At 45.4% G+C, this 238333-nt stretch overlaps 6 protein-coding genes and 1 long non-coding RNA gene across 43 annotated transcripts; 4 read left to right on the top strand and 3 right to left on the bottom strand.

Moving 5' to 3' along the window:
- The first annotated feature begins 20202 nt into the window (after positions 1-20202).
- On the top strand, positions 20203-110104 carry MAN1C1 (mannosidase alpha class 1C member 1). Of its 3 annotated transcripts, XM_024107655.3 has the most exons (12): positions 20203-20878; positions 47816-47912; positions 78264-78379; positions 81648-81728; positions 85143-85237; positions 94682-94805; positions 97819-97912; positions 101889-102004; positions 102133-102352; positions 107371-107543; positions 108721-108836; positions 109296-110104. In XM_024107655.3, the coding sequence occupies exons 1-12, from the start codon at positions 20342-20344 to the stop codon at positions 109417-109419; spliced, it is 1893 nt and encodes a 630-aa protein (XP_023963423.3). In that variant the 5' UTR covers positions 20203-20341; the 3' UTR covers positions 109420-110104. The 3 variants fall into 3 exon arrangements, with proteins under 3 accessions (XP_023963423.3, XP_065433221.1, XP_042700630.2); XM_065577149.1 differs by lacking the exon at positions 81648-81728; XM_042844696.2 differs by lacking the exon at positions 108721-108836.
- A 15045-nt stretch (positions 110105-125149) lies between these two features.
- SELENON (selenoprotein N) lies at positions 125150-149747 on the top strand. Of its 3 annotated transcripts, XM_065577151.1 has the most exons (13): positions 126023-126151; positions 132729-132886; positions 134048-134165; positions 134918-135048; positions 135703-135915; positions 137618-137742; positions 138846-138983; positions 141549-141630; positions 142763-142951; positions 144416-144521; positions 145755-145867; positions 147133-147234; positions 149281-149747. In XM_065577151.1, exons 2-13 carry the CDS (start codon positions 132848-132850, stop codon positions 149449-149451), a joined length of 1527 nt encoding a protein of 508 aa, XP_065433223.1. In that variant the 5' UTR covers positions 126023-126151; positions 132729-132847; the 3' UTR covers positions 149452-149747. The 3 variants fall into 3 exon arrangements, with proteins under 3 accessions (XP_065433224.1, XP_065433222.1, XP_065433223.1); XM_065577152.1 differs by lacking the exons at positions 126023-126151; positions 132729-132886 and adding an exon at positions 125150-125325; XM_065577150.1 differs by lacking the exon at positions 132729-132886 and having other exon boundaries at positions 125899-126151.
- Positions 149748-163914: 14167 nt separating this feature from the next.
- On the top strand, positions 163915-181468 carry MTFR1L (mitochondrial fission regulator 1 like). 20 transcript variants are annotated; one of them, XR_010594653.1, is made up of 9 exons: positions 164072-164161; positions 167205-167403; positions 167506-167641; positions 168494-168598; positions 169368-169477; positions 170365-170576; positions 174710-175019; positions 179453-179649; positions 181024-181468. XR_010594653.1 is itself a non-coding variant. In XM_065577101.1 (8 exons), exons 3-8 carry the CDS (start codon positions 167552-167554, stop codon positions 181127-181129), a joined length of 933 nt encoding a protein of 310 aa, XP_065433173.1. In that variant the 5' UTR covers positions 164075-164161; positions 167205-167403; positions 167506-167551; the 3' UTR covers positions 181130-181468. The 20 variants fall into 20 exon arrangements, 14 of the variants coding, with proteins under 14 accessions (XP_065433169.1, XP_065433173.1, XP_065433177.1 ...); XR_010594652.1 differs by having other exon boundaries at positions 164094-164239; XR_010594654.1 differs by lacking the exon at positions 164072-164161 and adding an exon at positions 164213-164306.
- Positions 181469-184435: 2967 nt separating this feature from the next.
- On the bottom strand, positions 184436-193456 carry AUNIP (aurora kinase A and ninein interacting protein). Of its 9 annotated transcripts, XM_065577091.1 has the most exons (6): positions 193301-193456; positions 190469-190572; positions 188265-188403; positions 187707-187824; positions 187641-187676; positions 184436-185683 (listed from the first exon to the last, which is right to left on the bottom strand). In XM_065577091.1, the coding sequence occupies exons 3-6, from the start codon at positions 188355-188357 to the stop codon at positions 184641-184643; spliced, it is 1290 nt and encodes a 429-aa protein (XP_065433163.1). In that variant the 5' UTR covers positions 188358-188403; positions 190469-190572; positions 193301-193456; the 3' UTR covers positions 184436-184640. The 9 variants fall into 9 exon arrangements, with proteins under 9 accessions (XP_065433163.1, XP_065433157.1, XP_065433162.1 ...); XM_065577085.1 differs by having other exon boundaries at positions 187641-187824; XM_065577090.1 differs by having other exon boundaries at positions 184436-185686; positions 187674-187824.
- Positions 193457-198690: 5234 nt separating this feature from the next.
- PAQR7 (progestin and adipoQ receptor family member 7) lies at positions 198691-207177 on the bottom strand. Of its 2 annotated transcripts, XM_008170988.4 has the most exons (3): positions 206981-207113; positions 205327-205441; positions 198691-202662 (listed from the first exon to the last, which is right to left on the bottom strand). In XM_008170988.4, the coding sequence occupies exon 3, from the start codon at positions 202617-202619 to the stop codon at positions 201561-201563; it is 1059 nt and encodes a 352-aa protein (XP_008169210.1). In that variant the 5' UTR covers positions 202620-202662; positions 205327-205441; positions 206981-207113; the 3' UTR covers positions 198691-201560. The 2 variants fall into 2 exon arrangements, with proteins under 2 accessions (XP_008169210.1, XP_005302107.1); XM_005302050.5 differs by lacking the exon at positions 205327-205441 and having other exon boundaries at positions 206981-207177.
- A 6618-nt stretch (positions 207178-213795) lies between these two features.
- Positions 213796-219795, bottom strand: STMN1 (stathmin 1). Of its 5 annotated transcripts, none has more exons than XM_065577145.1 (6): positions 219681-219789; positions 218112-218268; positions 217250-217319; positions 216298-216470; positions 215036-215227; positions 213796-214591 (listed from the first exon to the last, which is right to left on the bottom strand). In XM_065577145.1, exons 3-6 carry the CDS (start codon positions 217260-217262, stop codon positions 214523-214525), a joined length of 447 nt encoding a protein of 148 aa, XP_065433217.1. In that variant the 5' UTR covers positions 217263-217319; positions 218112-218268; positions 219681-219789; the 3' UTR covers positions 213796-214522. The 5 variants fall into 5 exon arrangements, with proteins under 5 accessions (XP_065433217.1, XP_065433218.1, XP_005302106.1 ...); XM_065577146.1 differs by lacking the exon at positions 219681-219789 and adding an exon at positions 219036-219125; XM_005302049.5 differs by lacking the exon at positions 218112-218268 and having other exon boundaries at positions 219681-219795.
- An 8599-nt stretch (positions 219796-228394) lies between these two features.
- LOC135977272 (uncharacterized) lies at positions 228395-229392 on the top strand. Its single transcript, XR_010594680.1, has 3 exons — positions 228395-228613; positions 228692-228913; positions 229271-229392. It is a non-coding gene; the product is annotated as an uncharacterized LOC135977272 (long non-coding RNA).
- The last annotated feature ends 8941 nt before the right edge of the window (positions 229393-238333 follow it).

The raw sequence follows: 238333 nt of genomic DNA, 5'->3' as shown, positions 1-238333 counted from the left end.
AAAAATCAGGACGGGGGAGGGGGGTAATAGGAACCGATATAAGAAAAAGACCCAAAAATCAGGACAGTCCCTATAAACTCGGGACATCTGGTCGCCCTACTTTGCCCCTAGCTCACCGTGCGATGTTGGACAAGTCACTTCCCTGCTCTGTGCCCCCATTTGTAAAATAGGGATGAGACTGACGTCCTTTGTAAAGTGTTTTTAAATATCCGTAAGAGCTAGGCATCATTTAATTATGAATACTAGTAGTAGTACTACCGGGACAGAGCTGGGAAACTCCATGCCATCTTTAATAGGTTTTGCATCTGAGCCAAGAGGCAACTTCGATGGTGCAGTGTCCTCTAGCAATGCAGTGAGCCAGCAGCTCACTGCTAACTCTGGGGAAGAATGACGTGTATTGAAGCGCTTGCTGCTTCAAGGTCTCCCACCTAAATATTGACCTCAGTTTCTGTAGCTTAGCTTGCATAGGATCACGGTACAAACTACTAGTCAAGTTTTTAAGTGCCCTGGCTGAATAACGCCACGCAAGTCGATATGATGGTGATTATAAGAGAACTAGGGTAATCTGGTTGAGATGGTGGGATAAAAAGGAACCACTGTGGGCTCAAAGAAATCAACCCAGTTACATGTGTTTCCAGCTCTCCTTAGACATCTTGCACAAGGAAGTGCAGTGTTGCTGGGCTCAAAATCAGGTGGTTTTAATCCTGTACCTGACACGGAAGCAGCAATGATTGAGTCAGCTGTAAACAAGTTAGGAGTATTACTTACTCACAGCAAAAGCCAGAGTAAGAAACATATGTTTTCCATCTGGCTAGCCAACGGCCTGGGGAAACTCTAGATGCCTATTGCATGACGCTGGTGACTGCAGCAATCCTGTGAGCTTCCTTAATGCAGACCCAGAGCATCATAAAATTGCCTAAATCCTACCTCTGTCTGTGTTTTGCCATCAGTGCTGCACGGTTATACGAGACATCTGGGAAAGGGTTAATCTGTAGAATCATCGGTCTCCACAACCAGCTGTGATCGGCAACAAGCACTTGCTCTGACTATGTAATCGTAATTTGTTACTCTCCTTAGAGCGGGCCAGGGTGGAGTCCTGGACCTCTTCTTCCACTAAAATGTTTCCTTCTACAGCTTGCTCCTGCAGTTTTAATTAAGTGCAGTTGAGTCAATCTCTTGCAAGTGATTTTTATGAACTCACTTTCAGACTCTGATTCCAAGTACCATTATTGCATCACGGCATTTGGGGAGCTGACAGATGCGGTGAGAGTCCTGGGCGCATCTTGATTTCGAGCAACATGAACAAAGTCAAAGTCACGCCTACCGTGTGGCTTCTAATAAATGCTGCTTCACAATTGGAATCTGAATATTGAGCTAGTATAATGCCACTTGCCTTATGCTTTACCTGTATGTCTAGAACACTCTTGGGAGTTGTTAAAATAATAATGCAACTGTAACGGTAGTTTATGGCTGTGAAATGAGAATAGATTTTTAAGGCCAGAAGGGAACCTAAGTGCACAGCACAGAGAACCTCCCCAACAATTTGTGCATCGAGCCCATAGCTTCTGTTTGAGCTACAGAAGATCTTTTAGAAAAATGCCCAGGCTTGGCTTACAATCTTCTCTTGAAGGAGAATCCACCACATCCTGAATCCAAATGCTCTGTGCCTGTGGCAAAATGTGCCTAGTCTCACAAGGTTTGAGGTTCAAAGCTGGGCACAGGTCCAGTTCCATGAGCAGGAAGTAGGATGGATTCTCCACACACTAGAATTATAGGAGATTTTCTCTTTACCCATAAGCCTACATTCTGCATGCAACCAGCCATTTGCACCAGTGTGCTTCTTTCTACCGCTGTCTCTACTCCCAGCAATGCCTGTCTGAACACTGGAGTTCTTCTTTGGTCTCTCAAAACTTCTGATTCCAGAACTGGAGTCACTTTATGGGCTGAAAAGGCAGAAGTCTTAGGTAGGGGGAGGAGATTTATAAAGCGCATGGTTGGCATTCCTTACCTACCTTTACAGGGCATTCAAGGCGGACCAAAATTTGCCTTTGGCAAGTACATGCTGGGACTTGCAGCTTTCTAAAGGGCTCTTCCAATCTACGTTTTGAGAGGCTACCGGATGCTGCTACTTAGGCCACGTCTACGCGACAAAGTTAAGTCAACTTCATGTAAGTCGACATCGAGCTCCAGTTTTTAAGCAAGTCGAACTTGCATGTCCACACTATGCTCATTGTGTCGTGTGGTGCATCCTCACTAGCCAGGGCTTGCATCGATGCACGGAGCACTGCACTCTGGGTAGCTATCCCACAGTGCACGTAGCCGAGTGGAATTTTGGATTGGGCTTGCAATGCCTGATGGGACCAAAACATTGGCACTGGTGGTTATAGGAACATGGTGTTAGCCTCCCATAATGCACTTACCTTCCTCCTGTCCTCCCTCTCTGAAATCAACAGCAAACAAACCAAGCCTTTTTCACACCTCTTTTCATAAGCATCCATGTGGATGCCATAGCACGATAAGCATGGACTCCGCTCAGCTGTACACTGTTGTTGTGAGCATTACAAACACCTCGCGCCTTATCCTGCAGTATTTACACCACCGATACAGGAGCCGCTACACCGAACAATGTGATGCCACGCAAGCAGCCCTGCTGGAAGACGTAGAGCGAAGCAGTTCGCAGTTGCTGGTGACAATCATGCATCATCTTGACACGGTTGAGCATCGTTTCTGGGCCCGGGAAACGAGCACTGACTGGTGGGACTGCCTCGTTATGCAGCTATGGGATGACAAGCGGTGGCTGAAGAACTTTCAAATGTGTATGGCTACTTTCTAGGAACTGTGTGAAGAGCTTTCCCCAGCCCTGAAGTGCAGCAATACTAAAATGAGAGCTGCTCTGACAGTGGAGAAGTGAGTGGCGATAGCTCTGTGGAAGCTTGCATCGCCAGACTGCTACCGGTCAGTGGGGCATCAATTTGGAGTGGGTAAATCTACCGTGGGATCTGTTGTGATCCAAGTTTGCAGGGCCATCAACAGACTTCTGCTAAGAAGGGTAGTGACTCTGGGCAATGTGCAGGACATCGTGGATGGTTTTGCCATGATGGGGTTCCCTAACTGCAGAGGGGCAATAGACGGAACGCATATCCCTATCTTGGCACCAGATCACCTTGCCAAAGAGTACATAAACCGAAAGGGGTACTTCTCAATGGTGTTGCAAGTACTGGTGGGTCACAGGGGCCGTTTCACCGACATCAACATGGGATGGTCGGGAAAGGTGCATGACGCGCACATCTTTAGGAACTCTGGTTTGTTCAGAAAGCTGCAAGAAGGGACTTTCTTTCCAGACTGCAAAATAACCATTGGTGATGTTGAAATACCAATTGTGATCCTGGTAGACCCAGCCTACCCCTTGCACCCATGGCTCAAGAAGCCCGTACATGGGCAGTCTGGACAGCAGTAAGGAGCAGTTCAACCATAGGCCGAGCAAGTGCAGAATGGTGATGGAATATGCCTTTGGACATTTAAAGGTTGCTGGCATTGTTTGCTTACTAGGTTAGACCTCAGTGAAAGCAATATCCCCATTGTTATTGCTGCCTGCTGTGTGCTCCATAATATCTGTGAAACAAAGGGGGAAAAGTTTCCTCCGGGGTGGGGGATTGAGGCAGATTGCCTGGCAGACAATTTTGAGCAGCCAGACACCAGGGCAATAAGAAGAGCACATCGAGGAGCTCTGCATCTCCATGAGGCTTTGAAAACCAGTTTCAGCAATGAGGCAGAGTAATGTGACGTTTATCTGTGTTGTTCCTCACCAAACTGTCCCCTCCAGTGCATTTTCTCCCCGTAAACTCCACCCCCACCAACCACTGTGTGTTGAATGAATAAAGAGCCTTTTCTCCTCAGTCCGTTAAGTTTTATTGTGCACACAAACACACAGAGGCAGCAAAGAAAAGTAACAGGGGGTAGGCGGATTAGTCTGTATCTACAAAAACAACAAGGAGTCTGGTGGCACCTTAAAGACTAACAGATTTATTTGCATCTGAAGAAGTGAGGTTTTTACCCACGAAAGCTTATGCCCAAATAAATCTGTTAGTCTTTAAGGTGCCACCAGACTCCTTGTTGTTTTTCAAAGAAAAGTAAGATAAGCTGGGGCAAAAGGGCTGATAAGAGTGGGGCCGGGTAGAAACAAGGAAAGCTTGCTTGCAGATGCACTGCAATAACAATCAAAGGTGTGGGAATGGGCGCCTTCTGGTCTTTGTACCCTCCCCAGATGTTGAGTGCAAGGGATACCAAACTCCCCCTCCCCACGCCTCATAGGACGTTTTGGGGAGGAGGATGTAGAACTGGGCGATGATGGCAGCAGGTTCAGCATTGTCTGCTGAGGGACTCTAGCATACAGCTCCTTTCTTGAACCTCAACCAGATGCCTCCACATGTCTGATTGCTCCTTCATAATCCGCAGCATCTCTTCCAGCGTGGCTCGCTCTTGTTCCCTGCGTGCTCTCCTGTCCTCCCTGTCCATATCCAGGTTCTCGGACAGTGTATTCTTCCATGCCCCAACACAGCCAGCCTTGGCCAGGGCAGAGCACTGGAAGGAAACTGCAGGAGAAGGAGACCTGGCCTAGGAGCAGAGCATGGGCGGGGCCACGCTAGGCTGTTTGAGGAGGCACAGCCTCCCCCTGCCTATGATACCTGCTGCCCAAGTGCTAAGGTTTGATTGGAAATGTGTACTCAACAGAGGTGCTTTCCCCAGCATCTCACTCCGCCACCAACTGGTCCTGTGAAGGCTCTAGGGTTGGAAACAGTTCTTGGCTGTCGGGAAGAATGGATCCTCCGCTTGCCTGCCTCACATTCTCCTTCTCCTCCTCTTCCTCATCAACAATGTCCTCCTTGTTGCTCGAGGTCGCCTGGGGCTCCTGGGAGGTACCCACAGAGCGTTTTGGGACAGTGATGGGGTCGCCACCGAGAATCGCATGCGGCGCCTCATAAAAGCGGCATGTCTGTGGGGCAGAACCAGAATGACTATTCGCCTCCCTTGTCTTCTGATACGCTTGCCAAAGCGCCTTTATTTTCACGTGGCACCGCTGTGTGTCCCTGCTGTAGCCCTTCTCTCCCGTCATGCTCTACACAATCCTGGCATAAATGTCAGCGTTTCTTCTGCTGGATCGGAGCTCTGCCTGCAGAGACTTTTCTCTCCACACAGCAGTAAGATCCACCACCTCCTGTGTACTCCACGCTGGAGCGTGTTTGTGGCCTTGAGTCTCCATGATCAGCTATGCTGGCGAGCACTCCAAGCTGATCAAACAGGAAGTGAACATTCAAAAGTCCCCAGGGCTTTAACAGGGGAGCGGCTGTTTCCTGTGGACCTGGCTGACATGCATTGGAGTTGTAAGTGCTCTCCAGAGCGGTCACAGTGGAGCACTGTGGGAATCCTCTTGGCGACCATTCAAATTACACAATGCAGTGTCTACATTATCCCCATGTTGACCCGTGGATGTCGAATCAAGCGCTACACCTCTCGTGGAGGTGGACTACAGAAGTCGACTTTACAGGCCACTTAGGTCGGCGGAAGGGACTTGGTAGTGTAGACACACACATTATTAGATCATCTTAACATGGCTTATGTCGACCTAAGTTTGTAGTGTATACTAGGCCTTAGAGTCTGCAGGTGCAGATGCTACTTACCACTGGTGTAGGTTGTTGAAAGGGCAGCAGTGGACCCTGGGGGGAGGGATAGCTCAGTGGTTTGAGCATTGGTCTGCTAAACCCAGGGTTGTGAGTTCAATCCTTGAGGGGGCCATTTAGGGATCTGGGGCAAAATCAGTACTTGGTCCTGCTAGTGAAGGCAGGGGGCTGGACTCGATGACCTTTCAAGGTCCCTTCCAGTTCTAGGAGATGGGATATCTCCATATATTATTATTTTATTATAAACTGTGAGCTCCTTTACCACCTGTGCTGAATATCGATGGTGTGCAGTCTACCTACACTCAGTCACTGTATTCCACAACCCTGGAGGGTTATCATGGATGCTGGAGCTCATGTCGAAGTGATAGCTGGAAAAACCATTTGACAAACTGACGCAGACACAAAGCAACAACCTTCCAAGATCGAAGTAGGTGAGGTTGCTTTTCCTCTACTAACAGGCAATAAAATGATCAACTACACCCTGCTCTCAGTGCTAACTAACCCCTATGAAGAAGCCTAAAGTGCAAGGATTCAAGGATTAACACATGAGCATCATTAACACATGCTGGGTTAAATTCACACCTGATGTAACATTAAATCAATGGAGTTACACCAGAGGTGAATCTGGCCCAATATAACCAGTGTTTCCTTTCTATTAAAGCATCCCAAGTGAACATCAGCTGTTTTATGTATCTCTGAATCCAAGGAGGCATAAATCCAAGGAGGGATATTAATGACACCAAGCATCTGAGGAACTGATTACAACCAGCTTTATCAGGAATCTATCAATCTATAACAGGACACTATGCAGCCAGGTATGCACAGTGTGTTTTGTGTCCTGGCTGGAACTCCCTTGATTTTTAAAGAAACCCAGGGAGGATAATACATTGCAGCTTTTTCTCTTTTTTTTTTTTTCTTAGCTAGACTGAATCGAACTCTCATTGTGCATGGGGCCTACTCAGTTTTGATTATAATTCTATGTTTGTAATCTGCTTCAGTTCAGGTTTTCTGTTTTACAGCCTGGCAATCTAGCCGGAGCCTCTTTTTAATCAGCGTGCAGCATGCATGAATGATGCAACCCAGTAGATGACTATTTTTAAAAAATGTGTTTTAATACACATCAGTTTTAAGCATAGACATATTAGCGTGTCTTCTCAATCGCCCGGCCACTAGTTCTGGCTGTAATATATATAGAATATAAAATCCCCATCCTTATACAGTTTTATTTGGGTTCTAACAAGGGAATTGAGTATCAGGGGGGTAGCCGTGTTAGTCTGGATCTGTAAAAAGCAACAGAGGGTCCTGTGGCACCTTTAAGACTAACAGATGTATTGGAGCATAAGCTTTCGTGGGTGAATGCCCACTTCGTCAGACGCATGGGAATTGTTTGGACTAAGCAGGGATCTTTGGAAGTTCCCCCCCACTCCCCCGCTGCATCATTCTGTTTATAAACTTTGGGTGGGGATGGGAAAGGGAAATGTCCTATGAAATGTAATTGGTTACATCTGTCAAGCTATGCACGCTTTTTTATGTCCTGCGTGTGATGTTGCAGCTGGAGATTCCTGCTAGGGAAAAGGGTTTTACTGTTTTCTAGCGCCTTTCTTTTGAGGATCTTTTAAGCACTATGTATTAGCCCCATTTCACAGAGCAGTTAAATGATGGACTCAAGGTATGTATCGAGTCAGTGGCAGCTTCGGGGATAGAACCCTAAACACCTGACTCCAGTCGCCAGCTCTAACCATTCGTACACACCATGTATCGGAATTGGGGCGTATCCCATTAAAAATAGCATGTAAACCCTGTAGTGACACTCTGTCTTTGCTGAGAACTTTTCCAGAGCCGGCGTGTGTGTAAGTAGCGAGACTCTGTGTATTATGTCTAGTTAATAAGCACAGTTATTTAACCCCGCAGTGTAAAAAGCAAACAACACAACGCTGCATATGGATGTGTAACAACAGTGGATTAAGAGTAACTGGAGCCCGGAGTGATGCATCAATGCTCTGCCCAGCCCCCACTCCAATACGCTCTTCCTCCAGCCCAGAACTCCTCCTCAGCCAGTCCTGCCAAAGGCTCTTCTTCCTTCCTCAATGGACTCCTTGAGCTTCTGCCTACTAGTACCTTGTGAATAGGGTCCTGCAGCACATTCTGTTCTCAGGTTTCAGAGTAGCAGCCGTGTTCATCTGTATCCGCAAAAAGAACAGGAGTACTTGTGGCACCTTAGAGACTAACAAATTTATTTGAGCATAAGCTTTCGTGGGCTACAGCCCACTTCATCGGCTGCATGTTCTGTTCTCAGTTACTCTGGATTTGCACCAGTGTAACTGAGAGCAGCTTTTGGCCTTTTGTTTTCTTGTGGTGAATGGATTTAGAACAAGGTCCAGTTTGGCCCCTGGGGATTGTGGGGGTATAAGATAAGTGTGTGTGGTAGTCGTTTATTATACATCTTTCTGTTGCTTTTTCTGCTATATCCCTTTTCTCTTACGTTTCCTTGGTGAAGAAAGTACACTTATTTGCACAGTCACTGAATGCCAGATCAGTGCGGTGTGACAGACCCAGACCAGTGGGGTACAGGAGTCTGGTAGAGGGCAAATATACTGATCACTGGATGAGTAGTTTTCTGTTCCCTGAGTGACCAGAGCAGGGGCTGCACTAGAGTAATCAGGAACCTGCTAGAACCAGTTAAGGCAGGCAGGCTAATTAGGACACCTGGAGCCAATTAAGAAGAAACTGCTAGAATCAATTAAAGCAGGCTAATCAGGGCACCTGGGCTTTAAAAAGGAGCTCACTTCAGTTTGTGGTGTGAGTAGTTGGGAGCAAGAGGTGCAAGGAGCTGAGTGGGTGTGGAAGTGCTGCTGGAGGATTGAGGAGCACAAGCGTTATCAGACACCAGGAGGAAGGTCTTGTGGTGAGAATAAGGAAGGTGTTTGGAGGTGGCCATGGGGAAGTAGCCCAGGGAGTTGTAGCTGTCATGCAGCTGTTACAGGAGGCTCTATAGACAGCTGCAGTCCACAGGGTCCTGGGCTGGAACCTGGAGGAGAGGGCGGGCCTGGGTTCCCCCCAAACCTCCCAATTGACCTGGACTGTGGGTACTTCCAGGGGGGAAGGTCTCTGGGCTGTTCCCCAACCCACATGGTGAATCTCTGAGGCAAGAAAATCTGCCAATAAGCGCAGGACCCACCAAGATAGAGGAGGAACTTTTTCACAGCGGATTATGCTACTCTCCCACTTAAACCTATTTAAATGCGTGTAAATATTTGTGTTGCCACTGAATGTGGCCCAGGGACATCCATGAGTGTTTGCACCCACGCACTCCAGTCTGCATTTGTCTCTAGATATAATCCTCAGAATCACTTTGCCCACCATTGGAGTGCAGCCACCTCTGGGGTGAAACACGGCCGCTGTTCAACACTAGGCAGCAATGCTGCCACTATTCATGACAGGAAGTGAAAAATCCCATACCCACCTGAAACTATAGAAGGAATTGAGTACAGATAGCAGAATATAATTAGCTGAGATGGAGTTTGGCCAGCACATTGGGACTGACACTTCTACAAAGACTAAAAAGAGTTGACTACAAAATAAAAACAACCCCTATATTTTGAATATGCAGAATTATTTTTTTACTTGTATAAAATAGGATTTTGATAGATATGGTGAAGATTGTGAAGATATGGAAATAAAAAGATTCTTTTCTTTTATTGCTTTGGCTTCCCCCTGATAATTTTAAATCTTAAGTAATATCTCTTCTTGATGCTAATGATCTGATATAGGAACTCGCACTCTGGAAATGTGAGTTCCACCGTGTATCTATTTTACTGTATTGCTTAATGTCTGTATAGGGAAAAGAGTAATTCCCTCATTTGGCAAAGCACTGCATAGCAAAGAGCTTCGACAACTTTTACTCTCCTCTGTAGGGAAAATAAATATATTTAGCTGGTGAAACATCTGCCCTGCTCCCCTTATCTGTTTTTTTCCCCCTCAGGCTCTTCTGGCCTCAGTGAAACAACTTTAAATTCTGCTTACACTGGAAATCTCTGGTTCGAGTGCTCTTCCTACTTCACTCGACAGCATCCATGCAAAACATCTGAAGCATTTACTCTAATCGATACTCTGGCAGTTTGAGATCGCTAAAAGAAAGAGGCTGCTATCATCTGAGCTGTGAAATACTCTGGAAGTGTATATTAATCTTAATATAATTGCCCGAAGGGCACCGGCTGACCTGCATTGCCCTGCAGCAGAAGTTACTGTAAAGTTGACAAATGATTTTAACAGAGCTTTAGTGGTCACCTGAGGACAGTCAGTATATAGCACTGTACCCTGCTATTTTAACTGCAATGTAGGGTTTAAATGACTTTTAAGAAGTGCTGCTTTTTCCCTAAGATGTACTCTGGAATGGAAATATTAAGTCATCCCTTTTGATTGCCCCAAGGTACCGTGATTTCTTTTGGCATATATCATAGCAGTCAAGTTCAAAGCCATTAAGATTTAAGGGAAATGAGCTTTGCAGTTGAAGGGGGAAAAAATCTTTTTCTCTGAAAGATGGAGCTCGTTGCATTGCAAAGGTGCAAGTACAGGGAGGCCGATGATCTCTCATGTACAGTATGTAGCGCCTTTCATCCCAGGTTAGTGCAACCCTCAACGCCCCCATGGAGCTGGTTCAATGTTCCTTTGCTCCACTCAGGTGGCACAAAGGGACCTTAGAAGGGGCTGAAGTTGGCTTCATTGGACTTGCTCCTGAGTTATGGCACTGTGAGATTAAAATCAAGTACATAGACAGTAAAACCAACTTCTTAGGGACAAGGGAGGGTGACCAGATAGCAAGTGTGAAAAATCAGGACATTTTGGGGGGGGGGGGGGAGGGGAAGGAGGGAAGAAGAGAAATAGTTGCCTATATAAGACAAAGCCCCTAATAGTGGGACGGTCTGGATAATATTGGGATGGCTAGTCACCCTAGGACAGGGAGACTAATCCTGGCCCCCCTAAATGGCATTTTAACAGTAACACTAGTAAGACACAGATTTGACCCAAGGTTTTCAGATTTTACCGTGTCCTGCTGAAAAACCAAGACTGCCTGTGCTACAGAGTATGTAGGAATATAAGAATGGGCATACTGGGTCAGACCGATTGTCCATCTAGCCCAGTATCCTGTCTTCTGACAGTGGCTGGTGCCAGATGCTTCAGAGGGAATGAACAGAACATGGCAATTATGGAATGATCCATCCCGTTGTTCAGTCCCAGCTTCTAGCAGTCAGAGGTTTAGGGACACCCAGAGCATGGGGTTGCATCCCTGACTACCTTGGCTAATAGATATTGATAGACCTATTCTCCATGAACAAATTCTTTTTTGAACTCAGTTAGACTTTTGGCCTTCACAACATCCCCTGGCAACGAGTTCCTCAGGGTGACTGTGTGTTGGGTGAAGAAGTACTTCCTTATGTTTGTTTTAATCCTGCTGTCTATTAATTTCATTGGGTGATCCTTGGCTCTTATGTTATGTTATATGAAGGGGTAAATAACACTTCCTTCTGCACTTTCTCCTTACCATTCAAGATTGTATAGACCTCTCAAACTCTTTCATGTCCATACAGAGACCTGCCAATCCCTCTGACTTCAGTTGGAGTTGTGGGTGCTCAGCACTTCCAAAAAATCAGACCCAGGGTGTATGAAATGGGACCGCCCCAAAATTGCAGCATCCAGATTCACTGCTCGCTTCTAAAAACGTTGGCCTTAGTGACGAAGAATCTTGCAGTCTACTGTATTTCTTGGAGAGAAAGAAATAATGCCGTTTCAATTAATTCCTCCATGCAATTTCCCCTGCTACGTACCAGGTTTTGCACAACTTCTGCATTGTTGTTTTATATTTCCTCAGGCACGGGACAACTTGGAGCTGTTGACACACAGTCTTTCATCATATTTAAGCAAGGCTCCTCTTGTTACGAAAGCTCTTTGTCTGATTTCGCCAAAACCAGAATTTTGCAGGAGAGGAACAGATTTTTATCTCAGCTGTTGAATGCCTTTTTTTTTTTTTTTTTTTTTTGGCTTGTGAAATTGGTAAGCCCGCTCAGGGGTGCTAGAACAATTAGTATAGTGGGGGGTGCTGAGAGCCGTTGAACCAAACTGTAAACCCTGTATATGATGGAAACCACTTCAAGCTGGGGGAGGGGGGTTGTTTTGTTTCCTTTTATATCATGCAAATGTCTATCTGTTCTGCTAGCGGAAAATGTCAATTAAAATTTTTAGTGAGACTTGTACTGCATATCCCTGGACTTGAGTCTAAATTCAGACTATGGATTTCTTCTGTGTACCAAAGGTAGAGTGCAGGCATGTTAGCTCATGATGGTGCTGTGACGCTCTCCTCAGGGCAGCCCAGAAACTTAAGCCACTGTTACCGCTCTGCCTTAGCAAGATTGAGCTTTACTGGAGATTAGACTGAGTGGCAGCTTCCTGCTACAGCCATCTGTCCACTTTACCAGCAAACTCCTCGAGACTTTGCCAATCTAAGCCTTGCCTTGCAGGTAACAATCAGTGAACCCCCGTTCCCAAGTTCCCCAGAGATGTCTCTCTGTAGTGTCCAGTCCCTCTCACTGTGACACTCACTGAAATTATTAAATTTGCTGCCTCCAAAGAGACAGCATGCACACCAGTGTGTTGGGTTATCCGGGGACTCACGCTATACTTCAATATAAGAGCTCTAAGGTGGTTTATAGTAACGCTAAGAATACGTTTATTAATAAAGAACAGAGATGTAAGTGATACTAAGCATGAGAAAATGAGAAAGGCCTTGTTACAAACAAAACAAAACATGCTTTCTAGTGATTAAAACTTAATTTTAGCAAGTTACGAACTTTGCCTCAGCAGTTTTCTCACTTACATCAGGTTCCCAGCATCTCTAGCCCTCCAGGTTAAAGGATCACAAAATCAGAAGATGCCAAACCCTTTGTTCCATAGGTGATGGATAACTAGAATGTCTTTTTGCTCCCCTTACATTTCCCCAAAATCCATTGTCTGCCTCAGGAGTCAGGAAGACTTCCTGCGGGTGCAGATTCTGTCCCCCGATGTGCTCAGTGGTTAACATGATTGCTTTATTTACCTTATATGTAAATGTACTTTGATTGCCTTCCACCTGTAATCAAGTCGGTTAGCCAGGTAAATCCACAATCCTTTTCTAGGGCAGACTTGAATTTTACACTGCCTCCAAAACACATTTTAAGAACATATTCCCAGCACATATACCTAATTCTTTATACACAACCCGTATATCCATCACGCAATGATATTCCTGACCAGTGCGCTACCAGTTTATATATACCTCACACGATACCTTTTGGATATATATTATGAGAATAGAGCCTTGGGGTTAGTGAGTGTGTCAGGCCTAATATGAGTTACAGTACAGGGCATCCTCTGCAGTGGGCATTAAGGGGCTCTTAGGGTCACAGATACTCCTTAAGTCACAGGTTCTGGTCTCACATATACTGCTTTCTGTTCTGTGAGTTGTCTGTCTTTCAGACCCACTGGGCAAGATCCTCAGTAACGAAGATGCACTGATTTACATCAACTGAGGATCTAGCCCATTGGTTTTCCCCTCTCTGCACATACAGCAAAGCATGTATTTCCTAGTCTACATGGCTTTTATTTCAGGTTAAGAAGAACCACAAAGAAACAATGAATATAAGGTACCTATGGGAGGAGAGAGAACACAGTGACTCATTCTGTAATATTCTTTAGCTAAAATACAACCTCAGGCTGCTCTTCATGACTGGCAAAATGCTGTAGGAACGTAAAGTTGCCATACAGAGAACACCAAGTTATAACAGTTATATAACTACAGACGAACGTCCAGCAGATTTGTTGTAAGGGCCAGTTCTTTAGTTGGGAAGCTGCCTCAGGGCTCTAAATGCCAACTGTATTTCAATAACTTTGTTGGCATGACTATGTATCTCCCATTGCCAAAGTTAATGCATCAAATATCCATCCAGGTGCCTTCTACTCTCTCAGTGACTATAAGCTTTCAGGGCTTGTGTTTCTAGTGAAACAGAGTGATCTTTCTCCTTCCCAGGGTGTCTGGATCTCAGTATTGTGGAAATCGTTGGCTATGGTTCGCCTATACCCCAGTCTGTCTACATGTGTTGATTTCTTTATCCAATTCCCAGCCAGATCAAGTTATGGACTCCATTTGAGATAACTGGGATGGACTGGAAGGTCTATATCCCTCACCTAGGCTGCTATACAAATATAGCCCTTCTACATTGTGTGGGAAGAAACTGACACGTTAGAGCTTTATGAAGAAGACAGTTAAGTGGGTATGGTCCCCTCTGCAGTGGTTGGGCTACAGGGGAAAGGGAACATGAACTGGGAAGAGGATAGAAACTGGGGAGCAATATGAGCCCTTAATTCCCAGCAGGCACTCAGCATCTCAGAAGATCAGGCCCCAAAAGCTGAACCACAACAAAGTAGGCAAAACGCCGACACAAAGAGAGAGAAATTTTTTAACGTTGCACTGAAAAATGGCACCTCTTTCTGTCAGCCATGGTGAGTGTCCTTTTAGAGGTAAAGGATTCTTTTTTAAAGTGGCATTTCTGCCTGTTCTTTGTTGTCGTTACCTCTACATTGCAATTAATATCTGCACACTAGGTGTTTGGTTTACAGGGAGTTTTAACAAGGAGCCCTTCCTCGTTGTTTTTGCTGATACAGACTAACACGGCTGCCACCCTGAAACCAGAGAGTATTAAGTATATGCTTAAATCTAGTATCCCTTCCTTCCAGATGAAACAGGATTGTTTTGACAATACCAACAACAACACAACTAAAATTGTCTGACAGCTCTACAACTCCTCTATTCCATCTGCCTTCTATAGCCTCTTCTTGCTGTTGTGTCTAGAAATCATAGGTTTTTAGGTGTTCTAAGACAGAGAGAGGGCTTATTGTCTACAAACCAGAATGACAGTCCAAGCACAAGAGACGTAGTCTAACTACTCCTGCAGCTAAGACGGAAGTGATTTCTAGAGTGAGAGAAAAATTCAGTCTTCTTTAAAAGATAGGCTGGAGGCTCTACAAATAAACTTAATTATCTTGCCAAACTATTTTGCCGTGAGTACTATCCATCACACTCTAGTTTTCCTTCTATAACTGTAGATATTAAATTCTATTTTTCTTATGGCCATAAAAGAGTAATTTTCTTTAAATTATTACTTCCAGTCCTGCTAAAAATAAGAATTATAATCCAACTGGACCCCATCTTTACAATAATTACACTTCTGCCTTATAACTCCTTCAATGCCCATTTCTCAAGTTTAGTCTGACTATGCCTTGATTGAATTATGGCTGTGTACAGAGGCTGGGTTCTCTGTGTTGCTACATGTGCTAAATTGTTTTAGAAATGTAATTAAGCACTTACCTTGAAGGCAGTGCTCTGTCTTGAAAAACAAAAGAAAAAGCAGCATATCTTAATTTAACCTAATTTAAAAAAAGAAGAACTTTTCAACTTCTCTGGTGTTATTGTTGTATAAAATGGAGAACTAAGCATGTCACATCTGTTTTGTGTTGCAGATGAGTGTTTTATTGCCCTTTCTGATGTTCCCAAACCATCCAGCAAGGGTGTCCAACCTTTTCAGCTGAAGGGGCAGACATAAAAAGGCCAACGGGCCACAATTGCTACATTGGGACACTTTCTGCTGTTTCATTCCCTTTGCAGCTTTCAGGCTGCAACAAAAGGATGGGAAACCATCCACAAGGCCCTTGCTGGGAATGATCTTGGGGGAGACAACAGTGGGTTTAGAACTGGCATAGCTGGACACCTCCCAACCCAGGGGGATGTTTAGTGCATGGAGGAGGAGGTGTGGCTGGAGTACACCGGGCTCTGGCTATCCTCCTGCTGGTGTATGGCCCACAGGGGACTGTTGCCAACTAGCAGAAGTTAGAGCAGTGCCCAGCTGGGTTGGAGCACAAAATGAAGGAGCTGTAAATAGTTGCTGGTTCTCAACTTCTTCTTTTTCCCTCTCCTGGGCTACCCTCCATGGGCAGAGCCTGTTGAACTCCATGGGCAGAGCCTGCTCTCTCTGGGGCTCCCACAACCTGGTGGAAAAGCAAGCAATCGAGCTGCCCGAACTACTTTCTCTCCCCTGCCATGCAGCCAGAAGCCAGCTGCAGCAGGGAAGGGAGAGCAGCTGCTCAGAATGCTCTTGGCTCACACCAGAGCTGCCCCTGAGGCTTCAGGGGAAACAGTGGGAGGCAGTTGGGGAAATGGTGCCCCTATCTCTTCTGTGTAGTGACAGGACTGAATCACATGTTCCTGGGGGTACAGCTCAGCGAACACATTTTTAATTAATAATAAAATGCAAATTTTCTTCTTAACCTGGTCACCACTGAGGGCCATAGAGTGGAGACCACTGGTCTAAAACATGGCTTCTGTTTTTGAACTAGGTGAAATGCTGGTTAGGAGCAGGATTGCAGCCACCAGGTAGGTATTGTGAGGGATAAAGCAGAATGGCCAAGTTTCTTGAGCATGTGATTGGTAGCTAGATTCTCCTGAGCCCTAATCTCAGGGATGCCCTACTTAACCTCTCTGTCTCATTACCCTTTTTGACCCAACTGGTTAGCCAAAATTCAGGGTCTTGCAGGTTGTTTCTGTTAGGGGGAAGAAATTGATCAGAGTCAGGTATTTCTTCGATGCAGTCTTGTTTATTTACCAGGAATGTATACAGGTAAACAGGATTTTGAACACAGTAGGAGTCAAGTTTCTTTATCCACAGTTCCAAGCCCCTTCCAGCCAGCACTTAGCCCAAAAGCTCTTTCGCTCTTAGTTTTTTTTTCTCAGAGCCACACTACCAGTCCTTCTTTGGCTGCGTTTGGTGCTTCATTGATGTCTTCTCTGTCCCCTCCCAAGGTGTTTCTCTATTTCTTGCTCACTCACATAGAGCTCCAAAATAAACAATACCCAGTGCCCCAAATAGATCGGTTGCTGCCCAGCTGTGCATGGCCTGTGTTTTGGATAGTGACGTTTATTGTTTCAGGGATATAATCTATGAAGGAGCTTGATTATTTCTTAGGTTTGTCCCGAATGAAAAGTGATGGTTACACCAACCAGCTTTTACAAGGTTTAACCCAATCCCCAGCATAACCGTAATATTTACCTATCTCAGCAAGGTGTAGAGAGAATGCATTAATATTTGCATGGTCCTTTGATGACAAAAAGGGCTTAATAATTAAAAAAAAAAAACCACCAAGCATTTGGAAGGGATATGAGCCCCTGTGCTTTAAGGTATAAGCCAACACCATCTGATGGAGATTAGGAAGAAACTTTCCAGAATTTTCCATGACAGAGTTTCTTGCATATTTTTGTGAAGTAGCTAGTACTGTCTATTGTCATAGACAAGACGTTGGATTAGATAGACCTTTGCTGTGATCCAGTTCGGGAATTCCCTTGTTCCAAAGTATATTGCAGGATATAGAAATATATAAGAGCTCAGATTTGTGTATTTTTTTGCTATCGTTGAAAGATGAAGATGAGGAGTCCAAAGCTGGAAAGCTCCCTTTCCATTCCATCTCTGCGGGCAGTTTTGGATCACGATTAAAAGCATTGCATGTTGCGTCATTCCTAGGCTCCATTGAGGCAGCTCAGCTCATAATGAAGTATGGTGTTAGGGAACCAGCTGTTGTCATGGGAGGGTCCAAATGAATGATCCATGCATGGACCTTCACATCTTTCCATCACCACTTAGATTGGGACAGAGTGACATGGGAGCCACTTAGAACAGAGCAATGCAGAGACTTCTTATTCCCGTAGAAGCTGCTCAGACCAGAATGTTGCATGGTAGGAGCTGCCATCCCCTGGGGGCACTCTGAGTAGGATGAAGCATTGAATGCTTGGAAGGTCCATCCCCTAAGGCATTCAGAGCCAAATGAAGTGATGCCTGCTGGGAGCTCAAGGTAAGATAAAGACCAGGCAAAGAGGAAGTGTTACAGTTTGAAACATGCCTTTCCCTTAAGGCACAGTCAGGACAGCCTGGAGCAGTGCATGTGGGCAAGGGCCAGCCCCATGACATAGGGTGGAATGTTGCATGATGGGAGATGCTACCCCCATTTGGTGCTTGGGAGCGGGATGGATAGAACACTGCATGCTGGGAGCTACTGTGCTTGTGGAGGGGTGGAGTATTACATGCTGGAAGATACCTAGGATGGGGTGGAGTGTTGAATGCTGGGAGGTGCTGTACCTTGGGGTGCAATGGGTAGGATGGAGCATTGCATGCTGGGAGCTGTGTATCCCATTGGCATGAGTCAGGTGTTGCATGGTTTGAGGGACTCAAGGGGAATGGTGTGTTGCATGCTGGGTATTGCCATGCCCTGAGGTGGTGGGGGCAGGCTAGAACATTGCATGGGCGCTGGGGCAAAGGTACACCCTGGCTTGAGCCCTCACCCCTTTAAGTTCCCTCAGCTCACTCCATTTAAAGTAGCTCAGGCTTCTCCACCAATCACAATGGAGCTGAGGCACTTTAACAGCCAATGGAATGCTTGCTGGGGCAACAGCCTCTCCCCCAGCTCGAGCCGGTAAACAAGTGGGCGGTGCTACCCGCCTGCCTGATGCATAGAGTAGCCAATAGACAGGGCAGACTCCACCAAAAAACCAATGACAAGTGAGTCATTGCCGTGAGTATAGCAGTGGGCTGCGATTGGCTTATGACACCTCCTCCCACTCCTATAGTGACGGTTGGGCTGCCGCGGCGACCGTTGAGGCAAGGGGGCGTGGCCCGAGGGAGGCGGGTGTGCGGGGCGTGGTCTGTTTAGGGGGGCGGGGCCGAATGGAGAGCTGTCGCAGTGAGAGCGGAGCCGTGGTGGAGGCAACAGCAGCTGCAGTCGGTGTGTGTGTGTTGGGGGATCGGATGCAGCCTGGCAGCGGGCGGGGGGGGGGGTGTTGGAGGAAGGGGATGGGGGGGTCGATGCATGAGGCTAATAAAATGCAATTGCATTGAACCTCTGGTTGTTTGATGGACAGAGAAGCGGGGGTGAAGAGGGCTGCCACCCCTGGAGAATTTAGCTGCCAGCAACCCTTTCTCCTCTTAATGCAACGGGCACTGAAGTGCATTGGGAGCAGCAAAGGGTATAAACACCCTGAGCTGCTATAGGCGGGTGACCAGACAGCAACTGTGAAAAATCGGGACAGGGGTGGGGGGGTAATAGGAGCCCCTATAAAAAAAAGCCCCACAGGATGGGACTGTCCCTATACAATCGGGACCTCTGGTCACCCTAGCCCAGGTCATAGTGAGAGCTGAGAGGAGACGGCGATTTCTGAGACGTTTGAGGACCTCCGTGTCCGGGATCGTGGAGTCCATGGGGTCGGGAGCGCTGAACTGAATTGCACCAAGCGAATTGTAGGTGCGGCGTTGCATTTCATCGCTGTAGAGACAGATCCCGGGCTGCTCTGGTCACAGTCGCGTGGCTTGCACCGATCTGAAAGTTGTGCATCTCTCTCCTCTCTAGGGCAGACCAGAAAAAACGACTGGAAGGGGCGGGGGGGAAAACCCCGACTGAGGATGAAATGTACCAGCGAGTGGAAATTAACTAGGAGGGTTGTTGAAGGAGCAAGAGCTCTAGTTTGGCGAGGAAACTTATTGTGAGGAAAAGACTGGGGTGGGCTGGACTGTCTGCAGCCTGGAGCCCATCGCCAGAGCATAGCGAGTAAAAAGGCGATTCCTGCTTAGGAGGGGAGGAAGGGAGCAGCCCCTCCTTGTTTGCTTGCTCGTGGGGACTATTCTTCCTGTGTTTTGTCTCAGTTGCTCCTCAGGGTGCGGAGCCTTCACCCCCCTCCTTGACGGGGGCTTTCCAGCTACCAGAAGAGCCCGAGAGGATGTGAAAGGTCGAGGATCCGGGGCGGTGGTGCAGAGCCAGGGAGCTGCTCACAAAAGGGAGACTTGAGGGGAAAGGAGCTACATGGGAGCCGGGAGACGTGAGGCGGCTGCCAGGGGGGCTGCAGACGCGCTCTGGGACAAAGGCAAGGAGCGTCCTGCGTGCAACAGCATTTCCTCGTGTTGAACGAGCCGCGGGTCCCCTCCTGTGGAAATGCTGCAGCGTGAATCCCGCTTCTTCTGCCGAGCAGGGATCGCACCTCTCCGGACTCCTGTCTAGTCCCGGAGCCAGCCTGCAACCAGCCCCCGGACTGGGATAGGCACAGAGCGCGGCTGGGGAGCTCACCCCGTCCCCCCGCACTCCGGAGGGATGGATTTGCCGGCACCTTCATGCCAGAACCGGGGACTCTGACTCGCTGCCCAGCGCCCTGCAGACGCCTGTGCGCGGGGAAGGGAAGGGGACGGCCGCGGCCGAGCATCCCAGCCTGCCAACTCCGCAACTCCGCTCCCCTCCAGGCACCGTTGCCAGCCCCTGGAGCCTGGGACACAGCCCAAGCGGCGGGCGTGCGGAGCTCCTGTTGCCCCTGAGCAGCTCCCCTCTCCCCTGAGCGATCCACGTGTCCGCCCCTCTCGCTGCCGGCCCGGGAGAGTGGGGAGCCCCCGGGCAGCGCAGGGGCAAGTGCCCGGCCCTCTACACTGACTCTGCTGGACCCGGGGCTCCTCTCCTGTCTTTGCCGGGCACCCCCGGTGCCTGCAGCGCCTCCCGGCTCCACAGCAGCCTCCCGCCCGAGCGGGTGCCCGGGGCGCCCCCCGGCCGTGCCCATGCTGCTGCTGCGGAAGCTGCCGGGCATGCCGGGCTGGCCGGCGGCGCTGGGGCTGCGGCTGCCGCAGAAGTTCCTCTTTCTGCTCTTCCTCTCGGGCCTGCTCACCCTCTGCTTCGGGGCCCTCTTCCTGCTGCCCGACTCCTCCCGCTTCAAGCGCCTCTTCCTGCCCCGCCGCGCCGCCGCCGGGGACTCCGACCTGCCCCGCAGCCCCCCGGCCGCCGCCGCCGCCGAGCCCCGCCATGCCAGCCCCGCCGCCCCCCGCCGCCTCCGGGACAAGCTCCGCGCCGCGGCCCGGCTGGGCGCCCCCCCGGCCCACACCTCCGCCGGGGGCAGCAAGCAGCAGGTGCAGCCCGGGGAAGGGGGCGCCGAGGCGGGGACGGAGTCGGCGCCTGCCGCCCCCGCCGCTCCCCGCCAGACCCGAGCCCCGTTCCGCTTCGACTACGAGAAATTCCACAGCAGCCTTCGCCACCCGGTGCTGGGGAGACGCGGCGGCGAGGAGCTGGAGACCCGCGCCCGCAGGCTGAAGATCAAAGAGGTAAAGGCTCCGCGGCTGCTCCTCATCTCTTCATGCTTGTTCGGCTCCCTTCCCCTCCTGCCATTCTCCATCACTAGTCAATCACTCCCTCAGCTCTCCTTCATCCCTCCCGTGAGCCCCCATGTCTCCTACCCTGGTACACTGCGTTTCCCTAGGTAGTCCTCTTCCACCCCCGTGTCCCCTCATTGACCCCTTCCATGTCTCTCCTCGATTATTCCACCAGCCCTTTACAAGCGTCCCTGTCTCTTCTCAGTTATTGTTTGTGTTATCCGGCACTCTAGTCCCTAGCCTCTCTGCATGCTCCCTTTATCACCCAGGGCTCCTGGCTTTTCCACCCCTATCCTTGCCACCTCTGTATTTCTCTCTCAATCGCTAAGATTAGTGCAGACTCATGATGCCCCTTTCAATGGGGTGTCTTTTTACCGTGTCCCCAAAGGCATGCGTTACCTATAATGTGACACAAGGCACATGTCTCTGCATTTCTACACACTCAACAGAGGAAATGTGTTCGGGTAGCCGAATAGGTGTGACTAGGAGCTATGAGATGAAATAATACAAAGGCAAATTTCAGGTTGGCTATTTGGAAAAACTTCCTAACCGTGGGGTGTATTATAACATTGTGGAATAGTCTCCCGCCCGGGAAATAGTGGAAACCTGGTCACTTAAGATATTTAAAGCGTGGAGTGGATAAAGCGTTAGAAAATAATTATCAGACTTGCACTAGCCTACGGGATGGACTGTATGTGACCTACTAGGTCTTTCTATCCCGCCGATTTCTAGGTCCTCTGCATCTGTAAATCACTCTGGCATCTAGCTTAGGGAAGCAGGGATTCAGGACTTTTTACCTGGAAACAAAGGACCAAATTCTGGCCTTGAGTTAGCGCCATACAGTCTTGGTGATATCAGCGGGGTTACACGGGTGTAACTGAGGGTAGAATTTGGCTTAATGCCTACAGTTTGTGCATAAAGCCTGGCTGCCTTGCAAACACTGCAGTGTTATCTGTGACCTAGTTAACCAAGGGCTATAGAATCAATGTAATATTAGATTGTATGTATCCTGTCTTTTGCCGTGACTGATAAACTTGGAGCAAATCTTAGTAGATCAAAAATGCCAATAAATAAAACACACAGATTTAATGATGCAGAGTATTAATTTCCTGGTTTTGTTCCTTAGTAAAGCTGTAGGCATTTAGCATGTATTTAAACAGCCCCAAGTTGAACAGAGAGGGAAATGAAAGGATAATGGGATAATATCAAGGTTGACAAGCCCTTGATGCAATCTACGTTTTAAAAATATTCTTTTTTTTTTAAGCTCTCCTTTTGGTTCTGAGAGTGCTGTTCTCAAAACAAAGGCTGCAGTACTGGTAAAATTCCAACTTCTCTGCCAGGCAGCCAGACACAACACACCCAGGGGTGCTAGGTTTCTTTATGATCCCAGGCATGATTGAACCATCCTTTCACTCTGCCTGTCTGCTGCACTGTTGTTAGCCAGCAGGGTATCAAAATATACCAGCATCTTGCTCTCTCATACACTTTGAGGTAAGGATTCTTGTATATTTTGATACCTTGTGGGCTCCCAGTGCCAAAGTACACTAGGACAACATGAGGCACACATGCAAAGCTAACATCAGTTGTTTTTAAAATAATTAAATGTGGCACTAGACCATTTATCTGTGTTTAATTTTTAATACAGGATTAATATTTAGCAGCCTGAACATATTCAGGCCTGAGAGCTTAGAATGTATTCACAATTAGTGCGCGATGGCAAAGTTAGGTTTCCCCTCTGTCCAAAAATGGAGCTAGAAGACAAAAGTGACTATACAAAACAGGAAGGGGATATTGCACTGACTTGTTAAGAAAAGTGTTTTTTTTATTTTCAATAGAAGAGACACAAGGAAGGAAATGAAGAGGGGAAAAGATAAAAAAATTATGTATAAAAAGGAGAGTGGAAAGGGTAATAAGTGGTAAAGAGGAAACCAGCAAAGTCATGACACAGCATTTAGATTGTCAAAATGCATTTCATTTGTACATTTTGTGGAAATGTGAGGTATGGGTGATTGGTGATAGCGGTGGCATTCTGCAGGGATGAACGATCAAATTACTGCACATTCAGATGTATATGTTAGCTACAGGGCCCTGGATTTGACTGACATCATCTCTGGTCCTTGATGATGTCCCAGTCCCCTCTCTTTCTTCCAGAATTTCAAGCTACGCAATTTGCTAAAATCTGCTCCAGATTGTTCTAGTTGTTCGTCTTTTTTTCCTAGGTTCTTCTTACAGTGCACTAGGTGCATTCTCCAGAACACAGAGAGGATGGGTATTAACAGGGCTTGAAAAAAAATTTTGGACACGTGAGCTGGAGGCCACGTGGCAGATGAGACAGAGAATTGGGACATCATCAAGGACCAGAGATGATGTCTCAGTCAAATCCAGGACCTTCCCTTTCCTAGCACTGAAGGAAGGGGTGAAAGGCCTACTAGGTTCTGTTCCTGGAACTCTGCTCAGGGACTCCATCTTCTGTGTCAGCTTTTTGTATCATGATCTGCTACATTGAAATCTGCACATCTTTCAGGCCACTTTGGCTGCTGGCAGTTAGAGTTGTCTCCTTCCTCTCCCCAGCTCAGAGCCTCTTGAGAGTTGGGTGTGTCCCCAGCTTCTTGGCTGTTGCGAGGGTGATTGTGCGTGTGTGTGTTCTACTCTTGTCTTTCCAGCTCTTCCCACTGTAAATTTATTGCTGTCCACAGGGTAAAACTGCCCAGATTGGTGTCATTTTAACTGTGCTGCTGTTTGGGAAAATTCTGAGCAGCAGCAGGGGCACTGAAGCTGTTTGCAGATTCAGGAGTCACACTAGCAGTGAATCTAGTTCACTGTCTTGCAGTATTTGAATCAGGTGCACAGCGTATCTTATTTGCCAGTGTTTTGACTCTCAAATTGGAATACAAGGTAGACTGCTGTTGGTGTTACTAATTAGAAGTAATTGCAGTATTACAATGAACTTAGTTGGCTAGCATATTTTCCCAATTAACGCCAAGCTGTAAACCTTAGCATAGTGGGCGCATTACAAAGGTTCTGATTTCTTTTTTTAATCCCAAAGTCAGTGAGCATCTCTTTCTTCAAAAAGAAAGCACCTGTATTGCACAGGCTTTTTACTGCAAAAGGTCAGTGTCATCTGGAGAATTGCCTAGGATGTACTGCTGTGTGTTACTTTTGACAGTTGAGTACAACAGGAGTTCTGACCTTTGGAGAAAATTGCGATAAAACCAAATCATAGCATTCCCAGTGCTACAGGTTAAGAAATCTAAAGGGCCTGGAATAATTCATCTCCTAAACTGAGCTCTGAAAAACATGAGTTGTATAACTGATCAATCATGCATGGTTTCAGGGAATAGTTAATTTTTAACATGTGCCAAATACTGATTAATGTTCAAAGTCAAAATGTGGTTATAGTCAGAAAGTGACTGTAAAAACAACACTGTGGGATTCCATATTTATTCTCTCTCTCTCTCAACAATTTTCAGATCAAGTTGCCTCAATTACAAGTCAGAATGATTCTCCCTCTCCCCTAACTCCCCAGCTGCCATCACTGAAAATTCAGCCTGGGATCTGAAAAAATCAAGCTGTGTGGTTTCTGCCTCTTGCATCATAAATGTTTTGCAATTTGAGTTTAGCTGACAGTTTTGCTGATGATGCATGAGGCAAAATAGAATACAGTTTGCTCTCCTGTTGCTGCATTGGCTCTGCAGGTCTAAATTGAGGGGGAGCTTGGTGGGACCGGAGAACAATGGAAAAGATAAAACTGAAGTGTCTTCAACTCAACCAAAGCAGCAATGTGCTAGTGCTTGAGAATAGGTACCGATAACTGACTACAAACTGGCCATAAACAAAAGTGAAACTGACTAGCCTGCTTTCTCTCTCAAAGCTGTGAAAAATCCAAACAGTAAACAAGCAGCATAAATAAAGGAGACTTACAGCTTCTTTAGGTTTAATAAACAAAGGCATTAATAATAACTTAAGTAAGGAAATGTGTCTTGACCTAATATAAGAGAATATGTTCTTAACCTGACAATGTCCTTGTACCTGAGTTTTCAAGGCGTGCAGAGGGAATGTGTCAGAGCTAGGGTCACAACCCAGGAGTTCCTTGCTCTTAATCCTGTACCTCTCTGAAATATATTCAGTTTGTTTTTATATTGTCGCTCTTTTCATCATAGTTACTCCTTCTCCCCCCCACCCCCACATTTACCTCACCTGGCCTTCAGTTTGTGCTTTTTAACACAGTTCTAAATATGTATTTAATTTGACAGTTTTCTGCTATCCAGGTTCTTATTTTCAAGAGGCCATCCATATGGTTTCCCGCTGTTCCTCCAAACGAAGTCTTGCTATCACTGAAAATATTATTTTTTTTAATCTTTGTGACTAACGACGAGGCTGTCACCAAGTCACACCACTACAATACTATATTTTCAGTTGTCGTAGTAATCATTTTCAGATATAACATATGGCTGAACAGCAGACAACTACCAAGGTAGATCCGTTTTTAAACAGCTATCTTGGCAGTTTACTTCTAGCAGCTAATTTACAAGAATTAGAAACATTAGATTAGGTGCTCAACTTCCATGGAAAGTCAGTGGTGTTGAGTGCCTAATTCCCTTGGATGCTTTTGAAAATCCTACCCAGTAATCCATTTGTGGATAAAATACAACGGGTACATTACAGGTAGCTGCTAAGTAAGTGCCCTGTATCATCCTTCTGAAGAAGTACCTCAACCCTGACCCCTGGTGGGAGAGGAGAGTTCAGTTCACATGCTCACTCAGTCCTTGGTGACTCTGCAGACATGACCAGTGAGGCCGGTAATAGTAATGATGGTATTTGATGTATACTGAGCCACTAAGAACTGGACTGAGACCACCAACTTTAGTAACATAGAGCTCCTCACAGTTGTTGGTTTTAGCTTACAACTGGCTTGACAGTGAAATGCTCCATATCCCATGATCAGTTCTGGAGACAATTCCTCTGCCAATCCTGAATGTCTCAGCCCTCTCTCTCTCCATATTCTTCTGTGTGGTGCAATTACTTCTTCCTAATTCTGAGGGCAGCCCTAAAAGTAAATGCCACATACTGTCAGTTCTAGTGCTTTCATAGTGCCAATAGCAACTCCAGATGGAAATGTATTTTTCTGAACCCATCTGTCTAGCTAGAACTCAGATAATTTAGTCCTTTGTGGAGGTCAAACATTAGTCAAGTACCTTGTAAGAGAGGTACACTGGAAATTGATTAAAGAGAAAACTGCTATAGTAAAACTCTTTATAGTGAAATAGACTGAAGATTCCAAACTGTTTCAGTATATTGTGATCAAATCATAATTCCAGCTGTAGAGGAAAAATAGCTTTGCTATGAGAGGGTCCTGCTGTATTTTGGAATTCTAGCTGGGTCAAGGCCTGCTGAAATTTTCCTTTATATTGTGTTCTCTTTTCTCATGCCTTATTTACTGAACCTTTGAAAAGGCACCATACTAAAAATTTCCCAAATGATGCGTACAATATATTTTGTGCTTCACTAGTCTCTGGTGGATTCGTGCAAACAAAATTTAGACCTAACCTGTGTATGATGAGACTGTGAATTCCTCATTCAGCGCAAATGGTATATGGTTAAACATATATTTACACCATTGGTGTGTATGGTAAATCGACTAACAATATTTGTCCTATTGATGTGATATATGAATACAGAAAATATTTTTACCTCTGTAACCCATGCTACAGTACAGTATACTTCAAGATCCTAATGGTATAGGAGTACCCACTACTGTTGCTACAGTTAAGGTTATTTCAGCATTTCAGGGGATTATAGTGGTCAGTAAATGTCTGCTCTTGGCTACAAAATCAAACACCGAGAGCTCTTTTTACAAAACAACTAAATTTGATGTAAAGCTGATTTGTAAACTGCTGCTTAAAGACAGTGCCCTGTTTGTACACAATCAAAATTGCTAGAGCGTGGACCTCTCCAGACAGATAATGACTGAACACAAGATCTGGACGTGGTTAAACAGGTTTCCAGGAGGCATACAAGTCTGTTATGCACAAGGCCCTACATATTGCTGAATTAGTTCAGTAAACGCATGGAAACTCATTGGGTTGCCTCAAATACAAAGACCAGAAGGATGGAGCAGTATAGTTAGATAATGGCTTCACCTCATCTGTAACACTTTACCATATATTTAATCACTTAAATCTTCTCAATAATTGCATGTCACAAATATTTGCTAAAACATGGGATCTTATCCAACTTGACTCATTCCCTGTGCAAAATATTTATAGGTTCTTGATTAATCTTGTAATCAACAATTAAATCTGCTCCCTTACTGGGAGGATTATTTCCGTTTGTTCTTTCATTTTGCTTCTTTGCAAGAGTTCACAGGAAACACTTTTCTTACTCTTTACATTTTAAATATGTATCTAATCCTTAAAATTAGCTTGTTCTTAAGTTAAAGGAATGAAGGATGGGAAGAAAATACGTTTTATAATCTTAGACGGGTCTGCGCTTTTGCTTCTAAACCTAACGTTTACTTGCAGTTGTCTAAACAATGTTAACTATTCACTATTTTACTGCAGGGAGAGGGGAAATTTTGTATTTTGAATTTTATCGTATTTTTAAACTTAAAAAGCAATGACTATATAGACCCAACAAGTACCTTAGAATTGTAGAAGACTTTTTTGTGTGTGGAGTTGACATGCACCCATAATTGTTGCCTTAGCTTATATAGTTTATAGTTATAGTTTATTGTATGATACAACACACCATGACAACTCCTTTGGAGCCCTTCCAAAATATTGTATCATTGATCTGTATATAATGGGTATATTGTGCATGATGGACCTAACACAAACTCAGAGAAGGAGGCACAGTGGGAACAGAGGAGAATTGGATAATATTAATTATTAGACCTTCACATATTTATTAGAGACACACATCATGTCCTATTAAGGACAACAGAACACTGGGCTCTGGGTTCCATTTGTAGCTACAGATTCACTTTGTGGGCTTAGGCAAGTAATAACATTATTGGATTAAATATGGCCCCAAATTTAGATTTTTTTGTAAAAATAAGCTTTTAATAAACTTTTACATAACCTGTTATGATATATATTTCTATTTGTAAATGTCTAATGTAAACACTACCAAAACATTTCCCTTGCAGTTTTTAACCCAAACAATGCAAATATTGTTCTAATATAACAGAGACAAAAGGTGAAATTTACTAAAAATAGGAATGAAATGGACTACTTCATTGTCCACCCTGAAAGACATGGCAAAAGTAAACAGCAGAAGTGGTGAAAAGTAGTTAAAAATAATATTTGTAATATTTTTACAATAATAATAATTTATAATAATTATAAATAATATTTTAATATACTAATATTTCAGTGTTAACCTGAACAACCTGTGGCATTAGCTGCATAAAGAATCAAATCTTTAAAAATATAATATTTTACTCTTAACTTCTCTAGCTTAGTGTGTCCGTCTATGAAATGGGTATTACTGTACTTACCTAATTTAGCTAGTGTGAGGCATAACTAATGCTTTCAAAGCACTTTGAGTTCCTTGGGGAGCTTTATAAGTGCAAATTATTTTTAGAGACTGTTCTAAACCAAAAACTACTTTACTGCTTTCCCTCTGCATACATTTATCTTGAAAGCTGAAACAAGGAGTCCCTTGCATGTAACCAAGCTGTGTACTTGAGTCAGTGGAGAGGACTAAAGGGGATTAAAAAGAAAAGCAAACAGAAGTCCCACTAAAAATAATTCTTAGTTGCTTATTTGAGTTAATTGTTTTTTGTGTGTGAGATTGAGTGGGAGCCAGGAATTCATTAGTTCTAATCCTGCCTCTGACATTTCTACTCTCTGGTCTTGGATGCGTCACTTAACCTTTCTGTTCTTCAGATCGTTATATGGTAGAATGGGGATAATCATAAGAGCATTGTGAAGAATAATTTATGCAGAAGGCGTGGAAAATGCTACAGCAGCACAACTGATCGGGCTTTACATTTTCAAAGTGCTGTACAAACACTAACTTGCTATAACAAAACGTTATCTTCGGTATTCTGTAGGAAATGTCAGGTTTTTAAGTACCTTATCTTGCTTCAGTTGAAGTCAATGAAAAACTCCCATTGACTCCATTGGGGGCAGGTGAGGTCCTAAATGCTTGTCAGTACTGAGAATTGAAACCATGTTAGTATCTTTCTAGAGAGCAGTGTTTTAAAACCGCGTTCTTGCTATAATTGTGTTAACATGATTTCCTTGGCCAGTGAAGAAAGTGCATAGCTGTGTACTTTAGAAAGTAACAAAAAGACTATTAAAAAGAAGAACAGGAGGACTTGTGGCACCTTAGAGACTAACAAATTTATTAGAGCATAAGCTTTCGTGGACTATAGCCCACTTCTTCGGATGCATATAGAATGGAACATATATTGAGGAGATATATATACACACATACAGAGAGCATAAACAGGTGGGAGTTGTCTTACCACCTCTGAGAGGCCAATTAATTAAGAGAAAAAAACTTTTGAAGTGATAATCAAGCTAGCCCAGCACAGACAGACAGTTAGATAACAAGTGTGAGAATACTTACAAGGGGAGATAGATTTCAATGTTTGTAATGGCCCAACCATTCCCAGTCCTTATTTAAACCGGAGTTGATTGTGTCTAGTTTGCATATCAATTCTAGCTCAGCAGTTTCTCGTTGGAGTCTGTTTTTGAAGTTTTTCTGTTGTAATATAGCCACCCGCAGGTCTGTCACTGAATGACCAGACAGGTTAAAGTGTTCTCCCACTGGTTTTTGAGTATTTTGATTCCTGATGTCAGATTTGTGTCCATTAATTCTTTTGCGTAGAGACTGTCCGGTTTGGCCAATGTACATGGCAGAGGGGCATTGCTGGCACATGATGGCATATATCACATTGGTAGATGTGCAGGTGAACGAGCCCCTGATGGTATGGCTGATGTGATTAGGTCCTATGATGATGTCACTGGAATAGATATGTGGACAGAGTTGACATCGGGGTTTGTTACAAGGATAGGTTCCTGGGTTAGTGGTTTTGTTCAGTGATGTGTGGTTGCTGGTGAGTATTTGCTTTAGGTTGGGGGGTTGTCTGTAAGCGAGGACAGGTCTGTCTCCCAAGATCTGTGAGAGTAAAGGATCATCTTTCAGGATAGGTTGTAGATCTCTGATGATGCGCTGGAGAGGTTTTAGTTGGGGGCTGAAGGTGACAGCTAGTGGTGTTCTGTTATTTTCTTTGTTGGGCCTGTCTTGTAGGAGGTGACTTCTGGGTACTCGTCTGGCTCTGTCAATCTGTTTTTTCACTTCAGCAGGTGGGTATTGTAGTTTTAAGAATGCTTGATAGAGATCTTGTAGGTGCTTGTCTCTATCCGAGGGATTGGAGCAAATGCGGTTATATCTTAGAGCTTGGCTGTAGACAATGGATCGTGTGGTGTGTCCTGGATGGAAGCTGGAGGCATGTAGGTAAGTGTAGCGGTCAGTAGGTTTCCGGTATAGGGTGGTATTTATGTGACCATCGCTTATTAGCACAGTAGTGTCCAGGAAATGGACCGCTTGTGTGGATTGATCTAGGCTGAGGTTGATGGTGGGATGGAAATTATTGAAATCATGGTGAAATTCCTCAAGGGCTTCTTTTCCATGGGTCCAGATGATGAAGATGTCATCAATGTAGCGCAAGTAGAGTAGGGGCGTTAGGGGACGAGAGCTAAGGAAGCGTTGTTCTAAGTCAGCCATAAAAATGTTGGCATATTGTGGGGCCATGCGGGTACCACACTTCAAAAGTTTTTTTCTCTTAATTAATTGGCCTCTCAGAGGTGGTAAGACAACTCCCACCTGTTTATGCTCTCTGTATGTGTGTATATATATCTCCTCAATATATGTTCCATTCTATATGCATCCGAAGAAGTGGGCTATAGTCCACGAAAGCTTATGCTCTAATAAATTTGTTAGTCTCTAAGGTGCCACAAGTCCTCCTGTTCTTCTTTTTGCGGATACAGACTAACACGGCTGCTACTCTAAAAAGACTATTATAATGCTGTAGTGCCCGCTCATACCATTTCTACCCACATGTATAAGTCAGCCCAGCTAGCTGATAAAAAGCCTCCAAAAGAAGTACTGGAGTGTTTTCAATTCTCCAGTTCCTCATCAGACGGCTCTCATCTCAAATTTTAGTGCTGGCAGTCCTGAGTTGAGGAACAAAACCTGATTCTTCTGGAGTTCTGAAAATAGAAATTTACTCTTCACAGCTATTTTAAGTATCAGAGGGGTAGCCGTGTTAGTCTGAAGCTGTAAAAAGCAACAGAGTGTCCTGTGGCACCTTTAAGACTAACAGAAGTATTGGGAGCATAAGCTTTCGTGGGTAAGAACCTCACTTCTTCAGATGCAAGTAATGGAAATTTCCAGAGGCAGGTATAAATCAGTATGGAGATAACGAGGTTAGTTCAATCAGGGAGGGTGAGGTGCTCTGTTAGCAGTTGAGGTGTGAACACCAAGGGAGGAGAAACTGCTTCTGTAGTTGGATAGCCATTCACAGTCTTTGTTTAATCCGAATCTGATGGTGTCAAATTTGCAAATGAACTGGAGCTCAGCAGTTTCTCTTTGGAGTCTGGTCCTGAAGTTTTTTTGCTGTAAGATGGCTATCTTTACATCTGCTATTGTGTGGCCAGGGAGGTTGAAGTGTCATCCTACAGATTTTTGTATATTGCCATTCCTGATATCTGACTTATGTCCATTTATCCTCTTGCGTAGTGACTGTCCAGTTTGGCCAATGTACATAGCCAATGTACATAGAGAGGTTTAAGCTGAGGACTGTAGGTGATGGCCAGTGGAGTTCTGTTGGTTTCTTTTTTGGGCCTGTCTTGTAGCAGGAGGTTTCAGGGTACACGTCTGGCTCTGTTGATTTGTTTCTTTATTTCCTTGTGTGGGTATCGTAGTTTTGAGAATGCTTGGTGAAAATATTGTAGGTGTTGGTCTCTGTCTGAGGGGTTGGAGCAGATGCGGTTGTACCTCAGCGCTTGGCTGTAGACGATGGATCGTGTGGTGTGTCCGGGGTGGAAGCTGGAGGCATGAAGATAGGCATAGCGGTCGGTGGGTTTTCGGTATAGGGTGGTGTTAATGTGGCCATCACTTAACGTCAGCCATGAAAATGTTGGCATAATGTGGGGCCATGCGGGTGCCCATAGCGGTGCCACTGGTCTGGAGGTATATATTGTCACCAAATTTGAAAACTTGTTGCTGAGCTCTGTGACTTTATCCTCACGCACAATTATTTCAAATTTGGTGACAGAGACCAACATCTACAAGATTTTCACCACGCATTCTCAAAACTACAAGACAGGCCCAAAAAAGAAATCAACAGAACTCCACTGGCCATCACCTACAGTCCTCAGTTTAAACCTCTCTATGTACATTGGCTATGTACATTGGCCAAACTGGACAGTCACTACGCAAGAGGATAAATGGATACAAGTCAGATATCAGGAATGGCAATATACAAAAACCTGTAGGATGACACTTCAACCTCCCTGGCCACACAATAGCAGATGTAAAGGTAGCCATCTTACAGCAAAAAAACTTCAGGACCAGACTCCAAAGAGAAACTGCTGAGCTCCAGTTCATTTGCAAATTTGACACCATCAGATTCGGATTAAACAAAGACTGTGAATGGCTATCCAACTACAGAAGCAGTTTCTCCTCCCTTGGTTTCACACCTCAACTGCTAGCAGAGCACCTCACCCTCCCTGATTGAACTAACCTCGTTATCTCCATACTGATTTATACCTGCCTCTGGAAATTTCCATTACTTGCATCTGAAGAAGTGAGGTTCTTACCCACGAAAGCTTATGCTCCCAATATTTCTGGTAGTCTTAAAGGTGCCACAGGACCCTCTGTTGCTTTTTACAGCTATTTTAAGATGCGCTAGCTATACCCAGGCAAATCCCCAGCTAACTTTTCTGATGCTGCTTTACCATCTCAAAAGCCTTCCTCCAGCAATGAAACCAGGAACCCATCAGATCTCTGTGCTGAGTCTTAGTGGAATGACATGTAACCAGCATGTTGGTCCTCTGATATATATATTCTTCCATTCTCTATGGTGGATTGGTTCAAACTATATCTTTTTGAAAGGGTTATTGATTTCCGATAAATCCTCCATAAGATGCAGGGAAAAGTCCTAGAGACTTCGCTTCTTCCCATTCTTTACTCTCTGGTTTTCCAAAATTTAAGGACAGGAAAAATGTAAGCTGAATATTAGGGGGGAAATTCCTAAAAGTTAGATTTGAAATAGATTTCCACCACTTCTTTTGGGAATCTGTTGCGTGGGTTGTTTAAAACAAGAACACAAAGAGCATTGGAAAATGTATTGTAGGAGACAATTCTACTGGCAGGGACATGGATTCACTGACTTAAGAGGTCTCTTCTGTCTCTGATTTCTATGAATCCTTATGTTTGTTTGCCTTAGTTTATTATCCATGTAATCTAACGTGCTTTTCATAGCCGTCTTCTTTCAGAAGTTCATTAATCATTGTAGTGTGATGACCGTCTAATGCAGTGTTGGAATTCTGCCAGGGCCAACCCTTGGTACCTCTCATGATGGGAGGTCAGACTGAATGAAATCAAGTCCCCTTAGTTCTGGCAGCTGAATTCTAACACTGTTCTAACATCCACTCCACGTGCCTTATTTTTTATTAAAGATCCAGTATTTGAAAGCCGATTTCTCTGATTTATTGTTGACCGAGAGACTCCTGGAGGAGTTTATCAGCTTCTGGCTAATAAATTTGTTACTGTGCTCCAAGTATTTCTTAACACTTTCTTTGAGTGACAACTCAAACACTGGACTCTGGGACAGCTGCAGGATAACTTTCTTGTATCCTTTGTGGGATCATTTTCTTGTATCAGTTACTGACTAGTACCTGTGATAAACTGTCAGATTACTCCTTGCTGACTGGTTAATGCTTGAGAATTGCTCCTTCCCCCTCTTCAGAAGTTCAAATCACAAGTAACTCTTGAAAGGGAGGGGATAGCGATGCTCCAGTCAATGCCTCCAAGCGAAAACTATACAAACAGATGGGCTAGCAGGTGAACCAGCAAGAAATTATTAAACTAAAGCTCATCCTCAGATCACTCATATTAAATATTTAGGATCTGGCTGAAGCACACGGGATACACCGGACTGTTTCAGGCCCATACTGGATGAGAAGTCATAGGCTGTTCTGGGTTCTTGTCGCCCCACACTCCAGCATTTGGGCTGGAGGCCAGGTGACTTCACCTCAGATGTTCCCTCCCTCCTCCTCCTTATACAGAGCAGGAGCAGAGGGGAGGCAACTTGTTGCCTGTATTTTCCCTTCTTTCCTTCCCCTCAACTATCTCACCTGCTTGCACCTCTGTGTGTTTTGAGGCCATTGTTGGTCCCATCGAAGACCCAGAAGCAATGAACTCTTTCCCACTGATGGGGAAAGGGAAAATTAAGATGCCCAGTTCTAAAACAAAAGGGATGATCAACATAGATCATCAAGCAGTTGGCTAATATAATAAGTCCTGCGTTTACAGGCTAAGACCATGTTCTTAGTACCAGAAGCAGTCAGTGTAAAGGAAGATTCTCGGTCTCCTGCTTCCATGGGTTTCATGTAGGGACCATGCCTAGCTTTGCAGAATGTTAACCCTCTGAGTGACCTGTAGGCCAGTTAAAAGTTTGTTGAGCGGGCTTTTCAGGACAGTCTCAGGTACTTCAGGGGCCCTGGGCTGTTCCATCCAGTATCGTCCTAACTGTAGTTCATGAAGGAACTCCTTCCCTGTAACTTATAGCTCTAGTTCTAATCTGTGTACCTCCAGCTCTCACTGTTGTAAACCCTGTGATAAACTAGGACTCTCCTGTGGTTATTCCAGGCGGTGGGCTTAATTTCCTGAACCAAGCAGCCCAGCCAGCAATTTTTTGTTTCATTCATAGCAGTGCCCTAAGCAATACTGCAGTGAGAGAACCATAGCTCTCTGGTTGCATGTTACATTACTGTGATCTGGTTAAGTTAAAGCTAGAGAGGCCTGTCAGGACTCATCTGGTCTGAGGCCAGACAGACATTACTTACTTGCCTCAGGATGGCTCAATGACAGACTTGTGCATGGAGGCTCCAAGGGCCGTGCTCTGTCTCTTCTTCTTCACCACTTGTATTCAGTACCTTGGGAGTGTTCCTGCTGTGATTCTGCGGCTGAGGCAGAAGACCACAGTCTCCTGCTCCCTCTGTGTTGTTTCTTTAGGCTGTTTCTTTCGTGTCTTATACACAGATGTTAAGTAGTTAGGCCCGATACATTTTCGGAGACATAATTTCCCCTACCCATTTTTTGTTTTTAAAGGAAGAAAAAATTCCTCAGCATTTGCCTTTTCTTGTAGCCTGCTGCTTTGTCCTTCGGAACATCTCCTGGGCTTCTTCCTCTCCAAAAGTGAGACTCCTCAGAGATGTCTTTAGGGAAGGGGAAATTTCTTACCTTGTAATAATGCATTTCTGAAAAAAAATCATCCCGCAAGATACTCATCCACCTACCTTTGCTAGATTTTTAATGTGGTTTGATTAGGAGGTGAACTATTCTGGGCTTACCCCCTAAGTGATTGTCTGTTGCTCATTTGGGGTGTTGGTCACGTTAGAGAAAGAACATTTGGTATTTTTTGTGTGTAGTTAGAGACTTAAGAAGTGCAAAGCAAGAAGTCTTCTTAAGTCAAGGTCTTTAAGGAAGCCTATAGGTACATCACAGGGCCAAATATCTTAAAGCTATGGGAATTTCCTGAATGACTTATGCTTCAGGCACAAGACCCAGGAGTGATACTCTTGCAGGATGCTTTCAGAAAAGCACAATTACAAGGCAAGTAATTTCCCCTTTTTATTTTATTCAAAGCATGCGGGAATACCAGTGACTAGTAGCTAAGAGCTAGCACCAAGCTAAACAATTCATAGTTAAAAGCATTTGACAAATCTAAATAATAAAGCAATCTCTGAAGTTTAGCACTCTGCCTCTTGAGTCTGTCTCACATCCCCGGCATGTGCAGCCCCCTTCTGCACCCTGTCGCAATAGCTGTAAAAAGGGTTATTTTATGGAGCCACAGTATTTTGCAAATATCTTCTAATTTGCAACTATGCCAGCAAAATTAGTTTTTAAAAAGTGAAAGTCCTCTATAAAATTTGGGCTGTACAGTTAATGATTTGAACCGTTCTGCAGATATAGGGGGAAATAATTTCTGTGCATTTCAAAGTGCTTTATAAAGTCCAGCTGATGTAGGGATTCTTGAAACCACCGCGATGGTGAAGTAGAGCACTGTTGGGAGTAGCTCTTTCCAATATCGGATGTGCTGGGTTTTTGTTGACTTTGCAGCGTGTCTGCGTGTGTACACGCACAACAGCCTCTTCAAGCATTTTCACCATATGTTATAGAGATGTATTTACAACCTTACGGCCAATTTAGCAAAATGTAATTTTTTGGGGGGCAGGGGATAATATTCTAAACACTTCCTAAATGCATATGAGTGACCCCAAATCCGTGAGAATCCAGCATGTTTGGTTCAAATTCTGTGCTAAAGTAAGTATGTTGTGTGTGGTGGTGCGAAGGCAGCATTCGGCAAGCAACAAAAACCAAAATCAACATTCTTTTATAATGTCTTCATAACGTAGTGGTTGCTGAAAGGGGTACTTATCCAACCTTTCAGTAACTATAACCGAGGAGCTAATTATCATCCAGGTGGTTTTTAATTTTTTTCTTATGAAGGAATAGGCAGAGAAATTTCTCTTGTCTTCTTCCAGTCATTCATATTCTGCATGTTGTTTGGCAAGAAATATTCAGCTTCATCTGCATCACAGAAGCTATAGTTAGGTCTGAACTTAGCAGCTGACCCTAATTTTTGCAGCGTGCAGAATTACCATTTGAGCACCAGTCTGCGAAAGAAATCAGCCCTCCAGTTTAATAGGATCACTTCTTCCAGGTCTGTGCAAATTGGGAACATGTAAAGCCTCTTGTGAAAGTTCTCTAAACCTTATGACAGCAAGTACAAGTACTTGAACAGTTGCAAGAGGTAATAAGCAAAGGACCATTGCTTTTATTCCCGCTGCTTTTGTGCTGAAACAGTGTTGGTCATGCATTGGAATCTGGTATGTTTGATCACTTAGAGAAGCTTGAAACAAATAAGGTTTCCTTCTTCCTTTTGCTGTCCTGGAGAGCCCTAGATCACAAAGACTTTTACTTCTAATAGAATCCTCCGTAAGCTTCAGTTGGAGTAAGTGAGGGGACCCTTAATGTAGCTCTCCCCCTCCTCAAGGATTAAAGCAGTCTACAGTTTGCCCTAGACTCAGCTTCATTCTCAAAAATCCATTGTCAACCTTTTGCAACCTGCTGTTTCATTAAGAAACTTTAACTGCAAAATCAACCACTGTTGCTGAGATGTTTCCTAATATAGAAGCAGCAGGACCCAGTGGGACTTAATGCCCCAGCTAAAGATTTTTTGTTTCTTTTGATACAGTTAAACCCAGTTGTGTTTGGAATTTAATTAGGGGTTAGTTTAATTGTGTTTTGAGATGCGTTCTCTTCCTTTTCAGCTTTCCTCACAGGGGACGGTGAGACAGGAGGACTCCTGGGTTCTGTTTCTGGCTTTGTTACTGACTCGGTACATGACATTGGGCAACTGAACATTGGGCAACTGAACGGTGTATGCTTCTGTTTCCCTGTTTGTAAAATGGGAAGGATACTTGCCTTTCTCTCAGGAATGTGGTAGGGCTTAGTTTAAATATCTGCAAAGTCCTTTTAAGATACAGGCTGAGTATTATTACCCCTCTGCTCCTAGTCTTCTCCTTTGTACATGGAGATATTTGCCTGTCTCAGTAGAAGTAGGGGAGTGGTGGGGAAGCTCAGTTTAATGATTTGTAAAGTGCTTTGAGGTCCTCAGCTGAAAGGTGCTGTAAAGTTAAGGTTTCATAGCAAATCGGAGCTACCTGGGGCTTCACAGCTGTCACTAGATCATGTATATCAGCCAGTCAGAATATGACAGCAGCAGGAGGGATAGAATTTGGATCTTTCTGCAGCAGAAGTGCAAACCCCTACCATCTAAATGCAAGGAGAACCTCAATTAGCAGTTAGAGCTGTATAGAACATAGGATACAGTTGATCATTTGATATAGTCCAGGGTAAACATTCACTCAGCTAGTTCATGATGGTGGAATTGTTGTTGAATTGGTTTATCTTAAGTGTGAACCCAAACTCAAGAACTTGGTATCAGCCCTTGTCATGATGCATGTTCACCACTGGAGCGTCCCTTGGCATCAGGGATCTGAGTCTGTTGCGGGTCACCTGCCTTTCTGCACAACTCAGCCTTCCAGTTGAGAAGCATCTAAATCCAATCTGTCAGGCAACAGAAACTCACACTAATGTCTAAAAGTCTCTCAGCCAGTCTGCCTTTCTTCTGGGCTCCATCTTCAGTTTTCCTCTTTGCCGCTCTGTAACCTTCTCCGCAGATCCAGCCTCAAGCTCTGGCCCCTCAGACGGCATCTGTCTAGGGTGCATGTTTTCCTGCAGCTTCTGGCTCAGGCCACTTCATAGAAGTGCCTCTGGTTCCTCTGTTCAGAGTGAATGCTCTCCCCTTTTATAAGGGCCAGATGTCCATTAAGTTATCACCTGATGCCTCCCAGTCCTGCCCCTCTGGCTGAGAAGCAACTAATTAGGTACATCTGTTGTACCTGTGTTGTAATTAACTGGCTATTAACCCCTTTCCGGCCCATGATCTCACCCCCTCACTGCCCTGCTTTTGCTTCTGCAAAGTTAACTCTCTAATGAATTCATCTGGTGCTTCCAATTGTAGATTTTTCCAAGTGTAGAGTCCAGCTGCAATTTTTGCCTTGTTTGTGTTTCCTATTCAGTAGAGATGAAAATGGTGGAAAAAATCTCTAATATAAGTAGGTTGACGATGCACCCTAAAGACTCTGCAACAAAAGTCCTAGGCAGAAAGCTCTTCACTGACATTATTGTATTTACTTTATAGATAATAAAGGTACATGTAGCAAATGATTTACAGTATCTACTTAATGTCTGCCAATAAATTAAAGTATCTGCTGGTGTATTTGCACGTCAGCGGCAGATTTGGCAAAGGTTCAAGTTTCAGCTTTAAAACCCATTTCAAAGCACTCAAGGGCATGGGAATGGCTCAAGATTCTGGACATGGCTATGTGATTTTGTGCTCAGTGACTGAGGAAGAATCAGCTGGATCATTGCAGAAGTGTCTGTAAAAGACTTGAGGCTTTCCCAAACATTGGGTGTCTTTCTGAAAGATACGTTGCAGATTCAATCACCAGTTACTGGGCTTCATGTAGGAATTTGCAGGGTGAAATTCCATGGCTTATGTTATGCAGGAGGTTGGATAGATAATTGCAGTGGTGCCTTCTTTCCTTAACATGTGAACAAACGCTATAATCCCAGGTGTTAACTTGTGGTAGATAAGCTATTTGACTAGGGGTGTATCACTCTCTTGGTATGATAGCATAATAATCCATACATTACCAATCGAGGACCCCATTATGCTAAACGCCTGTCTCTGCATTGAGTCCCAGTGGGGTCCAGCTGCATCTGAATTAAGTTTTTGAGTTGTAATCCTGACTCTGCCACTGACTTCTCGAGTAATGTTGGACAAGTCACTTTCCCTCTCTGCCTGCTTTTTCCTCACCTGTAAAAGCTTTGAGATAATGATTTTTACTTTGTTGAATATTGAGAATTAATTCCTTTCGTGTTACTTACATTTGAACATGCAGAATGCTATTCAAATTCATTTAGTAGTAGTAGTTCATGTTTATTTGTTATACGTCAACACCCCTGTGAAATAATGATTAGCTCTATGTTTCAGATAGGTAAACTGAGGCACAGAGGAGCTAGCGTAGGGAATGTATTTGTCAATGGCAACAAGATTTCCCATCAGGAGTTCAAACTTCCATTCCCAGTTCTAATCTCTGGTACTCACCTCCTCAGTGCCAATAAAGATGAATGCAGTTTTTGTTAAAGTTAGTTAAATAAGAAAAGATCCAACTAATGACTAGAGAAATGACACACATTATGATTGTCAGGTCAGGCCTATTAAATGAAAATATCCATTCTCTTCGTGTTTTATTCAAGATTAGAAGCTAACATGACTGCTTTAAAACAGACAGGTTAGCCAGGGTGTCTCTAAATTGCTCAAGTTCCTGTTGGGATCTATTGGATTTACAGTAATCTTTAATTATAAAATGTAATTACTTTAGAATGGATTATCAGTGTTGCTGTCCATTTCTGCATGTTGCCTAGTAACTTCTTCATGTGCTGTAGCAGTGTCTGTTCTGCTAGTTACAGGCTTTTATAATCATGAAATAAAGGCCTGTGGTTATTAGTGCCTGGTTATATGAAGCCTGTTAGCCAAATGCCAAAACATTTAGCAATAAAAATATTATGTAGAATGACTTCTAAGGACGCTTTCAAAATAAGTAGGTCTGAAAGTGACCCAGCATGACAGTGGCTCTGTGGTAAAGCTTTTCAATTTGAGTCCATCATTAGATTCTCCACTGGGGTTTGTCTTTATATATAACTGTCTTAAAAGTATAACTGAGGGCCTGATACTAATCTGGCACCAGTTTACACTGGTACAGCTCCCTTGACTTTGGTGAAATTACTCCTGATTTACACCAGTGTAAACAAGTGAGATTAGGCTAAGGTCTCACACCTATCTTTTACTGCGAGACACTGACAGCAAGTTATACCTTTTAGTACATAGTTTTGTCAGGAAAATTATTTTTGGCAGAGTGGGAAAAATATACCGCAATGTACTGCAGGTAAGAAATCTGAAATAGGAACGGGAGCTAATTTCAGTGTCCTAAAAGGTTGGCGGCAGAAAAAGTCAGGTTTTGTCTGATATGATCTACCAGGCTAGAGGCAGAAAAGGCCAGGTCCTATCTGATACTGCCACTGATCTTCACCAAAAAGACAAAGAGGAAAAAACCTACCAGTTTTGAGTAGCAAAACAGTGGGAAACTTATGTTAATAATAATTTAAAAAAACAAGCAACAACAAAAAGAATTGCGGTTGGAAAACTCCAACTTGGAATTTTGTAGGTAGTGTGATTGTTTAAATATTTTACAGGGCGCTGATGGATAAGGATTTTTTTAAAAGCAAAAGAGCCATGAAAGTGGTTATCTTGTAAAGATAATTGCTTTGTATAATGTTCATGGGAAGCTCTTGAAATGGACTGATTGGTTGGCATATTTAAATTTCATCTCTTAGGCATTTACTAATTATCCTAGCCTAGATGGATAAAACTAATCAAATAGCTGTTTGGAAATGCTCTGCATTTTAAAATCATACAGGGCTGACATGAGGAGGCAAATGTGAGTTTGATTTCTCGCTGATCCTCTCTGCTTTTACAAGCAGATTTAACCCAGGGTTTTTAATTAGTTAAATACTGCATATATTACATCACATCTGAAGTATTGTGCATGCCCATTGCCATGGTAGAATATTTCTTTGGTAAAACATTTCTTTGGTGAAGTTTTTTCTTGGACCCTGTTTCTTCATCATATACCCTGAGGGTTCTCCTTCTGCATGTTATAGCAAACTGCCTAGCTCACACAACTGGACGATTGCTTTTATTGTATAAAGTTCCGGTTATTAGCCTTCTTCTTTCCCCGCCATGATACCATTTGAAACCCAAAGCCTGACTTTTCACATATGTTGACTGCCCTCAACTGCATTTGAAGTCAGTGAATCTACACTCTCAACAGTTCTGAAAATCAAGCTTCCTAATACTTAGGGATAGGACTTGCAAATTACACTTATCCAATGTGTTCTGTGGTACACAGTCCTGGATTGGAGCCATAAAAGCACTGCTAGCGCAAGGAAGCAATGAAAGCTTGACATGGTAGGATTTTTAATAGAACTTTATTGATAATTTGATGTGGGGAAGTGCTGGGGGAGGGGACTTGCAAGGGCTACAGCCACCCCAAAATTTGCCTTAGGCTCCCTACCACCCCACCCCCATAGCCGCCTCGTAGCAGAAGTAAGCCTGGGCAGAGGGTTGGGGTGCCCAAGAACAGCCCCCGGCCCATGTCCCCACCCACTGGGGCGTGCCACCCAGGGCAGGTGGAGGATCCGGGGCTCCCCACAGCAGCCTGGACTGACTCATTCCAGCCCGGGCTCCTGGGCCCCACCCCCAGCAGTTGCATGCTGCTCCCCAAGGGCTCTGCCAGCCCCAGAGCTGGGTCCTCCCACCTGGGCAGCTCTTACCAGCTGCGAGCAGCCAGAGCCCCACACTGCCTGGCTCCAGCTTCCGGCCTCTGACGTGGCAATGGGGCGTGGCCACAGAGGGGTGGGGCCTTGTGGCAAGGGGGGGCACAGCCCCCTCCAATTTTCTGTCTGGTCAATCTTGTCCTCCCTCTCCCCACTAGCTGACACTACCCCTGAATTTGATTCACTAAATAAACATGCACAAAGTGCTGTGTTGGTCATATAAGCAAATTCTTATTGAGTCAAGACTTGCCAAACAAATGGAAACAAATTAAAGGAAGGGAGCGAATCAGAGGAAATATAGTAACAATGTAGGTGCAGCCATGTATCTTCTTTGTTCAGCTTCAGCAGAATTAGAAGCATGTGACGTGTCAGTATAAATATTAAACACTTGTAATATATCTTGCTGCAGTATTTAAAAGACCACTGACCAGAAAAATTTGGCCCACCATTTTAAAAATAGCTGTTATAAAACCTACATCTAATAAAAATGTCTCCTCACATTGAAGAAAAAATGCAACGAAAACAGGTCTGACAGTCCTTCCCCTGCGATGTTTGAAACCCAAATACTGCAGTGTTAGGAACCTGCAAGTGAAACTAAGACTCTGATCCCACAAGCTGTTCTGTCCAAATCGACCTTTCCACCCACTGAAGTCAGTGGGGTTCTGCATGGGTACGGGGCTCTGCCGAGGCGGAACAATTTACAGGATTGAGGCAATAATTGATTTCCATTATCTACGCTGAGAGGTGCGCAAAAAGTATTCAGAGCAAAATTGTGGGAAGTAAATTATGTCAACAGGGAAAATTTTAAAAATCCAAAGTCTTAGTAAAACGGGTAAAGAAGTATTTGTCTATGACCTATTTAAATTGACAATGCCATTTAAATGTGTAGCTGGATTTCTTTGAGGGAAATAAGGTGGATTATACAGGTCAGACAGAGAGCAATCTGACAAGTTTAATTGTGGGTACGTCTATACTTACTTCCTGGTCCGGATGTAAGCGATCGATCTTTTGGGATCGATTTATCGCGTCTTGTCTAGACGCGATAAATCGATCCCGGATCGATCCTGGAAGTGCTTGCCGTCGACGCCGGTACTCCAGCTCGGCGAGAAGAGTACGCGGCATCGACGGGGGAGCCTGCCTGCCGCGTCTGTACCCGCGGTAAGTTTGGACTAAGGTACTTCGAATTCAGCTACGTTATTAACATAGCTGAATTTGTGTACCTTAGTCCGAAGTGGGGGGTTAGTGTGGACCAGGCCTGTGACTTGGAATCTGTGCTGTAAATCAGTTGAAAGACTGGGTGGTTTGTACTTCAGAGTCAGATTGATAATTGTCAGGTGGCATGCAGCACACCAGAAAATATAAAATCTAAAACGATGAACCAGTTTGCATAAAACTCTTTATATTTGTAGACGTTGTTTTAAAGCTCGATATATCATGATCTTCCATGGCTAGAATGGTATAAAACATTCACTTTTAACCTTGGCATTTCATCAGAAATCAAACTTTAAAACTGTAGAATCATAGGACTGGAAGGGACCTTGAGAGGGACTAAGTATTATCTAGACCAGTGGTTTTCAAAGCCGGTCCACTGCTTGTTCAGGGAAAGCCCCTGGCGGGCCGGGCCGGTTTGTTTACCTGCCACGTCCAGAGGTTCGGCCGATTGCGGCTCCCACTGGCCACGGTTTGCCGCTCCAGGCCAGTGGGGGCTGAGGGAAGCGGCGGCCAGCACATCCCTCGACCCACGCCGCTTCCCGGAGCTAGGGCCGGCTCCAGGCTTTTGGCCGCCCCAAGCAGCCAAAAAAAAAAAAAGCCACGATCGCCATCTGCGGCGGCAATTCGGTGGGAGGTCCTTCGCTCCGAGCGGGACTGTCTGCCGAATTGCCGCTGAATATCTGGACGTGCCGCCCCTCTCCAGAGGGGCCACCCCAAGCACCTGCTTGCCAGGCTGGTGCCTGGAGCCGGCTCTGCCCTGAGCCCCAATTGGCCTGGAGCGGCGAACTGCGGCCAGTGGGAGCTGTGATTGGCCGAACCTGCAGACGCAGCAGGTAAACAAACAGGCCCGGCCCGCCAGGGGCTTTCCCTGAACAAGCGGCAGACCGGCTTTGAGAACCACTGATCTAGACCATGACTGATAGGTGTTTGCCACATGGGTCTGATTTCCATCTTGCATTTTTTCTTTCCTATTTCAACTCCAGCTAGACTTTAGTGGCCACTAACTGCTTAAAAACATTTAGAGCTACATACCAGTCCTCTATACCATATGAAAACGTGGAATCCCCACCTTCTGAGGCGCAATTAATCTCTTAACTCTAGGAGTTCATGAGATGTGCTGCTAAACTTGGCCTGGAATGGCTGCTGCAAAATGGCTGAGTTGGTAGAACTGTAAACTTTTGTCGCAGTTACTTTTCCAATCACTGCTTCTGGACCAGTGATCAGAGGGAGGAAATCCTGATTCTGGAGTCTGAGATAGAGCCACATCGTGGCTCTTATCACAGAAATATACCAGAGTTTAAAAACTGCAAGTGAAATTTTTCTCACACAAAGGAGATGGCAGCAGCCTTTCAATATCTCTAGGCAGCATGCCGAATCTAGTCCATCCTCTGTCTGATTATCAGCCCAGAACATAACAGCAAAAGAAAGTTTCAGGCATTGCAGCCAGCAGGAAATCATTTTATACTGAGGCTCTTCAGAACTGCATGACAAATTTAACTTCATTTGCCTGGTCAACCATTTTGAAGGAGAAAAGAGAACCAATCTAGCCTAATGAGTGGGGGAGCTGTCTCCATAAACAGCATTTTGGGGTGGCATGTTAAAGTGAGCAAACCTTGGAGATTATTCCTGAAGTCCTCTGGCTTTACTTGTATGAAACGTCCAGTGGTGGAAGGGGGAGGGTGGAGGTCTCCTATTAAAATTCTGCCACCAAATTGAAGGAGAGATAATTGGGGCAATTTCCTTTTCTCTGCTGGCAGAATTCACCCTCTCTGGCTACTGTTAATCAGTCTGCACCAGGGAGGACAGATCCTGGGGCTCCAACATATTTTGAAAAACAAATGTTTTGCCTCTTGGATTGGATCAGAGAGACCAAGTAGCAGGTATTTAAAATATCAAGGGCAGGATACCCACTGTGCCCCCTCTCTGATTTTCATCCTAATCTTAGTTATGCACGTTGCAGAATATTCGTTATAACAATCAATATGTAGTTGGCTTAATTTTCAGCAACAAAGCATAAACGTTCCAGCAAAGTGGAACTTGCGTGTGTTTGCCAAGAGGGTGTTCCCTTCCTCTTTGGTTATGATTTAAAAGGGGAAACAAAAGGTCCTCAATCTCTCACCTCCCTTATCTGCAAGCTCCTGCCCCTCTGATGTGTGGGTTTTATCACTAGCAACAGGAAAACTGTTTTTGTGGGTGCCCGGCCCCTGGTAAAGGTTCTGGAAAAACATCCCTCTCTCCAATGGAGTACAGGATCATATCCTTATTAGAAAAGGATAAAGGTGCTTTGCTTAGTATCAGCTGGGAAATCATAGAATATCAGGGTTGGAAGGGACCTCAGGAGATCATCTAGTCCAACCTCCTGCTCAAAGCAGGACCAATCACCAGACAGAGTTTTGACCCAGATCCCTAAATGGCCCCCTCAAGGATTGAACGCAGGCCAATGCTCAAACCACTGAGCTATCCCCCCCCCCAGATTTCCCCAATGCCCCAGCTTTCCCCAAAAGTGTTACTACAAAAATAGTAAAATAATGAAACCCCCCTATTAAAATAATACTGTCACTGGAAAACAGCATCGACTTAGAAAAAATGAAAACCCTGAGTCATATGATTGATGCATACTCAAGGGCCTTTTACAGGAGGTTGTTGCTCTGTTGGTCGTTAAGTCTTAGCTTCCTAGAATCAATGAGCTCTAGTGACTAATTCATCCCACGCAGAATTTATAAAGCCAAAATGGCTTCACTTATTCATCCAAAATTCCTCCTTCTGGCATCTGAATGTTATCAGTCAGCTCTGCGAATGTTTATCCTCATTCGTATGACCAGCCCTGTGAAACTTTACTTTGGAAGCTGGATGTTTAAAAAAGAAAAAAACAGTGGTGATGTGGCTTTTTGTGCGTGTGTGCTAATTAAGGCAGATGCTCGCTACGTTGGGTTTGAGAAATGTACAGCTGGAGAGGGATGGACAGCAAGGGAGTCAAAACAGCTGGAAGAATATTAGACTAATGGAGCCTGTATACTTGGGCAATAAATAGTCCAAGAATCCCTAATCTGGACAGATAGGCATTGGCCACTGTTACATAGGCGTGACTGTATTAATTGCTCCTTCTCTACAGTTCACCTACAGTCTTTAAATCCCTCACTCTAACAAGAACAATCTTATTTTAGTTGGGCAGAGATAGAGATTACTGGTGAGCCTCCAAAGCCACCTTCAGATCCACCATATGACTTCATTCCAGGGCTGGAGTCAAAGAAAAGCATAGGTTTTAGACCAATCTGACTGGAACTGTGTGGATTTATAAAAGGAGGCATTGTTTAAGTGGCTGCTTAGAACCTGATAAAAGTCCTGGTCTTTCCTGTCTGAAGAGAGGATATGTGTCAGTTTATTTTCCCTGCCAGCTAGAGCAAAAAGGGCAAGTGGAAAGAAGAAACGATGTCTGCATGTACGTGTTGGAATCATACCAAATCCAGTGCCCTAGAATCCTCCCAGGAAGGCAAATTCAATGGCCTCTAGGAGGTTCTTCCCAACACAGACCGCTCTGTGTCAGAGAATTGTTTGACTTGGAAGGGATCTCTCAGACATCCGTCTTCCTGGGCTCCCACAAAACCATCTTGAGAAGATGCTATTGAGTCTTGTTTGGAAGATTTCAAAATGACATGGATTCCATCCTCTTCCTCAAAAGCATGGAGATCTGCTATTCATAAAAATGAAGGTTCAGCTTGAACATTAGGGAAAGTTTAAGTCTGAGTAACGTTTATTTTAAGATAAGATCAGCTTCTTCTCTTGCTCACTTCAGTATTCTTATGTGCATGATACACCCTAATCCTGCTTCCTTTTCAGTGTTGTATATATTTATATATCTGCATTTGGTGAATGGTCAGGTGGGATTTTAACACTATTGTACCTGATGAATGGTTCACTATCAATATCATAAGGAAATGTTAAAACTCAAAATGTATAATATCTTTTGGAGAATTAATTTTGGACCCATCAAGCTTAGCATTTATATTTTACCCATTTGTAATTAGCATTATGAAATCTTAGAAGTTCTTGGCTGAAACGGGATAATTAAAATAATTTGATGTTCATACAAAACTTTGACAACAAAGTATTGGATATTAAGTTAGAATCAGGCACCTACTATGTTATCACAATCCCAAATTGTACCCCACAACCGATGGGTCCATCCTGTCAAACTTGAAATACAATAGGATAATAAAAGTATGGTACCAAAAGTGAATTTCAAGCAGGATTCTTATGTATTCAGAGCAGCGTAGACTTTCATAATTAGTGGGTCACTGGAAGATGCAGGACTCCTCACTGATCGGGATCAAGCCCTGCATTAAAGCTGAAATTTAGTTCACTTTAATAGTCTTGCTAATTACCCCTCTCCCACCTATTTTTTTGTAGATGATGAAGTTTGCTTGGGATAACTACAAACGATATGCATTTGGAAAAAATGAACTTCGACCGCTAACTAAGAATGGACACATTGGTAACATGTTCGGTAAGTTGCCACCGTGTAAATGCAAAGTAGTAATAATGCGGCAAACTCCCATTTCTTCTCCTTTCCCCTTGTTGCAGGGAAGAAGCCTGCGTAACCTCAACCTCCTTCCCCTTTCCATTTTAACAAAATGGGTATCTGGGATTTTCAAAGGAGCCTCTGGGAGATAGGTGCCCAACTCTCATTGGTATTCTATTGAAGTTGGGCCAGAGGCGGATTATGGTTTTGTTGGGCCCTGGGCCAGAGCAAGTGGGGGCCCCTCCCCATCCCTTCCGCCTGTGGTCCCTGCTGCCCCCTCTTCCTCCCCCGCCCACCCGATGCTCCTGCCAGAGGGAGCGAGGTTGGGGCGTGGGGGCTTGCCCCGTTCTGCCAGCCCGGTGCTCCTGCCGGGGAACAGGGTCATGGCGTGGGGGCTTCCCCCGCCCGCCCAGTGCTCCTACCAGGGAGGAATGGGGTCAGGGTGCGGGGGCTTACCCCACTCCAGCCGCCCAGTGCTCCTGACAGGGAGCAGGGTTGGGTTGCGGGGGGCTTCCCCTGCTCCCCAGGAGCGCCGAGCAGGGCATGGGGGTGCCCATTTTTCCAGGACCCCCTATTGGCCAGGGTCCCTGGGCATGGGCCCCATTGTCCCAGTGGCTAATCCACCACTGAGCTGGGCATCTAACTCCCTTCAGCTCCTTGGAAAATCCCAGCTTTGATCACTTTTACTATATCCAGCACAAAGTGTGTCTTGGAGAGATGCAGAGCAATTACAAAACCTACCAATTTCTGCACTAAAACATGAAGTTAATTTTCAGCCTGAAAACGTTACTGTTTGTCTCAACTTGTAAACGTCAGGTTCTGACCAAATTCTGTTTTCTCTCTTACTGCTCCACTGTTGAGTGGGGACGTAGACTTCGTGAAATATTGAATAAGGGAATCAATATTAAAGACTCTTTACACTGTGTGTTTACTGGCTTGTATAATTTTTCTCTTTAGCAGATTAGATTTTTGAGGGGTGGGGGGAGTGGTAACTTGCATAATTTCAGTGCTAAAATATAGAGATAGAGCTATGTGGGGATCCCAGTACTGCACAAGCAGATAGTAGGAATGGAAAGGATGGTCTTGTCGCTTCGTTGCAGGACTAGAAGTCAGGAGATCTATTTGCCCTGCTGCCATGAAGTCCTTATGTCATCTTAGGCAAGGCACTTTGCTTTTCTGTGCCTGCTTCTTTGTGTAAAACAGAGATAATACTTATGTCAGGAGAGTACGGGAAGGGTTACTTCATTAATATTAGTGAAGTTCTTTAAGTTTCTTGGGTGGAAGCCAGAGATGAACTGTCAGAGCAGCTTGGGGAAGCTTGCATTGTGCCTTATTGGTCCAGTCATTGCTATCCCAATCCCATTTTTCAGAAGCACTGATTTCACCCCGCCGCTCCCCCTTCCTCCCGTTTCTCCAGCAATACCAAGAACATCCTGCCACAGCTCGGTTTTTAGTTTAGAAATTTGCATTAGCTGCATCACTTAGTTTGGCATTTTGTAACTTTTCCATTCTGATGAACTTGTCGGAATTCCTTAAGGAATGCAGCTGTAAACAGACAAAAGATATTGAAAGGTTTTGAATGTGTTTATCATGCTAAAACAATTGGTGGTGCTTATGCTTGCTTGTAACGTGTCTGTGAGGGCACTCAAGGAAAACACTCTCTGGAGCAGAAGGGTTTGCAGACAATCATTGAAGAGATGCTACATGGTGCCTTTCATACTGTTAATATGCTTTTTTTTTTTTTTCCCTTTCTAACTGCTGCTTAGTAAAGAAATAAAGCACTAAACAGTCCCTTGCCAGAGCATTGCATCTCTGTCGTATTAAAATGCATTTAGAAATTAGGGGAATACTGATTTTTCTCATACAATGCCTTTTTATTCCAAACCACAGATGTACCGTAGGCAATCCTGGTATTCTCCTGACCGGAGGTGTCAAAATTCAGCTGAGATTTTTGCTGCAGCTGCTTGCTTCTGTGTGGGAGGAAGGACACCTTTTTGGGGCTATTTTAGAATATGTTTGTGTGACTGAAAAATATTCAAGTTCTTTAAGGGTGATAGATTTTTCCCTGTTCTGTACGTGATGCTCACTTACAGCTGAACCGTCAGATAACAGCAGCTTCACCCCGAGAAAAGCGGGGGAACTGTTTTTCATCAAGTATGTTCTTGCAAGTCAAAATAGAAATACAAACTGAACAGTCACCTTCTGATGATTCTGTTTCTGTTATGATAGAACAGTGATGTGTTTGCACCTGCCTGACCATCCACACAGCCAGTAATGAGCAGAGCAGAACTCTTCCTCTGCTGTCTCCAAACCTGTTACTTTCTTTCCTTCCCCCGTAAACCAGCTCTGCTTAGGAGGGGCCAGGTCAGGACTGTGAAAGGTTCTCTGCCTATTTTGTCTTCCATACATGGGGATCAGGGAGAGAGAGACTCCTTCCTGACCTCTAGAATTACACCAGTGGCCAGGTCTGGTGGTGGGGTTTATCTTCTCTGAAGCATGCCTGTCATAGACATGGAGACAGGGTCCCAATCTTATTTAACCAATGGTCTGATCAGACATGGCTAATTATTCTTACACTTTTACATGGGTAGATAATGCACCAAATCCTTCTCTTATAATCAGCTTGTATCAGGGCTTTCCAATTTTCTATGTACAGCTCATTTGTACAAATAATACCCCCGGGGTGAAAGTAACTTACAGGACTTACCAGTACTGCTGGAGTCCTGAGGGGGGGCGTGGCCTCAACTGGAAGAGGCGTGGCCTCAACTGGAAGAGGCGGGGCCTCTCAAGATTTAAAGGCCCTGGGGCACCGACTGTGGCTGGGAGCTCCAGGGCCTTTAAATCAACCCAGGGCTCCCAGCTGCAGAGGTGGCTGGGAGCCCCCGGGACTCAGGGGCAAATTAAAGGGCCGAGGCTCCGGCCGCCGCAGAGCTCCGGGTCCTTTAAATCCCCACCGCAGCTCCGGCTGCTGAAGAGCCCCAAGCCCTGAACTCTTTAAATCCCGGCCCCAGCCCGGCTACCGGAGCTGTGGGCGGGATTTAAATCCCTGCCGCGGAAGCCGGTGTGGTCCGGCACGGCATACTGGCTCTTGCCGGTATGCCGTACCGGACCGTACCGGCTTACTTTCACCTCTGTAATACTCCCATTGCAATAACTTATTATCTTTTTAGAGACCACTAGCCAGGGGCTATTGGTAACGACTCTTTTTTGCTCTCCCAACCTTCCATGCTCACATGGGGTGCGAGGGGTGAACTCATTTTAGAACATACTGCCATTTGACATACACTTGGTGGTATCACTGCCAGTGAATGCCATCAGAATTGCTGAATCACACAGCTGAGGGCATGGAGAATGTTCTGTGGTGAAGGAATAAATCCCACGTCATGCTAAATTTCCTGCACTCTAATTTTTTTCTACAACTTCGGGTTTTTCATTATTCTCTGTAGTGTTTTCATTATTCTTAAAGACCCTGACTTAAGTGGGAACTGCGGGTTACTAGCACCTCTCAGGATCAGACCCCCAAAGCATATTTGTTTAGAAAAAATATCTGTGTAAGTATGGGCAAGAGGATTTAGCTAAGGCTACAAATTGATAGGGACAGGGATGTATTCTGTTCCCAACTGTGGCTTAGACCTGTGTGATCTAGTTATTTAACCCCTCTTCTCAATTTCCCAGTGTTCCTCTCTTTGGTGTTATGAGCCCGAACTAATCACTGTTTGTAAAGCATGGTGAGATCCTTGGAGTAAAAGGGCTGGAGAAGGGCAAAGTTACTATCTAGCAAGGCATTTCTGATGCACCTGTCACTGTAATAACTAGCATTAAATAACAGAATTATTATTCTGTCTGCTCCTGTGTCTGTCATATCTGCTTATTTTTTTGGACAAAATGTTCTTAAATCCTGTTAGTCTTGCAGAGTTTATATAACTATGGAAAACAAGCTGGATTCCATTTCTGCTCATGCGTCAACTTGAAGTGTCAGTTAAATTTTAATTGCAGAATCTTTATTACAGTGGTACATTAGGAAGTTTGATTTTTAGATATTTCATGGTGTATGCAGTGCTGGCAGCTAGAAAAATCCATTTTTTGATTTGTAACCTGAGCCAATTTGCCCTGAAATCACTGACAGGAAATAAATGTGGAACCTCACAATCCTGTTAAACAGCCACTTTTCAGAATCTAACAGCATTTTAATATACTAGTTTTGGTGCAAAAATAGCCATCTCTAACTAGATCTTTTTTCTCTAACTGGATATTGCATTTAGCACCTAAAATTGTCTTGTCAAGGCTTCTGCTGCTTTCAGCCTCTCCTGAATTTGTACATCTTTGTGAATCTTTGCAAGTTTCTCTGATCTGAATATATGTGACAACTGTCACATTGAGGACACGGTCAGGTCAGCAGTACTAGGAGGCAAGGATCTGACAGCAGCTAGGTCTAAATGATGTAAAACTTTCAGAGTTCAGCCCTGAGGATTGCAGACAGCCCTGGGATTGCTCCATGTTTGGCGACAGAATACAACAGCATACCAGATACTGTATCACCAATTCTTGGAAAATGAGCGGCTGCGTAGGCTCAGCTCATTTATTTGGCTGGGAGGTTTGAGAGCTTCCTGAACTGTATTGACGGTTTGTTTTGCAGATGGGACGTTATCAGCCTCAGCTGCTCGGAAATGGTGCTGTTTCGAATCCCTGGCTTGAGCGGGGTTGGGGGAGGGGAGAGGGTGATTTAAAAAAAATACATTTTATTTAATTTAGTGCTTTAGAATGGTGCCCAACTGAAGGTTCTGGAGACTGAAGTCCTCTAGATTTTGACATAATTACAGCATGGTCAGTGCCAGGACAAGCTTTCTAACCCTGCCTTCTAGCATGTCTCAGCCCTAACCTGGATAGATTGATCACCTAGAGAGGTGACAGGGCTGCTCAGTATCCAGCCACCGTTTGATCCTTGGTCCCTCTGAGACTGCCATCTAAAGGATCAGTGAATGCCAATTTTATGGAGGGCGGGGGGTAATATGGACCCTTCTCCACTGGCCTGAGACCACCAAACTCATTCCACCTGGACTCCTGAATAGTCGTGGAACGTAGCAACTTTTGGTCACCACCAACTTGAACTGCTGAATTCACACAGGTTACTTAGATATAAAAGGCTCCGTATTCCACTGTCTGTCACTTGATCTATCTTGCCTCCCCGCTTGAACCACACATTTTTCTAATAGTTGCATATATTGTTGTTTTGCAGTGTTGGTCCCAGGATATTAGAGAGACAAGGTGGGTGAGCGAATATCTTTTATTGGACCAACTTCTGTTGGCGAAAGAGACAAGCTTTTGAGTTTACACCGAGCATATTTTGTTGTCAGTGATGTTTGCAAGAAGACAGGAAGGGCGCAATCAGCCAATCAGAAGCAATAGGGATTCAGGTATATGTATTTGATGCAGGAAAGGTAATTGGATGAAAATATTAACTAGAGACATTCTAGCGACAAGAAGAGAAATGCATGCTCTCTCTGTGCAGTTGTTTTTGGCTCGAGTAGGTGCCTCTTTCCCTGTGATCACAAATGTGCAAAACCCTGGAGTGTCATTTTATGTGATTAAAAAAATAATAGTTCTCTGAGTTTGCATCCAGAATTATTTCCTCTGACTATCACATTATGCAGTTTGCTTCGTGTGCTTTTTAAGGAGAGAAACATTTCCCCCCCCCCCCCTCTGCAGTGCTAATGAAGATGTTTCCGCTCTTCCTGGAACACTGTTAGCCTCTTTTTTTTTTTTAAGTAGCATATTACCCAGTTGAATGTGTGTTTTTTAAGGAAGGACATTTTGTATGTACACTATTTTTGCTGCCACTGAAATCCGTAGCAACAACCCTATTTCCTGTCAGTATGAAGCAGTGATTCAGGATATCCATCCAAACAACAGAGTCGGTGGGTATTTGTTAATGATTCATATTGGAACTGACATTTATCCCTGTGTCTCCCCTCCTCCCCTTGCAACCTGCCAGAGATTGCTCCTTCCAGATAAACAAGGCACATCTTTAACCTTCCAGCAGCCGCATACCTGCATCTCTCTTCTCCAGATTGTGGCGAGGGTGGTGGTGCCCTCAAACACACACGTGCCTTTTAAAAGCCCTGAACGTGCTCATTAGCTGATCAGCATCCCACCTCCCCACAATGGACTAAAATCCTTGCTTTTGTGGCGCTTCTGTGCCGCGATGGTCCAGGGAGTAAAAGATCATGACATCTGTTGAAATCAGGCCTTCTTTGCTGTTCTACGGTGCATTGTAACTAAAATACTCCCCCACCTTTGAAACCAGTTCGTATTGTGGGCATTGTGATGGGACCTTGTCTTTCTTTGGTAGTCAAAGGCCTTGAGACTCTCAATGCTCTGAAGGCTTCCCAGCACAATATGTGCCATGGCTCATTATATTGCTTAATTATCAAAGCAGTAAAGATCCGCGTGAGGACAGTGCATAAATCAACTTGAATTGTTAATTTGTTTGTTAGGGGACTTTTTATGCATATAAAGGCCATAAAATACTTCAAAGCAAAAATATGCTGCTATAAACATAAACCAGTATCCAAAGCCACCCACCCCGGCAAGACTTACATATTGTCCCAGTATGGTGCTAATGTCACATACAATCTTAGGGCCTGATCCGAAGCCTGGTAAGTCAAAGCTCCAGTTGACTCCAGTGGGCTTTGTGTCAGACCCAGTGCGATTCTGTATTACAGGGAGTTGTGCAAACATTAGATTTGAACCATGTGTCCTTCTCTCCCCTGAATCTAGCTTTGAGTTTCAGGTTCAGACAACCCCCCAAACCCAGATTCCTAAGATTTTGGGCCACAATGGAAAGTTCAGATGCAAATTCCAAAGGGTTGTGCATGCTTGGCTCTAGAGCCGAGGTCGGCAACCTTTCAGAAGTGGTGTGCTGAGTCTTCATTTATTCACTCTGATTTAAGGTTTCGCGTGCCAGTAATATGTTTAAACGTTTTTAGAAGGTATCTTTTGATACGTCTATAATATATAACTAAACTATTGTTGTATGTAAAGTAAATAAGGTTTTTAAAATGTTTAAGAAGCTTCATTTAAAATTAGATTAAAATGCAGAGCCCCCCGGACCGGTGGCCAGGACCCGGACAGTGTGAGTGCCATTGAAAATCAGCTCGTGTGCCGCCTTTGGCATGTGTGCCGTAGGTTGCCTACCCCTGCTCTAGAGTGTTAGTTCAGCCCTTTGGATACAGAGGACAGCTGAGAAGTGTTGACTGCAGGATTTTGATAGTAGAAAACCAGGCAACAAAAACATCAGCATAAAACCATTAATCATCCCGTGTTTCCTCAAGAGCTTTATGAACTATCCGATGACCCTGGGCTGAGTTTTCAATTTAATGAAGCCAAAACCCAGGAAAGTATCTTGAAATTTGCTGAAAACATTCTGCACAGAAAAAAACCCTCAGAAAAACAGCTAGTAAGAACATAAGAACGGCCATACTGGGTCAGACCAATGGTCCGTCCAGCCCAGTCTCCTGTCTTCCAACAGTGGCTGATGCCAGATGCTTCAGATGGAATGAACAGAACAGGGCACTTTATCGAGTGATCATCCCCTATCGACCAGTCCTAGCTTCTGGCAGTTGGAGGTTTAGGGACACCCAAAGCATGGGGTTACATTCTTAACCGTCTTGGCTAATAGCCATTAACGGACCTATCGTCCATGAACTTATCTAATTTTTTTTAGCCCAGTTATACTTTTGACTTTCACAACATCCCCTGGCAACAAGTTTCACAGGCTGTTTGTACACTGTGTGAAGAAATACTTCCTTTTATTTGTTTTAAACCTGCTGCCTATTAATTTCACTGGGTGACCCCCTAATTCTTGTGTTATGTGGAGAGGTAGATAACATTTCCTTATTCACTTTCTACACACCATTCATGGTTTTATAGACCTTGATCATATCCCCCCTTAGTTGTCTCTTTTTTTAAGATGAACAATCCCAGTCTTTTAATCTCTCCTCATATGGAAACTGTTCCATCACCCTAATCATTTTTGTTCCCTTCTCTGAACCTTTTCCAATTCTAATACATCTTTTTGAGACGGGACAACCAGAACTGCACATAGTCTTTAAGATCTGAGCATACCATGGTTTTACATAGTGACATCAAATTTTCTGTCTTAATATAAACTTGCAGATAAAAGCCTATAAAGGAAGAAATTCCTGTTCAAAGATTGTGACTAGAGAATAGTATACGTTCTTCTGCTTCTAGAAAAGAGACTGGATACTAGTATGCAAGAAAGGAGCAGTGTTATAGCAGCCCTGAACTCTTGTAAACAAGCATGTTAACCAATGCTGGGCTGTAATTATCTGTTTTCCTTTGTCTCAGCCCTAAAAGGCTTATTTAAAATGCAGTGAACCTGTTTTTAAAAAATATTTAAAGAAAAATTATCCTTTTATGGATGTTGTTTGTGCCTCGTTCTGGACTCTAATTATGCAGAGATAATTGTCCAGTCTTCACCGATCTCAAGCCTGTGATTAAAAGGTGGGCAGCTGATAATGGGGATGGTTGGACTACGGACTGATTCTTTTCAGTATTATGGAGATGATGGTAGCAATTCTGGCAGCATTGAGATTTGCAACATCAACGCCAGTCATATATACAGCACACCAAAGGCTGACTTAATTTTAATGCAGGATTTACAGAACTGAATGGCAAATGTAGAACAGTCACTGACAGCATAGATCACCCATCCATAGATTACCAGATCTCTTTCTTAAATGTTCAGGCAAATTTATCTTCCAGGCACTATGTGCAATCAGATGCCGTACATACCTAACTTACACAGACACAAACACACACAAACACATACAGTGTAGCTTAGGCAAGTCATAACAACCCTATATTAATCATAAAACACCACAGGCCTATAATTAGTGAACATCAGAGTTTAGGCTGTACGATAATTGCTCAACTTGGGGGCTGTGGGTGGTTGGTAGGGAGACAGTTGAGGTTGAAAAGAAGAATTGACGAGTGGATCAGGGTGTCTGGATCGGATGGAGTGGATCGGGGTGTCTGCTTTTTACACATTGTATTGGTGGGCTAGGCACTTTGGCTGCCCTAATTCAGTGAATTAATATATTTTGTATGGGGGGAAAAGAGTATATATTGCATTATTCTACACCTGTAATTTGGGCTAGCCCTGGAGTGTCCACACAGACCATGCACGGCTGGCTGTGCCAGGAATATGAGTGATCCCAGTGGGGGAAGGTACATAGGCAGGTGATGATTCCAAATGCAGTAAAACCCGTGGCACCTGTCCTGACCCTGAAACTCTCCTCTGTGGTTTAGTCCTGGGGAGGAGCTATGAAGTGTGAGCTCTTTGGATATTAGAGGAGCCATAACAAGTGTATAACTGTTATACTCTGCTTATGTGCGCTTATAACTGCTGCTTTTCTCACTTCTGCGCACAAGAACCAGAATGTGGCCTCTGAGTGTGCGCATTTCCTCAGCATGGACTGTATTTTCCATTATCTCTTGTACATTTCATTATATAAACCCTAATCTGCAGTTGAATCTGCATGGATGGGCCTTTACAGACTCTCAATGAAGTCACCAGGACTCACATAGATCATTATTTATTATTTTATTTAATATTGTTGTGAGCAAGACACGAGAAGTCATTCTTCCGCTCTACTCTGCTCTGGTTAGGCCTCAGCTGGAGTATTGTGTCCAGTTCTGGGCACCGCATTTTAAAAAAGATGTGGAGAAATTGGAAAGGGTCCAAAGAAGAGCAACAAGAATGATTAAAGGTCTTGAGAACATGACCTATGAAGGAAGGCTGAAAGAACTGGGTTTGTTTAGTTTGGAGAAGAGAAGACTGAGAGGGGACATGATAGCAGTTTTCAGGTATCTAAAAGGGTGTCATAAGGAGGAGGGAGAGAACTTGTTCACCTTAGCCTCTAAGGATAGAACCAGAAACAATGGGTTTAAACTGCAGCAAGGGAGGTCTAGGTTGGACATTAGGAAAAAGTTCCTAACTGTCAGGGTGGTTAAACACTGGAACAAATTGCCTAGGGAGGTTGTGGAATCTCCATCTCTGGAGATATTTAAGAGTAGGTTAGATAAATGTCTATCAGGGATGGTCTAGACAGTATTTGGTCCTGCCATGCGGACAGGGGACTGGACTCGATGACCTCTCGAGGTCCCTTCCAGTCCTATAATCTATGAATCTATGAATTTCTGTTACTGTAGTGGCTGGGAGCCCCTGTCACAGAGTAGGACCATATGGTGCTAGGCTCTGTACAAACACAGAACAAAAAAAGACAGTCCCAAGGAGCTTACACGGAAGGAATGGTCCGTCCTGCGCAGATCTGACTGGATGAATGGAGCTGTAGCTTGTGTGACGTCTGAGTTCCTGAAGATGAATTATGTCCCTAATGGTATTTTTAGAAATATGGACATTGTGTGATGCTCTCTTCTGCCTCCTCCCCAACCAGACCACCCTCTCCCCCGAGAAAAGATGAAGAACACCAGAAACTCGGCAGAGAATTGGAACAAATTTAAAATGTGTGTGTGTCTGTGTGTGTGTGTGTGTGTGTGTGTGTGAAATATTTTGTGGCCTCTGGCATTACAGCTTTTATTTTTTAATTCTCCATTTGACTTTCCCTTGTCTACTCAGAAAGGAGAGATAGATATAAATTATGTAGCAGGAAGCCCATCTCTTCTCTTTATTTTTAATTCACTGCTATCCGTCTTTTTCAAAAATGAACTTCTAAGAGACTAGGTAGGGTCAGAACTGATCTTGCTATGTTAGCTTTTAATTTTAGGGCTTAACTCCTTTATCGTGTTTTTTGTGGTGCTACCTAAGTGCCTTAAACTTTTAATTATTTTTCTCATAGAATATTCATCTAGATTAGTGCGAGACTTCGCCTGTTTTTCATTCACCCCCCAGGTGATCCCATGTAGAACCGCTTCTTTTACAGCATTGTGTTCTGTGTAATTTCTCTAGGTATCCTCCTTCATTCCCTGTATTCTCTCATCTTTCTGAAACATGCCTTCTTTTGGCATGAAAGAGCTGAAAATCGCTTGTCCTGTTTAATACCTATTTAGCATCATCCCATAGGACATCAACTTTCATATCTGATTTGTCAATGATTTCAAAGCTAGCTTCACGTGGCAGGCACTTTAATTCTAAGACCCTCACGACTTTTAAAAAATATTCTCTTTTGAGATTAAACTTCTCTGGCGTGTTCTCTCCACAAAAGATAAAAAGGAAAAAAAAATTTTTTTTGCGGAAGTTTGAAGAAAATCCCTTCAGCCTTTTCTTGAGTTGTCAGCGTGGTTTTTTTGTTCTTAATAAAATTGTTTAGACATTTTGTGGTGCTTTGTTCTCAAAAGTCCTAATGCACCATGCTGCATGTGATTCCCAAATGGAAAAGCGGATTGTGCTGGACTTAAGTTAAAAATTGATTGAGGAAAATCAAGATGCTGTAGATGAAAATGATGTCATAAGGGCATGATTCATTGTCTATGCCAGTTGCAATGTACAGTGCATATGGGTGCTGAGATTTACAAACATGCAGTTAAGAGCACCTAAGTATATTTTCATTTTTTGCCACAATGCTTTTATTTGAACTTATGATCACATGCAGCTGTATTTTCTTCTGGGAAACATATTATGTGATTACAACATTCTGGTTGAAACTTTGTGCTCAAAATCACTAAATTCCAAGCGATGGCGCTCACAGAAGCCATAACTCAGCCATATTGCACATATGAATCCCTAAAAGCCATGAACTTGGTGCTTTCTGCATGTGATAGCAAATAATCAGGTATTTAGGAACTAAGAATTGAGTTTTCCCTTTGGCTGAGGATAGAAGAGCTTCCATTGATTTCACTGAAGCTCTATCCATGTATCTGAGGACAAAATTTAGCCTGTAGGCATTAAAATTAGCATCTTATAATAGCATAAAGTGTTTCTTATGCCAGGCGGGCTGAGTTCTGGTTGCTGTGGGAATCAGTATTTTGAATTTCCTGATACCTCTGCACAACCAAAATTCTAATTCTAACGTACTGCTTGTTAATGTAGCTTTTTGGTTTTGCAGTTAGTATGTCAGAGCAGTCAGAAAGCCGTTTAAATAGAAGTTCTTTCTCTCCCCCCGCTCTAGTTCATCTCTAAGAGTCTGAACCTGTGAAATGCTTGTTGGCATGCCATGATTCCCATTGGCTTCACTGAGTTATGAGGGTATTTGGAACCTTGCAGGGAGGGGCCCAAAGAACCATTTCTAATACTGCCAGTTTTAGCCAGAAAGAAGAGGCTCCTCTTTAAAGTGTCTAGCATCTCCAGGCACTGCACCTCCCATTCAGCTGTACACGGAACAACGGAATTATTTGTATTTGAGGGGAGAGGGAAGCTTTATCCCTGCACCAGATCGTCTCTGTTCATTTATAAACCCATCACAAGGATTGAGTTCTCAGGCCCCCTGGGTTACAGAGCATCACATAGGAGATAGGTACTTTTCCTCTCCCAAACTAAAATGCTCTTTCCGCTCTAAGAAGCGCCTCCAAATGAATCTTCTGCATCATTCACTGAGGGAGACATATTGTCTAGAGTTACAAGTGGCTTCTCTCCTTTCCTGTCATAACACATCTGCCACCGCCTTTTGGAAAATGTATTTGGAAGTTGGAAGGGCACCTTCTTTTTGATTATTTTAGCAAAGTCTCTCTCTCTTGAATTATAAGATGAATTAGCAGCCTCTGCTCATTAACTGCTAGCTATGTCTCTTGAAGTCCATGGATAATTGTTTTAGATGGCATGTGTGTGTTCACTTTAATAGGCCTGCTGAGGCCCCTCTCATTTAACTGATGCAGTCCCTCAGGGTGGCATGTGAAGAAAAAATAAAAAGATATATGCCTATTACCTTTAACCAGTCTAAAAGTAATTTCAAACAGACAGAAGAGAAATGAGAAGCTTTTCACTCCAATTGCATGTCCGTTGTCCCCCATCCCTTAGCCTGTTTGAAGCAGTGTACCCAGCCTTACTCCTCGCTGGTTATCAAATAACCTAACTTCGCAAGAAATAATCATGTCAATTTCACTGACATCCAAGTGCTGTTGCCGAAATGAAACAAAAAACCTCTCTCCCAAAGGAGTATTTGTATCAATAATGCTTTCAATTTCTCACTGAGCTCTCCATAGCAGATGTGCAGTCTTGCTGCAGTAGGCCCTTAAGGTCCAATACAGCCAGTTTCTCCCTTCAGCAGCTCTTGAATAGAAAGTAGTTCAATTTGAACTCCAAGAAGATTTGCTAATCCTTTACACAATACACAATGCCTGTCAGCAGAAGATCTCCACACACCTGAAGATGAGTTTTACAGACGAAGAAACTGAGGGACAGAGGATTAAACTTTGGGATCAGACACCACTAGCACTGTGGAGCCAGGCCTGGTAATAAAGGTACTATTACTATGCTGTGCATTTAAGTTTCATATCGAGTGCCTCCCCTTTTCAGTGCACAATAAGAATCTTGTCAAATAGCTTTGGTCACCCTGACTTCCCATTGTAGTTTACCTTGCCATCGTCAACTTTCTAAATTAACTGAATATCTTTCTTTCTGTTCCTCCCTGGCACCCAACTGCCCTTGTTCAGAGAGAGACAGCAGAAAATTCTTTTGAACAACAGACTTAATTCTTTGGGGGAGATTGAGAGTTGAAAACCATGAATGGTTTATAATACAAAAAAACGATTTCCTCCCCAGCTGGAGGAATCCACGTACAGTATTGAATTTGACCTTAGCAACCAAATAGCTAAATCTCATGGGGCTCTTCTGTAGTTGGTGCCAGGTTTACCTGGTAACTGTGCAGCACATATGCTGACACACATTGTACAGTACAGGTGGCATTGTGATTCATTAACACTTCCTGTGAATTCAGAGGATCGACTCATGTTAACAAAGAAAAACAGATTGAGATGTCTTGTAGGCAGATGTTTGGGCAGATCTTATTAATGTGGTCTTTAAAATTCTTCTTATTCCAATGGGAAGTGGAATATCCTCATTTGGCAAACAGATCTCTCAAAGTTCTGTCGACATTCTGTAGCTCTGTACAATAAGACATCTCATTCCCAAGCCACGTACAATAGGATTATCTACCCTCATGTTTTCTATGCTTGTTTGCAGGAAATGATCAGCGCTTTTATTTTTCCTCACTTTGGGCAAGGATAACGTAATTATTTCAGAAGTGTGTATCCTTATCTCTTAGTTCTCACCTTGATATAGGTGTGCACTGTTTGGGGCCGTCACTTTTGCAATGTCTTGAGTGCATCCTCTGACTGGAGTGAAGCGGGTGGATTTCTGAAGAATCTGTTAGAATCAAGTAGTTGCAAGAAAATTAATATCTGCTTCTGTCACTGCAAATGTTCATCTAGCTGACTGTATTTTTAGCATATGTGTAGGATATTAAATATTTTGGGGTTGTATGTTTTGACTTATGCACAAAATATAGAGCAAGGAGGATCAATATGGAGGAGACAGAAACATTCTGAATATGAGGTGTCTTGTAACTCCAGCAGTGGTGTGTATTTGGATTGGTTTATTTGGAAAGCAAAAACAAATGAAGTTACTCAAAAGCAAATAGATTTTTAATTTGCAGGAGAATGTGCTGATAAGAATGGAATGGATCTTTTCAAGTTCTTAGACTAATCGTTGTCTCCTTTATCTCTTTGTAATGGTACTTTATTGCTCTGATGTAGTTTGTTTAAGGCAGTGGTTCTCAAACTTTTGTACTAGTGACCCCTTTCACGTACCAAGTCTCTGAGTGCAACCCCTCCTTATAAATAAAAAACACTTTTTAATATATTTAACACCATTATAAATGCTGGAGGCAAAGCAGGGTTTGGGGTGGAGGCTGACAGCTCGCGACCCCCCATGGGGTCCCGACCCCCAGTTTGAGAACCCCTTGTTTAAGGTAATGTAAACTGAACAAAGTTACAGTCTTATATCTTTTAAATTCACAGACAAAATCACAATAGAAAATAAACTGAGTTAAGGCATTAACTGTGATCTATTGTCATTGGGATTGCAGAATTTATGTGGTATATAATATTGTCTTGATGATGTGGTAGGAACAATTTATAGACTGCTGAAATAGTAGGATGTAAAGGGACAATTTTATAAGGCCTTAATTCAGCATTTCAGTTTCTAAAGTCCTGTAAACCTTTTTGATACATTTCCTTCGCTGTTCTGTTTAATTTACACTAGCTGAACTAGCATTGTGCCTCTATTCCAGAAAGCTGGTGATGGGAGAGAAATACATTAGCAACTGATTTGATCCTTCTGATTATTTGATCACAAACTTATTTTCTCTTGCCCCACCTCTTTCAATTTTGGAATCTGCTCTAGAATCAGATTATATCACTCAAAAGTGGTTTATCGAAAAAAGTTTCCGTATTAGAGGGTAATTAGCAGAGAGGAAAAGTTAAACTTGAAACAATGGGACCTTTGGACTGTAAAGTAAAGTTAAAACTGAAGGCTACAGAGTGTTTTATTTTAGCTAATATATGTCAGCATGGGGCGGGAGGGGAATGAGTAACTAATTTGCCAAACTTGAGGAGTTTGAGAAGGGCAGAGTGAAGATTAGCCGGTTCAGATGACTGAGGAGTAAAGATAGGGAACTTGCTACTGCAGTTGACCAGATTTTGGTAGCAAGCTAATACAAGAAGAGTTGTTTAGTGAGGGTCATGGCTGGTATTGTTCTGTGACTCCCATGTACTGTTGAGCCTTATTTGTTGTGTTTTTGTAGCTGAAACTGAGTTTTAGTACCGTAATTATAATTATCAGAGAGCTACAAGCTCTTCCAAGGCCTCTTTGACCTGAGTTGACAGAGTCCCCATGGCTCCTAGCAATACCTTCATCAGTGATTTAGAGAATAGCATAGAGAGTACACTTATAAAGTTTGCGGATGATACCAAGCTGGGAGGGGTTGCAGATGCTTAGGAGGATCGGATTAAAATTCAAAATGATCTGGACAATCTGGAGAAATGGTCTGAAGTAAATAGGATGAAATTCATTAGGAAGGAACAATCAGTTGTACACATACAAACAGGGAAATGACTGCCTAGGAAGGAGTACTGCAGAAAGGGATCTGGGGGTCATAGTGAATCACAAGCTAAATACGAGTGAACAGTGTCACACTGTTGCAAAAAACAAACAAAAAACATACATCATTCTGGGATGTATTAGCAGAAGTGTTGTAAGCAAGACACAAGAAGTAATTCTTCTGCTGTACTCTGCTCTGATGAGGCCCCAACTGAAATGTTGTGTCCAGTTCTGGGTGCCACATTTCAGGAAAGATGTGGACAAATTGGAGAAATTCCAGAGAAGAGCAACAAAAACGATTAAAGATCTAGAAAACATGACCCCCGTGAGGGAAGATTGGAGAAGAGAAGACTGAGAGGGGACATAACAGTTTTCAAGAACATAAAAGGTTGTTACAAGGAGGAGGGAGAAAAATTATTCTCCTTAACCTGTGAAGATAGGACAAGAAAGAATGGGCTTAAATTGCAGCAAGGGAGGTTTAGGTTGGACATTAGGAAAAACTTCCTAACTCTCAGGGTGATTAAGCACTGGTATAAATTGCCTAGGGAAGTCGTGGAATCTCCATCATTGGAGATTTATAAGAGCAGGTTAGACAAACACCTGTCAGGGATGGTCTAGATTAGAATAATACTTAGTCCTGCCACGAGAGCAGGGGACTGGACTAAGGTCCCATCCAGTCCTACGATTCTATGATTCTGTGATTGTGCAGTGAGCTTTTGCAGAATTGCTCAAGGCCTAACAATCTTCACAGTTGGATTTGTTGCCAAAATAATCTTGAACGGAGTAAAACCATCTGTGGAGACCCTCCTCTTCTGAGTTCTGTAATGTGCTGCTACCACCTGTAGGCCATCTCATGACATGATCTCAGGCAGCTACCAAAGCATTTTCCTGAGTCACTGGGCAAAAAGGTCAGAAGTTCAGTGTGGTCTCAGAGCAATATTAATAAGCAAAACCAATGTAATGGCTTCTTTTCTAGATTTTATTCTATCAAGGCATTGATTTTAATCAAAACCAACTCAATCTTTTGAAGCCTCCAGAAGCTACAATTACCAGAAGAAAGGACGTTGGTGTATCAGTCCTTGGTTTCTGCCCTTTGTGGTGCTGAGGCACCCGAAGAGGTAAAGCTAAATAATGTATCATGAGTGAATTCTTCTGTGACTGAGCAGTTAACAAGCTCATCATGTTCCATGGAAACAGCATCCTAATTTTTATTCCAAACAAGGTTTCGGTACTAATTTTTGTTTTGACAAATATGATTTGACATAAGAATAGTGGGAGTCAGGGCCTTTCATTTTTGATCTAGGTTTACATTGCTATGATCTGAATTCCTCTCCCTCTCTCTTGTTCCTTTCAGTTGTAAGCTTGGTTATTAAAGTTAGCAAGAAGCCATTTGAAAACTCCTTGCTCTGTAGCATTTAAACAGCCCTGCTATATGCAAGACTAAGTATGATAGCTTTTTAATGACTTGTGCTGTTCGCTTTGAGCATTGGCACAATGGATTACTGTGGGGGGGGGGTTGTTATTTTAAAGAGCCTTGCTGAAAACAAAAGATTCAGTTTCTATTCAGTGAGAAACTTCACAAGAGAATGTTGACTAGGCAACTGAGTCAGGACTTCTGGGTTTTATTCCCAGCTCTGCTGCTCATTCTGTGTATGAGATTGGTACAAGTCTCTCAAACTCTCTGCTTCCTCTCTTTTAGAAAGGAAGCAGTACTTACCTGTCTCCAAGGGGTGCTGTGAATCTTAATTAACGGCTTTACCCATCATAAGAAGCTGCAGATTCAAGTCATCAGTATGCCGATGATTTCAGTGTTATGCATCTCTCTTAGCAGATGCAGCAAGGTGCTATAAAAACCTGCTAGATGTGGTAGCTAGATGTCACAATGCCTGCAAGAGATAAACAGATGGATGAAGCACACGTGGCTGCAGCTAAACTCAGACAAGACAGAGGTAGAGCTAATTGATAAAGGGAAGCACTTCCAAGAGCTGGCTAAGATGCCATCCCGTGCCTGGCACTGAGGGCAAGCGTGCCCCCTTCTCCACATTACAGAGGCAGTACATAGTCTCAGCACTGCCCCTTCCACACAGATAGCAATGCTAGGAGAACCAGTCCATGCCCACTCCTGTCTGATGAAGATCTGACAACTGTGATACCATGTCATCACTTTCTCTATGTTGAAGGAGATGATGCGACTACGAAGTACAAGGGTGAGGCTGTTGAGAACTGGAGGCAGGGCATGTTTGGAGGAAGGTCCTAGACGGTGAAACATCTGACCAGAAGAAATCAGGCTGAGCCCAAGTCTATTAGTGCCGAGGGCAAAATGCAAGATTAATTGTAGGAAGCTCATGGCAAAATCATGCAAGGCTGAAGAGAGCTAGTGGAGGGGAAGAAGAGTCTCATTTTGCATATACAAGTGCATGAGCACAGTCTTCATGTCCTAAGGAACGGCAGCCTGCTAAGCAGAGTACGGTGTTCCTTTTGGAATGTCCTTGTGCTCTTTAACTGTCTGCAGTGGCCCCAATTTAGCAGGGTGTTAAGGCACCTTCATTAGGCACTAGATCAAATTGATACTCTCAGTGCCTCGCCAACATCCTTGAGGCAAATGATTCTGTAATCCATATTCTGAAAACTTCCATGGAGCAGGAGTGGTGACCCAGAGCAGATCTGACCATGTATTTGCAACTACAGCAGACCTCTATTTAAATGCTCTGTTTTTCTGTACCCAGACACAAGCTCTCATTGAGTAGCATAAGACAGAGAACACCTTGCCGAAACTAAGTGAAGCAGCCTTTGGAGTTGCACCATGGTGGCAATTCTTGGGGTCGTAAACCTGTTCATCATGGTGATCTAATTCCTGGCATCAGCATCAAGAGCGGGAGCCAGCTGGAGTCTTTGGAAATGGCAGCTTCTCCTTCTTTGGCTAATAAGCGGTTCCTTTTCAGCTACACGTTTGCTGAAAGCCTCACTTGTAGATCTCCCCTAATGAATCTTGAGGGACAGATTCATAGTTGAGTCTCTCAAGTCTGGTCTTTGTTGTCATTTGCTATAAGGAGCTAGTGGAGGACAGATCAGTTGGTTAACACCTGTGAGGACTGCATATGAAAAAGAGGCAGGTTTCCAGGAAAGATAAATGGTTCAGATTGTGTGGAGGATATGAGGTATTTCCCTCTGTAAAGGGTCCCTGAAAGCAGAACTGATAAAATGAGGGGTCCTTTCTTGGTGGGCTGTTACTTTGCATGCCCACTTAATTCAAACCTTCTGTGACAAAGGGGAAAGCGAAATTCAAGCAGTGTTGTGAACATATGATCTACTCTCTGGGCTCTCGAGTAGCCAACGTCTTGTGCTCTTTCTTTTCCCAGTAAGGCGCTCACCGTGTTAGAACAGCCAGCAAGGCCCAGGGAATTGACTTGCTGTAGAGCACAAGCCAACCTCTTCCTACTGTTTGTTTCGAGTGCAACAAAGGGGTTGGAAATTCTGCGTCTGGCTGCACTGAAAGGCACTGCTTAGGAAAAACCAAAGGTTGTTTGCCTGAGTTATGGGCTTTGCCTTTTAACAGTTGGATCTGATAAGACAGCTCCAGAGCAGGAGATGGCAGCCCTTTGGGTGCAACAAATACATAATACATTTTCTGGAAGCCTCGTGGGGCCAGGGGAATGTGTTCACAATATACTTAACGATCTCACGAGCACAAAAGGTTCTCTGTGTTTGTCCCCTTTTTCCCTTCATGTTCTCTCTCCTTCCCTTCTTTCCTAGATTTGTCCCCTCCTTCCACTCCTGCTCACTTCCCAGCCACATACCTGCAAGTAAAGCAGCAAAGGGAAATCCACCCGTTACTGTAAATTACATCTTGCTGATCTGTCTGCATGTGGAGCATTGGAAGTAAGAAGCAGAGGTGCTTTGCATGGGCACCTCTGACACTTGTGCCGAAGGTTGCTGAGCTTGCTCCAGAAGATAAAACCACACTGTTCTGAAGGCTTGAGGCTGTCTTCGTGTTGTGTCTGCCTCGCTACGTGTCAGCTCCCAGAGAGATGGCAGAAGTGCTAAGCCAAAGGTATTGGCAAAATGTCTGGGAAAAGGGAGATGCTTTGGGGGGAAGATTTTCTTCTTTTCTTTGATACATTTTTAAAACTAGGACAGTTTCACTTTGCCCACGGGGCTCTTTATAACCAGGGCAATCAACCAATTCGTGGGAACACCGTGAGAATGGATGTTCTAGCACAATAGGCTCTTGTGATAGCACCTTGTAATTCCTAGCGAGGTCGTGATTATAAACCTAAGCAGGTGCAGAGCAGTTTGAGTTTGCAACGGTTGAATATCAGCCCTGAACTTTGTGGTTAGCAAAGCTGCTGTGACAGAGAAGTAAACCCCTAGTACTCGACATTATATTCAAACTAGAGGCTGCATGGTGTATGCGCCTGGAGCTGATGGTCTTGGCCTGCCCGTGTTTGTTAAAGTGATGGGTTTTTTGGTTTTGTTTGCTTGCTCATGATAGGTAGCAGAAAGGAGCCTCACAATGAAGTATAGGGTGTGATTGTTGCTATAGTTATCTTAGTTCAAAGTGCTTTTCAAGCCTTCATTAGTTCTAACACTGCTGGCAGGTGGCTGGCATACATGGGGAAGCTGTGACCTTGGGCAAGACACTTAACCTCAGCAGGCCAGTTTAATTGCTGGTGTTGCTGGTGTTACACTAGGGATGAAGTTGATAACATGCGTGTCTGAGTCTGGCAGCGCCAGGATTAGCCTGGTTCCCAGGCCCAAGCTCATTCCAGCTGCCTGTTTTTATACTGTACATTGCAAATAAAGCTGCACTGTTCACGTCTCTTCTTAGCATTTATTTGCTGGGACCCCGAAGAAGAGCATGTTAGCAGCCCATGTACCAACAGTTGAGGCGTGTCTGTACCAGGCAATCCCAGCTGCTGTTTCTGTTCTCTTTATATTTCACTTGGGTGAATGGAGCCTGTTCTTTTCTTTTCTGCTTTGATTATTATCGTTCATCTGTTGCGTATTGGCCTAAGTCCATGGGCTCAACTTGAATATAATCAATGCAAATCTCTGTCTTAGCATAAAAGTAAACCTTAGGCTTCACTGTTAAGCAATGGCAGTAAGAGAAAAAATATTGATTGTGTTCAGATACTGTTGCCTGTACCCCAGGGCACCCTGGTCAGTGGTTACTTAGGCCTGGTCTGCAGTACAAAATGAGGTTGATTTATAAAAAATCCACACCCCAAGCAGTGTAGTTAAGCCAACTTAAATCCCCATATACACAGTGCTAGGTAAAGAAGAAGTCTTCCATCAGCCTAGCTACCACCTCTCGGGGAGGTGGATTACCTATGCCAATGGGAAGATCCTTCCCGTCAGGGTAGGTAGTGTCTACCCTGAGGTGCTGCCCTGGTGCCGCTGGGGCATTTTAAGTGTAGACAATCCCTTAGAAGTTTAATGCTGTAGTTACATGACAGACATTTAAACTTGTTAGTGTCTTTGAATGTGCTGTTTGATATACGTCTTCCACAGCATTCCTCATATGGCCCAAAGGTTACGTGCTAAACCTCCTAACGAGCCCTTGGCAGCGTATTCAAACCATCACCACTGCTGGCACTGACACCTTTCTCGACAGCCTCAAGAGAGGCCACCAGTTAAAAACAGTGAAACTGAGGGTGAAGAAGACCCATTAACGCGTCCAGTTCATACCCCTGCTGGGGCAGGACTGTTCCTTATGGTATTGCTTACCAGTGCCTCGTCTCGTGTAATTTTAAATGTTTTTAAAGCAGGGGCTTCCAGCAAGTCCCATGAAGACTCTTCCATGATTGACTAGCCATGGAGATTCCACCCTCCTCTTGTCCCTGGATTTGGTTCCCTCCAGGCTAGTTCTGAGGCATGTTAGCTTTGGACGTTGCGGTGACTTTTGTACTATTACTGCCTGTTTCCAGAGCTGTCCATTCAGCACCTGTCACGATGGTTGCATTAACTTAATATTTGTTGGTGATTTTTGCAACTGAATTAGTGAGCTTCGATGAATGATTTGCTCTCTGGGTGGGTAAAAATAGAAACAGAGCTGCCTTGTTGCCTTCCTGGATGTCTCCCTTCTTCTCTCTTAAAAGATTAAACACACTTGAGGCTTAGAACGAGGTGGTACAAGCTCTCCCTGGAAGTGATGAGCTGGAGAGTTGAAGCTTTGTATTACGCCTGTACAGTACTGCTTCTGGATTGCTGTTTGTCTTCTCTCAGATGAAAGCTTCAAATAGAGGCTCTTGTAGTCATGAAAACGGCCATGGCCTCTTCGGTGAGAAAAGCATCAACTCAATTATTATAGCTGAATTCGCTTGCATTTTACCTACCTAAAAATTCTGCCCATCATTTTAGTTGGAAGTGTTGTACTTTTTCACGCCAGTCCTGCACCTAAACTGTGTTGCATGCTATTAGCAGTATTAAGTAGTTGTCACATTTCACCCCCCAGGGGGCTGCATTTCTGGGGGGGGGAGAGATGTCAAATAGTTATAATTAAATTTTCCTTCAATATTAAATTAAATATTAATTGTTGATGAATAAGTGGCCATTACCTTCACAAGCAATAGTAGTGCACAGTGACTGGACACTAATGACGGCTGTGGGGGAAAGAGACTGCTGCAGGTAGCAGAAGGAATCTGCCTCAGGCCAACAAAAATGTTGGACATTTAGCCCATTGGCTACCGACTAGTTCAGTCTATAGTCCACACCTATCTCTGGAGACAGCCAAATTCCTCTTGCTGGAGAGAGAAGCCAGCTGGCCCCAAACATCTTCCCTTTCACTGTCCTGCTTGGAGCTGGATCTAGCCATTCTCAAGAGGATTTCTGGGTCAGAGGGTAGAGAGAGAGTCCACTAACATCTTTTCCCCTCCTCCCTCTAACAGGAGAGGGAGTGCCTCAGTGTCTCCTCCCCTTCCCCAAAGAAGTGGTGGCTTGTGTCTGGTGATTGGGAGGGTCTCAGAGCGGTGGTGGTGCTGGGGAATCCCAAAGGATTAGTCACCATCTGACTCCCAAGGGCAGTAACATTAAAACATCTCCCCAGGGTAAGAATAGGCCCTTTCTTTCATATTGCTCTCAGCCTTCAGCTTTGGGGCAGGATACCCCAATCTCCGGAGCTGCCTTTTGTCTGAATGTAATCTTCCTGTGATTACCCTGGAGCCAGCCGGTGTTTGAGTAATCAGATACTTTATCTCTCTAGAGTGGGTAGTGAGCTGAGAAGTATTCTCACTGATTAAAGATGACCTTCCACGAATGAGCAAAGCAGAGCCCTGGCTGGGGTCTGATAAGTTGCCCCGGAGGTGCAGGAGAGAAATCAATGGGAGTTGCAAAGGTTTTACAGCAGAGTTGAATCTGGCCTGTCCAATTTCAGCAGGAGTTGTGCCTAGGGTTTTGATTCTATAGCTCTGGAAAGGTGAAATATTTTTTGGAAATGTCTCGCAGAGTCAGCCAAGATATCACCTTCGGAAGTGTGTCTGTGTGTATTATAACAAACTGGCTAGCATCTGTGTAACACTGTCTTCTGTAGATTGGACGGAATCACAACCACTGGACTGTGTATCATAAGCCCTATACAACTGACTGCTAATGAACGTGCTCCTATAGGGCAGTGGTTCTCAATTCTATTTGATCGTACCCCCTTCTTTGTGTCTGTAGTAATTTACGCATTACAGATACGGATGCTTCACTTGAATCAGTTTCAGCTTGTTTTTCATTTGAGTTGGGGTTGGTTTTTTCTGTTGCACGAATGAGCCGATGAGCCAGTGTAATAAGAGCAAAAGCAAAACTACGATTGCGATCGATGCTTAAATGTGCACGCCGTAGCAAACGGATTAACGTACAGATGGCAACGACTTTGTATCACGCTAGGCAATCTGTCAAAATTCACAGCACCATGTAGAGTCAAATGCACAGCGCCATAGGTGCCGACTCTGGGTGCTCCGGGGCTGGAGCACCCATGGAAAAAAAAAGGTGCTGAGCACCCACTATATCGGCAGCCCCCCCCCCCCATATGGTCCTCCCTCTCTCCCCAGCACCTCCCGCCCACCGTGAATCAGCTGTTCAGCAGCATGCAGGAGGCACTGAGAGGGAGGGGGAGGAGCGAGGGTAGGGCACGCTCGGAATGGAGTGGGGCGGGGATGGGAAGAGGTAGGAAGGGGGCTTCAGGGAAGGGGTGGAGTGAGGGCAGGGCCAGGGGCGGAGAGAGGGTCAAGGCCACGCCCCCCCCCCCGGCAACTTAGAAAGACGGAGCCTCTACACAGCGCCATTTGAGGACCTGATGTGTCTGGAGGAATCAGCTTTGCTAGTTACTCATTGCTGTGGGTAAAATGTGCACAGTAAGTCCCCCTCCCCCCCAGCTTCTCACGCCCTCCCAGAATACATTCTGTGCCCCCAAGAGCGTCTGCCCCCCATTCTGAAAACCTCTTGTAGGGAAAGGTGATAGTGGCCTGTGTGTTTGGAACTAGAAGATGTTGGTCTCTCTCAGAAGTTCTGAATGGCCCTGTGTCATGGCCCACGGATCTCAAACCTGGTTCCCCCCGCCATGCTCCAAACCTCCACCTGACAGCCTGCTGGCAATAGCTTACCTGAGACTCACAAAGCCCAACCCCAGTGTCAGACTCTGCCACTGAGGTCCGAATGGTGGAGTCCCAGAGCAGCTGATTGTCCCACTGGCCCTATGCCAGCAGCAGGAACAGAAAGCTGCCCCAAACTACTGCACTCCACCCTGCACTGGATTGTGTGCCTTGTGCCTCCTACTATCACTACCCACTCCTGCTTCCCGGGCTTGATTTCCTGGCATTCCGACCCGACTTGACTCCTGGCATCCGAGTTGGGATTCCCAATCTCCATTTGTCTCCTGCTTCTGACCTCCCAGGATCCCAACCCAGCTGATTCTTGACCCCTGTCTTGTGACTGCAGACTCTGGCTCCGACTACTGGGTCTGGGCTGCCCATGAGCTGGCCACGAGACCCTGGTGTACAGCCGAGATGCAACTGTGAAGTCCCGGACAGCCATAGAATTGTTACAAATTTTGTTTTTGCTCTGAGAGGATTTCCATTTACATGGTGCCTCTCATTTATTATTACAGTAGAGTTTGTTGGGTTTAGGGAAAAAGTCACATACAGATGCTGCAGATCACTTTGGACGTGGCACAGAAGACAGGAAACATCTAAAAGACCCTTGTACAAAACACACAGCCTGCAGTTCCTCCAATATCCCTGTGTTCAAGGAATATTTAAATCAATAGTTTAATACGAGGCAAGGGACAAATGATCAGTGAAGCACGCCCTCTTTTATAAAATACAGGGGCAGAAAGCCAAACAACTCCGAATCATACTGGAACGAAGAGCAGAGCATATTTCTAAACCCTCAGAGGGTTTCATGTAGTTGAAGGCAAACATAAAAGGCTCTGTAAATGCAAACACTATTTTATTTTTCATTTCAATTAATCATCCCAGAAAACGGTGACTTTGTCTCTTTGTCCCTGTTTAGTTTCAGCAAATCCAACTTTTTATTATTGTCTCTTTGCAGATTATGAAAGGGTTGGTGGATTATATCATCATATTGAATCGAGCCTATTAGTGTGTTACTCTCAGAAGATCACAGTAATGGGTTGTGCCTCAGGCAAAGCTTCACTGTTTTTCTTCTTAACGTGTTTTGCCTGTGTCCATGTCGCTCAGCGCTGGTACGTTTCTCCCTGCTAATAGGAAAGCGCATAAAAATCGCATAATCATTAATATTGCAGAATCATTAGGATTGATAAAAACAGCTCTGACTGAGCCGATGTTGTTTTTCATGGTCACTGCATTTTGTAAACAAGCTACATAACCGTTAGCTTTTTTTTTTTAGACCAATCTTGTAGATCTGGTGGCTGTTTGACTCCATCTACAGCTCTTCCATAGATAGTGCCAGTTAGATGATCATTTTCCAAGTCTGTCAGAGCGAATGCATTTCCAGTGATTGGTTCCAGTGCGTCTCCCCCCAGTTTTTGTTGCAGACGGCACTCGGAAGCCGGCAATCTGTAGATGTGCAATCAAGTCTGGGCTTGGGTTTGATAAAGTCAGTCATGTGCTGACTGGTTGAAAAGTGTCAAAACTACAATCTCGTAACATCACCAAAGTAAGTCAGGGTGCCTTTCTTAAAGGGAAACAAGAATGTTTAAAATAGAAATCGGTCCAAACTAAACATCTAGATCCAATCACCTGCCTTTTGGGAAACACGGTATATTGTCTGCCCAGGGGATTATTTTTTAAATAAAGGAAGACTGAGATCTCCAGGTTTGTTGCTAACTATTCCCCATATTCACTTTTTCCCCTGCTCGCCAACTTACAGACATACCCCACGTCCTGTGAAGGTTTCTGGGTGTAATCCAACCGACGTTTCTTGTACTAAGTAGTACTATAATTAGAACCACCACTAGAGGGCACTCAAAATGTTCTGTCCCAATATGAATGCTTTATAGGACAGTTCTGACCTGGACCTGGCGTTTGTGGCTGAGACCCATTTTTAGTTTAATATAATTGATTTAAAATGTGAGAGGAAGTAGTTGAGCCAAAGCAGCAGCATCCCTCATGAAAGCTCCTGGATACAAGTCGAGTATTTGAGGCTTTGTGGTTGGGAGGGAAAGGGGAATGGTGGTACATAAGAACGGCCATACTGGGTCAGACCAAAGTTCCATCTAGGCCAGTATCCTGTCTTCCAACAGTGGCCAATACCAGGTGCTTCAGAGCACCTGGTATTGGCCACTGTCGGAAGATCATTTCAGAACAGGTCATTAAGTGATCCATCCCCTGTCGCCCATTCCCAGCTTCTGGGAAACAGATGCTAGGGACACCATCCCTGCCCATCCTGGCTAATAGCCTCCATGAATTTATCTAGTTCTTTTTTTGAACCCTGGAATAGTCTTGTCCTTCACAGCATCCTCTGACAAAGAGTTCCATAGGTTGACTGTGCGTTGTGTGAAGAAATGTTTCCTTTTGTTTGTTTTAAACCTACTGTCTATTAATTTCATTTGGTGACCCCTAGTTCTTGTGTTATGAGAAGCAGTAAATAATACTTCCTTATCTACTTTCTCCACCCCAGTCATGATTTTATAGACCTCTATCATATCCCCCCTTAATTGTCTCTCTTTTCCAAGCTGAAAAGTCCCAATCTTATTAATCTCTCCCCATACGGAAGCCATTCCATACCCCTCATCATTTTTGTTGCCCCTTTCTGAACCTTTTCCAATTCCAATATATCTTTCTTGAGATGGGGTGACCACATCTGCACGCAGTAATCAAGAGAGTTGTCACCAGCAGCATCACCCTCTGCAGAAATTAACGCTGAATCTGGCCCACCCACCCCTGCTGTCCGGTTCTCTTAGGAGAGTAGGTGTCAGGATTGAGGACAGAGTTGGGAGCAATGGAGCAATGCTTGAGTGCCTCTAATCTTAATGTAAGGGCAAAGCAATAACTTCACACAGAAGTCCTACTCCAGTGGGTGTTCAGGAAAATGCAGGAAATGATGGAGAAGCTTTAATTTGCCTTTTGGGGGGCTGGGTAATGGGTAGCTTCCAAGTGAAGAGCTATGTATATTGGGTTACGAAGGAAAATGATGGCCTACAATCTCAAAGTCCAGGCACATAGGGCAGTGACCTGTGTTCTCTTTTACTTCCCCTGCTGCATTGCGTTCCGATGACTAGAAGGACTTTTAGGGACTCTTAGCCACCAGAAATGAAACTGTGTCACTGAGATCCTTTGAGAACATGTCTCTGCTGCTGTTCACAGTACTAAACTATTTAAATCACACAGATATCAGCTTACATGAGCTACAATTCCATGTATTACCATTCCACATCTCAGCACAGGATACAATGTCACTGTCTTTTGTTGAAAGTCTTCCTGTGTAGTCCTGATTACTTTATACGGAAAGTCTGACATGGATTTTTACGTGGTTGACATGGCAGATCCAAGTACTTGTGAGGGACTGTGCTTAGTCTACGTATGCTTAATTGCCCTCTGCTGGAGAAAAATGGGCACACTCATGGATAACCATTCTGTTAGTTAAGTGAGTGGAGCTGTCCCTTGAGCTCACCAGGTCTCTGTTAAGCGTCCAAGGGCTTCATTTTTAATCATGCTGCTGCCACCTAATGCCATATACCATATATTTGTAGTGGGAAACCACGAGTCATCGCATGCCACAAATGTAGGCTCAGTGTTCCACAGAGCAAACAATATATTAATATTATGTTATCTTGAGTGTCATCTTTCACAAATTAAAGTATTGTTCTTGGCCGTCACCAAGCAGTTCTCCATGGTACTCAACCCCACCTGCACCAGGGGTTCTGGTGGCCCAGCTCCAAAGTTCTGGACCTTGGTCTTCTGTCATGAGATGTTCAATCTCACAGTGGGGGTAGCGTCTTGGAGACGGTGGTGAGCGGGGCTGAAATTTTGTGACGTCTCCACAAGCAAGGCAGTGTCATTGGCATAGTCTTGGTTGGTAAACACTTCTTGACCAATCTTGATTTCGATGAGAGGAATGGCAAGTCCCAACATTCCATCAGTAGCTCGACAGAATAGTGTTGGGGGGAGAATGCATCCCTGCTCCACACCAGAGGTTATGTAGAAATGTGGCAAAAGTCACGAACCAAGGCACAATTGCGCACCAGTATCAGTGTGAAGATCATATACTAGATTTAGCAGAACATTTGGAACACCAACTCCTTTCAGTGAGAGCCAAAGTGCTGACCGTTCGACTGAGCCAAAAGCCACTTTGAGGTTGATTACATGTGCCACATGAAGCAGACTGGTTAAATCCTCTGTGCACTTCAGCCAACACAGGGGCTGGCTTCCAACAACCCCCGCTAGGCCCCCGCCCCACCTCTTCCCGCCCCCACTCCAGCCTAGGCCCTGCCACCACTTCACCTCTTCCCCCAAGCCCACGCCCGTCTCTTCCTGCTCCGCCTCAGACCCACCTCTTCTAGCCCAGTTCTGCCCCCTCCCCGGAGTGTGCCCCATCCCCTCTCCTCCTCCCTCCCTCCCAGTGCCTCCTGCATGCCGCGGAACAGCTGATCTGCGGTGGGAAAGAGGCACTGGGGGGAAAGGGAGGGGAGCTTGGCTGCCGATGGGTGCTAAGCACATGCTATGTCAGCCAGAATCCAAAGGGTAAGTCCAGCGTCCATTGTTGACCGTCCTGCCGTGAAACCTGACTGCTGCGGACGACAATGTCTGTGAAGGAGCAGCTGAATCCTACCAAGCAGAACATGAACAAAGACCTTTCAGGGACCAAAAACAATTAGATTGGCCTGTAGTTGCCACACATAGTGCAAGATCCTCTGCCATTGTACAGGGACACTATGATGCCACCTGGCCTCCCTTCAGTCATTCATTTTATTGCGTTGCATGCTCTTCAGCCGTGTTGCCAGGATGGACAAAAACACCCCCGCACACTGTGCTCTCAAACTCACAAGAAGGGGTGCATGCCCTGGCCCTACCTGGTGGATTTGCAGGATTGATCCAGATCTAGGAACATCACCACATGATGTCTGTTGCAATGTCATCAACCGTGGTCACTCTGGCTAGCACAATGGTCCCTAGTAGACTATGCATGTTTGATGATGAACTCACTGGGGAGCTGGGCAACCCTGTTTTGGAACCAGATTAGACAGAGACTGCAGTTTGGGTATGTAGCCAAGTCAGGGCACGGCTTTGCATCTGATGGGTTGAAATGTCACAAGCTGTTCTGATTTCAGGCACGTTCCAGAACTGGAAAATAAGGCCAAGATTTGCAGACGTGACTAGTGATTTTGGATGCCCAACTGGGGGCCCATTTTTCAGAAAGTGCTGAGCATCCGCCTTCTGAAAATCAGGCCCCTTTTAAAGATCCCAAACTCACTAGTTCTGTTTGAAAATCTTTGGGCCAAGCTCCTTTCACAGCCTCTGTCCATTTAATTCAGGTCCAGATGCCAAGCGGAACATTCCCAAAGTTCAGCAGAGTTCCCACCTGAAGTTCTGGTCTGGGCTGTGTCTAGTATACAGCCATGTACTGTTGCAGTTCTTTACTTAATCTCAACAATTGCTCTCATCCTATCCTAACATGCTATTGTTTTACCCCATTTTTAAAGATGGAAACGGAGGGAGCGTCTTAAAAGGTTGACGCCTTCCCCAATGTGCACAGTCGCCTTTTGTGTTAAAGGGTGAAATGAAAATGAACCTGAGCAGATATCCAAAAATGAAAGGTGTATAAGATTTAAACAAGTTGTTCTTTGTTTGCCAATACAGGGGGCCTTCGAGGGGCTACCATAGTGGATGCCTTAGATACTCTGTACATCATGGAGCTTGGGGAGGAATTCCAAGAAGCGAAAAGCTGGGTGGAGAAGAGCTTTGACTTGAATGTGGTGAGTCAGTAATGGAAAACGTCAGTCTGTGCTGCAAAAATGCCTGGTACATCCCTTGGTGTGTCCTAGTAACAGCATTTGGATCCAGGGGTATTCTGCTAGGACAGTCTTTGAAGGGGAAAAATATAGTTTGCAAGGGCCAATGAGTCAGATTCATAAATTGCAAGGCCAGAAGGGAACATTGTGATCTAACTAACCCTCTGCATAGCACAGAGCACAGAATTCCACCCAGTGAGTCCTGCATCCATCCTTCATTCCTGAGGGCTTCAGTAGAATTAGCCTGAACAGGGTGTCATGCCCTTTCTGTTAGAAAATTACCATTTTTAGAAACTCCAAGGAAGTTTGATCAGTGTAAACAGGAACCCTCCAGCATATGTCCCCCAGATTGAACTCCCCCATGATATCCGTTTTTCTTTCTGTATATTATAGACTGATCACCCTGCTCTTATGGAGGGAATTTTTGACACCCCTCCTTACAAATTATTGATCAGTACATCTGTGTGTTATGCAAAGGCAGCACAGGACCCCAAAGCTAACGAGAAGGGGGGGAAGGGACAATTGTGCCAGGGCCCTAAGTTCCGGGGCACCCCCAAATGTCTGTAACATCTGTGTAAATAGAGGGAAAGGGGTGGGGCCCCAAATTTCTCTCGACGGGCCTGACTCCAACCACAGTGCTGGGACACTAGAGAAGTATGAAAAATGAAGAGCTCCGGCTACAGAATGGCCAGCACTCCTTCCTGTATGTTCCTTGAAGGGCTCCCATCTACATACAGAGTCGTTCTTCACTTGCGAGATGGGACCACAGCCTGACGTGGTGGTCTATGGAGGCCATTAAACTCAAAATGCCATTAAAATTTTAATTTCCTTCTGTCTGCCCTAGTTAGTACATGGGGAAAAATGGTTCTCCCCATGTGAAAAATGAATGCAGCTGCCTTTTTAGAAAAGTATCATTTGGGAATGGATGGCCGTCGCGGATTCATAATAGGAAGATCACATCTGATAAATTAGGTTGAATGCTTTTAAGTATGTTACTGAATCGATAAACAAGGGACAAAATCAATGGGGAGATAATTTATCTGGATTTGACAAAAGCTTTTACTCCTGGCCCACACAATAGATTGATCGGCAAAGACTAAAATGAATGTTATAGATTGATCACTGATGTCAGACGTGCAGTGCAGAGAGAGAAGGGTTGAAATTAATTAAAAATTGGCTTTGAGAGAAGAAGCTGACCTAGTCAGGCAGGGGTGGGACGGTGGCCTTGACTGGAGAGGGGAATCCAGTGCGAGGCTGAAGAGAGAAATGATTAGGAAGGAGAGGGTGTCATTTCAAAAGCAGCCACATTTGCTGCTGAGATAATTTGCCAGCATGGGGAGTAAAAACAGTTTCAGAGCTACAGAGCAAACAGAGGAAGGTCTATTATCATCTGTCAGCAACATGTCACTCCAGGGCTGTTCGTTCCACTGGCTGCCCATTAAACACAGTAACACTGGAGGGACTGGTCTTGCCTTTTAAAGCGGGCTGGATCCAAACTCTCTGACAGGCGGCCCCTCCCTCTGCAACCAAGGTCCCCCCAGGAGAGCTGCTGTCTTCAGGGATGGTGGAACTCTCAGCAACTAGATTGAGGGGAGGGGTGGGGCCTGACTCAGGCAACGGGGAAAAAGAGACAGTTCAGGTCTGTGGCAGAGCAGCCGTTTGGATTTACTGACTAATGGCAAGTGTGGTGTAGATACCTAGACAGACCATTGACTATGTGGGAAGTGCAAGTTAGCTTAGAGAAGTGTGAGACAGTGAGGCTGAGGGACAAAACTTATCACCCGACTCTAAAGGGAATGCAGCACGGATGACTGTGTTAACCAGCATCTGTCTGTGTGTACAGCAGTGCTCCATGATCCTGATTAATTTATAGCTTAAGAACTAGTGCCCAGCAAACAAATCATTAGTTGCTAATTGCTGCTATGTTAGGTCCACTGATTTTATTTCCCAACCTGGATCTTTTGCTTTCTCTCCTCCTTCCAGTCCAGCCTTTTCCAGGTTCTCCCTCTCTCTCCCCCTTTATAATAATGTCACTTCCTACGTGATCTTGAGCTGCTTCCTCTGGCTTTTGCCTCCCTCTCTGGATGGCAAATTGTGTCTCAGATCCTTCCAGCCTTCCCTGGGAGAAGACATCTGTTTGCATGTGTAATCCAGTAGGATTGTTGGAAGGGACAGGTGAATGCAGTGGGTAAAGAATTCCTCCCTCTCTATCCCATTCGCTGAAATTGCTGCACTCTTGCGAGAGCCTCCTGTTGGTAGTTTTATGTGTTTATTTGAGGGGAAAGAATAATTTGCCTGGCAGGTTCACAGTCCAGGAGCACAGTTTAAAAAGCACAGTTTGAAAGCAATTGCTTTGACATTTGCTGATCGGGAGTTGGAATAAAATAGATCTTAACTAGTTCCAGGTGAGTGGCTTCCTGAGAGGTTCAGTGAACCACATCACTGCCTGTTCACCATCTCCCAGCAGGGCACGTGGGCACTGGTTTGTTTGTCTCCCACTCAGTGTGGCAGCAGCTGTGCCACCCTGGGCTGTGGTCCTGTCAGGTTTTACAAACTAAGTAGGGTTAAGCATGGTAAGTCCTTGAATGGGAGACCTCCAGAGAACATCTGGACACTCCAGGAAGTTGTTGTGGTGATGCACAAGGTGGCACTCTCCCCACTGAGTCAGTGCTGAAGAAATGCTCCCGTATGGAGCAAGAAAGCTCAGGACAGGAGGGTGCCATCTTTTGGCTATGAAAAACAGTCCTGACTTCTTGTGGTCTCTCAAAATCCCTCTGCCCTTCTTTTAAGAATAGAGATGTTAACTCCAGCGTCCTGATGAGCTTTCGACTTAGGTATCTGTTTTCTGCCTACCTACATTGCCTTTGCACTTTCAACTGGAGAAAGTATAATTTCTCACGTTTTCTTTCGTAACCTGTTGTGTAGTGTTTCACTGCTATTGAACAGCTGCTGCGTTCTACCCAGAAACCATTTCAGTGGTGGCAAAGTGATCCCTGTAGCTCACTTACCTACCTCCTAGAGGGTTGTGAAGCTTCATGTATAAAGCTCTTTGAGATCCTAGATGAAAGATGCTATAAAAGGCAAAGTGTTATTAAACTGTGAATAAGGATTGCAGAGTTTTGTGAATGTCCCGAGAATTATTCCAAGGCACTCTCACTGGCCCTATATCTGCATGGGTGCTATAAGGTTTCACTTGTACCTTCCAGTGACTATCTGATGATGATCTTTTCAGAATGGAGAAGCTTCCTTGTTCGAAGTGAACATTCGTTATGTCGGAGGGCTGTTGACGACGTACTATCTAACCGGTGAAGAGGTTTGTTTCTACACATCCTGTGTATCCCTCGCGGTCTCAAATAATGAATGTGCAGGTGTATTTCTGAATAGGCTGGCTCCCAGCGGCGCTCCACTGAACATCAAATAATCCCCCTGTAAGAAGAGGCTAAACCTGTTTTTTATGAATATTGAACTCCCACTAACAGTCTTTTAATTAAGTCTCACACAATTACCTTATGCTTGCCATGCCTGGCTCATCTATAAAGATCTTTTCTCCAACGGACAATTTTAGCAAGATCGTTTTTCAGCTTGGTACATTGGTCCCCACTGAAATGCATTTGCAGTGATCTTTGCCTGTCCCTCAGTTCTTGTTACTTTGTAGCCTAAATATAGGCAGTAGCGCAAGCTTTGGGGTCACTCCAAGTAGCCCTGCACGCTAAATGTTAGCTTATTAGTGGCAGCTATTTGTGAAAACCCCAAATTGTTGTTATATTTTTTGTGTAGCAAAAATGTGCACTGATAAAGCAGGGGGCCCGGTTGTGGCTAATGTCATCCATGTGCAAGGAGCCTTTCTTTAGTGTGCAAGTATCACGCACTGGTGAGTGTGTGTTACAAGCCCCCCTCTGTGCCAGTCTGCAGTGGATACGAGTCTGTTACAACCCCCAGCTCCGGAGGTTCCCGATTCAATCCCCATGTGTGAACCCATACGTGGGGATTCATCCGGGATTTGAGCCACCCGCTTCCTTTGAGAAGAGGAAGTGTCTGATGTGACAACCACCCCCATGGCCAGCACACTGGGGATCGAGCCAGAGATCTGCCTGAGTTGCAACAGCTTGAGCTGAAGAGCTGTGGCTTTGTAGGTGGGGGTGGTAACAACTCATATCCTATGTGGATCAGCACAGAGGGGGATTTGTAACACACGCTCACCACAGGGTTACACAAGGACTGATCCAAGCAAGTACGTCTGGTAGAACTGCCCCAACCCCTGGTTTCCCCACTCAGCCAGCAGAGGGGGGTGGAGCAGCATTCCAATAAGCACTAGGCCCGCAACAAAATCTGGCTAAATCAGAAGGTTCCCACTGAAAACACTGCTCCCTCCTTCTCCCCCCTGCCCCTTCCAAATGCAGGCCATAGCTGAACACATAATCTGTCTCATAATATAGCTGTGCTGGAATTTTAAAACCAGATGTGAGGCGATCAAGAGATTACTCCTCTACCCTGAATATCTCCGACAAACAGAAGGCCTGATCCCACTGATCTCAATGGGAGTTCTGCTGGCATACGGCTGCAGGATTGGGCCTTAAGCAACGAGTAAATAACCTTTTCAAGAAACTCCCATATTGCTACAGGCTGGCTTCTGCTGGAGGGAGCTGCCCATGATAGAAGAAAATGACTAGTCTTTGCATTGTGATGCCATCGATTTGTGGAGGCCTGGGAGAAGCTCCATAATTAAGGCTGTATTTTGGATGAGATACAGGAATTTGTTCCTCCTGGGATTTCCCAGCTGGGAAAGCTCTCAAAGATCCAGTGCCCCATGCTGCAGCCCTTCATGCTCACAGCTTCCATTGACTTCAACTTGACAGAGAAGGAAGCGAGCCCCCAAAACCATGAAGCCTGGGCAGCAAGCTAGAGAGTGAACTTAGCAAACAGGTCAGTGTCTGTCCTGTATCGGTTCAGTGCCTCCCCCCTCGATAATCTAGTCACTTTCTCATGGCTTTCCCTTCTGAACCAGATCCCTCTACCTTCCTCTGCTGTGACAAAGGCCTCAGAGCCGATGGACAAGCTCGGGTTTCCTCAGTGCTGCATTTCTCAGAGCGATCATTTCCTGCTTTCTTAAAACTGTTATGACAGCTTGGACTGAAATGGGGAGGTTAGAGGTAAAAGGCTTGTGCTTGATCTCTTGTCACTTACAGGCTTCTCTTGCTCAAGACTAATCTCTTGAGCGCAGATTATTGCTTGTATCAGTTTGTCCCAAAATAAGTGTGTCTGGTGGCTTTGTGCGGCAAGCCCCCATAAACTATTATTTGATTAGAATAATATAACTCAGAAATTAGGAATTGAAAGGGTGATAATTTAGCCATGACAGGCCACGGATCCTCTCTGGAAATTTAGTGGTGCGTAAAGGAGTGTCTGTGTGTGTATGTATGTGTGTATAAAATATGTGTACTTGAAATTAGAAGTCGTGTGAGCTATCAACAACCTGCTTTGTAATCCATGGCATGCTTCATCCTTAGAAATCTCCTTTAATTTTGATGTCTTCATTTCTGTTTCCCCCACTGCCCCATAACAAGTTCTTAAAAGGGGACCCTTTCTCCCCAAAGGCATGCTTTGCAAGATCAACTCAAATCAGCCCAGGAAGGCATGTTCTTGTAACAATACTCTGAGCAAAGCTACCAGCCAGCTGCCCATCATTGGTGTTAGAGCAGCCAGCAGCATTAGAAGTGAAGACCTTTGTCCCAAGAAACTGGTCTTTGCTCAGTAGGTTAAAGGAGCAGTTCCAGGAGCTTAGGGAATGGAGATCTGTGCCACGTGGGCAGATCTCACGTTTTAGCACAGAAAGATACAGATGCATAATCCAGTTTATCTACTATTCCCCCAGCTAATGCAGAACTTGACTTCAGGTTCCAAGGGAAAGTACTTAGAAGGTTTCAGAGATTCAGCAATGGGTGGCTGTACATATACAGACACGAAGATCTCCAGGCAATGGGAAGCATACAGCTTTGAGAGTGGTTAGAACTGCAGAACTAGGACAATGAAACCCCAAGCCCAAGCCGAGCTCACTTAATGAGCCTGGGATGATCTCTGGTTTCATGAGGAAGCCATGGAAAACATGCTGGGTTTGTCCCGTAATAGGGCAAAACTTGGCAGTTTTGGCTATTTAACTTTGAATTTCTGGGTTCAAAGTAAAACTCACAAGGAGTGTGTCCACCAGAACCAAGGGAAAAGGGTTCACGCAAACCCCAGTGCCCTGAAACTGCCAAATGTCCTAATGCCAGTTCTATTCCAACTGGGAACTTTCAAACTCATTAACCCAGGACTCTGCGTCAGAAGTTAACGGAACTGATCCTTGAACTTGGTTAGAAAGGGAGATCTCCTCTACTGTAACATGAGCCAACGCCGCAAAGCTCACATCCAGATCCAAAGTTTGAGGCCTGTTGGGATCCAGGATTTTAGACTGGTCTGTTGTGGATCTCCAGGGGCCATCCATAAATTCTGGTTCAGATCAAAACTTCCTCATGGGGTTTGGTTCAGGCCCATCCCAATAGGTAGGTGTAGGGCTACCCCACTATCTGGAAATGAAAGCCCTTTAATGTCCCATAATTCTTACCCGCTTTATAACTGTGTGTGTCTGGGTGTGTATGGAAAAGTGAAGTGTAAGAAAACCAACGTGACTGATACTAGCAAGCAATATATTGTACATTTTAACTCTCTTTTCCTTTTTTTTGTCTAACAGGTATTCAAGAACAAAGCTCTAGAACTTGGAGAGAAACTTCTACCAGCCTTTAACACCCCGACTGGTATCCCCCGGGGCGTCATAAATCTGGGCAGGCAAGACAACACCTCATTACTTTCCCATCATTAGCAGTGGGTCTTATTTATGTGCTGAATACTTGTAAAGGAGTAACAACTGTTCCTAAGGGGCATTTTGCCTCTAAGAACATAAGAGCTGCTGTACTGGGTCAGACCATGGTCCATTTTGCCCAGGATCCTGTCTCCAACAGTGTGGCCAGAGCTTCAGGAGAACTGTACAGAACAGGGCAATTATGGAGTGATCCATCCTTTTCTTCCACATCCAACCTCTAGTAATTAGAGATTTAGGGTTGCCCTGAGCATGGGGTTGTGCCCCTGACCATCTTGGCTAATGCCGTTGATGGACCCGTTCTCCATGAACTTACTCATTTTTATTTAACCCAGTTATTCTTTTAGCATCTTTCTGTAGCATCTCCCCTCCTGACTCTTGGAGGATATTCGTTTTGGCAACTCAAACTTCAGGAGGCATCTTGGCAGTAATCAAGGGTGACTCACATTAAATCCAGCTGTGTTTTATTAATTTTTAAGCAGTCCACATTTTCTTCCTTCACTTCCTGGCAGAGCTGCCCCATGGGAATAGGATGTTCCCACTCACATTTGCCTTTGAATTTTATTGGTGGGCTTGCATTTAGAACTCCGCTTGCTCTGCACATTTTTGCAGTGTGCCAGGCTAGATGCATGATGGTACTTTTTTGGATCTGTACAAGCTCCAGGCATGGGAGCTGAGAAATAGACTGTGGCAAATGACAGTTTTGTATCCAAATGTGTATGAATGGCCGTAGTCCATGTAGTTTTCTGCCTGCCTAGACTCCACAACATGCATGTCATTCACTTAGGCGACATCTACACTTAAACTGCTTCAGTGGCACAGCTGCAGTGCTTCAGTGTAGAAACTCACCACAAAGACAGGAGGGGCTCTCCCGTGGCTGTAGCTAATCCACCTCCCCAAGGGACAGTAGCTAGGCTGATAGAAGAATTCTTCCATTGAACTAGCACTGTCTACGCTGGAGGAGATTGGCATAGCCCATGTCTTGGGGGTGGAAGGGAAGGGATTTTTCACACCCCTGAGAGACACAGCTGTGCCGATGCAAGTTTTCAGTGTAGACCCGACCTTAGTGCTACAACACTGCCTGTGAGGTATGTGACATAAAGCGGGGAGCTGAGGCAGGTAGGTTAAATAACTTGCCCACGGTCACTTAGTGGAAGAGACAAGAGTAAACCCAAGAGTATTGATTCCCCGTCTCCAGTTCTAAGTACTACACAGCACTTCCTGCCCAACAGGACTCGTTGGTTCATTTTGATGCCAACTAGCTGAAGTCCCTGGGATTTTAAAAACTGCACACAGGCTGAAGCACAGAGAATAGGAAACATGAGTTAACAAAAAAACGTTCATCCTCCACTCCACAACACTCAGAGCAGCAGCCCGGGAAGTTTTACCCCACATCTGCCATTGGTTCCTTTCCCTGTAAAGTGCAAGATTTCATTGAACATGTAACACGGAGTGATCCATTGCTCAAATGTCACTGTCACCCTCTGCTTAACTCTACACACAATGAAAAACTTTGAACGTCTCCACCACCTTAATTGTATCCTTCCAGGAATGACATTCTGCATCGTAGCTTGATGATAAAGTCTCATGTGGTGCCTCTTTCTCAATACAAGCACAAGCACAGGCTAACCTTTTGCAGAAATGCCATACCTCTCGCTACCCTTTGTAAAGACAATCAAGATGACAGAGTGTATCTGCCCAGATATCCTGAAATATCTTGCCGATGACCTTGGCTAATACTGAAGAAAATCAAAATAGCCGTAGGCTTCCTAAAACCAAGAATCTGCATTACTGGCTAGAGCTCTGAGAAGAGCATTGAAACTGGTTAGGGGGCCAGCACTAACGATGTAGGAGCAAAGATGAAAAAAGCTAAATGTATGTAGCGTGGCTACGGTGGGAACGTAACGAACAGCCTGCACTTGAAAGGTGAAACCTCCCCAGAATGAGAGGAGTTGTTCAGTGGGATACAGTACATGGAGCTGTAAGTAGGAGCAGTGGGATGACCTTGAAAGAAGGGCTATTTAGTCTGAATATCGGGACAAACTTCCTACCAGTCAGATGCCAAAACCAACAGAAGGTTTTTCCTAACTAAAGCCCAGTCTCTCAACCCTTTCATTTCTACTTTTGCAACCAGGATCTGATAACTCACAGAAACCCAACAGGGTCCAGGCCCGATGAAGTTTCACAAACTCTTTTTTGGAATGTTCTTTACTGAAGTTTTGAGCACAACAAATATAAGACCTGGCATAAGGCCATGTCAATGTAAAGGTTCTAATGAAGTGAAGAGAGAGATCATGCTGCTTCTGTTCCGATGGGCGCTACTGCCTTTTCTCCTCCACTCACTTCAGTGCCACCTCCTGCCCTTGCACTCTTGAATTCTGCAGTGGGTCTGCCCATTCCTTGTGCCATCAAGAATGCTCTGTCCAAGGTCCTAGAACATGCTGTTCATTCCAGCGGTCTACACGTCCTCTTCTGCACCATCTTTGATCTAATGCAGTCTGCCTCCACACTCTGTTCCAGAAAAATTATTGTCCAGAGTTACTAATGGCCTTCTTCTCTCTAAGGTCAAGGAGAGGTTCTTGATAGCTCTGCTTTTGACACAGTTGATCACCCTTTCTTTAGCTTTTTCTCCTTTCTTTGCCTTCATAACTCTGCTCTCCTTATTCTCCTCCCACCTTGCTGGATGCTCCTTCAGCATCTCCTTTGGGTGCTGATCACTCTTCCCTTGTCTGTTGAGATCCCTCAGGTTCTGTGCTCATTATCCCTCCCCCCCCCCCTTCTAGCGTCATTTCTCTCTTAGAGATCTCATCCATTTCCACGGGTTTCTCTACATAGACCATTCCCATAACTTGCTCTCTAGTGCCAACCTCTCCCTTTCTGTCTCTAATGTCTCCCCCTGGATGTTCCTCCATAATGTCAAGCTCACTCTTTCTGATACTGAACTTCCAGATCCCTCTCCTACGCTCCTCCTTCTCTATTATTAACAACTTCCACCATCTTTCCCATGTCCCAGGTTTGTCACCTCAGTGCAGTCTTCAGTTCTTCTCTTTCCTTTCCCCCCCCATTATCAGACCCTTCCTAAATCCTGCAACTCCTACCTCTTCAATAGCACCAAAATCCATCCTTTCATCACTATTCCCACCATTGAAACCCAGGCCCATGCCTTGATCGTCTCGATTATTGGAATATTCTCCTTTCTGGCCCTCCATCCTTCCCTTCTCCCCCCTCAAGTGAGTCCCCACACTCCCTCCAATCCCCTTTCCTTATTGATCCCTTGGTCTCTTTTTTTGCAATCCAGACTTCCTGCTTTGTCTTCTGCTGCCTTCTGGGCTTTTCCTGTTTCCTGCCTGCCAGACGCCAATCCCCCCTTCACCTCTGTGCTCAAACCCACTGCTTCCAAAACCCCATCCTTCCCTCTAAGCAATAATCTCTCTAAGTGATTAGCCTGTATCTTGACTTGTGTGTTTGTTTCTTTCCTACTTTGGCATTTTGGGGGCAAGGGCTGTGTCTTAGTCTCTGTTTGCAAAGCTCTGTGGAAATGCCCAGCTCGATACTAAAAGACTTTTGATCATTATTAAATACCAGTATGTGTTTTTTGGAATAAGGTTACTATTAGAGCTGCATGTCTTCCCTTACCTTAAAGGCTAGTCGTCAAGTATCAGGGGGTAGCCGTGTTAGTCTGTATCTACAAAAACAACAAAGAGTCTGGTGGCACCTTAAAGACTAACAGATTTATTTGGGCATAAGCTTTCGTGAGTAAAAACCTCACTTCTTCGGATGCATAGAGTGAAAGCTACAGATGCAGGCATTATATACAGACACATGGAGAGCAGGGAGTTACTTCACAAGTGGCGAACCAGTGTTGACAAGGCCAATTCAATCAGGGTGGATGTAGTCCACTCCCAATAATAGATGAGGAGGTGTCAATTCCAGGAGAGGAAAAGCTGCTTCTGTAGTGAGCCAGCCACTCCCAATCCCTATTCAAGCCCAGATTAATGGTGTTGAATTTGCAAATGAATTTTAGTTCTGCTGTTTCTCTTTGAAGTCTGTTTCTGAAGTTTTTTTGTTCAATGACAGTGACTTTTAAATCTGTGATAGAATGACCAGGGAGATTGAAGTGTTCACTTACTGGCTTGTGTATGTTACCATTCCTGATGTCCGATTTGTGTCCATTTATTCTTTTGCGGAGGGACTGTCCGGTTTGGCCAATGTACATGGCAGAGGGGCATTGCTGGCACATGATGGCATATATGACATTAGTGGATGTGCAGGTGAATGAGCCCCTGATGGTGTGGCTGATGTGGTTGGGTCCTCTGATGCTGTTGCCAGAGTAGATATGGGGACAGAGTAGGCAACGAGGTTTGCTACAGGGATAGGTTCCTGGGTTGGTGTTTCTGTGGTGTGGTGTGTAGTTGCTGGTGAGTATTTGCTTCAGGTTGGGGGGTTGTCTGTAAGCAAGGACTGGCCTGCCTCCCAAGGTCTGTGAGAGTGAGGGATCATTTTCCAGGATAGGTTACAACCTATCCCTCACTCTCACAGACCTTGGGAGGCAGGCCAGTCCTTGCTTACAGACAACCCCCCAACCTGAAGCAAATACTCACCAGCAACTACACACCACACCACAGAAACACCAACCCAGGAACCTATCCCTGTAGCAAACCTCGTTGCCTACTCTGTCCCCATATCTACTCTGGCAACAGCATCAGAGGACCCAACCACATCAGCCACACCATCAGGGGCTCATTCACCTGCACATCCACTAATGTCATATATGCCATCATGTGCCAGCAATGCCCCTCTGCCATGTACATTGGCCAAACCGGACAGTCCCTCCGCAAAAGAATAAATGGACACAAATCGGACATCAGGAATGGTAACATACACAAGCCAGTAAGTGAACACTTCAATCTCCCTGGTCATTCTATCACAGATTTAAAAGTCACTGTCATTGAACAAAAAAACTTCAGAAACAGACTTCAAAGAGAAACAGCAGAACTAAAATTCATTTGCAAATTCAACACCATTAATCTGGGCTTGAATAGGGATTGGGAGTGGCTGGCTCACTACAGAAGCAGCTTTTTCTCTCCTGGAATTGACACCTCCTCATCTATTATTGGGAGTGGACTACATCCACCCTGATTGAATTGGCCTTGTCAACACTGGTTCGCCACTTGTGAAGTAACTCCCTGCTCTCCATGTGTCTGTATATAATGCCTGCATCTGTAGCTTTCACTCTATGCATCCGAAGAAGTGAGGTTTTTACTCACGAAAGCTTATGCCCAAATAAATCTGTTAGTCTTTAAGGTGCCACCAGACTCTTTGTTGTTCTTAAAGGCTAGTGTCATCATCAAGTCTTTGGAAGGAATGTTTCTCGGCTGTTAGGAGAGAAGCTAACGAGGAAGACCAAGTCCATTTGAGCTCTAGTGCTAGAACATGCTTTCTGCAGAGTGCCACTTCCTGCTTGTCTTCAATCCAGAGGGCTGGCGAAGGTGGAGTCTGTTTCTATATGATGGTGCTTCTTCGTTGATCAACAAACCTCTCCCTAGGTCCTACTTCGAATCCTTGGTGGACCAACCCTTAGCAGCCTTTCAGCCAACGGTCTACACAAAGCATTTGGGATGGAGATTTTCAGGGCTATTTGTTTCAACTCCTGTCAGCTAGGAGTACTTCTGTCATAACCAGCACAGTCTTTAGCCTTGTCCAGTTGATTCAGAACATATCTAGTTTGAAGCAGCTGTCCCATAGCTCAGTGTTTTGAGCATTGGCCTGCTAAACCCGGGGTTGTGAGTTCAATCCTTGAGGGGGCCACTTGGGGATCTGGGGCAAAATCAGTACTTGGTCCTGCTAGTGAAGGCAGGGGGCTGGACTCGATGACCTTTCAAGGTCCCTTCCAGTTCTAGGAGATGGGATATCTCCATTAATTATTATTATTAGGTTAACTGCACCTGTGTTCCTCTTACTGGTCCACCAAAGACACCCACTCTCAACCTTTCTCAGCTGTCACCTGTCTTAGGTGGAGACATGCATCTCACTCCCTCCGGACCAGGGTATTTCTAGGCTGCACGACCCCCTGCCTACACTGTTATTTCCCCACTAAACCTGACAGCCAAAATGGCCAGCGGCCAAACTTTGCGTTCTCCTCCAAGCCTATGAACAGTGTAATTGCCCACAGTTGTAAGGTACCACGCAGCTTTTCCTAGGCAAGCACGTTTATTCTTAAGGTAAAAAGCATTCCAGAGAAAACATATTAAAACAATAAAAGAATCTAAAAACATGCTAATAAGCTGACCAGAGATCATTTCCATCCCCAACAAGGACTCTGGTTGGAGTCAGTCGTTCAGCCACACACAGAGGTTTTCTTGTGGTGACGAGTTCATAACACCTTTTGCTCAGAACAAGAACCCCCATGAACAAGTTGGCCTGTCTTTTATATAGCGAGGGTCTTTGCTCTTGAGATTCCGGGAGCAGCTGGTCAGCAGACAATGGACCTTTCCCCAGGGCATAGCTTCAAAAGGCTGGGGCTTTGCAGAACTGGAGATGGGGGGGCTACATTTGTGTTCACCTCCCTCAAGAGATTTCCTAACAAACCCATTTAACCAAATGTTCATTCTTGTAGTGCACATTGTTTAAAAGAGTCCTTTGAAGCTCACAGCACATCCCAGGTTTTCACTAGCTATCTCCCCCCTGGAGACATTACCCACAATCCCAAAATAATACATAAATATCTGCATTTTGAATACAATGAGGAACTTAAACTTCATTCGGTAAGGTTTGTGCAGAAAGTTGCCCTATCTGTCACAGCGGCTTATTAGGTGATTTCTGTTTGTGAGATCGTATTTTCCTATTTTTTCAATGCAGCAGTTAAAGAAAATATGATGATTAAGGTCCTAGTGGACAGATAAAGGAATACCCATGAGATCATTTAGTAGTGCATCCATCCAACACCAGGATATAGTCTTGTATGGTAGATATAGCCGATATTAAACTAATCCTGCATTTAACCTCACTCAAAATGAGCTGGCATTTACTGTACCCTTCCTCCAAATATGGACAGTGGGATTCCTGCTGCTGAAATACAATCACTTTTGGAACAGCTGTTCTAACTGCACACAGCAAAGTTTGCAGCCAGTTTTGGACAGAAAGAGAAGAATACTCTATCAGTTTAAATTACAGGAGGAATAGGCTGTCTGCTGAAAGGTTTGCTGCTTTTCTCTGGAGGCATAAGGAATAGTTCAGCTCCTAAAAATGTTTTCTGCATTTCTCAGACAAGAGTAACATTTTTCTGGCGAAAGGTCATTAGTTTTAGCCTTTGATCGAGAGCAGAAATCCTTATCTTCTGATATAGAAGCCTTCAGGCGCCATCTAGTGTTTTCCCTCAGTTTCAGCGATGGTTCTGGGTACCCTAAAAAAGGAAGGCTCGTGATCGGAAATACGTAATATTGTCAATATCTACCAAGAATCGTGGTAACTGAGAGCTCAAGCCTGCATCATTGCTGGAAAGAGAACCGCTGAGCTTCCCTGGCCCACCAGCTGCAGAGGCTATTTTGGGATCAGTCCCTCAAGCTATAGGTCACTTTTCCTGTCTGTGTAGATTTGTGAGAGACAGAATCGCTGCAGAGAGCTGTAATTTATAGCAGTGGGTTGGGGCAGGGAAAGGGTCAAGTAAAGAGTGAGTGAGAACGTTAGTGATCAGAAAGCTCCCCCTTTGGCGATCCATTTCCACCCAGTGCGAGGCCTTATCACCACAGGACCCCCACATGTATGCACTGCTGTTTACCATTAGAACGCACTCCCCATTTACTCACACCGTGCTGATGCAGTAACGGAGATGGGGATTTTTTCCTTTCTGCCCGGAGTTGGCAGAACTGGAGATTAGCATAAAGAATAGTGGCTTGTGGGAGGAGGGAGAGGGGAAGGGTCTGGTGAGAGTAGATCCAAACAACCAACCAAACAAGTGTGTAACAGTCAGCTTTATACAGTGTCTGCTAGCTTTCCGTGGGTGTATCTGGCCCTCCGTTCTTTGCAGTAAGATGAGGCCCAGGAAGTCATGGTATCTCAGAGTAGAACATTGGGCTGCATGGATATTAGAACCCAGGATGTTTTTTGTACGTGTCACGTCTGTCCCAGTGCCTGTGGGCGTTTCCTCTTCCCATGCGTTGTGCAGCGCTGTGTGCTGATTTGGTTGCTGCCCCACCCACCCATGCACTCACCCAATGGGCTAACAGCATTTTGGGCTGTATGAGTAGGGGCATTGCCAGCAGATCGAGGGACGCGATCATTCTCCTCTATTCGACGTTGGTGAGGCCTCATCTGGAGTACTGTGTCCAGTTTTGGGCCCCACACTACAAGAAGGATGTGGAAAAATTGGAAAGAATCCAGCGGAGGGTAACAAAAATGATTAGGGGGCTGGAGCACATGACTTAGGAGGAGAGGCTGAGGAAACTGGGATTGTTTAGTCTGCAGAAGAGAAGAATGAGGGGGGATTTGAAAGCGGCTTTCAGCTACCTGAAAGGGGTTTCCAAAGAGGATGGATCTAGACTGTTCTCAGTGGTACCAGATGACAGAACAAGAAACAATGGTCTCTAGTTGCAGTGGGGAAGGTTTAGGTTGGATATTAGGACAAACTTTTTCACTAGGAGGGTGGTGAAGCACTGGAATGGGTTACCTAGGGAGGTGGTGGAATCTTCTTCCTTAGAGGTTTTTAAGGTCAGGCTTGACAAAGCCCTGGCTGGGATGATTTAGTTGGGGATTGGTCCTTCTTTGAGCAGGGGGTTGGACTAGATACCTCCTGAGGTCCCTTCCAACCCTGAGATTCTATGATTCTATGGTGTTAAATGTAGAGGCATACAAAGCATGTGAGGATGCTTTTGGGGCAAGGTGCTGTATAACTGCAGATTAGAGGTAGTGCTGCACCTCAAAACTAGGCTTTCAAGCCTTCTGAACTTCCAGGAATCTGGGGTTTTGGATTAGCCCATTGTAGGAATGAGCCATCTGGGAAACCTCCGTTCTCCCTCTGTGCCTTCCCGCCAATGCAGCACTTGTGTGAGTTTGCATCAAGGGGCTGGTTCAAGCCCATCTCTGTATAGGAGATTGTGGTTATTTGAGATTGCCTTGTCCAGTGGACCTGCTCAGCCGGCTTATTTGCTTTGGGCCAAACCACCCCTATAAAGCTAAGAACTCTTTGGTGTCACTAATTGTTCGACCCACAAGGTCCCTGTAAACCTGCGAATGTCCTTGAGCCATATTGGTTAAAAGCAAAATTCTCCACACCATTGGCATCTAGTAGGGGTTTCACACTGCAGAGCGAATGCAGGATCTGCCCAGGGGATACGGAGGGAGAGCTTTGCCCTGGGCTTGTAGAGAAACCTGCTGTGTTTGCTTGGTCATGAAGGCTCCCTATTTTGTCCTCACAGTGGCATGAGCTGGAGTTGGGGCTGGGCCTCTGCAGGAAGCAGTATCTTGGCAGAATTTGGCACCCTGCATTTAGAATTCCTGCACCTCACGGAGCTCTCCGGAAACCCAGTGTTTACAGAAAAGGCAAGTACTTAACTACTCATTCTTTACTGAAATGATTCTTATGTACCCGTCACCCTGGCATCTGGGCTTATGCCATAAAGTAGCATGTTACATGCAGCCACCCAGAGCAGCCAGTACAGCCAGCCATTCTTGCTCTACCACCCCAGCTCACCAGAAGAGAAACCTTTCTGGTGACGATCCAGAGACAGACACGTGACCATAAATATGTGCCTTGCGGGCTGGGGAGGTCACTAACGGGATCTGGCAGCCAGGGACTCTCCCCTGCAAATGCCTGGCCTCCAGCCTGTCAGCACAAGCACTTCAGCTGATCCCAGCCTCCAGTGGCAGAATTCCAGATGCCGTGCTGACTGTCCCACTGTAGGGTCCTTATTTCTTTACATCAAGTCAGTGTATCATGTGAGAGAATTTACTGAATAACTCGTGTACGCACCACGCCGATGAGTCTAATGACTCCTTCTGTGATGGAGTCTGGAGCACTGATTATATTTTTTAAGGACTGAGTTTCATATCTATGCACCAGTCTTGTGCATTGACCACACTCTTACCTGTCTGAGGTTCTGGTGCTCCACTTGGGGTTGGAAGACTCCTAAGATTTTTTTTTCTATTTACATTTTTTTTTTGGCCCTTCCACATTCCTGCTTCCTGCAGTGGTGATGACTGGCAGATGCCTTCATTTCTGTGTGCCTCGGTCTTAGTAAGTTGAGGCAAAAAGCTAGTCCTAAATACAGAGGCACAGGCTATATTAACCTGTCTGGTGCATCCCACAACAATAATGGTTAATAACTCTGGTATGTTAATATTAACGCACTGCAGCCGTGGAGAATTGCTACTCTAAACTGACTTTAAATGCAATGCTCCAGCCCTCAGGATTTTCGCAAAGGTCTCTTATGTGGGAAAGGTCTGACAGCTGACACATCGGATTCCTTTTGTAACTTCTAAATTTAAAATCTATGAATATTACATGTTACCTTGAGGTTGTTTTTTCAAGTGATCTTATAGTGCATGTGAGAGCAACTTAATATACTGTAGGATACTAGCTATCATTAGCTTTCCCCACATGTTCCCCGAGGAACTCACTCTGAGGGAGACAAATCACTCCAATTAGAATCAGAACCTCCCCTGTGAGTCTGATGAAAATGGATCACACCCAGAGTACCAGCGTGTGGTGAAAATACTTAGATTGTTCTCCCTGTATTTCCAGGTAAATAGCTTGAGTACAGATTGTTCACAGGATGTTTTGCAGTGCTAGCCTGCCACCCTGCTTGCTCAGTGATTTTTGGGGTCAGGGAGAGAGACGCCGAATGGAAAGGGGATGCGGGAGCGTGGTAGAGAAAAGCTAACAGAGACCATGAAAAAATAATGAGAGATACAATGTCAAATAGGAGAGAGAAGCAGAAAATGAAGGAAAAGTGGAAACTGAATGGGAAAGATAAGGAAAAAATGGAAATGTGGAACGAAGAAGGGAGGCTAATAATACAAGAGGAAAATGATAACGATAAATTGCAGAAAGGAGAGAAAAAAGAGAGGGAGTGAAAGAAGAGAGAGATACAAGAAAGGAAAGTGGGTGGGGTGGGAAGGAGAGCTGAGTGAGGGACTGAAGGGCAGATGTGTGCCAAAAACACAAGGGGTGGGTAAAGGGGGGAGCGGGCAGTGTTTAGATCTAGGATTAATCCCAAATTCCTTGTTGTTAAATTGTGCTGTATTGGGATAGTCTGTCCCCCCCATCTCCCTGGAAGTCAATCACGTTCCCCTTTTCTGGCTGCAAACCCGGCAAACGAATTAGGGTGAGAACCTTTTCTGTAGTGGCTTCTCCCACCCTGAACATGCTCATTATATTCCACTGCAAATGTATGGGGTTAAAGAGAACACCATGCGAGAGAGGAAGCACAGGAGGAGATGGGCTCAGCCAGCCATCCGGAGGGAAATGACTTCAGAGGAGCAAATCAACTCATTAGCATGCAGCTTGGGACCCGGTGTGATTTTTAATGGGAATAATGTCCATCTGTGTCTTTGTTCAAACAGGTCATTAATGTGCCATGCTACTAAACTTCAGTAAACGTCGGGCAGCATGATCACTTCCTTGGAAACACTGACTTAAATCTGCGTGGCCAGCCTTTGGCATATAAATTGTCTAATCGTCTAAAAGGTTTAGAGTATATAACCTGCTGTGTAGGTTACAATGGAATATATATACTGCAGACAATTTATTTTCATCCGTTACGTAAAAGTCCTGTAGTGTTTAGTAGGGTTGAAACCAACAGAGGCTCTGTAGGAATTAAGTGGGGCTGTTCTAGGAATTAAAGGCTCTGATTCAGCAAGGTATTTAAGCACATGCCTACATTTAAGCATGGGAGCAGTCCCATTGAATTCAAAGTTAAGCAAGTGCTTATGTACCTTGTGGAATTGGGACCTAGGTGAGACTCTAGAAATTATTCTAAAAAGCTATAGAATTTAATAACAAATATTATCCCCTGGGCCTCAGAATTCCTATAGAAAGGTCACTCTCTTGAGGACCCTTCCCTAAGGGATATGATAGCTTTCATTTCCCAATCCTGAAACAATAGCAGCATTTACAATAAATGACACTGTCCTTGGACCATTGCTTGTCCAACTGGATGTTAAAACCAATAGGGAAAAAATGGTTCTCATTAAACTCTGAGGATAGACAAGAAGCAATGGGCTTAAATTGCAGCAAGAGAGGTTTAGGTTGGAGATTAGGAAATACTTCCTTACTGTCAGGGTGGTTAAGCACTGGGATAAATTGCCTAGGGAGGTTGTGGAATCTCCATCATTGGAAGTTTTTAAGAGCAGGTTAGACCAACACCGGTTAGGAATGGTCTAGTTATTACTTAGTCCTGCCTTGGGTGCAGGGAACAGGACTAGATGACGTCTCGAGGTCCCTTCCAGTCCTATGATTCTAATTGCAAAGTTTCACTAGTTTCACTTATAGTGCAGAAATGTTGGATTTCTTAGTGGAAAAATAGAAAGTGTCTTGTCCGTTTCCTCTTTGTAGGTGATGAACATCCGCAAAGTCCTGAACAGAATTGAGAAACCGCAGGGCCTGTATCCTAACTTTCTCAGCCCGGTCACTGGGAACTGGGTACAGCGTAAGTATCGCTCTCTCATTCCGAGCTGTGCTCAGGAAATGCTACTGATGCATTTCAGAATTTACGCTGTTCTTTAGAAGGTGATTTGTAACTGCAAGAACAGCGAGCCAAGGAAATTTCTCATCTGCCTGATAAAAGCCCTCACTAATGCTGGGCAAGGAACTCATTAGCCATGGTGATTAGATAAAGGTAACCTTATTGAGAAGATGCAGTATAATCATCTTTCACAGGAATCTTATTCCCAGCTGAGTATCTTCCCTCCAGAGTGAGGGTTAGGACCCATAGTACTACACATGGTAGGATTATGCTACATGATTCATTAAAAATTGGCATGTCTCTTTAAGGCCCCCATCCTCTCTTCAGTGATCCCATTGTCCTCCCTGGGAGTTACACATGAAAGCTACAGGATGAGACCAAAGAGATTTGGTTAGTTACTATATTTAATGCAGCAAGTAAGAAATCACCTGGAGAAGCAGTAAGAGAGTGGAGTTTGAGATCCTCCCCAGAAAACAACATGGGGAATATAAGGACTGAAGGAAGCCTGCTCTGCTATCCCTCTAGCCAATCTCATACATGCACTAACGCATCCATGACTGTGGTACTTGCTGTTGGATTTTCCTATTGATGCAATGAGTGGGATGCGTGTGTGTGTCTGTCTGTCTCTTGCATCACTATTAGGAATGCAACACTGGTCCGGGGGAAAATACAGGTGTGCAAGAGGGAGGAACATGCGGGATCATGAGCACAGTAGAACAGTGTCTTTATTCTGATCCTGCCTCTTCCTAAGCCACTTCACCCTTCCAATATCCAGAGAAAAGGCCGGGCTACGTCTGTTCTGTTGTTCAAAGGCAAAATCTTGCTCTCCAGTTTGTACGTCAATCTTGACGCCTATGTTCCACTTCTCCCCATTTGTGCAGAGCCCTTCCTCTGCCCTTCCCACCCCGTTGCATTACTGGTCTGACAGCAGAATTTCACTCAAGGCATTGCTATTTACAATAAACCAGGAAGTAAAGTAGAGGCTGCTTTTAAATTGGGCTCCTCCATGGATTCAAAATGGTCCCAATTAAGCAAAGTTCATTGAAACAGTTTTTGCCTCATGTCTCTGCAACTCTGTTCGGTCCCCTGGACCACGTGTGACCTTTCTAAGCACTATATTAGTAGCGCTAATTGTAATTGACAGGGCAGTTGCACAGCTGCCATTGTATGAGACAGCTGAGAGAGCACTAGCAGTGATCAATCCCTGACCTTTAATTGCCCTAGCAACACCTCTTAACAGTAATTGACAAGGCTTGTGTTGAAAATAGTCCCAGCAAAACATCTTGAACAATTACAATTGTCCCAGTAAACCAGAACTTCAGTGAGAAAAAGGTCAGTTCCCCGGTTCGTCCCATTAATTGACTTTCTGAATCATCCCCATCCGCTTGTAAGTGGCTTCACCTGTCCCTTCACATTTGTGTTCGCAGAGTTATTGCAACGTTTCCACTTCAAAAATTAAGCTTACCTCCTAGTGCTACATCCTTGTGATGATATTTTCTTTAGGTCATTACCGTTTGCATCAGCATGGTACAAACCAGACAAAAGTGCTAGTCCTGCCTGCTTTGCAGCACAGAGGGGGGGAAATAATGTGACTCACATTTGTCAGTGTTTCATTCTGATAACTGGTTGCTAATGCATCACTTCCCAAAGAGCTGCGTCCATATTCTTCTAAGTGTAAGTGACTAGATTTAAGTGTGTAGAATACCTTCCATGTGTTCAGTGTTAATCCATTTTGGCCACCAATTCGGTTCCATTTAAATCCACTCATTTAATCCATTTTAGACATCCTGCTCCCATCTTTTGTGATGTTTGTGGGGATCCCCAGAGGTTTGCTGGGGCACCACGCTGGTTAATAACTGCCCCTGTTTAGATGGTTTGGAGTGAGCTGGAGGCATAGTTGGCGCCACAGGACTAGAGAAAAATTCCCCCGTTGGCTAAGCCAGGAGCTGGCTTGATGGCACCTCAAACTGCTTCTGGCAGTAGCACGTAAGCTGGCCTCGTGATCCGAATCTGATATCCAGGGAGCCGAGAGACTGCTCAGCCTAGGAACTCGCTGATGGACCTAAGAGTCAGTTGGTGGCAGATGCCAAGGTAGAGAGAGACTGTAGCTGTTGCCTGCCACAGGGACTATCATAGGTGCCAGTCTTTCATTTTCTTTCTCTTGGTTAAAGCTGTTTGCAATAAGCCCTTTTTCTTAGAATTGTCATGTTTTCCCTAAAACCAGAGCAAATGATCAGACCACCCCAATGAGAAGGAATGCTGGCGCTCTGCTAGCTGCAGTAGTTAGCTTTTGAAAATTAAAGCACAGCCTCCCTGCTGAAATTAATGGCTTGTTTACACACGGAGCCTGGGAGGCAAATTCTGGCCTTGCTTTTAACATGTGGAAAACAATTTTGCCCCAGTGCTCTTCTTTTGGTGATTGTTCTGACACGCCTAGGCTTATACACCTTCCATTTAAAGACAATCTGAAGCCTGTATTTGTAAAATATTCTATCCTCTTTCCCGAATCTGGGTTTCGAATCTCATTGTTTTGCCATAGATTATTCTGCGGTTCATTGGCCACATACTTTATCAGAGATGTTGCTCTTCAGGTCAGTCAAATGCGTGGCTGTTGATCTCTCTTCTAGATAGGATTTAGTAGTATTCAAAATAAACCTCAGGACTTGATATGCACACACAGAAAAGTGGAAAAACAGAATAGCTGATCCGAAAAACGTACTGTATCTACTTAATGTTTAAAATGAAATCATGCAGACATGGAGGTGGGTAACCCTGGCTAATAGGTCTAGTCCGTTCCGTATTTAAATGGCTAGGAGAAGTATTTTTTCTTGCTCATTTGAAGGGTGAATTTGGCTGCTCCAAAGAAGTAGGGTTGGGTTTTCCCCCTATTGCATTTTAAAGATGTAAATCTGTCCTGCTGTTTCCCATGCTGATTCCCCCAGGCAGAAACCTGCAGCTGCGCTGTCAGACCTGCTTCCCATAGTGATGGCTTAGCATTCGCCTCTTCAGTAAGGTCATACCACTGTGTAGTCTGAGCCGGCAGCCTTGGAAATCTGATTTCCCCACAAGTAAATATTCAGTGCACATCTCCCCACCTGGCTTTATTTTTATATACCAGAAACCTAGGACTTCCGCATGCAGGCTGTATCACACTCCAGAAACCGCTAGTCCCCTTTAGCAGCCAGGGTGCCCTCTGCTGGCAGTTCTGTCCAATCATCCTTTTTGTGCTGCAATGCCGATATCCAATTCGTATTCTCCCCTTCTTCCGTTTGTTACACTCCCTCTCCAGGAGGGGACGAGTGAGAGGTAGGGCCACATCCTCAAAGGTAGTTAGGTGTCTAACTCCCATTATTTTCAATGAGCGTTAGGCACCTAAATATTTTGAGAATCTGGCCCGTGATGTCCAGTGGACATGCATAGTTGCAGATTCATCCATGTATGTGTCTGCTCTCAGTTTGTTAGCCCAGGATATGGTTTTTATCTCATAAACAGGAAGCGTCTTCAATTTATCATGTAAATAACCCTGGCAAGTAAAAGCTTTGAGTAGTTTTATTAAGGGTACGTGGTAAAAGACCATTTTAACTGGCCCGTGGTAGAAGACCAAATGTTTTCCTTATGGTTACACTTTCCTTCGTAATTTTCTAAACAATTTAATGCTAGCTTCCAAAAGAAAACCGAAAAGGGGGCAGAAATGAGTTAAGCTATTTAATAAGGGCGGAATTGTTCTGACTGGTAAAGCGACTGTGCATCGTAAATAGGGTGACCAGATGTCCCGATTTTATAGGGACAGTCCTGATTTTTGGGTCTTTTTCTTATATTGGATCCTATTACCCCCCACCCCCTGTCCCGATTTTTCACACTTGCTGTCTGATCACCCTAATCGTAAATCGTGTGCAAAAGTAGTTATGCAGCAATCTCTTGTTGGCTTCCACCATTGCAGACCACGTCTCCGTTGGAGGTCTGGGGGACAGCTTTTATGAATATCTGATCAAATCCTGGCTGATGTCAGACAAGAGAGACACTGACGCCAGAAAGATGTATAATGATGCACTAGAGGTAAGTTTGATTGCTTCTGCAGCTGTATTTCTTATAAGGAATATTTTGTCCAACAGAATGTTAGTCAAAGCAGTTTGTTTTTCCTTCCTGCAAGATGTGTTCAGATATTGATTTTTAATACATTTTAGGCTATAGAAAAACATTTGGTTAAAAAATCTGCCGGAGGATTGACCTACATTGCAGAATGGAGAGGTGGCATCTTGGATCACAAAATGGGCCATTTGGCTTGCTTCTCTGGTGGCATGATAGCCCTTGGAGCAGAACAAGCAGCGGAAGAGAAAAAGCAACATTATCTGGATCTAGCTGCAGAGATTACTCACACGTGTCATGAATCTTATGCACGCTCAGGTAAACATTGTGGATTAAAGTACTGCTGATAAATTACTGTGGTAGGTAAGGATTTACAGCCGCTAAAAAAATGAATCTCGCATGCGAAAGGATTGCAGTAATTCTTTGGCACTTCTGCAGCATCTTCCATCAAAATAAGAGGGCTTTTAACATTCATCTGTCCTTGCCGCACCCCTGTGAGAAAAGTCAGTATTGGTATCCCCCTTCTAGATAGGGAAACTGAGGCATAGAGAGGCTGAGTGACTTACGCAAAGTCATACAAGAAACCAGCGGCAGGGCTGGTAACTGACCAAGACCTACTGAACCCCGGTCCTGTGCTCTAATCACAAAGCCACGCTTTCTGCCTATAAAAGGAGTAATCTGTGTTCCTGTATATCAGCACTTTGAGGTATTGCCATAACAAATGGAGTAAAGCACTGATCTGCCTTTAATTCCTCCCACCATATACAACTGAAACAAGCTAAATGGGCAGTTGAGCATTGTGTAAGGTGTTAGACACAGGGAATTGAGTTCTGTTATTCCTTCTTAAAACTAACCCAAACCATAAATCCCTACTGCAGCCTTCCTAAGAGAAGATTGCATAAGTCTCTCCATATTTCCCCACATTCAGTAAAATCTTTCTCATTCACATAGTGTTCTTCACAAACAACATGTGTTGAATATTTGTTTTCACGGAAGGCATTCAATGCAGGCATATAAAGACTAACCATGCTAACAACAGGACAAATGTGGCGATCCCTTGGCAAGTCACAGTTCAAGCTAGAAGTGCTTGTCTTAAATGTGGATAATGACATTCATCTCCTTTATAAAGCACTTTGAGATCCACAGATGAAAGGCATTTATAAAAGTGCCAGGTATTGGTATTATTATAGTGTGTAATTTGGCAAGATCATATAATCAAAAAGATGCTGATGATAATTCAAGGGCTGTGGTTAGCTCTACACACATCCCAGCTTCAACATGCTTGTAATTATTTGGTCTTTGTTCCTTTCTTTATGAGCATTTGTCTAGCACATCTGAGTATATGTAGTTGCAGTCTGCTGTCCAGGAGGCTCGCCTGCAATGTGCCTCTCTTTGATAACTGTTCCTTTTGATTGTTTTACGGCTTAACTGCATCAACAAGCACATATTTATGAGCTGCGTCTAGTTCATTTGCCTAAAGCAGCTCTAACAAACTTCAAGCCAAGCTGGAATTGTATTTTCAAACTCTTTCCACAGCACTTGCAGAACTGCAGCTAGGCCGTCTGAGCTAACAACCTGCAGGCTGCAACTGCCTGGAGCCATTTTTCACCTTCAACTGTATCCGTCACCATCAAAAAGACAGCACTAAGCCTGCCATTAGCAGCGACCCTCCTGTTGTATCAGCCAGCTCGCAGTGTTTCAGATAGCGGCTGTGCACTTAACCTTTTCCCTGGTTCTCAGGAAACAATGCGAGTTGTTTGTGCTGTAATTTCCCTGTTCTCTCACTCTTATAACATGGCCCAGGTAGGGCAAATAAGGTGTGTAAAGAAACCAAGTGTGTATGTGAAAGGTAGTCTTTTGGCTACAGCACCAGCCATGGGGCCAAGATATCTGGATTCTGTTTCCAACTCTGTCATTGGTTCGGCTTGATCTCCGGCAATCTCTGTGCCTCAATTTCCCCGTCTGTAAAATAGGGGTGATAATTTTCTAATTCATAGGGATTCTGAGAGTGTGTGTTTATTCTGAGATCCTCACATGGAAGGCACTTGAGAAGGACAAAGCAGTAGTAGGTTTCAGAGTAGCAGCCGTGTTAGTCTGTATCCGCAAAAAGAACAGGAGTACTTGTGGCACCTTAGAGACTAACAGATTTATTAGAGCATAAGCTTTCGTGGACTACAGCCCACTTCTTCGGATGCATATAGAGTGGAATAAATATTGAGGAGATACATATACACACATACAGAGAGCATAAACAGGTGGGAGTTGTCTTACCAACTCTGAGAGGCCAATTAAGTAAGAGAAAAAAAAAAAACTTTTGAAGTGATCATCAAGCTAGCCCAGTACAGACAGTTTGATAAGAAGTGTGAGGATACTTACAAGGGGAGATAGATTCAATGTTTGTAATGGCTCAGCCATTCCCAGTCCTTATTCAATCCTGAGTTGATTGTGTCTAGTTTGCATATCAATTCCAGCTCAGCAGTCTCTCCTTGGAGTCTGTTTTTGAAGTGTTTCTGTTGTAATATAGCCACCCGCAGGTCTGTCATTGAATGGCCAGACAGGTTAAAGTGTTCTCCCACTGTTTTTTGAGTATTATGATTCCTGATGTCAGATTTGTGTCCATTAATTCTTTTGCGTAGAGACTGTCCAGTTTGGCCAATGTACATGGCAGAGGGGCATTGCTGGCACATGATGGCATATATCACATTGGTAGATGTGCAGATGAATGAGCCCCTGATGGTATGGCGGATGTGATTAGGTCCTATGATGATGTCACTTGAATAGATATGTGGACAGAGTTGGCATCAGGCTTTGTTACAAGAATAGGTTCCTGGGTCAGTGGTTTTTTCAGTGATGTGTGGTTGCTGGTGAGTATTTGCTTTAGGTTGGGGGGTTGTCTGTAAGCGAGGACAGGTCTGTCTCCCAAGATCTGTGAGAGTAAAGGATCATCTTTCAGGATAGGTTGTAGATCTCTGATGATGCGCTGGAGAGGTTTTAGTTGGGGGCTGAAGGTGACAGCTAGTGGTGTTCTGTTATTTTCTTTGTTGGGCCTGTCTTGTAGGAGATGACTTCTGGGTACTCGTCTGGCTCTGTCAATCTGTTTTTTCACTTCAGCAGGTAGGTATTGTAGTTTTAAGAATGCTTGATAGAGATCTTGTAGGTGCTTGTCTCTATCTGAGGGATTGGAGCAAATGCGGTTATATCTTAGAGCTTGGCTGTAGACAATGGATCGTGTGGTGTGTCCTGGATGTAAGCTGGAGGTATGTAGGTAAGTGTAGCGGTCAGTAGGTTTCCGGTAATAGGGTATTACAACAGAAAAACTTCAAAAACAGACTCCAACGAGAGACTGCTGAGCTGGAATTGATATGCAAACTAGACACAATCAACTCAGGATTGAATAAGGACTGGGAATGGCTGAGCCATTACAAACATTGAATCTATCTCCCCTTGTAAGTATTCTCACACTTCTTATCAAACTGTCTGTACTGGGCTAGCTTGATTATCACTTCAAACGTTTTTTTTCTCTTACTTAATTGGCCTCTCAGAGTTGGTAAAACAACTCCCACCTGTTTATGCTCTCTGTATGTGTGTATATATATCTCCTCAATCTTTATTCCACTCTATATGCATCCGAAGAAGTGGGCTGTAGTCCACGAAAGCTTATGCTCTAATAAATCTGTTAGTCTCTAAGGTGCCACAAGTACTCCTGTTCTTAAAGCAGTAGTAGTTTATTATTTTGTAATCAGAAAATACAATCGAAAGTAACTCCATCCTATTTCATAGCGATCTCCATTTCAAAAGAAAAGTTAACATACTAGACGCTAAAGGAGGGGAAAGGGTGGCAGACACAGTTCCAGCTAACTTCTGATCGTCCTTTTGAAAAACATCCCTCATGACTGTACAGTAATGATCATAGAATCATATAGAATCGTAGGACTGGAAGAGACCTTGAGAAGTCATCTAGTCCAGTTCCCTGCACTCAAGACAGGACTAAGTAATAACTAGACCATCCCTGACATTTAACCTGTTCTTAAAAACCTCCAGTGATGGAGATTCCACAACCTCCCAGTGCCTAACCACCCTGACAGGAAGTTTTTCCCAATGTCCAAACTAAACATGTCTCTTGCTCCAGTTTAAGCCCATTGCTTCTTGTCCTATCCTTAGAGATTAATGAGAACAATTTTTTGTCCTCCTTCTTATAACAACTTTTTATGTACTTGAAAACCGTTATCATGTCCCCTCTCGGTCTTCTCTTCTCCAGACCAAACAGATCCAATTTTTTCAATCTTCCCTCATAGGTCATGTTTTCTAGACCTTTAATCATTTTTGTTGCTCTTTTCTGGACTTTCTCCAGTTTGTCCACATCCTTCCTGAAATGTGGCACCCAGAACTGGACACAATACTTCAGTAGAGGCCTTATCAGAGCAGAGTGGAAGAATTACTTCTTGTGTCTTGCTTACAACACTCCTACTAATACATCCCAAAATGATGTTTGCTTTTTTTGCAACAGCGTTACACTGTTGACTCATATTTAGCTTATGATCCACTATGACCCCCGGATCCCTTTCCACAGTACTCCTTCCGAGGCAGTCGTTTCCCAGTTTGTACATGTGCAGTTGATTGTTCCTTCCTGAGTAGAGTATTTTGCATTTGTCCTTTAATGATTGTTCCGTCTGGAGGGCCCAATGACCATGAAGTCAAGAAACCCCTACCTGAGACAACATATAAACATGAGAAGCACTGGAGTATCAACAGCATGGCTAGATTGTCTCTGAATAGTTTCCTTTTCCAGGGCTCTGCTGAAGGAGCTTTTTAGCTGATGTTTCTCACTAGGGCCTGATCCGGAGAATGCTGCTCAGAGCCTCGCAACTCCTGTTGACTGCGGTGGAAGAGGTGGGGGTTGATCTGGTGTGAGAGAGAGATCTCTGAGAGCTTCCATCAGGAGTCTTAGGACCCAATTCATCCCAGGCAAAAATCCAGTGACTTCGTGCCCACGCTTACACCAGGGTTGAATGTGACCCTTTGATCTTGTTGCCATGGGCCAGGCTGCTACTTTCAGAAGCCCTTTCAATTTACTTTTCGTATTTCTCCAAATATTTGACTGGACCAGATTCAGAGCTGGGCTAAGTAAGCGCATTCGTTCAGTCAGCAGAGTTGCACTTGTTTGACACCGTGTCTGAACTGATACTGATGCGTTGACATGATGGATTGTTTGTTGCACCTCCTGGCAAGCCTCGGCTGTATTAATGCAGCATAAAAACACCTATAAAACCTGTTAGCGTCGGTTATGAATTTTTAAAGGTGATTATTACGTGTGTGGGTTTTTCTTTCTTGCTTAGATACCAAGCTTGGCCCGGAAGCTTTTCGCTTTGATTCTGGAACGGAAGCCATGGCCACCAGACTCAGCGAACGCTATTACATACTGCGCCCTGAAGTGGTAGAAAGCTACATGTACATGTGGAGGCTGACCCATGATCCGAAATACAGACAGTGGGGTTGGGAAGTTGTAAAGGTATGAGCAGCAATTACGCAGCATTAACCATTACAGAACCCTGGATTCTTACAGCCATCTCTTTCTAGGACAGGAAAAGGATGAGCGGCGTTTTAATCGTATTAGCCAATGTCATGTGTTAGCTACCGCACAGTAATATAAAGAGAAACCTAATTTGCTTTTGTCTCTTTGCGGATCGTTGAAAATGTTTGGGCTTTGTTTAAACAAATAATAATAAACCTCACAGGGTTGGGAGGAAAAAAGAGCCGCAGACCTCAGACAATGTACTGGCTATGAATGTAGTAACGTCAGATGGAGTGGATTGAGCCGCACGTTTGGAATTATCTAGACTCCGTGAAACCATAGTTTCATATTCTTGCAGGGTTGACTCGGCCCTGCTCGTATTAAGGTAGAGATATGAGCATCAATTACTATGTTTGGATCTTCAGAATGAGACTGTAAAAGACCAGATCTTCTCTGTGCTATGAGCAGGGCCGGCTCCAGCTTTTTTGCCGCCCCAAGCGGTGAAGCGGGGGGGTGGAAAAGAAAAAAAAAAAAGATAAAGCTGCGATCAGCGGCACTTTGGCGGCAGCTCCAACGCGCCGCTTCATTCTTCAGCAGCGGGTCCTTCGCTCCAAGAGGGACTGAGGGACCCGCCGCCGAATTACCACCAAAGACCTGGACGTGCCGCCCCTTTCCATTGGCCGCCCCAAGCACCTGCTTCCTTTGCTGGTGCCTGGAACCGGCCCTGGCTATGAGGACGTAAAAGATCCCAGAGACTTCCCGGCTAGAATGTCTTCTCACTCCCAACACTGTTTTGTAGTGTGATGTGCTTGGGGCTGCTCCTCCTCTGTGCTCCAGAGGTGGTTACATGTCAGTGGCAGCATTCAGGCATTCAGAAAGTGTCTTGGAAAGGTGCTGTGTAAAAGCAAAGAGTTATTATTTGACACCTGTTTATATGGGGGGAGCATCAACGCCAAGCAATCAATAAGCTTTACGTTGTTTACCTTTTTCCAGCTGTTTCATTTGAACTAGCATCTTTCCTGGACTGTTGGCTAATGATCAAACTCTTCAGTGAGAGTGAAACTGCTATAAAACCTGAATCTGATTTGTAAACCGGACTTGTAACACAGCTGATGCTGATTAACGGATTACTCCATGTAGCTGTGTGTCGCTGAGATTTCTTTTCTTTTCTCAGGCACTGGAAAAATATTGTAGAGTAGAAGCAGGCTTCTCCGGGATCCGAGATGTTTATACCACCACCCCAAACCATGACAACATGCAACAGAGTTTTTTTCTGGCAGAGACATTAAAGTAAGTGTAGCATCATGAGAAAGCGTTCAGAATAAATCTCCTCTCGGGGCACAAAAGTCTTTATGATGTGGGTCGTCTTCATGCAAAATATACAATAGCTTCATCTTAGAAAGCGTTGGGTTCCCTGCAGAGCAAACTGTGGAAGATGATGGGATACTGCAGGCTTTTGCGTCTCTTTTGCAGAACAATTACGTAAAGCGAGCTGAACCTGTTTGGGGATCAATTTCAGCAAGTTCCCGAGTGCTCTGTCATTTTCAGCCTATGCACTGTATTTAACAGGAGTTTCGGCCAGATTCTCAGCTAAATCCGTTTAAATCAACTTAGCTCTACGGCTATCGAGCTATGCCACTTACTGCCCTGAGGATCTGGTCTTATATGTACACTTGGAATCCCATTAGAGTCTTTCTGTAATCCAACTTACCAGTTTTTCTTTTCTCTCTTCCTGCCATGTGGCTGCAGGTACCTCTATCTTCTGTTCTGTGACGATGACGTGCTGTCTCTGGAAGACTGGGTATTCAACACAGAAGCCCACCCACTGCCGGTGAACCACACGAACTTTAAAGCTAAAGCAAGCATGCAATAATGATGCTGTTACTCAAGCTCCCTACTTCGGCGGCACTCTATAGCGGGTTACTGCATTTCCTTTCCATTAAAGGAATTAGCAATGTTCCTAAAATGGTATTTTGGGGCGCTAGTCCAATTCCGGACAGTATTATACTGGGGAGAATAAACTATGACATAAGCACCTTGTTTTCCTCTATGAGGAGATCTATTAGCCTGGTCACAAGATGTTGATTCTGGGCCATATTGTAAACAGATCATGGACATTCCTTTATACAGAGAATTTATATGAAATCCACTGACTTCGTTTTCTAGTGGCCAAAGGATTGGAAGTTTGCCATACAATAGACTTTTCCCCCCTTGTTCTTCCTTTCATTTTTCTTTTTGATTTTTGCCTTTTATATACAGTTGGATTTTATCATATTTCTAATTACCGTTTTCAATATACTGTGCTTTCTACGTGGTGTCAACCTGGTAACTAAAACAACAAATGTCTGCAAAATCCTTGACCCAAATGTATTTTTATATATTTTTTCCCGTGCTCTTAAAAACACATTTCCAGTACATTGCATCCCATGTAACTTTCCTTTATAATGTTTGTGTTTTTCTACTTTTATTTGGAACTAAATGTTATGAGTCACTTGTAATAAATTGCACTGCTGTAATAGTCAAATCTGTGAAATAGAATAAAAGGTCTTGTAAAATAAGTTGCATAATTGGGTTGATGTGACATTAACAGCTCTCCATCCAGAACTGTCAAAGACTTGCTATATTGTCCTTGGAATGGATAGCTGACAAAAATGGTTGATTTTGAGAATAATTTACAATAAATGTTTATTTCAAGAATAATCTAGCAAGTATATAGTCAATAATTCCAACCTGCTTCAACTCTCCTAAATTGCTTATTCATTGTTCAACTGTGAGGTAGCAAGAACTCAATTCAATGTCTTATTTCCTAGTCAAAAAAAAAATCCCCATCCAAGTTTCTTCCTCATTATATTATAATTCTGTCTGGGATGAAGTTACAGGAGAGAAAAAGGAGGGGAGAAAATGGAGCCAGATTCTCATACTGTTTCTGGCATTGAGAAGTACCTTACTTTGTAGGTTGTCCCATTGACTTTCAGTAGGACAGCCATGCAAAGCTCTTCAACATGATTAAGGGTACCAGAATCCGGCTCTGAGAATCACAATCCTCTGCTTCAGAACAGTTCTGGGCTCTGTTATGGGCCTGATCCTGGAAGAGGCTGAGTGCCCTCAAATTCCATTGATCGAGAACTCCGCATGATCAGCATTTTGCAGAATTGGACCTTGTGCTCACTCACATCCTTGATTGTTTGTTCCTCTCTAGTAGCTGGTCCTAGCTGTGCATCCTCCCTTTCAGTTGTCCCTCTTTAGATTTAATTGTTTCATCGACAACCTTTCCCCTGCAGCTCTGTATCATTCAGAAGCTGCTTGGTGCTTTGCATTAGACACGTTCCTCTCTCATATTGTGAAATGCTGATTCGTTTCTTCAGCAACTCGGGAAAGGAAACGCAAGTTGGAAAAGAAAAATGTGCTTTTAAATCTATGCCTGTTGAAGTCCCAAAGGGGAAGAAGATTGTCATATGAGGACTTAACCTTTATCCCAGGGATAAAGATACTGGATGGTAAGCTTGGCCCAGAGGGATGATTATTGTAAATAAGAGTCTTGGGAATGAGTCATTTTATCTGAGGGATTTTGATACTGGGAAGTAAGCTTAACCCAAGAGAATTTTTGCAGTGGATTAAGAAACGTCATGAGTAACCAAAACTCTGCCTAGCAAGGTCTTAAAAAGCATCCTTCCAACTCCCATTAACACGGATTCCTGGCATTTCATTCAGATTGTCTAGTTTGATTTTGTTCTTGTTATTTTCCTTTCCCAAAGCACAAACCGCATTTCCTTTCTGCACAAGTGTTTAAATGTTGCAGTAAAAACAAATGGTACTTCTGAGGTCAAAAAGATTTCTGGATAAAAGATTTTTCCCTCCTGAAATTCAACAGCTGCATCAAAAATAATGATCTTTCTGTTACATGCCTGTAAATGTAAAGTTTATTGATGTTTCCTTAACAAGGTGCTCTGACTGCTGCTCAACACCAGTCCCAAAGAAAAGTATTCAGTGCAAATGTCTGTCTCTAAAACCTTCTAATGATTAGCCCACAGTCCTGCAAACACTTGTGCTTCTGCTTAACTTTAGGCAAGTGAACGGTCTCTTGGAAGTCAATGGGACGACTCCCATGAACAATGTTAAGAACGTGCATTAAGATCCTAAGTTCTTTGGGGCAAAGACCGTCTTTCTGTTCTGTTTGTACAGCACCTAGCACAGTGGGGTCGTGGTCCATGAGTGGGGTTTCTCGACACTACCACAATACAGTGATCTCTGAAGGACTGGGGACTTAGATGTCTCTTGATTCACTTTTCTCAGTACCCTTTGGATCTCATTTGGCAGGCTTTATTCAGGCAGAACTCTGACTTCAGCGGTCGTTTTTCTCGAGGAAGGAGAATTTTTCCCTTTGGGTTTCAGCTGCTGTGCCTAGCAAATCTATTTCCACTTTGAGAAGAGAATTTATTTGTAATGTATTTTGTTTGTAGGATTTGTATCCTGTTTGTGTTTGATGTAGAAAAGGAACCCTTTCGTTTACATACCTTTAAGCGAAAAAAGCAATAATGATTCATTTGAATTGTTTTCAGTTCTAAACGTGCCAGGAAACGCGTTGGGGAAGAGGTTATGCTTTTGTCTTGCTCACCTACTTCATTCGCAGGCATGGAATAAAATAAGACACATGTTTTTAACAATGAGGGTAATTAACCATTGAAACAACTTACTAACGGGGGGAGTGAATTCTTTATCACTGGAAATTTTTAAACCAAGATTGGATGTTTTTCTAAAAGTTTGATGTTCTAGCTCAAACAGGAATTAATTCAGGGAAGTCCTATGGCTTTTGTTATACAGGAGGTTAGATCAGACAATCACAGTGTTCCTGTTTGGTCTTGTAATCTCTGAATCCTGGACCCATTGGTGTCAATGGGTGTTTTGCTATAGACTTCAGTGGGGCCAGAATGTCACCCATTTGGGGTTTCTGATTTTTTACATATTTGATTAAGAAATATGGTACAACCTTGGTTCCTGAATGCAGTGGGGACCACTGAATAAATTCACATAATCAAGATTTGTGATGATCACACTAATTTTCACCGCTGGAAGATGTGACCCTATTTTATATAGCAGGAAGTTTCAGACAAATTAGACTCCAATAACTGTAAGCTGTACTGCCCAGTATAAATTCACTTTACTATTGAGAAATGAGTGCTTGCAGAATGGCTGTCGATTGTTGCCTGCCTTTTACATAAACCACAGAAAGAGACAAGAAAAAGCTATTCAAAAAAGCAAATGTAGCTTCTTGTAACCCACATTTCATTTTTCAAGCGTTATTACATTTCCTTGGAAAGCTTTCAGCAGAATTGGTTATTGAATTCCAAATCCTGGCAGTCTTTTATTTTTCCTGTATAATCTATTTGTTGATTTTTTTCAGGTTTGATAGATTGAGTTTTTGCCTCCACTGTTTTAAAGCTTCAGATGTTACAGATGGTGGGTATTGGATCGCTGTATTAATTCACCAGAGAACACTGAAAAATCATAGAATCATAGGACTGGAAGGGACCTTGAGAGGTCATCTAGTTCAGTCCCCTGCACTTAAGGCAGGACTAAGTATTATCTAGACCATCCCTGACAGGTGTTAGTCTAACCGCTCCTAAAAATCTCCAGTGGTGGAGATTCCACAGCCTTTCTAGGCAATTTATTCCAGTGCTCAACCACCCTAACAGGAAGTTCTTCCTAATGTCCAACCTAAAATTTAAGCCCATTGCTTCTTGTTCCATCCTCAGAGATTAAGGAGAACAATTTTTCTCCCTCCTCCTTGTAACAACTATTTATGTACTTGAAAACTATCATGTCATCCCGTTTCCCCCCCCCTCAGTCTTCTCTTCTCCAGGCTAAACAAACCCATTGTTTTCAATTTTCCCTCATAGGTCATGTTTTCTAGACCTTTAATCATTTTTGTTGCTCTTCTCTGGACTTTCTCCAATTTGTCCACATCTTTCCTGAAATGTAGCACCCAGAACTGGACACAATACTCCAGTTGAGGCCTAATGAGCCAAGTAGAGCGGAAGAATTACTTATTGTGTCTTGCTTACAACACTCTTGCGAATACATCCCAGAATGGTGTATGCTTATTTTTTTTTTTTATTTATTTATTTATTTTTTTTGCAACAGCATTACACTGTTGACTCATATTTAGCTTATGGTCCAGTGACCCCCAGATCCCTTTCTGCAGTACTCCTTCCTAGGCAGTCATTTCTTATTTTGTATGTGTGCAACTGATTGTTCCTTCCTAAGTGGAGCACTTTGCATTTGTCCTTATTGAATTTCATCCTATTTACTTCAGACCATTCCTCCAGTTTGTCCAGATCATTTTGAATTTTAATCCTATCCTCCAAAGCACTTGCAACCCCTCCCAGCTTGGTACTGTCTGCAAACTTTATAAGTGTACTCTCTATGCCATTATCTAAATCATTGATGAAGATATTGAACAGAACTGGGCCCAGAACTGATCCGTGTGGGACCCCACTCAATATGCCCTTCCAACTTGACTGTAAACCACTAATAACTACTCTCTGAGAACAATTTTCCAACCAGTTCTGCACCCACCTTATAATAGCTCCATGTAGGTTGTATTTCCCTAGTTTGTTTATGAGAAGGTCATGTGAGACAGTATCAAAAGCCTTACTAAAGTCAAGATATACCACATCTACCGCTTCCCCCTATCCACAAAGCTTATTACCCAGTTAAAACTATTAGGTTGGTTTGACATGATTTGTCCATGCTGTCTGTTACTTATCACCTTATTATCGGCTAGGTGTCTGCAAATTGATTGGTTAATTATTTGTTCCATTATCTTTCCAGGTACTGAAGTTAAGCTGACTGGTCTGTAATTCCCCAGGTTGTCCTTATTTCCCTTTTTATAGATGGACACTAGATTTGCCCTTTTCCGGTCAAAATGTGCTGTGCTGCAATTGGGATTTTTTTCTTTAAATAAAATGCTTCCTTCGCACAGACTGTAAAAATGTCTTGTTATTTGAAACTTAGGAAGTAGAGATGGAAAAGGCCCCACAGTTTCCTACTCCATCCCACTGCCAGGGCAGAATTACTCCCTGCTGTATGTTATACACCTCTACCTCGATATAATGCTGTCCTCGGGAGCCAAAAAATCTTACTTCATTATAGGTGAAACCGCGTTATATCGAACTTGCTTTGATCCGCTGGAGTGCGCAGCCCCGGCCCCCCGGAGCTCTGCTTTACCGCGTTATATCAGAATTTGTGTTATATGGGGTCGCATTATATCGGGGTAGAGGTGTATCTGAGAGTTTCAAAGGAACCTAGGGAAGTTAGGCAACCAAATTCCATTGAAATTCAGTAGGATACCTAGCCTTATGGTTGATCTAATTTTCAATGTCCCAAGCAATGAGGCATTCACCACTTCTCCTGGGACACAGCCTAACCAATCTCACTTTCGGGGAGTTTGCTAATATTCACTGTAAATTATTCCTTTCTGAATTTCATGCAATACTATTAGTTCTATGTCCTACAACACTGTACCCTAATTAAGTCTTCTCCTTATCGTACTGGAGAATAGTCTTCAAATATTTGGAGAGTGTGTTTGCCCTTTCACTTTTGATTATCTGAACTACATACAGTAATTCCTTTAGGACTCAATCCAGGAAAGTGCATAAACAGTGCTTTGAAGCCAATGGGATTACTCACATGCTTATAGTTAAGCACTTGCTTAAACACCTTGCTGAATTGGGCCCTTAATCTTTCTTGTAAATCAATCCTTCCAACCCACTAATCGTTTTAGTGGCATTTCTCTGAACTCCCTTTGATGTGTTCAGATCTTTCTGGTCATGACATGCTCAGAACTTGAGCCCAGAATTCCAGAACCAAGAGCCCTCTTTGGTTGTTAATTAATCGTGTTTATGATGCTACTGCCTGGCCAAGATCAGGGGTCCACTGCATTAGACGCTGTACAAACAGAATCGTAGACAGTCCCTGCTTTGAAGAGTTTAGCATCTTTTTACGAAGATTGGAACCACAGTCTAGGGTCTTTCCCATCAGGTGGAGTTATCTTGGATGTTTTTCTAAAAGACAAACTCCAGGAATTATTTTGGGGAAGCTCTATGGCCTGTGTTCTACAGGAGGTCAGACTAGATCAGGGGTTCTCAAACTGGGGGTCGGGATCACTCGGGGGAGAGGGGGTCACAAGGTGTCAGCCTCCACCTCAAACCCTGCTTTGCCTCCTGCATTTATAATGGTGTTAAATATATTTTAAAGTGTTTTTAATTTATAAGGGGGGGTCGCACTCAGAGGCTTGCTCTGTGAAAGGGGTCACCAGTGCAAAAGTTTGAGAACCACTGGACTAGATGATCACGATGGTCCCTTCTGGCCTTGGAATCTGTGAATCACAGCATCACGAAGGTACTTAGTTTCCCAGACCTTAGGAAGAGCTCTGTGGAGCTCCAAAGCTTGTCTCTCTCACCAACAGAAGTTGGCCCAATAAAAGATATTACCTCACCTACCTCGTCTCTCTCATATACTGGGACTGTCACGGCTACAACAACACTGCATACAAGGTACTTAGTTGTCGAACTCCCATTGACATCTGTGGGAATTGGGCACCTAAATATCTTTGTGAATCTGGTATGTTCATGTCTTCCAAGTATGCCCTTGTCTTTATTGGTACCATTTTTCCAAGGTCTTTATACATTTATTTTTATTTTTCTTGAGACCGATTAGTTTCTAAATTCACTCTTGTCATTTTTGAGCTGTGCTTAATTTCATCTCCCTCTTCATTTATTAATGCGGCTACCTCATAAATACTCACCCCCACCCCCAATATATTTATCAACATCCTGTTCATTCATGTTAGTCCCTTTGGCTGTTAACCCGAACTGTGTCCAGCTGCCCTTTATTTCCAGTCAAACCTTTACTGACTCTGCGCTCTTTGTCGCCTATTTCTTTTCCATTCCCAGGACAATGTGTTGAGGGTTTCCCCATGCGAAACATTTCTTGTTCCTTACATTGTCCAGAGGACCAGTGTGTTGTCCTGTGTCTCATTTAGAACTTCCCTACATTAGTTGGGACATTTCAGTCACTTCCACTCTTTCGTGTACCTACATGAGATTTTAATACAACTTTCCATTACATTTTGCTACCTAAGGGTGAAATCCTGCCCCATTTAAGTCAATGGGAATGTGGCCACTCAGATGTCTTAATTCCCCCAAATGTGCTTTTCTGGAATCCAATACCTTTGTTCTCCTGCATTTTATAACTGTCAGGGTTCCCTCCCCACTCTGAACTCTAGGGTACAGACGTGGGGACCCGCATGAAAGACCCCCTAAGCTTATTTCTACCAGCTTAGGTTAAAAACTCCCCAAGGCACAAACTCTCTCTTGTACCTTGGATTAGGTAACGCTGCCACCACCAAGTGATTAGACAAAACTCAGGGAAAGGACTACTTGGAGTTCGTACTCCCCCCGAATATCCCTCCAAGTCCTACACCCCCTTTCCTGGGGAGGCTTGAGAATAAACAAGATGAGCACAGACCAACCTTAATCAGATTCTTAAAAAAACAGAACTTTATTAGAAAGAAAAAAGGTAAAAGAAGCACCTCTGTAAAATTAGAATGGAAGATCATCTCACGGGGCAATCAGATTCAAAACACAGAGGATTTCCCTCTGGGCAAAACTTTAAAGTTGCAAAAAGAAAAACCAGGAATACACCTCCATCTCAGCACAGAGAAAATCACAAGCCAAAATAAAAGTAAGCTAACGCATTCCCTTGCTAGTACTTACTAATTCTAATGGAGCTGGATTGCTTGCTTTCTTGATCTGTCTCTGGCAAGCACCCAGAACAGACAGACAGACAGAACAGACAAAACAAAGCCTTTTCCCCCTGCCCAGATTTGAAAGTATCTTGTCCCCTTATTGGTCCTTTTGGTCAGGTGCCAGCTAGGTTACCTGAGCTTCTTAACCCTTTACAGGTTAAAGGGTTTTGTGCCTCTGGCCAGGAGGGATTTTATAGTACTGTATACAGGAAGGTTGTTACCCTTCCCTTTATATTTATGACAGTAACTCATGGTGAAGTTTAGTAGCTTGCCATCAGTGGCACCAATTCCTTCCCTATTCTCACATTTTCAATGGGTATCTTCCAGTAAATAAATGTTAGATCCAGGAGGTCGTGGCCTCTGATTGAATTTTCTTCTTAAAGATCTTAGCTGTCCTCTATCTTGAGACTCAGCTTGCTTCAATTTTGGGTCTGTTACCCAGCAGATGTCTGGATATTTAAAATTCCTCCCAAGTGGTCTAATCTGTCATTTCAAGAACTAGGAGTGTAGATCCAGGAATTTTTTTCCCCCACTCTCCTTTAAGGGGAATTGGTCTCTAGCAGATGCCCTCGGTTTCTCCTTTTGTCTTTCATTCCTTGGCTGCTTCTCCAAAGAATTCACCGCCATTGCTAAACAGGAGTTAATGGCCTTTCTAATGCTTCTAATGTATGATGCCTCTCTACCTCTTGTATAATATGTACCATCTGTCGCATTCCAGATCTGTGGCCTATCTCATCAGGCCTTGTTAATGCCCACTAGATTGCAGGCTTTATCATTTAGTATCACTTCTAGTCTTGCTGGTCACCCAAACACTTGAGTACATGTACTAGTTTCAGAACTGTTCCATCCTGTGTTATTCTGTACTCTACAAGTACCCACCGCATTGTTTCAGTTAAGTGAAAGCTCCCCTCGTCCGACTTCCAAGCCCTGGAAGTTTTAAACCACATTATCGAAACCATCTAATCCAACCAGTAATCTCTCATCACAGACATTATTTCAATGCTTTTTGAATCCAGTTCCTCCCCTCCCCATCGGGGCAGACATTTGTTGATCACCGGTTCTTTCTTCCATATAGCTAGGTACTCTAGTATCTGAGTACCTCCCATGTATATGTAAATTGAATGGGCTCTAGAGGTAGAGAACAGATTATTATTCCCATTTTACAGATGGGGAAACCGAGGCATAGAGAAAAATGTCCACGGTGTCACAGGAAATCAATGGCAGCGATGGGAATAGAGTCCATATCTCTTGAGTCCCAGTGACCACAAGACCATACTCCCTCCTCCACTCCTGTTTGGCGTTTGAAGGAACTCTACCTTCTTTCCAGTTTTCTTCGTTTCCCTGAATTTTCTGGATGGTATAAAATCTTCCTTCTGGTGTCAGTTATTCCCACATGCACTGTAATTGCTGGGAATTCCCCATCACCCTGCAGGCTGTTTGGCCCATTGCCATCCTTTGCCCTAGCTCTCAGAAGGCAGAGTTCCCTCCTGTTTCCTTGATCTGGGCTACAGAAGTTAAGTTATTAGCCAGCGGTTATGTTCTCCTTGTCTCAGACAAAAAATGCTCCTTAAAACAAAACAATTAAACGGGCTTAGGAAATGGCAAAACTTCAAAGCTTTCCATTCTAACGCTTCCTGCCACCGTTAGAGAGATCAAACATGCTGTGCGATTAGCCCTGAAGCAGAAGAAAATGGTACTAAATCTTCCTGAGCAGTTGGGGAAATCCAGAGGCTGTGCAGGATTGTGCATAGCGAGAGTCTGAAGACACTGATTTATGAAGAAAGATTAAAAGAGGGTAAGTATGGAGCACTTGGCCAAAGCACTGCTAAGGAGGGATGTGATAACCAGGTAAGGACCTGAAGGTATAAAGATCAAGGAGGGAGGAGGATTTCTGAGGCTGGTACGGAGCGGTTAGGAGTAATGGGATGAAATTAATCAAAGGAAAAGGCAGGCAGAATATCTGCAAAGGAACATTTCAGCTGTGACTGGGATAATCTCCCAAGGGAGGTCCCCGTGCTGTGGGGACGGGGTACAATCCTTGAGCTGTACTGCACTGGCTGGAAAGATGAATGGACTAGGTGATTTACTAATTGTTCCCATCTCTAATTTCAGAGTCTGTGAACTATGGCCCCAAATTCAACAGAGCGCTTAAATCCCACGGGAGACATTGCCTGCATGATAGTCTAGTCTGCTGAGGGCTGTAATACTTCAGTCTAATTTCGCTTGGTGGGTTTAGTGTGCGGCTGCTGGGTGGGGTTGGTGGCCTGTGACGTACAGGCGGTCAGACTAGATGATCTGGTGGGCCCTTCTGGCCTTCAACTCTATGACATTGAAGCCATGATGCCTGCAAAAAGATTAACAGGCAGCAGTTAGTATGCTAAGACCACTACCTATCATGCTGGCTAGCAGTCTCCTTATTTCCTTGTGCTCCCGCATGGTCTGTTTGTATTCACCTGTTGTCTCTCTAGGGCAGGGATCATCTCTGTGTTCTGTGTGTATACAGCGCCTAGCACAATGGGGTCTTTGGTGCTACCACAAAACAAAACAATGCAAAACAAAAAGTTCAGGGTGGGCTTAAGTGCACTGCAGCTTATGGGTAGATTTAAGCACATGCTTAAGTGTTTCACTGAAGTGAAGGCCTATAATAGTAAATACAGTGAATAACACCATAGGGCAGTTAATTATCTTCTGAGCAGTCAATAGATAGGGACTGGTGTGGGGCTGAAAAGAGCTGGGTTCTACTCCTGGCTGTACCATTGACCTGCTGTGTGACCAAGGCAAGTTGTTTCACCCCTCTGGGCCTCGGTTTCCGCTGCCACTCTGCCTGTCTATTTACCCTGTAAGCTCTCTGGAGTCTCTGACTGTGTATGTACAGCACAATGGGACTCTGAGCTCAGCTCAGGTCTCTGGGCACCAGTGCACTCTAAATGTTAAACAATTCTACTATATTTAATTTGTTTACCACAGTTTTGTCCTATATCTCTGCAATTACAGGGCCAGATTCTGCCACCCTGACTCACGTTGCATAATACCTCACTCAGTGATTGGCTAAAGTTGGGACTAGTGATGGGGTAAGATCCCACCCAGCTTCAGTAAGGCTTCTGGAATCTGGCTCTATGCCGGCAGTGCTCTAGGGCCTGACTCTGCACCATTGATCAGACTCATAGTCATCCACACTCCTTAGCCCTGTGCTCCGTTCAGTCATCAATGGAATTGAGGAAAGCTGAGACCAGGTACAGATGTGATACCTTCCCGTACGACACGTCTGAGCCAGGGGACGGATTGCAATCCAAACAGAGTCATGGAAAAATGGATCCTTTCTGGCTAAGATGTAAGGGGAGGTGTCTTGCCATTTAAGGGCAGTCCTGCCTTCTGGTCAGTCCTCCCTGATACATGGCATGGCCCTTTTACGAGTTTGGGTGGTCTCAGACACAAAGCCTGAGGCGATATGAGAAATGAGGCAAGGGGTCCTCAGATTTAGAAGGAATCCTGTTACTGTACCTTTAAGGGCCCAGGACTGGAGGCTGGCAGAGAGAGTGGGGCAGGGACCCCTCTCACTCACTCAGCCAATGAGAAAGGAGCTGGGAGAAGGGGCCAGTATAAATGCTGCCATCTCCTTCACAGCAGCCATCAGGGTAGATGACTAGGGAGTAAGAAGGTTCTGGGGGTGGCCCTGAATTAGCCAAGAGCAGACACCCAGCCTGAGACGGCTGCCAGCTCTCTGAGCCTGAGGACTAAGTGGGGCCAGCTGAGGGAGATGAATTTCAACCCAGCTCCAGGAGGAGAGCTGGGGATCCTGGTGAGGACAGCAACAATAATTGCGTAAGCTACCCAAGCTCCAGAAGGAAGCCAGGGACTCCTGCTATAAGGAGAGACCTAGAAATTGAAAGAGAATCCTGAGGGGACTGGGAGCAGAGCTTAGTGGGCCAACACCAGAGGAACCCTGAAAGCCAGAAGCCCCTTTTGTTTATTTGGGATATAGTGTTATGTCTCCTTTTTGGATGAAGTTTTGTAATGAGCCCTAAGGAGGGTATTATTGAGTCACGTAAGAGTGCCTGAAATGAAGTGACTGGCTTTGTGAGAATGGAAACTGAGGCAGGGACTACCTGCAGTGTCATGCTAACTCAGCAGGGGGCACTACAGGCCAGGCACACCCTACAGCATAAGGCAACGCTGTCTCCTAGAAAGAAAGCTGAATGAACCCAGACTTAAGACTGAGTCGGATCACGGCAGCAGCCAGTCACATTGCACGTACCTGCACAGCGGCAGATATGCACACTTCTTTTCAGTTGAAAATGAAGGAGAAAAGGTCTGTGACTGCAGATCCTCAAGCTACAAATGATGGTGATGAATTTGCTCTGGAAAATCCCTGTATCAGATAGTCTTAAATTATTCTAAATTGAGGCCAAACAAACGTAATCATTAATGGGTGTGTTTTCAAACAATTTCCTCTGGGAGAGTGAAGAGGAAATGAAGGGAAGAGGGGCAATTTTCTCATCTATCTTTGTTTTAAATCCAGCCCCTTGCAGCAGCAGTAAAGACAAAATCAGCAAATAAAATGGGACTGAGAAACTTGAGATCAATTCTTCAAGGAAATTAGTACACTATTATTTTTCACCAACTGACCCAAAATGACATTCAGAACACTTAAGATTATGATGTTTGATTTATTATCCAATGATGAGGCTGGGAAACCTTAGCTATTAAGAATTTCAATCAGGTGTTTCAAATTTAATTGACTAACATTAAGTGGATTCTCTGTGTGTGCAAATATGCATTCACACAACATTTTTCACTGAACCACACTGGATGTCTTCCGTATAATCCTATTGTGCTTAGATATATAATAGTTAAAATGTGATTTATGGTGGAAAATACATTTAATTCAGATCTGTATTTTGCTCAGGGTTCTGTATATTTAACTCCCAGGGAATTTAACTTAAATATTCATTTCTATAATGAACAGATGCAGAAATTTTATATTCATCAAAATGCAAAGTGGAAAAAGACAGGGGGAGAGCCTCTAGTTGTTAGTAATCCTGTTTATTTTCTCATCAATCCCTTCTTTCTTAATCAGTTTTCACACCCGTTTAGCTTTGCATTAGAATAGAATTTAGCTTTACAATAGCATCTGTTATGCTAGAAGTGTCCCAAAGCATTAACAATAAGCTAGAAAATGCTATTGCAGTGATTCTGTTGCTAAATGTAATGGCCATTATGCATTTGCCAATGAAGACAAGGCAGTTGCGGAGAAGGTAAATGAATCCTTTTAATCAGTCTTCACTGCAGAGGATGGGCGGGGAGGAGATTCCCAAACCTGAGCCATTTGTTGTAGGTGACAAATCTGTGTCAGCTTGAGGTGTCAGTAGAGGTGGTTTTGGAACAAACTGATACATTAAACAGCAATAAGTCACCGGGACCAGATGGGATTCACCCAAACATTCTGAAGGAACTCAGATGTGAAATTGCAGAACTGCTAACTGTGCTGTATGTAATCTATCGCTTAAATCACCTCTGTACCAGATGACTGGAGGATACCTAATGTAACACTGATTTAAGAAAAAAAAGCCTCTAGGAGTGATCCTGGCAATTACAGGTCGGTAAGCCTAACTTCAGAACCAGGCAAATTGGCTGAAACTATAGTAAAGAACAGAATTCTCAGAAACATAGATAATATATTAGGGAAAAGTCAACATGGCTTTTGTAAGGGGAAAACATGCCTCACTCATGTATTGGAATTGTTTAATGGGGTCAATAAAGCATGAGGACAAGGGTGGTCCAGTCGATATAGTGCACTTAGACATTCAGAAAGCCTTTGGTGAGATCCCTCACCAAAGTCTCTTAAGCAAACTAAGCAGAAATGGGACAAGAGGGAAAGTCCTCTCATCAGTAACTGGTTAAAAATAGGAAACAAAAGGGTCAGAATAAATGGTCAGTTTTCACAATCGAAAGTGGTAAATAGCGGGGTCCCCTAGGGATCTGGACTGGGACCAGTGCTGTTCAACATATTCAAAAGTGACCTGGAAAAGGAGGTGACTAATGAGGTGGCAAATTTTGCAGATGATACAAAATTACTCAAGATAGTTAAGTCCACAGCTGACTGTGAAGAGTTACAAAAGGATCTCATTAAACTGGGTGCCTGGGCAACAAAATGGCCGATGAAATTCAGTGTTGATAAGTGGAAAGTAATGCACATTGGAAAAAATAATCCCAACTATACATACCAAATGGGATCAAAATGAGCTCTTACCACTCAAGAGAGATCTTGGAGTTATCAGGGCTAGTTCTCTGAAAACATCCAGTCAATGAGCAGTGGCAGTCAAAAAAGCTAACAATGTTAGGAACCATTAGGAAAGGGATAGGTAATAAAACAGAAAATACAGTGCTACTATATAAATCCATTGTACACCCACACCTTGAATACTGAGTGCATTTCTGGTCATCTCATCTCAAAAACAAATATAATAGAATTGGAAAAGGTACAGAGAAGGCCAACAAAAATGATTAGGGGGGGATGAAACAGCTTCTCTATGAGGATTGATGAAAGAGGGGGACTGTTGAATTTAGAAAAGAGATGACTAAGGGGGGATATGATAGAGGTCTATAAAATCATGAATAGGATGGAGACAATGAATAGAGAAGTGTTATTGACCACTTCACACAATGTAAGAACCAAGGATCACCCAATGAAATTAATAAGTAGCAGGTTTAAAACAAATGTAAGGAATTACTTCTTCACACAAAGCACAGTCAGCCTGTGGAACTTGTTGCCATGGGATGTTGTAAAGGCCAAAAGTGGGTTCAAAAGAGAATTAGATAAGGTCCTGGGAGGATAGGTCCAGCAGTGGCTATTAACCAAGATGGTCAGGGGGACACAACGCCATCCTTCAGTTGTGTCTAAACCTCTGATTGCCAGAAGCTAGGACTGGACCACAGGGAATGGATCCCTTGATAATTGCCCTGTTCTGTTCATTCCCTCTGAAGCATCTGGCCACTGTTGAAAGACAGGATACTGGGCTAGATGGACCATTAGTCTGACCCAATATGGCCATTCTTATGTTAATAGTTGTCATCTAGTCATGATCATTAGAATCAGGCCCTGACTCTGAGCAGTCCCATTTAGCTCAATAGGACTAATCATCTGTTTAATGTTGTTAATCATCTGCAGAAGTCTTTGCAGGATGAAGTCGGAGGTCCAGACCTTCAAAGCTATTTAGGCATTTAACTCCCAATGAGTTAGACACCTGAATCCCTTTGAGGAGTTGGACCTGGCTGTTTCTACTGGGAAGGGCAAGATTGAATCTTTAAAAAAAACCAACAGTGACAGGATCTTGACCACATGGAAACCCCTAGAGGCAGAACTGTTTATAGCTCCTGCTTTTTTTAAATGTTTATTTCTTTTGAATAAGGCACCTATGGTGGTTTAAATTTGTAAATTGCTGCTGTGTAAGTATTTGCTATTGAAATTTAACAAACTTAAAAAACCCAAACTCCTATTTTAGCTGTGCAGGTAATACCTCAGCATATTAAAATGGAAAGAGTTCTACAAATCCAATCTCTTTCTGCCTTTTTGCACTGTTTTGTGTGTGTATGTTTGCTTACAAAACCTGTGTGTCTTGGATTTGTCTTCCTTGGGGTTAATAGTCATATCCCAGAGACAGCCCCCTCAGGGTTGCCAGGATTGTCCCGGAGTCTCCAGGCATTAAAGATTAATCTTTAATTAAGGGTTGTGTCATGTGATGAAACTTCCAAGAATACCTCCAACCAAAACTGGCAACCCTAGGGGGGAAACAGTCACAGAGGGAAGAAGGCCCAAGGGGTTGCAGCAGCAGCAAGGAGACTAGTTGGGGAGAGGGGAAGGCTAGAGGGACCATGGCTGGGCCCTGGATACAGGGTGGCTCTATGGAGAAGCTATAGCTGCCCTGTGTTGGGTTATTCTCTGGCTAGTTTGCATCCAGTACCCAAAACAAGGTGATCTTCCAGGGACTTGCTTCACTCCCCTTCCCCATTTAGCTGTTGCCTTTGGCCTTGTCTCTGTGCACCCCAGTGCCCAACCCTTCCCCTCTAGCTCCCCAGCCCCCTCTAGCCCCCCAACCCTTCCCCTCTAGCTCCCCAGCCCCCTCTAGCCCCCCAACCCTTCCCCTAAAGCCCCCTCTAGCCCCTCCCCTTCTCCATTTAGCTGTTGCCTTTGGCCTTGTCTCTGTGCACCCCAGTGCCCAACCCTTCCCCTAAAGCCCCCTCTAGCTCCCCCAGCCCCATTTAGCTGTTGCCTTTGGCCTGGTCTCTGTGCACCCTAGCCCCCCACCCTTCCCCTCTAGCCCCCCAGCCCCCCAACCCTTCCCCTAAAGCCCCCAGCCCCTCCCCTCCCAGTCCCCTCAACCCCCAGCCCTTCCCCATAGCCCCTCCGTCCCCCGGGAGTCCGGAACCCTGCCCCACAGCCCCCCAGCACTACCGCCCGGGCGGGTGATCGCTGCAGCCGGGCTCGGACGCGGGTCTCCCCGGCGGGACTGGGTGAAAATTCCCCCTGAAAACCCCCGCCCCGGAGCCCCGGGCCGGGCGCTGCCCCTTTAACGCCTCCCCCCGGCCGGACGCGGCGGGCGGCCCCGCGCTGATGGCGGCGCAGGGAGCCGGGCGGAGGCGCTGAGCGGCGCGGCCCAGCCGAGGAGCGGGGATGGCCGGGGGGCCGCAGCCGGGAGCCCCCTCGCCGCGGCTGCCCAGGCTGGGGCTGGCCCTGGCCCTGCTGGCCGCCCTGGCCGCGGTGAAATACTATCGGGACGCCGAGGCGGCCCGGCGGCAGGTACCGGAGCGGGGGCGGCGAAATTGGGGGCGCGGGAGTTAGTGCTGGGGGGCTCCGGGGGAGGGGCTGTAGGGGTCGTGTTGAGGGGCAGGGGGCTTTAGGGGTGCGAAGGGGCGGGGCTGTAGGGGTCGTGTTGGGGGGGGCTTTGGAGGAAGGGTTGGGGGCCTGGGGTTGTAGGGGCCGGTTGGGGGTGGACCGGACGTTTCGGGGGAAGGGCTGGGGGGCTAGAGGGGGCTGGGGGCTTTAGGGGTGTGAAGGGGAGGGGCTGTAGGGGTCGGTCTGGGGGGCTTTGGAGGAAGGGTTGGGGGGCTGGGGTTGTAGGGGCCGGTTAGGGGTGGACCGGACGCTTCGGGGGAAGGGCTGAGAGGCTAAAGGGGGATCGAGGCTTTGGGGGAAGGGTTGGGGGGCTGGGGCGATGCTGAGTGATTGTTCTGGGGGCTTAGGGGAGACTTTGGGTTTTGCTGGGGGGCTCTGATTTGCAGGGGTGTGGGGGTCTTTGGGGCATGGGAAAGGCTGGGGGCGGAAGGGAACTCTGGGGAGGTGCTCCTATGGGGCTCTGGCTGCAGGCAGGAGACCTGCCAACCTGGGCACTCCTAGGATTTTCTCTTCTCCTTCCTTCTTGTCCTTAGCTGACTTGTTTCTGTATTGTACATCTAAACATGTATTTTTATTTTTATTTATCAAAGTACCGTGGTCAGATCCAAGCCCCTTTTCCTGAGGGGATCTGCACTATCTTGTTGTTTACTGTGAAATTTCACTTCTCTCTGAACTGTAAAGTGACCCCCTCTTTCCCCAGCCAGGACATTTCCCAATCCAGATCTTCTCAGTGCCCCAAATCCCAACCTAGCTTATCCGTAAGGGGTGGGGGGGGAAACCTTATGAAATAAAACCAACACAGGTTCACACGGGGGCACTTACTTCAGCAGCGAACTGGGATTTGTGTTGAGGAGAGAAATAGAAACACTTGTAGTGGGTTGTCAATAATACTGGACAAACATCCTATATCTTGTTATTTATATGTATTCTTGTAGTGCTTGGGAGCCCCAGTGTTGCACCAGGACTCCGTGTTGCTAGGTGCTGTACAAACACACAACAAAAAGATAGTGCGTGCCCCCAAAACCTTACCATCTAAGGCCATGTGTGCAGTGTGGGTGCTACCGTAGCATTGCTGTGGTACCGCAGCTTGGGTGCTGTAAGCCCATTGTGTAGGCACAAACTATAGGGAGAGAAGCGGGTTTTCCATCGCCGTAGTGACTTCACCTCCCCGAGCGATGGTAGTTTGGCCGATGGAAATAGGCTTCTGTCGACTTAGTTGCATCTGCACCAGACATTAGGTTGACAAAGCTATGGTGCTCAGGGGTGTGGATTTTTCATGGCGATCTAAGTTTTAAGTGCAGACCAGGCCTAAGTCTAAGACGTGAAAAAAGTGCAGAAGTACAAGGAAACAGTGAGACCATATTGGTCAGCATGACAGGCTGTGGTCTTCATCACACCAGTAGCCTAATCGTGGTCAAGTTTTTGTAGGTTTCACGGCAGAAGAAAGTTTCGAGGAGAGATTTGAAGTATAATGAGTTAGTTTTGCCATTGTTTACTGGGAACTGCTGCCGAGCATGAGGGTCAGGATTGGAGAAAGCACAAAGGTGCTTGTTTGCAAGGTTAACAAGGTGAAGATGTAATGGCCAGTGATGGTTCTGGTGGCAGGGTGGACTGAGTGTAGGCTGGCAGTCAGGAACATATTCGTTATAATCCCATCTCGGACATTGCCCCTTTAGTTCTCTGTATCTTAGTTTCCCCATCTGTAAAATGGGGATAATTTACTGTGCTTACCTCATTGGGGTGCGTGGTCAAGGATTGATTTAGAATTTAGATAAAGTTTGTAAAGCGTGATGTAAGTGGGATTGTAGCCGAAGATGACAGATAGGTGCTTAGCATCTTGGACCCTGATCTCACAAACTGACCCAGGCAGGCAACCTCAAGTACCCAGCTAGCTTGTAACATGATGGGGCCTCATGGTAGTAAACTCTTTGGGGAAGGGAATATGTCTGACCCTGTAAAATGCAGAATAAATTATGAACTAAGGCACTGATCCATTGAAGCGGTGGGACTGCTTACATGAGTACAGCTAACCATGTATGTTGGTTGAAACAGGCCCGAAGCTCATAAATTAGCAACAGGATGTATATGTGTAGATGTACGTATATACCCGTGTGTATTTCTAGTTTAAAACCTCATCGTTGAAATCAGTTGCTATTGTGCTTATCAGACCCTGAGTTCAGGATTCTCCTCCCGCTGCAGGAGTTGGGAACCCTGCAGACTGTATATGCAGACTGTATAAGGACACAGTTCCCTTCTTAATTATGGGCATTCATGCTGAAAACCACTGCAAGAGAAGCAAAGGCACACGTTTACTTTATGCCTGACCTTGGCTCCTGTTAGCTCAAAAGATTTTAACCCAACTTTAAAGTGACCTATAAAGGAAAAATGAGCTTTTGGGCCCTCTTGCTGTTTTGTTCTGTATAAAGAAGATCTGAATTTCTTTTAAACTTTTTTTTTTTTAACACTAGAAATTCAGGTCTTGTCTGCCCTGAGGCTGTATGGTTATTGTTGAACTTGTGAAATGAAATTGCAAGAGTGCAAGTTGTGCAACAGAGAAAGAAATAGTGTTTTTTATCAGACTGATGACACCATTTTTGTTTTAATAACTATGTAACTCAAATGACTAACATGAACCCTGGAGCAAGGTCGTCTTTGTTAAAGATTCTACTCTCCCTGAATTCTCATTTAAGGTGGGAAAGCCTCAAATGTACATATAGGAAGACCTCCAGTAAAGACCAGACTGCAAATTCCTGATATTTCAATGATAAAACACCCAACAGTAAACTTTAAAAAATCCTTTTTGGCCTCTGTTATGTACCACAAAGAAGCAAAAAGGGTACAAGCCCATTTTATAAAAACATTTTCTGACTGTTTTACACAAGAAATATCAGGTCTCGTCTACTCTGCTCTTGCAGAGGATTCAGTGGATGACAGGCAAACAGGTTGGATGGGGAACTGTAGGAGAAAACATTGAAATCTGAACAGCTGAGAGTGTTTTTCTATTCAGACTTTTTAAAACTTTTTGTCCATTTCCTTTGTGAGCACCTGTCTAATTCAAAGGTCTAACAAACACTTGGGGGAATAAATCTTTGAAGACTCCCCTCCCTTCCACTATTACATTTGAGGGCTGAGAAAGTTCCTGCTCTTTGCCCCGGCAGCAAAAACAGGGAAGGCAAAACTTTTGTTATTCCTGATATTTCCAAGGTTAAACAAAATAAATCTTAGGTGCCTTTTTTGGCTTGCTTTAACATGTGTGCTATAAAAAGGCAAAAAGGCACGAATCCAATTTCTCTTTCTATTTGTCCTTCTTCACCATCTCTCAGAATTCAGGACTGATGTGTGCTGTACAGGAAGCCTCACTTCCATGTTCTGGATCATTATCTCCTATAGGGCAGAAGCTCCGGGGTTTCCCTTTCAGTAGGACCATTTTGAGGAGCTGGTGATGAACAGCACTGAGCTGAAGAGTCCATGCTGGGTATATATAAATCAAGAGCTCTGATGGAACAAGGCTGTGTGTGGAACTGATGTACTGTTGGAGTATTGCCTGGAAAAGTGCCTATCAATCTCATTTACTAGCTGTACTAGATGAGCAGCTAGTTTAAGTCACCTCGCAGAGGGGAGTGTGTGATGGGATGGGTCACAGAGACCCCCTTGGGACTGCCACCTGATTGGCTGAGATTACCTCTGAGCCCGTTTTCCCTGCCAGCTTGGGACTTCAGTACCCTGTCTTGTTGAGCCAGACACACAAGCCTGCTGTAACACAGACCCAGGTCTGAACCACGTCCCCCAAAAGCTGCAAACTTAACTGAAAACAGCTTAGAAAGTGCCCCTGTCTCTAACACCCAGATACCCAGTTCCCAATGGGATCCAAACCCCAAATAAATCATTTTTACTCTGTATAAAGCTTATACAGCGTAAACTCCTAAATTGTCCACCCTCTATAACACTGATAGAGAGAGATGCACAGCTGTTTGCTCCCCCAGGTATTAATTTCTTACTCTGGGTTAATTAATAAGCAAAAGTGATTTTATTAAATATAAAAAGTAGGATTTAAGTGGTTCCAAGTAATAACAGACAGAACAAAGTAAATTACCAAGCAAAATAAAACAAAAACACGCAAGTCTAAGCCTAATACAGTAAGAAACTGATTACAGACGAAACCTCACCCTCAGAGATGTTCCAATAAGCTTCTTTCACAGACTAGACTCCTTTCTCATCTGGGCCCAATCCTTTCCCCTGGTACAGTCCTTGTTCCAGCTCAGGTGGGTAGCTAGGGGATTTCTCATGACTGCAGCCCCCTTTTTTCTGTTCCACCCCCTCATATACCTTTGGTACAAGGTGGTAATCTTTTGTCTCTTTGGGTCCCCACCCCTCCTAAATGGAAAAGCACCAGGTTTAAGATGGATTCCAGTACCAAGTGACACGGTCACATGTCCTGTGAGACCCCAAGCCTTCATTCTTCCCGGCCTGACTCGCAGAAAGACTTGCAAGTAAACAGAGCCATCTACAGTCAATTGTTCTAGTTGATGGGAGCCATCAAGATTCTAAACCACCAATAACGGCCCACACTTTGCATAACTACAATAGGACCTCAGAGTTGTATTTTATATTCCTAGTTTCAGATACAAGAATGATACATTCATACAAATAGGATGAACACACTCAGTAGATTATAAGCTTTGTAATGATACCTTACAAGAGACCTTTGGCGTGAAGAATATTCCAGTTACATTATATTCACACTCATTAGCATATTTTTCATAAAATCATATGGAGTGCAACGTGCCAGAGTGATTGTTGGAGCTGAGGTTTGACGGGTTCGAGTCCTGATGGCACACGTACCAGACAGAATTGGCCAGGAGTGAGGATGCGTGTTTACAGTTCTAGGAATTAGTACTTAATTTTCTAGGAAAAAACCCTGCTGCCCAGAAATGTCCCACTGCTTGTCCCATGTGAAAGATGTCTGAGATACTGATCGGACATGCAAATTGGCTCTTATCTCTCTCTCTCGAGAGAGAGAGTAATTCATTCTGGAATCTTGCAGCACCAGTGAGCATAACATCAAACATCTATATTGAGTTCTCTACATCACAGCTGCTGTCCTTGATGCTGTCTGGGACAGCATTTCATCCATATGTATGGGATGTAACTGGTGCCTTTCCTGTTTGAGGGGGCACTGGAGGCCACAGAGAGAGGTTTCCCAGGTCTGTGCTGTCTGCTCACTGTAATGTTGGAAGCCAGAGTCTAACCTTACACTGAAAGGCTTGTCAGCTGTCGCTCTCTGAATGGAATCTCTCGGGGTTCAGATCATGGAATTCTTGACCTGCTAAACTGGGGAAAAAATAAAAAAAGGACCAGAGACTGGAGAGGGGCCATCAGACAGATGATTGCAGACAACTGGGGAAAAGACACAGAAATGACCCTCTGTGACCATCTCTAGAGCTCTGCATGTGCTCAGGATGGTGTGATCTGTGGAGGGAAGTCCCTGTATGATGCTGTTTACTTTTCTAAACTGTTCTGCCTCCTGTTCCTCTGTCAGGTGCTCCCTGCCAGACTGGCTCTTGAGGGGGATGCAGAAGAAAATTGGAAAGCAGTGGAACGGGCATTATAAAGCCTATGCCTTTGGATGAGGGGAGTGACCTCAGCACCTGGGCAATTTCCATTCCAGTAAGGCTAGAATAACGATATCCTTGGTAAACATGTGCGTGTAGAGCCATAGGTAGGTGCAGGGCATTTCACACACACACAGTAGAGGAATGGTCCCTGTCCAAAGGAGCGTGGGGTGTCTTAGGGGATTGATCCGGTGCTGGAAATAAATCGGTTTCGGAGTAGCAGCTGTGTTAGTCTGTATCCACAAAAAGAACAGGGGGACTTGTGGCACCTTAGAGACTAACACATTTATTTGAGCATAAGCCCACGAAAGCTTATGCTCAAATAAATGTGTTAGTCTCTAAGGTGCCACAAGTCCTCCTGTTCTTTTTTTGGAAATAATTCGCTCTCTCATTTCCCTTCCTTCCATAGCATAGGTGTTTCCCGCCCTCTTTTCCAGGTATTGGGTTCTCACCTTGCTTCAAACGGACCTTCCTCCCGCCCCTCCGCAGTATATGTTCCAAGAGCTTCTCTGCTTGCCTTTGTTTTTTCTTTGCCTTCTTGGCCCAGGAACTGCCCTATAAGGCTCCAAGTGCTTCTCTTACTGTAACTGACAGGAGCTGAGCCTTCCAGGCTGCATTAAATGGTGTTTCAGGCTGGCAGGCAACAGATGGTACCTAGACTGGTTCAGGAGCTTTGGGGATGTTAATGGTGCTGCAGGCATCGGAGAACACACACAGCTAAGCAGCAGAATGAGGAATAGTTTCTTGCTCCTATAGGCTTTGAACTGGGGGGATGGGGAGGACGGGAAGTTGTCTTCCCTGAGGAATATGCCTTGTCTGACTGTCCACCCCTCCTTTCGTTCACTCTGTCTCATTTCCTTCTCCCGCAGTAGAGCAGCTCTCTCCTTCCATCTGTGTATTGTCTCTTCCCTCGGCTGTGCGTGCTGCAGAGTGGAACTGTCTGGGTCTGTTCCAAGCGACAACTGCGTTTCTGCAGCATCTGTAGTGAATGAACCCATGCGGGCTGCCCCCTGTGGGATCTGAAAGGGTTAGTGTCTGATGGGGGGAAACTGAGGCCCAGAGTGGCTGTGATTGCCCACTCCCCAAGGTTAAATAGTATTGATGGCAGAGTAGGAGTAGACCACATGAGTCCTGACTCCTGGATCAGTGGTAGAATCACGAGGCAACACTCCCCACCAGGAGCAGTGAGCTAGACGTTCTTGTCTAATCCCAACTTGTTTGTGATCTAGGATGTGAATGTGGTTCTAGCTAGAGCTGGTCTCTGTGGCAAGCAATGTCGGTGGATATTGATCGGAATGTAAATAATGTTGATTTGGCCGTGTTCACTTCCTTTAAACATGGGAGGGCCCAGTTGGCGCTCTTCCTCCTTGGGAAAAGTGAATCTTTAGAGCAAATCCTCAAGTAATCATTGGTGAAGTTTGAATAGTCTATGGCCTTGGCTACACTTGGGGATTCACAGCGCTGCCCTCTCGCAGCGCTGCAAGTACTCCACCTCTCTGAGGGGAATAGCGTGCAGTGCTGCGAGCGAGCGTGCAGTGCTGCGAGCGAGCGTGCAGTGCTGCGAGCGAGCGTGCAGTGCTGCGAGCGAGCGTGCAGCGCTGCAGGCACTGATTACACTGGCGCTTTACAGCGCTGCGCTCGGGGGGGGGGGGGGGGCGTTTTCACACCCCTGAGCGCAGCAAGTTGCAGCGCTGCACAGCACCAGTGTAGCCAAGGCCTATATTTGACTGTCTTCATTCACACCACGTTGGCTAGTTACCTAAGTCCCCTTGTCAGGACGCTATAAAATTGCCCTGTAGTGAATGCTCACTAGCAGCACAGAGCCTTCTGCTAATATCAGCAGTTGGCAACGTTCTTGCAGGCCCAGAATTACTGGCTGCTGAAGTTGACAAATTTCTTGGACAAAGACTCACTCAGAGAGAAGACAAAACAGATCAAGCGATTTGTTGTCAATTATTTGTTGTTCATCCAGATTTAGTTTTAATACATGAATGGAAACTGTTCCTGGACCCAGCGCTATTGTTGATAGTGCAGGGTCCTGCCAACATGCGTTACTCTTTTTATTTGATGGCTTTGTTTGCAGTTGTAAAGGATGCGTAATAACTCGAGCTGATGGGGCCTAGTAGATGAACTAGTAAAACAGCTCTGATTAAGACCTACCTACCTGCCTTTCTTCTTCCCAAACCAGGAGATGGCCTTGAAGTCTCTGGGGAACGAGGGGCTTTTTCTCTTCTCCTCTCTGGACTCTAACAATGATCTGTACATTAGCCCTGAGGAGTTCAAGCCAATAGCAGAGAAATTAACAGGTAGGTATTCACCTTGCAAGGTCAGTTGTGCAATAAAGGAAAGGAAAGCTGAAGATCTCAGCACTGCATGTGCACAATGGCTAATTATCTTTTTTTTTGTGCTGGTCTAGGGCTGATTTACACAGCGAGAGGCTGCAAAGCTTTAAGTGTTTTTGGAAAGGCTTAAGCACCAGACACCACTTTCACAAAGTGCACTTTTTATAAGACTGAAGCTCCCATTGTAGGACTAGTAAAGTACATAAGTTACTTTGTGCGGGGCTTAAAGGGGATTTGGAATGGATGAATACAACGGATATAGCTCAGCACTGGCTAGACCAGAGCTATTCCATTCATATTTTCCTCTGGCTTCAGAAGTCTCTGTCATACAGTATCAACACGTAGCAAATGTTTCTCAGCTATGCCAAAAGGCATGAAACCCTGTGATGTCAACGTAGCATGCAGGAAGGATTGAACTGCAACCGAAATACCAGGAATACTTTCTCATAATGTAATAAGCAGCTAGAGTGTGTATCTGCCCCCTGCTGGATGCATCAAGAACTGCTCAACCATGTGTCATAAACTTTATACTGCTATCAATTAAGCGGAGAGTCTCCTTTAATTTAAGTAGCAGGGACTTGTGCCCTTGAAGTAGGTGGGTCTGAGTTGTGTTGCTAAAAGCTGTAACATAGTGACAGCTGTGAGGTTCCAAGTACCTGCTCATTATGCTATTATAAATATATAATAATTTCCCTTGGTGTTATTGTTCTGTTTAGGTGTGACTCCTGTCTTCGAATTTGAAGAGGAAGAGACACCGGATCCCAGTGGGGAGACGCTATCAATTGTTGCTAAATTCCAGCCTCTGCTCATGGAAACAATGACAAAGAGCAAAGATGGTTTCCTAGGAGTAAGTATCATACACCATGTATGTGACTAGAAAACCCATGCAATGTAGTAGAGGCTGTAACTACTCCCATAGGAGTGAACGTATAGTGCTTATTTTATCGGTTTTCCTTCTGTGAGCAGAGAGCAGACTGAGCCAGTGTGCATTGGTGCATTATTTTGGCATTTTTGTGGTGGCATCATCAGTTTATGCAGCACTTACATGTATTTTAAAAAAAAATGTTTATGCTTCCAGCTCTTATGAACATGAAGAAAATCTTCTGTATGTGACCTGGTGCAGTGTTGTCTACTCGAATTTGTGAAACAATAGCTTTGAGAAGCATAAACTACCCCCATTTCTCAATGGGGTGTTAACTCTGGAGTGTAACGGTGCTCACTTTATATGTAACCATTTCCATGGCATTTGTTGCCATGGTACCTGACTACTTGCATTATCAATTTATTTCACTGCTGGTCATTTTTAGCAGAAACTTCTAGCTATTGGGGGATTTTAGATGGTGCTTGGGATTGTGGGTGGAGTTTAAAAGGAGTACCACTTTCTCTTACCCCAAAATCTGACCTCTGTGCAACGGTTCATATCCATCTGCCTCCTATAGAACAAAACTCTTCAAATGTTATTTCATCTCATTGGCTGGTTCTGACATGTTTCTCTTTGTAGATTTCTCATATTGCTCTGTCTGGCCTACGGAATTGGACAACCCCAGCAGCCCCTATGAGCATGATGTTTGCCAGGCAGTTCAAAGCCTTTCTTCCCCCAAAGAATAAGCGAGAACTCGGCGATCCCTGGTGGATAATCCCAAGCGAATTAAACATCTTCACTGGCTACCTTTCCAACAACCGGTTTTACCCTCCGGCTCCCAAGGGCAAAGAAGTAAGAGCACCACTTAATATGAACCATGATCTCTCTTGGGTGGGAGGATATTGCTTCTAGCAGATACTTCCATAGTGTTAATTTTGCAATTTTCACATCTTAATGAGCAGCTTGTAGCCGATATCACCTTGGGCTATCATCTCCTCATATCTCACAAACTAAGCAAGGTCACGTCGGTGCTTGGATGGGAGACCTCCAAAGAAAATGTGCATGCTACAGGGAGTGGTGGTGGTGAATCAGTAAAGCCTTGTTGAGGCGGTTCAGCAGCTCTTGGAGGGAACCCTAGAGTAGACAGTTCTCTAGCTTCAGCAGTTGTTTCCAGCGCCATATCAGTTGCATTTGTTTCTATACTAGGGTCCCCTATAGCCGATATTAGTGGAGTTGAGTCTCAGGCCAGGTCTACACTAGAAACTTTTGCTAGTATGGTTCTTGTTAGGGGCGCAGGGCTTTTATGACATTTCTTTACCAGTAAAAGGCCTAGTGTAGACACAAATTATACAAGCAAGAGTGCTTTTGTCAGTGTAGCTTATTCTGACTGGGGACGCAGTATCTATCTACATGGGGGGGTTTAGCCAGCACCACAGAGGAGAAGGAAGCAGCAGCAAATGACAGAGAGGAATGGAGGAGGCTAGTTTCCACATGCGTTCCAATGTTGGCCTGGGTAGGATGTAATATATAGTGTAGACTGGGCCTTACCAACTCTCTGTACAAAAATTCCCTAGTGTAGATGAGGCTGTAGTTTGTCACTTCTCTGTAAATCGATGTCCCAGTGCAGTGTTAAGGGAGCCATCTTTCAGATGAGAGGTCAAACCAAGAATTTTGTTTGTGGTCTCAGAAGATCCAGGGCATTTATAACAATAGTATGGGGTATCCACAACAGCCAGACCAACTACACCTCTACCCCAATATAACATTGTCCTCGGGAGCCAAAAAATCTTACCGCGTTATAGGTGAAACCGCGTTATATCGAACTTGCTTTGATCCACCGGAGTGCGCAGCGCCCCCCCCCCCCCCCCCGGAGCGCTGCTTTACCATGTTATATTCAAATTTGTGTTATATTGGGTCACGTTATATCGGGGTAGAGGTGTACTAATCAATTTAAATAACAAAAATCCTCATTTAGTCTGACTTGGGTAAGATTTCTCCACTCCCCGTCCAAAATAATTGTGTATAATGTGCTTTGTCAAACAGTGACCTCATGTTCCACCCCACAGTGGTCAGTGAAGTGATTCTTGTATATGGTCTATAAAATCAGTCTGTAAATGCTCTGTCCTCATGGGTGTTTGGTTAGGCTTTAATACTTCCATATTTAGTACACTCCAGTGAGTGGTATATGTGATCCCTTCAAATTGCAAACTACATCAAAGTCTTGAACAAATATTGTTCAGTATAATGCCCAACAGGTAATCCGATCCGTTTGCAGTATTCAGCTGCCGTGCTCTGGAAATATTGGGTATATGGAAGACAATGGTTAGTACACTTCCAGACAGAGGACACATTTGCAAGGTGGTGGAAAACTATAAATTCTAGAAGGGAGCCCAAAAAATGGAAGATGGGAGTTGTTAGCCAGATCCAAGTCACGTTAATTGTTTTATCTTCCTGGCCTTGTAGGGGAGTAGATTCAGAAGTGTAGCTGAACTGAGGTCTGCATTAAAGGCCATTGCTCTTATTATTTTTGCTACCTCTCCAATTCTTTCCATAGATCGTGATCCACAAACTCTTGAGCATGTTCCACCCTCGTCCATTTGTAAAAACTCGCTTTGCCCCTCAAGGAGCTGTGGCCTGCATCCAGGCAATCAGTGAATTCTACTATGTGGTAGCATTCAGGTAAGAACTTCCCAAATGGGACTGGGAGGTGCAGGGTGTTAAAGGTGGGGATTGGTGTTGTTTTAATTAGATCTGCATCTTTTTAAAGACCTAATCCCACCCCTTCAAAATAGAATCAAAGCAACTACTATAATGTGGAGGTTGGGACTTTCACAATTAGTCTGTTAATTATGTTCAATCTGTTTTGGGGGTGGAAGAAACCTACGAAAGGGGTTGTCAAGCAAAGGGGTCATGACACTGGCCCAGGCAGCCAGGAGCCCCTGGGGTTTGATAAGACAGCATGAGATCTGGGGAATGGGAGGGGGCAAATATGGACAAGTCCAGCTGGCAGCAGCCCCATGATTTCCCCATCCTCCAGGGAACATAACCCAGGAGCAGCATGTGAGCATGTTACTTAACTGTGACTATGCTCCCTAACAACATATGTAACTGACTGAGAGCTGCTAAGCAGCTTGCAGAGGAGAAGAGTGTGTCCTCCAGGAAGCGGCTTTGAATGTGTTACTTCCCTTACGGCTCCATCCATGGAGCCAACGCTCCTGTTTTTGTCTGAACTGACTGGGTGAGAGACGCTATTGCCCTGTAAGTAAGTCCCCAGTTCCAGGGCTAAGCAAATATCCTCTATTTGGTGATGTACAGAATTGAAAGGGGAAGATCTAACCGTTTTAGTCAACGGACGGAACAGTTCTCTAAAGCCAACGGTCCGTAGAAGAGTGACTCCTCACACTGCTCTGGTTCATCTTGCAGACAGTTCTTGTCTAGTCTGTTCTGTTCAGGTTCTTGTATGGCCGTTATCATATGGGGAAATGAAAGCACAAGGAAGTTAAATGCCGTTATCACCACAGTATCTGAGTCAATGGCACCGGAACCAGGAGAGCCAGAGGGCCATACCCTCCCCCTTTTTAACATGGGTGTAGTTTGGGGGGAGGGGAGCTGGGGGCGGTATTGCCCCTCCCCTCCAACTTCTACAAAGGTTCCGGCACCCTTGATCTGAGTGCCTCCAGAAGCACATGAAAAGCATCTGGCATGTATGATCCATTCTCTCTCCTCCCTGGTTCTTGGCCTTGGTTAGGGCACCAAGGCTGATGATGATCTTCCTGTTTCAGGATCCATGCTGAGTTCCAGCTGAATGAACCTCCAGATTTCCCTTTCTGGTTTTCCCCTGGCCAGTTCACAGGCCACATCGTCCTCTCCAAAGATTCCTCCCATGTTCGACAGTTCAAGCTCTTTGTCCCTAACGAGAGGTATGGACATCTCTTTTCAGTACACGCTGAGCAAAGTCCTGAGATTAATTGGAAACCAGAACATGAGTGAAGCTCGAGGGGCTGTGCGATTCTGTGTGTTGCAGATCTAGAGGATGTTCCTTGCACATGCAGTGACCTCTCCTGTCTGATGATATCAAAATGCATTGACTGTTTTAACCAAGATTTGCATCTCTTTGAGCCAGGTATCACTATCCCCATCCTGCATATGGGGAAATCAAAGCACAGGGAAGTTAAATGACTCCCCTAAACTCTCCCAGAAATCTGTGTTCAGGTACGAATTGGAACCCAGGAGTCCTAGGTCATTATCCCATGCTCTGATTACCAGGTAACAGTAGGGTTACCATATTTCCATAATCAAAAAAAGAGGGCACTGGGGGGAGCCCCGCTCTAGCCCCGCCCTGCCCCCATCCACTCCTTCCCACCCCATGACTGCCCCCCTCAGAACCCCCAACCCCCCCCCAGCTCCTTGTCCCCTGACTGCCCCCTCCTGGGACCCCTGCCACTAACTGCCCCCTAGGATCCTACCCCCTATCTAAGCCTCCCTGTTCCTTGTCCCCTAACTGCCCCCTCCTGAGGACCCCTGCCACTAACTGCCCCCTAGGATCCTACCCCCTATCTAAGCCTCCCTGTTCCTTGTCCCCTAACTGCCCCCTCCTGAGGACCCCCCCACCCTAACTGCCCCCCTAGGACCCTACCTGTACCCTGACTGCCCAAAACCTTATCCACACCCCCAGACAGACCCTCCCCCGCCCAAACTCCCGACCCATCCAACCCTGCTCCCTGTCTCTTGACTGCCCCCTCCAGAACCTCCCTGCCCCTTCTCCGACCCCCTGGCCCCCTTACCGTGCCTCTCAGTGCTGCGGAGCGGCGTGCTGGGCGGCACGGGGAGGAGCTCCAGACTGCCGGAGGCCCGATGCGAACGGCCGGCCGGCGATCTGCGAATGCAGGGAGCGGGAGGGAAGGAGAGAGAGGAGGGGAGTGATTTCAAGCTGCAGGGGAGAGGAGGAGGAAGCAGAGGAGGGGGTCTGGCTGCCAGAGCCCCGTGCGAATGGCACGATCCGGCCGGCTGCCCTGTCAGCCGCGTGCGCTCTGCATGGGGGGAAATCTGGACATTTACAGATTCCCCCTGGACGCTATTTTTAACTCAAAAAAGCCGGACATGTCCGGGGGAATCCGGACGAATGGTAACCCTAGGTAACAGTCTCTCCCCTCCGCACAGTACATAAATTACCATGCGGTTAATGTTCTGTAGACAGATTTCACTCTTGATCTCTTGGGACTGGGACCCAAGAGAGCTAGACTCTGTTCCTGGCTCTGTCACAGACTTGAAGTGACTTTGTGGTTTTTTTGCCAAGTTCCTTGAACTTCTGTGCCTGTAAAAATAAGGAATTTCTCCAACCTGTGCATGAGACTTAATGAGCGTTTGTAAAGTGCTCGGAAAACTTTGGATGAAAGTTACTAAATGCATATTCTCCCCTTCGTTGCTTGTGCTATTGCAAACCCATATTCCCGAGGAATGCCTAGCTAGCTACCCTTGAAAGAGTTCCAGCGATGGCTTAGTTTGCAATTAGAGGTGAGGCTGCCGTTCTGACTATTGCACATGCAGCAGGGCCATCGAAAGCCCCAGAAGAATTATGCAATGCCTGGGTTATATTACACACCTCCGGGCGGTTCACATTTTGCAATAAGTCCCTTGTAAAGAAAAGTGAAACAATCTCCACTGTCGTCATCACTGAAACTGAGAGAACCCGTTATCGCGGTGGCAACACGTTTTTAGTAGAGCCACTGAGAACACACTTAGCGTATCCAAGGATCTGATTTGCTGAACATGCTGTAATCCTTGGAACATCAGGGGAGGGGGAGAAAAACCCTGGTGATCTCCACGTGTGTCTTGGTGCACTGGAGTCTGGCGTAATGTGACTCACTTTGAAATATTCTTCACTTCATATTTCAAAGGCTAATGTATTGTGTGTGTATAGATTTACACTCTCTCATTATTTCTCTCTGGCAAGTGGCTGGAAGCATTTCAGGAGATAAAAGCGTACATTTTTCTCGGACCACGGTGGCTCGAATCGAAATTCTATATAGAGCATTACCCTGGTGACTTGATACTAATGGTTCTGGCAGCATGTTCATTATGGGAGCTCTTTGCTTGCAGAAAAAAATGTTCTACAGGAATGGAATTCCCAAATTCTCAGGGTTTGGGAGGAAGAGGGGATACAAACATTCCCCCCTCCCCAAAGTGTCTAAACACATTAAAGTTCATGCATGACTCTGACTCTCCTTTCGTCATATTGGGCAGGCACTTAGGCCCTGATCCTTCAGTGGGCTCCAAGAGTGCTGGACCTATACAGAACCCCACTGACTTCAGCAGAGCTGCGCAGTATCCCTTGCAGCACCTGGCCTTTAGTCCTGAATCCGGCCTAGGGATGTTGGATGTTTAGGGAGAAATGGCTCAAGTTTAGTTGTTATCAAGTGCAAAGCTCTTTCGTCTGCACAATTCTAAGAACGGCTGTTCCTGAACGTGCTGGATTCTCCTGTTAGGTCTCTCAACGTTGACATGGAATGGCTGTATGGGGCGAGCGAAAGCAGCAACATGGAAGTGGATATAGGTTACCTACCTCAGGTGTGTACTAACTTTCTCTCCTTTATGTGTGTGCAGCATCTTAGTTGGGATTCCTCGTGCTCCACCCCGGCAGTGTTCACTCTATCACCGTTGTTTTTCATGTGACTTCTTGTAAGCTTGGATGTGATCCTGGTGTTTCCAGTGTATATGTGGGGCACTGTGCAGAAATGCCACCCAGTGTTCCTAACTCATTATTTTTATCATGACGCTCACAATATTTAGTGTTTTTTCTTGAAGCCCGAGCTCCTGGAGTCATGTGATTACACAGGAATCTTGGCTTAAAAATTAAAGTTCTCTTATGACCCACATGGCTGCAGAGGAACAACTTGGGAGCCTAAACCATCAAATGTCAAAACCCAGAGAGCAAATAGATTTCGTGGTTGTTGTTGTTTTTTATTTGGCTTAAAATTAATTTTTTTTTAATCTAATAACTGGGGATGTGGGGGGCTGATTCATGGTTTTGGATGCCTGGGGTTGGCAATGCTGTTTTTTCTCTGAGACTAGATTCTTTTCCCCCCCCCTAAATAATTAAAAATAGCCATGTTGTGACAGACACCCATAGGCCCAAGGAATATAACCCTGGCCTTGCCTGTAATACCTCAGCAGTGAAGCCTCCTGACAGCTGCCCCTATTGCACCCTCTTGTGGCAAGCTGCGGGCATGGAAAACTGCTTCCCAAGGATCCCGAACATCTGACTGCCTTAGAGCTGCCAGGGTGAAGCACCAAGCTGTTCCTGGAAACGTGACGGATCCTAGGGAATATTTGGATGTCAGGTGCCCCAGTGTGGAAAATCTCCACATAAAAACTTAGCTGCAGCTTAACAAGGTGAACATGTGTCTGATATCAGAGGGGTAGCTGCGTTAGTCTGGTGTATTTTCCATCCAGACCGGCACAAAGCCGTCACTGGAGGGGGAATGGGGAGTTCCGGAAAACCGTCCCACGCATGCACATACAGAACAGACTAAATGGGGCTACAGTGAATACAAATCAAACGGACAATCTATCCTGTTTTCATTAAAATGACTCAGACACTTGTGTGTACATCTTTGTTCTGGGCATGGGCCTGCACTTTGGGGGTGGGAGCTACAAATGTAACTTCCTATGGACTAAACTCTCTGACCTTGTCGTGTAGATGGAATTAGAATCTTCAGGGCCGTCCATTCCTTCCGTGATTCATGACGAAAATGGCAACGTGATGGATAGCCGAGACCCTGTGGGGGAGCCAATTCAGTTTGTGTTTGAAGAGATAAACTGGCAGCGTGAAATAAGTTGGGAAGAGGCAGCCCAGAAACTGGAAGTTGCCATGTACCCATTTAAGAAGGTAAGAAAATAGCCCGCTCCATTGCTGCTTCAGCATTTTATTTGGAGGGGGCACTCCACTGAGATGCTCCAATCATCTGGGAGAACTACCAGGGCTATGGGGTGAGGCCCTCTGCTGGTTTGATTTAGAAATAAGAAGTGACTATAGACATATTTATATTCTACACCTGTAGCACCGGCCATCCAGGTGCTTTGCCATTGGACTTGAATGAATCCAGCCTCACAACACTTCAGTTGCAACTGGGACCCGGAGTGGGGAATGGTCACAGAGAAGCCTAGGGCCAGTCAGGAAACCAGTGGTGGAGGCCGGTAGAGTCCTGATCTCGCATGTTCCAGGCTTGCACTCAGTGTTGGCTCCCTCCTCATAACAGTAGCCACTGGTGCTATTTTGAGAGAAGCGAATAATGGTGGTTTTCTTTTTGCACCAGCCGAAAGCCGCAAAACTATCTTAGGGACTGAATTTTCCTTATCAGCAGGAAATACACAAAACACTTATGGCTCAGTGTCTTGCAGTGAAAAGTGAATCTATAACACAGGGTGACCAAAATGACTTCATGCTCCAGTGGCAGCTAGAGCGGATCGCTGCTCCCTGACCCTGAGTCCTTGGCTGAGGGAAACGTAAGAGCAGCCATGGGAAAAGATGTCCTTTGGTGCAAATGTTTCCATAAGCTTTCCAAGATGTTGTTAAAGTTCAGTGTGTGTGAATGATTGGAGCCATCTTTCTGCGGAGCATCTCCGTGGCTAGTTATTGACATCTTTTCTGACCGTAATATCGTTTCTAACAAATATTCCTGGACATGTTTGGGTGCGTAGAGTTGCACAGCTGTGTGCCAACACCTGCTCTGGGTGTGTAAATGCAGACAAATAACAGTCCACGCTCTTCGCTGATGCATCCGTAGAGGCAGGCTGGAAATCGGTCCCTAGGTGAAACCATTGAACAGGGTTTATGAGAAGAACGTACAAGATGGTTAAAAATTCCCTGAAGACTCGGGTATCCTAGGTAACAGTGCCAGTTAACCTTCCCAGTACTTGCCTTTCCATCGTCACTTTCATCTGGGGATCTCATAGCACTTTAAAAATAATGAATTGAACCACATTCTGCCCTCCTGGCACAGGAGGGAAGAGAGATCTCCTTTCATACACGTGAGAGTCATGGAGAGACCTTCAGCAAGTCAGGGGCAGAGCTGGGAACAGAACCCACGAGTCCTGGCTCCCAATCGCTTGTGATTTGGAACAGCTCCATTGCAGATTAAAGGGACAGTATAATCCAGTGGGAGGCAGGGGAGCACAGAGGCTTAATGTTAAGGCCAGAAGGGGAGCTGAGAGTGCCACTGCTAGATTTAGTAGCTGTGTCTTTACTTGTATATGTGCCTGATGTGGTGTGGCAGGCACAGCATCTCTAAACCCTGCCTCGCCCCATGGGCTGCTTTGGCATCGGCTTCTCCAACTGGCTCTCTGCTTGCAGGTTTCGTACCTTCCCTTTACGCAGGCTTTTGACAGAGCGAAAGCGGAGAACAAACTGGTGCACTCCATCCTGCTGTGGGGCGCCTTGGACGACCAGTCCTGCTGAGGTGAGCTGCTGCAGACCTGTAGGGGACCCTGCAAGAGCAGCCAAGCCACCTTCCCCTGCCAGCTGGGAAGGGAGGGCAAAGAAACGCTTCCGCGAGGCCGTTGGGATCAGTGGGGAAACCAGCTGCAGGCGTCTCCTGTTACACTGCATTGGTAGCAAAGCCCCTGGAGTAGATGGGTTTGGACTAGAATCGCTGCCCTGAATTCTGGGAAAGGGCAGATGAGAACCCTGCAGCTGCAACCTATAATGGGCCCAAACCCAACCCCCAAATTCAGATAACCTTCCCCGAGATGAAAGATTGGAGCTAGGTCTCAATCTTTACTTCTAATAGATTTATACTGGGGTAGCCCACAGTGCTACAGCATGTTTCCCTCTTCTCTCGTGACACCTCTCTCCCCCCGCCCCTGCCCCACATCAACCTAATCAGGCAGCTGCAGCCTCTGGAGAATACAGCACGATTCTCCCCCTGCCTGGCACCTTGTATCCTCTCGCATCTGTGCATCCAGGTTCTCCTTGTCTGGCACTCACTCTGCACAGGTGTAATTGAGAGCCCAAGCTGCAAGGCCAGGGAGAATCGAGCCCTGTACCTCCCAGAGTGCAATGAGCCATTCTGATCCAAATAGCCTGCTCTGCATGCCTGGGCCTCTAGCTTCCGCAGGCTGCGCGTCTGTGTTAAAGGCTGCAATGGTTAATTTACTCTTGGATCAGCCATTGCATAGGGGCTCACTTGCAGTGCAAACTTAAAACAGTAAATTACATAAAACAGCCCGTGATGGGTGTAATTATACCCTCCTTTCCTTGCTCAGGGAGAAATGAAACTCTTCGGACCCTGTCGGGGGTGTCCCATTCAAGCTGCCATGGTAGCCCTCAATTGGCAAAGCATTAGCACCCCAAGTTACCACTACACGGGGGGTAGGGGGGTGTTGATCTAATGTGAATCTAATCTACGTGAATAATGTAGCTGAAGTCGACGTACTTAGATCGACTTACCTCACCGCGGTGAGTCGACTGCTGCTGCTCCCCCGTCGACTCTGCCTGCACCTCTCGCGGTGCTGGAGTACAGGAGTCGACGGGAGAGCGCTCGGGGGTTGATTTATCGTGTCTAGACTAGACAGGATAAATCGATCCCTGCTGGATCGATCGCTGCCCGCCGAACCGGCGGGTAGTGAAGACATACCCAGTGTGTGTCAGGCGACTTGGCAAACCAATCTCTCTTTCTCTCGTTCTGTGCCAGGTTCGGGGCGAACTCTCCGGGAGACCGTCCTGGAAAGTTCGCCCATCCTTGCTCTGCTGAACGAGAGCTTCATCAGTAGTTGGTCACTGGTGAAGGAATTAGAAGAGCTACAGGTAAGCATCTCTGTAGCATCTGGCTTCCATGCGTGTAGTGCTGGTAAAAGGGACCAGCTTGACAGTCCTGGGGACTGAAGAATTTACAGAACGATGGTCCGATGGCAAAGGTGCTAGAGATCTCTGGGTTCAATTCCCTGCTCCTCTGCAGGCTCCCGCAAGTCACTCTGCCTCTGTGCCTCACTCAGCATCAATAAAATGGGACTAATACCCCTCCCTATCCCAGAGGGGTGTCATAAAGATTGAGGGACTCCCATGTCCTTAGACAGTGTTGCGTGGGCAGTACTGTGACCGCTCCCCTGGGCCGCGGGAGGGTATTGCACTGTTGTGGGCAGCTCTGCAGATAAATGCGAATAGCGTCACCTAAGGATTTATGCAGTAGCCAGGAATGGCGGGATAAATAGCTGACGGGTGACTGGATGGTCTGCGGAGCCTTTCATCGTTCTCAGCCCAGGTTAGGGGAGGCCATTGCATTGGAAGTCTGAGTCTTTGTCTGCTTCCCAGGAGGACAAGTGGTTGTGCAACGTGGACACTAATTAGCTCCTGTGATTGGCCTGGCTGGAGCCTGACCTCCTCCTGGGGGTCCCTACGGGTTGACTGGGGTGCTCTGGCAGGGAGCAGCGTGGGGGAAGCTTGTGCCGATTCTCAAGCTGTGTCTGTAGAATAAAAGCAATGCACAGATGGAGGGAAACTAAGGAAAGAGTGTGGGAGTCTCCCTTTAAACAATTGCAGTGCCAGTGTTAATCACTAAACAGGGAGCTTCATCTGTAGCCGGCCCTGCCCTGTGTAATTACTGTGGCCATATCTCCGTGCACCCCCCACCAGGGAGAGCTGTGACGTGTGCACCAAGCTAAGTGTTCTGGCTTCTGCTGGCGTGTAGCAGACCCTTAGTAGATCATTAAGGGTGCCTGTTTCCTAGCTCGTTAATGTCCATCTCATCTCATGCTACGAGTCCAGATGTCAGTCAGTCACAGTGATCCAGACCTCTGGCGAGCGGGCACTGGCAGGGGTGATACTGACTATACGGTGACAAGGTACATTCTAGTGGGGTGTCCTGACTGAAAGAAGCAGTCGGGCAAATAAAACAAGATCCCTTTTTTGTTACCATATTGAACAGCTGTTCGGTCTTGCATTTGCTGCTCCCCACCCTATGCTCCCTCTGGTCTTCCCATGTGCATATTGCATTTATTTTTCCTCCAGTCCATTAGCCTTGATACAAACGCTCCTGGGGGTCCTTTTTTTATTTTTATTTTATTTTTTTACAGACTAAGAGGCAGAATGAATTCTACAGCAGACTGGCTGACCTGCATCTAGAGAAATATAACTTCCCCGTGGAGATGATGATCTGCCTTCCCAATGGAACAGTGGTACATTGGTCACGTCGGGTGGGCTGGGTTTTGGCCTTTCCATCTGTACCCCACTCTGTCCTCTCTTCCTCCCCCTTTAATAAGAGGGGAAAGGCTTGAAAACCACCTGGCATGTGTTAGGCACTAAAATCTACATGTACTTATTGGGGTGACTAAGGGCTGGGGGGTAAAATAAGCCTCTGCTGACATGAGCCATCAGAGCCACTTGTAGTTACTAAATGACCAAGATGTTTCGCTAGCGGCTGAGCATTCACGAAGCGCTTCTTATTGTCCGTGAACTTAGCAAACGTTAACTGAGCCTCACCTAGCCCAACAATTACACTTGCCAGCTGCCTGCGAAGCACCCAGCATGCTCTTGGTAGAGCCAAATGAGAGATGGTCAATAGTACCATTTTACAGATGGGGAAACGGAGGCATAAAGGTTTGTTCTCCGTCACGAGGAGCTGATCTCCAAGCCAGCATCAGGGCTCTTGAGTTCCTAGCTCCCAGTCCTGTGGCCAGCCCTCCCTCTCGAACTGCTCTTGTCTGCTAACTTCTAAAATACCTGCTGCTGCAGTCTTGGCTGTGCTGGACTCCACCCTCTGGATCCCACATGCCTTGAGGCTGGGCCTCTGCAATCTAGACATTATCTCTGGGCCTCTAGCGCACTCTCAGGGTGCAGATCCTTTATCCGGCACCCTGCCTGAGATATAGGACGCTGCAGCCCATCTGCCTAGGCCCTGAAACTAATGCCGCTCTCGTTGCATGCTCCCGTTGGGTTTCTGTTTCACCATTCAGGGGCTTTGAGACAGTTAAGGCAAGTAACACACCATTTGCAAAGGGATCTAAATGAATCACACTCCACTAACACAAGCAATATACAGAGCGATGGAGAAATAACTAAAACGGCATGCAGATCCCGGTCTCTGTTTCCTCACCCCTCCGAAGACTCCTTGGGTTGTAGTTCCCATCTTTGAGAGCACACTGGATTCTTCTGCTCCACTTTCTTCTCCCGCCTTGTCTGGTTTTCTGGCCCTGGTCTGTGAGAGAACCTCTCTTTTAACAGCGGATTTCAACAGCTTTGTCCCTTCCTGTCCATCCTTTGGGTTTGTCACAGCGGATCAGAATCATTAGCAAGTCAATAGACTTTGTGTCCATTGTGTCCCCTTTGGACTTAAACAGCAGCTCTTAACACTTGTATTGGTTTGGCTAAATATTGGCAATTGAGATGTCCACACCCGCTGTCTGCAGTAGCTCTCCAGGACTAAGTTAACCCTTTGAAGCCAGGTAGCAGACACGTGGTAGTAACCATATAGAGGTGCATATAATAATAATAAGGCTAGGTCTACACTACTGGGGGGTTTCGACCTAAGATACGCAACTTCAGCTACGTGAATAGCGTAGCTGAAGTTGCGTATTTTAGGTCGACTTACCTGGCTGTGAGGACGGCGGCGAGTCGACCGCTGCTGCGCCGCCGTCGACTCTGCTTCCGCCTCTTGCCACGGTGGATTTCCAGAGTCGACGGCAGAGCCATCGGGGATCGATTTTATCGCGTCTTCACTAGACACGATAAGTCGATCCCCAATAGATCGATTGCTACCCGCCGATCCGGCGGGTAGTGAAGACGTGCCCTAAGTCTCCCACGCTTCTCATGTCTACTCCCTGAAGTTAACTAGTATCTAGGTTTTTTCCTGGCTCTACCATAGGATTCCTGTGTGATCTTGTCCAAATTACCTAGGGCTTGATATTTTCAGAAGTACCAAGCAGCCCCAGCACCCAGCATGGTTGATGGGAGCTGCAGGTACTCAGTGCTCTTGAAAAGTAGGCCATCAATCTCTTGGTCCCTCCATTCCCCATCTGTAAAATGGGAGCCGTCCTTGCCTTCCCGCCTGTAGGGGTTTGGAGGCTTCATTCATTAACAAAGAACTTGGAGAACCTGGGACTTAAGGTGAAGGGCAAACTACCTAGTAGTTGGCCATAGGCTAATTCACTGGATGATCCAGTGTCCTTGTACCTGTGCTTATTAAACTCTGTCCTGCCAATACACCCTTTCCTTTCCCTTCCCAGATTCACCATATCAATGCCAACTATTTCCTGGATATTACTTCTATGAAGCCTGAAGAAGTCGAGAGCAGCATCTTTAGCTTCTCAACCAACTTTGAAGATCCTTCCACTGCAACCTACCTCCAGTTCCTGAAGGAAGGACTGCAAAGAGCCAAACGGTTCCTGCAGACCTAAAAAAAAAAAAGGCAAGTGAACACGCAGCAGAGATGGCCAAAGATTTTAGAGTTCTTCTATTTTGATTAAGGCAATTGTTCCTAATCTATAGACTGGACATGGTACTGATACTAAAATGTAAAAGATTCTAGGACTGGAGTCTTGATCTGAATAGTAGGGCTGTAGATTGTAGAATACAGCTTTTTTTAATACTTTAAAAGGATAAGTTAAGTGAAATTGGAGTTTAGGAAACTTCTACAGGGGCTGAAATACTTTAATTTATAAACTTAATACACTGTTTGTGTATATGTCTCAAAGTCTGATCTGTTACCGGTTCTCATATTTTCTATCTTTGGTTAAAAGATTGTGTATAGTAAAACTCCTGTTATAGCTACATTGACTGAAAATCAGAAATGCTTGTTATCTAGGGCCTAGTTTCAACTCTCATTTCTCTTGCTGAACAACATCATGCAATAGTCCCAATGAAATTAAGTACTTATGTTAAGTGCTACTCCACGTGAATAAGCATTACAGAATTGGGTCTCCAGTGTAGAATGGTTTCTACAAGCATTTCGCAAATGACACCAATTCTCTTTGCTTCTGGGTGCAATTCAGGGTGTTGACTCTGATCTATAAACTGTTACGTATTTAGGTCCTGAGTAGTTGAGATGGCCTCTCTTTGGCGCTGTAGCAACTCAATCAGCCTAGGACACCTTTGCTGACAATGTCTAGATCTGAAGGTAGGATGTCCTGTTGGAGAGCCTTCAGCTCTGGAAATAATCCACTCCCAGATGCTTCATGACATGGTGTAAGATCCATTTTATTAATTCAAGCTTTTGCCTTCAAAGGGAGATTATGAAATTTATATGATGCAAGTGGCAGTGGGGAATTGGTCAACAAATGTCTTCAGTGTTCAGTGCCTTGAGAGTTCTTGTTCTACGAGATGTCCTGGACGTGACTCCAAAGTGCCAGGGTCAGCCAGAAGTTTTCCCATTTCCTGTATGGTTGCAACACGCTACTGTCCATATTTATTTTTTTGCACGTTTCATGTTTCCAATTTGCATTATGTCAAGTCCTTCTTCAGAAGCAAAATGTAACCATTTTTTTTAAATGGAAGGTTCATATTGTTTCTTGCACATTACTTCCTATAAAATTTAAGTTTTTTTTTTTTAACTAGCTGCTTTGAAAACTGCACCTGAGAATTTTCCAAGTGCAAAGAATGAAGGAGAACTTGCCCAGACAAAATGCTTTTGATCCTTCATCTCTAATCATCCTGAGCATCCGCATATACTTTATGCAAGTACTTGGCCACAAGACACACATGGTTTGAGAGTGGGGGTTAAATTTAGTTAAGATCAGAGAGACGAAATTTTAGATCACAAAACGCTTCTGTTATCAATGATACAATAACTATTGGATTTTACATAAGAGTGGGTATACTAGGTCAGATCAATGGTCCATCTAGCCCACTATCTTGTCTTCCAACAATGGCCAATGCCAGATGCTTCAAAGGGAATGAAAAAAACATGGCAATTATCAAGTGATCCATCCCCTGTTGTCCAATCCGGCATCTGGTAGTCAGAGGCTTAGGGACATCCAAAGCATGGGGTTGCATCCTTGACCATCTTGGCTAAGAGCCATTGATGCACCTGCCCTCCATGAACTTCTCTAATTCTTTTTTGAACACGGTTATAGTCTTGGCCTTCACAACATCCCCTGGCAACAAGTTCCACAGGCTGACTGTGTGTTGTGTGAAAAAGTACTTCTTTTTGTTTGATTTAAACCTGCTGCCTATTCATTTCATTGGGTGACCCCTAGTTCTTATGTAAAGGGGTAAATAACACTTCCTTATTCACTTTCTCCACACTATTCATAATCTTCTAGACCTCTGTGATATCCCTCTTAGTTGTGTCTTTTCCAAGTTGAACAGTCCTAGTTTTTTTAATCTCTCCTCATATGAAAGCTGTTCCATACCTTTAATCATGTTTGTTGCCCTTCTCTGTTTCTTTTTCCATTTCTAATATATGTTTTGAGATGGAGCGACTAGAACTGCATGCAGCATTCAAGGTGTGGGCTTTCCATGGATTTATATAGTGGCATTATGATATTTGTTGTCGTCTTATCTATTCCTTTCCTCATCGTTCCTAACATTCTGTTAGCTTTTTTGACTGCCGCTTCACATTAAGCAGATGGTTTCAGAGAACTAGCCTTGATGACTCTAAGATCTCTTTCTTGAGTGGTAACAGCTAATTTAGACCCCGTCATTTTGTATGCATAGTTAGGATTATGTTTTCCAATATGCATTTATCAACATTGAATTCACCTGCCATTTTATTGCCCAGTCACACAGTTCTGTGAGATCCTTTGGTAATTCTTCACAGTCTGCTTTGGACTTAACTATCTTGAGTAATTTTCTATCATCTGCAAACATTGCCAGCTCACTGTTTACCCCTTTTTCCAGATCACTTATGAATATGTTGAACAGCACAGGTTCCTCGGGGACTCCACTATTTACCTCTGTCCATGCTGAAAACTGACCTTTTATTCCTATCCTTTGTTTCCTGTCTTTTATCCAGTTACTCATCCATGAGAGGACCTTCACTCTTAAGCAAATTAAGTGGTCATGGGTTAAGAGCCTTTGGTGAGGGACCTTCTCAAAGGCTTTCTGAAAGCCCAAGTACACTGTATCCACTGGATCACCCTTGTCCACCTGTTTGTTGACCCCCTCAAAGAATTCTAATAGATTAGTGAGGCGAGATTTTCCTTCACAAAAGCCGCGTTGATACTTCCCCAACAAATTGTATTAATCCATGTGTCTGAGAATTTTTAAAAATGATTGTTGGTTTATAGTAGCCATAAACCGTTACTTTTGTGGCAGCACATTTTAATGCACATTCCTGTTGGGAGGTCAGACAGCATCCGTGGTAGACAATCAAAAGCAGCCAATTGCTACAGACAAATAGCAGAGCTGTTGTCACCTTCTCTGCTCTCTGAAGCACAACGCTCTGTACTGTTTGGGTATCTTGTTTTTCTTCCTTGGTGGGGTGCGTAACCTGTGACAAAAAGCTCACCTCGACCCACTTGTTGCAGTGACGTTCACCCTTGGGATGTTTCCCAGTATTTGCTTTATAACGGTGTGTTTTGGCTCCTGCTGGCATCTCTGAACCACTAGAAATACGTTACAGACTCAGGTTTGGCAGCATTTTTTATGGTGATTGTGACAATTCAATGTCTGTAAACGGTATTGTCTGAACAAAAAGAACCTGGATCGCTCATGGAAATAGCCTTAGCCACACAGCAAACCTGCAGTGTCCCCTATGTTAAAGGGACTCTCTTGGCTCAGGCTGTGATTTTGGTGGGGGAAAATCCTGGCCTTCGCTTAGACCAGGGGTGAGCAAACTTTTTGGCCCGAGGGCCACATCTGGGAATAGAAATTGTATGGCAGGCCATGAATGCTCACGAAACTGGGGTTGGGGGGGAGGGCTCTGAGGTGGGGTCAGAAATGAAGAGTTCAGGGTGCAGGAGGGGGCTCTGGGCTGTGGCAGGTGAGTGGGATCCGGGGGGAGGGAGGAGGGCTCTGGGTTGGGGCTGGGGATGAGGAGTTTGGGGTGTAGGAGGGTGCTCCGGGCTGAGACCGAGGGGTTCGGAGGGCAGATGGGGAATCAGGGCTGGGGCAGGGGGAAAGGGTGCGGGCTCTGGGGTGGGACTGGGGATGAGGGGCTTGGGGTGCAGGAGGGTGCTCTGGGCTGGGATTGAGGGGTTCCGAGGGTGGGAGAGGGATCAGGGATGGGGCAGGGGGTTGGGGCGCACGGGGAGGCTCAGGGGTGCAGGCTTCGGGCGGTGCTTACCTCAAGCGACTCCCGAAAGCAGCGGCACATCCCTTCTCCGGTTCCTGTGGCCAGGTGGCTCTGCACGCTGCCCCGTCTGCAGGCGCCACTCCTGCAGCTCCCATTGGTGGTGGGGGCAGCATGCAGAGTGGAGCCCCCTGGCTGCCCCTACATGTAGGATGCGGGACATGCCGCTGCTTCCAGGAGCCGCGTGGAGCAGCCCCTGACCATGCTCCCCGGCTGGAGCACCGGAGCGGGGCAAGCCCCAGACCCCGCTCCCTAGCGGGAGTTCAAGGGCCAAATTAAAACGGCTGGTGGGCCAGATGTGTCCCACGGGCTGTAGTTTGCCCACCCCTGGCTTTGACCCAACCTTTAGGTTTTTATAAAACCTAATATAATTGGAAGCACTTTCATTGCTCTAAAAAAAAGTCTCAGGGGATTTTAACCTTTCAACCTCCCCTTGTATAAATATCCTTAGCTTGGGGAAGGAGATCAAATGGTCTGCCCTCTGTCTAGCTTTGCAGTAGCAGAACCAAAAATGCAGGGCCCCACATGAACAGCTAGAGATTGTTTTCAATTTCTCATGGCATGAAAAAAGTGGGATTAAAATATAAAATCTCCAGGGCCCCTCTGTCTATGTCAGAGAGTTATCAATGGCTCTGACCTTAAATCAGTGGGAAGTGCTTTGTACCTGTACTCGGAATCACTTCAATTTATATTTTGCTGGCTGTGCCATTAGTAATGACCCCAGTTGGAGGCAAGAAAAGCATCAACTGGTGCTAAAGATAGTGACAATGTGATTGCATCATACTACTGTGGTAAGACAATTGGTGCAAGTATTTCTCTCACTCTTGTGCTAAGGTGCATCAATCACCACAGAAGCATAACCAGAATTCACCAGGAAGCAGTGCTGTGAACTCTGGGATACATTCCTAGATGACAAAGTGTACCAGTTAGCACAGCATCAATGTGGACGCAGGGTAAAACATTCCACTACTACAGCACTGAATGTGTCTACAGGTAGTGGACATTAGAAGAGTTGGGTTGACGTTGATTGATATGGTACCAATGAATCTCTAAGGCAGACAGTGCCTACGACATTCCCAACCAAATTAGAACCAAAACCTAGATCTATGGTATCCTTAACATTGTCCAAAATGACTACATCTCCCTCTTGAGTCCCTGAAATGGGCCTTTTCCCCACCATAATTAGAATCAACTCATTAGAAATTAAGCATGGTGGGAAGAATTCTTCTGTTTCAAGAATAATCAATATACTCCAGGGGCTCAGAAGCTGTTGTATGGCTCTCATAAGGAGTTTGATTCCAGTATTAATCTTCCAATCGCAAAGCTGCCTAAAAGAACTAATTGCTGTTTTTACTATTGTTTAATCTTTGATCGAGTTTTGAGAGGTGGACTCTGAACAAAAGCGGTGTCTTAAACTTTTTTAATATGTGCCAAACTTTTCATATTTTTACTATATACTTCATAGGCTTTTGTAGGTGGTTTTGATATCTCTGAAGAGGATGAAGTAGAAGCTTTTTTTATTCCCTGATCATCTGTGCTTTGTGACGGTCTGATCTTAAATCATGAATGGGTCAGGGCTGATTTCTGACAGCTGTAATTCAGGGAAAAACTTATTTCATTTCCTCCTCCTCTGCGAGTTTTTTAATCAGTGTATGTAAAATATATTTTCATCTAATGTTCTTGCCCAGAGACAATTCACGTTTAGAGGTGAACATTCTCAAATCATGTATTTTTTACAAAAGTAAATGTTTCCATTCTAATGTGTGTGTGACTAATTTTAATACATTATAGTCAGGCTGTGCTGGACAGTTTCTATAGCAGTATTGGAGAGCTCTCAAGGATTATTTAGTGTAGTGGAGGGAAGAAATACCCAACATCAACCAGCCAACCTATAACTCCGATATATACTGTGTATCAACCATTGATGCTCTTCTCCATTCGTGTTCCCTAGTGATCTTGGAATTAAACAGCGGTGTGGTAATAAGCTAATACACACCGACGTCAATATGGAATGATGATGTTTGTGTTTTGTGCATACCTCATTCTTTCTAAAATGGTTTTACATATTTAAATACCTGATTATAGGTTTGTTTATAATGACGCCGACAGAAAAACCATTACATTAAGCATTAGCTCAGTGTTCTGAGTGAGCTTTACAGGTAATTCTTGTGAGAAATGTTCTCAATTTTACCATCTGTACCAGCTTAGTTTACTCATTTTTGTGTAATAATAAAAAAAAATCTGAAAAATAAATGCTTGTTTTGCTTGTCATTTTGATATGTTGGCAATTGGACTAAATCAAGACTTGTTTCCGAACGAGTAACATGTGAAAGGATTAGCAGGGTTGAAATGGCTGGGCACATACTGAAAGGTAGGAGGTATAGTGTGAGGGAGAGCAGGGCCGGCTTTATGACCCGCGGGGCCCGATTTGAATACCCAGCGGCAGGGGGTCCGCTCCGGGTCTTCCACAGCACCGAAGGACCCCCCACTGCTGAAATGCCGCCGCGGACCCCCCACCGCCGAAATGCCGCCGAAGACCCCCAAAGCGGACCCCCCACTACCGAAATGCCGCCGAAGACCCCAGTGCGGGGCCCGATTCCGGGGAATCGGCCTAAAGTCAGCCCTGAGGGAGAGGACGTCTCAAGGCCAATGTTTTGAGCCAGAGCCAATACAAAGATCACCCCTCTCTGCATACTGCCGCGCCTCAGATCCATGTGCTCTCATTCTTCCCAGGCAAAACTCCCTTTGCTGCTGCTAGAAGTTCAGCAGTCCGACACCTACATTGGAATATTGCTGTCCACTCTGAAGGTCACCAAGAATAGTAGAAGGAACAGACTATGAAAGTTCTGGAACTGACAAAGGAATCCTAGAACAAAGCCCATTTTTTGAGGCGACTGACTCTCTCCTGTAGCCTGGAGATGGATAGACTCAAATGCCAAGGTATTTAAAGTTTGGCTGGGTAAGGCCAAAATAAGCTATGTTGCCGTTGAGATGCGCTGACTCCTGGACCCTTCTTCATGGGACAAGTAACATGTTTGTGTCATTTTTCTGCCACTGGCTCTAATCTCTTCTTTAGCAACTGGCCTATAGATTCATAGATTCTAGGACTGGAAGGGACCTCGAGAGGTCATCGAGTCCAGTCCCCTGCCCGCATGGCAGGACCAAATACTGTCTAGACCATCCCTGATAGACATTTATCTAACCTACTCTTAAATATCTCCAGAGATGGAGATTCCACAGCCTCCCTAGGCAATTTATTCCAGTGTTTAACCACCCTGACTGTTAGGAACTTTTTCCTAATGTCCAACCTAGACCTCCCTTGCTGCAGTTTAAACCCATTGCTTCTGGTTCTATCCTTAGAGGCTAAGGTGAACAAGTTTTCTCCCTCCTCCTTATGACACCCTTTTAAATACCTGAAAACTGCTATCATGTCCCCTCTCAGTCTTCTCTTTTCTAAACTAAACAAACCCAATTCTTTCAGCCTTCCTTCATAGGTCATGCCTATGTCCAAAGCTCCACTGTAAAAGCAGGAAGAAAGTGAGTCAGGCAAGGTAAATTCCCTGTCGCAAACTGAATGTGCCTGGCTCCTCTCGGAGAGCTCTGGCCTGAAGGTTTACAGTAGTGGCGTAGTGGGGGTCAAGGATGTTCTGAAATGCTATGTTGAGTGGAGATCAAACCCCTCACTGCTGAGTACCACCTAACAATCCAAAATCACTCTGCATTGTGACCGTAAGCTAAATCATTCCAATTAGCTGTGAGATGGCCCCTTGCAAAGTGAATAATGCTACTACATATATACCTTGGCCTTCTGGTCTTTGCTTAAAAATTGTTCGGGCAGTAGGAATTGGTGTGGCAACGGTATTTGAGAGCTCTGGTACAGTTGAGAGACTAGGTAACCTCCAGCATGGAGAAATCAATCTCTGTATGGGGTGGAGAGGAGGGATACATTTTGCATCGCTGAGTTGTGCACCTTACCTATGGGAGCACCAACCAGCCCTGGGCGAAGAATGTATCCTACCACAGGGATGTAGGTATCTGTGTGTTGGGGGGCAGGGAAGGGGAGTTTTGACAGTGCTCCTGTCAAAACAGTATTCATTCTGATTTGGGTATTCCTTCAATGTGTCCCCTATGGTCGTTCCTCACCCCAACCTGTCCCTGCATGTAGGCTTCTCCCAAAGCCCTGGGTAGAAGGGAAGGAGCAAGGACAAGAGCAGCGTGCTGGGGTCGGGGCACTACTGAACCGGAAGGGGATCAGAGGGAGGTAGAGCTGGTTAGGAATTGTCCCATGAAAGAAACAGTTTAGTTGGAAAAGGTCAATTCATTAAACCACAAATGTTTTCTGGAAACATCACTTGGAACTACAGACATGTTCTGATTGAAACCTGTCTGGGTTCTGGATGGGCTGCTGGGAACCCTGGGTTTCTAGAGTCTGTGACTGGGGCAGCCCATTAGCCTGAGAACTTCAGCTGTCAGTGGGGCTGGCTCCATGAATCCCCAGACTCCAGCCCACTCCTCCCAGGAACTGGGCGCCCGTGGCTGCTCCATTTGTTTTGGGGAAAGTTGAACAGAAACAGTTTGATTTCTTTGGAACTGCCTCGTTTTGTTCCAAAGCTGACTGAAAACTTTTGGGGAATTGCCATGGGGACAGAAATTCTGATTATTTTTTTTTGACCAGCTCCACAAGAGGGATTCCCAGGGGTGGCCCCATGTCTCTGCCCCCCTACAGGATGATAGGGGTTCCTGAGGCTTCCCCCTGTGTCTCTGCCCCCCTGCATGGGGTGAAGGGGGCTTACTGGGGTAGGGTTGGCAGGCGTCCAGTTTTTGACCGGAACACCCGGTTGAAAAGGGACCCTGGTGGCTCTGGTTAGCACTGCCAACTGGGCCATTCAAAGTCCGGTTGGCGGCGCAGCAGGGACCCGGGGCTCCTGGATGCAGCCGCCAGATCCCTGCGGCACTGGGGCAGCCAGGGCCTGGAAGGCTCCGCGCGCTGCCTTTGCCCCAAGTACTGACTCCACAGCTCCTATTGGTCAGGAACCGTGACGGTCAGCGAAACGGGAGGGATGGGGTTGTGGTGGAAAACACTCCCGGTCTGCTTCCTCTGGGGGATGGTTGTGAAATGGGAGTGATGCGGTTGTGGTGGAAAACACTCACGGTCTGCTTCCTCCTGACTAATGTGCCAAATTGATCTATTGCATGATTGAGGCATACTGTTTCACTTTTTTGTGTGTGAATCTGTGAAAAGGGAGGTAAGGTTTGGGGGAACGGCGCATGCCCCCGAGCCCAAGGTGAGACCACAGTGGCCCCTTTTCATTTTTTCCACTGGCTTCTCCTTGCTTAGTTCCAATGACTGGGCTGCTCATGCACCTGTCACTGGTCCAGGGATGGTTGCAAAACGGGAGGGATGGGGTTGTGGTGGAAAACACTCCCGGTCTGCTTCCTCTGGGGGATGGTTGTGAAACGGGAGTGATGGGGTTGTGGTGGAAAACACTCCCGGTCTGCTTCCTCTGGGGGGATGGTTGCAAAACGGGAGGGATGGGGTTGTGGTGGAAAACACTCCCGGTCTGCTTCCTCTGGGGGGATGGTTGCAAAACGGGAGGGATGGGGTTGTGGTGGAAAACACTCCCGGTCTGCTTCCTCTGGGGGGGATGGTTGCAAAACGGGAGGGATGGGGTTTGTGGTTGAAAACACTCACCGTCTGCTTCCTCCTGGCTAATGTGCCAAATTGATCTATTGCATGATTGAGGCATGCTGTTTCACTTTTTTTTGTGTGAATCCGTGAAAAGGGATTTTTTTTACTTTACTCTTCCAATTTGCATCATATACAAAGCAATTTTGGGGGCCACTTCCATTAAAAAAAAGTTGCAATACTCTAGTAACATGTATTTGGAAATGTAAAAAATAACCAGTGAAATACATTCAAAAATTAATTTGTAATAATTTGAAAATACACTAAATCCAACATTTGAAAACATTAAATGCTTTAATGGGATGTAGACATTTGCAGTTACATAATGGGCTCTCACTGGGTGATGGTGATGGTTGGTGCAAAAGGGCTGTCGCTGCCTGGGGGTGGTCTACAAGGACCCCTAGGTCCTTCTCCTCTTCCGTTACTTCTAACCAATGCGTCCCCATCTTGTAACTAAAATTGTTGTTAGTCATCCCCAAATGCATCACCTTACACTTTTCACTATTAAATTTCATCTTATTTCTGACACTCCAATTCACAAGCTCATTCATGTCTCCCTGCAGAATATCCCTATCCTCCTCCGAATTTACAACGCCTCCCACCTTCGTATCATCCGCAAACTTTATCAGCCCACCCCTGCAATCGGTTCCGAGGTCAGTTATAAGTAGATTGAATAAAATGGGTCCCAAAACTGAACCTTGAGGCACTCCACTAGTAACCTCCCTCCAACCTGACAGTTCACCCTTCAATACGACCCGCTGCAGTCTCCCCATTAACCAATTCCTTATCCACCTCTGGATTTTCATATCAATCACCATGTTTTTCAGTTTAACCAATAATTCCTCATGCGGTACAGTATCAAACGCTTTACTGAAATCCAGGTATATTAGGTCCACCGCATTTCCCTTATCTAATAAGTCCGTTACTTTCTCAAAGAAGGAGATCAGATTCGTTTGGCACGATCTGCCCTTCGTAAAACCATGTTGTAATTTATCACAATTGCCATTAACCTCCAGGTCCTCAACTAGTTTCTCTTTCAGAATTTTCTCTAGCACCTTGCACACTACAGATGTTAAACTAACAGGCCTATAGTTACCCGGATCACTTTTTTTCCCTTTCTTGAAAATAGGAACCACATTAGCGATTCTCCAGTCTAACGGGACCACCCCCGAGTTTACAGATTCATTAAATATTATCGCTAATGGGCCTGCTATTTCCCGCGCCAATTACTTGAATATTCTCGGATGAAGATCGTCCGGTCCTCCCGACTTAGCCCCATTAAGGTGTTCGAGTTTTGTTTCTACCTCGGATACGGTAATCCCCCATCCTGAATGCCCCTCTGTAATGGTGCTAGTAACCCTAATACCTTCATTGGCCTCATTAAACACCAATGCAAAATATTCATTGAGATATTGCGCCATGCCTAGATTATCTTTAATATCCTCCCTGGCAATAGTCTTCAGTGGTTCCACTTCTTCTTTCTTTGCTTTCTTCCTATTTATATGGCTGTAAAACCTCTTACTATTGCTTTTAATTCCCCTCGCTAGGTCCAACTCTACACGGCCTTTGGCCTTTCTCACTCTATGTCTACATTCTCTGACTTCACTAAGGTAAGTTTCCTTGCTGATCACTCCCCTCTTCCAGTCTTTGTACGCTTTCTGTTTTTTCCTAATCGCCCCTTTGAGTCGGTCGCTCATCCAGCTCAGTCTAAATCTCTTGCTTAGTAATCTTTTTCCCTTTTTTGGGATACAGGCCTCTGACAGCTCATGCATCTTTAACTTGAAGTAATCCCAGGCTTCTTCTGCCTTTAGATCCATTAATATGTTTGCCCAATCCACTTCCCTTACCAGTCCCCTTAATTTGTTAAAATTGGCCTTTTTAAAATTATAAACCCTAGTCTTTGACTTAATTCTGTTACTCCTTCCATTTAGTTTAAACCGAATTAGCTCATGATCACTGGAGCCCAAATTGTCCCCTACTACCACTTCCTCAACGAGGTCCTCACTACTTACCAGAATCAAATCTAAAATGCCCCCCCCCTCGTGGGTTCAGCTACCACTTGATGAAGGAATTGATCAGCAAGCACATCTAGGAACATCTGAGCCCTATTATTGCTACTAGCGTTTGTTCCCCAATCTATATCCGGGAAGTTAAAGTCCCCCATAATTATACAGTTTCTATTAGTATTTACTTCTCTAAACACATTAAATAGTTCCTTATCCATATCCTGGGTCGATCCCGGCGGTCTATAGCACACCCCAAGCACTATCCCCGGAGAGGCTCTAGTAGTCCTTTTACCCAGTGTGAGTATTGCCCAGACGGACTCTGTGTTATCTATTCCATCGACTATTATTTCTTTACAGCTTATTTCACTATTGACATACAATGCCCCCCCCCACCTTTACCTTTGTCCCGGTCTTTCCTAAACAGCGCATACCCCTCCATACCTGTGTTCCAGTCGTGACTGCCAGCCTGGCTGATTGCACCCCCAAGGGCCGGAGTTATCCTGCCCCAGGACAAGCTGTGGCTGCGCTGCCGGCTCAGCCTGGCAGACACAGTCACCTCCCATCAGGGCCGGGTATTGTGGCTGGGGGTTAGGGTGTGGGAGAGTAGGTGGGTCTGGGGGGGTGCTGTGCAGTGAGGGGTGGGAAGATCTGTGTGTGTTGGGGCACTGGGAAGTGTGCAGGGGTCTGGGTGGGGCACTGTGCAGTTGTGGCAGTGGGGCGGTGGGGGGCACTGGGCAGTGAGGGAATCTGCAGGGGGGCTCTGGGCGGGGAGGGGCAGGGCACTGTGCAGTTGTCGGAGGTCTGTGGGGGGTCTACAGCTAGGGGGCACTGGGCAGTGAGAGGATCTGGGGGGGTTCAGAGTGGTCTGTGGGAGGGCACTGGGCATGGGGGTTTGTGGGGGTCTTTTCACGTATTCACACACAAAAACGTGAAACAGTGCGCCTCAATTGACCAATAGAGATCAATTTGGCACATTAGCCAGGAGGAAGCAGACCGTGAGTGTTTTTGACCACAAACCCCATCCCTCCTAATTCGCAACCCCATGGACCAGTGACAGGTGCATGAGCAGACAAGTCATTGGAAATAAGGAAGGCGGAAGCCAGTGGAAAAAATGGAAGGGGCCACTCTAGTATGACCTTGGGCTCAGGGGCATGCTAGCCAGGAGGAAGCAGATCGATGAAAGGGGCCACTCTGGTCTCACCTTGGGCTCAGGGGCATGCTCCGTACCCCCAAAGCTTACCTCCCTTTTCACGGACTCACACACAAATACGTGAAACAGCGCGCCTCAATCGTACAATAGATCAATTTGTCACATTAGCCAGGAGGAAGCAGATCGACCAAAGGGGCCACTCTGGTATCACCCTTGGGGTCATGGGCCCGCCCCGAAGGGGAAGAAGCATGATGGGAGCACAGGGCCGGGATGGCCAGTGTGCGTCTGGCAGCTCCCGGTTTGTAAACAGTGCCATTGTACTGGGCTAGGTGGAGCAGGATTGTTCCTGCCGTGCCATGACCCATCTCCCATTGCCCCCGGCCAGCCCGTCGCTCTGAGGACTCTGCCCCCCATGCCCCATGTCCCCATTTCCCCCCTGGGGGACCACAAATATGTTTAGCACCAGGCCCACAAAAAGTTAATCCATCCCTTTTTGGGGTGCAGGCTCTGGGATGGAGTTGGGGTGCAGGAGGGTTGCAGGCTATAGGTAGTTTGGGTAGTTTGAGTGAGGGGTGCAGGCTCTGACCTGGGGCATGGGATTGGGGTACAGGAGGGGGTGCAGACATGTGGGCTCTGGGAGGGAGTTAGCAACTCAGCACGTTATATAAGAGAAATGAACTGCAGTGATTTCATATAGGCATAGAAACTGATAGAAGACACTTTTACATATTCAAAATGTGAGAGGCAGAGTTGGAGGGAGGGGGTGTCTGTACAATATTTCACCGCATTCAGTCTCCTGGCTGGATCAGTAACGTAGCCGTGTACAGGGCTGCCCAGAGGATTCAGGGGGCCTGGGTCAAAGCAATTTTGGGGGCCCCTTCCATAAAAACAGTTGCAATACTATAGTAACATGTATTTTGAAATGTAAAAAATAACCAGTGACATACATTCAAAAATTAATTTGTAATAATTTGAAAATACACGAAATACATTATTTAAAAACATTCAATGCTTTAATGGGATGTATACATTTGCAATTACATAATGGGCTGTTGCTGGGTGATGGTGATGGTGATGGTTAGGATGGGGTCGGGGGGGGGGGGCCCACACCTTACCATGGCGCTTACCCCCTCTCCTGGAGCCTCAGTGTGCTGCGACCAGGAGCGGCCCCGGACCGCGTTGGAGCCACCGCGCTGCAGTGCGCCAGGGCCGCTCCCGGACGCGGCACGCTGAGACACCGGGGGAAGACGGAGGCGGGGGCAGCCTCCGACATATTCGTGGGGGCCCCTGCAGAAAATTGCCCCACTTGGCCCCCCCCGTCTGGGCGGCCCTGGCCCTGCAACACTTGTATAGGATAGAGAGGAGCTGCGTTGATTAATCTTTGACAGGCTAGGAATTGGAGGCCTGTGCCTTTAAGACCCCAGCCCCAGGAACCCGCCCCCTGCTCCGAGGCTGACATGCAGCGTCCCTGTGAGAACAACAAAAACAGCCTCTGCCCCCCCCCACACCCCTAGATTAGCGAGCACAGTGTGTGGCTCATCCCACGGGGTCACTGTTCCCCCCCTCCCCCTCCCTAAACGGGGGTTTTGTACCCGCACGGGGTCTGGCAGTGTCACCCCTCCCCCGCTTAACCCCGGCTCTCACCTCCCACCACCGATTTTTGCCCTTCAGCCCCTCTTCTGCCGCTAGCTACAGTAGCTTGAACCCCCCAGGCCAGTACAATTCTGCCCCCTGCTCAGACCCTGACAGCCCCCCCGCTGCGATTTGCCCCCTTAATACTTTTAAACCCCCCCAAAGAGGAGGGAGCAAATCGTTAGCAGAAGTAAGGGCAGAGAGAGGGCAGAGAGAGGGCAGTGGCTACAACGAAGGTTACTGAGCATGCTCAGTTGGACTGAGCATGCTCAGTACACCCAAAATAGCAAAACGGGAGCAGAGCATTTTGTGGGGCTACACCGGCGGGCGGAGGCGCCACGCTCCGGCTAACCCGGAGGGACGCGATACTGCGCAGGCGCATAGGGACGAGGCGCTCTCGGAAGTAAGTCGGGACAGCTGCCTGAGTCGGTTATCGCGTTCTACTTCCGGGTCAGGGCCCAATGCCTCACCGGAAGCGGAGGTGAGACGGGAGGAGGAGGAGGGGGCGGCGGCGGCACCGGCGGGTTCCTCTGTGTAGAGAATTTCAGGTGGGGGTGGAGGGGTGCGGCAGGTCAGGTAACCGCAGGGGATGGGGAGCTGGGAGTGATTGTAACGGGGGGAGCTGGGGGTCATTGCAAGGGGAGGGGCATGGGGGGAGCTGGGGGTCATTGTAACGGGGGGAGGGAGATCTGGGAGTAATTGTAACACGGGAGGGGGCCTGGGGGGGAGGGGGGAGCTGGGGGTGATTGTAACGGGAGGGAGCATGGAGGGTAGGGGAGGGGGAGCTGGGGGTGATTGTAACGGGAGGGGGTGATTGTGGGGGGAGGGGGGAGCTGGGGTTGATTGTAACGGGAGGGACCATGGAGGGTAGGGGAGGGGGAGCTGGGGTTGATTGTAACGGGAGGGGACATGGCAGGGATAGAGAGAGTGGGGGGTTGGGGGGAGCAGCGTAACTGGACGTATGTATGCAGGCGGAGGTGTTTCACTCTCGGGTATTGCCTCTGCTACTTTGGGCTTCTCTGTAAAGTGGGTGAGAGACTGAGAGTCCCCGGTCTGGATTGGGGGGAATACAGGACCTTGCTAAGAACATCCCCCACTCGGTCTTTCTGCAAACCTTTCCTTCTCTAGTGCTGCCCTCGCTGGGTTTTAAACAGCAGGGAGGTCTCCTCAGGAAGCAGGTCACTGTCATCACCCCCATTTTATAAATGGTGAAGCTGATAATCTGCGGTAACAGTTGACAAGCCAGGAACAGTTGACAAACAGAGGCTCCTGCTCTAACCACTAGGCTACATTCCCTCCCAAAGCTGGGACTAGAATCCAGGAGTTCTGGCTCCTGATTTGACACTGAACCACTTCACCGCACTCCCTCTCTAATTCATCTAGCCCAGTATTTTTTTAGTTGGTATTAAAGCTGCATCACTAATAGTCTCTGATTCTCTCCCTAACACAGACATGTACATTCCAGTTGCCTGTTAATTTTCATATCACTTCCCCAAGGGTCCCTAACAGTAAAATGCACTGTGTCATCATCATTAAGTGTTTTTTAAATTAATACTATTAAAATAAAATTCCCCACTCAAACCAAAAAGGCCCCTAGCCCTACTTGGGACAAGGCTAGGAAAACCGATGGGCCTGGCTTTCTCTGATGGGCATCATGAGTTTCTTGGATCACTGTAACTCAAGAGTGAAGCTTGAGTGGTTTGTAGCATCTCTTAAGACATGGGAGGTTTCTCTTCAATTTTGGGAGCAGCTGAGCTTATCCTGGAGCAATAGATTTCAGTCTCTGTACTGCGGTTGTTGTCAATTCCTCTTTGGCTTCTCCCCATTGATTACTCTGTGGGCTCCTGGGTACACCAATGTTTGTACTCCTGTGTAAATGACCTGAACCGGGGACAGTTAATGGTGGTTCTGTGCAGGCTGAAGAACACTTTGGCAGTGCCCCTCTCTGTCATGCGTAGTTATTTTTGGTTGACTGAACTGTGATACTGTCAGCATATGTCACTTTTAGCTGACCTTGGTTCAGTATGGAGGAGGGCTGTCGTGGCTTGTTTCCTCTACATGGCTGATGTTTATATGTCCTTTACCACACTTGTTGCTCTTGAGCCACCAATTTTGTGGTATTCACTGATTGAAAAAAAAGTTGGTGATTTTATCACCGCAAACCTGAGGTGAACTTGTATTTGTATATGAAGGCACCTGGATGCTACTGTGACTGTCGATCTTATTAGAGACAGTTGCTTGCTTCATGAAGTTCTCCACGTCATTCCTATGGTACTAATGTTACTGCAAGGGATGAAAATGACTATGGCAAATTAACCCACCTCCCATGAGAAATCAAGGAGAGGAAATGAGCAGGGGGGAGAAAAATCCCTTTCAGACAACTAACTGCTAACGCTCGAGGCCTGCTTACGTTAGGGAGACGTGTCATTTTAAATGCCTTTTTTCGCTTCTCTTTGGATCTTGGCATCTTCTAGCTGCTGACCTCTGTCAGCATGAGACTTTGTTGTTTCGCTGGTGATTGTTAAAACATCTTTGGCATGTTTGAATATGAGGAGCTTAAAGGGACACCATCGGCTGAAAGATAGTCCAACTTCAAAAACCTGAGTTAGCTGTATTTCCAAGTATACGCCTACCCCGAGCACCCCCTAGCCAATCCCTATGGGTTTCTAATCACATTTTACTATATTTAAATACCCCTCTCTCTGTTGTTGTGTGAGAGATTCCCCCACCCCACCCGCAACTAACCAGTGGAACTCACTGTATACAAAATCCTGTCAAATGTACAAAGTTGACAAAACAGTGTGGGGGAATTATTCTCCTCTGTGTCCATTACTAGAGGATTCTCTTCCATCTGGCCTTGAGTATGCTTGATACCCATGAAACTGCCAAAGCTTAATGTTTTTGGATGGTGTCATACTCCCCCCCCCCCCCCCCCCCCCCCAGATTCCCCTACCAGTAAGTGGAACATTCTGATCCTGTGATGTGGGTAGTACAGTGTTCAACTGCCTTCAACTGGCAGTTCCTTTGTCACTACTAGCAGGAGAGGAGCTCCCCTCTAGCTGCTCCTGTGGGTTGGGGGTGTGTTATTTTTCTGCCTTTGTTCTTTCCACCCCCTGGGGAGTGGGAGTTTAGATGTGCGAGGGATGAGAGTCAGAGGGCCTGTCTTTACAGAACCATGCTAAAGACATTTCCTATCCCCTTTATCTGCCTGAAACCCTGCCCTGTTCCCACCTACCTCTAAGGAGCTCAAATAAGAGATGCCTCAACTTACCCACCTATCCTTAATTGGAAGGCAAGTGCCATGGCTAAGAAGGAGAAGCTGCCAGTCACCATGGTAACTTCATGGCAGAGCTAAGAGTAGAACCCAGGAGTCCTAACATCCAGTCTGGCTCTTCAACCATGTGATTACATACTCTCCTTAGTTCATTTTGTGCATTACTTCTCAGCTGGGATTAAAACTGCTTTTTGAGGAAGGCTGCATGGTTACCTCTATTCAAGGTCCAGAAGTATTGAGTTCAGAAGGACAACATCCCACTTGATATTCACCTCAGCTGTAAGAGTGGCAGAATTCCTTGGCCTTAGGGGCCTGTCTTAAAATCACTGCATGCCCCAAAAAGGGCCATGTTAACTACTCTTCTGATAAAGGTAGGGCTCTTTGTAAAGTTGACTTAGATATTGATGTTTAAATACACAAATGCAGAACTTGTCCACATCTAGGCTCATTGTGTTGTGTTTTTATTTTTTTAGTGAGAAAATCTGTGTACATCAAGGTGAAATAATATGAAGCTGCCTTATGTTTCTTGGCGTTACAATTTTCGTCTCTGATTTAATTGTTCATCCAGTTTGGGAACCTTCTCTACAGCCTGAGATGGAAACAGAGTCAGTAAGTACAACATCTCTTTGAAAAATACTTAATTATGCAGAGCTGGGGGATCCCAAAACTTCTCATTCTGCAGAACGCATCATGAGAGAGAGACTCATTTGTCATCTCCCTTCCCAGTACCCCTAACCTTTATTGCTCGTGTAAAAGCTGCAAGGATGCCATTTCATGTACTCACTATCTATTGGGTTTTATTATATGTAAAATTTAGCTATTCTGTTTGAATGGTGAGATTCCAAATACATTAAGGAACTTCTTGTTATACCGTAAAACAAGTGTTGCTTTGGCTTTCAAATTTGTATTATAGTAATTGGTGCATTTATAGCCTAGTGATTCAATTTATTATTTAATATATGGATAAACAATTTAAATTTAAAACCACCACTGTCAGGTATCTTCGGTCCAAAATATAGACGTTGTGTGTCTTACAAAAAAGTTTTATCAACCAACTATTAATGGGGAGTTTTGCATGAATTGAAAAATAAGCTTGTTTGGATTTAAACATTTACCTCCAGAGTTTGCCAAAGTCTAGAAGACGAGTATAAACAGACATGAAACTGACTAAGGAGGTGATTTTCAAAGGCACAAATACCAGTTCAGCACCTCACTTCCTTTCATTGACTTTCATGTGTGTAAAGCTAGACATGGGTTTGTAGAAAGAGGATCTTAATTTAAAAATAAATATTGGTACTTGCTGGTACTCTTAACTTTTTATTCTTTTAAAAATAGCTAAAAGAGGTGCCATAGGTTTGAATTTAGTTTATATGGTGGCTCTCGCCACTTTCAGAAGCTGCCTTTTAAAATCTAATCTTCCTTTATTTGAACTATTTGATAAAATGTTGTCTTGATTCTCAGACTATCCCAATTTGGCAGAACAAACCCCATGGCTCATCACGCAGTGTTGTCAGGAGGATTGGGACAAACCTTCCTTTAAAACCCTGTCCTAGGGCATCCTTTGAGGTAAGGGGATGCATAAGAGAGTCTGCAAATATATGCAGGACTTTTCAGTTCTTTAGCAACAGAAGTAATTCTGATTTGCCGTTCTTTCCCATAGCAAAGTAAAGTATTTTTGAAATTGGAAATGCACCACATGCAGCCAATAGGATTGTATAAATTATCATCTGTTTTAACCATTTTAATTCTTCCTAGTTTTTGTAAATCCCTGAAATGATCAATGGCAATTTGGGAACAACATGTTCTATACAATCATGCCAGCAATCGGGAAGGAGTGTGAGCTAATGATTAGAGGGGACTGAGTCCAAACTTCTGGGTCCTATTCCCAGCTGAGTCACTAACTGAGTGTGGGACCTCGGGCAAGTCGCTTAACCTCCCTGTGCCTCTGTTTCCCAAACCATAATAGGAGGCTCATGATACATGCCTACCTCATTGGGTGTTTGAGAGTTAGCTCAATAATGGTATTGCTTTGTAGCTGAAAAGTGGTGTTCGTGTGTTCACTAATTTTTCCTTTTTTGGCTGCATTTCAGGCAATAGTGCGTACATTTTTGCAGGTGCATTTGCCAGTTTTATGATGCACATCAAAAAAGCTGAGGACAGTTTCATAAACACACACAGCATTTCATGTACTGGTTTATCTGAATCTATCTACACTGGCTTCGTACAGTGAAGACTCAGCTATGAATCTGATGCAGAGAAGGCTTCATCGTCTTTAAATTGTACCAAACAGAACAAAACTATTATATTTATTATAATGTCACTATGTTCTTCCTAGGTTCTACCAAACATTTCAGATCTGTATCTAAATGATGCACCTCCAGTCCCCACTCTGGCAGATATTGCATGGATAGCGGCAGATGAAGAAGAAACATATGCTAGAGTCAGGTATTTTTACTTTCTTTCTCACCCAATAGCTTTCCGTTCTTCCATTCTTCCTGGACAGCGACTTGTTTTGTGAAAGATAAAACAGTAACTGATCAAATGCTCATAATTTCTAGTCACTTGAGTTGTTCTGGTGAGATGCCTATTGATTGATTGATTTTATTGAAAGTTGTTCTACAGAGAGGAGGGATGAGAAGTTTTGGCCAAGGACACTAGGGCAAACTCTTACAGAAAGTGCCAGGGGATACTTAACGTTCAAGAAGAGTGGCTAGGCTCTTAGTTTTTAAGATCGTAATTGAAAGACCTCCACCTAGTAAACTACATGGTGCTCAGGGTATCTACCTCAGAAGGATGAAGGGCTGTCATATCCCTTCTGGGATTCATTCCTGTTTGTCCAGAGAGTCCACTTCTATCCATTTCACTTTTTGAAGCTCTGGGGCAGGCCAGTAACTTTAATATTAACGTGTCTTGTGAAAAATAAAATGCAGGCCCTTTGCAGTCTGAAAAACTATGTAATGGGGACAGGTGACGCCCCCATGCACACACAATCTCAAATGCCGCTCCATTGCATAGAAATGTAAACCAGCCAGCAGAGAGGAATATCCTGCTGGCCTCCCGGTTAACGCTCTAGACTGAAAGTTCAGAGGCTTGCTTTTTTGTTCCTGCGTCTGCCACAGACTTTGGGCAGCAGTTTTTGTGTAGTTTCTGTGCCTCATTTTCCTCCTTTGTAGAACAGGGATAATATCTACCTCCCCCAAGTATCCTGATTCATTGTTTGTAAAATGCTTTGCAGTTCTTGGGTGGCAGGCTGTGGAAATACAAAACCTTATTGCTTGAGTGGGGTCTGTTCCGTTTGTGTGACTGATGGGCTTTTGTGCTGTACTTTTTAGGAGTGACACACGCCCATTGAAGCACAAGTGGAAGCCCAGCCCGTTCTTTGTGATACAGCGAAACGCTTCAGTCCCCAACTTGAGAAAGCAGGAAGAGAAGCTGCTGGTCTTGAAGAAACCTGGTTTACCGGCCCTCAGTCGGACGACAGAGCTTCAAGATGAGCTGAGTCTCCTGCGGAGTCAAATAGCTAAAATTGTAGCTGCAGATCCAGGTAGGAACATAACAGTCCTTCTCTAACAATAAAAGGCTTGAGACTGTGAACAGTGATTCCGCTATAAAAAGCAGTACTGGTCCGATACATTGCCAGTATTCTGGCTTTTTGCATAAAAATGCAAGACAATAGATATTTTGTCTTCTTTGGATCCCTCTCTCTAGTATGTGCCTTAGCGATCTAATCCAATATATACGTTTGTAATGGTCCAGACAGCTCATTGTTACAACTACAGCGGAGTTGAGCATCCTAGGAGTTTATTGACTAGTGAGGATCAGCATGGTTCTCATCTCCCATTGCTTTCTAAGAGCTGGAAGTGGCTTAAATGGAATACAGCCATTTCTAGCATCCATGTAGTGGAACACAAATGACATAAACAGCTTGACTTATAGAATTCATAATGGCCGAGTACATTTCTTCCCTCCCCTTGTTGGTGCAATGTCATCTGTGATGTCAACCGAATGAATGGTATTGTTTGTACGTATTGGCATTTGTTTGATTAGAAACCTCTCCCCCCTCCCCCCACACACTTATTTTTAAAATAAGTGCAACCAAAATCAACTTACTGTACTGGAGTACAGTGGGGGAGGGTGTTGAGTTTCCAGACTGGGTGCCTCCCATTGAATGAAAACGTTGGGGATTTAGTCTTGTCATTCTTGCCCCCAGGCCTGTTGTTGGTGTTTAAAAAGGGTTCTTTTCCTGTGTTTCTTTGGGAGTGTGATGTAAGTGTTCTGGTTTTTCGTGACCAGAGATGAGTACTAATTGATCTCGGGCCACTTACGCTTTTTGAGAAGAGGCCAGCTGGAGTTCACAGATTAATAGATTATAAAGCCAGAAGGGACCATTGTGATCATCTAGTCTGACCATGTGCACATCATCTTCTTGAATTAATTCTAGCTGGTTAACTGCTCCTGTCGTAAACACACTGATTTTAGTTGTGTTTTAAGCTCAAAAAATGCAAGTAAATTTAATGTGAAAGAGGAAATTCCACCCTTCAATTTGCTCTTATGGTCTAGCTTCTGCTGGGTGGCTCTGGAAGTAAACAGGATGCTATGTTTGGTGAAACTCCAGAGTACACTGTGGCATCACATGCTTGTCCGTACTGCTGACCAATCAGTCACAGAGCTGTGCAAGACCAGAAGTAGTCTTGGGGCCTTGTCAATCTTACAACTTTAAAACCTTTTGAAAGTAGAAACTTGGCTCATTACTGGAACTTGAACCTTCTCCAAAACAGCTTCTCTTGTACGAAGCTGCTGCATGTTATTCATGTGCAGTGCACTTGAACTGTTGGTGTACAACCAAGGTATAAAGGGAGTGGTTATGATTTGGCTTTCTGTCAATGGCATAAAAGGGGCAAAAATTGTAACTTTTTGTATGGCAAAAAATGCGAAAGCCTTTTCCATTTTTAAATAAAATGTCATAACACTATCTTAAATACTGCTTTGTCATGGAAAATTATCCTAAGTGAAATATCCTTTATTCTGCAATTAAACGTAGTTTACTTTTTTTAAAATTTAAAACCCAGGGCACTCTTCCATACTCGACTAGAGAACCAAATCTAATCCTTCAGGGAGAAGGAGACAGTTGAGTAGGGTGACACTTGTATGAAAAATACCTTGTGTCGTGGGATCTGTCATAAGTCAGAGCTGTGACAAATTTACAGCCTTATAAACAATATAAGCCATTGCTTATACACCTCTACCTCGATATAACACTGTCCTTGGGAGCCAAAAAATCTTACCACGTTATAGGTGAAACCGCGTTATATCGAACTTGCTTTGATCCGCCGGAGTGCGCCGTGCTGCTTTACCGCGTTATATCCAAATTCGTGTTATATCGGGTCGCGTTGTATCGGGGTAGAGGTGTAGTTAGTTCCATTCCAAGGGGAGACACTTAGTCATTACATCCTCAGACTATACTGGATTTAGTTTGAATGTTGGCCTCTGCATTTCAGACATGAATTTTATGTATTAGGTTCAGCACATTCTAACTTATTTTATCCATCTTTAATATATCAGATGCCCACTTGGAATACTTAGGATGTTTTTGTCTGGATCACAATTAATTTTTAAATGAGATGCGGTACAAAGTAGGCGATCTAGCATATCTATGATGATCCACTCAGGGCAGAATTTGGCCACACGTTTATAGGTCCCAGTTACATTCACAGAATACTTAGGGGAGCACTTACCGAGGTGGAAACTGAGACAGAGAGGTTCTCTGGGACAAGCAGTAAAGTGTGGGGGGTTAATAATGGACTAGATTGTGGCTCTTGCTCTGAATACATGAGCCTTGTCTCATCCCCACTCCCCACCTACGCCAGGTGATATTATTATATTTTTGTGTAGCTGCCTCACTGCAAACTCTGGTCCAGTCCAGGCATTGTTTTCCAAAGAGATTCACTCAGTGATTTCATGCATGTCGGAATTGTTCTTGCTGGTTATTTTGCTAGGAAACTCGGGCATTTTCCATGCATTCTTTCTTAGAGACACACTCTGACACGGTGGTTGATACTATCTCACAGAAGATTAAGAATTTTTCAAGATACTTCATGGTCATATTTAGGTTGCATATGTAGAAGAATAATTACTTTTTCCTGATCTCTGGTGCATTTGTACTCTTACAAAAAGACAAAGCGCAGACGAAGTGGGAAAGGGATCTGTATGGAAAAACAATCCATAATTCAACACAGAATGTATTGTGCAGAGTCAGGTAGTTTAAGGGAAGTACATTTGCATCTTGTTGTCTATAAGCCATAAGGTATCAAAATACATACACACTAAAAGGCTGAAAGAACTCCAGGGGTGGGGAAGCCATCTCACCAAGGTTCTTGGAGACCATGAAAGTGAAGGACATCTCCTCTTAGGAGATACTGTTACCCTCATTCTTCCTCCTTGTGTAAGATCCAAGAGGAGCAATTGAATTAGAAACAAAGAATGGAGAAAATATCATGTCTTGAGAGCAAGATGTCGGATCAGTCATATAAACTGTTCAACTCACCTTTAAGTAGAGGAAGGTAATTGTGAGCGGATTAGAGGTCCACATTGGAAACACTGATCATATTTCTCTCTTCCCGCTCCTTCCCTGGCAATGTTCCCAAGTTTGTCAGCTCGTTTATAAGGGCCTTTTGCAAAGTCTACAGCGTGTTCTGATTTCAGTACTTTGGAATTATAATTGAGAAGATAGTTGCAGCCACGTAATCTGATAATCCAAGCGATAACTACAGTTCTCAATCTCATTTTGGAGGTGTTGGTGGAAAGTAATAGGTACTGTGCAATTGGCTTTTATCTACATCAACAAAATGACTCTGATGGCTGGAAACTGAAAGCGAGTCTGTACGGTTCTGGACGCTCCTTTCTGACACCGAAAAGGCCCTTCTAGAAGATGTGTATACTCTAACATGTTAAATAAATTAGGGAAAAATCCAAGGTCCCAAAGAGAATTGGTATCAGAGTCAGAATTTAAAATGAAGGAGTTGCTAGTTCCCAGTCCTGTGTTCGTACTGTGTCGTGTAGAAATGCCTGAGATTCATGTGTAATGGGTTTTCAGAACAAAATGGAAAGGAAGCAACTTGGTAGAGGCATTGTGTAAGGGGGACAGCCCGGGTTAGAGGCCTGGGATGGTGCTCTAGGAGGAAGGCCCTGGATTAGAAGAGGAAGAATGGCCTTTTGGTTAAGGAATTCGACTGGGACCCAAGAGACCTTTGTTCTGTTCCCAGATTTCACAGATGTCTTGTTTGTCCTTAACCATATAACGTAATCTCTGTGCCTCGGTTTCCCACCTGTAAAATGGGTATACTACTTCCCTGGCTCCTAGGGGGCTTGTGAGGATAAAGTCTGTCTTTGCGAGATGCGTGATAATATAGTGATGGAAGCTATATGTGTACCCAGATTTGTAGACAGAAGCATGGTATAAGAGGCAGTGGGGATGAGAGCTGTAGCGGAGGGACGGGAGGGATGTGGGAAGCAGTGTGCATGTGGAGGGTAAAAGGGAAAGCCCTCAGTCATGTTTATTTTTGCATAACTTGGGGGAGGTTGGCCAAGATCTGAGCTTGATTTATATTCTACTGCTTAGAAAAATAAGGTGCTTTTGGCACTAGTTTATGTATCTACATATATTGTTTTCTTTTTCAGCTTCCGCTTCATTAACGCCAGATTTATTATCTCCAGGAAGTTCAAATTTATCTTCTCCCTTACCTTGTTTTGGATCCTCATTCCAATCTACAACTTCCTTTGTCATTAGTGATATCACAGAGGAGGCAGAATTAGAAATTCCGGAGCTTCCATCAGTTTCCATGCTTTGTTCTGCAACCTCTGAATGTTGTAAACCAGAACCAAAGGATGTTGACGAGGAAGATTCTGTGTCTCTTTCGAAGGCCAGCAGTTTTGCAGACATGATGGGCATACTTAAAGACATTCATAGGATGAAACAGAACAAAGATTTGTAAGTCTTTCCTGAACCTCTTTTATTTTCTGCGTGAACGCTCCTGTCCTCTTTTTTTGTTTCAAAGCATTGTAGACACATTGAATATTGTGTTCATCTGCTTGTCTTTCATGCTATAATCATGCTTTAGAAAGAAATATTTGTTGTACATTAGAACTGCTGATATTTCTAGATCTGTTTTATTTGCCTCCCAAATGATTGCCTTTGAGCCAAGGGTAGAAAACAATGGAGAGAGGGGGAGGTACTGCAAGTCTCCTAGCACACTGCTTGACAACTCTGCTTCAACCCATCCACACCAAAAATCATCTTGCTTTTCTTACTGTTTAGCAAAATGTGTGGGGAGAGGAGACATCCATGAGTGAAGCCCTTTGAGACACTACCTTACTATTGTCAGATATCTGCACACCTCTCACCTCGAAGCTCTGTGCGCATTCTATGCAATGTCTGATTAGGCAAACCGCCCACCTCATGCTTTTTTCCTCATAAGCGCTGTCCTGAAAGCAGATTTATCGTACTGTTGTCTTGTAACCTGGGAATGCCAAGTCACTGACATGCTTACCTGTGCATTGTCGGAGACAGGACCCTCCGCTGAAGAAATACCTTCTCTAATATCTCAGCTGGCCTTTGTACTGTCCTTGTTTCACATGGACGCCATGGAATTAGACTGACGCTCAGCCCTTTCACCAGCACGCTCCAAAATCCATGTGGCCACTTCTATGGTATTGTGGGGAGCCCTATTCAATATCAGAATAAAGAACATTTTGAATCATCATTATGTTCCTTTATGAATTTTATGCCTAATCCAATTAAAGAGAAATGTAATTCTCTGGCACCAAACAAAACTGAAATATACTCAGTACAGCTCAGCCTGCACTGAAGTATCATTGCTCTCAAATTTTCCAAAGAAATATTATTCAGAAGTGGAAATTTATCCCTCCTCCATTATATAATTCTTGCCATTAATCTTTCTGGAGGCTGGAGTAGGAGTCAGAGCTTAAATGAATTTCTCCCGATCATGAATACACTGGATATGTTTCCTCTTTTGAATTGCAGATTGAAGTTTTTTCCTGCCTGTCCAAAGGAGCTTTTTTTGGCATCCTTTGCAATGTTGATTGATCCCAGTCAAAGGAGATGGAATTTTCAAAAAAGTACTTGTCGTTTTGCAGGATTTAGTGGGGGTTGCATCAACGTCCGTTGTCAGGCATTAGGTAATTTAGTCTGCGATGTCGTATTTGGTAAATGTGAATCATCTTCTTTTGGTGATCGAAAGCCAGACTTTCTTCAGACTGTTAAATTTGAACCTCCATCAGAAATGGACTAAAACCTAGCTAAAGGGCCTACATTTGTTACACTTGTGCAACACAATATTTAACCCTAATTGAATACATTCGTTTTCAAAAAGATAAAGTAAACTTCTCCTGGAAGATAAACTCTTGTGTGGAGGGAAATTGCCAAACACCTGGGGCATATTGGGCCTGGGAATCGTGCACTATGCAGAACAACGCTGATCAGGGAAAGACCTGCAATGGAAGAGTCAGGAAGCTCATTCCCCATGTCAGAAGCTGCAGAGAAGCCGGCTCTCACACCAGCATTCCCAGGATCACTGGGAAGGTGCTAGATGAATAGGGATTGGTGCTGAGGCATTTCACAAGGTCTTTGAGGCGGACTGGCGCAAATCCGTGGAGAGTTTTAGAAACCAGCATGGTGACTTTTTTAGGCTTAATCTTAAAATGACTGTTGAACTAGTGGATGCACTTGGTCGAGCAGCTTGGTTAGCGTGAGAATGCAGATAGCAATATTATCCCCATGCTGGACCTATTCAGTCATCTTGCATAGGGCAGTCCCTTCAACAGACATAGCTGAAGTCCTCTTAAAAGCTTGTCATGGGTGGGATGGGGGGGATTATGGTATAAGTGCTCGTATTTTGACTTTATGCCTCCCTGGCCAAAATGCATAGGGATAACTAATGATGAATGAAAAGGACTGTTTGTGGGATGTTTTACATCTTGTTCCTGAACCAGCCGAATAGAAGAATGCCACTGGGGTGAATATTGGGCAGGAGGGTAGGGAGAGAGAATGTCGGACACAACCTCTCCCTAGGATCAGCAGGAACGGAGCACTGCCACTGAGAACAAATCTAGGTGAAACTGTGCCCCTGCCTGTGACCGGAGGACTTGAAGACAACTGCAGGCTTTAACTCTTCCAGCAACTATCCTCCCCCGCTCCCCGTGCAGGGAAGGCTCTAGTGTGAACCCTCAGGGCATTTCAGATCAAGTTAAAGGACTTGTCCAGCACAGCAAGATTTGATGGTGTTGACATATACGCGGCTGGTTATGCAGATAGTTCTATACAAGGCATGTTTGACTTTCAGGGTAGCACCATCCTCATTTTTTCCAGTCATTCTATTTCCCCAAATGAAATGGAATCGCATGATTCCCCAGGAAGTCAGTATAGATCCACCTGAGCAGTAGGTGAGTCTCGTGCCGTGAATAGGCTCTGCATAGGTGGGGGGCAGGTAGTCTGAGCCATGGGAATGGATGTACAGCCAGCCGTGATAACACACAGCTATGCAGAGGGTGGCACAGAGAAAAGGGCCCAATTTTCTTGCTGCTTATTTATCAGCAGTTCCCATTGACTTCACTGGAAGTCACTCAGCTGCAGGGGGAGCAAGAGAATGGGACCAGTATAATTTTAGGGACTGGGGGTACACATACACTGCTATGACCGTGCTGCTGTAGCGCCACAACATAGACACTTCCTGTGTCAACCGAAGGGGATTTTCTGTTGCTGTAGTTAATCCACCTCTCCAAGAGGTGGTAACTAGGTCGGAAGAAATTCTTCCATCCACCTAGCTGCCTCTACACTGGGATAGGTTGAGTTCACCATGGCACAACATTCTTCAAAGCCCTGAGCAACTTAACTAGATGGATCTAATTTTTAAGTGTAGACCAAGCATGTATCTAATGGTTTATGCCTTTCTCCAAAGAAGGGGTTAGTTCTTCTCTAGGTAGCTATGTTCCAATGGCCTTATTCCATGAAGGGGCGGTATTACCAGTAACTATTAGCACAGACGTCTATAAAGTAGAATACAAATGTCTTGTATGAGGATATCTAACAAATTCTATCCCACTGGGACTGGGCGGGCAGAGAGCAGGAAGAGCTCTGCTTTTCTGTTCTGCCAAGTTAGCCGAGGCCTGTTTCCCACAAGGAATAACTGCTTGCCTGATTAACAGGAGAAGCTGAATCACATTGTATGCAAATTTATTTTAGTGTATTATTGATAGCTCTGTTTTTTTTCCTGATGGGGTTCAGAATGAATGGCCCAGATGTTAGGCAAATACTGCGGTAGCAATAACAGGAATTGCCATGTCTCCAGTGGATTTACCGAAAGATAACGGCATTCATTTGTGGAAAGGTTGTGGTGATGTGTGTTTTCGCCAATGCTTCCTCTGAGGCTGTATAACCAAATCTGTAACCATAGGCTTCACACCATGTATTGCTCTTGTCTGTCCCTCTATCTTAGCCTATTGCCTTGCCTCCAGTGTGGATAGTACATGCGCTTGGAGATGAGGGTTACAATATCTGAATGAGAGCTGGATGAATAGCCGTGAATAATGTATTCCATGTGACTTTGCAATTAACTGAACAATTGTCTTCATTGTTTGACCAGCACAAATGGATGATTGCCCTCCAGGCCAGCCCCATACCATGGTGACGTGCCATATATCTGACGAGAGTTAGTTGGGACTCCCTAATATGCTGTGGGGGGAGCAGCTTGTACCTCCCTGACTGGCTGAATACAGCACTTACTTATTGTTGGCCTGGAGAACAATAACAAGACCCTAGAAGTCTGGATTTCTTGTGGTGAATTGCTGAGCTTGAATTTCCCAGCCCTAGAATCTAATTGATATGGCTTTTGCTGTCTTATCCTGCTGACGTCAGTTCCGTATTTCACATAAAATGTTTAGTGAACAAAAACAAATGAATGTGAAAAGCTCGGGTGGGGTTATTCTTAGAACACCTGTTATTTCGCAGCTGATGTACATTAATGAGTTGTGAAATATCCTTGCCACAGCCACCGATAGTCAATGATCTCAGTCAGCTTAGAACTGATTATAGAGTCATTGATCTCTTTGAGGTTATTGTGGTGATCATATGGACATCCCAGCAGGAGCAGGTGTAGAAGCAGCATCACGGGTGTCTGACTCAGAAGAATCATGAAACAGCAAGAACTGAAGTTGTTTTCAAGAGGCAGCCTCCCTGGAGTCTGTCCCTCGTCTGACCAGTTTCCCGAACTCGGATGGTACCAGAGCCAGCGGTATAAAGTGAATGTGTAAAAGGAGTTAAATGACCATTTTAATTTTTGTGGGTGGAGATGCCGTTTACACCTAACAAGATGATTAAATCCATACTTCTCTGATGCTCCTGTTTAGGAACTGGTGTTAAAACCCACAGCCTGGAAACTTCAGGAATGAGTATGAGCCACATTTGCATGTTTCCACCATTAAAATCAGAATAGAGCCCTTTTAATATCTGCTGCCTTTTGGAAAGGAGTTGTCTGTGTAGTGTTCCAGCTGATCCGTTCATTGTGTGTGGTTAAAAACATTTAGCGTGAAGATCTGCTTTGAATGTGAGTACGTTTTTATAAGTCCTGGTCATGGGATTGATCTAATTCAGGTGTAATTGTGCATTAATTTGTCCATGATTACTTCCCTGGCTGTTGGAGTTCTTCAGTGGGAATTTCTAAAGAATCAAGATGCCGATATGATGTTGGTTGAAGGTACCGCCTCTGCTGCTAGTTGCCTGGTGTCAGTTTTCTACAATAGCTGCTGGTTGTGCGCTGCTGCTGGAGGCTTGTTCTCTCCCTCTGATAGATTTCCCCCGCACCTCTTTTTGCTACCCATGGTGGGGATGAGCATTTTCCTTGTATTCAGTACAACTTCCGTCTTTATCGCTGCAGTCTCACTTTGCCTCTGCCCATCCAGCCTCTTCCTGCATCTGCTCTTGGCTTCCCTCCTACATCCATTGCCCTTTGGAAGCAGTTTATTGGAACTCTGGGGGATTTTGGATTCTCTTAAGCTTCCCCTGGTGGAGGAGTGGCTTCAGAAATTCTTCCAAGTCCATGCTCTGAACTCTATCTACCTGTCTCTGCACTCGTATCAGAGGGAATCCTGATTCTGGTGAAATCAGTGGAGTGTTTCTATCTACTGTCATGACTTAAAAGCTGGAGTTAAACAGTGCATTACAATTGTGGACTAAGGCTTTGCCCCTGCAGACACTTCACGTGGCACTGGGGGTTCAGGCCTGAAGCCAGGGGTTACTTGTGAACTTCTTAAATCTAATCACTGAGTCTAGTAAAAGCTTTCAGTGAGTGGCTGCAGGTGTTTAAAACAAATACAGCAAACCGTAATTATTTTTTTGCTTTAATCTAGTTAAAAATAATTGACTCTTCTAGAGTCACAATTAACATCATCATAGATAATTGGTGGTTCTATTTGAGTTCAAAGTAACGTCCTTTGGTTTTAATAAAGGAGGAGGACAGCCTGCATACTGCTTGTATTTTGTATATTTCTTCTTACCTGTTGTTAACACTTCAGATTTAAAGCAGAGGGGTAGGGGGGAAATTAATGTAGGCTGGGATTTTTTACACCACATGGGGCATTTAGACTGCACAGTTTCTCCTTGAAAGTAATGGGAACTGTCTCTCCGTATTTCCTAGGCAGCTTGCAAAATGACAGCCTTAATGTACTACTCACTTTGTCTTCTATTCAATTTTTGCACTTTACCCAACTCTGACCGACTGTCAGGGTTCCCAGTGCTGCAGGGAAATGTTGAAATAAAAAAGGGGTTTCAGTGACACGCAATTTTCTCATAATTTAGTTTATAAAACAATTTTTAAACAAAATTCTAAAGCTTGGGCCTAGCAGAGACAGTGTCATCTACAGACTTTGGAGAATCTCTATCCAAATTGCTGTTAATACATTTAATTTTGTATCTCCATCAGGAACCGAACTTTATTGAAGGAGGAAGACCCGGCTGTTCTAATATCAGAAGTGTTAAGAAGAAAATTTGCTCTAAAGGATGAAGATGTAACCATGAAAGAAAACTGACTTTACACTTTCATTTAAATCTGTAAGCAAGTGTATCGTACTCCTGAGATTTTTCTCTACAGTAGCTGCCTTCCTAAGGATCAAACTTTTTTGCCTCTTTACTAATTAGAAATTATTTCTGCACTGGAAACTCATTCAAGAAAGCAACTGTGGATTTGCAGTGTTTTCCATGTCTCTAAAATATATATAAACTTTTTAAAAAAAAGGTCATTTTTCCACATATTTTGAAGCATTACTGGTAACAGTGTCTTCTACAGAGTGATGCGAGTGTTGCTAAATGAAGTTCTCTTCCCATCTGTGTTTTCCCCAAGGTGACTTAAACTTGAATCATTCATTTGACTCATGATGGTCTTATTGCAATATGACTAGCTAATTTATAATATAAATAGACATAAAGCATCTAATTCTTTCTCTGTTCAGGGAAAGTTGGGTGCAAAGCTATCAATGAGAGTAAATTGCTTCTTCCCTCCAGGCTGTCAGTTTTTAGGAAGTTCTTATTGTATTGAGGGTGGTTTAAGAGCTTGCATTATTTCCTCAAAAAAGGATTCCATTTCCTAAAGTTTCTTCCACTTACTTTCCTGTCCCAAATGGGACAGGAGAAATTAAAATGAATTATCAGACCATTTAACCAAGCTCAATTTGCTAGACTCGTGTTGGCTGGTGAGTGACTTTTAAATAGTTTGTAATATTTGAAAGATCAAAATATCCCCAAGTCACATTACATGACACTTATATCCTGCCCTAAGGTAACTTGTCAAGAATTCCAGGTGTTTCATTAAAATGGTCTCTTTATTCAGATTAACTTTATTTTATTAATATAAAATTCAGTAAGAATTTTGCCCAGTTAATGTGATTTAAAATTTATCTACTGAATCATCAAAGCTAGGAGTTGAGTCCTGCGGGGAAAAGGAAAGGAGAGAGAAGTCACTGTTGAAGTGTCATTCTGTGCTAATGTCTCTCAGCTGTGTTCAAGCTCGATGATGATTCCTTTATATAAATGGATCCCTATATGTGGTTCTCCAATGATAGTTGCAGGTTTCCTTGATAGTCTCAGCTTGCTAACAACTGTGCTGGGTTTTTTTGAGGATTGGTATTGTCTGTCCGCTTGTACTGGTATCTGAAACATTGTTCATAGAAGAGTATCACTGGCTTGAGCCGCAGCAATTGTTTTGGGCTGTTTCTGCTGCAGCAAAGGGCATGGATCACTGTACTCCATGTTGACTCAACTTGACTTGTGTGTGCCAGCAATCACTTGGTCCTGCGGCTCTCTCGTCCTGGTCTCTCCTGTGTTGCTTTTGAGCAGCTGGTGCTTTCTTGTGAAGTCACTCTACTGTCCTTGCAACTTAGCAGAGAATTGAAAGGTCAGTGCATGCCTGTTTAAACTGTCAGGAATGTGTTGAGTGAGCAGCTCTCATAATATACTTGTGCTGTAGGAAAATATACACTACAGTCGTGTTCTGCCGGAAGCACATCACATACAGTTGGTATCTAACCCCATTCGTTCTGACTTATCACCAGTGCTGTAATGGGACTGTCAGGCTTTATTTGTGTCGGTTGTAGGATGGGATAGGATAACTGGGAGGACTGGCTGGCACATATTTTAGACCTTGGTGTGGAATGATAATTCCAAAGATACATTGCACAATTCTGTACACACACATACAATCCTCTGCTGTGACACCAGCTGCTGAGTCAATAGGGAAGATTAGCCCCCTTTCCCAAAATGCATCTGTATCCACGCATCTGTGGACATACTTTGTCAGAGGAAAATATGGGAACCTGGTCCCACATAATAGGAACAATATTGGATCAGCTACTGCAAGTGATTGCACTTTTGTGTAATCTTCCTGCCCTATACTAGCATGCTGCCTTTGAATGGGGTGAACTGGCCTCTCTCTCCCCTTACATTGCAGGCACAAATGTACCCAAGCCAGATTCTTCCCTACTCTGGCAGTGTGACCAGTGGTGGAAAAACCACACTTCAAGTCCAGATTCACTCCTGCAGCTAGTAACTGGCTCAGAGAGGGGGGAGGAAGCTTGCTCTGTTAGAACCCCCTGCTGGTAGGGCCAGCAAGAAAAGTCGTTACTGTGGCAGTTGTGGGGCCCTGCAGATTATGAAGCCAGATCTGGCAATAGAAACCTTGAGACTACCACTATTTTGAAATAAATAAACCTGCAACTGTACTCTCTTACTTTATTTAAGCACTGTGGTGGCAATCACAACTAGCACTGACGGTCTAGAATCCCACCCTGTACACAGCTACACCCTTTGGCTTTCAGTCTGAAATGCCGGTTGTGTACATCTCTTCCTTCTCCACACCAGCTACCTTTGGTAGGGATGGTACAACTACACTTGCTGATGATGATTTTTGATTTGGCTATTGAGCCAAGTAGCTTAAGCCTATTAATTTAATGAAGGGACTGATGCAGTAAGAGATGTATAGGTGACAGCTGTGCCCCTTAAGAAGCATTATAGCTTTCTATATAGCACACATGCTCCCTTTAAGTCCAATTATTATTCTGTTGCTATAGTAACATAAGAATTACCATACAGCAGAACAGGGGTCCATCTAGTCAAGTAACCAGTACCACATGCTTCAAAGGAAGTTGCAAGCAACTTAGTTCCAGTCCTCATAACACCTGTCAATTAGGGATTGCCCTATATGCTGAAGCAAGAGGGTCTGTGTCCTTTACAAACTTTGTTTTTAAATAATCCCAGGGCTGTTCTTAGCTATATACACGTCCAGTCCAGTTTTGACTCAAGTTCTTGACTTCAGAGACATCTTGTACCAGTGAATTCACACCACTTGAACGGGCAGCTGAACCTAAATTTTGGGGGCAGATAATCCACCTGTAGATGTGTTGTGAAACACTAGACTACACAGTGTGGGTCCTCAAGTTTGTGGACTCTGGGGAGCTGATGTTGGGAAATCTTTAACTTCAACTTCCAAGCTGTTGAGCCATCTTGCAATATTCAAATCTTACAAGATGAGTGGGAATGTTCTAAATCAAGGGCAAGGTATCTTTTCCCCTTTAGTCTTGAATAGTAATGGGCCCTTATTCCTCAACATGTAGGATTGAAGGTACCCTTCATGCTTCCTTTTATATAGACCCATCACTAAGCAGAGCCTTGCCAAACATGCAATTTTGTGACCCCCCTCCCAAAGAGATTATTCACTCAGTTGCAATGTGTGACAACATGGTGCCTGTGTTCATCTGAACAGGGCATTGGAAGGAACAGATGTGGAAACTTGATTATAACACATTTTACAATAAAATGATCACTTTATTTGCACACATCAAAGACAATCCATGCAGAGTAAGTAGCCTGTGTGTTTGGGTCTATACCACTCATAGCCAAAGGCCGTATATGCAATGTGTACACTTACATAGTCCCTGTATCTTTCTTAAAGAAAGTGATGCACTGTGTAGGCTTCAGAGGAATTTTCATATACATTAAAAAAGTCAATTTTTCAGCATCCTGTTTACTCAGAAAAAAATTACTACTGAATCAGTGTTTGATAATTCTATTTCCTTCTGAATCCTCTGTGAACAACAAATCATAGCATGACTCAGACTCACATAAATTCATGGCTGTGGTAGCTAAAGGAGTCTTGTCCCGTGCCCCTGAAGAATAAACCTTAAAGCAGTCCACAGAGGGTGGGCTAGGCACCCTATGGACAAAGTTGGTTTTGTCCTGTAGATACTTTTTCTGCAACGGTGATCTGACTCTCTTATAGAAGCGCTGGTGAGAAATGACTCTGTATCCCTCTGAATCCTGGGTAAACAACTGTGTGGTAGGACTACTCTCACTGGGCCCCTGCTCTTCTTCTGAACCAGCCATATTGTGACAGTTTCTTGTCCAAAAGGCAGCAAAATTTTGACTGTCTCTCAAAAGCTCTGCTTTAGTTGTTCGCCCCTGGGATAGAGGATAATTGGTCTGCTGGCCTTCATTACCCTTGGGTGCAGGACACACATTCTCAACCTCTGACAAATCCATAAAAGAAATTCCACCAGGGGGCAGGTTTTTGCATCTCCTCCTACCTTGCTTCAAGTGTGTAGGTTTGAGACCCACTCTAGTTCTCCCCCTCTCAGAGCACAAATGGCCCTCTTTCTCTCCTATAAAGTAACTCTCTCTCTTCCTTGAAATTATCCCATTTGCTACAGGTATTCTTCCAGTGAATGAGTCAGATGAATTCCTGTGAGCTAGAACCCTATTTCCCTCTGAATCCTGGGTGAAGTTCATGGAGAGAAAGTCTTCTGTCTCACCAGCAGAGGTCCTTGCAATGGCTGTGCACTCACTCCTGCTGTTAGACTGTGCTTGTGGGAAGGTATAGTTCAACAGGGGAATGTTCAAGCCTTGTGTGTTTTGTACAAGCAGCTGGCTACATTCCTGAATGTTGTCCTCCTGAGGGCTCAAGGTTGGTGCCTGGGCTTCCTCTAACTTAGCAGCCCCAGAACTCTTCATAGAGGAGGCAGCCAAGAAATCAGAGCCTTTTCCTTTATTTGACATAAGAGGATGTGTCTTTAAGTTTTCTTCATCATCCTTTTCACCTGGAAAAAACAATGTACTTGAATAAGACAACACAGCTGATATGCAAACTCTTCAAACTCAAGATTAGCGACCACACAATTATGCCTCTCCCATGCTTGATTTAGACAACTCTAAACTGTCCTCCACCCCTCCTTTAATTAATTTGGACACAACCAGACTCTCTCCTGTTTCACAACATCCTAATAGTTCTACCTCCTTGTAGAAATTAGTGAGATGGCTGGCGCAATATGTGAAGCAAGAAGATGATAGTCAAGCAAGTTCTGCCTCCCATGAGGGAGAAGTGAAGTGATATCTGAGCAGTTCCAAGCTCCCCTTGATGCTCCATCTCTTCTTCAGGCCTCCCCCAAAGAGTCAAATTCCAACTTCAGTAAAGCCATTCCACCAACTTAAGTTCCCCTTACACTTTCAATAGGATGTGCCTTTTAACAGTTATGTAATGCCTGTTTTCCACCCCTAAGGTGGCTGCAGTGATTTTGATGACACTGTATATTTGTGAAGTGCTTTACCAATGAACAGTTCAATAGAAATTAAGATTCTAATAAATCTTCCTCCGATAGAAAGTGGTCTGATTGCTGTTTAGTGATTAACTACTGGAAGATGCTTCACTTCTTTATAAATTAGTGATGCACAAGGAATTGGAAAACTGAACTGTAAAATTTTCCAGACACCTCGTCAACTCCTTGAAGGGAGCAAAGAAACAACAGAACCAGTCTTCTGCTTTTGAAACCATTTGAAATAGTGTAATTTCTAAGTCCTACCCCAAGATTCTAGCTTTTTCTCAATTTCAAAATAGAGTTAATATTTACACAGCAATAGAAAACTCTGTAGAAATTACTGCAGGGAAGTCTCTAAATCTTGCAATAGGAATCTATAGTGAATGAAAGGATAGTAGCCTTCATACAGAAAATCCACAGGGAGCAGGAAACAGCACAAAGCATAAGCAGAGGTTGAATGGCACTATTACAAGCCCTGCCCACTAGAGACAAATAAAATCAGACTCACTCATAGTAGTGTGTGCAAGTGTTTAAAAGAATATCATTCAAGATTAGTAGGCTGAGCTCCCCCAAGGCCATTGTTGCGCTCACTCCAACAGCCAGAGCACACAAATGTAAAAAGCACTTTTCATCATAAACTGAGCCATGGCTTAGCTCGCAGTCAGAATTTCTGAGCTGAAATCCCGTTAGATAAAATTCAATGACACTAGATGGACCCAGTTGACTAAACCAATTAGAGATGTGTCCACAGTATGAGTACACTCCTTCCCCTACCATCTCCTCTCAGCTTCAAGACTTCAGGGTTAACATGCTACCCTTCCCAACAAAGGTCCCGATCCTGTAGCCCTTACACAGCATGATGCTCCTGTTTAAATCAATGGGAGTTTTGCACAAACAGTGAATTGTAGCATCAGTTCCAAATTTATAAAAAAAACACACAGGATGAATTGGGCACCTAATTATTTTAGGTTAATCCCAGCCTTTAACATTTGTAGGGAATACAATCTGACAAACGTGGGAACGGATCTGAATGGTCTTTGTTCATTTTGGGTCAGATTTGCCCATCCCATGCTTTTTAGCCTCTGATCTAATTTAGGCTACCTGACAGAAGCAATGCTGGAAAGTGTCCAGACTCCAAACTAAAGTCCTAAAGGCATTCTCTGTCTCTGCCCACGATAAATGCCTTGAAATGAGACTAGGTGGATTTTCTGTGCTGTCAGGAAAATAATGTATGTATGTATGTATGCATGCACAGAGATTTGGTCAATCTTTCTAGTGTACTCGGAGGAGGAAGACTCCCCAGCCAGCAAGCCATAATTTTTAGCCAGGTTCTGTGAATATTAACCTGATCCTGAATAAGTAACATATGATGTAGCATGATACGATAACGTTTCACTGTAACTTCGCCATATTAAAAAGTTGTGTGTGTGTGTGTGTGTTTGCAAAAATTGTTCTACAGTACCTGTTGGTTGAATGCTGAAGAACGAAGAGATGGTTGGTTGAATGCTGAAGAACGAAGAGATGGTAGTTTGCCTGGTGTATGGCTGAGAAAGTCTTGTCTGAGTAAAATTAACTGAAATGTGACTATTATAGTTCCTCTCAAGAAGTGGATTTGGCATGTTCGAAGTTGGCTTGGATACGAGAGTCTGGGTGGGGAGAGAAGTGCTAGAGTGAATTTAACTTGTCAACAGTGACATAACTCCCCTCTCCTTGTTATTCCCTTTATCTCCTTTCATCTACAGTTGTACCACACTGCTTGAACAACCCTCTTCCCCAAGAAGCCATATTTCCTACCTCTTCACCTTTAAATCCTTCCTTGCTTCTTTGCACTGCTAGTCTCTGTTAAGATACTCCCCACTTGCACATCTGAGACAATTCAGTGATGGCTCATTTAAAAAAAAAAAAAAGGGAGAGATAAAATGCTCTAGGCTTCTTCCTCTGCCAATCTCTCTTGTTCCCATGCTATATCTCCTCACGTGAGCCCTCTAACTTAGATTTTAATCTCCTGAGGGTAGAGAACATTGTGTACTAGGTTTGTAAAGAGCTGTACAAAGCTATGACATCACAAATAGTATAGATTTATTACCTGTATTTTGCGCTTCTTTAACTTTGCAGTGTCTAGCCAGATGCCACAAGTCTCCAACTGCTCAGCAGTGCTTCTTTTTCGTACACATTTCATGGCTGATCCTTTTTCTGTATACAAATAATGAGGGACCTGCTGCAGCCTGAAATAAGAAGGCAGGCTAGAGCATCACCAGCAGTGTTCTTGTATATGTTCTGTGCGAGAACAGGAACAATTTCCAGTGCAGTAGTGGAAGAGTGGGCAACAGGGATATGAAACTGACTCACTGTGAGACCTTGGGCAAGTTATTTCATCCTTTGCATCTCATTTACCAAAGGATAAGTTGGTAACTGCTTGGAAAGCCCTTTGAGATCTACTGTGTAAGTGCCAAATAATAATTATAATGATGATGTGCTTTGCAACTGGCTGCTTGTAAAAAATGCTTGCAGCTTCTCTTTCACACAGTTCTTAGCACACTTGGAATTATAATTGCTGGAAACACTTGAGGCTATGGCTTCACTGCAAAATTAATAGGAGTTATCTACACTGGAGTTAGCCTAGCTTGAGTGAGAATGGCCACATGGTGGGTATGTATATATTGCAATAACTGGGATGTTTCATCTAGCTAGCTCAGGTCCCAGAGCAGCAAAACCATGGCAGCACTAGCTGTACAAACCTGCCCAGAAACCTGGATAGTTACTTGAGGGTGGTGGGGCTAGTCCACACTGAAGTTTATACTGCTTTTGCTTCACTGTTCCAGGACCCAAACTACCTAGCTCAGGTATGTCTGTTCAAGCTGCAGTCACACTCCATGACTGCAATCCAGACATACCCTGTGAAGTAGCACAGAAGCTGCACGTCTATACTGGTCCTGCATGCACTGTTGTGTTTTAACAGGGCCACAGTGAATGGTCAATAGCTGATCTGCAGGGAGGAGATGAGACAAGGGCCTATGGCCCAGGGCAGTGAGAGAGAAAGGGGCATAGGAAGGCCAATAAGGCTCCATCAGCAGCTCTTTAATGACCTGAAAATGAAAAAGGAATCCTACAAAAAGTGGAAACATGGACAAATTGCCACGATGGAGTACAAAAAATAGCACAAGCATGTAGGGACAAAATCAGAAAGGGTAAGGCACAAAAGGAGTTACATGGGCCAGGAGACATAAAACCCAATAAGAAGAGATTCTTTAAACATATTAGGAGCAAGAGAAAGATGAAGGAAAGTGTAGGTCCTCAACTTAGTGGGAAAGGAGAGCAAATAACTGATGACATCAAGAAGGCTGAGGTGTTTAATGCCTATTTTGCTTTGGTCTTCACTGGAAAGGTTAAGGGTGAGCAGATACTCAACACAATTAATATTAACAACAAGGGGGAAGGAACATAAGCCAAAATAGGGAAAGAACAGGTTAAAGAATATTTATATAAAAGTTATATGTATTCAAATCGACAGGGCCTACTGAAATTCATCCTATGGTTCTTAAGAAACTAGATGAAGCAATCTCTGAACCTTTAACAATTATCTTTGAGAACTCATGGATGATAGTTAAGGTCCCAGAAGACTGAAGAAGGGGAACAAAAAAGACCCAAGTCAGCCTAACTTTGATACCTGGAAAGATGCTAGAACAAATTATTAAACAATCAATTTGTAAGTACCTAGAGGATAACAGTTATAAGGACTAGCCAGCATGGCTTGGTCAGGAAAACATGCCAAACCAACCTAGTTTCCTTCTTTGACAGGTTTACAGCCTAGTGTATGGGGGAAAGCTGTAGAGGAGAAATATCTTGATTTTAATAAGGTTTTTGACACAATCTCACATGACATTTTGATAAGCAAACTAGGGAAATGCAGTCTATATGTAATTACTGTAAGGTGGGTGCACAACTGGTTGAAAGACCACATGCAGCCTGGTTTTCAATGTTTCACTGTCAAACCGGGAGGACGTATCTCGTGAGATCCCTCAGGGGTTAGTCCTGGGTCTAGTAATATTCAAGGTTTTCATTAACAACTTGGAAAATGAAGTGGAAAGCATGCTTATAAATTCTGCAGATATCATCAAGTTGTGAGATGTTGCAAGCACTTTGGAGGACAGGATTAGAATTCAAAAGGACCTTGACAAATTGGAGAAGTGATTGAATTCAACAAGATGAAATTCAATACAGATAAGTGCAATGTATTTTACGTAGAAAGGAAAAATCAAATGTGAAATTACAAAAGGGGAAATAACTGACCAGGGTGGTAGTACTGCTGAAAGGGAGCTGGAGGTTACGTGGAAGACCTGGGCGGTAACTGCCCACTCTATTCAGCGCTGGAGTACTGGACCCAATTCTGGGAACTGCACCATAGGAAAGATGGGGAGAAACTAAAGTAAGTCCAGAGGAACACAACAAACATGATAAAAGGTTTAGAAACCTGACCTATGAGGAAAGGTTAAAAAAACCTGGGCACATTTAGTCTTGAGACCGAGGGGGTACGGGATAGGAGCTATCACATATGTGAGGGGCCATTATAAAGAGACAGATTGCTCTCAGCACCCTGTGAAGGCAGGACAAGGAGTAATCGGCTTGCCGGGCAGCAAGGGAGATCTGGGTGAGCTGGTAGGAAAGCTCTTGAACTCCCCGGACAGATGCTAAGGGAGGCAGGGGACTCCCCATCGCTGCAGATGTTCAAGAACAGGCTGGATAAGCCCCTTGCGTGGTCTGCCCCGAGCCCACTGCTGCTTGCTCCCAGCCCTCCCCCATCCACTCCTCACCCCCAGCCTCCCAACTCACCTCACCCCCATCTTCCCTACCCCAGCCCCCCATCCGCTCCTCACCCCCAGCCCTTCCTGAATCCCCCTGCTCTGAGCCTCCAGCCCTCTCCCATCTGCTCCTCACCCCCAGCCCTTCCTGAACCCCCCTGCTCTGAGCCTCCAGCCCACCCCATCCACTCCTCACCCCCAGCCTCCCAACGCGCCTCACCCCCATCTCCCCTACCCCAGCCCTTCCTGAACCCCCCTGCTGAGCCCCCCTGCTCTGAGCCTCCAGCCCTCCCCATCCGCTCCTCACCCCCATCTCCCCTACCCCAGTCCTTCCTGAGCCCCTATCCGCTCCTCACCCCCAGCCCTTCCTGAACCCCCCTGCTCTGAGCCTCCAGCCCTCCCCATCCGCTCCTCACCCCCAGCCTCCCAACGCACCTCACCCCCATCTCCCCTACCCCAGCCCTTCCTGAACCCCCCTGCTCTGAGCCTCCAGCCCACCCCATCCACTCCTCACCCCCAGCCCTTCCTGAACTCCCCTGCTCTGAGCCTCCAGCCCTCCCCATCCGCTCCTCACCCCCCATCTCCCCTACCCCAGTCCTTCCTGAGCCCCTATCCGCTCCTCACCCCCAGCCCTTCCTGAACCCCCCTGCTCTGAGCCTCCAGCCCTCCCCATCCGCTCCTCACCCCCATCTCCCCTACCCCGGTCCTTCCTGAACCCCCCTGCTCTGAGCCTCCAGCCCTCTCCCATCCGCTCCTCACCCCCAGTCCTTCCTGAACCCCCCTGCTCTGAGCCTCCAGCCCTCTCCCATCTGCTCCTCACCCCCAGCCCTTCCTGAATCCCCCTGCTCTGAGCCTCCAGCCCACCCCATCCGCTCCTCACCCCCAGCCCTTCCTGAATCCCCCTGCTCTGAGCCTCCAGCCCTCCCCATCCGCTCCTCACCCCCAGCCTCCCAACGCGCCTCACCCCCATCTCCCCTACCCCAGCCCTTCCTGAACCCCCCTGCTCTGAGCCTCCAGCCCACCCCATCCACTCCTCACCCCCAGCCCTTCCTGAACCCCCCTGCTCTGAGCCTCCAGCCCTCCCCATCCGCTCCTCACCCCCCATCTCCCCTACCCCAGTCCTTCCTGAGCCCCTATCCGCTCCTCACCCCCAGCCCTTCCTGAACCCCCCTGCTCTGAGCCTCCAGCCCTCCCCATCCGCTCCTCACCCCCATCTCCCCTACCCCAGTCCTTCCTGAACCCCCCTGCTCTGAGCCTCCAGCCCTCCCCATCCGCTCCTCACCCCCAGCCTCCCAACGCGCCTCACCCCCATCTCCCCTACCCCAGCCCTTCCTGAACCCCCCTGCTCTGAGCCTCCAGCCCTCCCCATCCGCTCCTCACCCCCATCTCCCCTACCCCAGTCCTTCCTGAGCCCCTATCCGCTCCTCACCCCCAGCCCTTCCTGAACCCCCCTGCTCTGAGCCTCCAGCCCTCCCCATCCGCTCCTCACCCCCAGCCCTTCCTGAACCCCCCTGCTCTGAGCCTCCAGCCCTCCCCATCCGCTCCTCACCCCCAGCCCTTCCTGAATCCCCATGCTCTGAGCCTCCAGCCCTCTCCCATCTGCTCCTCACCCCCAGCCCTTCCTGAACCCCCCTGCTCTGAGCCTCCAGCCCTCCCCATCCGCTCCTCACCCCCAGCCCTTCCTGAACCCCCCTGCTCTGAGCCTCCAGCCCTCCCCATCCGCTCCTCACCCCCAGCCCTTCCTGAATCCCCCTGCTCTGAGCCTCCAGCCCTCCCCATCCACTCCTCACCCCCAGCCCTTCCTGAACCCCCCTGCTCTGAGCCTCCAGCCCTCCCCATCCGCTCCTCACCCCCAGCCCTTCCTGAACCCCCCTGCTCTGAGCCTCCAGCCCTCCCCATCCGCTCCTCACCCCCAGCCCTTCCTGAACCCCCCTGCTCTGAGCCTCCAGCCCTCTCCCATCTGCTCCTCACCCCCAGCCCTTCCTGAACCCCCCTGCTCTGAGCCTCCAGCCCACCCCATCCGCTCCTCACCCCCAGCCCTTCCTGAACCCCCCTGCTCTGAGCCTCCAGCCCTCCCCATCCGCTCCTCACCCCCATCTCCCCTACCCCAGTCCTTCCTGAGCCCCTATCCGCTCCTCACCCCACCCCTTCCTGAACCCCCTGCTCTGAGCCTCCAGCCCACCCCATCCGCTCCTCACCCCCAGCCCTCCCTGAGCCCCCCTGCTCCTCACCCCCAGCCTCCCAACCCGCCTCCCCGGGGCTCCGAACGGCAGCGAGCTCCCCCGCGAACACCCCTCACAGGGGCCCCGACTGCTCCTCTCACCCGGCCGCGACAGGCCGCCCCCGCCCCAAGGGCCCGCGAGCAGCCAGCGCGCGCCGGGCACCAGCGGCCAACGAACCCTCCCGCCGAGCAGCTCCCCCTTCCCGCCTCCTCCCCACAACCGGCACGGGGGGCGGGGGCTGGCCGCGAGAGGGGCCAATCACAGCGGCCGGCTGCCGATACACCCCGCCCCCGCCCCGCGCGGCCGCAGCTGGGGGCGGAGTTAGACGCGGCTCTCCGCGCGCGCCCGGCGCCCCGGTCCCTAACTGGGCGCTGCGGAGCGAGGCGTCCCAGGGACCCTCCCCCTCGTGGCTGCGTCCAAGGGACTCCCGCCCCCGCCCCCAGTGGCAGAGCTGTGCGTAGTCAATAATCATGCGGGAGGGCGAGGTGTTTGTCAGGCCGCATGCGTATGTACAGCGCCGAGCACAAAGGGGTCCTGTGCACGCCCACACTGGGAGCAGTGAATAATTACAGGGTGGGGCCGTGGGGCGGCTCTCTGGGCAGCTGTACCCAGTGGTCCCGCCCTGGGAGCAATTGAAGGAGAAGGGGTGGCAGATAGCTCTTTAAGGGGAGGGATAGCTCAGTGGTTTGAGCATTGGTCTGCTAAACCCAGGATTGTGAGTTCAAGCCTTAAGGGGGCCACTTGGGGATCTGGGGCAAAATCAGTACTTGGTCCTGCTAGTGAAGGCAGGGGGCTGGACTTGATGACCTTTCAAGGTCCCTTCCAGTTCTAGGAGATGGGATCTCTCCATTAACTTAGGCAGCAGCTGCGATAAGCCTCTGGAGGGCTCAGCCAGGACCGCTATGGGGGAGGAGGTAGGTGGGGAGGCAGGACGGAGCAAGGTGTAGCCTGGGAGCACTGAGGCTCTAGCATGGTAGTGCCCAGGCCTCCTAAGCATGGCCTGACCCCTTCGCACACGGTGCTGGCTGCTGTACAAAGAAACCCATTCTGCCTGAGTTCCATCCTGCTCCCCCATCATCATAGAATTATTTACTATGCATTGTGTGGGGGTGCTCATGGCCCAGCCCTGCCTTGTGCTACTTGCTGTACAAATGCACTCCTCCTGAGATTTCCCCCACCCAGTGTGTAATTATTGAATATTTAAAAGAAATAAACGATACAGAAAATTTGAAGCATTAGTTATTGGTCATTGGGGGTAACATACAGAGTATGGGGGTATGTTGGTGTTTTGGGGCTGGGCAGCACACATAGTATATACACACTGCAATGTCCCCAATGAGGGGTGGGTAACCGGTGGGCGGGATCAGGAGACAGTCGATAAGCGGTGAGGGTCTATCACCCATACGGGAGGTAGAGACAGTCATGGGTATAAGTAAGCGGGCTGGATAATGGGGATGGGGTGACCCTCACGTGGCGGGATTCAGCTAGGTTTGGTGGGTTTAGGGCTCAGGGGATAGGGTCCAGCAGGGGGTGTGTGTGGGTGCACGAGGTCTCCCCGGCTCACTCTCGGTATTGGCGGTGGCCGGTGATGTGCTCGATGTAAATGTCCCGGGACCAACGGATAGTGTCCGAGACCATTAGGCGTCTCATGAGCCGCGCGTAATGACGGCCCACCCCACAGGTCCTGTGGTAGCCCACAGGACCCCCCCACCCCCCGAGCTTGGCCCGGGACCCCATCGTACTAGGAGCTGTATAAATAATGGCAGGATTGATTAGAGTTTAGCTGCACCCACACAGCTGGAGTGTGGCACAGCCATCATCATGCCATTGGGGGGCAGAGGTCTAGACCCACACACTAGGTTTGCATCTGCTTTTATTCACTCCATTTAACAAAGGTTAAGTTCACCCCACAGCAGAGGGTGATGAAGCCCCCACATCTTACTTGTTAAAGCTTTCAGCAAGGCAGATGGTCATGCACATGCTCTCTGCCTCAGGGTGAATTTCTCTTCCACACGATGGGCTAGCTATGGGACAAATGGCTCTTATTTATTGTTATAAACGGGCAACAGACAAAGCCAAGCCCATCGCTGCATAAAGATGGGAGGGAGGGATTTCTCAATTGCTTTGCAGATTGGGTAAGGAGAGAACATTTGTAAACTAGGAGTTACAAACTAGCACCCTATTCCTGAAGCCTGTTCCATCAGGGTGGATCTGTGCTCCTGTCTAACCCAATTATCCTCTACTGCGGGTCCATCATCATAGCGCCAGTAAGAGGATCAGGGCAGAAATTTTTTCTTAAAGCTACTTGATTTTTTAAAAGTTTGTCAGAAACATTGCACCTAAAAACGCAAATAAAGTGAAGTGTAAAGGGGAAGTTTTGTCATATGTTTACGATTAATGGCCTTGAGGTTTTTGTACTCAGCCTATTGCAGCAAGATACCAGATCCTCTAAACAAACACACAGTATTAACCTGATTAGATCTAATGTAAACCCACTCAGCTGTTGTTTCCGCCACTGGATGGAACATACGTGCTGTTTGTTATATGATGCAGCAAATTGGAATCTAACATGGTAGATTAAGAGGGCGAGACAAGATGGGTGAGGCAATATCTTGTTGGACCAACTTCTGTTGGTGAAAGAGACAAGCTTTTGAGCTCCACAGAGCTCCTCTTCAGGTCTGGGAAAGGTAATCAGAGTGCCTCCCAGCATCTTTTCCATATGTGAACAAGAGCTCTGCAGACCTTAAAAGTGTATCTCTTTCACCAACAGAATTTGGTCCAACAAAAGATACTACCTCACGCACCTTGCGTCTCTCATATTCTGGGACCACCGACGTGGCTACAACCACACTACAAACATGATAGATCAAGACAATTGCAAAAGAAACAAAGCTGAATTGCACAAGCTTTTTATTTTGTGCGCACCACATATAACACAGGATTGCCCAGACACTGCCTGAGGGATACCCACATCAATGCTATGTGCCTTTACTGGGGCTTTGATTCCAGCCTGTCCTGATTCCCTTATCCGTTATGCTGCTCTGGAGCTGACACAGCAAAGTAGAGGATATTTGACAATAGAGTTTGGTCATTTGAACTGATACCTTTGCCAAACGTTATGGCTTGCCAGTTTTCACACCTCCTGATCATGCCGGATATTACATGTTTGTAATATGGTCACTGCTGCAGACGCTATGGAAGCTGTAATGTCATTCTGCTGAGCTTGTGACAACAGAAAAGACCGTTCATGTAGTTGCAGTGATTAAGAACATGGCAGAGCTTCCCAACTTGTTCAGGTAACAAGACCAGTTTGCCAGACTACTCCCACCATCGTACTAGCTGGTGACCTTTCCCCACCCTCTTGGGCCTGCAGCCAGCAACCTCTATTGCCTTCCCTCCCTTAATAGGCCACCCAGTCCCCACCCGTGCTCTAGAGCTGGTGTGAGACCTGCAACTCACCCCTGGCAAGAAACAGCAAACAATGAAGTGGCAGGTGGGTGGTGATAAGGCACTGGGACCAGGCACAGAGGCTGAGTTCATCCTGAAGACAGTGAAGCAGTTGGCCGCAAGGCAAAGGGAGGCTGATTAGCCAATGGTAAAGTTTGAAGTACTAGTAACTATACTTTCAGGGATCATTTCTATAGTTTGTAACTAGAGAAGTGTAGCCAAAAGTGAATGACCTCACTGGCAGTGGGCACCACCAAGCTATGCCCATGGGAGGAGAGGGACACAGGCATCGTTATAAAGCAACACCTGCCCGAAGCCTGTGGAAGCATTTACCCCACTAAAGCCCAAGTCATCAACTACATTCTGCATCAACACGACGCATGCCATATTTACAATGGCCACAGGGCCCTAATAAAGGGCACAGCTGCTCAGGCAGCCTCCCTAGCAATCTTGAAGCATAACCCTTAGTTACCAACCTCCGTTAGCCCAAAACCTGAGCTAAGGGCTCTGCACCTGGGAGGGTAAACTCAGGTGCAGATGAACTGATCGGGGGGGGGCTCCAAAGTCAAGGACTCTTCACTGAAAATGCTTTGAGCCTAGCAACTCCCCTCCATCCTGGGTCCAGCCCTAGCGGCTGTTAATGAAGCACCATGGCTGAGCTCAGCGACAGGCTGAACTTGACCCAGTCAATGGGAGTTGCGGGTGTGCAGAATGGCACTGGATCAGGCCATTAGGTACCACACAGGGCTTTACGGATGGACAGCTAAGACAGCAGAGGCAAGTGGTGCTAGCATGGCAAAATCATCCTCAGGAGTGTAACTCGTCACTGTTATTTTTACTCTTGCCTCCTTTGGGGAGTAAAAAACCCCCAAGTTAACATGCAGTTCCTTGGGCCAAGGATGGAATGCGTGCGTAAGAGCCGCAGGAAGGAATGGCCTGTGGTATAAACAGTGACGTACCAGTAACATCTGCGTTGAGAAGTACCATCCGGAGCAAGGGGGCTGACTCCACAGAGCTCTTTGGCAGCAGAGGAGCCTGATCACACACAGAGGCTGCAGATGGGTCAGGACAGGAGAGGTATCATAGCCTCAAAGGACAAGGAGAAGCTTAGTATCCATGGAAATGTTTAAATGAACATCATGACCTGGGAACGTCCCACACCAAAGCTCAGATCCGAATACCCTCAACGTTTAGGGGATGTTTGAAACCTTCACTCAAATCTGGGCTTGAATTTTACACATTCCCCCGCCTTTATACCTAGCCCGAATATGCCCAAACTAGGGGGCTGTTTAAAATCTGGCTCCTAATTTTCATGGGCCTATTTCCAGTTGCAACAGGGCTGAAGATAAACTGCACAAGCTTTGCTGTGCTGCATTCAGTCCTGCTCCTCCTGGGACGGCTTGGCCCTTCAACACAATGCAACCAATCCCATGTGCTGCCCCATCTGGGGCAAACAGCAAAACTGCTGCAAGTGAGAAGATATAGTCCCCATCAGAGCAGGCACCGGCCTGCCTATGGTGCTGCAGCAGGTCTTACGGTGGAAGCTAGGAGCATTGGAGACATTGCTCACACTTGTCAGATCTTGTTCTTCTTGTTGCTCTAACAGCTCCTCCGTGGCTGACCAATTAACTCCTACAAGGAGAAGTTCAGCAACACAAACTCTGCTGCCAGCAAGATGTGCAACCAAACAAAGATCCATCTCAGCCCTGCTCCTGTCAATAGAGGTTTGGCCAGAGGTGTGGCAGCAGGATCAGACCCCCAGGGCTTCTTTCAAAGCCCACCAAGCTATTGTCTACCTCTAGGCATTCCCTTCCCTGAGTCTTTCCAAGGTGAAAAGTAGCCCAAGTGTTTGCAAATTAGTGAAATAATTTTCAAGGAAGCAAAGCTTTTAAATATGTCAAGGAGTGATCTCTGGTGAAGCACAAATCTTTCCTGACCATCGGTGATAGGCCCTACCCTTCACCCCGAACCAGGCAGCCCCAGTCTGGGAACATCAACACAGCTTGGGCTGATAATCCACATTGACTGATCTAGTCTATTCATATGACATATTAAAAATATTTTAATAGTTTAAACAAACTAGAGATTGGTCCAAACCAAAGCGGATCCAGACTTTGAGACTTTGATTCCTGTCACAAGTTGACTCAAAATCCCAGATCCAAACATTGGAGAAGTTCAGATCCGGATCCTTCCCCATGTTTGGGAGACACATGGATGTTAGTTTGTTGCCATTCTAAAATCTTAGGGGCAGCGAAATCCTGAATCCCCCACTAAAGTAAAGATAAACTAAAATTCAAACTACATCTTAAGGCTTTTTGTGTATCAATAGAGGAATAAAATATTTACATTCAGAAAACATCATCTACCAAGAGGACAAGCTTTAAGGAGAACTGAAGTCAACTGGCTCGTTCAAACTCCATATTGTTCATGCTGGTGTGAAATTCCCTCACTTCAGGATTTTAGGAACATAGAGGAACCCTTCAACTGGGTTGTGGGGGACACAGAGCTGGTGAAGTCACTCCTCTCCCACTTGAAAGGAGAGGGAGAGGAGAGAGGCACTGACGCCTGTTCATTATATGATTCTCTAATATTTGTTAACATGTACACAGTGTCTTTCATCTTCAAAGCACTTTACATAAGAGTTTGGCATCCGAGCCAGAAAAGTCCATTGGGGGCTGCAAGGGTTCAGCACCTCCCAGGATCGGCTCCTGGCTCCTTGCTTAGGTAAAAATGGCAGAACAGAAATGCACTGATCCAATAACTTTAAATATGTGAGTTGTGCATCTTAAAGTCAGTTGGTCCGGTAAGCGCAGCGATGCTTTTTTACAAAGCTGTCTCGTTAGCCATTAGAGCTCTCCAATGAAATTTGTGTCGCTTTAAGAACTATGCATATGGCCAATGCATTTATTTAAAATACTGTCGACTTGCTGGGACTTGAATTAGGCCCTGAGAGGTTTGTGATTCCTCCTGCAGCCCTCACTACGCCAACCGGATCAGGCAGCTGGATTCTTTACATGGCAGCAGACTCCGGCCCCTGGAAATGACAGCTTTCTGAAACCGTTTTTCCATGACCGCTCTTAAAAATGGTTTCAGGTGAACCTGCTTTGCAGGCTGCTGCTGCCCAGCTTAGACAGGGCAGAACATTTATTGTTTACCCTGGTTATTGAAAACCATCTTCGGGAGCAGCCGAAGTAGCCAGGTTCCTGAAACCCTTCCAGACTGGACAGAGTGAGAAAGCCATTTCAGGACTTGGTCAATTTCGTCACTGTGGACAAGGCCTTAGTCTAGATCAGTGAGGGCACCAGAGGAAAGAGAAACCGGGAGGAGGGGGTGGAATGAGATCAGGTCCTGACAGGAACTGGAACCAATTTTAGAACCAAAATTAAGTCTAGATTCAAATCAGTCGTTTTAAACTTTTCTGTTCACCCCACCTCCCCCACTGTCCTTCCCACCTCCCAGGCCAGAATCTTGGATCATCTTTGCCTCGGCTTTCTTTCTCCTCCATAGCCAAATTCTTGCTAAATCTCAATCACTGCTTCGTCACTAACATTGGCCCTTTTTCATTATCCCAGCTGCTGCAGCCCACACCCCCAGCTAAATCCCCCTTCCCTTGAACACAATCATCTTCTCCTCACTAGTCTGTCCCCAAAGCTGCTGCTAAAGTCATCTTCCTGCCCTCCACCACACTCCAGCTGCTTCAGCCCAGCCTCCCCCCGCCCCCAATCTTGAATCTTTCCCATCTCTGGCCACATCGAATCTAGGCTTCTTGTACTCACCAATCTCGCCCCCCACCTATCTCTCACTGCTCGCATGTCCCCTTCCTTCTGCTCCTTTTCCCACCCGCAGATTCACCTCTGCATTCATGCGCCCCCGTGCCTGGGACACACTCTGGCTATGTTTACAGGAGTGTCTCTCTTTACCACTGTTGCCAACGCTGGTGTAGTGACAGTGGTGGCAGCTGTAGTATAGACTGGCCACCGGTGTTTTTATCACCCAGATCAGGTCTGCAAGACACAGTGGTTAAAACACCGGTATTTCGTTTACAGTAGCACTCACATTATTGTTACCTGCAATGGAACTGCACCAGTGGTAGCAACAGAAGGAATTTTTAGGGGTACAGGGCCAGTATAGACAAAGCTTCCCTCTTCTCAGTGGCCTACTGGCCTCTTTCCTCCTTCAGATCCCACTTAGAAACCCATTTCTTCCAGCTATCCTTCCTCCCTTCTCCTCTTCATCATTACTGATAACCTCCTCCTCTCTCCTGACAGGGCCTTGTCTTCAGTGTATCTTGTCTTATTTAGATGATAAGGGCAGGCCACATGTCTTTCTCTGTGTGTAAAGTGCCATGTAAAGTTACTGTGCTATATAAAGTGACCTGAACAGAAAAAAAAATGTTTGTCTTGTCCCCTTGTTTGCTTCTCTGCAAAATGTAAAGACAAGCTGGACTTGTTTTTTCTGTCTTAACTTCTGCCTGAGAAATATCAGGAATGTCAGAGCTGGCCACTCCTGGTTTTGCTAGAAGACTCACTTAGGATCTCAGCTGTGCAAGTCAGCTTTCTCAGCCCATAGATGCCAGGACAGCAGGAGGCATGTTTAGCAAAGAGAGCGTTGCTCCCAGCTCTTCATTGAGGCCTTTTAAAGACAGGACCTGAATTTCTAAGGCAGAAAATAAGTAGAAAAAGAAAATGTTTTAACACTTATACACACATACACCTTTCCAGGTCTTCTTTATACATCATAAAAAACCCCAAAGAGCACAAACTCCCAGCATTTTCCCTTTGCAGATCACTTAACAATAGCCCATTTCCAAGCATTCCATCACTCTTTAAAATACAGTCCACAGCCAGATGGTTATGGTGGCATCCCCTCAAACAGCCAGGTTCGGAGAGATCGGGAGCTTCCCCTCCACAGCTTTCATTCTCCTTTGCAGTTCAGTTTGCACTTCACTTTGCTGGTCATGTAAGCGGCAGTGAGGAGGCAGCAGGCTATGGTGAAGAAGCACAGGGCAGAGAAATTGTGAGTCTGGTCACCGTGCAGACTGGTGTAAATCTCCCTTCTTGACTCATAGTCCAGAGCCACCGCCTGCACCTGGGCCAGGGTGCACAGCACCAGAAACACGTGGAAGATCTGATGCCCCTGCCCAAAGAAGTGACATTTCCCAGGAAACCATTTCTCTGGATAAGGGTATGAGAAGAAAAAAGCACCGATAAGGAAAAACAACACCTGGCATTTGTGGTATAAAAGGGCTGGATCCGCCTGCTCGGAGGGCTGAGCTGTATAGAGCCGGTGAATTACTGGGCTAATATCTAGCGCATACGCCAGGCCCAAGGGCATTTCCTGACACAGCCTGCTCAGATGGCGAGGAAGTTGGTGGTATCTATATTTAGCATAACAGGAACCTACACAGGATAACCACGCTAGCAAAACAGCTCCTGGCATGTAAAACCCCATGATCCTTGCATGCCAGTCTGGCTCAATGGTATAGTAATAATGCACCAAGGCACTGCTGTACTGGTAAATGGCTACTCCCACATAGTCCATGAAAAAAAAGCTATAATGCCAGAACTCTGATTTGGCCTGGAGGAGGTGAGCCAGGGAGCTGAAGGTTAGGTAGGTGATAGAAGCAATGACAATGATGAACAGGGGATGGGCATGAGGATCGCTCACAAAATCCACCGTCTGGGAAAGCCGCTGGAACCTCAGAAGCAGGATCAGAGCTGCCACGAGGTGAGTCCAGACGTTGACAGCTTCGTTGTGCTGCTGGAAAAGCGTCAAGAAGTAATACTTCCAGGTCCGGTTGAGGGGTCTGTAGCCGGTGTGAATGTAGGGTTTCCAGAAGACCTTAGGCACATCTGAGGTGCCCACAGTGCAGGGAGGCGAGGGGAACGCCATTTCCAGCAGCCTGGGGACCTGCCAAAGCTGCTGCACATTAATGAAAAGGCGGGTAAGTTTTTCCGGGACAATGGTTGCCATGACAAGGAGACCCGTACACTCAATTGCTGCCAAGCAAGCAAACCTTCATAAAGAGAAGAAAGGAAAGTTTAGTTTGGTTTTAAGAGCAGCATTATAGGGGATCAACATGTAGGGTTCGTTTTTTGTTGTTGTTAAATCTTAGCAGATCTGCTTATCAGAGATAATGTTCTCCTGACATTTACAATAAATGAAGAATGAAAAGTAGCATGGAGGGTTTTATTTGTTTGGGTTTAAACACTATTATTTATATTACAGCAGGGCCTAGAGGCCACAAGCAAGTTTGACCCCCATTGGGCCAGGTGCTGTAGAAATATACAATGAATGACAGTCCATGTCCCTAAGAGCTTAGAAAGCAAAAACGGCAAGGCATAACAGGAAGAGGAGATAAATGAGTGGGAGGGGGTGAGGAAGATTGGATAATACCTAAATATAGTAGGTGGTGCACAATTCTTAGCTAGTGATCACTAATCTTCACCTGCTTAGCCAGTAGCAGGTTGTGATGGCCCAAGCCCCAACATCCTGGACAAACTTGTAACTCAATTAGTTACGTTCCACCACCCAACCCCCCCCCACAAATGGGATTCAGCATCCCCCTTCACTCCCTGTCCTAAATGCTTGCATAGTGATGCTGTGAGTGGTTAAACAGCTGGTGTGTTCTACCTCAGAGGGGGCTGCATTTTAGAGTTGGTAAAGTGTTCTAAGTCTTAGCTGCTTTTTGCAGTTCTTAATTTTCCATATGGCCTTATAAAAACACTAGTTACAAAACACAAATAGTCTAAACACATCATTTAGATTCCCTAACACATCTGTGGGCGCAAACTGTTATGTAGTTGCAGTCTACTCATAAACTACTGTCCCTGAGGAGACAAAAACCAGACTTCTTGGCTCCTTTTACTGCATTCACACTGGCCTTGGAAGTGTATTAAGAAGACCCTGTTCTAGGCTAGAACGTTTTTTAAAAATTTTTGTCTACCCTAACTCTACTTGCTAAAGCCTTGTTTAAACACAAAGTTCAAACTCCATTCCAGACCCAGTGCAACGGGGCGTGTTAGATTAACTCTTACATTTCAGACATGAAACCATTGGAACAGCTCAGGGTACAGCTACACTGTGGTAAGAAACCACACAGCACCGTGTCTCATAGCCGAGTAGGGTTGCCAACTTTGGTTGGATGAATTCCTGGAGTTTTCCTCACATGACATGATCTTTAATGAAAGATTAATCTTTAATTCCTGGTGACTCCAGGACAATCCTGGAGGGTTGGCAACCCTAAGCCCAGGTCAGCTGACTGGCTGTGGGGCTAAAAATTGCAGTATAGACATTTGGGCTCAGGCTGGACCCCGGGCTCTAAGACCCTCCTCACTCTTGGGGGTCTCAGAGCCTAGACTCCAGCCTGAGCCTGAACATCTACACTGCGATTTTATAGCCCTGCAGCCTGAGCCCTGGGAGCCCGAGTCATCTGACCTGGGCCAGCTGTGGCCATGATGACATGGGTCTTTTGTCACAGGATAAATGTACCCTTAGACAAGCTTGGGGTATTATTTATTATTAATTATTATTATTATTATTGACCGGCTATCATTACCTCTACATCAAAACAGATACATGGCCCCCTCAGGCTGATAGCTGAAGATGAACCACACGCATTCAGACGAAAAGATTGCTTTCTGCTCAGCTTCTACACTGCATCCCTTTCCCCCACTGTCTGTCTAGAAGATTATTTAGATTGTAAAATCCTTGAGGCAGGGACTGTTATTCTAGGTTTGTTCAGCAATTAGCACAATGAGATCCAACTCTGTCCAAAAATGACAGAACAAGGAGTAATGGTCTCAAGTTGCAGCGGGGGAGGTTTAGGTTGGATATTAGGAAAAACTTTTTCACTAGGAGGGTGGTGAAGCACTGGAATGGGTTACACCTAGGGAGGGGGTGGAATCTCCTTCCTTAGAGGTTTTTAAGGTCAGGCTTGACAAAGCCCTGGCTGGGATGATTTAGTTGGGGATTGGTCCTGCTTTGAGCAGGGGGTTGGACTAGATGACCTCCTGAGGTCCCTTCCAACCCTGTTAGTCTATGATTCTATGATCCTTGGTTGGGCCCACTAGACCCCACTGTGATATTGAAAAAATAAGCTTGGGGACAAAATAATATTTCCTAATCTGTGCAGGTCTGATTAGTGCTGAAATCACATTATATAAAAGAATTCCAGGGTTCGAGACAGAAAACTCTTGTGGAGGCAGCCTCCAAACTCCAAGCCCAAGAAACCCAAAACAGTGAAGGCTAAGGGGGCCACGCCTAAGAAGAAGTGAAATGACATGAGATACTTGCCATGACCCCCACACACACACTCCAAACTGCTCATGCCACCCTCCTCTCCTCCTGATGGGAATCACCAGAATGGGGAGGATGACAATGGAATGTGATCACCAGCTTCTTCCACCCTCCAACTAATCCTCAACAAAAAGAACTGAAACCATCCTGATCCCTGCTCGGGAAGGCACGGGCAAGAAGGCAGCTGCACACATGCTTCCTGATTCAAACACATTATGGTCACGTACATTAAGTGATAGAAAATCTTCCACGGTTTGGTAAAAACCTCAAGCCTTGTCTGCACTGAGAATATGTCCTGATTCCAGCCATCAGTGTAGCTGCACACCAGTGCAAACCCCAGGTGGAGACAAGGAAAGCCACGATTTGCCTGGGTGGTGCTTACCCAACTCCAAGCTATATTGGTGGATGGCTGGTTCATCAATTGCTGGAATCGGTGCAAATTCCCAGTGAAGTTAAGGCCCCACTTTGCTACATTTTAGGAGACACTGCTCCAGGATCTACAAGGCAATAGAAATATGTATTTGAAGCAGTGGTAGTGCTTGCTAGGCATAAGCAGTCTAAGTATTTGCTTAGGGCCCCCAGCAGCTCAAGGGTTCCCCGATTAAGTATTACACCCAAAGTACCATTCGTCTTATTTAACGTGGACTTGTTAACACAAGTGTGTTAGTATGTGTTGTGTCGGTATATTTTTTTGGTTTGTGGAAATAATGCACTTAGTATTTTTTAGTGGGGGCGGTGAGAAGGGACCCAAAAATATTCCTGTAAGTTAGCATCACCTCTGATTCAGAGCCTTAACAGTAAGTTAACAGTAGCAAGGAAATATATCATTCACGCTATGACCTTCCATGTGGCCAAACAAAACAGAAGATAGGAAACAGGTAACAGCTTAAATCAGGCAGCCCCAAGACTGGTTTGGGCAGCACTAATCTTTCACTAGTGAACTTCTTACAACATAGTGGGAGCGAAGAAATAATAAGGGCCCTGTATAGTACCTAGGAAAATACCAAATTCATTTACACTCTTAATCAAGAACTCCTACGTACCTAACTAGATTGCAACAGTGCTGCACCAAATACCCAGGTCACCTCCAGGCGTGCAACAGTGCCATAAACTAACTCTCCCACGATGGATCCCTGACTCATATTCAGTAGCACTTACACCGGTAGTCCCATGGAGTACTACTTAATGTAAAGGTTGCAGCATCTGGCCCTCAATGTTTACATGTGTATTTGCTTGTGTATACACATGTAAACATCCTGTCAAAAGCGCAAATAAAAGTGGTTTTATTTTAAATGTCAGTCACTATGTGGTTTCTTTTAAACTGGGGCAGGATCAGCAAAACTCACTTCCGTTGCTGGCTTAAACTCCGTGTCCCCTGTCGGGATCAATTTCACCTCAATTGAATTTTTATCTTATTTCTCAAAGTTCTGAAAAACTTTTGTCAGACAGGCAGAAACTGATCCAAAACAGAGCTGTGATTTTTTTTGTACTTGGTTGCTGGGACTGCGTCCGCAGGACCCAGCTATGTACAGGTGTCAGACTCCCCTAAAACTCAAGGGCCAAATTCTGCCAGTGTAAATCCGGAATAGCGCCACTGAAGTCAATGGGCGTTCAGCCACATAACCGAGAGCAAACTCTACCCCCCCCCCCCATACCAGGATCCCTTTACGTGCCATAAGGGGACTCCAAAAGGCTCAGGGGACTGGGGTTTCTGAGAATTTCCTAATATTAGGATCTATAGGATTAGGGTCTGCCCAGGAGTATGCAGTACCAGGGCTCCCCAGCAGTCTCCAGGTACCCCTGAGAGATCTCTAGCTATTAGGGTTTCCACACAGGGTACCCCATTTCTAGTGCCCTAAGGTTTTAAGTATTGGGGTCCCCTACAGATTCCTACGATGAAGGATGCCCCAGGGTGTCCCCTATGGATCCCTGGTATTAGGCTTAAAGGCTGTGGGGATCTCGGAGGTTTGTAGTGTTAGAGAGGTACCCACCCTTCCCTAAAACAGCTCAGTCCCTCCCTTGCCCCGCTCAGGTACCTGCGAAGCTCGAATTCCCTCGGCCCGTGTCCGATCCTCCTGGCTCTGCCCCGCCCTAGTCCCAGCGGCACCAGGGAGAGAGAGGGGAGGAAGGGGCTACCCAGTCCGGCACCCCGCCCCTCTGCAGCGGCCGCCTCCCCAGACAGACCCGCCTTATCTGCTTCCCTTCCCCACCCATCTGGCAGGGACGCCTGTGCCTCTGCGACCCAGGGACCAGGCCGCTGCAGCGAGGGAGCTGCGCCACCTGGAGGCCGTAGAGACCTGAAGCTGGGGCAGCCGGGCGGGTGAGATGCCCCGGGGGGGGCGGAACGGGGCTGCAAAGAGAAGATGCCAGGAGCTGAAGGTGGCAGGAGAGGGCTGCGGGGAAGGGCCGCCCCCTGCAGCTCTCCCTTTTCCTGCTCGGACACTAATTGCCCTAAGAAATTATTTTAAGACCAGCCGTTTTAATCGCAGCCTCAGGGTGACTCTGACAAGGACTAAATCTGCCTCGATCAGGCATGGGGGATTAGGGGCGTTTCTAGAAATCGGAGTGTTTAAATTTTGCAGGATGGGGAGGGGATTTAAGATCCTTGAACCTTCCCCTTTGCCCGTGGCTAGCAGCCCCGTCAGCCTGTATTTTCTCCATGCAAACGAAGTGACCATTGCATTATTACTGACACCTCTTTGTTTTCAAACAGGCAGCTTCCAAAGTCTAGTGAGGGGCACTTGCCTTCCACCTGAACACACACGTCTCCCACCCTCCCCAATGGCAACCCCAGTCCGGATCCTTCTCAAAACCGTGGCAATCTCCCACGTTTCCCAGCCCAGCTGAGCTATCACATTACAGCGATGGCTTTTCTGGAGCCCAGTATGTTGGGGCAAACTCTTTTCACTGGGTTTTTAAATATTGATTAATTAAAACGTATGACCATTGTCTTTACATGGCGATCAACATCCAATCACACTGGTGTAGCTTCGGATCAAGATTTAAATAGGCCCACTCCCAGGGACACCTGCCTTTCTGCACCCGGTTCTTCAATAAAATATAGCTCTATGATATGAACCTTAGTGTAGCACTTTCCTGCAAATTCCCTGCTGTTTTCATGACACAGCGCTATTTGCATCCCATCTATAAAATAGGGTCAGTAAAACCACACAAGTAGGTTATGAGGTTTCACTCATTGTCAGTAAAGAAATTTCAGGTGACATAGGAGTTGACAAAGGTTTTGTCTACTGTTTTATCAAACAGGAGTCAGGGAGCAGTGAAATATCAGACTGCTGTATCTCTGATCTGAATTCATCCCCAAATGACCTCTCAGCTCTCCCTATTTCAGACATTTTACCTCGATACCCAACCTGTTTCTGCCATGAAAAACACTTTAGTAGGACTATGAACATCTGTCAGTATCTGTGAGATCAGGGTGTTAGAAGTGCCCAGTGCATCTGGGTACCATTAAAAACCATTAATGAAATACAAGACCTTCAAAATAGACTCAGGTATGGAGGATGTGAAAAGTGACCCACCGAGAATCTTTAAAAATTTGGCTTGTGAATCTTTTTTTGCTTCTTTATGATGGATAAAGAGCAAGTTTTTGTTTTTTGGCTTTGGAAATATCAGAAATGTCAAGTCTGGTCTTCTCTGGTGTTGGCAAAACATTTATTGGATGCCTCAGAGGATGTGTATTTTACACTGAAACACCTTAACTTACCTTGAAGGCTTGGGAGTGTTTCTTTAACAACGACATCCTTTCTCCAAAATGTATATTAGTCGAACAGGTTAAATAGTTAAAGAGGTGTTACACTTGAAAAAAATGTTTTAAAAGTATGATTAAAAATTCCTTCCCTTCTCATTTGCTCAGCTTTCACTCTCTGGACTTATAATTTCACCAGATTTCCAATCATACTAGATCAGGGGTTTCGCGGGCCACATCCCTGCGGCCCGCCAAGCTCCCCGCGCTCCCCCCCCTCGAGTTATTTTATGTGGCAGCTAAGCTCCCTGGTCCCCAATGTTTGGGGCCGGGTCTCTCCCCCGGCCCCACCTGCCACCCCCACGTGTCTCCCCTGAGTGTCCCCTGGGCTCATTTGCTGCCCCTTCACTGCCCGGGAGCCTGCAGCTCATGCTGACTCCGCTCCGCTCTGCCGGCTTCCGGCATCACCTGCTACTGCAGGGTCCTAGTGCCCCCCTCCACTATGGCCAGGGCAAGCTGCCCTTCCCCTTCCCTTCTGCCCTAGTTCTGAGCCTCTCCAATGCCCCAAACCCCTCACCCCTGCACCCCCTCCTATCCCCAAACTCCATCCCAGAGCCTGCACCCCAGACTCCCTCCCCCATCCAAACTCCCTCCCAGAGCCTTAGGCAGGTGGGGGTGGAGTTTGGGGGAGGGCAGGTTCTGGGCACCACCAAAATTTCTACAAACCTGCCATCCCTGAAAGAGGCAGAGCAGGGGTGAAGTGTTGGTGCAGCCCAGTGCAGTGGGGGGGCTTTAAGAGAAGTAAATCTAACTAAGTTCGTGTTTTGTCCTTTGAGTGAGGTGCATTACTGTTGGTGGCGCTTAGCACTTTCCAGGGGGGAGAAGCAGGGAGCTGCGCACTCAGGGGAGGAGGTGGAGAAGAGACGGGGCAGGGGCGGGGCCTCATGGAAGGGGTGGAGTGGGGGCGGGGCTGGGGGCAGCGAGGGGGAGTGTCAGTGATGCGGCCCTTGGGCCAATGCACTAGTCCTCATGTGGCCCTCGTGGTCATTTGAGTTTGAGACCCCGTACTAGATCCACCCAGTGCAGACAGAACCCGGATTTCTATTTCTATTAGGAAAAAACTCCTTCTAGGTCTTCTTTATACATCATAAAAAGGCAAAACAAGGTACAACCCCCTTTTTTCCCCCTTCACAAGTCACCTTTAACATCATTTAAAATTCAGTCAAAAGCCAGCCTAGACAGGTAATTCTTACCTGCCAAATGCAGGCTCTAGGGCAGTAGCTCTCAAGCTTTCCAGACTATTGTACCCCTTCAGCAGTCTGATTTGTCTTATGTACCCGCAAGTTTCACCTCACTTTAAAACTATTTGCTTACAAAATCAGACATAAAAATACAAGTGTCACAGCACGTTATTACTGAAAAATTGCTTATTTTCTAATTTTTACCATATAAGCATAAAATAAATCAATTGGAATATAAATATTGTACTTACATTTCAGTGTATAGAGCAGTATAAACAAGTCATTGTATCAAATTTTAGTTTGTACTGACTTTGCTAGTGCTTATTATAAACTAGGCAAATATCTAGATGAGTTGATGTACCCCCTGGAAGACCTCTGTGTATCCCCAGGTGTATGCATACCCTTGGTTGAGAACCACTGCTCTAGGGGAATGGCCAAAGAAAAGGTTCCTGCAATATCCTCAATTAAGAATACTCAGCCATCTGTCCTGGAGAGGTAGGAACAATAGCAAGTATGTCAAAGCCACTTATAAAGGAACATAGATCTTTCCAACTGGGGTTGCAGACCATTTTGGGCTCTCTAAATCATAGCTAGAGCCCCTGTGTAATCCATAATTTGGTGGCTATGGAATTCACCCCTTGATGCATAATTGTGCTCCAGAATCTGAGCTTGCATTTAAAAAAAAAAAAAAGATCTTTGTAGCACTCATTGTTGCAAACATAACCCTGAAAACCTGAACAGAATAAAGGCTTATCTACACAGGGAAGTAGCTATTCTGTACTACCTCCCCATGTGTACGCTTAATCTGCAGTGAGTGCCTTTATATAGTTTAGCTTAAACCACTTTGGGAGTGTAATAAACTGAATATGCAAAAAGCCACTCAGCATGGAATAAGAGTGTACACATTGGGAACTAGTGTGGAATAACTATCATGTTTTAAATTCACACCCTAGCTTATTTTGTAATAGCTTCTTAGTGTAGACAAGCCCAGGACCTATATCGATGCAGTGACATCTTCCAGAGTCTGTGGACAACTTGTATCAATACCTGAAAGAGGTGAACTGGCCTGTTCATCTGAAATGAGTTAACTCTAAAACCTAAAGATGACATTTTAAATCCCAACATGGATAACTATTTCACAGATTGCTGTAGCAAAAACATCCAGCTAATGCAGTGGTTCTCAAACTTTTGTACTGGTGACCCTTTCACATACCAAGCCTCTGAGTATGACCCCCCTTATAAATGAAAAATAATTTTTAATATATTTAACACCATTATAAATGCTGGTGGCATAGCGGGGTTTAGGGTGGAGGCTGACAGCTTGCGACCCCTCATGTAATAACCTCACAACACCCTGAGGAGTCACGACCCCCAGTTAAAGAACCCCTGAGCTAATGTATTTATTCTACAATCCCAAATTGCCATCCATACCAGTGAAGGGGTCAGCCACAAATGTCCCCTACTCAGATGTCTAGCTTCCCCTGACAATCTCTATGATGTAATTGGACATTATCAATGCAAAAATCTGTGGTATATTGAAAACTGAAAATATGAGGGCAGCATAAAATAAACAACATGAGAGCTTACAATACTGGCTATATTCATTTTCATAGTTAATCCAATAAAAAACACATCACAGCCTTTTCCTACTTCTCAAGCCATAATTCTTCTAATATGGACCCAAGAATTATTATATAGCTTTGTAGTTTCATAGATGTTAAGGCCAGAAGAGAGCATTAAATCATCTAGCATGACCTCCTGTATACTACAGGCAATTAATATTCAGTTATACCTGTAATAAGCCCAGTAACTTGTTTGGCTAAAGCATGTCTTGCAGACAGGCATCACCTTGAGCTGAAGACATCAAGAAATGGAGAATCCACCTTTCCTTGGTAATTGGTTCCAATGGTCAGTCACCATCACTGTGAAAAAGTGTGCCTTATTTCCAACTTGAATTTGTCTGTCTTAACAAAGCCTGGTGCTCTTTACAGGCTGGCTGGCTAGCCTTTCACTTTTTCCAGATGTCTTCTCCCTTTATTTCTCTCCCCTCGTCTTACCTGTTCCATCCTCTCTCTCCCTGTAATCCATTACTTCACTTTTCCCCTCACTTGCTGTGTCATCCTCTCAATTCCTGGGTCCCTCATGTTTTAATTCCCTCCTCAAATTCCTTTATTACCCACCCTTCTTTAAAGACCCTTTTCTTCCACCAGTCTCCTTCTTAAGATGGAATGAGACTAGTTCAGCCATATCCCCCTTGTGTTGTTCCTTTTGGATATAACAGGATCAGGGTTAGGTATGACCAGATCTTTAGATATGGCACCAGGGCCCATCTAGCAACCTACTACAGGACATAATGTTGAGGTTATAGTTGGTGGTGCTCTTCTTCACAGCATGGCACTAGGCTGCTGACAGGGTTGGGCTTTTTCCCTAGCTGAGACAAAATCAATGTGATGAATACTTTGGGATCCTCTGACATTTCCCCCCCCCCCCCCAAAAGTGATGTAGTGTATATCACGAGAGATGCGCTAGACTGGTAGTTGCCAGATCTAGGGTTCATTTCTGATTGGCACTGCTATGTGAATTCAGAAAAGTCACTTTGCCTCTGCTTCTGTCCTGTCTCTTTTATTCTTAGTTTTCCCCTCCATTGATGGAGTAGCACCCCACAATACTTGGACTAAATATGCAGAATAGATTCTTGATCTGATCACATCTGACCTGACATTATTATACATGTAATTGCTAGGAGCCCCAGTCATTGACCAGGGTTTCACTGTTCTAGATATCATACAAACACTGCACAAAAACAGTTCACATTCAGAAAGGTTTCCATATTAACAGCCCCCAGAAAACTGGAGGAGCAGCTTGGAATTCGGGTCAGCAATTTAAAAACCTAGATCCCTGGCTCAGCCATCACACTATCTTCAGGACATCAGAGGCCCTGTGACTTTTATTCCCATAAAGCAGAACTGGATTGTGAAGTGACTGTTGCAATAAGACTAAACAATAAGAGCAACAAATTAAAAAATGGTGTCCAATTTTGAGCTCTCAGCTATTTTAGCAGTGCTGACTATCCAAAATTCCAGCTGAAGTCAGTGGAAGCTGTTAGTGCTCAGGGCCTCTGAAAGTCAGGCATTAGCAGTCTCACATTTGGTACCTGTGTCATCTCCCCCACCTTGCCTCTTACAAGCTTCAGTGGTAAGAGTATATGGTGTCAAGCTATTCAATAGGTACTCCTGTGTTTAGCTAGAAAAGTTCTCTAGGATAAATTATAGTACAAGCCTGACTAACAGGGTCTCAGTTAGAGAATGAATCCTACCTATGTCTAGGTTGGAGACTTTATGAGCATATAGCTACTTACATGTGCTATTTGCTGTTATTCCTTTACCTCATAATTAGCAGTATTCATTCACAAGTGTATACAAGATCCTCCTAGAATCTTTCACTTTGGAAGGAAAGCTACTGAGCTAAGTGAAATAATGGCCTTTCTCCAATTAGACTGGCATGAATTGAATAAGGACAACACATGATAGCTAACATTAATTAACAAAGTAGAGTTTTGGGGGACTATTTTGTAAGGATAGCGATTGGAGTTGGGTGCTTATCTCTCCCTTAAGTTCTAACTACTGTTAGAGTTAGAATAAGCTATTTTTTACTCACAAAAAGTGTAGCTCCTCTTAATTAGTAATAGGTGTAGATTGCACTGTACCAGTTTCTGTACATGGTAAGTAGTGGAAGTCTCGATAAGATGCCCATTTTTAAATTTAAACCTTTTTGTCATTGGATTAGAGAAGTGCAAGAACTGTGTCAAGTTTGAAGTCACTCCACAAAGCTGCATGGTGACACTTGGATCGTTCTCTTAGTGTTTCCAGAAAAGTTGTTTTTAACATAAAAAGTCAGATTACAGTCATGTGGTAACAAGGGTTTATTTGTTGAAGTGTCAACATCCAGAGGGAGGTGGTTTTGAATTGTTTAAACAAGAACCATAACAGCTGACAACTGCTGAGGTGCCACAACAAAGCTCTTATTGTAAGATTAAGACAATGAAGACAGCTCTAGGGAAAAGGATGCCATACACTACAGTATATCCAGTAGCTGGGTGTAAGAAAAGCCTGAAGCAGTGTGCTTTTTCTTTCTAATGTTAAAGAAGGTCTATTTTAGACAGTCATCTATAAAAGTTGGATTTTTTTAATGCATTGTCAAACTAGTTTCAGAAATAATTCACTTGTGATAATAGCACTGTGCAGCTTTATTAAGTCAGTCAGTTACAGTAGTATCTTATAAGACTGGGACAGAGTCAGATTTTGAAGTGTAACATATTCAGCATGGAATAGTATACTACATATTCCTTTCACAAACATGTCTTACAGAGCTTATACAGTACTAGCCATCAGCCCAGTAGCAAGTGCACTGGAGTAGAAAAGGATGCAACAAGAAGATAGCTACACTGGAAAGACAACACTTTAGAAAAAGTGAAACATGTAAGATCTCCCCTTTAGTCCCCAAAGCAAGTGTACAGTTTGGATCTAACTATACAGCTCTACATCAGTTTTCTAGAAATTCAACAAAAAAACCCACTGGCCAATACAGTCTTTGGATATTTAGGGGGAGGGGGAGAGTCATTTTCCAGAATGAAGTCAGTCAGTTTCATTCTCGCCAGGTTCTTTGACTTCTTTGTTCTTTCGTACTTCTTCAATATGCTTGTCCTGAAGAAAGGAAAGGTGATTGAGCGATTAGTTGTTTGAATTAGTCTACTAAAGAAACCAAGACTCTAGGTTTGTAGCAGCCCTCATGTCTACACTTCAGCTGCCACATCTTCCAATTCCACCTTCACATCTGACCCCCAACTGATGGGATGAATTGTAGCATATGCCACGGTTTTGAAGATCAGTGACTTCTTGCTTCCTTTTTTAAAGTGATAAATTCCCTCCAGTCCCTCTTCCCAACAGAATTACTATAGGTCTTTTGGGGATTTAATAAGATATACAATCCTCTTTAGTGTGGAAACTGACCAAAAGATACACCCCCCCCCCAGACGTCTATTTAGACAATTAACCAACTAATGGCAAAGTGGGATATGTTTAGTTGGTTAGCATAGAAAAGAACATACAAGAGTTCTTCCCAAGTGGGAATTAGAACTCTACACCTACTTTCTCCCTCAAGCGCTCCAGTTTAGCGGCCATTTGTGCCTCTCTGTTTTCTTTGTTAGCTTCCATTTTGTGGGTCAGCTTCTCTTCTGCCATTTTGCTGAAGTTATTATTTTCTTCAATTGCTTTCTGAAGAACTTCTTTTTCATGCTCTCGTTTCTCAGCTAATTGCTTCAAGACTTCTGCTTCATGAGACTAACAAGATAGACCATGCATGTTTAGACACAAGACAGATGAACTATATAGCAAGGTCCCAATTGTAGTTGTCTACATTGGAGACATAACATTTTTTACTGACTATTTCAATTTGTGATTGTAGTCTTTTAACACATATCAGGCACAAATCCCTAGTGCTTTCCTTCTCTACTTGCCCAGATTCCACCACAGTTGAGTACACAAGAAAATAAGTTCTTGCAGTTAAGTATAAGAATCTGGTAAACTAGATCACTTCTGAAAGAAAAAGGGCACATTGCTGCCAAGTTTTCTGGATGATTCTATCCGCCTCCAGTCACTGTATGTTTTAGCATGAACCCATGGACACTAGAGACTATGCAAAAATCAGATGTTATGTTTATGTTAAAAAGCCTTTGCATTTATCGCCCTCCTAGTTATAATTAGGCATTTGAAGCCGCATCTCAACAGCAGGTGTCGTGTCAAGTCCAACTTTCAACCATGGACTTCGTATTGGGAGTTTCAGAGATTTACCAATAGCCAGATTTTTCTGGGAGAAGGAGTCCAAGACTTTCCCCGTGAAGTAAGAGGTAGGAGAAGAATTAGATGGAAGACAACCTTTCAATAAACTTTAGGAGATCACACAGTAGCATTCTCTCTCCCTATTAAATGTCCCACCACCCCCATGTTTGGGACAACCCTGAAAGGTCACTTTAGGAATGAAGTTCAGGTCTTGCAGATATATTTAACACAACTGAGTAAGAGCTTTAGAAATTCTACTGCAAGCCATTTAACAAGCAAACATTCTCCTGCTCTTTTGCAGCACTGTGCTAACATGTGAGTAGCTAGCTGGTTGTCCAAACTAACAAGTGCCTATATTAAGATTAAGAACAGGAGTACTTGTGGCACCTTAGAGACTAACAAATTTATTAGAGCATAAGCTTTCGTGGACTACAGCCCACTTCTTTACTCTGAAACCTATATTAAGATTGAAAGTCCTGCAAGTTTAGATTTATCAGAAATGGGGTTTATTTGTTTTTTTAAAGTGAGCTTTACCTGACTGGCCCTTGAAGCTACTATTACTTTGGATTTACCTTACGTCTCTCTTCTGCAGCTTCCAACTTCTTCTGAATTTCTTCCAGTGAAAGATCCTTCTTCTTTGGAGGGGAGAGGGGAAATTCTGGGACTGCTTCTTTTGAACGAGGACTGAGTATCAGCTCAAATGCCTGCCCAGAGGCACGCTTTTCCAGCTCCTTCACCTGAATATCTAAGAGAATGACAAGACACATTGGTACTTAGAGCCAACTTAAGTGTTGACTTTGCGTCATTACACTGGATTCTTAGATTTAGATAATGCAGCTGTCTAATGAAGCAAGAGTTTAAAATAAGCAGATTAGCCTGTTTAAGCAGCAGCATAAGCCAACAATACACTTGTTTCTTAAGTCACATAGCCACAACAGTATCGGTGCAACTTTTACACATGAATTTATCCTCACAACATCCTAGTTAGGTAGGCAAGTATCCCCACTTTATAGATGGAGAACTGAAGGACAAAGATTAAATTGCTTGCCCCAGGTCCCACAGAAAGCTGTGGTAGAGCCAGGCATTGAACGCTGGTCTCCCAAGTCCCAGTGCAGTGCTTTAGCCGGCAGGCCAGCCTTCTTTCCAGAACTTCAGACTAGGTTTCTCAGGACAGAGCACAAATGGCTCCTAAACTCCTGCAGAACTGACTTGTTCTGCTTATAGGATTTAGGGCATCACATCCACATTTTATAGTCACTTTCATCAACCATACCAGATAGCACATAAATGAACTGAAAGCCATCTGCTACCTGACAAAGCTTTTCATGAGTTTTCACACGCATTTAATTTAAAGTTTTCTTAACCCCCGCATTAAGAGACGGGAGAATAGTACTTTGCTCACTGCTTATTTAACATCAAACTTAGGTTAGTGAAGAAACTTCCCTTTCATTCAAAATATTTACAAGTTATTGAGAAGATACAATACAGGAATATTCAATAAAGTGTTCTTAACACATTACATACCAGAAGAAGCCATGACTAAGAAGGTAGACACCAGAAATGTGCTCTGGAAAGACTCCAATCAGTAGAACCCCTAAGTAATTAATAGTCATTAGTTCTTTGAGTAAATAACCATAAGAGTTAATAAAAAATTGCTTTACACACCAGAATGCAACTCCCATCAAAATCCCTTTGTGTTACAATAAGAGAATACTGAAGATGCATTAATTACTACAGCCAGATAACCCTTGTGGTCCCTTCTAACTCTATGATTTGAGAGTTTGTGGCCAATTTAGGCAGTTGGAGAAGTTTCCGCTATTCCAGTGCCTCTAGGCCCAGTTGATCTCCTGAATATTTTCAGTCCTTGTTTGCACTTCAAAACTGCAAAGGCCACAATGTAAGTGTTTAGTCCAATAATTTCTCCGCCCTGACAAAGGGCTACTAATCCTGCTTTTTCACCAAAAATTAAGTCACTTCATAAACTGAGGAAAGTAACATTTTAAATTTTAGGGGTGGCACTGTAGTCCAAAGGAAGTGGATCAGGACAACAGCCGGTTCCCAGTTTCAGAGAATTGGGGTGACAATTTAGGCTAAGACTACAATGAGACTAGTCATAAAACAGCTGTCTCTCAAGATACTTTAAGCTTTGGTTGTGCTTGTGCAGATAGCCATAGCATAAAAATAAGGGAAATCTGATCCTAGTACCCATCTACTGAAGAGAAACCAAGCCACATTATATAGCACACTCCGAGCATAACCATTTTGTAACACTTAGCTCTTAGAGTCATTTTCCACCCATAGATCTCAAAGCACTTTACAAAGGTGGACAGTATCATTATCCCCATTTTAAAGTGGAAGTGGAGGCACAGAGGGGGAAGTGACTTACCCAAGAACCCAGCAGTGCAGTAACAGAGCCAGGAATAGAACTCAGATTTGAGTTCCAGTCCAACATTCTATCCAGAGGATCCACTGGATACAGGCCAGCTACAAGTGCCTCAGTTTACCCATGTACAAAAATGGGTACAGTCCCACTGATGTTGACTCTGTTTAGAATGGTTATTTAGAAGTCATTGGATGACAAGCACTACATGATACTCTGCACTTTTAAAGATAGATAGCTGAGCCATTTTCTTTAATGCCAGATTAGGATAGCCTCACTAACATAAGAGTAGAGATAATTTCAAAGCCACAAAAGCATGACTGATCGTTGACGTGAGTGAGACAGCTATGAACAGCTGGATTGTTAAATAGGGAAGATCAGAACCAGATCAATAGCTACAGATAGGCAAGGACTGTGAGCCTGGAGTAGTAGGGCGGGGGACCCCCTTCGCAGGCAAGGCAGACCGACAGGGCTCTGGAAGAGTAATGGGGTGCAGAGTAATGGTGGAGCAGTCTGGCTATTGCGGGTAAGCGGGGATGTGGGGGGCAGAGCGAAGAGCAGCGCGCGGGGCAGGCTGTAGCTCGTGGGGGCGGGGCAGGCAGATGCCCCATCTAGCCACTCAGAAGCGAGCGTGACGCAGGGCTCCCTCGAAGCCCCTCCCTCGGCACGCGCGTTTCAAACAGCACCGAATTCAAACCGCTGGAGAGCGCGCGCAGGGGCTAAGGGGAGGGGGCGGGGCTAACTGTAACATCCGGGCACCTGGGTCCCCCTCCCCATCTGCCCCTCCCGCCCGTTTCACCTGATCGGGGCCCCCGCTTTCCGCGCGCCAAAGGTCCTCACGCGGCAAACACTGCCGCCGGGGAGCCCGCCCCGGCTCGGCCCCTGCCCTGCGAGCTCCGGGGCTGATTCGGTCCCTTCCGCGCCCCTCACCTCGCAAGGAGGCGGCCGCGGTCCCCACTAAAGCACGGAGGGCGGCCGAGCTCGCTGGGCGCCGCCCCTTCCCCGCGAACAATGGGGAAGGTCCTGTCAGAGGAGGGAGGGGAGCGGGGACAACCGCCGCTGCCTGAGCCTGATCCCACCCCCCTCTCCACCTCCGTAGGGAACCGCCCCGGGCCCCCCGCCCACGGCGGCGGGGACAATAGAGCCCAGCCGGAGGGAGGGGACGCTCCCCACCCCGCCCCCCGGGGCATTGTCTCCCACAGCCCCGTCCTCTTTGTCAGCCCCGCTCCCTGCGCGCCGCGACTCCGCTGGCGGGGACCGGCCGCTCCCTTCCCCCGGGGAAAGCGCGGAGCCACCGCCTCGCCCTGGCGACAAAGCGGCCGCGGCCCCTGACGGAGACTGACCCACTTCCGCGCGGCGGAGGACACAGCCCCCCATTGGCCCCGACCGTCCCGTCCCCTCCAGCGCCGAACCGCACCGTGGGGGGGGGGGGGGGGGGAGTCCCTCCCGCGACCCCCGCCCACCGACACCCACCCTCCCGCTCCCGCCACCGTGCGCTCCCTCGCAGGCACCGACCCGCTACTTCCCCGCGCCTCTCCTAGGCGCTGTCTGTCCCGCTCCGCCTCGCTCACCCACCTGCTCCGTCCGCGCCGCTGGCCACACTCAGCTCCAAACCGACCTGCGGCTCACAAAAGCGCCAAACAATGGCACGTGACCGGCCCCGCCCCGCCCCCATTGGCCGAGAGCGGCGGCACGTGTCGCCCAGCGGGGGGCGGAGGGGGCTCGCGCGCCCCCTTCGCCTGGTGCATCGTGGGAGCTGTAGTCCACAGAACAGGGCGTGGGGGAGGGCCGGGGCCGGACCCGGGGGCGGTGAAGGTCCTGGGGCCAGCAGGGGCTGGGGGCCAGGACTCCAGGGTCTGCCCCCGCTCGGCTCCTCCACGCGCACCCCGCCTCTGCCTCACCGTCCCCACGTGTGAAATGGGGATAACGGGACTCCCTTTGTCTCCTTCTCCCACCCCTGTCTCTGCCTGGGCTAACGCCCCGAGCAAAGGCTCCGTCCCTCCAACCGCTCCCTGAAACCCCCTTGTCCTGGGAGGATCCCAAACTCCGAGCCACGTGCCAGCCCCAGCCCTTGCAGGGTCAGCAGCAGCAGGAAGGCTCTGCCCAGCGCTGGGGCTCCCAGGCTGTCCGGGGCTTTGTCCATCTTTCAGGCGGAAAGTGCTCGGGGCAGGGACAGATCAATGCTACAAGGTGCTGAGCGACCTCAGCTCCCCCCCGGGGTGCTGCAACCAAATGCCTTTCTGGGGAGCAGGGAACTCAGTGGGAATTGAGGCTGCTCCGACCCATTTAAAAGGGGTTCTCAGCACAGCAACACACCCTTTTTGTGCCTTGCGCGTTGGGCTGGGATTTAGCCTAATGAATACCTAATTCAGAGGGGAGTAGTTCGGCTTCATTCGCTAATGTATGTAAAATGCTTTGAGAAACCTTCATGGGAGATGCTACAAAAGGGCTAATTATTATATGCCATGTGCTGTCATTTGTATGAAGCCATAAATGTACCTGTTACTTCAATGCAAGTCAAATACAGGAAAGAGAAATCAGAGTGAAACATGTGCCCCCAAAACAATTTACAATCTAAAAGTACCAAGAGGTAGTATAATATGATAAATCCTTTGCACTTCCATAGTATCTTTTAGCCAAAGGACTCAACATGCTTTGTTGAAGCTTCCCCTAAGCCACACAACCCTGCCTGTGAAGGATGTAAATATTATTAGGGTACAATACAGTTAAAGAATGGCATGCAGCCTTCATTGATGGTTTTTGTTACATACAGTACACTTGGCCAATGACTCACGGATTTGTGCACTTACACTGGAAACGCCTGTAGCCATGCCGCTAGCCAGCTAGTCCAATTTCTTCATCCATAATGATCATTTTATAATTATGTACATGTAGGCTGCTTTAAGAACCATCCCTCTTTGTGTTAAGAGGTACACTATGAACAATTCTGGTTCTGAGGTATTGAATTACTAAGCATAGTTAAGTGGTTCATTCCCAGACGAACTTTGAATGAACTGGCTGGGTTTTAGTGTGTTCTTTAAAAATTATTTCACTATGATTCCCTTGGTAATTTTTGTGATCCACTCATTTAAATTGCATCAAAAGTCAATATGCATGAGAGGTAAATGACCAGGGAAGAGCAGCCTTAATGTGTTCTGAGCCAAGCTCTTTATTTCAAAGGCTTTGTACCTGAAGTATTGAAATATGAGGTTTTATTAAGGGGATCCACCCCTGTTGTGCATACTTTAAAAACAAGGATTTTACACACAAAATCCCACCTTAAGGTGGGTTAATATTGTGACATAAAACTATAAAGCTTTCAAAACACAAATTATTTTAGACACTTGCTCTTTTTTTTTTTTTTCTGATCTAATGTCTATTTCCATGGAAACCGCATCCAGCAGCGGAGCTCTTAGAACTAGGTTTTCAGCTGGATCGGCCAGCTCAACACACCAAGAGCCATTTTTAAGCAGTATTTTAGAGCCGATTTTAGGTTCTAGTGGCTAGTGTAATGTTTCGGTTTTGAAACAGGATTCATCTGCTTGACCCTTCAATAACAGACCTGGTATACTGGGAAAAACATTTGGTCAGGTGCTGCCACATCTACAGAGTGCATCACTCTAAATGCTAGCAGCCACATGTTACAGTGCAGCAAGAAACAGCAGTCAAGGGGCTAGTTATAATATATATATATATATATATATATATATATATATATATATATATATATATATATATATATATATATATATATACTGATCATTTTTAAAGAAAGGAAATATCTTAAGTGCTGTGATTACACTGCTTTAAATGTTGTTTGGAATGTTGTTGACCTGCAGAGAGCTTGTGTCATTCGTAAATCAAGTGTTCTTCTTTTATTATTATGTATTCAGTATTATTATCCATATGATTTCAACAGTGTATTAGGTGTTTGTATTTTAAAGCCTTTTAGTAACTCATAAGGGAGCTTGTCATGGGATGATCTCAAGAGTCACAGAGTCAATGACTTCCTGGGTTTGGGGGTTTTGATTGGCATTCCTGTCACTTCCTGGTGCCTGGCCCTCTGCAGAGGCAGGAAGAAATGTCCTCTGTACCTCCTGCAAAAGGGAGAGGGGGTGGGATCCCACTACCAGTCACTTGGGGCCAGACTCCGTGCCCAGATTCTATACATCTTCTTGGCTTGTTTGCACATTGTAAATAACTAAAAATAAAAAAGGCCTGAGACTAGGGTGACCAGATGTCCCGATTTTATAGGGACAGCCCTGATATTTGGGGCTTTTTCTTATATAGGTGCCTATTACCCCCCACCTCCTGTCCCGATTTTTCATACTTGCTATCTGGTCACTCTACCTGAGACTAATTATTTTTCCTTTAAGGCTAAGATGCCTTTCCCATATCACCTCTAAAATTTAGAGGCAGCATTGTCCAGTGGCTAGGCCCCAGTTCTGCCTATTTCCTTCTGTCACCTTGGGCAATTGACTTCACCTCTCTTCCCCTGCCAACCCTTTGTCTGCCTTGTTTATTTAAACAGTATGCTGTCTGGGCTAGAACTATCTTTAACTATGAGTGTGTGTGTACAGCACCAACACAGTGGAACCCTGATCTCAGTGGATTCTTTGGCCCTACTGTAATACAAAAAATATATAATACTCAACATGTATTTCCAATTTCTTACAGCATTCTCAAATATTTACCTTTTGGGATAAAATGTCTCATTTTTGGTCTCCCGTCAGAAGCGATTTTAAGTTTCATAAAACCTATTTGTTTGTGTGGGGCTGGGCTTTGTCACTGCTTGGCTGGGGATCTCCCAGGGAAAATGGAGTATAGGAAAATCATGCATTTAATTTGCATTAGACCATTGTTTATAGGCATTGTTAGTGGGAGACCAAGCAGATTCCCCTTGAGCTCAGTACCCAGCCCAGCACCTTTTGGTTGCAGGATTCCTTGCAAATAAGAACAATTTTCCAGTTTATTTCAAGCTTTCCAAAAATGTTCACCTTTTGGAAGAGAAATTTCAGTATGAAAGGTCATAGTTTCTGAACACTGTAAACTACCAAAAATCAAGGCTCAAGAGTGAATATGCTATTTCGAGCCTAACTCTAACCAAATCAGCTAACGAATGTGTGCATCTTGGCAGAAAGAAAGGATAATGACACTGCAGGATGCAGAAAGGTGTTGATGGCCTGGTTTATACTAGGGATAAGATTTGATTTCAGCAATTGGTGGCTAGCAACCAAGGTCACTCCATGGGTAGCTGCATCTGCTTGAAACCAGGCTCAGTGCCACTCACGCAAATCAAAGCTTTCCTTGTCTAATCTGGGTGTTTGTACCAATGCAACTACAACAGTAACTGGCCACCAATTGCTGAGACTGGGGCTAATTCCCAGTACAAACAAGACTTCAGGCCCCTCAGATGTTTATTGAACACCTTCAACTCTTATTGATTCAATGGAAGCAGGAGCAGGCTCTTTGTCTTCCAGGGGAGCTGAGAGTGCTCAGACCCACTGAGGATCAGGCCCCTCAATCGTTATAATGGGTGTTGAGACATCTCTGCACTTGCACTCAGCTCCTGGCAGGATTGGGCCCTTGATTTCCCCACCAATCAACCTGTGAAGTATAAATCCCCATGGGGCCAGATTTTCCAAGGTGTTTAGGTACCTAAAGATGTACATAGGCAGCTAGTGGGATTTTCAAAAGCACCTAAGCAAGTTAGGTGCCCGAGTCTCATTGAAATCACTGTGCTGTGTGACCATTGACTTCAGCCTGAAAATGGACATAATTATACTTACCCCCTTCACAGAATCAATTAATGCTTGTAAAGCACATTGAGATCCTCGAATTATAAATGTAACATAAATACAAAATATTTTGAGGCTCTTTACTTGGGCACTGTCTCGGGTGAATTAATAATATTTAGCATTTATAATCTAAGGGTCTCAACGTACTTTTAAAAAGGAAGGTAAGTACCCCATGAAGAAACTGAGTGGTTGAGTGACTTGCCCAAGGGGGCACATCAGGTCAGTGGCGGAGCTGACAAAAAGAATCCATGTCTCCTGACTCCCAGTCCTGTACCTTGCCCACTGGACAATGCAGCCTCTCCTCAAAAATTGTCTGAAAGCATAAAAGACTGTGTTAAAATAATCAGATTTTTCCTGTAACTGGTAACTGCAAATTTTATTCTTATATGTTTCAAGGTCTCAGCTGGAGAACTGTTTGTACATGGAATTAGGACATGAAGTGATCAGATTTAGCATGAAGATTAAAGATGCTCCTGTGATGTACTTATCAAAACACCCCACAAAGAGACTGACATAATTAGGCGACAGCTCAGCCCACAGCAGCGCCTTTAACTTGCCAAAACATTTAATCTCCAACAAGAAAATGCACTTTTCGAGTATTAAATTGCCATCCTTAGTGTCCATGGTAGATGGATTGACAGATATTTGGTTTGTTATGCAGAGAATGCCTTAAAGCGCCTTCGTAAGTAATGTCAATGGCAAATATTTTCTACATTTGGACATATTAGTAACAGTGTCTGAACTAGGAATGTTTGTTGATTTCAAAATGGAAATCCAGTACATGATTTCTAATGTATTATTACAGCTGGTCTTAAAATGATCACCGGTGGTTTTTGATGTGGTCACCTGCTAAGGAAGACATGGGTGCTAAAAGAGATTCAGCACCTGAAGCTAGAGAGAGGCTTCATGATTAGAGCAGGGGACTAAAGTCAGGGTTTTATTCCCAGCTCTGCCACTGACTTGCTGTGTTGACCCTGAGCAATTCACTTAGGCTCATGTCAGCCTAACTCCCATTAAAATCAACAGAAGTTGGGCTCCTAACTTTGAGGATCTGGGCCTCAATTTCCCCATGCCTCAGTTTACCCATTGGCACAATGGTTATAATAATACTTACCTAGGGTAGCTCACAAGGGTATTGAGAGAGTTAATTCATGTTTGGAAAGCACATTGAGGTCTTTGGATAACATACATTCCAGCCTACCATTGTGCACCAGATAAAGCAATCAAAGAATCTGCAGAATTTGCCAAAGACTGAGACTTTCAAACAAGACTCTCAAGGCGTGATTCCCACTCAGTGAGAGTTCTTCAATGGGTGAAACAGAAATAGTTTGGAAACGATCTGTATATCCTAAACAGGATCTATTTTCTTATGTATATATTAATATTAGGTTATTTCTGTCTTAGTTTGTTGAGACTATTTGGTATCTTTATGCCAAAAACATGAGTATTAGTAACTAAATGCTTTCTTTAGGATCAAATTTTGCCTTTGGCAGGAAGGCAGTCAATACTCTTGGATATGGCCCTGTGGTTAGAGCAGCAGCTGGGAATTTAGGATTCTAGACCTCATTCAGCCACAGACTTGCTGTGTGCCTGTTGGAAACCCACTCAATGTTTCTGTGCTTTTCTTTATTCCCCCATAAAACAAGGATAGTCATAGCACCTCATAAGGGTGACCATGCCGGTGACAAAAGATATGAATGCAAATTAATTATTATTATTATAATATATGGGCACTATGATCCTGAAATTTCTTACCCATCATAAAAAATAATCACGTGACAGCTGTTGCTTAACGCAGAGTTGGAAGGTGCTCAGATACTATGGAGGGTGGTATAAAAACCTATATACAATAGAATAGAACAGTACATTTAGGGTTTTATTAAAATACTCTACTGCCTTTTCAAATACTTTCCGGCCCACAGAAATGGCTATTGTCAGAAAGTCCCTGTATGTTATATAGTCACAGTAGAATCCTGCTGGTTCTCATATTCACCTTAAGTCTGAACTCTCTGTTTTTCTCTTTGGATGAAATTCAAACCCTCCACATAATTCCTAAGTAACTGGGCTCTATACTCAATCTCAATGAGGGCGGGAGAACAATGGAATTCACTCCCCAACCTGTAGGCAACCCTTCTAGCCCTGCTACGCCAATCTATATGGGATTCTACATAGTCACAGATTTTGTGGCCCCAATCGTCCTCAACCGTTATGTGCTAGCCAATGCAAAGCTGGCATGGAGATCCCTTTCCACTGAGAGCACGGAGTACAGAGAAAGGGCCCCCTTCCCTTTCTTGGCTACTCCCCCGTCACCCTAGTCCTGGTCTTAGGAGATATGCAGGGGCTTGAACCAGCTCTCTCCACCCTGGCTGAATTTCATCCTGAGCATTTTGCTTGTCAAGGAAGCCCCTGAATAACCAACTGCTGAAGGTTCAGAAATGACCACTGGGCTTGCAAGGCTCTCTAAATAACGGAGCAGCAGGAAGAGAAGAGAGGAGATCAAGTTTTTTTGTGAGTCGACTTGAGGTGCACTAATTAGATTTCAAGAGTGTCAGAGTCTCCCACTTCACCTGGGATACAGAGCAAAAGAGACAATGTGAATTTGACAACATACAGAATAGCAATGCATACAGAAGCCATAAAATATTCAACAGAGAAAGAAGGTTCCCGTAAGAGATTTGCTCTGGCTCTTTGAAAATGAAATGAAATGAAATAAAGAGGTTTGGTGTAGCACTAATTATTCCCCAGTCCCTAATTAGACTCTGGGATTTAAAAGATGGGTTCAGATATAGAAGAAGCTCAGCAAAACCCATTGTATTATTAATATCTTCTCGGCATGATACCATTAAAAGTACCACCTCCCTTTCAAGACAGAAATTTACGTTGCAATAATGGGAGGAGTTTTTAGATGGAAACCCTCTTAAAGGTATATTCCTTGAAAGTAAGATCATTCACATTATTGATCTGAAATGGCAGAAAAGACCCCACACTGAGTCTACTCCAATTAAAGTAAATGGCCTAGACCCCTAGTTCTCAAAGCTATTCCACATGCAAAATTGGTGGACAACCAATTGGTAATACAATTTGCTTTTTGTTTTTTTTAACGTAAAGATCTGTGATGTGAGGAGCAGAATTTATTTAAAGTACTGACGTGTCTGACTTGCTCAAAGCAGACAAGGCAAAGTGAAATTTGGGCCACTATAAGATTTGTAAAAACAAGCCTTTACATAACTAAAAACCCATACACTGCTGCATTGTAGTAGTGCAGGAGAACCAGAAAATTAACGTATTTTTACTTGTATTGCACTAGCATCAAGGAGTCTGTTCAGGGACCAGGACTCTCAGTGTGGTAGGTGCTGTACAACCGCAGAATGAAAAGTTGGTCTTGTCCCAGAGAGCTTGGCCATCTAAGTAAATCAACTAGAAGCTGCCTATAAAGAACGGTGAAATGGATGTCTGTTTTCATTGGCCTAAAATAAAATAACGAAACAGCACAACTTGTGGAAAGTACATTTGATCTTTAAAATGTTTTCAATTGTAATCCTGTAAGATGTTTTAAATATATGATTTTATACTTTAAAGTTCATGTAAAAATATAATAAATTTCCCTCTTGTTCCCACCAAAAATTCTCTCTAAATTGTTCAGTCCTTGGGTTGACTTCAGTATATATCTAACTAGAATTATTTAAAACAATAATAGTCTGGAAACAATATATCCAGCTCTCACTTTGTTTATTACTAAATTTGACTTTTTTTTTAAATTGAGCATTTAATAGATCAATGCAAAAATAAACAGTAGTCTACAAATACTGTAAAAACATACAAACAAATGCAACCTTGGGCAAGGAGCACTGTCATATCTTGAGATCTTTACCTAGCAGATAGAAACGTTACATGGAATATAGCAGCATACTGCTACTGTACATTCATATAAATCATCCAGAAAGGCATTTACATGGTTCTGCATAGCACAGCATGAATGTGAGTGCTTCCTTTGCATAAAATATAGACAAACTATGAATTTCAAATAGGGTTCTGCCCTCAACGTACGTATTTTAAGATGCAACCCCAGCCCTTCCCAGTGGCACTCAACTGGGCACCAAGCCTGAGCAGTAGGAATTGAATCTGTTGTACTTTGCAGAATTGGGCCCATAATTAATGGTTTTTCGGTGTATTTGAAAGAGACTTTTTTTTTTTTAAATCCTTCTTAGTCAAGTGAGCACAGCTGGAGAGACCTGACGTGTACAGATCACAATACAATGTACCTTCCCTCTGTCCTCTGCTGCATTAATCAACAGCACTGAAATCTTGGGGTGTCAACAGTGCAGGGGATGCTGAGGGAGCCCAAGAGGTGCCACACTGTCAACTCCCGGTGCACTGGGGCCCAGAAGGCATATTTCTCTTTTGGCCTGAAAGCTGCACGTCATGCAGGAGGCAGGCTGGCGTCTGACGCTGTCGGTTTGGGGCAATCCCATACCATCTGATCTGCCTGTGGTGGCAGCAGCTTGGGCTGTCACTGCCATCCCTCCTCCTCCTCCTGCAGCTGCTGCCTGTCTGTCTCTATAGCAACCAGGGCAAAGGCCCCATCCACTGGGGCCTGGGCCTAGGTCTCAACCCCCACCCCCATCCCAGGCTGGTGGGCCAGGAGCCTCGGCTTTTCCCTGGCCAGATTTGTCCGTCTCCAGTAGCAGATGGCCAGGAGCAGGTCGCGTGGTGAGTGGCTGATCACGTTTCCATTAAAAAGAAAAGAAAAGAAAGAAAAAGACCTAATTCACTTTCCCTTCTCCTCAGCCCAAGATTTGGCAGCTCAGCCACTTCCAGGAATCACCTCGCTGACCTGTACACAGCTGCTTTACTCTCAGAATAAAATACTGGCCGGCCAGTATCGACCGCCCTCCTCCACCTTGCTGCCTCCCATCAGCAAGGACAGAGAGATGCGGAGGAGAGGAAAGGGTCACGAAGCGGCGTCCACCCCCTTTTTTAAGAAAATGGATGGCTGGACAAATTGGCCAGGTGGGGAAGACAATCCGGCAGGGCTTTGAGTTTTGTACGTTTACAGGCGTATGACCACCAAGGCTGTGCGCATGAAGAGATGAAGCTCAGTTTCCCCGGTGCCATAAAAGATGTTAGGGAGGGTAGGGGGGCCACTAAATGGGCTTAGTGTGTGCCTCCTAAAATGGGGGAAAGCGGGATATTTAAAAAACATTATTTGAGGCAGCATTCTTTAGTGGGTAGCGCACAGGGCGGGGACTCTAGAGAGCTAGGTTCTATTCCCAGCTGTCACTGCCCTGCTGTGTGACACAGGGCAAGTCATTTCATCTCTCTGCGTCTGTTTCCCCTCCCAACCACCCTCTATCTTGTCTATTTCAGATTGCAAGCTCTCTGGGGAAGGGTCTGTCTTTTACTGCCTGCGCAAGGGCCTAGCCCAGTGGAATGCCAATCTCAGTTGCAGCCTCTCGGCCCGACTGTAAAACTAATAAATAAATAATGCAATAATAATAAATGTTTTCGGATTATTTTAGACTCAGCTGATCCTCTGAAATGTAAAGAGAACCTGCTCACTCCTAGGATTCTAGGGTAAGGGACTGGTGCCGAGTTGGCTACATTGTGAAGGCCACCAGATCCGGGCCCTAGAGGCCCTAAAGATGGAGTGAATTTCACAGTCTATCACTCAGAATTCTCTGCCACCCTTTCTTGGGATAGCAGCCTTGGGGACAGAGGGTAAGTGCATTGTGGCTGATTGTAGCTGCTATGACATTATTGCAAAAAACTGGCTAGTATATGGGCATCACTGGATGGGATCTATGCTGCCCACCCATGTGTCATAGGTCTTTTACTGCTTAGAGCTAAGAGAGATTCTCCTTTAACTCAAGAGGTAGAAACTTGTGTTTTTTGGAAAAGAAGGATCTGAGTTCTATCCCTTGGTGATGCTTTGACATTCCAAGTGTCCAGGGTGTGTAACCTAGTGAGAACAGTGAAGCTCGTACGATAGATGACCATGGATTTGATACAGATATCAATAAACTAGATTTTCTCTTACCTTCTCCTCTGTGTGATTTTCCAAGGCTTTAATGCTGTGGTAAAAATCAATATAAAACCCAGTTTATAATCATTAAACAGAGAATAAGGAATTCTGCTCTGGGAAGTTTTTTAAGGGATTCTGCATTGTTTTTAATTAGGCGCCATAATGCTGGATGTTTGTCCACACGGGCCCCATTCACGCAATCTGATCCATGCAAATACACTTGCAGGGAGCCCCTTTGAAGCTAGTTGGGATTTGCATGGGCATCCGCTCAGATCAGTTTGCAGGGTCGGGGCTTTCATACATTGTGCTGAATTCAGACTTCAGAGAAAGTCTTGTCTTAACCGCCTCTCCCCCCTCCCCAAAAAAAGACAATTAAAGGGATGTTTGAACATATATTTCAATTTATTTTATTGAAATCAACAGGGAACTTTCAGTTGAGTAAATCTTCGCCTCGTTTCTCCTTTATAAAGAATTAAGCTTCCAAAGAAACAGAGGATTCTGTGACAGGCACTGGCTGGTAGTAGGGTGACCAGATGTCCCAATTTGGAGTGCTCTGACAAGGCTCAAAGGGGTGTCTCAGGGTGGGGGAAGTACAAGATACCAGAGGTTAAGATATTAAGACCTTCAGTATCTAGTCTGTGCTGTCAGATTTCAGCTTCAGCCCAAGTCACAGCGGCTGCTGTGAGAAGTCTTTGAAGTTAGCATAGGTTGTGGGGCTGAAATTGCTCTGCAAAGATAAGTCAGGGCTTAAAAAAAATGTATTCCATTTACAGCTGAGTGATGTCTTAAATGAGACTGTGAGGGGAATCTAAATAGGCCACTTTTTTTTAAGCTGCTTGTTTGAATATTAAAACAGATCAGAAATCATTTTGAAATGTATAGTTTAACAGGGAGCTAATTCCAAAGCTGCATCTATTACGCAGGCGCACCCACAAGCTCTTTGGGGTAAGGGCTAGCTTTGGCCCCACTCCTGCAATCAGATCTCCTAGGCTGACCGTGTAAGGAGCCTCTGCACACCTGGGATGTTATTTGTGCAGCCTGTACCGCACTGAACACGCTGGTGTTTAAGGGCCTGATCCAATGCCTATGGACGCTAATGGCAGTTTTGTAGGGCTTTGGATTGGGCCCTAAATAAACAAACACACCAAGGAATTTAAAAATCTCTGGGCTGTAGGGAGAATAAAACGTGGCTCCAGGCCCACCCCAGCAATGACCAAGAGCTGACGGCCCTGTGGTGACTGGCGTGCAAAGAATTAGTGGCTCACCGCCCATTCCTGATGAGGTAGGTGAATGTTGCACAAACCCCATCACTACAGCGGGCATGAAGTTTTTCATCTTGTTGGCTTTCTAAGCAGGTGGGAGAGGGATAGCTCAGTGGTTTGAGCATTGGCCTGCTAAACCCAGGGTGATGAGCTCAATCCATGAGGGGGCCGTTTAGGGATCTGGGGCAAAAATCTGTGTGGGGATTGGTCCTGCTTTGAGCAGGGGGTTGGACTAGATGACCTCCTGAGGTCCTGATATTCTATGAATCCTGGCACTTCACTCTTCTTCCAATGGGACCATCTGAACTAAGCTTTTCCTCCTTGAGGTGTTTCCTCTAAGGATCGGTTAAGACACACTGGAAGAGCAGAGTAAGATTGCTTGGCTGCTCCCTGCATTGTATCTGGTTTGTGGATACACAGAGGGCTTCAGTCTTTGGAGCTATTAGTCCAACACCTCATACTAGTATTAAATTGATACTAAAATCAAATAATAATAATACTTTGATATTATATGGCATCTTCCAGCAGCCGATCTCCAAACACCTTGCTCAGGTGGCAAAGTCAGCTGTATTGTACAGGTGGGGGAACTGAGGCACAGAGCAGTTCAGTAGCTTACCCAAGGCCACAGGGGAGACGGCAGCAGAATCAAGAATAGAATCCAAATCTCCTTGACACCCAATCTCCTAGCTCTAACCACTAGACATCTCTAGAGGGTACCTCCCTACACATGTGTGGCTGGCATACACTGCACAGCAGCTGCGCACACAGTTCTGTTGTATTGTCTGCAATCATTTGATTTATCGGAGGCTGAAATGTGAATGCAAGCATCTGTCTCATAACTGACTGATGGCGGCCGAATTAAAATTCAAGGCTACCTTGGAGGGAAAACAAAGGTTTGGGAATAAACCATTAATCAAAGCAAAATACTCTGCCCAAAAGACTCTGGGCTGTTGGACCGTTTTACCTTTTCTCCTGGTTCGATTTCATTAGCCTTCAGGATTTTTGCCCTCAGGGACCCGCTTCTCCTTGCCACACAACAAAGAACAATTCAAACATCATCTTCATCCACGAGTCCTCTTGTAAAATGCATCAGGTAATGAATGTCTGTATTAGCAGGAGTACTTCAGGCCCATGGGGAGCTCTGAAAAATGAGATGCGCCTTCCACAGCTTTTCTTTCAGATGGTAACCCTGCCCTATGAAACTCCCACTACCTGAGAGCTACGAGACTAGGCTGTCTAGACCTTTTAAAGTGGCAGGATCTTAGATGCACTTAAATAACATTCAGGTAATTCCCTTGATCTTTAACTGTCCTGGTGAATTGTTTGAGCTATCTAGATAGATTTCTCAGGCATGGTGATGGGCACACTAGAAATGGCATGGTAGTTAGATCGGGCAAGCTCCTTTCTACATTGGTTTCTACAGCAGAGGTGTGTAGCTAGGGGCCTGATCCGAAGCCTGTTGAAGTTAATGGGGGTCTTTCCAATAGGCTTTGGATCAGTTGGGGCCTACTGTTAGTTATAACCCTCAGCACCACTCTGGCCCTAGGTTTGGGGAACCTTTTGTTAAGACAATAGGGAACGGATCACTTGATGATTCCCTGTTCTGTGCATTCCGAGGCACCTGGCACTGGCCGCTGTTGGAAGACAGGATACTGGGCGAGATGGACCTTTGGTCTGACCCAGTATGGCCGTTCTTATGACTTGGGGTAGGTGTTGGGGTCTGACTTCCATAATCTCAGTAGCTCATGTCAAGGGAGTTGGATGGCTGGGCAGCTGAGTGGGTCAGTGATGCTTATCATTAGGGGAACATAAGAGGGTTCTAGCAGCTGGTGAGGGTTGGGGGCCTGGGAGATCCAGACAGCTGGGGGGAGAGGGGGAGGGAGGCCCTGACAACTGGATGCGGGTTGGACTGCACAGCTCATCATTCAGCTGGAAGCATGGAGGGATGGGGACAGGGGTCTAGATGTGTGGGGAGGGTTTCCCTTGCTTGCACCCTCCAAAAAAGTGTATGGAAGGTTCAGTGCATCTACTCATCACAGATCCAGGCCAGCTTTGCTCCTCTCAGCCACCTAACTGCGTGTGTCCCCCAACACTCCCCCCCCAACCATTAATGGGGTCGCCCTCTCTCTCCCACACACACACACACACACACACACACACACACACAGCATTCATCCCAGGAGCACACTTCTGCACCTGCTCCTTAAGGCACGTTATTGATTCTGCTGTATTTCACCATTGGCTTTACAGTCAGTTCTGCTGGAGTGTGGATGAAAAGGCAAAGAGCCAAGGAGAGCTGCTGATGCAGCACAAGGATGGGGAGATGTACAGAGCCCTCCCTGGCAAGCAGAGGGCTGAGCATTAACCAGGCAAGTGGGCTTGTTGGGCGTTTAGCCTGAGGAAGGGCGACAGGATGGGGCTGGAGTCACAAACTCGGGGGTGGTTAGAAAAATCTCTCCTGTTCTGGATATGCCCGTGCCAATTCTGGAGGTCTTGAATAGTCCTGACTCAGCTGTCAGTGTAACTGGATTGGGGCTGACCTCTAAGTGTAGATAAGGGCAAACTGGATTTTACACAGACTGAGCTAACTGGGATCCCGCCTTGCCCTTGTCAGCCCAGGTGCAGCAGCTGCACTGGATGGCTGGCCAACGAGAGCTGAGCTGGGGCTGTTTTCACTGGGGGAGATCCAATGGTGATTACCCCATTGGTACTACCTTTAAGAAAAAGGAGTTAGCTGCTTGTGAATGGTTTACATCAATGAAACAGGCTTGATCCAGCCCAGCGTAAGGCAACCACCAGCTCCCAGGCTGCCTGCTTCAGTCGATCCCTCCAGCCTGGCTAGGAACTAAGCAGATGACTCCTTTCTAGGTAATAGGAAGGATTCCTAAACAGCTGTATAACTCCAGCTTCCTGTGTAACCTCTCCTGCATCTCCATCTCCCCCTGCCAGCCTCTTCTCAGAGAGGGGAATGGCTTTATAGGCACTAGAATCACTCCAGCTGAAGCTGACTTCCTGGTGCCCACATTAACTCCTTCCTTACCACATAGCTGCATAAACCCCATCACAGTCAAGTACAGACAAGGCCTGTGTAAAATAAGCTCGTTTGACAAAAGGCCCCTGGGGTTCTCCCCTCCTATTATTGGCCAGGCCTGTGACATGGGAAGATGCTTCTCACTGATGCCACTGAACACGCATCTGTTCACCTAGGTGCCGAAGGTGCTAACTTCAACAGAGCTGTCTCACCCCCTTTCACTGCAGTGAAGAAACCTCTTGGGCCTGGAGGAGAAGCAACCAATCAAACCCCATTAAGAGACAGAAAATGTCTTCACTTCATGCCACATAAGACTTGGTTTTTTTGTGCCGCACCTTCCACACAAACTGCATCCCCAGGCACTAGAGCTCAACAAAATTTAGAACTAGCAGGTAGCTAGGGAGGAGCAGGAGTGGGGTGTGAGTGAGGGGCGGGCAAAGGCAGAGAAGAGACGTTTTCAGGCCAGATTTCGACCTGGATGGCGAGTCAAAGATACAAGAAAGGAGTTCTGGATGGGAGGAGCTGTAGAGGAGAAGGCGCTTGCACCACAAGTAGCCAGAACCCATGAGAGAAGAAAGGGGAGGGGTCAGTGCTAGCTAAGGGGAGGGAGAAACAAGGAGATGCATGAGGTCAGCTGGAGAGAGTTTTCTCTCCTATCTGCAGTTTGGAGCTGGAGCCTGAACTGAACGAGGAACCAAGAGAGCTATTTGGGGGCAGGGGGTAACATACGGTTCTTTCATCCAGGGATCTCAAAGCACTTTATAAAGGTGGCAATGACAACCCCCATTTTACAAATGGGGAAACTGAGGCACAGATGGGGCCACAACTTGCCCAAGGCCATACAGACGACCAGCGGCAGAGGTAGGAACATAACCCCGGCCTCTGGACCCCCAGTCCTGTGCTCTAGGCAATAGATGATACTACCTCCTGTTGCTCACACTTCTCTGAGCAAGAAGGGGACAGCCGTGGTCTACACCTAGGGCCAGATTCCCCATCGAGCTGCACCTTGACACCAGCTCAAAATACTGCTACACTGATTCGGGGGTGTTTTACACCCACTTTGCACTGACGCCAATGACAGCATGAGGTGCTGAGCAAGGGCGAATCGGGCCCATGGAATCCAGAGCTGGCTCTCGTGGAGTGGGAAGGCAACAGCTGAGACAAGGGAGATGCAGGGAACAGTGAGATGCTGCAGCATGAATGAGTGCAGTGCATATCATCTATCCCACCCTTAACGCTGCGTCCATCACGACCCGAGCAGCGCTCCGGGAACCGAAGGGTCAATGTGTTTTAAAGTCACCTTGTGAGTGAAACATGCTCATTCCCCCTCCCAGTCCAAGGCGCCTCCCCCAAAAGCCCTTACATAAGAGTCTTGCACAATTCATAGCTCTTCCGGGTGGTGCATTGCTGGAGATGGATTGGACGTGAACTGTTCTCTGCACTCCATGTAACTGTCAGAACAAATCCCGGCCATTGTTAATTGAGGGAGGAAATGGAACTTCACTTCTGCGCCAGTCACCGTAGCTCGCTGTTAAAAAGCAATGAAGAGGCTTTTCCTCATTACAGACTCCTCACCAATCAGCTCCCCAAAGCAATTCATTTCAAACTGGAGAGAACTCCCCAGTTAGCCCGCCCACCCGCTTCGTGGGCCCTGAGGTCCCTGCTCTCTGCAGAACAGCCCTGGGATTCTCTGAAACGTGACATCCCCACCCAGTCCTAGGGTGCGACAAGTCTCTGGCAGATCGTGGGAATGGGTCAGGAAGTAAATAAGGACGCTGGCTGTTTGATGATCTGGGTCAGTTCTGCAGTTGGATGCCAGACTACCTTAGGGCTAGCTCCTCAGAGGTGCTGGGGGGTTTCAAGTCCCACTGAGGTCAGGGAGAGATAAGGCTCTTGGGGTCTGGTCGAAAGGCCATTCAAGTTAATGGGAATCTTAAACCCTTGGTCTCCCTGCCACACAGAACCAAAAGATGATCCCTTCCAGGGCAAATCTGGAGCAGTACTAAGCACCTTGGACTCCGGCTGAACTCTGTGAAAGTTGGAGATGCTTCGTACTGCTCCAGGCTTTGCTCTAGCAGCATGTAACAGCAGCTCTCCCCACCCAAGCTGACTGCTGCTGGCAGGCTGTGGCGTGGGTGTCCATTAACAGGCAGGGAAATGGCCAATACATGGTTACATAAACTCCTCGTTCATTCCAAGAGAGGGAGGAGGAGGAAAAATAACATGGTGCATTTTCCTTGCACCTTTCATCACAAAGGGTCCCAGGGCGCTTTGCCGGCTTTCTAGGCACTGGAATCATGCTGCCTACTGTCACGCAGCAGCCGTCTCTGGGGGGAAAGTAACATGAACAGAGTCTGTCCAGACAAACCACTTTTATCCCCAAAGGAAACTGGGCTTCCAAATTCAGCACCTTAAGCAGCTGCCTGCAGCAGGCTCCTCTGGAAGGAAAGAGGAAGGACTAATAATAGCATATAAGCCCCAGGCTGTATCACCTCCACTAAATCATATAGGAGAGAAGCTAGGGGTGACATTGTACACCACGCCATCCATCTGGAGGCAGAACTACACCCTGGCGGCAATGGGGAGTTGTCCGTAAAAACGGATGGCACGTTATGGCCCTAAATATTTAAAACCTGTGCAAAAGCAGAATGCTTGGGGCGTGTGCCAATGAACACCCAGGGCTAACCCCTGCCTCCTTGTCAGGGGAAAAATCTTGGGCAAGATCCTCATCGGGTGTGAATCAGCACAGCTCCATTGGCTTGATGCAGCTGTGCTGATTCACATGAGATGAGGATCTGACCCTTTGTACACCTCTACCCCGATAGAACGCTGTCCTCGGGAGCCAAAACATCTTACCGTCTTATAGGTGAAACCGCGTTATATCGAACTTGCTTTGATCCGCCGGAGTGCGCAGCCCCGCCCCCCCGGAGTGCTGCTTTACCACGTTATATCCGAATTCGTGTTATAGCGGGTCGCGTTATAGCGAGGTAGCGGCGTATTTAAAAATAATCCATTGCTCCTCTCTCCCCACTCACACTCTAGATTATGTTTTTTTTAAAATTCGTTCAGTTTCAGTCACTAGCTTCTCACCACCCATGCCGTTTGATTTGATATTTCCCTCAGTGTGGGCAGCAAAACTAGGTCGGTCAGTTTCCCTTTCTGTTTATAATCAATTTCCTTTTTCATTTACCCCCCTCCTCCCACCACCATCCCTTTGCTGTTGGGTTTCCAAGGCAGAAGGGAAATATTTCAATCGTATAAACAAAAATGTTCTGAGTGAAATTAAATTACACCTCTACCCCGATAGAACGCCGTCCTCGGGAGCTAAAAAATCTTACCGCGTTATAGGTGAAACTGCGTTATATCGAACTTGCTTTGATCCGCCAGAGCGCACAGCCCCGCCCCCCTCGGAGCACTGCTTTACCACGTTATATCCAAATTCGTGTTATATCCGGTCGCATTATATTGGGGTAGAAGTGTAATGGAAACTGATTGGTTCTTTTCCTATTAGGATTTTTTTACTCCTCCCCCTGCTGTCCCCGGCATTCGTCCCCTCATTTTTGTGAAACAAATCTTACATTTTGGATTTACGGGAGGTGATTGTGACCCTCAGTGCATCCTCCGGGAAAGCAGAGGTTTTCTTTACCTTCACTTTTGGGGAAACCAAGATTCTAGCCCACTTGCTCTGTCCTTTGTGCTGGTTCCGATGGCCTTCACTGAAGTAGGGCTGTACTCCAGCTAAAGAACTCGTCATCCCCACTCAAGAATCTCTAGGATGCCAGGATGGCCACCAGGCTTCGCCCTGCTCTTGCCTCCGACAAATCAGAGTTGTTATTATTTGCACTGTGACACCATCTATAGGCCCGAATCAGATAGCAGGGCCCCATTACGGTAGGCTTTGTACATGCAGGTAAGATGTGGGTTCCATCATCAAATCCAGAACAATAGGTATCTGTCCTTTATCTCTTGTGAATTTTCCCCTAGAGATTCCCAACCCCTGCCGTGTGGCGCAGTACCGGCACACCAGACTTTGGCTGACTGATATGCCTCTTACCGTGCCACTGTGAAGAGCTTCTCTGACAGGCCTCAAAGCAATGTCACTCCCTGTTTCTATT

This window comes from Chrysemys picta, chromosome 23 (assembly GCF_011386835.1).
Source record: "Chrysemys picta bellii isolate R12L10 chromosome 23, ASM1138683v2, whole genome shotgun sequence".
Taxonomy (NCBI): Eukaryota; Metazoa; Chordata; order Testudines; family Emydidae; genus Chrysemys; species Chrysemys picta.
This window is presented reverse-complemented; position numbering and strand designations above follow the sequence as displayed.

What these genes read in the sequence shown, in the direction of transcription:
- MAN1C1 (XM_024107655.3), top strand. Translation starts at nt 20,342, where the DNA reads ATGCTGCTGCTGCGGAAGCTGCCGGGCATGCCGGGCTGGCCGGCGGCG. An exon ending in AGAGCTTTGACTTGAATGTG is followed by an intron (nt 78,380 to 81,647) that starts GTGAGTCAGTAA and finishes TGATCTTTTCAG; the next exon opens with AATGGAGAAGCTTCCTTGTT. An exon ending in ACTATCTAACCGGTGAAGAG is followed by an intron (nt 81,729 to 85,142) that starts GTTTGTTTCTAC and finishes TTTGTCTAACAG; the next exon opens with GTATTCAAGAACAAAGCTCT.
- MTFR1L (XM_065577097.1), top strand. Translation starts at nt 167,552, where the DNA reads ATGTTTCTTGGCGTTACAATTTTCGTCTCTGATTTAATTGTTCATCCA. An exon ending in AATTGTAGCTGCAGATCCAG is followed by an intron (nt 170,577 to 174,709) that starts GTAGGAACATAA and finishes TTTCTTTTTCAG; the next exon opens with CTTCCGCTTCATTAACGCCA. An exon ending in ATGAAACAGAACAAAGATTT is followed by an intron (nt 175,020 to 181,023) that starts GTAAGTCTTTCC and finishes TATCTCCATCAG; the next exon opens with GAACCGAACTTTATTGAAGG.
- AUNIP (XM_065577085.1), bottom strand. Translation starts at nt 188,357, where the DNA reads ATGAAATGTGTACGAAAAAGAAGCACTGCTGAGCAGTTGGAGACTTGT. An exon ending in TAAAGAAGCGCAAAATACAG is followed by an intron (nt 187,825 to 188,264) that starts GTAATAAATCTA and finishes CTCCCCACCCAG; the next exon opens with ACTCTCGTATCCAAGCCAAC. An exon ending in CTTCAGCATTCAACCAACAG is followed by an intron (nt 185,684 to 187,640) that starts GTACTGTAGAAC and finishes TGTTTTTTCCAG; the next exon opens with GTGAAAAGGATGATGAAGAA.
- PAQR7 (XM_005302050.5), bottom strand. Translation starts at nt 202,619, where the DNA reads ATGGCAACCATTGTCCCGGAAAAACTTACCCGCCTTTTCATTAATGTG.
- STMN1 (XM_005302049.5), bottom strand. An exon ending in CTGCAGAAGAGAGACGTAAG is followed by an intron (nt 215,228 to 216,297) that starts GTAAATCCAAAG and finishes CTATCTTGTTAG; the next exon opens with TCTCATGAAGCAGAAGTCTT. An exon ending in TGGAGCGCTTGAGGGAGAAA is followed by an intron (nt 214,592 to 215,035) that starts GTAGGTGTAGAG and finishes TCCTTTCTTCAG; the next exon opens with GACAAGCATATTGAAGAAGT.